Consider the following 288,358-nt stretch of genomic DNA (forward strand, 5'->3'; position numbering starts at 1 on the left):
TGGTAGAAACACGGAAAGGGCCGCTGCTTACGCGGAACGTAGAGATCTACTTTTTTCCTAAAAAGAATTGCACTGTTTGAGGCAGGTACGTAGCCAGAATTTTGCTTCTGGTTGTGTTTTTGTGGTGTGTTGGTCGTCTGCTCCATAACTTAACTTGCCATCGATTCACACGCATTAAAAAAACCATACATATCATTAAATGATGTGTGCATTTCGTTTGAATAATGCTGAAAAAATACTGTCGTCGTTAGTAATAATGATGGCTTAGTCTCAGTAGGGGGTTGTTTCCCAAATCCAACGAATTTTCGCAAAAATTTCAAAATACGAGGTAAGTTCAATAGGTAATGCAACACACAATATTTCTCGGCCAATTTTAGCTGCAATAACTTTGCAAATCTCACGGAACATTTTCAAACATTGCTGCTTCGTCTCGCGTAGTTGAACTGACTTCCGACACGGCGCTGTTAAAATGGAGTCTGTGCGTTCATAGCGACGGGCGTTTCTTTTGGCGGATACCGAGGGTAGGTATGTGAGTGAGATATGTTATATAGGCGCTTGTAGCATGTCTACAGTGTTCTGGCAGTGGAGGGAAGCACTTCAAGTCGTCGCGCAACCCGTCCCGGCGATGATGAAGAAGTCATTGTTGCAGTGCGACGCCCACCTGTGGAATGGAACCGAGCAGGCATACACGCTCTCCTTTGAATGTGGCGTTGAGTGGAGATAGGCTGAAACATTGTGTTGTGTAGCTAAAATACTTGGAAATGACATGGTTTATTCGAATGCTGAATGAAACAGCTCCTGTTTCAGAATAAAATGTGTTGGATGACTAATTGAACTCCCCTCGTACACATTACATTTCGATCTTGGGCTAAGTTACCATCAAAAGCCCTACTAATGGTTTTTCAATGAATTTCAACGTCGGCAAAACTTGCATTTAAATTTTTAGACCTACACGCTAAGAGTCGAATTTAATATTAAATATAGAGGTCAGGAAAATGAAAAAAACTCATTTAATTAAAAATTCAAACTCGTGCGGCAATAGTTAATATTATCCGATTTTGAGGTAATATCGGGCTCGAGGTTGCGTTCTCAGCGCATTGGAGGGGCCTCCGCGTCGACCAACGACTCTTCTTTGGGCTGGGTCGAGGTCGCTATTTTGTGTTGTTCCTTACCTACTTACCGCGTTGCCTTCGTGGCACACATTACCTCGCCGCGATTATGGGTCTTACGGAAGCTGTGGCTTAAAGATATTCAACCATATAAATTGGTGGCAGTGACTGCGAATGGCCAGCGAGGGCCCATGCCTTCATCTGGAGTCGCCCACGAGTATGTGCGCAGCATCAAGTGCGAAAATTGCGCGAATGAAAAGTCATTTGTTTTGAACGGAATTCGAACCCAGATTTCTGGGGGGGGGGGGGGGGGGAGGAGATGCTTTGGTAGCGTAAGTGATGAAGCAATTGCCGCGAATTCGGGAGAAATGGGCTCAAATCCCGGCCAGGGCAAATGATATTTTACGTGGAACTTTCGTGCCCTATGATATGCCACTGGTCTCACCATATCCTCCGAAGGCATAACATTGATTTTGATTTCTTCTTTTGGATTACTTCTTGTTAAAATTCGTCCCATCAACTGCCGCGACAAAAGAAAATATCAGATTATTTTAGAGACTCACGTTAAAATAGATCGCGGACGATACCTTGACCAACAAACTAATATTTTTATATTTCATTATGAAAATAAATTTGTGGTAAAGTGTAGCGTAAGAGCAAACGACGTGTATTGTCCTTAATGCGAGTCGTCCCCCGAGACCCGCGTGATGTTGGTGTGCTCGAAAACTCCCCTATGAAATACAGGATTTTAGAATGTGAGGCATTTTACCCTTCGGCCACCATGGCACAACGGAGCGCCGCGAGCCCGCTTCCCTCCAGCAGACCCTCAAGCGCACTAGGCGGGTGAGATATCGCGGTGCGTAGATAACGCCTCCCTTGCTCCCTCCGGGGGTGTTCCTAGATGAGATGTCGATAGGTCGGAGGTGAGGCGTCAAATGGGGTCACGCCAGGGGTCGTCGCAGAAGGAAGGACGACCAGTGCACTGCCGCTAGTTCGACGTGGAGCAGACGCAGTGAGCAGACGGTGAGGAGGCCGCAGTGTAGCCAGGTCGTCGTCGTCGTCGTCGTCTAGTTTGTCGAGGGAGCGAGCGTCTTGTCTCGAGGATGTCGTGCGGCACGAGGCGCAAAGTGCTGGTGACGGCTTTCGTGGGGGGCGCCTCGTTGGTCATCGCCGGATTCCTCCTTGGGTATGTCGTCTTCCCGACGGCCGTCAGACTCCGCATCATCCAGGTCTGTCACGTTTCTTTTCGCTTTTACAATTGAGTCGCGCAAACCCGGACTTACGCCGACTGAAATGTGTCATCGGGAAAAGTGTACAAATAAGATGTTCGAGTTTTCACAGATTATTACCGTTGCATGCAAATACAAATCAATACAACTTAAATTTCAACAGGCAAATGACTGGTGCTTCTCCTGCGTAGCAACTGGATAGTGTGCTCTCAGGTTTTCAACCGGGTGAACGAGTCCATTATGTCCGACGTTTCGTGGTGTGTCACGTCTTTTGTTTTCAAGGAACGACCCCACGGCACCATCAGCATTCACTCAAGAAGTGGAACTCGAGGTACGTCGTCAGCGTCGGACATATTGGACTCTCTCACCCGGTTGAAAACCCGACAGTACTTTATCCGGCCTTTCACCATTCATTGTAACATTCCGAACGCCAGGCTACATGATTCATTACTTGAGGCCGGAATAAATGTCCAGATGTATGGACGCGAGAAAGAATGGGAAAATGCACCGCTGACCACCCCAATGTATGAGCAGAAAAAAGAACAAGTTCTCATTCGGTTCATTCATTCGCACATCTTGCATTCCAGTCCACCAAAATCTTTCATGCATTTAAACATTAACTCGTATGATTTAAAGTATTGTGTGAAAAGGCCTTTATATATGATGAGGCGCAGCGAAAATTGGATACCTAGTTGAAAGTAGTGGTCTTCTATCACGGCTGCTGAACGCATTTTCATGTTGGCTAAGTTACGCGGTTCGTAAATTCTTTTATTTTCCCGAGATACTTCCATTAAATTATGTCTTTGAACTAAACACAAGTAAATGTGTAAAGTAATGATTCATTGATTCATTGCAGTTGCAAATACCTGCTGACAGGTTGCTTTAAAGCGAATAGACGTCGTATCCTAATGCGACCAGAGAAATACCTCCTTTTCTCATTTCGTTCATCCTTGCTAGTCTGTACGTAGCAGAGATTGCGTTCAAGTGCCTCGGGGAAAAAGCTGCCTTGACTGCCTTCTTGAGGCTGAATGCGTCATTCTGCATTATCTGGATGTTCTGCCATCGGAACTTGAAAATGCACTCTTGAATGCTCGCGAGAATTTAGTGTTTCCGGGGGGCTATTTCACAATTTGTCAATTAACGCAATGCTGTTTCCATTGCACCTCAGTATGACAGCTTGTCTTTGCACGAACACGCCTCGTGCAAAATGGACCCAAATGAGGGGAAAATACCCAGAAGTGTAGTTTGTATTAATATCGCAGATCGCAATTGCTCGAGCATGATAATTGTGCGAGGGAAATAAGTTAATCTGGGATTAGAGGCTCCGGACGGAGGTTTTGATCGATCGTTACATTCCTCGCGATGGGTAGCAACTACCAATTGGTGCGTAAAGCCAATTTTTTAAGAATGAACTAATGGGAAGATACTTGGGCGTCTTCAAGACCGATGAAATGGACCAGTGAAGATTATGTGGATGTGCACCTGTGGTCAGTAGCGGATACAGAAAAAACTCGAGGGGGGGGGGGACGCAAAAGATATCTTGAGTTAGCATTACTTTTATCCTAACACAAAATAATCGAGTCACATGCAGAGCTTAAGAATTTTTTTGTTAAATTTATTACACACGTATACAAGACAATGCCATCTTATGATATAAAAAAAGTTATAACTGTGGTTCTGCAATGTTTGGCAATACGGGCTGGCCCGAGGGGGGGGGCGCCCACCATCTATATCCGCCACTGCCTGTGGTGATATGCCAGACAGACAAGACGAGGGTGTTGCCGGTTCGGGAGGGCAGGGAGAACTCCATTGATTTGCTCCCCGGATTTGCCTCGTGCCACTCCTCGGGGGGTTTGTAGTGAAAATATTTGCGACTCCTGAAAACTTTCTGGAGTGAATGAAAGTTACTCTTCTAGCCTGAATGTAAAAATTAGGGACAGTATCCCTCTTCTTTTGACTTTGATACATAATGAGCTTACTCCAGCCGATGAACTTATTGTAATTACATTCACAGGGTAAGGCGGGTAAGGGTAGGTGAGGGTAGAGTTGACCCCACGCTGAGCCAAATGCATATGGATGCCGCGTTTAAGTGGACTTGGCTGGGGGGGATGAACCGGGTAGAATTGAAAACCACCTCGGGAAGTATTACACGAAATTTTGCTATACATTTGGTGTATTAAAGATACCTGTTACAAATCCTTAATTGTGCTAATAAACTACTCATCATTGCATCGTCATCGTCGATCATCTTGAAGTGTTTGGAAAGGAAAAGCTTAGATCTTATCAAACTTTTAATTCTTGTTCCCATATGGTTCTCCTATCATCTATCATTAATTTTTCGCATTTCAAAATAACTACATGCTCATCTCGGGCAGTTTTTTCGTTTACCTACCGCAGTGACAAAGAGTTGATAACCCATACTCATAAGGCATTCTTAGCCGTTTAGGTACTCAAAGGCCATTTAGTTTAGTGCCAACCTGTGTGTGTGCTTCTTCTTTATTCGACAACGTGTTTATAACGGTCATGTAAGGCAGGGGCGCAGCAACGAATTAAAGCTGGGGGGGGGGGGGGTGCAACTAATACCGGTGTGTGTGGGGGGGTATGGAATACCCACCCAGGATAAGCGGTATGTGCGAGATCAATAAATTGCGGAATTTTAAGATAAACGGTTTTTACGGCTTTCTGGGGAATATTTTATTAATCCTTACACTTTTCTATTAGTAATATCAATCCAATTAAGTAAAATGGATTACGGAATGGATAACGGAAGATATTAAACTTAAATATTTCTCTGAGCTCTGGGGGCGGGGGGGGGGGAGGTTTAACCCCCACCCCAACCCCCCTCGCTGCGCCACTGATGTAAGGAATTTTGTGTCGATGATACCAGATAATTTGGCTCTATTTTTCTTTCCTTTTTTAAATCCATCAATCTGGTAGGAGGTACGGAGATGTACTGAACAGGCTTTAACTACTGTCGGCGTCAAAATGATGTGTCGCTGTACTTTGTAAATTTACATCTAGTCTTCAGTGCATGTCATAATAATGAATAATATGTCATTTTAAAGGAAATTTTATTCTCAATTCTAATTTATTTTTTGTTCTATGAAAAATTAAAAAATCAAGACACGCGTGTGCAATACATGACTCCGCGCACCATAAAATTAGCCGTTTTGTCAACTTCATGACCTTTGTAACTCAACCCAGGGATAAATACTACGCCTACAACATACATCTTCCACAATACGTTGCAAACATTAATGTAGATTAATAAAATGGCTTTTACGTATTTTTAAAGCGCATATTTTGTTGAAAAATAACGAAAATGTTTAAACACTATCTAGTGCTATAGCAGCTTCCAGCTCCAATAAAGCTTAAAGCAAAGGCTCCACAGTGTTGAAGGCCGGTCGACAATGAGTTTTTATGATGGGGTCCCTTCGGGAGCACAGCCTTCACAATGCAGTCGAGCGAAGGTCATTTCTGTGCGAGAGAAGAAAGGGGCCAGGGATACAAAATAGGAAGGGACGCGCTCGGCTTGTTGGCTCGGCGAACTTGTTAAGGCCTTGGAGCATTTTATTTAAAATTTACCTGTCATAGCCATAGAGGCCATTACTTCATATTCAGGGACCTACTCTATTTTCGACGGAGTGCGCTTCAGCATCCTCTTACTTTCTACAATGAAGTTGGCTCAGTGTTATCTGATTGCTTGCTACTTCTCCATTACCGCAGGCTACGAATGCTCTAGATATCTTGTGGGATATTGCGCGCAATTACAGTTAAAGACTTTGTGAGTACCTAAATTATTCACCACAGAGAATTCATTGTTCTTTAAATATCGATGCAGGGGAAGAAATTGGACTGAGACATTCATGGGCTAGTTTATGGGGTTCTCTCCTTGACTTATAGGCGACCCTTCGATAATGTGACTTCCTAGGTGGGCCAATATCATGTCATGGCTCCTTTTCGTACTTTCGCACTCCCAAACTTAGCGTTCAAATTATTAATTATTGTATAATAATTGTAAATTAAGCAAAATATAGACGCAATCGAGGAGAAAAACGACGTTTTTGATTTTTAAAAATCGGGAATGTTTTTCCGAATTACCCACTTTAGAGAATTGATGGTTGTAAATTTATGTTATCCCAAAGTACATATTAATTATTTGAGCTATTTCATGGGTTACTATGCTTCCAAAGTTTTTATATGTAATATTAAAATTTCGAGGAGGATGCCAATGGCACGATGGACGCCGTGAGCACATATCATTCACGGAAATCATTCTAGCAAATTAGAGCATGCTTGAAATTTCATTCGTATACAGGAAATTTCCGTTATACACTGTCAATCGCAAGTTCATTCGAATGATCATTGGTACGAAAATTCACCATGTAAAGCGGCCTTCAATGGTTGTCCATTGACTATTATAGTGATCACACCTGGCTCTTAAAGATGCAGTAAAAACAGAAAACCCGAAAATCAGCTAAAGGTGGGAATTGTTTTTATTTTACTAAAAGTTTGTCTCATTAAAATTATGTTAGTGGCGATTGTGCTAGTCATAGAGTTTGTTAATACATATTAATTTATAGAGTGTACAGTATTTATGGTTGTGGTTCCGCGATTCTTTGGGTTAGGCGATTATATTTGATGCCCAATTGAACCAAATCTACTCGGTCACTACGCGACGGGTGCCTCGGGAATTCATGCGTCACGGCAAACATTAATGTGCAGTATTAGTCTCGGAGTCTCACAGTTATTGAATGATTGCATTAGTTGCATCGTACAATTCATTGATATTCAAGGAAGAGTGAAATAGCATGTGTTGGTCGATATCAAAAGGATTGCGGAAATGAAAACATTGTGTTCACGAGTTGTGTGTTCTCAATGCTTGTTTTCACGAGTGCTTCGACGACTCTCTAGATGAGAATCCGTGATTCGATTCGATCACTTATTGCCAGGGCATCAACACACAGGCTGATTCGGGTCAGTGAGGAAACAGCTCGGGAAACAACACCTCAGAGCATCATTTACCGTTCCTTTCTCTTGGGCTCCTCATACTCTGATTTTTGCAACGTGTCTGATGGATTCACCCGACATTTTAACCTCCAGCATCGACACCTCGCTCTTCAAACAAAAATAAAAAACAATGACATGCAACTATTTAGAATGTAGAGGTAAAAGTTATTTGTTAAGAATAGGTACGGCAATTACTATATTTCGCTCCATGAACGTTGAAATTTATTTTTCCACCGAATGAAATCAAAGCAGTTCCTTCATTATATTTCTTCGTGCTTTTCGGGGCAGCAAAGAATTTAGCAACGGAAAAAACCACAATAATTAAGCATTGCCAAGGAAAAGATCAATGGTAAATCGCTCTTCCCTGTCCCTTTGGAAGCGAGAACGAAACGCATTGACCCAGCGGCCCTCGATTGATTTACGATCTAAAATACTTGACGCGAATCATCGAATAGTTACGCAAATATTGCTATTTTGTTCTGGCATATTCTTCGTATGGATGGGTAAGCTCAAAATTGCTTTCTGCGGATGGAAGGGACGGTTGCAGAAAACTTCGTCACACAACTGCGCGAAAATTCTCATTCGCACCGCAGAAATCACAGCTCGTATGTCTCCCTCCGACGGCTTCGAAACGCTCTTCGACCGCCTCATAAGGGAAGAAGGCTCCCTCGGAGCCTGGGCTTGCCTAGCGAGGGGCAGAAGGGGGCAGCTGCTCCCTCCTAGAAGCAAAAATCGCAAATGCCTTTAAGGTAAAGAACACTTTTTCAAGCAAATAAATGAAAAACTAATGAAGAGCTGTCACAGTTTCCTTAAAATATTGATTTTAATTCACCTTTCCCATGCTTAAATCTTGCCTTCAACTTGAACAACCATGGCTTGTCCCCCTAGCTTTGATCCTGGCTACGCTACGCTCAGGAAAATAATGAAAATTCCGAAACACGAATTACATAAAAGAAATGCATGATATTCATTCGGTCATATGTGCATAAGTATTAATAGTCGTTGGATTATTTCAGCTAAAATGTTCATATACCAAATTATTTCTACAGGGTTCTAGAAGCTAATTATGGTTCGCACACCAAGTGGAAGGCAATTGTCGGTACTTGTAATTTTGTAATTTCCCACATTTTTTCAATACCAAGTTCTATAAGTTTGCAAAAATATGATCATCGACGAAATACAATTATTTTTCTTACTCCATGGTTACCAAAATGAATTAAAAAACGAGTGTGCCTGGTTATTTAGTGAGAATTGTAATTATTATAAGTAGGAATTTTACTGAACGGAGATTTGAAAATAATTAGCCGAAAGGACACGAGTATACAACCACTGAAACCTCCCCTGATTTCCTCTCCGTGAATGAATGTTTGGAAATGTGTTAACGGAGATGGTCAACATTCTAATAATTTCAGTTGATTAAATCAGTACTAACTTTTTTTGAGCCGTCTGCATATATTATGTTGATGCAAAGAGTACCTCTTTAAAAAAATGAGAAATGTATTATTACTTCGGACTTGAACCCTCTGAGGACTCAACAGTAATCACCATGGACAGAATAGAGCTACCCAGCAACGGAGCCGCGTGTTATTGACATAAACGGTGAGTTCGGATACGAATCTAAAGATAAGAAAAACCTTGCCGCGGAGCCCGAAAGAAAAAACTCCGAAGGCCCAACGTGTGTGTGATTGCATCATCGCCAATTTCCATGATTTTTTTCCAATTGGACAAACTGAAGAGCTTTGAGTCCATTTAAAACGACTGATAAAAGTTCGTTGGATAACTGAGTATTACATTTTTTCAAAATAATTCCTAGAAAAATGACTGATCGGCATTCTATTTCCTTCAACGATCGATAAATCTAGCAAGCAGTTCGTTGTGAGGATGCGTCCTTACTACTTGAAATTGGAAGTAATTTAGTGATAACCTAAATATGCTGTAAATATCAGGTCAGCAGCTGACTTGCTTTTTATCGAATTTACGTAGACCTGTTTACTCAAGGAGAGCATTTCATCATACAAGGTAACATATCACTCACGGGTTCCCTGCCCATTGTGGCTAATCGGGGAAAATCGTCATGAGAGCTCGTCATCGTATCTGATAGCTCGAGGAGAAAGCAATAAACGTGACGGAGGTGGCCCCAACGTTTCCCGGCCGAGCTGGTCGCTTACTCAAGGAATTATGAATAGATGAGAATTTAAAATCATTTATACGAGCGTGCTGCGCCCGCTCCCAGCGGGCTTCCCCCGCTCTTTTCAATGCAGGTTCACCGAGGGATAGGCGCGTTTCTAATTTTAAAACGTAGAACAAAAGGCAGGGCCTTACGTACAAATTTAATTGGAATGTTCATGTACAAATTGAGGTCAGAGGACCTCTTTAAACACAATATTGGAAGTAATTACACTATCCTCTGTTAAACGCACATGATGACTCATACTTACGCATCAACAGGAGACTTGGATGTGGAATCAGCCGCATTTTGATAAGTTATTATTGTTGCAAATGAACAAATGTATCAGTTTGAGCGCCGTTAACGTCAGGGATATTTACCGGTTTTTAAAATTTGTTTTTTGTTTGTTTTTTCATTATTATTTAAAAACCAATTTTAGGAAACAATAGCAATATTTAGGAAGTAAGATATGCCGTCGCATGTTCTCTGATAAATTCTGCGCATTTTGGTACCTCATTTGTAGAGTTTGATTGTGTATAAGTTGAGAAAAAGGTATCTATACAGTAGAAATAATATAGAAGATAAGTATCTGTGTCAGTTGGTGGGGGGAGGGGAGCGGGAGGTTGGAGGAGTGGGTTTTTGCTTGTTTTTTCTCACTTCGGGTTGTCAAGTACGGCTAATTTTAATGCCAGTATCCCTGTTAAAATTGTTCTTTTCTTCTTTGGATATTTCATTGGCTTCTCGGACGAGTCTTTGTTTAAAACCTTTAACTTTTGCAATGATTTTGGCTTCTTTGAGGTCTACATCTACATCTACATAATACCCTGCGAGCCACCTCTAGGGTGTTTGGCAGGGGGTGATCAATCACCAGCATGAAGCATGCATTTGGACTCCCACATGCACACCACACCGTCCAAAAAACGTCCCGTATAATAACAAACTATACTACTATATGCTGTTAGAAATAGAATATAGAATAGAAATTCAGAAACATGCATTAAGTTTTACATAGGTTAGTAGGCTACACTACAAGTCATGCAATCTATTTACGAGTTCTATTGCTGCCGTTATAATCTCTTATTGATCGTGGAAAAAATGACATTCGGAATCTGTCTGTTCTACAATCTATCTCTCTTATTTTATTTATATGATCTGATTTTCCGTAGTACGTTGGCGTCCGCAAGATATGGTTAACTTCGTCAGAAAAGGCACTGCTCTTGAATTTATCTAAAAGGGTTAGTCTATTTCTCAATCTACGGTCCGACAGAGATTCCCATCCGAGTTTATCTAAGAGGTCAGTTACACTAACATGACTATCGTAACGACCTTTCACATACCTGGCAGCTCTTCCTTGCACGCGTTCTAACTCTGTTATTAAGCCTTTTTCATGAGGGTCCCAAACACTGGCAGCGTATTCCAAATGTGGTCTAACGAGGGAAAAGTAGCTAATTTCTCTCACTTTGTCGTCGCACTTTCCTAATATTCTTTTAACAAAACCCATTTTACGATTAGCTTGACCGGTTATTTCTCGAATACGTTTATTCCACGAAAGATCATTATTGAGTCTAACGCCTAGATATTTCACGGATTCAACTGCATTTAATTGGGTGCCTCGAATGATATAGTTACGCTGTAGGGAGTTATTCTTCTTCCAGAAATTCATTACGACGCATTTTTCCAAATTTAATTCCAACTGCCAAGCATCGCACCAGGCTTGGATAGCAGTAAGGTCATTCGTTAGTTCATCCATATCTTTGCTGGAACGGATTTCTCTGTAAACTTTGTCTTTGTCTATTATGTGGCCAAGCGCTGCGTGCTCGGCTACCGCGGACTTGGTTGATTGTCCCAGTCGAATCGCTCTTGCGTGCTCTTCAAGGCGTGTTTTGACTGACCTGCCTGTTTCGCCGATATAGTTCTTCCCGCAGGTTCGACAAGGAATTTGGTAGACCCCTTCCACTTGTAGTGGAGTCCTATCCTTGACGGTGTTTAGGAGATGTTTTATCTGTATGTGAGGCGAGAAGATTGTCCTTATCTGGAATTTTCGTAGGATATTTCCTATTACGTCAGTCGTCTCCCTAATGTTTGGCAGAAAGGCTTTCTTCTGGTCGCTGAGGTCATTTGTGGATGAATTCGCGGCTTCTGCGGCGTTGTTTTTCATTTCGTTCTTTTTGATGACTTTATTAAAAGTGCGAGAGGTAACTCTGTCGTCGAATCCATTTCCCCGCCTCTAGCTTCCGTCTCTCTTCGGCAAAGTTGTTCTGGTCACTTATCGTGTAGGAGCGGTGAATCAAGGTGTTGACCACTCCATTTATTTGGGCTGGGTGATGGTGAGATAAAGCGTGCAGGTACCGATTTGTTGTTGTTGGTTTTCGATACACTATGCCCCAATGTTCCATCCGTCTTCTTTTCCACGAGAACGTCCAAGAATGAAGTTTTCCGTCTTCCTCCACCTCCATTGTAAACTTAATGCTGTCGTTAATCCCGTTAAAATAAGTATAAAATTCTTGAAGCTTTTCCTTGTCGTGCGTCCAAATTATAAAAGTGTCGTCGATATATCTGACCCAAATCTTAGGCTTGTGGGCGGCGTTCTGAATTGCTGTTTCTTCTATGTGTTCCATAAATATGTTTGCAATTGCTGGGGAGAGAGGGCAACCCATCGCTGCTCCAGACGTCTGTTGATAAAAATTATTAAGCGACCAGCATCGGTCGGGAAACGTTGGGGCCACCCAAAAAATTGACGCGGCGACATAGCTCAAAAGTTTTTAATCATAATGACGAGCACCCGCGAAAGTTTTAACGAAGAATAACGATATTTCATTTCATTTATTTCTTCATCTTCGATACACTGCATGCACACTGCACCTGATTACTTTAATTTTTAAAAATAAATAATTCGTTTTGTTTTCCGCGGCAATGGCAGACATCCGACCACTGTGCGTCGCTATATTCGCCGAATGAACACGGGGTCACTGTTTTTCCCTCCTCCACGCTCGTTCCTCCAAATCTCCACGATTGCCCCCTCGCCTTCTCAGCGACTGAATTCGTGACGGAACGAAGAACGCCGATCGCAGAGGGAGCGCATGAGTTCGGAGACCACACGGGTTCAGTGGCGAAAGCAGTGCCCTTGCACTTGCCATTCGATTGACCTGCTGCTTCTTGTGCCGCGAATACCTCCCATTGCGATCGTCTTCATTCCGATTTTCCGACTTTGCCGCCCAATCATTATTGAGTACCTGAAATATCGATCCTACTTTTTACATATTTTTTTTACATAGGTAGCAAGTTTTGATACTGAATTAACATTTATGAAAACAGCAGCTACTTAGAATTGTTCACGCAATTGCACCATGAAGGCAATTCATTAAAATGTTTGATTATTCATGAACATTTCCTTCCGGATGGTAGAGCTTGTATCGCATTGATATCATGGAAATGTCCTTTCACTAGCTCACTGAAGCAAAATCTTCATCAAATGGAGTATTTACACATCTCTTTCACCAGACCCCGGCAGTGTAATATTGTCTAAATGAAAGTTTTTTGGAAGACTTGCGTAAGGTTTTTAGTCTACTAAAAACTTAGAGCAGAAGACGTGACAACTTAGTTGGCCACATTATGAGACATGATAGCCTGATGAAGACTATCGTTGAAGGAGAGGTGGAAGTGAAGAAGGGCAAGGGGGGACTCCGAATGAGTTACAGAGGACAAAGGGTTATAAAGGATGTAAAAGAGAAGGAATACGTGTGTGTGAAAAGGTTAGCGGATAGGAGAGAGGAATGGAGAGTTGCGACAATGCACCAATCCTAGAATTGTTGACTAATGATGATGAAGATGAGGTGAAAGTAATTTTTTTCCGCTGTTAGTAATTATGATAAATAACAGTTAATTTAATAAGAAATAGAAAAAAATGAAAAATTTTCCGTACTTCCTGAAAACAAACGCACCCGATAAAAGTGTGCTGGCAATAATTTTGAAACGCATGCGCATAACTCGGCCAAATCGAAAGAATCGATAAATAATTTCAATTCATTCGCTCTTCATTTCGATTTAATTACTCAATAATTTCGATTGCCGCAAAAGTATTATTATTTTAATTGTAATGAATACTGAAAATGAAGGGCAGTAAGTCCAATATAATGAAGAATATTTGAGACGGACTTAATTTCTATTCCTGAGTACTAGAATACTTTGAGGAAGCGTGGTCGATGAAGGACTGAGGTGAAACACTGACGCAATGCGCAATATGCCATTTGATGAATACGAACATCAGGATGACGAGAGAAGACCCAGCTTGGAACTGTTTGCTCTCCCGAGAGGCGACGGCTGCCTGCGATTTCGAACATGATCAGTTTTTACCATTACTACCTCTCCATATCTGTACCACTTCAGCTCACGTCCACTTGTATGCCTCATAGCTGTTGTGCGCGATGAGACTGCGACTCCCACGACGAGTTTTCCTGATTCGGCACACCGAAAGGAACTCTTGAGCGAAGCAGCTTGCGGGCTGAGTGAAATTCAATAAACAGTGTAATTAAAGTTTTATGGTAAGAAATATTGTCTCAACGTCCATGAGAATAAACTAAAATGGTAACCTTACACACAATTTTATTTACTAAATTATCGACCCGGTTTCGACACGTAATGTCATTATCAAGGTACCAATTTGGCTTTCAAGTTCTATATATACCGTCCAGCACTATGGAACTTGGAAAGCCAAATTGGTACCTTGATAATGACACTACGTGTCGAAACCGGGTCGGTACTTCAGTAAATAAAATTGTGTGGAAGGTTACCATTTTAGTTTATTCTCATGGATATAAACAATTTCCACCAGATATCGCCAGACACTGAATTATTGTCTTAACGGCTCGGTAGATTTACGATTACCAGATATCATTTCATTTCAAGTAAGAACTGCGCAATCGAAGAAAAGTAAAACCTTACGTTTATCCCTTTAATAATTTCCTTTGATGAAGAAATAGTTACAGCTACACTGAGAGGTATGACTGTTGTTCGAATCCTTCAGAGACTGTGTGAAGTATATGTTTGTACTCCATTTCGCAACAGCAGCGAAAGCTCAATCCGTTGCAGTGCTTTTTCATTCGAGTGTTCCTCCTTCGAGTGCTCGAGGGGCGATCGCGTGATTTGCATCGGCTTGCTCGTGCGTCTTCCTCGGGACGCGTGGGTCAGCCTCGTCGCTCTGCGCGGGGTCACGCCGCTATCACTGACCCCTTTGACCCCTTCCACTCGCTCTGCGTGAGGGAAGGTGACTCCGCCCTCATTAGTTCGAATGCATTCCGGAAGAGTGCTCTCCCGATCTCAATGTCGCCCCTCGCTGTGAAGATGGCCTTGGTGCTCTTCCCATAAACACTTCGTGCGTTTTCGAACCACTTCCTCAATCCGTCCTCAGTCACAGTTTGCCCTCTTCCATTTCTTTTCGGCATAAAAGCCTGCTAAAAACTGAGTTTTCTGGTAAAATTCCTGGTAAAACTGCTGAAGCAATAAAAATGGCACTTGCTATAATTATGGCTACAATAAGAAAAGCTCAAATCCTCCTCCTTCCAATGCAATAAATTTTGTGAGAGATCTGAATCCCGCATGAAATTATCTCCCCACACTAACATCCAATCAAAAGCTTTTTTCCCCTCCCAAGAAAATAGTGTCACGTCCATGACGGAGGAGGATAAGGGGCGAGGTGTGGCTGAGTGTGTGTGTGGCTGTAGTGAATATTTGAATTGGAATGCTCTCACTGTTGATTTATTTCACACGTAATTGAGAAGAGGAATGTACACACATGTTCTTGAAGTGGAGGCTATGCTCTGGATTCAAACGTCGCGCGCACACAACATGAGCATCGCAGCACGAGCCAAGGGAAAGAACTGCCCCGAATGGGCGATGAACTGAAGTGGCGCGGGTCGTGGTTCCGCACTCGGCTATCCCTACTAATCTGAAGGTTGAGTCCCTGAATGAGCAATGCATTATTTTTATGGACTGTAATAGATGGAGGCGAGTGAGTTGTTCGTTCTTTTGAACGGGGCGATCGAACGTTATATAACCGCTAGTCGTTCCGCATCTATGAAGGGAAGGGCGGAATTGTTTCTTTTTTGTTTGAAGGGTGAGGCGTCTTCGTGTTACGCGATGCCTCGATTTAAGTATTTATGTTATTCTCGGTGGAGCCACGCGCGGAAGACGGCCGATAGGGTGAGCAAGGCTTTGGAGGCATTGTCCCACTCCGAATTGGGTAATGTTTAGATGCCCGAGAAGATTAGAGGCTAACGAAATGAAGTGCGCTTCCAGAATTACTTCCTCCTCACACTAGCGTTTGCGTAAGCTTTGGATGAATGTGATCTAGCCATAAGTCATCAATCCAACCCTCTCCCCTACCAGCTGACCTCTTCATATTAACTATTCTCTTCAACACCCTTAAAAACCTGCCCCATGTAACTCATTCATGTTCCTTACTTCCATTCTACTTCGACGTTTGTTTTCGTCTGGCCATTTTGCGTCAAGATGTGGTCAACTGAGTTGCTTCGTCTTCCTCGTACGGTTTTTGGAAGACTTAAATTTCTGAGCGATTCGTCATTACTCATTCCACATATAGAAGCCAGGGATGCCCAGTCACCGCTGGGGAAACCCGAGATAAAAGCCTTGCTCCTTAGCTGAAATGGCCTCGCGTTTAGCTCGGGCTTTAATTTTCCCATCATAATGACACCTCAGGATTTTTCAAAGTCGAGATGCAAGCCGCGACCTAGGACTGGCGCTTACCCACTGCACGTTTCTCTCAGTCCGATGGCCCATCTACCGTTATCCATCCAGGCACGAAGGCAGACATTTTCTTCAGGGGTGCTTCGTTGGTTTGCGGGACCCTGGGCTAGTGTTCTACTCAGCGGATTCATCGCGAAAAGTCGCCACTAGGAAAAAATTAGGGGGGGGTGTTTCCGGAGACCCCCTCCTGATTCGTGACTGCATCCAAGCCGGTTACTACTAGGTGTGTCTTATTCAATGTTTTAAATACAGTCCCTAGATGGAATTTCCATCTAGGGACTGTAGGGACTAGGGACTAGGGACTTGCCCTTCGCATTTAATGGGGGAAGTTTTACTTCATTATTTATAACTCAACTCAACTTGGGGTTCTTATGTCTGTTGAAAATAAATTTAATCGATTTTTCGACCACTTTACGAATAGCTGGAGCGCTTTAACTTTACTTTACCATGATCAGACATCGAGTTCTATTCGGATATAAAAATTAAATATTCTGATTAGTTTCAAAAGTGGCCAACCAAATCCAATGTAGGTGCGGAAATCATTACATGTGAAATGAATTGCCTTCAGAACAGCACAAAATTAACATCCGCTGCAGCCCAATAATTAACCCGATTGTCGTGCAGCCGTTTTTCATATGTTCGTAGTTTATCTTTAACCGGAGCCTTCGATTTAGTATTCCTTTTATGATTTTCCCTCAGAATTGAATTTTGTTACGTAGGATTTTTTTTGTCTTAGCATACCTAACTTCTGCCCCCTCTAACTCTGAGTAACGCTCCAATTGAATGATTCGTTCTCTACCAAATGCGTTTCCAGTTCCCGACGCTTTGTCGCTCCGATCGCCATCCTTCGCCGCTTCACCAACTCTTTGTTCTCTTTCCTATTCGTTGAAATATCTTTTTGCCACTGTAAAAGATGAAAAATATGGCTGTAATTACAGCATTAAAAATTTTTACGAAATATTTTTCTCGCACGCTAAAAAAGCAGAAAATAATTCCTCTGTGAACCTGACAAAAGCTCTGAATAATTTCATCGAATACAACGAAAATAGTTGGGCGGAAGAAACTGATAACTTAGTAAAGGAGTTTAGAGAATATTTAATAACAATTGATACATAGTACAATTACTGTCGCCCAACGTCTTTCTTCGTATATGAAGCATATTTTGAGAACTCTTGTCAGACTCGCGATAAAATAATTTTCTGCTTTTCAGTTAATGAGAAAAAGTTGGTTTAGAGAAATTTTTAATATTGTTATTATAGCCCTCACTTGCTGTATGAAAATTGAAGGCCGCACCATCTATCAAATCTTCTTTTTACCAGACTGCTCGTGGGCGAGGAGTGAAGCTCACTCCTCCGGGAAGGTCGATTTGAAGTTCCTTTTTCGAATAGCTTCCTCGAACGTTCAGGAATTATCTACCAAAGAAGCCGCAGCAATGGTTGGTTGGGTCGGTGACATCAGTGAGGCGATAGATGAACAATACAACCAAGTTCTGTCGCTTTCTACGGTACAATTTGTCTCTAGTTTTCAGTTTCTTTTTTAAATCCATCAATTTATTATGAGGTACGGAGATGTACTGAACAGGCTTCAACTAAACCGATTGTGTTGCTGGCGAGGAGAGAGAATGACTAGTGGCTGTGAATAAGTGGGCCAAACGTTCTCACGCGTCCTTACTGTACATTAATTTAATAAATTCGGTCCACAATCCCGGCGAAGCCGTCTACTTAATTTTCCGAATTCATCGTTCGCGTATTGCTTACGCGTTCCGCATCCATCGATTTGACTTCATCGGGTTGTGCAAACGGCGCAACTTGACTATTTAACCCTCGCCATGAGTCCCAAGCATGACTTCAGAGGTAGAAAGGCCCCATGAACCCACTGCTACGGCTAAATATTTCCACCATCGAAGAAAGCGAGAAAGGTTTGAAGGTTTTCCTTTGGGTAACCCATTGCACGAGAAGAGAAGGAAACATCTCAGTCGTATGGTGAAACGAATACAGCGCGAATAGTGCAAATAAAATTTTCGGAGCATTTAGAGGATAATTTTCCAATATTTTTTCTCCATGTTGTCTTGTGAAAATATGCAAATAAATGCGCCAATGTCAATATTGTGCTCGCGTTCACCCATGTGGGAGGCTAATGATTTTCAGTAACATTTCCATTTTAACAAGTGTAATACACAGCAGTAACTAAATTTCAGTGTTCGGAATACAAGTAGTATCTATATTTTCAAAGTCATCACTTACTCCTATTCTGGAAATATAAAATAAGATTTAACAAGAAGACACATTTTTATTTTTGACCTGGCAAAAACTAATGGTGAGGCTATTTTTTATGAGAGGAGATAATTTTGAATTACATTTTTCCTATAATCATTTGGATTGGTTTGAATTGCTACAAAATATACTTTTTCACTGAAAGAAGTAGCGAGATACACATGGACATTGAGGAAGATGGCACACTTTTAGACCACAATGCGTCTTTGGAAGTGGTGTCTTTTTATTTACGAGTCATTATACATTACATATAAAATACTGAGTAATACTCATAATTTAGTATTGCTAAGTATTTTCTCTTAAGAAAAATTGTTCGAACAACATCCATGAAGCATTATGATTGTGAATTAACAATTTGTGACAATCATGGAAAAATGTAATATACATGCACCTCTGATGTGAAATAGGGCGTATGTTTGCTAATTATTAAAGGTATCCTGTTGATATAGGTTTGCATGGAGCTTTTCACCCCGCCTGCACCCCTCCCAATTTTAACTTCATACTTCAGCTCACTGTAGTACCAATTCACGTACGGATCTAATTCTATTCTTTCCACATCCTGCCCCAAATCTCTCCACCATGGCTAGCACGTCTTCGTTCCTTTTCCTCTTCGTCCATCTCACCTTCCCCATTCTTATTTACACTCGTCTCTGGAATTTTCCTATCAGCTCACCTTTCAACGCCTTCATAATTCTCCTACACGTCTTTCATCACCTGTATCTCAGCTGCTGCCGCGATCCTTCCTTCCCGACCGTCCTTCGACGAATAATTTGCATTATTCCATCGTTTCCAATGATGTAGTCGATTAAGTTATTCCGTATTCAGCCTAAGGTTTTCTAGGGACTACTACCCTACTCCATTCTTGGTGATTGCACATTACTCACACGCTCTATGATCTTCATTCTTCTGTTGCACCGCATTTCGGAAGGTTGCCGTAATCGTCATTTCTTCTTCGTTTTATTCTGTTGTTTGTATCTGAGCACATCGGAAGCAAAGCAATAGCATATACAAGAAATTATGGGCAGGGGCGGTCTGGGATGATTGGGGGCCCTCGGCTGGAGCTCATGATGGGCTCCCCCTCCTCAGCGGAGGATTCGCCCCCCCTCCGGAAAATTATAGGAATTTGCATGCCCGGAAAAGGATTTAGGCGCTATTCTGGCTCTTAAAAACAAGATGAAATTAAAAAATAAAATTTTGTAAGAGAAAATATTATAAAAAGTGAAAACTTCATAATTTATAAAATTTTATTGATTGTGTGTTATGGTTCTTTTCACTATTTAGTGAATTTGTTCCTTGAAAATGCCCTGAAATTTAATAAACCTCTTAAATAACCTTTTCGAATTTCCCTTCGAAATAACCCTTTCAAAAAGCAAATGCAAAAATGTAAAATATTACGAAGCAAATTTTGGGGGCATATAAACACTTGGTTGTTATGAATTAACTATGTTTAATTGATTTTTGCATGGCAAATAGATACAGTAACAAGTACATAACTTTTATCCATACTCGTTGGTTATTGTTTTAAAGTGTAGATAAAAACATGCACAAAAATTGAGGTACTAATTTTGCAGAAAAAATTAAGCCTGAATTAACAAACACATCTCAAACTATTTTTTTAGGATTACGCTTAACAATTTGTTTAGTCCGTATAAATAAGCTGGCCAATTTAAGTTGTCGGGTAGAGGAGAAATTATCTAATGAAAAATTGATTCATTTTTAATATTTTTAGGAATTTTGATTTTTAATTAAAGGCGTAGTTAAAAAGTATTTTTATCAGTCCAGACCTAAGCAATAATTCAATTATTTTTTGTGATTTTTAAATGTTTAAGAACTCATAAAAAATACTCACCATATAAATAATTACAAATTTAATAATAATGCCAACTTCTACTCACATTAAGATAACAAATACAAAATAAGCAAGCAATGTCAAGTCTACACTATTGAAGTTCTTTAAATATTTCTGATATTTGACAAGAAGTTGAACTTGAACTCAACAGTTTATCCGAAAACTCACTTAAAGTTGCAGATAAGGTGAGGTTTGAAATATCAACACAGAGAACATGCATACATTAAAGAAATAAGCAACGCGACCGCAGAAAATCTAGAATATCATTTCAGGAGATCGATTTCCTACCTTTTTTGGATCCTTCCTCTTGAAGGCCTCATTCCCTCCAACCTATCAAGATTCGCGATTCGTCAAAAACTGCTGCAGCCGTACAGAAATCATTTCACACATGTTGAACGAATTGGGTTGGGAACCGCTAGAAACTCGTAGGCTGCGCGCTAGGCTTAGATTGCTTGAGGTATTGAGTATGGATATATTCAAGAGCGACACGGAGATCATATTAGAACCCCACTAAATTTCTAGGTACGACAAAAACTATAAAATAAGAGACACATTTAGGCGAACGGAAGGGTAGGAATTCGTTATTTGCCCCGCACGACAAAGGACAATAAAGGCTGGGCGTAATTCGAACACCTCCTTCCTATGTGAATACGGCGGGTACCCTGACATCTATTATGTACAGTCACTTTCAAAAGTTTTAGGACAAAGTTTGTGGCGCCACTTCTGCTTCTCAAGAAAATTTAGTTTCCCTTACTCCATTTGTTTTCCTTGCTCACGCACTGCAAATATTTCGCTTCCATGTGAAGATATATGAACAAAGAGGGAGAAGTTACTTGCTAAATTTATCGTTTTGTTTCGATCTTTGATGGATTTAATGATTAATTTCGTGTGCATACTCTATGTCCTTGCTCCGGTTTTCACTGCTGGTCTGATATTATGTATTACAAAAACCTCACCGTCACTAGTCGTGGTGGCGTAGTGGAGTTAATGCGACGTCGTCAAAGTAAAGGTTGTTGGATCGATTCCCCTGCTCGGAAATAAAACCTCCACTTTTTTTTCCTTGGTAACTCCTTTCGTATTTAATAATGGGTTTCAAATAATTTAAATTCGCTGTAACCGTTATATACTTTTTTTTAATGGTAAATGGTAATATACAAGTTAAGAATTGGGCAAGGGTTGACGTATCATTTTTATGGATTGCTAGTATCCATTTTGAAAATTAGGGATTTGCAAAAGGGGTAACCGTAACCCGCCGGTAAGGGGCGCATTCAAACCCAGCGTTGGTATTAACTTAATGATTTTAGATTGGCGATGAAGGGTTATACATAGCAGTTGATTATTGCATTAATTGGTTTAGAAAGCTGTTGATTATTATGATTTTCTGAAATGAGTACCATGCTTCATCACACGTCTTTTGAGACGGGTGATAAAGCACAATGTTCATCACCACAAACCTCAGTCTAGGGATTTGAAATAGAGCTTCGAAATTAAACTTTTAAACGCACTATTTATAAAAATTCCCTGGGCAAGACCGCCGGTATGGGCTTCCCCAATATTTTTTATGAGTCGGCACCCCTGCATATATATCATTATTAAAGATGGCGGAAATAAGGAATTCGCCAATATTTGAATCCTCTTTCAAGTACTGTGTTAAGGCGAACGACAAATAACTTCACTTGCGCGTTCAGGGCACGTTAAAAAAGATAGGGAGTAGAGAAAGCTGGCATCGGCTTTCTCTTGTTCTTAACAAAAGGCGCCAAGGGTCTGAACGTCACATGCGACGGACAGATATTTTGTACTTGCAGTGTTACCCACACACCACACAGGATGGGAACGGCATTCAACAGAAAAATGTCCACCACCGCCAGATTTTTGAAAAAAGCCCTCGGAGAGAATTACCTATGCACTGTCAAAACGAAAATTTGTTTCCGTGAAATTACCCACTCATGCTATACACTTACCGTAGCAGGCACATGGCGCTAGAGGGTAGTAGAGCTCAATAACCCACTACAACTCTTAAATAATTTCAAGTTTTTTTTAACTTAACTGAGAATCGTTCAACAGATAAACCTTTAAATATTGAAAAACGAAAACTAAAGGAATGAAGTAAATTCTATTACCATGACAAATTATAAAATGAATCCCAGGTAAGTTAAATTTGTGGATATCAATCATCTCTCCCCGAATGATCAAATAAAAATGACTTAAAGTGAAAATAATAATTAAATAAATAATCAAAAATAATTACTTATGAACCCAAAAACTTATGGAAAACTTAAAAATTATTAATTTGATTGCCGTGTTTTTTTTAAGTACATACGCATAAAAAATAATTGTAAATTTTCGTAACATCTTTTATCGACCAATAAAAGTTAAAAAATCAAAACATGATACAAAAATGGCAAAGCTTGCAAATTATTCTTCGGAAGGCGTAAGCGTTGGTTTTAACTAATTAATAGCGAGTAATACCACCATTATTTTCTATGACCGCCTCCAGTCTGGAGCTCATAGAACGAACTAAATTCTCGCACACCTGAGGACGGCGTCCAATCGATTGCCATATTTGGCGCACATGACCATTTAGCGCATCCAGATTGCGCTCATTCCCAATGTCCCATTCTCTCACCACTACACTCCAAAGGTTTTCTATGAGATTCAAGTCTGGGGAATTAGATGGCCATGGCAAAACATGAATCCGTGGATGCTGTTCAAAAAAATTAGAAACGATATTTGCCCTATGGATTGGGCAATTGTCCTGGAGGAAAGTCACTTCCTCGCTAGGCGGAACGACCGTTTCAATATACGGCAGAAGATGGTTCGTCAGGATACCCACGTACTCCTCTGCATTTAGTCTTGGAGACGTGGAAACTATAGGCCCAGGCCCTGCAGCCGTCATTGCACCCCAATAACTTTTGCTGAGGCGTCCTGAGTTATTCCTTGTAAGGATGTGCCGCTGATCGTATCTATGAACGTAATATGTTCGTGTTGCATTAATCAATTCCATCATGATTGACAAAACAATAGAAATAAATATTAGCAATTTAAGAAATGAAAGAAATGCTTTCATACCGTGTATTCCTTGCCATCCACAGTTTTATTATTCCTTCCTGATTGCTGCGAAAAGTTTTTTCGCCCGCGAAAATAGTTAAGTCCCAAAAAACCTAGTCGTTTACTAAATTATTTCTGCTGAAAAACAACCTCGAATGCTTCTCCTGCTCAGTTAAGAAAGGCTTTAGGGCAGGTTTGTGGTGTTGTATGCCATGCGCAATCACCCGCCTTCTAATTGTTGCGTAGCTGCAACCAAATTGCGCCTCCCTGGAAATCGCAGCTACTCCGCCAACACTGAGAGGTTTACCCTCAATCAAATGGCGAATCCTGTTGTCCTCCAAATCGTTGGTGGCCCGAGGTCTGCCGCTTCTTCGCCCGTCCTTCAAGAATTCGTCGCCTTCCCTAAAACGCGTACCCAGTAATACACGGTATTCCAGGACAAATTGAGCTGGCCAGCTATTTGGGCAACTGTTTTACCGCCCTCCACCATGCCAATTACCTGTACGCGTAAGGCTGGACCGCGTGCTCCTCTGCTCTTCCATAGCCCAGAGGTTCAAGACTGGTTCTGAGCTATCGATGAAGTTGTTTCTGAACCACGTGCTTTTCTTTAGTTCGCTGTTCCATGGTTCACGGTTCTCAGGTCCTGTTCCCATGATTACCACTTCAAAGCCATGGATATCTTTCATTCCCAACTGTTAGTAATTCGTGGCATGGATAAATGATTAGAGCGTTAGTTTGCTGATCTGGAGTCTTAGGTTCGCATCCCCTTCGAAGCTAATATTTTTCCTTTTGAAAATTTTTAATTTCAGCGTATTTACTGTCATAATTATTATTCAGTAGATACTCGTAATTAGAGAGCGGAAAAAAACTCTTTCGACGTTTTGTAAAAGTGGGACTTTTGTGGTTATAAATAAAAATCTTCACCAATCTCATCAAATAAAACCGTTTTCAATTACTTTCTTAGAGACTTTTTGGGACTTTTTTGCTGTGGCGGGACTTTTTCGATTAAAAGAGACTTTTCTGGGACTTTTTTTTATTGAAAATACGTTTTTTTCACGCTAAGGTAATATTTTGCTGTTGTGACCACACTTGTTCAACTTTGTGTCGGACAAATCTTGTTTTTAATGCTGTGCATACTATACGGAGCAAATATTTACCGTAAAATGTAAGCTACTAACAATTGCTAATGCGGAATTTTATTAATAACTCTGGAAACTGCATTGAATTCTTTCGATTATTCCACCGTTCATGAAGTAAACTCATGAAGTGCTTCAACTCGAAGGTGGTTTGGATATGTGAGGGTAGAGCTTAACACGTCCTATTGCATGTTAAATTCACATATTTTTTCTTTCCCTGGGCCACCTCACCCTTTCTTGCTAAGGGTGTCCAAAGACTTCACAAAGGGACATTATGAACCAACTTATTTGAACCCGGGTGGTCAGCTGACAAGGGGAGAGCGCTACACTGTATACTACACTCTGCTTTTTTGCAGGAGATAAGTGGAAAAATGATATAAATGTATGAAAGGTTATCTAGAATTTCCGAAATCTCTCGAAAAGTCTCACGTTATATGAAATGGAATTCCTGCAATTTTGCTCAGTTAAAAATAACTACAACGGCAGGTTCTAAATTATAGAGGAAAAATGTATTTAATTTTTTACTTCAGGTTGTAAAGAATATTGACCCTGAAGACGATGCAGAATGTATAGAAAATGCTCGAGAACTCTTAGAAGATAGTACACTCTCACTGGAAATGATATGTATTTCAGCATCCTTTGGGTTTTTGGTAGAAAAAATCAAATATCTTGAATCTTCTATCCTGAGCCTCAGTGATTTGGTGTCAACAATAATGGGTGTGAAGAAGAAACTTGAATGTGTCAAGGGTAAACAAGCCGTAAGTGTTTATGGCAAATTGTGCAATGTTTTGGATAAAAACGAAGGCTTCAAGTTAATGACTGATATAGCTCAGATTCTCGACGGAAAGGTAAAGGGGCAGACATCTAATGTTTTACAAAAACTCACCTTAAGTGAAGTGGCTACGCTGCGATATGCTCCTATTACAACATGTGAAGTTGAACGATCATTTTCGACGTATAAACTTATTTTGACCGAACGTCGCACAACATTTACCATGGAAAACATAGAAAAATATCTTATCTGTCACTACTTCATAGATAATTTTTTGGAAATACAACTCAAATTGAATGAAAATACGTTTTTTTTCCTTTATTTTATATCATACAATTAATAAATAAAATCTGTTATCCGTAATCCGTAATTTGACTTTAATTTCTCTATTTCAAAATGAAGATAGATATTGATCAGCTAAAAAAATTACAGGGGTCAACTATATTCTTAAACAATTGCTGATCATCCAAGAAAGTGTTATTAGGAATTTAAAAAAATATTCTACAAATTATGGTGATCTCCTGTCTTAAAAGTCCATAAAATAACACGTAAACCCACGAATCCGCATCTCTACCCTCTTTTCTCCATCAATTCAGTTAAATTCAGCCATTTTCTCATGGAAATTACTCAGACTTTTAAAGAGACTTTTTTCAAAAATATTGACAACTTTTTAGGCGACTTTTTTTTGAAAAATTGGAGACTTTTTTTTCCGCGCTCTACTCATAATTTATAAAGGGCTTAATTTGTTTTTTATGCAAGCTGACCCGGCGCACTTCGCACCGCCTAGCAATCAATGAACATTTATTTTAAATAAATCAACATTCAGCCCTGATGATGAGTGCCGAGACGGTACTTGAAACGTTAGCCGTTATAAAAACATTAATCCGGTGGGAATCCCGAGAAGAGTTTATCCACATTATTCGCCGGGAAAGTATAAAATCATATTTCACAATGAACATTTTGGTTATAGCATTTATAAATAATGAGCGGCGGAGCCGATTTGAATCATTTTTGACTTATTATAATACCGTAAGGAAAAAATTCAATAAAACTACAACAATTAGTATTACAATTGCTTGTCAGAAAGGCATTTTCTCTATCTACATAGAGTTGACCAGGGCTTGTTACGCAGAATTTCTTTCTGTGAATTTTCTTATTTTTATGTTTTAACTTATCAAAATTTAGACATTGTGGTTTTATAAAGCAGTTGATAAAGTCCAAATTGTGGCGAGGCATTTATAACTCGGTTTGGTAAAAGTGCACTCCGTAAACGTGCCCCGTATGTAAACGAACCCGAGTGTACACAACACATTTGGGTTTATTCTGCACTAGCATCTTCTGATATACAACAGTTTTTGCTTTGTTATTAGACGCACGAACAAATGAAGCGGATAGTTTACCAACACTGAACATGACACATGAGAAAAACATGGATTTCCTAAATTCAGACTACAAACACTCAACGGTTGACATAGTAATTAGCTAATCATCATCGCGAATGAAACACGAAGCCGAAATTTTAATTTATTTGCACTCATAGGGCATATCAGATGGGATCATGGAAATCCTTGGAATGAGAATATCCTCATCTTTGAATTTTCCTTTGAATATAACCGCGTGAATCACATTGATTATGGGTTTTTTATCACCTAACATGTTCCATTACGGTGGTAAGCCAGTAGTCACATCTAAGAAGTTTAAAAATGCAGATGGATAGTTGGTGACTTCATCTATTTTTGTAACACAGTCAATAGATTTGAGTAAATGCAGATTTGAGTAAATTACCAATTATTTGCAAATTTCGAAGTTTCGAAGAAGTAATCCACATCTTCGTCCTGAGCCGCCAAAATTGCTCGCTCGCTCTAAAATTTGTGATTATTGTGCTCATCAGACATGTTCGAGAGCACTTTGTTGAAGAGTTCATCTTTCGATGAAACGAAATTGCAAAAATGCCGAGGATATGAAATAAATCCGCTCGATTCGTCGACATGAACACGGCCTTTACCGATAGTCAAAAATTTTTATGAGGCTCAGTCATTAAATTGGTAAAAACAAAACAGATCATTTAGTAAGTAGAATGACCGATTTGAACTTGAGCTGTTGAAGTGTTGCCAACTCCTAAAAATATCCCCTAGCATCCATATTAATTTCTTCCATGAACTGATATTATTTTTAAATGTTAATTCTGCTATTCGAGGTTGATACGAATCCAAAAAATTCTATTCATCTAGAAAATCGTTCAAATATATGTAGCCGTGCTCCGGTTATAAATAGTGTAACTAACACGATTTACGACTTTTTTATGAATATAAATATACTTAGATTAAATAAATAACATAGAAACACTGAAAAAGGGACACTCACAAAATGTTTTTCAGACGTTTCTATGGGGTTACCCACCATTCTCAATGAGTGAGACAGGATTGCTGATGTCTTCTGTGGAGTTTAGGGGGGGGGGGAGGTTGAAGGGGTAGGTGGAGGGGAGGGGGAAATGGGGAGGGATTGGCTGGTGGCTACTGAGCGACGTTCAGCCCTGGGGTTTGAACGCTGTTTCCACCCAGGTGTGCTGGGTGAATTTTCTGGTAGTATTTCGATTTAGGAAAGGGAAAAGCACTGCTCGAAAGAACTATTTTGTGTTGGAGTACTGGTTCAACGAATGGGGGGGACTTGGTGGAGAAGTGATGGTTGTTCATTCGAATGGATACTGCCGTGGTGCATTCTCCAATGTAGTAGGCAGGGCAGAAATTGTAGGATAGTCGGTAGATGGAATTAAAGGAAGTATTTAAAGGAAAAAGGAGAAGAGGAAGATTTGTTGATGACTGGTGGGGAGGTGGAGCGAAACAAGAAGCAGCACTTGCATCTTGGGCGGTTGCATGTTGAGGAGGAAGAAGATAGGGGGGCAGTACGGGGGAGAGAGGGGCGGTTGTATCGGAATATTTGCGCACGTTGGGTGCCTTTCTGTAGGTGATAGAAGGGCGGGAAGGGAGGAGATTGGAAGTACTTTGGTTTGCGCTGATGATGGGGTAGAGGTCACTTAAGATATTTTTTATTTCTTAGGGCTGTTTAGGTCTTCTTCTAATTCATTGGTTAAAATTCTAGATTGTGCATTCGCAATAGGGTATAACATCAACAGGTTTCCATTATCAGCTCGCCGATTACTTGGATGAATCCGTTCAGACAAATTAGTTGGATCTTTGCATTGATTGAAAACTAGAAAAAACATTCAACGCGAAACCCAAATGAAGTAGTATGTTATGATTATAAAGGCTATTTGCTGTATGTAAGTCAAGTTGGACGTCATATAATGACACACATATTACCCGTCTCAAGGGACGGGTGAAAAACTATGGAGCTCATTACAGAGAATCATAACAATCAACAGCTTTCTAAACCAATTAATGGAATAATCAACTGCTATGTATAACCCTTCATCGCCAATCTAAAATCATTAAGTTAATACCAACGCTGGGTTTGAGTGCGCCCCTTACCGGCGGGTTACGGTTACCCCTTTTGCAAATCCCTAATTTTCAAAATGGGTACTAGCAATCCATAAAAATGATACGTCAACCCTTGCCCAATGCTTAACTTGTATATTACCATTTACCATTAAAAAAAAGTATATAACGGTTACAGCGAATTTAAATTATTTGAAACCCATTATTAAATACGAAAGGAGTTACCAAGGAAAAAAAAGTGGAGGTTTTATTTCCGAGCAGGGGAATCGATCCAACAACCTTTACTTTGACGACGTCGCATTAACTCCACTACGCCACCACGACTAGTGACGTTGAGGTTTTTGTAATACATAATATCAGACCAGCAGTGAAAACCGGAGCAAGGACATAGAGTATGCACACGAAATTAATCATTAAATCCATCAAAGATCGAAACAAAACGATAAATTTAGCAAGTAACTTCTCCCTCTTTGTTCATATATCTTCACATGGAAGCGAAATATTTGCAGTGCGTGAGCAAGGAAAACAAATGGAGTAAGGGAAACTAAATTTTCTTGAGAAGCAGAAGTGGCGCCGCAAACTTTGTCCTAAAACTTTTGAAAGTGACTGTACATCTACATCATCCACACGCCTATTAAAGCAGCTTGCGGGGTAGTATGTAGATATAGACGACCGCCAAAAAACTTTTACTAGAAAAACGACCTACTACATCTACATAATACCCTGCAAGCCACCTCTAGGGAGTTCGGCAGGGGGTGATCTATCACCAGGATGCAAGAGGATGAATTAACTTTGTGGAATTTATACATGATAAAATCAAATAAAATCAGATTGTATTGTCCACAACAATTTTCAATGGTAGCGACGAAAGCAGACAAGGGCAATAGCTTAGTGATTTAGTTTAAAGTGGTCTTTAACTTGAACAAATGTGAGGAGTTTTTAACCAAGGACGCCCAGTGTAAACTGTTGACAAACGATCCGAATAGTGCATTTACAAGGAAGGAGCGCATTACGGAATCCAGCAACGCTTTCTGATCGAGAGGAGTGGAGAGTGATTCCCTCTTTATTTCCGAGAGAACTCAAAATGGCAGTCCCCAAAACTCCTGTGGTGGCTCATTAAACTGCTCCCTCTTGCAAGGATACTGAATGTACTCCACCGCAACATAACCAAGTTTAAACCTAAATTCGGGATAAAGAACTCGGGCCGAGAAGCTATTAGCCCTCCCACCCCTCCACGCAATAGCAAATTGGTGTCCTTACGTGTGACGTAAAGAATTTGTTTACACCTGTCCCGGCATTAGAAGCAGTCACCTTAGCGACTCACCGCCTAAGGGAGACAGGTTGCAACAAAGAAAAAATGAAAGAAATGAACAACGTTTTGAATACTTCCATAAAACAGAATTACCTTTCGTTAATTACCTTGGCCATTTTTTACGTTCAAACGCATGGTTTTGGCGATGGGTTCTCAATTCAAATATGGCTCACGGTAGAGCAATTTTTAATTCCAAAGAGAAAGTGAAGAATATACCGAAAAAAGGTCTCCCATCTTCGATGCAACACTCCTGGATGTGACTGTTTTTATGTTGGTCAGACTGGCCACCAAATAAAGACTGGGGCCCGTGAACATTTTAATTCGTTTTTAAACCATGACAACAAATCTGTTCATGATAAACATCTATCTATGCGACTTGTTACACGAGGCTAATATTGATCCTGGTATTTTACACACCTGTGATAAAGGAAAAAACTGGACTTCTTAGAAAATTTCGAAATTGCGTCATATTCAAAATTATGTTGTAATAAACCGCTCAATTACACAGTGCCTACTCTCTTTTCACCCCTCCTCAGTGTTAACCTCCCCTCCCCCCCAATCAATACCTCCCAATTCCACACCCGGATCCCAAAAGTACGTGACCTTCACCAATCAAACCACCAACCTTCACCCGACCACCTTTCCACATTACCTCCTTCCCCTCCCACCCCCACCTTGCACTGTGAAATTGGCTTACTTATTTGGAGATGGTAGTCTAGCTTGAAAATGACGAAGAACACGGGTCGAAAGCGGTCGCAAAACATTAAAAATTGTGTGGAAAGTAGAAAGGGATTTTATTTTATTTAAAGAGAATTTCCACATGCACACCACAATTTACAAAAACGTTTCGCATCATAACAAATGAATCTGCCGCATTCATTCGAAGGCAAAACTCACCTAATACTCTTTTGAGTGTGATATCGCAACCTTTTTTTCTTCTCATTGTCAAACAAAAATAATCTTTTATAATCTTTAGAGTTTTATTTCCTCTCCTCTATCCAAAATGCCTATCCATTCCGATTCAGTAAATTATAAAGTAAGTGAAAAAGTAATTTGGGGCAGAACTGCACGTTGTTCCTCGCTCAGAAAATTCCTACCTTATGGATAGGAGTCCCGTATTGACGCCGCAGCGTTCAGCTCCAATAAATAAAGCACATTAAGCTTGGAGCAAAAGCTCCACAAGGGTGAAGACCGGTTGACAATGAGTTTTTATGTTTAGGGTCTCTTCAGGAGCACAGCCTTCACAATGCAGTTGAGCAAAGGTCATTTCTTTGCGAGAGAAGAAAGGTACCGGGAAGAGAAAAAGGAAGGCACCTGCTATATTTTTGAATGAGTGCGCTTCAGCATCCTCGCAATTCCTACCATGAATTTGGCTCTGTGTTATCTCATTGCTTGCTACTTCCCTATTACCGTAAAGCTACGAATGCTCTCAAGATATCTTGTGGGATGTTGCGCGCAATTACAGTTAAAGGCTTTACGAGTACCTAAATTATTCACCACAGAGAATTCATTGTTCTCAAAAATCGATGGAGAGGAAGAAAGTGGACTGTGACATTCATGGGCTAGTTTATGGGGTTTTGCCCCTTGACTTATAGGCAACATTTCGGGATTGTAACTTCCTAGATGGGCCAATAGGATGTCACGGCTCGTTTTCGTTGGAACCTGTTCACCGAAGAAATAGATTTTGTCATTCATTGGGACTCTCACCCCAAACTTAGCGTTCAAATTATTAATTATAGGCTAATAATTGTAAATTAAACAAAATATGGACGCAATCGAGGAGAAAAACGACGTTTTTGATTTTTAAAAATCCGGAATGTTTTTCCGAATTACCCACTTTAGAGAATTAATTTTTGTGAATTTATGTTCTTTCAAAGTAAATATTAATGATTTGAGCTACCGCATGGGTTAGTATTCTTCCAAAGGTTTTATATATGATCTCAAAATTCAGAGGTGGTGTCACTGATAAGATGGACGCCGTGAGCACATATCATTCACGGAAATCATTCAAGCAAATTAGAACATGCTTGAAATTTCATTCGAATGATCATTCGAATGCAGGAAATTTCCGTTACTCACGGTGGTCGGTAAATGATGGTCATTTGCATGTTCATTCGAATGATCATTTGTATGAAAATTCACCTTGTAAAGCGACCTTAATAAGAAACATTCACACTATCGGCCAAAAGATTCTACTGCTGCAAATGCGAGCCAAGAAGTTGTGCTTTACACTTTGGTAAATCTAAATCTCGTATTAGATCAGTTAGCCCCTCTTGTTTTATTGTATGAGGGACCCTTTTTTGACTAGTCTGGGGTTCTTCCACATCAGGACTGTAATCTTCTTCTCGGCGGCTAGGACCTGCTTCCACTTCCGGTGTAGCTTCGTTCATTAAAACATAAGAATCATCGAGGGTGTAAGTAGCTTCAGCTTTAGGGATAGGAATAGCATCACTATTCTTCACCGGGCGAATTGCTGACGGTGCATTCGGATAAATCATTTGAGCTTCGTTTTTTTTAAAACCCTATAGTGTCGGTTTGGCAAAAATAGCAATCCGTTAAATGGCAGGTGGGTTCATGTCAAGCCATTGGCACTCCGAAATTTAGGAAAAGGTTTCCCCTGTTTAACCATTCACAAAGACTTCTAAGACATCCACTGCAACAGAATTTAGGGGTCCACAATTTGTATTGGTCACCAATTTTACACCCGAAATAAAGTTCATAGGATTTCCACACAAATGCAGTCATCGCTTTCCTTTGTTAAATCCCCACGGATGTTAAAAATGAATTGATGATTTTTGCAGGATCAACATGGTCGCGAGAGAACGCTTAATCGCTCGCAAATTAACACGCTAAATCGAACGCCTACTAGTAAAATAAAGAAAGAACTTGGAAGATTATAACCCGACTCGAACGAAAGAGGGTGACGTACTGAAAGGACCACTGGTTTATTTCATAGATGAATATCAGCAAGTGCGACTCTCACGACATTAAGACACGTGAAAACGCATCCAAGCGTGTCAAAACATGTGGTGAGTTATTTTTACAGTGTATTTCCCAAATTTTCCCAATGTATTTACAATGTATTTCCCAGCGTTTTCCATTGTAAGTATTAAATGTAGAGGTCTCAGCTATTACTTAAAAAGTAATGAGGACAAAGAAGTCAAATCATGAACCCCAAGCGCAGTTATATTTTGGCAATATATATTTTGACAAATCTGATTTGTGGCCAAATTTTTGTGGCAGCTCTTTATACCACCTTCTATACCCTCCTCCCCCCTCTTATATTTTATGCTAAGTTAATCCTTTATAAATTAAGGGGGGGGTGAACAGTGTATTCATTCCTTAAAAACTTTTCTATTAGTTACCGTATCATATGCAATAAAAAGCGAAGAAAAATAGTCAAATTCAACGGTTTTTTAAAGTTCTTTTTTTTATTTCCCCCCCTAAATGTTTTCAACCCCAGTTAAATTTGTCTCTCTCATCACCGCCATAGTCTCAAAATGTCATTTTTTTTAATCAGAGAAAGATAACATTGCTAAAAGTCCCTTGAAGAGCGATAAGTTTAGTTACGGGGTTGTTTTCCCTAATTTAGGGGTTGGAATGGAGGGTGATAGAAAAGCACTGAGGAGGTCATTTTCGGATTCAGCGACCCAAGATTTGCCAGAAACACCCTAAATGGTAACAAAGCATTTTTTGAACTTTTTTTGCTGAACAGTGTTACTTGTCTTACAAAAATCATGTTTCATTGAGTGGCTAAGTTATTTAATAGTAAACATTATCGAAATCATGACATTTGTAATTTCTTGTTCATCAAAAGTTTTCATCTGCTGTTCACCAAATGATTTGATTTCGAATTATAGCTATTTAAAAGCTGTAAGGATATGTTTTTGCATTCCGGCTCATTAAAACTTTAAAGATTCCTGAAGTGTTATCATTCGCGATCATGAAATTCGTCATTCGAGGCTCAATTCATGCTCAGCATCTCCACTTTGCGCATTTGCGCTAGATATTGATATTAAGTTTTTGCGTAATTCTATTGTGTGTATTTTACGTAATTTTACTGTCTCTTGAGCTTGCGGAGGGAGACTGCAGTCACACCTTATTCATGTTTCAATAATTTGGTTGAGTAATGTGAAAAATAATAAACGTGTCTTTAATATTTATCATGGCAACCGATTAGTCTGGTCCATAGAGTCTGTTGTTACACGTGGGGTCCCGTGTTCAATACCCTATGCCGACACATTTCCTCGGCGATTTTTTTGTACTTATTTCGAGGAAAACAACATTGAACCCCTAATTTCATGATTTTCAATCAGAACAATGGTGTTCTGGGCGGAAAATATTTCATCGGCTCACTATACGTCGGGTTTATTATGCGTTTGATCATAGTTGTTTTATCAAACTAATAGATACCATGTTGATAGTAGGTATTTATGGAGCTAAATTTATCAAACTTGTTTGGTAAAAGTGACAGAAATATTCAAATGCTCCATATGAATCCGAATGGCGATGAGTTCGATCAGAGACTGCTATTTCTAACTATAATTTTTGTAATGTAGCTAATTATATTTAGTAAAAAAGACATGTTATGATATTAAATATAAATTGAGTGTTACAGTGAAACATGCTCAAAACGTTTTTTTTTTTTTATTTGAATTGAATAATTTGGAGACTCATAGAAAATTATTTTATTTTTAGAGTCCCTAATAAAAACATTCCTCTTCAATAAAATTATTTTCATATTATAACCTACATACCATGAGCTCGATTTACTTGAAAGTGGAAATATTGCTTTTATCTAAACTAGCCAACTGAATCCTTGAGTATCAAACGGCAGACAAAAAGTGTAAGACCTTCCATAGGGGCCATAATAGGCCGCAGGCCTTTTTCGGGGGGTTTGGTGGGGCAGAGCCCCCCAGCGAGCAAAGGCGAGTTTTATTTGCATGAACTGATGTACCGAAGAAAGTTGGCGTTCGTAATATATGGCTAACTTCGTCAGAAAATAGTGCTCTGGAATTTATCTAATAGGTTTAGTTCATTTTTTAGTCTATGGTCTGACAGAGATTCCCATTTTATCTAAGAGGTCAGTTACACTGACAAGACTATCAGAACGACTTTTCACGTACCTACTTGGCAGCTCTTCTTTGCACGCGTTCTAACTCTGTTATGAAGCCTTTTTCATGAATATCCCAAACACTGGCAGCGTATTTTAAATGGGGTCTAACGAGGGAGAAGTAGCTAATTTCTCTCACTTTGTCGATGCACTTCTTGATATTCTTTTGACAAAAGAAAATTTACGATTAGGTTGACACCTTACTTTCAGGATATGTTTGTTCCACGACAGACCATTATTGAGTGTAACTCCTAGGTATTTCACGGATTCATGTGCACAGTAGTGTTTTTCTTTATCAAGGAATTAGTCAAAAACCGCCGTTTTTGAGTATTGAAAATCCCGAATATCGCCAAACCCCCTTTCGGGGGGGATTCCCCCCTGCCGAAGACCCCCGTTTCCCCTCATTTTGATGCAAACCTAGGTCCGCCTCTGGTATTCGTATTAGGCGTATCATTTCAGGTTTTGCAATAGTAGATAGTTTCTTTCTCTTGCTTGCGTTTGGCGCAATATATTGAAAATGGAAACCAAGCGCAAAAAATGAAAATATGTGTACAAAACGAACTAATAAATGAACGTGATTATCGAGAGAATAAAAACCCGCACGAAAAGTTGAGTCGAAGCGGGTCACAAAGCGGTATTTAATAAACTATTTATATGAAAATGCGGTTATTCTAACGTACCTGAACCTGTATCTAAACTGTCATTGTGTAGTAAATCGATACAGGAAACACTGTTCTTGTCCAGCCAAACACTCAAGTATTTTGAGATATTAACTTAAAAGAATTTTTTCTTCTCATTACTTTTTTTGCACCGCTTTGTAAACACGTTTCATATGAACACTTCAAAGAGGACGAAACTCCCTCTAACCAAACCAGCATTCACTGAATATTTGTGCTCTGCGCGCGCAACTTCCCCCTCCAATAACGCTTCCTTCCCTACTTCCCGTCCTTGACCCTGAGTCCCACGGTAATAGATACCCCTTACAATTTGTCAAAAACTCAGACAAGTGACATATGCAGCCATTCCCAAACATTGCAATCTGATATTTTTTTCTCGATGAATGAATTGGGGTATCGACTACCCCGAAACACCTGCGGGGACAATAGGTTTCGCTACGGAACTGGAGACTTTGGGAAGAGTGTACGAGGGAAAAAATGGAATGTCACATGATCTGTAGTTGTCCCTAAAATGTCCTGATATACACACGGGGCCCCCTGTGTCCTTTGGATGGCAGATTTCTACATTACTCCCTCACTGGGTTATGAACTGTGCAGTGTATTACATACTAAAACAGAGCACTGTCGGGCCCCCTTAGCTCGGGGTCCTCTGCGATCGCCGACCTGGGGGGGTGTGCTTGAATCGCTCGGGAGTAATTCCGGCACGGAATAATCCCGATCTCTCATTCCGTGTCGGAATCTTTTTGCTCGGGATTTGGTGTGCTTGAAATTTTCTAGCCGACTGTCGGTTTCGAGTGTTGCTATCTAGATTCAACCCGAGCGATGGACGTGGCAACGTCGGGTTGAGGACGTAAATACGGCCGTTGTTAACGCCGAGCCTACAAATATTTACAAAACAATAGACAGCAAAAATTCAGATACCGCTGATATAATTAATATAACTTAACAACATAATTAAATACTTCTTCAATTTGTGAAGGTAAGTAACTCGAACCAGTTTTGATTCTATTGTTTGTAATATATAATGTTTTATATCAGTGTTCATTTTTCAGAAAATTAAAGCATAAACAACGGAAAACTAAAAAATAATTTTACTACCAAAGATGGAGCAATGAATTGGCAGGAGGTGACGCTGAGACCAGCTGAAACTTAAAGAATGTATGAGGTAATGGAAGGAAGGGAGAAATGAAAGAATGAAAATTGAATGAATGTATGTATTGCGAAGTAAATACTTATAATTTTCAACCACGAATCATCGACACGGTTTCTCACAATTTTTTAAGTGCTATAACTTGTTTGCCGCATAAATAATAAAATAGATTCGGTTAATGAAGCGTTACGCATATTTTTGTTTGGCGATAATTTTAATACCTGTGAATGGAACAATGTATCGGTATCATGAGTGATATATTTCTTTACGGTTTTGGCAAGATATATATAAATATGCTTCCAAGGGTAAAGCAGCCGCCCTATCAAAAGATATAATCCACACTGCAAGTGGGGTTCCAGTAGCTCAATATTTCCAGAGGCGGGTGGCTGATATAATAAGTGCAAATGCAATACTTGGCTATTTCAATGTTAATGAGTCGGTGAATGTTTTTGAAGAGGTGAGGTTTTTTAAAAGTTGTCCTTTGTATAATAATTCACCATACACAATGTTATTACTTTAATACTATTCTAAAATTGCTATTAATAGTGTAAAATCATATTATACTATGTAATTTAATTATTTAAACACTCTAAAAATTAACATTATGAACTTAAAAACCCTCATTGCCCTTTTAATAAATATTATATTATTTACAAAATATTTTATTTCAGATACCAACACCAGTGTAGAGTAATTGAAAGAATTCCAGAGAAGCCACTGTTAGTAGAGGAAAAAAGTTTTCTACCCGTAGTGAAGCAATTAGAGGAAACAAAATAATTAAATGCAAAATTGCTTAGCTTGGAAAGGGAGGATTTAAAACTAGTAAACATTGAGGCCAAGATCGACAAAATTAATTTTTAGTTGTCAAACTTGGTATTTGATTATTTGTGTAAAATATAATAATTGAGTTCTACCATTGAAATATTTCATATGAATACCTCTCCTATAACCAATAACTAAATTGATGAATTCTTCTTGGGTTCTCAGCGAGGTTAATTCTGTCGTATAAGCCGACGTTTCGAGAGACTACTTGTCTCCTATCTTCCAGGTCGTGTTACTCTTTGAAAGTCCAATTTCACACAATTTCACCTGGCTGAGAACCCGAGATCAATTCATAAAAGAATCATCAATATCAAAGAGTTCATCAAAAGTATTCACCAGGAGAAATTAAAATCGTTTAATAACTAATTTGTTTACCTTCATCCAAATTGCATTCTCATAATAATCATAAATATTAGCCTTAGTAATTCTTCCCCTATTAATATTCTTTAGAATTAGTAAGCATTCATACTAGCAGGGTTAAAAAGAGTAAAAATAAATTAGGATTACTACTGGGGAAGGTGAAATTAAATGAAATCTCTAGATTAAATAAGATTTTTTTATTTAAACCACTTGAAATACAGTATGCAATAGCATTTTATTAATTAATCTAGACTTCTTGAACCCAAAAAAGGCATTTTTTGTCACCACTTTCAGTGAATATTAGGCCTATGTCCATTGTAGACATGTTATTTTGTTTCAGTCCACATTTGTTAACTTTGAAGGTAAACATAAATAACAAGAACTCTTCCAAGTAACTTTCGGCGTCCAAAAATTACTAAATGTAAGTACCTTCAAGTACATCCTTTGATTTCGTTCAGCAGCAACAGGAAACATAGTTAACCACAGCATACACAGCACACAGACATTCGATATTCGTGCCGGCTTCTTCAACGCGTACAGTGGTACATTAGAGCATTTATATGTTAATTTATATGGGCTTCGAAAATTAACATAATGTTTCTGGATGTCCATCACACGCGCAGCCGCGTATGTATGCAAAAATCTGAAATTGTATCATAACCTGAAGTTATGGCAATGAATATGCTTTTAAAATTTAGGAAACTCAAAGAATTCAAGATGAGGGACTTAATTTGTTACTAAAATTTACTCATAGGCACATTACCCTGATACGATTTCAGCAAAAAATGTTACTCGCCTTAGTTTCTAATTATAGTATAATATATAATTATTATGGAAATAAATTGGTTTATTTTCATTTTACCCCTGGCAACTTAACAAAAAACACCATAGTCGGTCATTCATCCCATCTAAATATATCACAGCAAACTCTGGGATGAGCGCCATTAATAAGTTTTAAGGTATGGGTGATATCAATTGCGTTCGTAAATGTAAAATTATGAATAGTATTTCATCATCATTTTAGAACATCAGCATCTATATACTACCCTGCAAGCCGCCTCAATCGGTTCTTGGCGGTGGTTTTAAGACAACCTGTCGTTTATCCACTAAAATAATTACTTTTACGAAATTACGCCAACGGTTTGCTGAAGTCTTTTATTGCGCGAGTGAAAAACGAATTCCCATACCTATCCGTTCGGCAAAATATTAATAGATCGGACCTGGAAACGTCCCGAGGCGATGATATGATGTTCTCCGCGTCGCTTATAAAGATATACATTCACTATTGCTCAAGCTATGTAATTAAGCCTAGCGCGTAGCCTCTTGTGTCTATTGTGGCTCCCAACCTAATTCGTTGAACATCTGCGTAACGCTTTCTTTCCGCCCGTAGCAGTATTTGAGTGCGAAATAGCACATATCTTTTACTTTCTCGTCCGAGAATATTCTCACGATACGATTGACTAATTCTAACTTCTTCAGAACTATACCTTCACTTTATCTGTTGCTTTTATGTTGAAACTATCCACTGCATGTACATGGGGATAGTTGGACGACATTCGCAAGAAGTGTAGTGCCATTGGTCACTTACATGTATAATGAACAAATCTTGTCTAGTCCGGTTATAATAAATAAAAATGAACGTTAGAGAAAGTTTTACGGTTTTCTCTGTTTCTTAAGGAACCTTCTAACGTCGTTGATGTACCACCGAGGTTTTTTTTAACTATCAAATTTCAGTTTTTATGGAATATATTAGTTTACGTAGAATTTCTAAGAAGCATTTACTTGATTCGTCAGTGATTTTATTATCTGCTTTTGCTACGAAGTCCGAGTACAATTTATCAAGTTTCTTGCCAATGAAATTACATACTTCAAATAAATATTCCGTTTTGGTTTTACGAATGAGTCTCCTCCAATTTTTAAAGCTGCAAAAATTACTCTGTGATCAATTAAACAATCAATAATATTGATTTTCTTAATCAACTCATGATGGCTTGCTCCTAAAGACTGTTTTAATTCCTCTCGTATACTTGTGAAGAACAATGGAACCTGGATAATTCGAACTTCTTCAATTCGAAACATTCTTTGAATCGAATATTTATTTTGGTCCCAAGCATTTTGTATTCAAATAATGCTGAAAAAGTCGTGGATAATTCGAATTTAATATTGGATAATTAGAATTTTTAGTGAGTCAAAGTAAGGTATAAATTATAATCTGCGACCCAAAATAATTTGGAATCCATCGAAAATTATGCTTTACTAACGCTATTGCCAAAAGGTTTGTGTTAGACAAAATGCGTGCCAGCGCAGAGTCTAATGACTCACCCTTCCCCTCCCACCCGCAGCGCCGACCGTTCTACACCAGCTTCATGGTTTCTTGAAATAAATATTCCTGATTCAAGGTTAATTAAATACTTTTAATAGGCGTTAATCAAAGCATTTATATTTCAAGAGTGTTAATTTAATAGAGTTTTGTTGGAAATACGAATTTTATTGTTTCGGAACTATTTATTAAGGACTTCTTTAAATCGAATTTTTAGTTAAGTACATACAGGTGTTTAATTGGCCCATGATTATCGAATTATCCAAGATCCACTGAAGTTGTGTGAGTGAATTGCTTGTGAGTTAAGTAAGATTATGCTAATTAATCTCCCTATTCTTTGAATTCGATTTGCAGTGTAAGAATCCCAATTTTGTGAATGGAGATTAAAATTACCCCAATTAATCATTACACCTTAGCTGCCTCTCAAAGTATATGCAGATATTTGATAATCTAAGTGTTAACTTAATATCAATTGCGGAGTTTGAAGGCCAATAAAAAGATCAACTGTGTATACTCCTTTTCTCCTATTTTTAATTGTAGACCATACACTTTCTACTTCATTGCCGGTAATTTCGTGAACAGTACTGTGTAAATGAGATTTTACTATTTATTTAACTGATAGAAAAGCTCCGCCACCAGTCCTATCGCGTCGATCGCATCTGTAAGTTTTGTATCCTGAAGGAAAAGCTTCGATGTCGCTTATATGTCCTCTGCAATCCGACTCTTTGTTCCTATCACCATGTCAGAGACCTGAAATTTATGCTCGATTTTTGCGCTCTTATTTAATAATAATACTGCGGCAATTAACTTCGGCAAACTTGATGTAATATTATGTAGACTGACTTTCGGTTGATTCTTTTCCACGCATGGTACTTATTAAATTGACTTAATTGCTTTCCCTGAAGTACGCGTTTTGTAATTTTGCTTTTTTTTCGGCTCTGAAGTTAATTTGATGTTCAAAGTTTCATAATGCGTATTACCTTGGAGGATACTTTTAGCTAAATAACTTCAGTCGTTTAAAAAATTTCAGTAGTACTTTTTCTGGAGTCATCTGCATAGATTATGTTGATGTTCAAGAAGCCTCTTTTTAAAAAGTGAAAAAAATTCATTTTTTTAAAATCAGATTCGAACCCTCCTAGAGCTTTACGGCAACTGCCGCGCACTGTAAGACCTACTAGGCTACGGAACCACGTATTGGTAAGAGGTAAACGGTGAGTCCAAATACGAATCAAAAGATAGGAAAAACCTCGCCACGGAGCCCGAAAGACCACACTCAGACGGCCCAACGTGAGCGTGGACGTGAATTACCTCAGTACATTCCATTCGCTAATCTTAATTCTGATTGGGCTCATGCTTCTGCAGTTTGACTCAAGCTTCGGTAGCTAGGTCCTAAAAAAGTGAAGAACCATCAATCGAGCCGAAAGAAACTACCGACTGTAAACATAATCGAAGCACTATTATTGGAATGTGTAACTATTATCTCCACACCAATTTTTACAAGATAAGTACCTTTCTTAAATCTACTTCAAAATATCATGTTTGCACCCCCGAAAAAACTTACGTCTCTGTTGCCACTTTTTATAATCATTGATTACTGCAAAACGTTTTATTGCTTTCCACTCCCTTTGCAAAAGTGTTCCCATAATTTTCCAAGTAAAATAGCTTTATCGCTTTGTCGTTGCAGATTTAAAACTTAACCGCGCATTGAGCAACTGATACAAAAAACATTATGGTGGCCGTCAATAAGCTTAAGACAGCATAAATGCTCATCTCCAATTCTCCAAGCTTGGAGGTGAGCGTTTATGCTCCCAACACTGCCAGCTGAGTGGATTCTTATTATTGGGCTGATAGGTGAGCGAATTTGATTCAGTGGGCGATTGTTGAGCATTTTTGCAGTGGAGGCATCGTAATGAATCGTTCTAGTGCCACTGTCTAAGTAAATTGAATATATGAGTTTTAAGCAAGAAACTTTGGCCAATTTAAGGGAGCATCCTGAAAATGAGAAAATGCAGATGATGTGATGATGTTAGATAAAAGGGAATGCCCGGAATTCGACTGGTACCGTTATGTTGACGACATCATCTGCTGCTGGAGCGGAAGTGTCAGACGATTACATAACTTTCTGAATCTTTTAAATGCTCAACATCGTAATATTACATTCACAGTGGAGATAGAATCCAATAAGCAAATAAATTTTCTCGGTCTCTCTCTATCCCTAATTGGTGACAAACATGAATTTGGTGTATATTGAAAACAATGCTGTAGCGATACAATCACTCCAAGTGACTCATGCCATCTAACCTCCCAAAAATTATCCTAATTTCATTCTATGTTATATTGGATAACCTATCGTTAAATGCAGTCAATTTCAATTGTGAACTTTCAAAAATAAAATCAATTGCAGTTTCAAATGGCTATAGTGTAAATACTATTACTAAAATCTTTCAGACAAAGTTGAAAACGCGAGCCATTTCACAGCTTTGCTCCCTTCCCCTCATCACGGAGAAATCTTAAAAATTGTGCCGTCTATTGTTTGTGGGAGGTCTTTCCAACAGGCTTGATCGCAAATTCCCCAAAAATGTATCTTTCTACAACCCCTACACTCTCGATAAAGTTTTGTGTCGTAGCAAAGGCAAAATAGATTCCATCAATCAATCCGGCATTTACAAAGTTAATTGTGAGTCATTCAACATGTGTTACATTGGTCAAACAGGCAGACGTTTCATCACCAGAATGAAATAACATAGAAGGTGCTAGAAGAATGGGGATGAAACGTCACTTCTCGACAAACACTTCCTGCGTCGCTACTCTCCATTTCTAACGACACGCGGCCTCTTTTTTCGCCCCTCTTGTCACTCTCCTCGACCCCTCCCTCCCGTTTTTTCTGTAGTTCTTCCCACGTGTCGTTATCTTACAGTTATGACTATAGTCCTCCTCCCAGCGGGGGTGTTCCCCACATCCCGTAGTTGTATCTTTTTCCACAGTCTCCACTCTGTGCGCCCGTTCCCACCCCTTCCTCAAAGGTGTCAAATCCTCCCCAACCCCCTTTCTCATGGGTATAAAGGTATTTTCAAATGTTTTGCAGTGTCTTGTACCAGATAATGGCTCAGTGAGCCGAAATGTGTTGTACGCAGTAAAAAATTGAGGAGAAGTGCCACGATCTTTTATTCATTTGAATTAGGGCTGTTTTCCACTTTGCCATTGTTGCTTCTAAAATTTATTGATGGTGCCATGGATTTTGTAAGTAGTCAAAACTTTTAACAACCAAGTATGTGGGACACTGTCAAACGCCTTACGGTAGTCAATATAAGCATAATGAAGGTTTCTGTTATTTTTGCGTGGTTGTTGTAGTATTACAGAATCGATTGTCAATTGCTCCTTGCATCCCATATAAAACTTTCGGCATCCTTTTTGCTCTTCTACAAGTATATTATGCTTGTCAGTATGGCTATATATTTTATTTTTGATACAAGACATGAGTATTGTATATATAGCGGGTAGACATGTTATTGGTCGATATTGTATAGGATCTTCCGTATTCATTGTTTTAGGCTTCATGTAAGTTATCCCTGTGATGAAGAATTCAGGGAGGTTTGTTGGATTATTAATTATAGCAGAAAACATTTGGCTATGGCTCTACGTAGAGACGTAAACTGTTTGTACCAGAAGTTTTGAATTCCATCAGGACCTGGTGATTTCCAATTATATGCATTTCTTAAAACTATTTTACGGTCCTCGGTTGAGATTTTAGTGAACTGCATTTCAACTAAATTGAGGTGTAAGATTTCTTTGTTTCCAATCCAACATGCACTCGAATTCCTTCCTGTTGGGTTCGACCATATTGAGGACCAGAAGTTGTATACCTCATCCTGATCTGGCAATTCACCTTCGATGCCAGTAGTTGTAGGCGATCTCAGCTTCTTGTAAAATGATTTTTCGTAAGTTTTAAATTCCCTATTTTGCGCCTTTCTATTGAAAGATTATTCAAGCATCTTCAAAAGCGCCCAACTATAACTGCTGATTTTTGTTTATTAAGTTCGAGTAACTCTTTTGCATGCCTGTTGTGGTTTTCATTAGCTATGTCTGTGTTAAAATTTTTAAAAATGCATTTAAGTTATATATCTACCAACTTCCTCGATATATATATCCATTTTGATATTAGATCAATTTACCAATTTGCTATCTTAGATGTTCTATATCGATTGCTAAGTGTTTTCTCCATGGTGGAATTGTTTCTTTTCTAATTGGTAATGTATCAGATCGAATGTTCGATTTGATTTTTAAGCCTAATTAAGTGTTTACTGATGGTAATGGAAGCAGTATAAATCAAGGTATAGATATCGGAAATATTGCTTAAATACTGGGTTAGCTGAGGCAGAATATTATTGACTATAGCCACGGTTTGCATAAACTTTGTTGACGTATTTATTTTTGGAATTTTAGGTCGCTCGTTCGGATCAGAACCGTAATATTCTATTACCGTTTTGGTTAACAATTCTGATTATTCTCTCTCCTCAAGATTTGTCGTTTTGAACTGATTGGCGTCAACCTGTTCCACATCGAATTGACTATTGATAATTCCTGAGTTTACTGTTTGTCGTTCTCTTCGTTGCTCTGCAGGATTGTTGGCGGTTCAACTTCGTTAATATATGTAATTGCAACATGTAAACTGATTTCATCCTCACTTATTGCCGGGTCTATTAGGATACTTCTGGACAATTCTTTGCTTATTTGATGTTTTATTTCTTCAAGTTTTGGAACTGGTAAAAGGTTTTTTAAATCTACATCTACATAATCTACATCTGCGAACCACCTCTAGGGTGTTTGGCACAGGGTGATCAATTACCAGCATGTAGCGTGCAAGAGGACCGCCATATGCACACCGCACGGTCAAAGAAATATTAATCATACTAGCAAAATATACATACTTATTCATAAAAAAACTTGCAAATGGTTAGCAATTCCTAGAGCAAATACATGCAAGGTTAGAACTATGGAAAAAACATGAAATGAGTCATCCTAGCGAGTGACACCATTAATCCTATCAATTGAGACACCTTTGCTATCCTTAATAGTACGAGGGAAGAATGACATTCTTTTCTTTTATTTCTTGTTTCATGTCTATTTCTTTTATTTTCTCCTCATGATCATGTCTACCTTAGTACCTAGTTAGCTTAGCTTCGCAGACGCCCATGACACTGTCAGCCACCATACTGGATGTGTACCATTGGTGAAAGCCATATTAGGTGAATCATTCTATATAACGGGGAGTGCAAGAGAATTTGTGGATGATGAGGGAACCAAAAGTGTGTGAGAAGACGTAAGCATGATGGTTATTTAAAAATCATTTATTATGAGAAAAATATAAATAAAATGGCTAAGAAATCGTCATCCTCATTTCTTTTTCTTCACCTTCGGAGTCACATCCGGCAAGCTCAATTGTGAACACCTCCTTAATATCGTCCCTGGCTATTTATTTTTTAATGTTGTAGTTTGCGGTGGTATTGCGTGACGACACGTGCAGCCAACATTATACACAATTTTGTTTGCGTCACTGTGAAGCAGCATGTTTACTTTCTTCTTCATAGCGTCTATAATCAGCACGCTCAGAAGGCACTCTTTTAAATAGCAGGTGATCCAAACTGTATGGATTATAATACCCAAAGGAAATGTGTGGAGTGGGGGTAAAAGTTAAGGTTTTAATACGAAAGGGATTGGAATAGTACGGAGAGGGAATGGAAACGGAGCTGAAGGGAATGGAAAATATGAGAAGAATTGATCGTAAAAGTATAAGAAGGAATCGGAATGGAAAAAATGAGGAAAAGTAGAAAATCGGTGGGTTTGAATTAAAGAGGAGCACCAAGAGAACGCACGAGGTGTGTCAACTGACACTGCCGCCAGCAGATTCACAATGTTAGCACAACGGAGGTGAGAGAGTGACTGAATTAGCGAAGCCATTCCTGCTGTCCGCTGATAGGCACAGGGAAAGTCACGTGTTGAGAAACTTTCACTCCCCCATCCTCCACTCACTTAAGCCACACCAGCTCACCCGCAAAGGTAAAATGAAAAGATTGCAGAATGGGTCAACCACCTGTGTTCCGATTGCAATTTCGGGCTTTGCTCTCTGGTTGTCGCACGACTAGGTCGCATAGCATGCTTAGCACTCCAGACTATCTTGTCCAAAAATTTCCACAGAGAAGAATGGCGCCTCGGTGGCATAACTGGTTGAAAGGTGAGAGGATTGAAATGGGTTCACAGAAATCGCCCCTCGCGTCTCTGATGAACAAATTGATCCGATTGTCACGGGAAAATAAGGTGTGATTGGGGGTGTCAACCGAGATTTACATTCATGGTGATGTTATTTATCAAATTCATAACTCTTCAATATTACTCCTCGTATTTGCAAAGGCCATATTGCCAAATATTATAGAAAAGCGGCGCCACGGCGTCACGGCGCCTCGGACATTTTCGAAAGCCGATTGAAATGCGACCCCAGAGGCGAGAAGAGAAATCAGCCTTCTCCTATGGGATGGATGGAATTGGGTATGCCTCCTCGATGTTGTCCTCTTGGCTAAAGCACTTGGCCGCAAATCGTGGGATCCGGGTTCGAATCCCGGTCAAGGCCAATGATTTTCCTCGTGGAATTTTCGCACCCGCGCGTCATTTTCGAATTGTTTCTGCGAAATCGAGTCTGCTCAATCAGGTTCAATGCTGTCGAGGAAGTCCAGTGTGCAGTCTTCTCTCATCGTTTCAAAAGCGTTTCACTCGAATTAGGCTTGGAACCGCTAGGGACCCGGTTATTTAGTTTGCTTTGTTGAATGAGAATAGATATTTTTCAGGGAGACACGGAGAAAGCCATATTAGAACCCCACTATATTTACAGATCACACTGAATTGATGAATTGAGAGAGAGATTTTGCAAAACGGATAGAAATATGGGACTTCGTATTTTCCCTAAATCACAATCAATGACACAAATAAATGCCACGGGGCACCTCTCATTTCCTTCCCTTTATTTATTTTGTTTTGAGCGGCCGGTTTTCTTACAGCCCCCGCCACGCGCCCACTGAGGCGGCTGGTTGCAGCTCGACTTTGAGGGGCTGCTGCTGCTGCATCGGATTTCGCTTCACTCGTGCGCATTGCTTATCTCCTATTTCTCTCTTGTTGACTTCCTCGGCGGTGGCGTGACATTTCAGTGACAAGGGTCGCCTAGCTCTCAAATTGGCATTGGACGCGTAAACATCATCGTCGACCTTATCTGGCGGGTTATTGCGAAAATGAATACGTATATTTTTCACTTTAATGGCTAGTATTACACTATTCTGCTATATCATGGTCGGCAGTTATCTTAGAAGAGGAGGGGTCAAAGTCGCCGGCGGCAGTTAAGTCATGGCTTGAATACAAGAAGTATGTTTAAAATTTGGTTCAAGGTGAATACCTGTGAGGTTTCTGTTTAGTCGAAGTTAAATGTTTATTTACTGCTGAGAAGGTGGGAGATAATTTAGAATTTCTGATTGGTAAATGTCATTCTTTTAATGTTGAGTTAATTTTCTTTATGTTCCACCCTATCCATGTTGAGCAAATATTTAACTATCGGCGGGGATAACTTAACATTTATTAATTTATTATCAATAATTTATTTTATAATATTATCAATTAATTCCGCTCAATTAGTGATTTCACTTGATAAAAATTTTTGGCTTATGCATTTTAGTGCATTTAGTACCTTAAGAGTTTTTTTAAATAATTGATTGCGTCATAGTTCAGCAAAACTTCATTTTTAACGGTTAAGCGTCACAGTTTAAATCCAATTATTATTATTTAAAATATATTTTCGCATCATTTATACTGGTTTCAGGCGAGGTACGGGTATCACCAAGTACTCTCGTCTTTTTACTCTGTGTTGAAAAAGTTTCTGACAATCCGGCAAGTATTTAAAATTGCTGCTTTTTGTATTGTAATAAACAAATTTTTCGGCAATCCAATAGTATAAAGACCTTGTTGGATTGAATGAGGCACTACTCCTGTTGCAGAGATAATGATTGGTATTATGTGTACTTTATCTGATTTCCACAATCTCTTAATTTCATTTTTAAGTTCTTCATACTTTTCCATTTTTTAGGTGTAGGCTTTAGTGATATTATGCGAATTAGGTACGGCAATGTCTATCAAGTACGTTTCATTGTTTTATCTGGCACTACTAGATCAGGTCTATCGGTTTTATCGCTTATAATTGAACGGTCATTTATTATTATTATTATTACTATTTTTTCCTTTAACATTTCTTCAGTATTCACCGAGTTGTTTTAGTGTAAAGAGCACGGGTTCTCGCCAATGTAACTCTTTAGTGTTGAATTGCGTTGAGATATTTTCTCGTGATATGACAGGTTGAAATTATTACAGCCTTTTGCAATTTGATGCATGTATTTGGATGAAGGTTTAGTATTTTGAAACTGTTTTGTATATGTTTTGGGATGATACTGGTAGCTGAGATGACAATTGGAGCTATAAAAACCCGTTCCATATTCCATATTCTTTTTATTTCTGTTGCCAATTCTTGGTATTTATTTATTTTTCCGGCTATTGTCTTTTCGTAGTTATGCGACAGTGGCACAGTAATATCAGCTATGTAACAAGTTCCATATTTCATGTCAATCAACAATATATCTGGTCTATTATTGACTATAGTTTTATCTTACAACCAGATATAATGTGTTGGATTGCTTCAGGTACTTGAAAACACCTTCTACATTTGTCATCTGTTATGCTTTTATCACCCAGGATGCACTTTGCATAATTTTTAGTGCGGGCAACCTGGTCTTGCATCGCAATCATGTAAAATAATTTTTTTAGTCCATGAATTTGATTTTTGAGGAGCTGTTGTGTATATCAATTAGCCCCCCATAACCTCCCATCCATCCATCGGGGTAGCGTTAGTCTCTCTGTTAGCCTTTTGGGTGATGTAAATTAAATTTTGTGAATGATGTACGTATTGATCTTTCTATGCCTGCTATTTCGGTTTTGGCCCAGTTAATCACTCAAGATGTGTATGTCAACGTAGGTACCACTAAAGGTCAATGACTTTGATTGTATTTCGTGAATTTAATGTTAATGAAACCTGTTTTAAGAATGGATCCTAGTTTTTTATTGAATTCAGCAGTTAATTTCATCTTGTTTTTGCTGTATTGATTTTGCTTGCAGGAATCCAAGGTATTTGTAGTTCCCATTTTCTTCCATAGACATTTACTCATCGATCATTATTTTAAAGTTTCCAGGCTTGGTTTTCTTTATTCTATGCGAAGTAATCTGCATTTATCCAATCCGTATCGCATGTTTATATCGGTGGAGAACCTACTTGTGACATCCAGAAGGTATTTTAGCTGTACTTCATTTGAGGTATAGATTTTACTGTCGTACAGGTATAGAAGGTGAGACAAAGTAAAACTGTTATTTGTGCTATTTTTTATTTTGTATCCATATATAGTGCTATTGGGGGAATTTGATTATGGGTTCAATGCCAGGCAAAACCAGAGTGGACTCAATTCTATGTCAATTGTTGGTGTTGAAAAGCCTTTACCCGATATTTTGACCATTAGGGCTGTTTTCCACTTTGCCATTGTTGCTTCTGAAAATTTAATGATGGTGCCGTGGATTTTGTAAGTAGTCAAAACTTTTAACAACCAATTATGTGGGACACTGTCAAACGCCTTACGGTAGTCAATACAAACATCATGAATGTTTTTTTTATTTTTGCGTGATTGTTGTAGTTTTACAGAATCGATTGTCAATTGCTCCTCGCATCCCATATGAGACTTCCGGCATCCTTTATGCTCTTCTGCAATTACATCATGTCGGTCAATATGGATGGACATTTTTAATATAATAACTAGACATTTTTTATACATAACTGGACATTTTTTATACATAGCCCGTAGACATGTACTTGTACAATATTGCGTATTGATTTAAGTTTCATGTATGTTATCACTGTGGTGAAAAATTCAGGGAGTTGGACTGTTAATAAAGCAGTGAAGCATTTGGCCGTGGATCCAGGTGGGGACGGACACTTTTTATACCAGAAGTTTTGAATTCCGTTGGGTCCAGGTGATTATCAATTTATGTGCATTTAAAAAAAATATTTTATTTCATTCGGTTGAGATTTTAGTGAACTGCACTCCAGCAAAATTGGTGTGTAAGCTTTCTTCGAAAGATCTGAGGTTTTCCCGGCGTATGATGATGTTGAAGTTGATTCGGGTTTCCCACCGGTTGAGGTTCTCCATCTCTGCCGACTTTCGATGGCCGTGTCGTCCATCGTCATCAGGGCTTGATGACGATGAACGATACGGCCATCGAAACGTCGGCAGAGATGGAGAACCTCACCCGGTGGGAAACCCGAAACAATTTCAACATTAAGCTTTCTTCGTTTCCGATCTAGCTGGCTCTAGCATTGATTTTTGTTGGGCACGACCATATCGAGGACCAGAAGCTGTATACCTCATCCTGATCTGGGTATTTACCTTCGATGTCAGTAGTTGCAAGTTATCTTAGCTACTTATAAAATGACTTTTCGCTAGTTTTGAAATTCCCGGTTATGCTCTTTTCTACTGAAAGACTTCTTGTACTTTTAAGGCGCCCAACTTGAACAGCTAATTTATGCTTATTAAGTTCAAGTAACTCTTTGATATGCCTGTTGTGGTTCTCGTCAGCTATATCGCTGTTAATATTTTTGATCACGCACTTCAGTGACACAGTCACTTCCTCTTCCGTATCATCGCGGAGTGGCAGCGTTTTGAATTATATACAGTACCTACCCATGATAATTTCCTTTTTCAATCGCACGGGTCACGAACATTACAAATCGCCGGTCTTCCTGCGTTCATGTAAATAGTGTTATATAAGTCGCCATTCGTGTCTCTGTTAGGGCGGTCCTGGAGATATGAGCTAAAATTAGGACGGTTGCTATATTCGTGATCATATGGTCTATCGGATTCGTAAATGCTATTCCTCGTGATTGTAACATTATTCAGAAAATGTCGAGAATAAATGGTTCTCTTGTCAAACACCGCTGCGCTGCGAACACACTTTCTTAAATGGATAAAAACACTAATTTTGAATCGACAAGAATGCAGCTTGGACGGAACGAGCTGTTGACTTTTCTGTAGTCCCTTCGGTACGGATGATCGTGAGCTGCATAGCAGTGCGCATTTTAACATTACAGAAGTCCCGTCATGTGTTAAGCCCTACCTTGTGGAGAGCGACATCGCCAGGGGGCTTAGCTTCCTTTTCACTTTCCTTTCTCACGGCCATAAATAAGCACGCTTGAAACACTTAGCTGCTAACGAGGTTATCCCCGCAGGTCCCTCCGCCTTCAACTTGGCGTTTGCGGTGAAACGGTTTTCCCTGAGAGGGCTCGCGGGTGAGTGTGACGCTCTTGAGGTGGGCGGGGAGCGGAAATATCTTGCAAGATCTATCGAAATATCCCCCCCCCATCGAAATATACCCACTCTTCTCTCACTCTCTCTCTCTCTCTCTCTATTTGCACTCTGGATATTTGTATTGGGAGTGTCCTCTGCTGGCGCCGCGTCAGAAAGTGATGCGTGCATTTTGTTGAGGTTGAATATGAATAGGGTGGTTTCCAATTTTTTTTAATTGCCTTAATCGAAAGATTTTTACTCCAGGAGTATGTATTTCACGCTCTTAGATTTTTTAATGACTATATATATTTTTTGCGATTAAATGAAAAGTGAAAAATTTCAAGCGCGCAAAAACGCGACGGGTAAGTATGAATGATGGGTAATTGCCGTGTGACGTCAGCGGTAGGTGACCTTGGTACGAGAGCGCCGCGCCGCTTCGATGCAGGCTGCTCGGTGTGCATGCAGACGACGCACCATCTGAGAGGATACCTTCAAAGCTTCGAGCAAAAACTATATTTCTCAAAGAAAAACTAAGTTTTAGCTGCACTCCAAATGCACAGTATCTTAGTTAACCGCTTTGTAACGGGTCTTCCAAGATTTTTAAATGCACTGACAAAAGTGGTGCATGTCTACTTCAATATAAAAAATGTAATTGGTTATTAGTAAAAAAATGTAACGATTGGTTATGGTACACACAGAAGTGAATATGATGAAAAGAACTATTAATTAGAGGAAATTCATTGTATTTTAATCATAGCAAAATATTACGCTGGATGGATATCATGTCGAAATGTATTAAATTCATTTAAAGTACTTAACAGTATTCTGACGAGGTTTGGCGGTAGGGCTTGAAGCAGATTCCCTTCTTTCAAAGGAAAAACACAAATATTGACTTGTATTACGACACAAGTGTTGAGTTACAATAATGCAAATATTAACTGTTGGGTCATAATACCTTCACGATGTGACTCCAAATAGTTTTCATTCAATAATTAGCAATCTATTACGGCTGGCAAAAGAAATTCACACGGCTCTAGCCGCCTCGGATCCGCGTCGTAATTAATAACGATTGAATGCGAAGGCTTATATCATGATTGAAACAATAATGCAATGCCTTACGTAGGGCACGCCTCTACACTGAACACCCTCCTCCACAAAGTCCTTAAATCCAGTGATTCACAGCGTCTGCTGAATTACTTGAATGTCCGTGGTAGCATGGATGCCAGTAAAAAATCTACATATAAAGTGTGTTTTGTGCCAAAATGTCGTTCTATAACGCTTAAAGCTAGTGGAAAATCGTTCGTTACGGTTTCACTGAGCGAGAAGAAGAGACTTTAGTGGTTTGAAGTGGTCAGAAGGGATTATACAATCCGTAATAAAAATACTCTCTTTCGTTGCTGTATAGACCATTTTAAGGTTAGTGCTTACTTATCGACGAAATGGAAGTAAAGCGAATATTCATACACGGAGAGGAGGTTGGTTTACATTGAAAAATCCATTGCATTGAAATTGAGAGAATCTGTAACGGTATATTATAATATGACGGCACTATCGGCACACAAATTTCGTTATTCATTTTTATGCGCAATGCTTGCATGCGCATGCGCAAAGAAATTCCGAAGTCGAAGAAAAGCAGAGCATGGCGGTAGCGTAGAGCACCTTGCTGGCAGGTAGCGCTTGACTTAAATAAGGATTATTAATACCTTATCAAGCGAAGAAAACTTTCCGACCATAGGTAATTTTAATAGGTTATTAATGAAAAATGTTCCCCTGAGCTCTGTGCCTCGTGCATGCATTGGTTATCTCAGACGATGTAAAACTCCTGTCCTCTCGTGTGGAAACTAGGTCCCTGTGACGTCACGTGGAGTGGCCTCGCATGGGCGCCATTCTGTCCTTTTTCAAATGAGGATAAAATTGACCACTGAAATTCGTCTAAACTAGGATATCTAAAACTAAATAATTTGCATATTATGAATTCGCTAATGGTGGGTGACGAATCGCAATCAGTGCCTTTCGTTTTCTTTGATGAAGGAAACTACCCTATTGTCGATATTACTTTCCCATGAAAGGTGAAAGAAATAAGCTACCTGATTTTAGTGAGGCCTCACTTGGAATATGCTGCTAGCCTGTGGGGCACTTACGAGGTAGGACTAATAGCTGAAATCAATCGAGTACAGCGCAGGGCGGCCAGATTTGTGATGAGTTGTTACAACAATTGCAGCGTTTCCAGTATGTTACACGAGTTAGGATGGGAATCTTCATACTAGCGTAGATCGAAGTATAGGCTTAACTTACTTAGGAAATTCGAAGAAGATATTTTCTCAGACGACGTGAATCACATCCTTTGTTTACCATCGTACTATAGTTGTCGTGATCATGAGAATAAAATAAAAGAAATAGACTGCAAAACAGAGAGATTTAAAATGTCATTCTTCCCTCGCACTATTAAGGATAGCAACGTTATCTCAACCGATAGGAGTAATGGCATCGCTCGCTAGGATCACTCATTGCATGTTATTTTTTTCATAGTTCTAACCTTGCATGTGTTTGCTCTAGGAATTACTAACCATTAGCAATTTTTTTTAATGAATAAGCATGTATATTTTGCCAGTGTGCGTAATATTTCTATGACCGTGCGGTGTGCATGTGGCGGTCCTCTTGCATGCTGCATGTTGGTGATTGATCACCCCCTGCCAAACACCCTAGAGGTGGTTCGCAGGGTATTATGTAGATGTAGATGAGCATTCATAATGCATCGAGTCTGATGTTTCCTTGCAGAGCGTGCAGCTGTCGCGGGGGTCGGACGCGCTGCAGCGCTACATCAAGACGCCCATGCCCGTGCAGATCAAGGTGTACGTGTTCAACGTGACGAACCCGAGCGAGGTGCAGCATGGCTCCGCACCGCCCCTCCTCAGACAAGTCGGCCCTTACGTCTACGAGTGAGTGCGTCCGTCCTCACTGCCGAGCGAATTCCAGCTCTCAATGAAGGAGACGTTTCTAGAGCCTTCTCCTCAACACCGGGAGGCAATTTGAAAGCAGCTGAAGCAATCCATTGCTCTCAGATACCCTTCCTTTTTCAATTTCTATTGAGATTTCCGCTTAACTCACCGTTCCGCTGTTCTTAGTTTTAACTGTCCCTTGCACGCACCTCCAAACTCAAGGAAAAATTCGGGCTTTGGTACTGACATACTAACATTTGATTAAATAAGAAATTATGATAAATATTTTGCGATGCATTTGTAAGCTAATAAGTATTATCTCAGAGTTTTTCTTGATTAGCAGAGGTCGAGGCATATTCTGACTAAGATGTCTTTCCTAATCTCATATATCTAATAAAGAAAAATCGTCGAAAGAAGTCTCATTTCGTTTTTAGCACCAAAGTAGCACCAATTTCTTCTCCATGTCCTGTTATCAAACATTCATAATATACTATCACAATATTCTACAAAATCCTTTCCGAACTTTAGTTCCTCCCAATTGTAACTCGTTTTTTGTATTTTCTGACTTTTTGAAATTATTTTCAGTCAATAATAATAAGCTATTGAATCAGAAAATGATATATTTTTCGGGCAAAGTTGTTCAAACCCCGACTAACGATCTCCCTTTCTTTCTTTCTTGCATGTTATTACTTCAGCCTTTACAAGGATAAGGTTGAGATCGAAGAGGATTTCGATTTAGACACACTAACCTATTACATGAGGAACACCTACCACTTCAACCGGGGACGATCCATTGGTGAGGAAGATGACCGAATCACTGTACTGAACGCGCCTCTGCTGGTGAGTAAGTCATTTGGAGACACTGGGTCGATTAGGAGCAGACTGCCTTGGGGATGATTCTGCATTTCCCAATGAAAATGACCAATCACGGGGAGGTTTTGGATCATTAAAGGAGATGTTTAATGAGTGATTCATTTCTCGAAGAAACAATGCCTCGATAAAAATGAACAGTTCCCGAAGATATGAGCTGTTACTCGAGCGCCATTGGTGGTCACTTACTGAACTTCCAAACAAGAGCTATGGCATTTGCATTAATTCGTAATACCATGCGTAGGTATTCGAGCCCGGGGTCGGAAATGCTTAGTAAACCCCGCAGGGCAAGAGAGCGGCTCTGCGAAGGCCTGGAGTGTTCTTTAAATTTGAAGAACGCGTGTATTGGCGAATACGGAAGAATATCATCCGCGTCTTATACGTGAATCAATCGAGATAGCGAAAAGGCTCAATAACTTTAATAGGGAGGATGGGTATAACCTCAGCCGTATATGGAGAGGGTTCCTAGCCCAATATAATGACCAACGGCTATCGCCTAAAATTCAAATCCGGCACAACAATGGGTAACGAAAAACATATATAAGCTCGGGACGAGAATGAATTCCATTCTCTTGATAACGCTCCCAGTAGGAGGAGTGAAACGTCGAGTTAAAATGTTTTCTACACAGCAATACCCGAGAACCTCCTCAAGCATAGATAAAAGAAGCTGCGAAAATCTTCATACGAAAACTGGTTTTCTTTGTTTATATGTCACTTTGATTTGTAAATTGAAACGTTTAGTATAAATCGATGAGAAACTGTCCAAGGACTGTTTTCTTTCACTCATTAAGGGTATTCGTGTCCCCTTGACCACGACGTGTCGTGTCGCCCTCTTGCATAACCACTTCTACCCCGAGTCGCTTTGGCGCCAATCCTTCAGAGCAGTCTAATGCCGAGGTTGGGTTTCTCTCTCTCCACCATTCATTCCTTTCCTGTCGCTCCACAGTGGGCGGAAATCGGAAAAAAGCCGGACAAAATTACGAAATGGCTTTATTTTATATACAAGCTTGAAAATTGGCAAGCAATCTCAAAAATTATAGATCTTCATGGAAATTTACTTTATTTGACATGGTTATCACCCAAAAATGAGAAAAAGAGGCTTAAACGTGATAAAATTTCCATGAAAATACCCGTGTTCAATTTTCCCTGAAAATCTTCCAAAGTAAGTAGATGGTTAGGTGGATTCTTGCGGTGAAGTTAAAGGTGGATTCTAACGGAATAAAAGAAAACTATATAGTCTGTTATCATGCTGTTTTTTCTTTCAGTTGCCGTAATCTTGAAAAAAAAATCGATGTATCCCTCCCATAAAGTTACAAAATGACGGAGACTGTTTTTCGACACAATTTTGCGTTTAGTAAAATTTTTCAAATGGGTTCTCGGCAAAGTCACGCATAGTAACTTACATCAAATCATTATTTGAAGATTTCTCAAGGTGTGCATATAGTTATCTGTGAAATAAGTTTGCGAGGCCGGAAATAAAATTGATTTTTCGATCGCACGGCAAGGTTCGTACCCGCTAACGTCAGGGTTTTGTCTTAAATTCCGCCTGCGTGATTAATAATCAAGCAAATTTTTTTTCTGAGAGATTTTTTTGAACCCGCTGAAACAAGACTTTGTCACTAGTGAATGTTAGTAAAATAAATACATAGTTAAGTCCACAAATTTATTTTCACTCGAAAATACTCAGGAGGATAGCCTAAGAAGGTCGAAACCGGTCGAATTGAAATAAATTGGTGGAATAGACTAAGTATTTTTTGTATTACCTTATCTAAATTCCACCAAGTAAACTCAACACCCAACGATTTCACTAGTGCGTATTCCGCAGAACGGCCAACGGTTACCTACAGGCAAGTCTATAACCTCGACTGAGCCTCTGCACAGTGCACTATGTTGTGTAAGATGTTGTCGCCGCTTTCCCTCGGTCTGGTAATGAATTCAAACTAACGATGATATTTAAGTGGGGTTAAGATGGGAGTAGTGGGCACAAGCAATATAAGCAAAGATTTGTGTTTCGGAAGGAATCAGGTCCAGTGGACGATTCCTGTATGTTTTCCATTTCTATGTTGCCTCTTCAGCTAAAATCAAATGATAAAAACAACATCTTATGACAGAATACCAGGCCATCTTCGATCAGGTATTATAGACCCATCACATTATTTCTGGAAGATGAACGTTAGGAGATACCTGTGAAAGAATTGTAAAAGATAGAGGCGCAGATCTCTCCACTGATGCCCTTGGTCATCGAAATAAACGGGAAGAAATTGTACATGGTATGAGAATTTGGACGTTAAAAGAATCCCAAAATTTCATCAGGCATTACTGGAGTAGAAGTGGAATTATTTCAATGGTTTGGAGCAATTCTTAGCTCACTTTCCTGTGGTTTCTCCATAAGTACAAGCGAATTTGAGAAGTGTGATCAAAAAACAGAAAAAATATACATGCGTCATACTCATGGTATTATATGCCTTTCACGGTATATGAAATCTAATTTATGAGACAAAAGTGATTGATTGCCCCCATTGCATTGCAATGCATGAGTTCCCATTGAAATTCTTTCCGAAGAGGCCCAAGAAGCAAGCATATTCGGAAATTCAAAGAAAACCACGGGCTAAAATACTGAAGAAAGGACAAAATGAGAGATGTTTTTAACCTACTATTAGTCACATCTGATCCTTATGTTTCCAGTATTAGTTCTTTGCACCCAAGGCAATGTTATTCCCTCTCGATGGATGTCAGACAGCTTTTCAGGGAACCAAAATTACCTTTACCTTATGAAGTGAGTAGCTAATGTTAAATATATGGAGGATGTGGAGTCGGAAAATTTAGGAGATGAAGGGAGTTGGGAGAGTAATAATGATGAAGGTGACTAATATTCCGCAGTTTAATTTCTGTGAAAAACGATTTTATGTGTAAATCCTGTGTTTAGGAGTGTATTTTTAACGTAATTAGTTCATTAAATCAAGAAAAGCGCATTACTATAGATTTTTTAAATGATTTTCTGCATATATTTTTAAGTTTTCTTTCTGAGTGACGCGAAATTATTTTCTAAATTAAATTTCAATTTTTTCGTAAAAACCACCTTGAAAAGACCTATGGTAGTGTTATTTTGTGTTTTTGTCTTTAATTTGGCAATTCTGAATGTTTTACACGACAAAAGCTCTAAGTTATTTGGGAAAAATAATTTTGTCCCGCTAGATTCGCAATAGGGTAGTTTCCTCCATCAAAGAAAACGAAAGGCATTGATTGCGATTCGTTACCCACCATTAGTGTATTCATTATTCACAAATTATTTGGTTTTTGAAATACCGGTTTAGACGAATGGCAAGGGTCAAATTTTATCCTCATTTGAAAAAGGACAGATTGGCGCCCATGCGATTCCACTCCACGTGACGTCACAGGGACCTAGTTTCTACACGAGAGGAATGGAGTTTTACATCGTCTGAGGTTACCAATGCATGCATGAGGCACAGAGCTCAGGGAAACATGTCTTGTCAATCACCTATTAAAACTGGCTAAGGTCGGAAAGTTTTCTTTGTTTGATAAGGTATTAATAAACCTTTTTTAAGCCAAGCGCTACCAGCCAGCAAGGTACTCAGCTACCCGCTAGCATCCTGCGTCCTATCAGCGCTCAGAGCCTCGATCAAGGTCACCTCACAAGGCGGGAGGGGGAACCAGAAATGCGTCGCACGGACTTTTTCCCATCATTCATACTTAGCCGTCGTGTTTTCGCGTGCTTGAAAATTTTCACTTTTCATTTAATCGCGAAAAATAGATATCGTCATTTAAAAATCTAAAAGCGTGAAATACGTACTCCAGGAGTAATAATCTTTCGATTAAAGCAATAAAAAAATAATAGGAAACCACCCTATTGGGACCACTGTGCAGTGGTCCGAAATAGGAAAAAGGAGGACTAAAGTCCATGATAGCTTTTTTCAGATAGAGACTTAAAACTTAGAATAAATACTCACAGGGGCGGATCCAGGATTTATTTCTGGGGGGGGGCACAAGCAAGGCCGTATCCAGGATTTTGTTCAGGGGGGGGCACAAGGATACCTCGTCATACAAAACGAACGAAAAGATAATGGGACCGTATTAAAAATCTAGCATATTTTAAAGAGTCTGGGGGGGGCACGTGCCCCCGTGCCCCCCCCCTGGATCCGCCTATGAATACTCATAAACTATTGGCAATTATGGAGCTATGTGCCATTTTACATATATTTGATCCGTTGCTGAGATATATTTGCTCAAACATGGCCAATTTTTCAAAATAGCGCGTGAACTCGTTTTTCTCCAAAAATCTTTGAACTAAGGCCGGTGGTGTTGCAGTGGTATAATTTTCATGAGATAAAAGACCCAATATTCCTTTGACCAGATGATTTGGCTGTGTTGTACTTGATTTTTGAAGATTTTGATTCACATCTGCATCACAACACAAAATGGCGTACCCATTTTTTGCGTGAAATTTGAAATAAATTAGTCATTATCTTTCGTTTACGAAATATTTAACTCAGGAAACTTACATCACAGTGTATGGTAGAGATTAGAGGTGGGTTAAACTTTTTATTTTGATGAACCGTTCACTTAGAACCTGTTCAGTAAATAAAACAGTTCAAAATATCTGTTCATGGCGAACAGTCAGGGTCATTCAGGTAGAAAATATTGTTTATCTTAGGTTTAGAGTAAATGAAGGCTTCGTGTGGTATCATTTGTTTTTTGCAGCTTGTCAGTAACTTCAAGAAAATTCTGTCCCGGGCCTTTTATTGGTTATTCGTGTGCGAGACAATATCTGCTGTCAGCATGTAGAATAAGCCAGAATTAATGCGTATTTATCAACCCAGCGTCTGATGTTATTCACGCATTTAGCACCAGAAAAGTTTTTAAACGCTTCTCTAAATGAGCAATTTAGACTTTCATACACAGCTAACTGTTCATTATAAATATATTTAGTATAAACGTCATTTTTGAATCTCTATCTTAGATATCTATCCACTCCAACGATGCAATTAACTGTCAATAATAGCATGCGCAAGACGATGAGAAACGATCAGTTTCATTGGTAAATTTGTACTTTTGGTAGAATTTAAAAAAGTAGTAAAATATGTTACACTCATGGAATTCTGTAACATATTTAAATATTACACATGGAAAGCAAAGAAAGAGTTAGCCTTGCTCTAGTGAAGATGGTAAGGACTAGATTTTTGTCCAGACCATTCACGTGCCCATAAGAAGTACATTTCGGATATTGAAGTAAGTCGTCATGCGAAACAGTGTGTTGTGTTGTTACTCAGTAACTGAGATCGCACTAGCAACCCCTCATGGTTGAAGGGAGGCAGATTTTGCATCCGCGCAGTTAATTACGGAAGTAAACATAAGTACTCCCACCCAATGCACATGTGGCTTTTTATTCTCTTAGGCTATCAGCCTTGCGTTGTTTCATCTGGTTTTTTAAAATGTGCTGCACACACCATAAAAACAGTATAAAAAGTGGGAGGTAAGGCAAGCTAGAATCTGACTCAAGCTAGAAGCCTTACGATTTAAATACTTAACTGGCCCTATGAAATCTAAAAAATCTGCTTGTACAGCGAAAAATAAGAATGTGGACGGCTTTTAGAGAAAGGATGGGGTAGAAAGTTCACGTTTGCAGGACTGTAAAAAGTAACACAAATGACGTTAACATAGCAAGGCGATTCTTCGATTCCGCTTGGCCGCTGATTTGTCAGAGAATTGAGTAAACGTGCCTGGCAAAGCGAAACACATGTTAACTTCACGTATGTAATTCCATATAAACTGATTAAATATTTAATATAAATTATTAATTATTAAAGGAAAGTTTAATACGCTATCAGCAGTTATCCTGTTTTAAATACATGTATAAATGTTGATCTCATAAAAAGCTATCATTTTGATGTTAATATCCAGTGCCTTAACTCTTAATTGTACAGCATTCTCGGACTACTGCAGAGAACTGCCGAATTATTTGTCAAGCATTACCCATGGCATTGTATGCCGATCGTGAGACTGGTGAGAGGTGCTTCTGCATGACATTGCGGAAGGGGCGATACTTCCCACGAGTCAACTCGATGAAGAGGCAATGGAAAGTTGTAATTAGGAAACTAGGATGAGCAGGAATTAATCAGCTGGAAGCACTACAAAGAGGACACATATGAAGACGTTGACAAAAGATAGTTCGCAACGTCTAAACCGATTCTTTTCTTCGTTCTTCAAATCAAGTCTGAGGAGAGCAAGGAAAATACCGAAATATTTGAAAGAGCTGCTGATTTTAGATGATACGAGAGGAATCAGACCTGATTAATCGTAATTGAGGAGAGGAATCAGACCTTAGTTACGAGCTGAGTTCATCGTAGGATTGAAAATTGAAGTTCGGCAAATGAAAATATACAATTAGATGACTTAAAAAAGGACAGCAAAATGTGACTTCCTATATATGTACTCCTTTAATATTCTTATTCATCTTTCTAATACATGCCATTTTTAAGAATAAGTTTATGTTGCTATTCCATTGACGCTATTTCAGTGTTATCTAACTATTAAATGATGGATTTAGAAACAATTTACATTTTTTGACAATGCTTTGTACGATTTCATTTTAAATTTGCATTTCTCAAACATTTCCCTGTGTAAATGTGTTTATGATGGATGACCGAAAGAGAAATTCGCCCTGCTCAAGTGAACTCTAAATTTACCCTCCTAAAATAAGATATAAATTATGGATTCAAAGAGATAATAATTTTCGTTTTATTTTCCCTAAAATATTACCATAGCGATGAATCTCAGTCAAATGGAAAAAAGGAAAAACCTTGTGGAAGAATCCGAATAGCGTCCAAGTGTGTGCGTTGTAATGAAATGACTCTATCGCATGAGTCGTATCGCTACAATGTGCACTTGAATGTCGCAGGAGCAAATATCGCGACCCGCAACACCCCATGGGTCGTCTTCTTCCCCCCGCCCCCTGGCGGCGGGTTAAAGTCTTCGATTACTAGTTTATTCATTTTATTTATTTCCAACTTCCCCGTAAACAGGACATTAAAGCCTTTACAATGGAGGAATAACAAAGCACAGCACAAACATCCATGCTCTGGATAGGGACCACCTTTATTTTTTAACCAGTATCTTATATTTATGTCAAGGTAATCAATAGCTAATGAGACAGTGGAATATAGTTGCTTATTCAAAGGGGGAGAAAGAGATAACATTGCGGCAAACCTCATATTTACTCGTTGATGTAGGGAAAACAAAATGAAACGTACAATTCGTACGTCATGAAACCCACTAGTCGGTGGACGTAGGTGGACACCTTTTTGGTGCTTAACGGAAGTCTGTGTGACGTCCCACCCGACGAATCGGTGCCTCGGCGATTGGTTTGGAGACACAGAATGCGGACCCTGGGTTCGTATTTCACAACCCAAGGCGTAGATGCGTGCCAAGTTCTGTTAGCATGGTCCCAGGAAATCCTGATTAAACGCTTAGCCTCTTGTAGTTCCAGGCCCAACGGCCTATTCTGAAATTTTTAGTGTCTGTTTAGGCCGCCTATTTCTTCATTTTAGTTAGTGTCTGAATGTCCTACGCTTACTTGTTATCATTCGCAGGCGTTGATCGACCGAACGGCGAGCAAGTCGGCTCCCATGCTCACCTTTCTGAATACGGTGCTCGCGGAACTGTTCTCGACGGTGGCGCCACGGCGGTCGGCGCGTAACGTGCGGCCTTCGCCCAGCCAGCTGTCGCCGTTCATGGAGACGACTGTTGGCGGCATCATGTTCCACGGCGTGCCCATCAAGTGCTCCCGCAGCGGTATCTTCCGCGGTTTCGTCAAGTCGCTCGTGTGCCAGGCCATCGGCTCCGAAAGCGCGCCGTCCATCTGGCGATCCGACGGCGGAGACGGCTTCGAGGACGGCGACTTCCTCTTCGCCTTCCTCAAGCAGGTGAGTCCGATCGAGCCGGGAGTGTTGTCGCAACAGCGGGTGCGCAATTTCACCGCTGAATGCGGCTCAGTGTGAGCGCTCAGCGTCTTCTGCGAGCGGCCTCATCGGCCGATGAGCCGAAATCTCGAAATATGTGCCATCGTTTTCTATAATATGTACCTGCATCTACGAGGTGGTGCTCAAGCTACGACCAGTGCGTGTGGCAATGCATGACTATGATGCACTAGGCGTGCAGCACTCATCCTAGCCTTAATCAGACAGACGATCGCTTGCCGGGCATAGGCCAAGCACACATGACGGCCGGATTCGGACACACCAGAAACTAGGAGAATGCTGAGGGCGAGAACATGCTGCCACGAAAATAAAACTGTTAATTAGTCATAGCCAAAAAAATCCGAATCTACACAACTTTTCGTTTTATCTCTCGGAATTCCGATGCGTCAAAGCAATTTTGAGAAATAATCGAGTTTCGATTTCACACAATTTCATATTTTTAATTTTATGTTATACCTATTTAATTTTTAATTTAATATTACATTGTTAATGGTCAATTTCGGATTTCGGACTTGAGACTCTATTGCGCACATATCCATTAGGAATTCGGAGGGAATAGCGTCTACCTGGTCTACTAGGATTTTATCCGTAACCCTCTTGGATAATTTAGAAATTTATTCCGAAAAATATGCTGCACGTGAAAATTCACATTTCAATTAAATATTAACCGATAATCCCTTAATTGCCTCATCACACTCTTTCCCCCCTTTGGACCCTACCTCCCCACTATTTCCCCTTCCCTCGGATATCTTTCATCCTTTACCTACGTCTCCTACCTAACTCTGAGGAAGGTGGATGTATACCACCGAAAATTTACCTCTGTGAGTGTTTTAAAAGTTAAGACAAAAGTATCCAATTATTACAGTGGAAGTTATGATCGCTATAGGGGTGCATTCGGTACATGAATTACCACCATTAGTATTATGTCTGCGGAAACACGAGCGAGATAATATGTAGGGACAGGAATATACCGTATACAAACATAAATTATAATGATCATTTAAGGTTCCTAATGACGATATTTCGACATGAAGTTATATCGATATTACCAAATTGCTCTCATGCTTTTCATGGTAACGCTTCAAATATTTCAAAGCGGTCATTGAAATGAGCTAATTTATTATGAGCACACAATTAAATATCTACAAAGTCAACCGAAAGTAACGCAATTGAATATCTCGCTCCGCTCCTATTGGTAGGACTGGGATCGAGCAACTGGAGGTGGGTGGGATGAACTCTAAATGCCTGTTTACACGATGCATTAACACGTACGAGTTACTGTCTGTTTGCGTGAATGATTTTTGTGGGCCGGAACGGAACATGTACGAATGCATGAACCAAATTAGAACAGGTTCTATTTTCTGTGCATGCATTACACAAGTTGGGTGGTTATACGGTGCATTTTGGCGTTCATTCTCGCGTTCATACATTTAGACATTAACCCGTGCGTGTTAATGTATCGTGTAAACAGGCCTTAAGCTTTGTCTCAAAACCAAATTCAATGCTCCACAAGCTGTAAAAGCGGCAGGGGGTCATTTATTGCAAACATCTGCGCGTCGCCAGGGTCACGAAAAAATGGGATCAACGATCGAACAAAGTTAAAGCTAATTGAATAATATTCTTGAAGAGACACACACAATGATTCGCTGGGCTTACGGGGACTCCTTTTTTGACCTACTCACACTCTTTCCAATGAGGCAAGAAAGAGCAAATCGGAAGCGAAATCACCGCTGATTGTCCGTATGCAGTGACCATAAGGAAGTTGTTCCTCGAGTACAGGCAATTAAAGCTGCCTGCTAAATGAATTGGCTGGAGAGACTCCGAAAAAGGGTGATCAGTGCGAGAAAAGACAACCGATACCTGAGTGCTCGCACTGTAAGTCCGCGAATTCCTGGCCGAACACCAGGTTGCAACGCTGATCCTTTCCTCACCTCAGCAGACTTCTGCTTTAAAATTTGTACACAAGGCCAAGGGCAGTGTTTTGAAGAATTGAACGTGTTTGCGCAAATCTGTTCAATAAATAATTCTTTTAAAAATATTTCCGTTACTTTCGGTACGCGCGCTGTGAACATGGGCGTACGCAGTGGGGGGCAGCCCAGAAGATAAAACAAGTATAGTTCAAAAAGAATGTTTGGAACAAATTATCTTTTGAAGAAAAATGACATTAGTATAAGATAATATCTTTATTTTTTCAAGAAAATGATTTAATAAACCAAATAAAGCGCTATGAGTGAATGAACGATCTACGGCCGTTGAAAGGGAATAAATTCCGCCAGGCTAAAGTACTCTCTGGTGGGCAAAGTGGAGGGGCGGGAAGAGTTAAAAGGCTGATGGGGGCAAAACACGGAAATCAAGATAAAAACACTATGAAACAAAACAATCTCGCAGCTCACACACTCACCTCGCAGATTCTCCTTTGAGGAGGCCTGCTTGGCTGGAGAAATGCCAGGTGTCAGGAAAACCCTCTTGGGCACTTACTACCCTTCTACACATCCCTAAAATCCCGTGTGTTTGACGGTCACTGTGTCGTAAGCGAGAGCTTCACACACCTGTGTGTGAGTGAGTGCGTGTGTCCCACGCGGACATTTTTTCCCTTGGAGCAAATCCGCGAGATGCTTGAGTGTGAGCGTGTTTTCAATTTTATAATTTTGTCTATTTCTTGGGTGTGAGTGGTTCACTGGCGTAAGCGAGAGCTTCGCAAACCTGAATGTGTTTGTGATTGAGACCTTCGAGGAAATTTGTTCGAGCAAATCCACGAGGTGAGCGAGTGAACTGTGCGATTGTTTGGTTCCGAAGCGTTTTAGCTTGATTTCCGTGTTTTATCCCCCCCCCCCGTCCGCCTTTTAAATTCCCACCCTCCCCACTTTGCCCAACAAAGAGTACGGCTTTGGGGAATTTATTCTCTTTCAACTAATAAAGCGCGGTCATAATTTTCTTAAAATTTTGATTCCATTTACCATTTCTATGCTAAAATGGTACAATTTGAACGACCACCACCCCCGGTTTTGATCCTGGGTACGTTCATGCCTGTAAGTGTCGTCTTTTCATGTTCTATCGATTTTAATTTTCAATATAATATAAAGGAAAATATTTCTCTAATACTTTCCCATACGATTTCATTTAAGCCAGATGAGTTATGAGCCATAGGTACAGATAATAAATTATCTGTGTATAATTATTGTGACGTTGGAAAACTTTTGCCATAATGGACATTCAACTTGCTCGATTTTTCTGCGATTATTGTTAAATCAACTTTCCTTGGAATCGACTTTTCGATGTTAACTTTCTTTATGCGAATGAAATTCATATTAAATTGTCAAATGTGGGTACAAAAGCGGATAAAAGTTAAAAAGAACGTTGCCCGTCAATGCAATTGAAATGATCAACGAAGATATCGATATATTTTTCCGTAATTTTACCAGAAAGTACCACACGTGCTTCAATTGTTACCCAATCATCATGCACTAACAGTACCATTTCCGAAAGATATATACAATTTCAGAAGAAAGAAATTGGTGGGGGAGGAAGGGAGGGTTGTGTGGCAATTAAGGAGGCAAAGGAGACAGAGACAAAGTTGAGATATCACATCATACACACAACAAAAAAAAACTCCGGGCTTGTGTCATGTCTCAAGGTAAAAAGTGAGGAGGGCTTGCGGGATCAGATAATAGGGGATAACATCGAAGATAGGCGCATTTTAGCATAATCATTTTCATGCAGTGAGTCGAAATTCTTCTGTTTCATTTTCACAGTTTCTCACTGTTCGGTCACATCTAATCTTTGTCCCTTTTCTAGGAATCAAATGATTTTCGCGTCAACATTGGATGCATGGTTTTCTCCCATAATGTGCTTGGAAAAATTGGACTTTGAACACAAAATTTGCTTAGAGAACCGTGACTCAAACACAAGAGTACAGAAGTTCCTCCTAGTTGGGCCGTTCTACACCCATTAATACGAGTCAAATTTGAGTGCATAAAACACCACATTGACGCATAGGGACGAGAGAGTCCTTGCTAAAGTTAAAAGCTGCATAAACTCTTGATCTGCTATTCTGGGTGAAAGGAGAAACTATATTTAGTAAAAAAGAAACCCTAGAATGCCTGGCATACCAAAAATTCCTAAGCCTAACAGGAACAGAGGTAAACAAGTTTGTTACGTCAAATGATAAAAGTTTCGTATTTTGTAGAATAGTCAACTTGCTCAGATGATCTGTTAATTTGCCTGAATTTTATATCCTGTACTTCGGTACGAATTTCAATATTTGGCGGAATGCTGAATTAATTTTGTTAGCCAGTTTGTGAGACGGAGAACCCACTCCCTATATCACTGGGCGAATAGGAACATAATGCTTAAGAATTTTTGGTAGGCCGTACACTCTGGGGTTCATTTGTACTAAGTATAGTTTCTCCCCGTCATTTAGAATGGCAGATCGAGATTTATGCAGCGGATAAAAGTTAAAAAGAAATAGTATTTGCTGTTAGTTTCTGTTAGTACCTGATGGTACTTGTATAGCAATTTGAACACGTGTGGTACTATATTAATAACATTGTGGGGAATACGATACCTTCGTTGATCATTAGTAATGTTGTTCCACGACCTCTCTCCAAAGAAAGCTGACTTTAATACAATTAAAGTTATAACTGATAAAAATATACATTCGACACATGCTCTCTACATCACACAAGCTGCGGAAATAAAAACTAAGTTATTTTAGGACAACAATGTATTATGTCAACGTATAATTGATGTTGTTCAGTAGCGCTTTTATAGGAAGAAATATCGATATGAAATAAAATCCATAATTTCATTTTCTCCTTCTCTATAAATCTCAGAAGTCCAACATTTCCAGAGTTTCACAAGGTTGGTAATATGAGTCTTCGTGTAAACCTTAGTTTTTATTTAATTTATATCAATATCAACTTTGAATGTAAAGTATATTATATTTTAAATTTAAAGGGAAATAAAACTTTTACCCTTTTTAACAGGATTAATTTTGAGCGAGATAATTGTAAATATGAGAACATACTTCATATCAAACGTATGTAAACGCTATCTACCAAGGGCGTTCCCAGGATCAAAACTAACGGAGGGCAAGCCGTGGTCGTTCAATTCGTAACACAGAAAAGGTCAAGGAAACCATAATTTCATGAAAATTACAACAGCGATTTTATAGTATTTTGAATTAATTCCTCGAAAATAAAATATTTTTATTTTAATTAACACATTCTTTATACTAATATAACTTTTCTTGGATTTAAATTACTTTCTTTCTGGAATACTTTCCTTTTTTATTCATTTCTTGGATACTTTCATTTTGAACTAAATTTACTTTTGCTTCTAGGGGGCAGCTGCCCCCTCTTGCCCTCCGCCGGGTACGCCCATGATATCTACGTCAAATGAGGCCATGATGTGTTTCCAGTTGATCGATTTTTCTGAGACTGTCCTTGGATAAGAATTTTCGCTAATCACCTTTTTTTTCAATAAACCTTGAGACTAATACCCCTATCGAAAGTTAAAATTACATATTTGGTTATAAAATCTGATAAATGTTAAATCTTACGAAACCAGTAAATCCGATTGAATAAAGTTGATGGTTGGTGAATTAACTTTGTGGAAGTTATGCACGACAAAATGAAATCACTTTACACCTTCCACTCAGTTTTGGTGGAGAGTACAAAGTGGTTTTATTTTATTTTGATACGATTGAATTTATGATCAATACAAGGATAGGGGCTCCAAGATAACTGTTGCTCCATATAATTTATAATGATCAATATTGATTCTTTGTGAAGAGTTCGATTTCAAATGACGTAGAAACCACACATTTAGTCTGATATTATTCTCCATAAGACCCGTACCGTTAATACTCTGGCAAATAAAATGCACCAGCTAAGTCAGCATTTTTGTTAAGTGGTCAGAAATTCGGGGCTAAAGAAATATAGGCCAAATGTCTTTTTAGAGCAATATGAAATTTTAATGGCACGCCCGAACTACAATGATATTATTATTAAGTATTCTACCTATTTAGGTAGGTATCCATGGAGTATTAAAGAGTTAGTGAAGCCGTCTCCCCTTCCTTCGTGTCTTTCCATCTTCAATTCGAAAACTCATATTCCCTTTCTTTTTATCTATGCGTACTTACATCCTATTCTCTGCCTTCCTCTCCCTCGTTCACGTTACATTCTACCTTCTGACACTGTTTTCAACATTCCTTTCCCGCACAGTACTTGCTCCTGTAGCGCCGGTTCGCTGGAGAAGGATATTCAAAATAACGTTCGCTCACTTCGAGGTTCAAAACACAACTCTTTATTCTCTCTCTTTTACAACGGGCCCAAAAGCCCTTTTTCCGTTGAGGGCTTCACGCCCCCACCTCTTGGGTTTCCCCCAAGAGTCCATGCCCTGAGCAGTCGACAGCGCTCTGCTACACTCCATATGTAACTTCTGCTTACCCGTATCTCATCTAGAAGCTTCCTCTCCTCCCCCACCATGCCCAGCACTTCGTCGTTCGTCTTCCTCTCCGTTCACTTCCTCCAATTCTCTTCACTCTCGTTCTCCTTCCCACGTGTTCATTCTTCCGCGACGTAAAGCACTACACTCTTCGCTAGCCTTTTCTGTAAACTCTTACATAACAATCCTCTCATAAGATCCTCCAAACGTTTTCCTGCCAGTATGAACCTTGTTACGCGGTTCCATAAAATGTCATTTACTCCTCTTCCTAAGCTCATCAGACTTGTCGACTTTAAAGTTGATTTTCGATGCCGATTTAAAAGAATAAAGGCAACGAAAACTTATCTCGCGACTAAACTGCTCATCCGTAGTAATGACAGTTTAATTGATTTCAGAGGAACAACACTCGTTTCGGACCGATTAGCGTTCGCCGTGGCCTCAAGGACATCGGAGCAATGGGCCACGTGGTGTCGTGGCAGGAGCAGACAGTGCTGAAGGCCTGGGGACCCCCGTACCCGGAGGAGTCGCCTTGCAACCGAGTGTCCGGGACGGACTCCTCGGTCATCCCGCCCTTCCTCGACGAGAAGTCCGTCATCACGGTCTTCCAGCCCGAGATGTGCAGGTGGGTATTGCATTACATCAATATGGGCAGTCGCTACACGCACTTGTTTGGAATTTGTGGGAAGCGGTCAGTAACTTAAAATTTGGATGCGTGCCAGACTTCCACGAAATCAAACCCGAAGCATCTCGCAACTTTCGCAATGCTAGCGTGAGAATCTAGGCAGAAATTTTTCTCAAGTTGACTATCAAGTGTAGTATAGCGTCCCTAAATATTTAATCCAATGAACAGTATTCATAGAAAGTTGCCAGTAAGTTTAAAATCACATCCTTTCATCTGCACTGTTTGGAAGGGACATGCTTTATTGCACGCTTTATTCACTCTCTTCGGTGGATTCCGTGTTCAGTGTAATCGCGCTCAACTGATCTGATTCTCTGGAGTAATTCGTATTTGGAAGTTATGATGTCATCTTGAAACTTCCTGGTTGCATAAAGTGAATATTTACCCATTGCTCAAGTACAAAAAATCTCCCAGCGTGTTTTCTACGAGGTATAATTTTACATCTGCGATACGGATAATACATTTACCAGGGTTACCACCATATTCACCCAAATACTTATCATAATATCAAATGCAGCCTATTTTAAACAGCCAGAAAATTAGCGAATGATAGCTTTTATTTATACTAAATATGCGTCACGAAAATATACCGCTCGGGCGGAAGTGATGTCAGCGCCAAGGTCGTGGCCAGGATCAAAACTAGAGGGGGGCAAGACGTGGTCGTTAAAGTTGTAAAACAAAGAAGCTTATTTAAGGAAACTAAAACTTATTTTATTATAATAAATGTAGAAAATTACATCAGCGCTTTATTAGTTTTTAAATTTCTTTGCTCAAAAATACAACATTTTTATTACATATTTAAGAAAATTTGTTCAAAATTTTCGTTTTAAACTACATTCACTTTTGATTCTGGGGGGGGGAGCAGCTGCCCCCTCCGGGCCCCGCTGGGTACGACCATGGTCACCGGCCGGCCGGTACGGTACCTCTATGCCTCCAATCGCTTGCAGCGGCTTGGAATATTAGCTGGAAATAGTGATGTGTTTTTTTTTGCGAATCCGCGGCAGTTTGCTCTATTACATGATGAAATACACATTTTTTGGTGACATCGTGATGATCACTTTTGGAGGTCAGTACAATTTCTCCAAGAAATCAACTTTTTTCCCTTCCAACATGGCGAACTCAGGGCCTGAAGGAACTTCTGTGATGATAGTCAATCAAATTATGGTCGAATTGTGTTATTAGATTTTAGGCAATTTGTATGCGCTTCCGCACAATTGAGAGTGCCCAGTCATGTTTGTCCAATGTAGACAACGGTGCAATTCACGCTTGTTAATTTGAATGTTCCATTTCCTGTAGAGCATTTAGATTACATTTTGAATTTAATATAATTTTTCCCAGAGGGAAAACTTTCAAATAGGAATGGAATTTGCAAACAATCAGACAATTCTAGAGCCCTATCTACTTTCACCTGTCGCTAAACATGCACTGCGGCGATCCACGCGCCTTAGACACACAATGAATGGTTTGTTTGTCTGAAGCCTCGGTCCGTCCGAAGGACGATATTTGCCCAGGCGGTGCAAAGCGCCGTGCCCCGCTGACCCCTCCGGCTTCCCCGACCAAGTCCCTCACGCCATTCATACGACAGACGAACCACAAGGCGCGAAACCAGCGGGACTGCTCATTCCATCCATCCCATAGACGAAGGCTGCATTTTAATCTGGTCTCAAAAGCGTCCGCAGCGCGGTGATGAGTGCAATGCGATCCACTTTCTTGCAATATTTTGCGGTGTAATGTTTGCAATAACGAGGAATAGCATTGAATAGTTATGGATTTGACAGATCACATGTATATTGATTTCGATGAGTATTCCTGATGCTACCTGTATAACTCAGATTTTTAAGACCTTTCGGTACCTTATTTTCCTGTGAAACTCGGATCACTTGGTCCGTCAGCGACGCGAATGGCGACTTTTGAAACTCGATTAAATGCGCGGTGGTTGACGACGCCTTCAGATGCCGACTTGAGGCCCAATCCTCTTTCGTAATCTACATCTATATAATACCCCGCAAGCCGCCTAAAAGGCGTGTGGCAGGGGGTGTTAGGACACCAGCCGTTTACAGCTAAAAAAAATGAAGTACTCTAACGAGGTTGGTACTAGCGTTTATTAAAGTCCTTTATGGTTCGGGGGAAAAACGAATTCCCATATCTATCCGTTCGGCAAAACATCTCTCTTAATTTATCGCTTCTATCGGACCTGGAAATATAGTGCGGCTCTAATATTATGTTCTCTGTGTCGATCTTAAAGATATCCATTCTCAATTGTTAAAGCAATCTAAGCCTAGCGCGCAGCCTCCGAGTCTCCAATGGCTCCCAGCCTAATTCGCTTAACATCTGGGTAACGCTGTCTGTACGCCCGTAGCAGTTTTTGACGAAACGCGCAGCCTTCCTTTGTATTTTATTCAGTTCGCGGATTAAGTCTTTCTGCACCGGATCCCATACGCTCGCTGCATATTCAAGGTGCGGTCGGACGAGAGCGAAATAGCACCTTTCTTTCACTTTCTCATCCGAAAATCTTCCCACAATACGCTTGACGAATCCTAATTTCTTCAGGGCTATGCCGCAAATATTCTTTACAAGCTGACCCGGCGAACTTCGTACCGCCTAACAATCAATGAACTTACAGTTTACTTACACCATTTATAAATCAGGAGCGGCTGTATCGTCTTTAATCATGTTTAATTTATTATAATAAAATAAGGGTACAAATTCAATAAAACTACGTAAATGAGTACCAAAATTGCTTGCCAGAAAGACATTTTCTTTATTGAATCTACATAGGGTGAATCGGGGCACGTTTACGCGGATTCTTTCAACAAATTTTCTAACGTTTTAGCTTAAGAAATTTTGGGCATTGTGGTTTAATAAAGCAGTTCATGAAAAAAAAATTATACGCATTCAGTTGTTGGCTATTTGCGTTATTAGCTGTAAAAAAATGTTTTTAGGTCCAAGTCTGTTGCATACACTTGGCCCATTCAGGGGGCAGGTTGACACGACCCCAGACCGACGCTTGACTGATGCTCAAAATCGTGCAAGAAAAGCCCCTATGAAGCAGCATTCGCATTAAATGACTTAAGGCGCGCCAGTTTTAGTATCTCTGTTTGGAAAAAATGCACTGCGTAAACGTACTGCATGCGTAAACGCACCACGGTGAGCCCTACACATTCGGGTTTAATGTCTTGCGTCAAGCACCTTCAGAGAAACAACAGTTTTTGTTTTGTTATCAGGCGCAAGATGAAGCGGATGAAGCTAAATAAATATAGCGAAGCAAAGCAGTGACGCAGCGAGGGGAGGTTTAGGGGGATAACCCCCCCCCCTCCCCAAGAGCTTAGAGAATTTTTTTAATGAAAGATTTTGTTATTAATATTAGGGGGACGGATGACTAACAAACAAAACATATTTAACTATTCACACAGCCGCAAAACCCACTATTTTGAACCATTTATCTCAAAAAATTTCTGAGGGAAGTGCCCCCACACTTCCCGCTTACCTTAGCGAGTTTTCTATACCCTACAGACCCGTGGTATTAGCTGCGCCCAAAACCCCCTATCCAGCTACGCACTTGAAGCGAAGGATGAAATACAGAGGATGGTTTATCGACTCGTGAACATAGCACGCTAAATTGACCATGAGAAAATCATGGGTTTTCATTAGAACATGAGCACAAACAACACAAAAACTGAAAGAATGACCATGCGATTTTTTAATCGTTATCACGAATGCAACACGAATTGTAAATTGAATACGTTTTAGCTCAAAAGGGCATATGAGTTGAGATCATGGAATCTACGGAATGAGGACTTCCTAACCTTTGAATTTTCCTTTGAGTAAAGTTGCGTGAATCACATTCATCACCAATTTTTTTAATGATCAAACACGTTCCGTTGGATAGTTATGGTTGGTTTAGGCTTCGAAAGATCATGAGCACAGAAACTACATTTTTCTGTAAATCGTGCCTTGGTAAGCCAGGTTCGTCCAAGGACTTAAAATATTCAGATAGATAGTTGGTGATTTCGTCTTCGTTTGTTACACATTTAAAAGATTCGAATCCATGCAGAGTACGAACTATTTGAATTTACCTCGTTTTAGTCATCCACATCTTCGTTCTTGCTCGCTAAATCAACCATCTTTGATTATTTTGGTGATCAATCATATTCTGGAACTCTTTGTTGATGAGCAAACTACTCGATTCCTCGACAGGAACACGAACATTACCGTTTGTCAACAATTGCTTGGAGATTTGTTTACAAACACGGTAGTGAAGTGTCAACTCGAGCTGGGCCACGGCTGGGCTTACAATCAGCTCGAATTAAATTTAAAAAATGTAATTTCAATTTAATTAATATTTTGAATATACTTAGTAATTAAAATGTTATATTGTTACTAAATTCAGTTATTAAAGTGGTAAAAACAAAACTAATTATTTAATTTGTAGTTTTGACCGACTTATCAATTGTTGTGTTACTATAACTCCTAAATGCATGTCCATAGGAAAGAGATGAATTTTTTTTGTGAAATTATCCTTTTTTTAATGGCCTATATGTTAACCCCGCCTGTGACGAATCCAAAGAACCAAATCTCATTGAAATCGGTGTAGCCGTTCTCGAGTTATAAGCGTTCTAACTAACACGATTTTCGACTTTCTTTTATATATATAGATATATGTGTTCCCCACGTGAGATTCGAGGTTATCGTAACTCTCAGGTATTTCACTTCGTCTGTTGCCTTTATGTTAATACCATCCACTGCATAAACATGGTTAGAATTGGACGAATTCCGCAAGAAATGTAACGCCATGCATTTGCTCAGATTAAGTTCGAGTCCCCACTCTTGGCTCCACAATTGAACGTTGTTTAGGTCAGATGATAGAATTTCATAGTCAGAGTGATCACTAATTTCGCGATAAATGACAGCGTCGTCAGCAAATAAGCGTATTTTACTGCTAATGCGGGGGCAGAGATCATTAATGTATATGATGAACAACAGGGGGCCGATTACGCTTCCTTGTGGAACACCTGATGTAACTTTTACAACATCAGAGCTAATTCCGTCAAGAACTACTTTTTGTTTACGATCTCTGAGAAAGTCGCGTATCCAGTTTACAACTGTCTCGTTTAATCCGCATGACTGTAATTTGTATAAAAGTTTCTTGTGAGGTACAGTGTCGAAAGCTTTCTTAAAATCTAGAAATAGTGCGTCAACTTGTCTTTTTGATTCACCAGATTTCAAAACGACGCGTCGTGAAGAAAGAGCGCGAGCTGAGTTTCGCATGATCTACCTTTCCGGAATCCGTGCTGACAGCCATGGAGGGAGTTACGTTTGTCCAAGAAAGACATGATATTGCTAACGATGATATGCTCGAGTATCTTGCCTATAATCGATGTTAACGAAATCGGACGGTAGTTGCCAGGGTAATGTCTGTTTCCCTTTTTTAATATGGGTGTAACGCTTGCAATTTTCCAGTCTAGCGGTAACTTACCTTCGGAGAGTGACTTCTTGAATATGATCTCTAAGTAAGGTGCGATCTGTGGAGCTAACTCCTTGAGGACACGCGCGGGGATTCCCTCCGGACCTAATGTTGGTGGGGAACGCGTTGCGCCATTCCGCGCCGTATTCGATGTGCGGTTGGCTATCATTTTTAAAATTTTTAGTTGTAAGGAGTCGAGCTTTGTCAATATTTACCTTAACCTCAATAAAGGAAAATGCTCCTCAGTGTTTTCTCTGAGGCATAATTTCTTAGCTGCAATGCAGGATATATATATGCCAGGATCCGCCATAATCGCTCTGAATATTTACTGGTGATGTCAAAAGGTCCAAGTGAAAGACTCGGTACGATTAAAATGACTAAATATGACCTCTCTAGCGGTATAGTGATGCCTTTAAGCCTAAAGATGGTGCTCATCATCATAATTAGTCAACAACCCTAAGATTGGTGCATTTTCGCAACTCTCCATTCCTCTCTCCTATCCGCTAACCTTTTAATACAGACGTATTCCTTCTCTTTTACATCCTTTATAACCCTTTGCCCTATGTAACTCATTCGGAGTCCTCCCTTGACCCTCTTCCCTTCCACTTGTCCTTCGTCCTACGATTGTTTTCATCAGGCCATCATGTCTCATAATGTGGCCAAATAAGTTGTCCCCTCCCCTGATTATGGATTTTAGGAGGCTTCTCTTTTCTCCCAATCTTCTTAGCACTTCCTCGTTACTTACACGGTCGATCAATTTTATCATTATCATTCTTCGTTAGCACCACATTTCGAATGCTTCCAGTCTTGACTTCTATGCTCCTGTTAACGTCCAACCGCGCTTCCATATAGGAACATACTCCATATGTAGCATATGATGAATTATTTCCTCATTTCTATGTTAGTATTCTCAGCTGCATGAAGTTTCTTTTTTTGTAGAAATCTCTCTTCGCCTGCGCTATTCTACAAGCCATTTTTTTCTTGCTTCGTACATCGTTAGTTACGCGGCTTCTCACGCAACAAAACTCTTTCACTTCTTCAGGTTATGTTTGTCTTAGCCTCCTCTCTTTTTCGTCATATCTTCGTCTTCTTTTTGTAGATTTTCAGCTGATATCTGGCCATTGCCATTTCCATATTTGTCAAAGTCTTCTTCAAATCCTTCTCTGCGCCGGCTATGACTGCTATACCGTCAGCAAATCACAGCCTACTAATTTTTTCTCCGTGGATATTGACACCCAAAGCATTCTCCTTGATTTCATTGGTGGCTTTCTCTATGTAAACTTTAAAAATTATGGGGGAGAGTGCACACCCTTGTCTCACCCCTTTTCATATTCTTGCTTCTGCAATGTTGGGTACACATTTGGCCTCAGCTACTTGGTTTTTATACAAACTATGAACAATTCCACGATCACATTAGAGCACTCCCATTTCTTTCAGAATTCTAAGCAAAGATGGCGCTAAAGTAAGTAAATTATATGATCTACATAATCAAAACAGCAAACTAGAAAAGGAAGAAAAGGAAAATATGCAAGATCCGAAAACATTATATAGCACAGTTCTTCAAAAAAGAGTTCAAACTTGGTTCATTTGCAGTAAAACAGGATGGAAAAGTTACTGCAGAAAGGGCTGTGGGTTTGGAGACTTGGACGAAATATTTTGACGAATCACCTAATGCCCTAGGTAAATGTTTGGACAACATATAGGAGGTACAAAAGAGGTAACAAACAAGACACTACAACCTATAGAGGACTATCTGTTTTAAAGACCACTAATATTTTTTATACAATAGTTCAAAATAGATTAAAGTGTCCACAAATGAGACTGTAGAATAGGCAGGATTTATAAAAGGCAGATCTAATAAAGACCAGATATCTGTATTTAAACAGGCTGTTTCAAAATACTTAGGATTTAATAAACACTTATATGGCTTATATATCGATTTTAACAAAGCTTATGGTAGTTTAAACAGGGAAAAAGTCTGCAAAACAATGGAAAACTTAGGAATACCTGGGAAATTTATTAAGTGAGCAAGGCTCAGTGTCAAAATAGCAAATGTTAGGTGCAAGTAGAAAATAAATACTCCACGAACTTAAAAGTAAAGATTGATGTGAAACGAGTAGATGGCCTATCACCTATACGTTTTAATTTGGCATTGGATAAGGCGTTCAAGTCATGAGGAAGACAGACGGAGGAATAAGAAGAGGAAAAAAATATATATCAGTACTTGCCTTTGCAGATGAGTTAGTATTGCCAGCGGAAAATAAGGAAGACTTCAAAAAAGACAGAAATTCTGGTGAAATGAACTCGAGAAGGACTGAAAATCAATTACGGTAATGCCAGATTTATATCCTGTTGAAACAAAACTGAAGCCCTGAAAACTCAAAAAAAACATTACAAATGGGGATCACAATTTTGAAGGATGTAATGAATTTAAATACCTTGGTATCATAATCAGCGCAATCAATATTAAATCACATAAAATTCAAAGCAGAATTAATTCAGCCAATAGAAGCATATTTGCCCTAAATAAACTGCTAGCATCACAAATTTTATCCTTCAGAACTAATCTTAAAATGTACAAAACCTTATCGTACCGTAAAAAAACAAAAACTAATCTTAAAATGTAATGAGACCATTCCTTATATGCGGGAGACTATTCCTTATATATTCCTTAAATTCCTTATATAACCATTCATATATATATATATATGGAACCCACCGACCAGCAAGTGGTAAACCTTTCTTCCGCTAAGCTCAGCCCCGCCGAGGTTTCTGTCCTCAACCGCGGACTCTCTTTCTCCCCAACGCCTAGGATTAACCCCACTACTCTTCTCACGGACATTTTGCATTTTTGCCGAAACCTTCGGTGGAAGGTTTTCTGGAATTCCCACATGAGACAACAGGCGCCGGAGGGTGTTCACAATGCCCTCTTCAAATTCCGCTCCCCGTCCTCTCACCAGCCCAAACCTCTTCCTCCCCACCACCCGCTTGAAATTTTTATCAACTGTCTCCTCTCTAGGGCTTCGAGTGAATCTTTCCTACGCTCTCTCCACCCGCCGCCAAACCTCTCCCCCCCCCGGAGTCCGCCGCCATCAGGAAACTCCAAAAAAACCCTAACATAGTGATTACCTCGGCCGACAAAGGTTCCACGGTCGTTGTACTTGACACCAGCGACTACATATCAGAGTGCAACCGACTACTAGGAGACCCTTCCTCCTACTCCCCTCTCTCATCAGATCCTACCTCTGATTTTTCTCACAGAATTGAATGCCCTACTAAAAACAAATGCTCCCTCTGAGGGCCTAAGCCAGTCAGACATTTCTCTTCTCTTACCAGCTCACCCCACTTCGCCATCTTTCTACATCCTTCCAAAAATTCATAAAACTAATAACCCAGGCCGCCCCATAGTTTCCTCTCGAAACTCTCCTACGGAGCGAATATCGGCCTTCGTTGATTTCTATCTCCAACCCTTCGTTCAGTCCCTTCCATCATACATCAAAGATTCTCATGACTTCCTTTCTAAACTCAACTCCATTTCCCTCCCCCCCAATCAGCCCATTATCATGGCCACTATTGATGTAACCTCACTATACACTTCAATCCCTCATTCTGAGGGACTCGCTGCTCTCCGCCACTATCTTTCATTACGACCCACTCCTCAAAACCCTAGCACTGACTTCCTTCTTGATCTTTCCCATTTCATTATCACCCACAATGCCTTCTCTTTTAACAATAACTACTATCTGCAAATATCTGGCTGCGCCATGGGTAGTAGGTTTAGCCCTTCTTATGCAAATCTTTTCCTTAGCCTGTTTGAAGAAAATTTCCTCACTAATTACCCTCTAAAACCTCTTCTTTGGCTCAGATACATAGATGACATTTTCATTCTCTGGCCTCATGACATCGACTCTCTCAATACCTTTGTTTCTTCACTTAACGCTTCTGCCTCAGTCTCTTTCACCTCTTCCATCTCCAAAACCAATATCACTTTCTTAGATGTGGACATACACCTTTCAGATAATAACAAATTCAAAACATCGGTTCACATCAAAGCTACCAACAAACAACAATACCTTCACTACAGCAGTTGCCATCCACCACACACCAAACGTTCCATCCCTTATTCCCTCTCTGTCCGGGGACACAGAATCTGTAATAACCCCGAAGACCTTCAAAAATTCCTCTCCAAACTCCACACCTCTCTTCTTCACCGCGGCTACCCCGAAAATCTCTTGTTGAACAAAATTAAAAAAAAACCGGCTATTCACAATAAACCCCGCGCAGACAAACATTGCTCTCCTTCTCTGCTCACAACCTACTTTCCTGGTGCTCATTTGCTACAAAATATATTGAAGGACCTGTACCCCATCCTTTCCAAACACAAGTCCACCTCTCAGATTTTCCCTTCCACTCCTCGGATAACATTTAAGAGACCGCCGAATTTAAACACCATATTTAAAGCCACCCGCCCTCTCCAAAAGTCGCAGTCAGTCACTATCTCCACACCCTCACCTTGCAATCGTCCCAGGTGTAAAACCTGCAAGATATTCTCTCCACCCCCTGCCTCTTTTCTCCCCAAGCTTAAATTCCTACCGATTTTCCCCTCCACTACTTGTACTTCCACCAACATCATTTACCTTCTTCACTGTAATTTCTGCCCTGCTTTCTATATTGGCCAATGCACTACCCCTCTCAATCTCAGAATTAACAATCATCGCGCCTCCTGTTGTCCATCTTCCCCCCACTCCTCTCTACCAGTTCCTACACATTGTCTTTCACATGATTCCATTTTCAATCAATGCTACAAAGTATCCATTATTGCCTCCCTCCCTCCCACCGACTCCGCCCTCAACCTCCACACCCTCGAATTGGCTTGCATTTGGCACTTTCAAGCCAATAGCTTTCCAGGTCTGAACGTCGCATCCTAACCCCTATTCCTAACTCCCCCTCCCCATACACCTCTCCCCTACCCCTCTTCTCCCTCTTCCAACCCTCTCCTTTTCCTCACCATTCATACTTCAGCTGACGAAGAAGCCTGAAGTGCTTCGATAGCTTCGACGAGTTTATTTATTCAATGTGAGTGTTTCTTTTTTGTGTCTCTGTGTTTATCGATATTAACTTGAACTATATATATATATATATATATATATATATATATATATATATGTATATAAAATCTTGATGAAAGCGCACTAAGCGATAATATAAATATGTGGCCGATCGAGGCGAACGAACAAAAATTGTACTACTAAAACATAGACACACGTAAAAAAAGGGGACACTCACAAATAAACGTTCAGACGTTTAAGCGGATTGATCCGCTATCCTCAATGCATTGAGGATAGCGGATCAATCTGCTGAAACGTCTGAACGTTAATTTGTGAGTGTCCCCTTTTTTTACGTGTGTCTATGTATTGGCTTGAAAGTGCCAAATGCACGCCAATTCGAGGGTGTGGAGGTTGAGGGCGGAGTCGGTGGGAGGGAGGGAGGCAATAATGGATACTTTGTAGCATTGATTGAAAATGGAATCATGTGAAAGACAATGTGTAGGAACTGGTAGAGAGGAGTGGGGGGAAGATGGACAACAGGAGGCGCGATGATTGTTAATTCTGAGATTGAGAGGGGTAGTACATTGGCCAATATAGAAAGCAGGGCAGAAATTACAATGAAGAAGGTAAATGATGTTGGTGGAAGTACAAGTAGTGGAGGGGAAAATCGGTAGGCATCGTTCCTCCTCTCCGTCCACTTCACCTTCTCCATTATTCGCCACACTCACATCTCGAATGCCTCGAGTCTTCTCTCGTCCTCCTTCCTAAGTGTCCACGTTTCGGCGCCGCAAAGCGCTACACTCCAGATCAGACTCTTTACTAACCTTTTCTTTAAATTCTTACGTAGCGAACCTCTCAGAAGCTCCTTCCTGTTCATGAACGCCTCCTTTGCAATTACAATTCTCCTCCTAATATCCTTACTACTGTATCAGGTTTCCTCTAACATATTGCCTAGATAGTTGAACTGCTCAACCTGCTCAAGTTTTTCACCCTTTATCTTAAGTCTCACATTCCTCGCTCGTGATGCTTTAGAAAACCGCATAACCTTGGTCTTTTTGTGATTAATCCTCATCCCATACTCCTCGCAACGCTCGTATAAGGCATCCACTAGAGCCTGATGACCCCCCGCTGACTGGCTAATCAACGCCTGATCATCCGCGAATCTCACTGATTTGAACATCATTCCTCCCACTTTACTCCTGCTTCAAACTCATCCCACGCTTACCTTACCATCTCTTCAGCGTACACGTTAAAGAGCAGCGGCGATAGAGAACAGTCTTGCCTTACTCCTCTGCCCATGCTTGTCCACCCAGATTCTCCGTCCGCTACCCTCACTTGCGCTGTCTGTGCCATATACAGATTAGGAATCAGTCGCCTATCCCTCCAATCTACACCTATTTTCTTAAGAATATCCATTAACTTTACCGAGTTCATTCATTCAAACTCTTTTTCAAAATCCACGAAACACGCATACATGTCCTGTTTATATCCTAGGTTTCTCTTCACCAGGGACCTCATTATCGCTATTGCGTCACTATTTGATTTCCCTTTTCTAAAACCAAACAGATCTTCGCCAAAATAAATCGTTTGCCGTCGCCTCCATTTGTCTGTCAAATATCCTTAGTGCCTCTTTCGCCGCGTGCGATATTAGCCTAATAGTTCTATAATCTTCGCATTCCACAGCTCTATTCTTTATCGGTAGTGGAAATAAAACAGCCACAGAATTAAAAAATCCTCCGGCCAACACCCCTCCTCGTAGATCCTCCGAGCTATTTCGAAAAACTTTTCCTTACTATCCCTCCCTAGATTCTTCAGCAGCTCACATTGGGTATTGTCCACGTCCACTATTTCCCCATCCTTCATTTCACGAAGTGCTCTCTCTATATCAGAATCTTATAGTTCGCATTTCGCCCATTGGAAGGAATGCGTTGGTGCTTTTAATCAAATAACTTTCCACACTGGTAAACAAAGATTTTGTCTTGGAGACGTTTTTGGATGATTTGAGACGTATTTTTCGTGCTGATTCCGAATCTGGATCTAGAGTCTTTCCATCACGTCTAGTTTCCTTAGGACAACTAAATGTTTGTTTTCGCTTTTACGAAGGTAGTAATTTAATTCATTTCTATATCATAATAGCATGAACTGGTAAAAATTAGAATTTCCCGTCTTAGCATGCTGTTCTACAATACCATGCCTCCATATACCGACAAAACATATTTAAACTTGCACTAATCTATCGTTTTGTTCGATGCAATGCATAATCAGTTGCCAATTCAAATAAGTATATGACTGTCGGCACGTGAAGACGTGTGTTTTTATTTGAAGACTGTTTGAGAATTTTGTTGCTCGCAGGAAATGTCAGCTAATTACAGAGTAACCGTTGTGAACTGTCTTAGCTTTCATCATGCGTAGACAGTGCGTGAACTACCACGATGACTTTTGTTACGTGTGTGGTGAAATTTCTTTCAATGTTCAAAGGCGGAGCATTACCTTTTCGAGACAGTGTTTAGACTTTTGATTGTTCGTTAGATGACCTGGATGAAGGATCGGAGCCTTATGTGGTTTGTAGCAGGTGTGAAAGGCTTCTCACTGATTGGACTGATGGAAAACGTTACATGAATTTTGCCGTCCCCATGATTCGGCGGGAAGCTAAGTATCATATTTCTGGCTATTATTTCTGTTTAACAGAAATTAAAGGAATAACACCGAAGTCAAAACACACAGATCCAAAGAATTAAAAGATCCGTGCAACCTAGAATCAGTCCCTCAATTGAAAAAATACCAGTGCAGGAACCAAACAAAATATTAATCTTTGCGAATATTCAGAATGTATGAGAGAAGGAAGGATTCGAAAACTCGAAAGACCAGTTTTTGATCTGATAGACCTCATTTTACAACGCAAGAGAATTTAAGTGATCTATCGAACGATTTAAATTTGTCTTAAAAGCAGAGTGAAATCTTAGGGTCACAATTGAAGGGTTGGAAATTTCTGGATCCAAAGTCAAAAATTTCTATGTATCGAACTCGAACGAAGAGTTCAACTGCATTTTTGAATGCCTTACACGCGCTTTTATCTGTTGAAGATTTTCTAGGAAATATAATGGCGTAATATTATCGCGATGTAGTGGCCAATATAATCAAATTGCAAAAAATGAGCTGCTGTACGTCATTAAAATTCACTTCATCGGCTCACACCTGGACTTTTTCCTCCAAACTTGGCGCCGTTAGTGATGAACACGATAAAAGTTTCCACCAGAATATTTTAGAAATGCATAAACTGTACAAAGAAAAGTTCACCAACATGTTATCAGATTTCTGCCGGACACTGAAATGAGATTCGTTAGGAGGTGAATATGCGAGAAAATTCCAAGTAAGTACCCATTTCTTCCACGTCATTTTAATGCACAATTTATTTGCTGAAACTCCATTGAATCCCCATTTAATCCCATTATGCCCAGAAAACTTAACGTGATAGAAAACATCTGGTCCTAGATTCGGAATCAGCCCGAAAAATCCCTACGGGATCACCCAAAAGCATGACTGGAACACGGAAAATATTTTTTCTTTGATACGTGTAATCGATTGAGTTGCAATTATTTCTCATGATCTAGGGCTATCATTCTGATTTGAACAACGAGTGCATCTGGCTATTTAAAATATCATCATCATCATCATCATCACTGGTCAACAATCCTAGGATTGGTTTGATGCAGCTCTCCACTCAGTTCTCCTATCAGCTAATCTTTTCACACCTACGTATTTCTTCTCTTTCACATCTCTCTTCACTTGTTCCATATATTTTGTTCGAGGTCTTCCTTTTCCATTCTTGCCTTCCACTTGTCCTTCGACGATTGTCTTCATCAGGCCATCATGTCTCAAGATGTGGCCTATAAGGTTGTTCCGTCTTCTTATTAACCCTCTGACTCCACCTGGGGTCTTTTTTGACCCCAAGGTTGATAAAACGCCTGCAATTTTTTACTCAATTAAGGGAATCTTGCTATGTTACAGATATGCCTTCCCGCATGTTTTTTCTATAAATTCATACTATTTTGATATTAAATTTTTCAGTTATTCATGGATGGGAATATTTTTCACGAGTGGGGTCAAATTGACCCCAGGTAGAGACTGTGTAGGCACTACATTTTGAAACGTATGTCTATGGAAATGTAATTGAGAAAAGGTGTTGAAAGGTAGGAAATCCTTACGTATGTTTTCATGGTGGGATGAAGATTCAGATGCGAAGTTTCTGGGTTATACACCGCGTGTCTTCCTTGATATATAACAGTTTTGCCGACATCGCAGCTAGCATCTTTAGGTCACTGAGGTGCAGAGTGTTGGTAGAGATCGTCTTTTATATAATTCGTTCAACGCTGGGCTCATCTCGTTGGTCAATCTTTCCTCGTGTTTTCCTTTTTTTCCCTATAAAATTTTAATACCAGATTATGTTATAGCACTGTTCAGCTTCTAAATCTGCATGATAACCTCCAAGGGTGGGTCTGGCCGGGTCTGGGGGGGTCGCGGGCCGTTCGGAAAGGGGTCGCGAGATGTGCGAATAATAAAGTGAACTATGTACTTAAACTTAGACAACCATTTTTAGGGGGTCGCGGCTAAAACGTATGGGCTAAAATGGGTCGCAGAAAGAAAAAGTTTGGGAACCGCTGCGCTAGGGCATTTGAGCCAGTAGTTTGACTCCTGTCTCGCTACCCCGGTCGCTCCCGCGTCCGTCCTCGTCGGCTCTTGCTGCCGTACTGGTGAGAGATGCAGGCTACCTTCCAACTTTTTACCGACCCGACCACATCAGTTAAGTGGGGCTCGTGGGTGTCTACATACTTTTGGAAGCGACAGTACCTTTGTGATTGATACCTTTAGAAAATGATTACCTCTATTTGGCTTTGTGAAAGTACCGTCAGCTGGGATTACTTACTAACTAGGAGTGAAATTGTCCCACCAATTGGTTCCATTTATATGTCATGGTTACGACCTGAGTTGATTTTAATATATCCCGATGCTAATGTCAAGTTATTCATAAATGGATAATTAGGATGACTTTTCTCTAAGGTTTCTCTAACAATTAAAACAGTTTCCTTGTTCATTAACGTTTTGAGTGATGCATATCGCATGCAAACTTTCTATTGCATGATGTTGACGTATCTCGGAATGAATAACGGTAAACAGTTACCTTGACTCTAAAGCGACTAAACTATTAAGAACTCTTAGCCCATAGTTTATTTTTAGTAAATCATTTCAATATTTTGAAGATTTTATGAAGGCGCAATTTTCACTGCATTTAGGGTGACTTTGACCTTTCGTACGATATTTTCCTCGCTAAAGTGAATAAGCGCTGGATTTGAAAGAAAATCACTATTAAATAACGGGTCGACATTTATTACTGATATATTTATCTCCACTGCGAAATTTCAAAATCATGGGTTGATTCGTGATTTCGACAGTGGGGAATTACAGGCAGCTTTAATGATATGAATGAATGGATTTGAAATAGAACAATATTTTCACCAGTAACAGTGCCTCCTGTAATGTACAGTGATTTTTTATACTAAAACTGGTGTTGACTTGACCTACCAGATTCCCAACCCAAGAATCAAATATAGTTTAGAGTATGAGACGAAGTCACTCCATGTCAAGGTCAGACTGTCATACGAAAAAAAATTGTCTTCGGGAAATACATATTAATGTTTGAAGAGACTAAATTTTTTGTACTACAGCTTTTATATACGGGAAATATGTATTTAAGATAAGAGTAATAAATATAATTTAAGGGTTTTTAAACATACGTATTATTCATGAAAGCAAAAATTAGCGACAGTCTCCCCATTTATCCGTAATCTCTACTTTCCGGCATACATCCCACAAAGGCTCATCTTTCAAGAAGTCCACGCTGCGTGAATCTCCGCGCTCTGCTTTTTCAAATTTCGATTGTGAGAATTCCCTTGGCAGTCCACTCAGTTGAAGGCCACTTTACACGGTGAATGATCATTCGAACGGTCACTCGAATGATCATTCGAATTAAATTCATCCCCCGTAACCATTTTACACGGTCAATGATTTCGGCGAATTTTCTGCGCAGAAATGATGCGCACTGGTGCGACTATCGATTATTTATTTCGGTTCTAACGATACTTCCGACCGTTTCTGACCACATGATTTGTTTTGGGAGTCTTAGACGACGGAATCCACGGCGTACCCAGGATCATTACTAGGCGGGGGGGGGGGGGGGGCGCAAGCCATGGTCAAGGGGGGCAAGCCATGGGATTTATGAGATTATTTGCTTGAAAAAAAGTTTTATATTAGTTACATATATTATGCTATTATGTATCATTCTTCGTGGGTTTAAAGATAATTTGTTGAGTACTTTAGTTTCAATTCAGTACTGGTTTTGCTTGAAGAGTTTTGCGATTTTTGCTTCTGGGAAGGGGGGCAGCTGACCCCCTTGCCTCTCGCTGGGTACGCTCAGGGACGGATTGCATCGTTTACATCTGCGCTTGAATATATTTTTGTATTGCTTTGACTTTCGATGGGGTATGATGTATTAAGTAATGACAGGGATTGGAACGGTATAAAATGATAGCGGAAAACCACTTTAATAAATCGTGCGTTTTGTGATCCCGTAACGAAGTACATAATAAGTTGTTTTCGGTGCAGTGCAGCCATGATAATGCTCAAGATAGTGCGCTCTAGAATGTGATCATAAGGAAAATTACTTTTCAAATGGTTACCCGAAGTCTTTTCACTTCCGATTCAGTAAATTATAAAGTAAGTGAAAAAGTAATATGGGGTAGGACTGTACGTTGTTTCTTGCTCAGAAAAAACCTACCTTATGGAAACGAGTTCCGTATTGACGCCGCAGCGTCCAGCTCCAATAAATAAAGGACATTAAGCTTAAAGCAAAAGCTCCACAAGGGTGAAGGCCGGTCGACAAGGAGTTTTTATGATTGGGGTCCCTTCGGGAGCGCAGCCTTCACAATGCAGTCGAGCAAAGGTCATTTCTGTGCGAGAGAAGAAAGGTACCAGGGATAGAAAAAAGGAAGGGACCTGCTTTATTTTTGAATGAGTGCGCTTCAGCATCCTCATACTTCCTACAATGAACTTGGCTTAGTGTTCTCTAATTGCTTTCTACTTCTTCATTACCGCAAGGCTACGTATGCTCTCAAGATATCTTGTGGGATATTGCGCGCAATTACAGTTAAAGACTTTGTGAGTACCTAAATTATTCACCACAGAGAATTCATTGTTCTTTAACTATCGATGCAGGGAAAGAAAGTGGACTGTGGCATCCATGGGCTAGTTTATTGGGTTTTGACCCCTGACTTATTGGCAACACTTTGAGATTCTGCCTTCCTAGATGGGCCAATATGATGTCACGACTCGTTTTCTGTTCACCGAAGAAACAGATATTTTGTCATTAATTGGGACTCACACCCCAAACTTAAGCGCTAAAATAATAATATTTAGTTTAATAATTGTTAATTAAACAATATATATTAAATAGAAACTTGAAGCTTTTACGTGGTGGAAGGGTTCCACATTAATAATGAAAAACAATACATAGACGCAATAGAGTGGAAAAATGACGTTTTTGTTTTTTTTTAAAACCGTAATGTTTTTTTCCGAATTACCCTCTTCAGAGAATTGATGTTTGTGACTATGTACATCTGCATCTACATAATACCCTGCGAGCCACCTCTAGGGTGTTTGGCATGGGGTGACCAATCACCAGCATGCAGCATCCAAGAGGACCGCCACATGCACACCGCACGGTCCTAGAAATATTACGCATACTAGCAAAATATACATATTTATTCATAAAAAAAAACTTGCTAATGGTTAGTAATTCCTAGAGCAAATACATGCAAGGATAGAACTATGGAAAAAAATATGCAATGAGTCATCCTAGCGAGTGACACCATTAATCCTATCAATTGAGACAACGTTGCTATTCGTAATTGTACGAGAGAATAACAATATTTTAAATCCCTTCGTTTTGCAGTCTATTTGGTTTATTTTCTCCTCATGATCACGTCTGGCATAGTACCTGCGATGGTAAACGAAGGATATGATACATCGCCACAGTGAGGTGTTGGATTTAATTTCTCTGCGCACCTTCTTCCTTTCCTGTCTCTCTCCAATCCTAGAATGCTGCAGCCAAATCGGGTCTACGGCCCCACCTTCTTCATTAAAGCTCCTGGTACGCCCATTGAATTTTTCCTTTCTATTGTCCGCTACCACCACTTGCCTTTTCGTAACTTCTCCCTCAACAAGATTAGATCCTCTCTTAGCATTGCTACATTAGCTGATCACCGTATCCTCAATGACCGGAGACTCTTCTTAAATATCATTAATGGCAAATACAGATCCTCTGTCCTTTCTTTTTTTCCGCTTCGTGTTCCTTCGTGCACGACGAGGTCGAGTGGCCTATTTCATTGTTTCACCCCCCGCCTTTCTGTTTCTAAACGTTCTTTTCTATTCAGACTTCCTTCTTCCATTAACTCCTATGCCAAATGTGTTCCAAATTCTGATTCTTTTTTTTCATCCCTCACCCAACTTGCACATCACTATCGTAATTTTCCCCCTATTCCTCGCACCACTCGATGACTATTCTTTGTTATTTATTTTTAAATACTGTTGAATATTTTTTGTTATTGTTGGTTACGTTGCTTAATATTATGAAATTGTTTCTCCAGCCCTCTGTAATTGGCCTCGTGCTGTTTTTGGATTAAATAAATAAATAAATAAATGCCTTTCTGAAGTCTAAAAATATGGCGTCGACTTGAACATGTCTGTCACCCGCGGATAAGATATAGTGAACGAAGAGAAAAATTAGAGTTTCACAAGACCTCCCTTTTCTAAATCCTTGCTGTTCTTTTGCTAACAGATTTTGGCAATCTAGATGACCCATTATTGAACTGAAAATTATATGTTCCAATATTTTGCCAGAAATGGAAGTAAGTGAAATCGGACGGTAATTACTTGGCTTTTCCCTATCCCCGCCTGTAAATTTAGGCGTGACGTTCGCTGTTTTCCAATCTTTAGGGACCGTGTGTTCTGCTAGAGATTTTTCGAATATTAACTTCAAGGCGATATCTCTGATGCTGATTCCTTATACACTAGAGCTGGAACGAGATCAGTGCCTGTCGATTTATTTGGATTAATAGATCTGAGTTGTTTTTCTGAACAAATGCTTGAAATACAGATAGACGGGAATTGCTCTTGGTAGACTCGAGGTAAAGGTGTTGATATATTCGTCGTGAAATTAGAGAAGACACAATGGAAAAAGTTATTTGAGAGATTACATTTATCTCGACTGTTCGTCTCTCTATCGCCACGTTCTTTCATGAGTGAAGAGACTGTAGCGCTATTTCCCTGTACCTCCCTTACATATGACCAGAAAGCCTTAGAGTTGTCATCTAAATATTCGCCCAATATTTTTGTTTTGAATTCACTCAACGCCTCCCTAAGTGTTTTCTTCGTCTCTTTTTCCATTTAAAAAAATAATTTTCACGCATTTCTTGTATTTTCTTCCAAGTAAGTCCCGCATGTATCTTTTTAATTTTAGCGTGAATTGCTCTATTTCGCTTGAGAGCTTTACGGACATCAACATTGTACCATCGCGGTTCAGTATTCTGGCGTTTTAACTTTCTGGGTATCGTTTTATCCACGGCCTCTTGCATAATACTAATGAACTTGTTCCATGCGTCGTTTACCCCACGGTTATTCATTGGAATAATATGAGTAAAGCAAAGTTTCGCACACGTCCTTTTCTTTCCCTCCATTTTTAAAGCAATATTTTTCCCAGTCGATCGATGGAACATTGAAATCGCCGCCAATTATGACGCTATTACGATTTTTCTGAGAAGTTAAACGCCTTATTTGGCTATCAAACTCTAAAACAGAATCTAGGCATGAATCTGGTAGTCTACATTATGCGCATATAAAGTACCTATCTCTTTGCTGAGCATTCGATTGAGCACCAAACACTTATCAATTCACTATCTCCAAAGTTCTCGGCTCTGCTTGTGATATCATCCTTGACTGCAATGAACACTCCTCCTCTTCTTGTTTTACGGTCCTTTCTGTTTATCGAACATGATTTCTGGAAGATCTTTCGGTCATGTATTTCGTCTGATAGCCAACTTTCAGTTCCTATCATTACATCAGCATCTGTGTTTAGAATTAAAAGGTAGAAATCAGCAACTTTGTTCTTAATACTACGGCAATTTACAACTACGATCGATAAAGCCTCTTTTATACACGGTTTTGTGAACTTTTCTGGTAATTTAAGTCTCTCATCCCATACCACGTCTGATTTTTCTGATGACCTGTCACTATTGTCACAAGAGCTATTTTGACGTTTTGAACGCTTTATTGCGGTTTGGACGGAACCTTTGACCCCACGATTTACTATACCCATATCTACCCTACACTCTGTCCTACTCAATAACCTAAAACAGGCCTACAATGCCCAAAGATTCTACTCGCTACACACCTCGCTGACTCGGCCGTGTAATGAACTCCCGAACGATCCAGATTGTTCCGAAACCTTCTGATTGCCGAAACGGAGAAAACGGAGACTGGCGCCCCTGCGGAGACTACCGCGCTTGAAACGACCGAACGACTCCAGACCTGTACCCGGTGCCGCGCATAGCGACTAAGTTAACGCCCTCCCAGTGTAAATACGGTCCACATGACCGTGAGCTTCTCGCCGTGTGCGAGGCACTGAAATACTTTCTCTACATGTTGCAGGGACGAGAGTCCACAATCTACACGGACCACAAGCCCTTAGAGTACGCTTTCCAACAGAAACCAAAAAAATGTCCCCCCCGCAAATTTCGGTACTTAAATTTTGTGGCGCAATATAGTACAGATACTCGGTACGTAGTGAGCCGCGAAAACGTAGTGGCCGACGCCCTATCCCGCGTCGAGGCCGTTTCCAGTGGAATAGACTTTCAACCCTCCCAAAATCGCAGGCTGAATTGTTGTCGGAGGGAAAGGAGCGCGGTTCCCTCGACCTTAAGAAAATTTTTGTGCCCGGAAGTGACTGAGAAATTTGTTGTGAAGTTTCCACCTCTCGTATTAGGCCTTATTTAACGGAGCCGTTCAAGAAGCCAGTGTTCCACTCCCTTCACAATTTGTCCCACTCCGGCGTAAAGGCCTCAACGGAGTTGGCTACAGACAGGTTTGTGTTGTGTGACCCTCCATCCGGAAGGACTGTCGTGCTTGGGCGCGGACCTGCAGCCCATGCCAACGCGTGGAGGACCACCGTCACACAGTGGCCAGATTGGCCTCCACAACACAGCGCTTCCAACACCTTCTCTTGGATATCGCGGGCCCTCTGCCCTTGTCCAACGGCCTCCGGTACTGTCTGACCTGTGTCGATCGTTTTCTGCAATGGCCTGAGGCAATGCCTATCGCTGACCCCACGGCCGAGACAGTCGCGAGCAATTTGTCCCATCGCTCGTTTCGGCGAGGGTGACAACAGACCAAGGACGGCAGCTAGAGTCAGCTCTGTTCCACCGACTGGCCGTGCTCTCCGGTTCCCGACCACGGCCTACCAGACCACCTCCAACGGGATGGCGGAACGTTTCCATCGACAGCTGAAGGCGGCCACCGGACCAGCAAGTGGTATGAAACCCTGCCTGCAGTGCTGCTCGGCATTCTAGCAGCATGGAAGGCGGACATAGGCGCTTCTTCAGCGGAGATGCTCTACGGAGAGCCACTCCGCCTGCCCGGCGATATCTTCGCTCCCGGGAAACCCGACGCCGAGGACGAGACCTTCGTCGCGAATCTGCGCCAGCACTTCCGACATATCCAGCCCGTCCCAGCTGCTCAGCATGGAGAGAGGACCATTTTTGTCCACCAGGACATGCACACAGCTTCTCACGTCTTCGTGAGGAGCGACGCCACGCAACTCCCCCTGCAACCGCCATATAAGGGTCCATTCCTGGTCGTCCGATGGAAGCCGATATTATTCATCATCAACGTCAGGGACAAGAAGCCCATCTCCATCGATAGATTGAAGCCCTCCTACATCCCACCAGAGGGCGACAGCTCCATCGATGACAACACGACACCGCCTACCGCCCTACCGGCAACACTGGGAGCACCATCGGGTGCTGTTGATCCTCCAGCTCCTGCTCAGCCAATTGCAGCCCAGAAGCAACAAGTGACCCGCTCTGGGAGACGTTCATTTCCCAAAACATGCCATTTAGCTATTCCCTTAAATAACTGATAAACTCATTAATGCTCTGCTCCCCTCTGTTATTTATCCCTAATGGACTTTTCTTTTCCCATTTTATATTTTCTATAGTTATCTAATGTCTGCGGTGGGGGTGCTGTTGTAGCAAATTTTCAAGCCGCGCGCCGGCCATACTTATGCCCAGTGGCGGCGCGTGCGTATACGCATGTTAGCAAGTGCACACCCAAAGATGAATGAATTATAAAAGAAAACTATTCGTTTGCAACGAGAAGGATAAAAATCCTGTCTGCATATGCTAGAAACATGAACGCTACAGCAATCTCCTTTTCGAATTCACCGCTCTACAAGTGTGCGATCCAGTGGCATCGCGCCGGGCCAAAGGCATTGACCGGGCGCATTTTCGGTCTATGCGATCGCTTGAGGGTGCTCTGGCGGGACGAAGTATGTGGGGGGGGGGGGGGGTATATGCAGTTCAAATGGGTGATGGGAGCAGACTCAAAACGATGCGAGTGCGCAGGCGCATGTTTTTGGTGAGTGACTCGCAGGTAGTGTAGTGGTGTAGCCGCCACGTACACTACCTGCGCCCAGGATCCTAGTCCGTCTACAGAGTCATCTGCATGGCCGTTTTCTACACTACTTCCTCATAGGGTGTAAGGAAAGGAGAATGAATTTCGCCTACCGTCACTTGTAAAGGCGTGTTTAGTATAATTATTTTCATTCATGCTAATATTATTTCTGTTCATGCAATTTTAAGGTTAGAATATGCCAGTTATTTGTTTTGCTTGCGATGTATTCTATTACGACGAAATATGATGCTCATGGATTAGCATTAACATAATATAATTAAATCATCCTATATCTGCTCTAATGCACACCCTAGATAAATTACCACCAGCCGCCACTGCTTATGCCCACAGATATATACACTAGATTGGCAGTGGCGGGGGGTGGGGTGAAGCCGGGACGCTCGTCTGGTGGCCATGTTGCTTTCACCCACATATCAGTTTGCGTAGGTAAGGAGCTGGAGGAAAATTACATTGTGAAAGATAATGGTGGTTTGATTAAGGCTTTTAACTATAGAAAACGTTGTCATTTTCGTTTAAGATAGATAAAATTAAAAATAAAGGGAACGATCGTGACACTTACGTGGTAAAATAGCCGATCTTTGAGCGGAACATAACCGGGACGAAGTTATAAAATTGGTAATGCAAGCAGAGCTAAGATTATTACTAATTCGGTTCCTGCTCAAAATATTAGATCTTGAATCCAAATGCAAGAGTTGTCTCGATACAGAAATATTGTGCGCAAATATAAAAGGGGCGTAGGAGATGGGGGAAAATGGTTAACTACGTCGTCTGCTAGGAACGGTCAACTTACCACTATCGCGAATACATGGTATTGTTCACCCTTATAAGGGTGGTATATATAAGGTATAAGCTATAGCTTTACCAGCGGCATTGTCATGCTATTCGAACAAAATAATTCGACAATTCCAAAGGTTTGATGTTTCCACCAACTGTATGAGTTGTCGATTGCCCTAATTTTTAATAGTCTCGCAATTCATAAGATACTTGAAGAAATGCCCCCTAACCTTTCACTGCCACAGGGGCGGATCCAGGATTTCTTTCTGGGAGGGGCAGAAGCAAGGCCGTATCCAGGATTTTGTTCAGGGGGGGCACAAGGATACTTCGTCATACAAAACGAACGAAATGATAATGGGACGGTATTAAAAATCTAGCATATTTTTTAGGGTATGGGGGGACACGTGCCCCCGTGCCCCCGTGCCCCCCCCCTGGATCCGCCAATGCACTGCCATAAGTAATCGGGCGAAAAATATAACTTAAATAAATTTGATTCTACTTCTTTAAGCACATGACAATCTAGCTTTCTTTACAAGGCAGGCTGCTTGACGCTGTAAAATGCTTTTTCGAAGTCGTAAAGAGTCGATGCAACTGAATTCCTATATCCTTAAGCATCAGAAATATAATTTAAAATATTTTATACAGGCAGTGTTTTAGGTTTTCCCTCACGATCACCCAATTGGGAACTTGAAAACAAGTTATTGGCTTAAAAAAACTCACAGATTTCAATCACACACCATTTTAAATATAGAATCCACAAAATTATCACGTAACTGATCAGCACGAGGTGGAAAGGTTGAATTATTTTGAATGTAACCAACCTCGTTATGAACCACTTTCCACATAGCCTTGCTCAGGGCCGGATTTACCCAAAGTTACGCTATAGGCACCTCTCCATTGAGCGCCCCTCATCACTTGAGCCCCTCCCTCTCCCTCCCAGAGTTTTATGATAAGGCATAGCCACTCGAATGAGGTAAGGTTCGGAAAAAAGGAATAAACACATATATGGCTGACAGCATAAGTGTATGCTTGAATTTTTACGCAGGGAAAACATAGACAATGCAATTAAATACAACAGGTATTCACAAAGTCAAAACTTAAGCTTTTGAAAGAAATTCCTTAAGTTACCAGGCATAATTAAAGGTCCATCATGCACGCTCCTCAGATCTAAACAAGTAATAATACTTCAATGGAAATAAAATACGGATACAATATAATAATACAACAGCGGAAAGTACATGGCATAAAGGAAACCAGAGAGAATCTTTTCTTGGTAACCACACAAAACACAACTGAATAACAATTTCACGACAAAACACGAAGATAGAGACCGAGATAGCACTCAATGTTGTTAATTACTGATGCTAGAGATATGAAACTACCGCATTTGAAATAATATCGCTTTCAGAAACATCGTTAAATATTCACTTCCGTCACACACCTTTAGAATTTATTTTCGAGAATATTTTGCATTTTAGCAAATATTAGGTGCCACAGATTCATGATGCTATTTCTACAACTGTGTGAATTTTGCCTAGAAAAAAATTTAAAATGGTAGACCATAACGTACACTTTTCATTTTAGAAATTTCGTGGTAATACGTTCAAAAAAAGGCATTGGAAAAAATTTTCATGCGGTGTGAGATGGAAGCGGAGACATTACTTAACGTAAACCAGGCTTTCCTTATATCTATTATTTACGTGTGCAAAGACACATTTTCACCCCCAGGAACTTTTTTCCTCGAAGAGTACTTAAAATTGCTCCCCCATACCACGCAGTGGTTCACCATTCTTCTTCTAAAAAGCACCAAAAGCAGTAAAAGTAGCCTCTCTAATACACGGGTGTTAATGGCACACGCAGCCCCCTCCAACTCGGCTGTTACGCCGCTGGTTGGCTGGCCCCAAAATCCTCCCACGTTATTCAATTTTTTTAGTTCGTTACAGAGTGGCGCTGCGAGCCTGTCGCGCGCCCAGTATCGCGTTGCTGTTACATTCATTTCAATGGTGAACCAGCGAAGCTCATCACTTGGAAGATGTGTTATATTGCTAAAAAGCTATTAAATTTGAAGATGGTTCGTGCATCGCGCTTTTGATATGTGTCTAATAATTCTACAAGATACAGGAAAACCAGGAAGGAATGCTGAGCTGAAAATAAAAGTTTTTTCAAAGCAGTGGTAAGTACTCAAAATGCGGTGGGTTACCGATGTTAGTTTTATGTCTCTGTTATCGTTAATTTGGTAATTTTTTCGTGGTTTTAGATCTCAGTGACCTCGTTTTTTATTTGAAAATATGTGTTATTCGCCAAGAATAAATTAGCGGTGCAAATAGATAGCGGAAATACTGCAGTATCTGCAATGGCGGCTTTGTTTACTCTTCCATGCATGCCCTTTCTCTTGTTTTTAAAGAGGATATGGCAAAGCATCCGATATTTAATTACGGAAATTTTTATTTTTATCTTCGCGGGAAATCAATGGTTCATGTTTTTCACATAATACCGAGATAATATCATGCCATGTTGCCGTGGAGGCATAGTTCCATCAGTTTTTACTAATTGTGTTATTGTACTTAATTACAATTGTATAACCTCGGTGGTTTCGTAGCTCGCTTTGCAATTAATTGATGGCTATAGATATTTAGTGAAGAATTTTGTGTCAGTACAGAAAGAGGAGGAAAAATATCGCTCCACCACGAATTGAAAACTTGTATTGTTTCATTCCTATTAGATACAGTTGTGTAGTGAATTAATGTTTTTATGATCATGGTGAAAGTGTTAATGTGCATCCTACTCTAGTTTTAGGACTTAGTGACAGTGAAATTATAATGGTAGCTTCTGTTATCTGGTGGGATAAGATTTATGGCGCCCTAGCGATAGTTATGCTTGCATCCATGCTCATTTTATGCAAGTATTGATGTTGTTTAGCGTACAATAATATACACGGACTAACGGTGATCCGCCTACGGATGTTGAAATATAATTAATTTCATATTTTTTTTACTTCTGTGGATTTGCTGCCATTGCAGTTTAGAAATTGTTGTAGTTGTAAACAAAGTGCAACAACAGTAATGTGGTCATGATATTTTTTGCTGAAAAGGGGCAGGGGTTACTATCTGTAATAAAAAAGGAAGTCATGAGAATAGAGTAAATGGTGGTAATATTAAGAATTGAAAGGATGAATTTAGCTCTTGATATTTGCAATCGAAAATTTGGCCCCACCCTTTCATTATGATATTTTTCTCGTGCCTCAAAGCCTCACATTTTTGGTGTGACATAACCTCGTGTAACGCCATTATTAGCTAACTGTGGAGATTTTTCGTGGTAAAAGTACTGTCATTCCTCATTTATAACTGATACGACCTAGGATTGCAACTCATTTTTTTAATATATTTTTTTAAATTTTGCCTAATTTTGAAAAATTTCTATTTCTAGGCGGTCATTCATCTCTAGATCTTTTGGTGGAAGTGATACTGCCACAACCGTGGAAAACCCTCAAATCTTCATGAACTTCGAGATTTATTTACATTTTTCACACTTCCAACCTTTGCCCTTATCCTTTAAGCTCGCCTGTACAGTGTTAATGATAGTGCTTGTGCTTTCATGAATAAATACATTTTAAATTTAACAACAATCACTTCCTTCACCTACCGTTCCCAGACGTCCCCTTTTCCTTTACATTGGTTGCTGTTTCGGTTGATCTTGTGATGTGTATTTCTGTGACTTTCTTGGTTAAGAATTTAGCAAGGTGTTTTTGTTGTGCCTAAAGTCTTAATTAGGGTTCCCAAACGTACATTTTCCATTTCAGAATAACCATTAAGTCTTAATCTAATCTTAATATGAGTCGTTATGTGAAGCTTTCAGTAATTAATTTTGGGCCAGTTTTTCTCATTGCGGATCTTGTAATTTCTGAATCGGAGATAACCGTATCCTCGTAGCTACCAGTTTAGGATTGCCTGTTTAAGGTGACCTAATGAGAGTTTAAAGGAGATTTCTGCAGCCAAAACTTATTTCCCCATTCAGCATAATTGCGCTGGAGTTCCTTGGAGGAGGAAACGCCGACTCGATTGTCTGTATCGCCAATTTTTTTTTTGGGGACCGACACCTTGATAATTATATGTCAGGCAGTATGCCGTTAGCGATAAATATATGATGATCAGGACGCAAATAACTTCTTTTTTACGAAGTAGAGCTAGTAAAATACGACTGCTAGCAGACGACAACATCTCATTTTCAATTTCTTCTAAAGGCAATGTTTTTTGTACATGGACTTTCTAACTGGCTGTCAATGAAATTAAAAGGCTATAAAATTGCTTCTTAGTGTTCAATTCAGTTAAAGGCATTTTAAATTCGTTGTTCCAGCGATCAAGAATCGTATTTGGTTCAATGCAATTTCGTAATGCTGGACGCGCAAACACCCACTAGCACCATCTATCGGCGATTCCCTCGCACGGAAGCTTTTGGGCCACCTAGCGGCCGGGAGTTGGAGGGGGCTGGGCACACGAGTAGCGGTCGGTGAAAGCAAGATGGCTAGTTGCGCAAAATTGTTCTGCCGGCCGGCTTCAGCGCCACCGTGAGGAAAACATAGGGACTGCCAATCTAGAAGTATATATCTGTGCTTATGCCAGCAGCGAGGAATTTGTTTTAAGTAACTGTCCACTGCCGGCAGATGGCAGTGGCTGCGACCACGCCGAGGCAATCAAGGCGCCATGACACCACTCTCGTCTCAACTGCGCTACCATAAAATTGTCTATTGTAACGTGCCTACTTTCGAGTTTGATAAAAAAACCTTTGTTAGGTTACAAAATTTGAGGTTTCGCTCGACTACCCCTCATGAGCAATGCCAAATTATATATACTTACAACTGTAGCTAACTAATTTTTACAATAATTATGGGTAATCATAACTGCTAACAAACTTAACTGAGAGTTTAATTGTTTTGGTTCCAGGTCGTTATCTGCCATGTTTGAGCAGCGTCTGGAATTCGAGGGTATTCCTGCGCTGAGGTTTGTGGCGGACCCCGGCCTCTTCGACACGCCGGCGCGGAAGCCGAGCAACTGGTGCTACTACCCGAGCGGGGACAGCAGGGCCAGGGACGAGTACTGGGCCGGCATGGACTACGGGGCGCAAGACATATCCTCGTGCGTTGGTGAGTTCGCATATCCAGCCAATAAAAACTCGTCAATTGCCATTATTAAAGAATTTTGGGGGTAATCCGCCTCAAGGCTTTAAAAATTGCCAACGGAGATCTCATCCAGCCCAATGACCGTGTCGCCTTTATTGAGCATTAATCATAGGTGGAGGGTGCTCGCAGTGAATTTTCTGGAAGTCTTTTTTCCAGAAATGAGTGAAAGCAAATTTTCGCTAATCTTCTTTCCCTCGTCTCTATTGAAGTTGTTTCTCTGCTTTTTAATTTCAGTAGCCTTCCAGAAGGTTCTCGTTTGGAAATATTTTTCTCTGGCAAGAATTTTCGGGTTGTTGTTAAGGTGGAAAGTTGAATATTACAAGCGGACAGAAGGAGCAGCAAAGGGATATCTCATTTCTCCCGCAAGTGGCCAACATATACGTGTAGGACTTGGAGAAAACAGCTCCAGAGAAACCCGTTCAAACTGTCGATATGACTGCGGTATGAGGATTACACCATCGTAATATGGAGACACGGCAGGAGAAGCTGAATAAGTTCCACCTCAACGGCAATGACGAGAACATAAAACTTACGAATGAAGAGGGAAGCGGCGGGAAGTTACCCGCCTTGTATATCCTCATTACAGAAGACGGTATATCCTCATTAAAGGAGGAGAAGACAGAACCTTGGGAGATACTGTATTTAGAAAATCCACCAGCACAATCGGTTATCACCACCTAGGTCATATTAATGGAGTAATTACTACAATCATCCATCGATCCTTCACTCCAACCGACGAGGACGAATAGTGAAATAAATTAACAAAAATCCTTATGCAGAATGGTAAAATGTTGCTCCCCTTGTGAATTTGCTTTTTCTGAATACGAATTGGCCCTCATCAAAATACTCTTTCGCTCTTCGTTCTTTCCTCTATAGATGATCGTTGTGAATATTATTGAGCTTGTGTTGTCAGGCTTATGTCCCAAAATCCTCATTATCCGCTCTTTTCCTCTTATGAATTGGGATTATATTGTTCCTCTCGACATCCATAGTTCTATCTCACCTGCCGAATACATTTCACTAATCATTTTGTACAGCTGGTTTAACGTCTTTTCTCCAATATTTATAATTAGTTATGCGGGAATATCGTCCATTTCAGACGCTTTATTTACCTGCACCACTACAGTAGCTAGGGGTTTACTTTCCATTTCCACCATTACTACCCTTTCATTAAACTGCAGGTGGCTTTTAACACACATCCCGGCGCTCTTTCCAGGCACTATTCCTACTTAAGCAATACCATTTAGCGATCCTGTGTAATTATGTAGTTTGAACTCCGAAAGTCTCCTTCTTGGGGCCAGTTCATTTCGCTGATGCCTAATACGTCGAGGTGCATTCTTCGCACATCCACCTTCAAGTTCTCTATTCTACTGCAGCCACGAAGCGATCTTGCGTGCCATGTTCCTCTCTCATCACATTTGACCGATGTACCCTCCGAATACTCCCCCCCCCAGACATCCGAACGGGGGACTTGTTTACCTCCAGAATACTTCACTCGAGAGAATTCCATCATGTCGTGATTTTAATTGAGTGGAGTAGCTGCGACTCCTCGGGATGATAATGTGGTTCTTTCCCTATGCTTTCTACATCGCAGTACTACAGCCGTTGAAGTAAATGTTACCACGCCCGTAGTGGAATGTGTATCGCTGTATCCACCAGCATGTTGTTTTCCACCCTCGCACAAATGGAGAAGAGCTGCTCCCAGAGTGATGACGGGCATAATTGTTGGCGGCCTCCCATCGCCAAGTCACGGCATATTCACCGGTATCAGATACAGTTAAATGGCCTACCTTAAGACCTATACTAAATAGAAAGTATTTGAAAACCAAGCAATTCAAAATCCAAACGCTCACCTGCAATGGAATGATACACCTTCACCATAAAAAAGTAAAACATTGCCGTACACTTATTTCACAGTGATTCATATGGTGCGTACGATAGGAATGACTGTGAAAAAGTGAGATAACTATAGTTCTCGGAAATCAAATTCCAATGCCAAGAATACTGCGAGTGATCGTATCTTCAATATAGGCCTTCGATCACTTTTGAGTTTAAACTTATCATATATCTACTGCAAACGGTCGTAAGTTACTGATCGTAAGTTTCAAACCATTGAGTAAGGATACGAATTTTTCATGCAAACGCATAGAGGCATAATGTGAGTGCGTAGGCGAAATGATTAAATGTATGCAATGAATTCACGTGTCGCTACTGTCAGCGGAATAAGGCCTCTTTTCCTGATGGAAAAGGATGCTTGGGTCCAACGGGGACCCAAAAAATGCATCAACTGAGGAGACCGCTTGCCCAGGGACATTTAATACTCCAATTTTTCAATATAGTTACATTTTTTAGCTTATCTCGCAAGCACCTAGAAGAAAAATTATGGCTACAAGCGTCGGCTAGGCTTAAAGCCGTGTCTTGACAAAAGGAAATAGACAATCGCAAAACCAACCAAGGAGATATTTTTCCCGTCCGACTTAAATTGGCATTCGGAATTCCAGTCTTCAGACACATTCTCTGACACAGCAGGTTTTTGACACCGGCACATGAAGTCATTTTGTCCTTATTTAAGTTGTATTAATCGGAAAAATGAACTCACAAGATTGCAAGACTGTTAAAAGTTGGCTTAGACGATTAGTTTTTAAACAGTCAACCAATCAGTGAAAACCTTGGGTATTGGTTGGTCGAGGTGGAACGAACAGAACTATACCGTGCAGAGCGAAAATGAAAGCTTCAGTTGATATCATATGAATATGTTAACCCCACAGTTTTTTACTTAATTTCTTGAGGAAACAGGAATTTTCCGTCAAAATATCTCTACTACTATACCATGGATAAACTTTCGCCCCTTCCTTCGCATGCAATAGAGGGGAGTGCAAGCTAAGAGAAGCCGGCATTCTATTCACCGTACGGATAAATGCACGACTGTTTAACTTATAACTTGCGATAGCTAGACTTAGTACAGTCGCGAACACTCAAATCTTACCAAACATGAGACAAAAATGTTCCAATCGAGGCCTAATCGGCAATGCCGCTGAACTACGCCTTCGCGTCGGAGAACAGCAAACCTCTGCTTTGGAGCGGTGAGGCATTCGAAAGAACATTTCCGGCTCCTGTTTGGTAAAATTTGTACCTGGGACTGTGCCTTTTTATTGCAGATAAAATAAATTTTTTTTATAAATGTCGGTTGGTTTTTCAATTTATTAAAATTTTTATTTTCAACTACTTTCTGGCGTCATTTTTCATATTCGCGTGAAAAAAGAGTAACGCTCTTTTTAAATTAAAACGAAGAATGGAACTTTTCAAATGACTTTATAATTACTTATGTAACAGTTATATATTACTGATTAATGAATTTCGTAGAGTTAATCACTTCCTTTAATTTCTAATTATTTGACGAAATGCTTAATGTCTGTAATGCGTTTACCTTGCAGGAGGACCATTGGTGGTGTCCTATCCTCACTTTTACAGTGGCAGCCACAAATACTTGGAGTACGCAAGAGGGCTCAATCCGAGGAAAGAGAGGCACGAAACTTTCATAGATTTGGAAGCGGTAAATATATCACCATTGGATTTTATTTTGAGCCTTAGGGGTTCAAGTATGCTTGTATATTCTGTAAGCAATCATAGAAATATAGTCGCAATGCATGAACCAAGGAATACCGGTGAATTTCTCAAAGAGTGACGCGGACCAGAGAAGAGGTTTCGAATGATATTGTGAACCAAACGTTTTCCTTAGAATCTGAAGTTGTTGTAAAGAATGGTATTTCGGTTTTCTCTGATTGACTTTTATTAGCGCTCATTCCAAAGATCTATTTAAGCTCTATGGAAGTATTATATGAGTATCTAAAGGTCATTTTCGTAATATCAATCGTCTTCCCGATATTTGGCGTCGATTCGAGTAGTCCGCAAGAATAAGTTCCCTTCCTCCACCCATACCTCCATTTCTATGCTGCTTCCATTACTCTTCATGAAACGGTTTCATTTGTTTTTTTTATATGAATTACATTTTTGTCTTTCACTCGCGTTTTATAATACGCGTAGGTTTTTCATTATTCGTGAAACACAGTTTGAAAACTTATATTTTTTATAGAAAAGACCATTTTCAATATCGAATAATTAAAAAAGTATAGAATTATCAAGTAACATCCGTGCTTGATATTTTGTCCTCTAACGATTTTCGGGGTTACTTTGAGTAAAATAATTTCCAATGAGGAGTGGAAACCACCCTATGGACCAAAGCTTCAATCCATTTCACCAGAATGAAACGATTGAAATTAATTGAAGTTGATTTGAAAAAGCTTATGTGAAATTTTAACGGGCATAAGTAAACATTTTACTGTCTTAATACAAACGTGTAAGCGCTAAGGTTAATAATAGATAGGGCCAGGCCCGCAGAAGGCAGAGTGAGGTGACGAGTCGGACGTCTGGTTCCACACCTTTAATTCGCAGAGCACACATTCTCCCCCTCCGACATACAGTGCAAGTCTCCACGTGCATTTTCCCTCCAAGAGACTGACTGCCTCCCGTGTCGGCGTCTTCCTGTCGGCCGGAAATGGCCGCATGATTTTGTGTCTCCTTCCCACGCGAGAGGTTGAAAGGTGTTAATTGTCGTGGGGTTTTAGAGAAGACCGATCTCACGCTAATAGGTGTCAGGGGTTTCAGATACTCGACCAATCACTTGAACGTGACTCTCGCCCAGTTCTTCTGTTACCCCGAGAGCGGAACACGAGACGGCAAGCGACACCCTTACAAACGCTTATATTATATAGCTGTCTAAATTCGTTAGGACTAACTTTATTCGTTAATGGTTTTAATAGTTAATCCCAACTGTGACTGGGTCACCGCGCCATAAATTTGAATAGATTGTGCGCATGATGGAAAAATTTAAAGCTGGCAACAAAAATCGTAAAAATGATGGACACCTCGCACCCGAGAAACAATTTTCGGAAAATATTCTTCCAGCGCCAGAATCGCCAACTGCTGTAATATCCTGAAAGTAGATTATTCTCACACATTACTTGGCTTTAGTGGTAGTTGGTGTGGGATTTTCTTCGGATTTAATTATTAGCGAATATTGACTTAAAAACGCGAATAAAAATTATACTTCGCAAGTCACCTACTTTCCTTCAAATTTAAATTCCTTAGGTTAGAAACTTCATTTACTTCTATTGTTCCTCTGGTTTATTGTAATTGTATTTTTATTGTTATTTGCCCTATAAATTTGTTTTCAGATGACGGCAACGCCTTTAAGAGCAGCAAAGAGATTACAGTTCAACCTCCGACTGAAGAGAAACTCTAGGATTATTGCCCTGAAGAACGTCACTGAAGGCCTGTTTCCCATTCTCTGGGTGGAGGAGGTAAGCTATTTCCAATAGTCTATTGATAAAATCTAAAGTTATTCCCTCTTAAATAAGAACCAGACGATCCACCGTGCGGACGAAAAATATGTTTGTAAAATCCGTATGGTAATTAACGAGAACTTTCATACTATCCCACAGATTCATTTATTTATTTTGATGTTCGCTCAACAGTAGTGCGAAAGGCTCATAGCATACACTCTCGCGGCGCTTCGCGCACGCTCGCTAAGGTGCTCCTTCCCATAAGAACTTGCAGCCGGCTTCGCCGTCTAATTTTGTGGGTGTTCTAGCATGTTTTACGTGAGAAATCGCCAAACTTTCACTTTTACATTGGTAGAGTCTGAGATTGAATAAATGTAACCGATTTTCTTATCGCAAAATTGACTTCTCCCTTGATCAAATTAAAAAAATTAATTATTGGAAAATACTTTCATTAAATGTATTGTAATTCGAAAATATCGTAGGCCGCACTATTAGATAATCACCAACAGTTGGTGTGGGAGCGTCATGGGTCTTCCATGATCATCCGTCAAGAACTATACTCCGAATAGGAAAGCGAGATTGATGGATCAGGTGACGGATAGGCGCGTAGCGGAGATTAAGGTAAAAGATGATTGCCCCATTAACGGTTTCCCTAATTTTATTGATGGTACGAAACAATGGACGTGAAACCTTCGCTAATTAATTCCAAACAGTCACTACATTTTTTCTATCTAGCTTATCTTAATTGACATTTATTGCAAATTGTAAGTTACTGCTATATTGTTTTTTAATTGAAATATTCCATTACGGATATAGCATAAAGTTTTCGAACTTTATAAAACGGAAAATGGAAAGTGAAATTTGCCGAAATCAAGTTAAATATTTATTTACCAATTTTATATAATAATTAAAGTATGAATTCTAGGATAAAAATTACCGTTTTCTTTTCCGCTTAACATCCCCCCACTATATGGTGACATTAAAAAGGAAAAGCAATATTGGAAGGATCCGTTAAATATCGTTAAAGGCCTTGCGTGGTCATAAAACGCCCCTTTCCGCGCGACCCTCCTCGGCGATGATTGAAAAGGGAGGGTAGGGACAAGGAGTATAGGTTGTTACCTTTTCCAGAAGCTGCTTATTTCTCTCTCTCCCTCTTTCGCATGCCGGCTTAATCTCTTAACAATACTTCAATATCCGAAGCATACTTCTTAAACGTAGAATGGTACGAACAAAAATCTAATCCTTACTATCTTCACGAGAGTAATGCGTTTAACGGTCGAGTAGATCGATCCATTATCCTGGTAATAGTGTTTGAGGTCAATGCTGACTACGTGCCATGCTTCAAATGGCGTTTTTTAAGAATTAACTCTGAAAAAAACTTGATAAATCGACCACAGTTACCGAGCCTCAGGGTCCTGCGTCGCGTAGCTCAGGCTTGACGCGCGATCGAAAAATTGCTCTCATTTCCTTGGTCGCAAACTTTTTTCCATGATTTCTTCACAGTACTCCTTAGAAATGTCTACTTCACAATTTCATATCAATTTCCCGATTAATATATTTCGTAAACGAAAGATAATGTCTACTCTATTTAAAATTTCACGCGAAAAATGGGTACGCCATTTTGTGCTGTAAAACCATGCAGATATGAACCAAAATCATTAAAAAATATAGCGAAAGCTTTCGGTCAAAGGAATATTGTGCTTTTTTCCATAAAAATTATACAACTGCAACACCACCTGCTTAAGTTCAAAGATTGTCGGAGAAAAACGAGATCGCGCGCGTTTTTGAAAAAATGGTCATCCTTGAGCTGCTGTATCTCAGCAGCGGATCAATGTATGTGACATGGCATACAAATCCATAATTAGCCATAATTTATGAGTATTTATGCTAAGTTTTAAGTCTCTATCTCAAAAAAAGCCATTTTGGACTTTTGTCCGGCTTTTTCCGATTTCAGACCACTGTGCGCCGGCAGACATCCTGACAGCGTGTTCAACCACACATAATAGAGCGCCAAAATGGCGTATGTAATTCAAAAAGGAGTTGGGGATCGCAGGAAAGACGACGTAATTAAGAAATTAATCCGCGTAAGCTAAAATACCTTTGCTGGAATATAAAAGGAAGTCTTTTTTTTTTTTTTATATACGTACGTATTCAATGCACAAGCTGAATAATGATTAATCTGCAATGTAAAAAATAAAATTAAGTGAAGGATAACAAAATATATCGCCACCTCTAAATACGACAAAATTTCTATTTTTTTCTAAATTATGCAATATTTTTTTGGTTATGCCTAGCATTCCATGAAAGGCGATGTTGTATATATGTCAACGATGGTTCTATCAGACGGATGATTGGCTTTTCAATGTTATCATGAAAATCAACTCTAAGCGTAATGTCTATGTCCACTTCCTTGACACGCTGTTGGAATTTATTATACAAAACTTTCCGTGTGTACAAGATTTGACCTCCAAAAAGTTTTCCTCGTTTTCCATCTTCAATGAATAGCTAGGTGCACCAGTGGCGCAGCGAAGAGGGGTTTTGGGGGATAAACCCCCCCCCCTAGAACTAACAGAAATTTTTAAGTTAAATCTATTTTACTTAGTTGGATTAATATTGCTAAGAGAATAGTGTGAGTATTAATTAAACATCCCTCAGAAGGCCGTAAAAATCACCATTTTGAACCGTTTATCTTAATTTTTCTTCCGGCGGAAGGCCTCCGCACCTCCCGCTTACCCTAGCGGGTATGCAAAACCCCTAAGCCCCCCAGTATTAGTTGCGCCTGAAACCCCTCCTGGCCTTAATTCCTGGCTTCGCCCCTGAGGTGGACAAAGGTTTATGTCTAAGGAGTCGGTCATAGTCCAAAATAATGCCTATTTTGAGGAGATCCCGAAATGCTACTTTTCGGACGGCTTTAAATGCTTGGAAATATTCTACGACGATCTATGATTACCATAGACCCTTCGGTTAGGTTTGCAAGACGTGAGTGCTCAAACTAGCTCTCGTAACATTCGGCATCAACTTCGCCATGCCCATCCATTGAGTTCTTCTTGCATGTATGCACATGCGGTACTCCACATATGAGCCCTTATTCTGTCCGTGCGATTGCGCATCGTCCTTCTCGGCGCTGAGTACCCAGCACTAATTGTAAGTCCTGTAAGGAAAGCCTGTCGCGGAGTTTATATTTTTTGTCGCGGCAAGTCTATTTTTTCCATTGATTTTCCAGCATTAATCCAGTTTTCATCTATGAATACAATAATCCTCAGTTCAGGACGATATTTCTAGGTATCTAAAATAATTAGCCGCCAGCGAATAATATCATTCCTTTCGATAAAAATGCTTATGATGAAATCTTCTCGGGAAATCAGCCGGGTGATGATGGCCATTGCTGCCAACGTTTCGATGGCCTTCTCTGCCATCGTCTTCAGGGCGAAGACGATGGCAGAGAAGGCCATCGAAACGTTGGCAGCAATGGCCATCATCACCCGGCTGATTTCCCGAGAAGATTTCATCAACAGCATTCGCCGGGAAAGAACCAAATCCTTCTTCAAAATGCTTATTTTTCTTCTGCGTTCCTGCCCGAAGCCTATACCTGCAAGATGACGATATAATTTTGTCCTTTTGAAATGTTAAAGATCACTGCCCATATTTACCGAGACTCTAAGATTAAGCTTGGGATCGATTTTAAAGTTGGAGGAGTATTTTCCAGGAAAGATTCATTTGCCCTCCTTTTAACTACCGATCTCACAAAATCGTCGAAAATCACTGTTTTCGAATTTCTGTAGGGGTGAATAATTTTTTAAGGTGCCCAAATATTCCATGGAAACCTTCCTTTTTCACTTTGTAAACAGTTGATCCCGAGCACCCAATTGCCTTTCTCGAAGTTTCTCGGCAGGTTTCAGTGATGTTGAGAGATTTTGTGAAGAACGAGAAAACATTGAGCACCAACTCACTTTCGCAGCTGCTGAGCTTCTCACCTTTTCTCCTCCTCTTCGTATCGGACATAGTGATAGGGTACGTTACAGCAGAGATGGGTGTAAAAAACACTACAGATCTCAAACCACACAACACTAGTTCACTCCAAAAAATGCAGCGACAAAGTGAACCCCTTTGCTCCCCCTTCCCCTTGGCTGGGGTCGCTCCTCGTGCACATGTTTTATGGTGCATACCCTATCAATGGAACTTGAGGAAAAACTCAGAGCACCCTTTTGTAAAAGGCACGTGCTGGAAACGGTAGTCCTCCGCACGGATTATGAGAGATAACCTGTCTTGGTGCCTGTGAATAAAGCGAAAGACCCAAGGCGAAGTTTGCGCATCATTTCTCTGCCGTCAAAATTTGCTTACTTTCATGTACCAATGTATTGAAATGAAAACATTTCTGTTACAATGTATGAGTATCCTCTGTTCAGGATATGTAACGAAGGAGTTCATATTTCCTGGTATGGATGGAAAAAAATACACTTTTCCACCCGAGATTTTTCCCTCCGCGTGCCAGGAGTTGGATAGGCAAGGCGAGAAGCTTGCCTCAGCGGCGCCATAATATTTTTTCCTAAGATCAAAACCTTGTAACTCCCTTCAAAATTAAGATAAGTAAATGATTTTTTCACTAAAATAACTTAATAGTTTTCTTCAAATTTAATACGCAGCATATAGGGACCTACGGTGGAAGAAACGTAAGTTAGTAGGCGATTACGTTTTACCTTACAAAAATCCAAATTTTCTTGTCCTGAAGGGTGTTACATCGGTATAACTACATTTTTCCTCAATCACTGTAAAATTGGTGAAAACCTTTAAAAATAAAATACTATGAATAATTTTGTGTAGAGGGTTCAATTCAATGTAATTAACGGTTATATTATTATTATTATTATTTCGTCTTATTTTCTCTCAAGCGAATTTAGGACATTGTTGTCCTCCCTTCCAATTAACTTGATGGACAATCACAAATATCCATGCTCTGGATGGTGATCAATCCACCCAGGCGGGATTCGAACCCGCGACCTCTAGGTTAGCAGCCGGGGACTTTACCCCGACGCCACCGAGGCCGGCGAGGCCGTCATACGGCAATGGCGAGAAGAAGATAAAGTAAAAAAATTAAACTTTGTTACGTAAATTTAAGGAAATTTTTTTTGTAGCCTTTGCTATAATTTCTACGTAAAAACTATTAACGCCAATGGGTACAGTGTTTTTCTACATTAGAGTACACTACTAAGCAGTGTAAAGCGCATTATTAATTTTTTCCTGCTATTGACAACATCACGCTCCCGGCCTTATGATATTCGTTTCCCATGCTAATGGACCTGGTTTCTGATATTATTTTTCTAAATAGAGTTTGAAAGCAAGGAATAAGATGAATATTCGTGAAAGGCAGCTGAGGCATTCCACTGGGCACAGTGATAATGGCGTCGTTGCTTCTTTGACAAACTATAGATGTTGACGCTTACATTTACTTACCACAGGGTAACAAAAAATAACTAACAACTTCAGGCTTTACTTTGTGAAACCTCTCCATTTTGGAAATAAGGAAATAAAACTTTCTAAGTGTTAGTGGTAATAAGTAGTAATAGTGAACCTTACAAAGTTTTATTTCTTTATTTAAAAAAATGAACTATATTCTTTTAAATACCCTTGCGTACTACTAAAGATTTTAAGTACTGGCACTCTTCCGTTATGGATTAATCATAATACCAAGGTATGCAAGCAGACGACGCTAAAATGCAACACCTTCAATTAGATGAATGCTCATGTTTGACAAAGTTTTAAAGCTACATGTAACGCTGTATATGTTAGGTTCATATGAACTTGTTAACTACTAACCACTTTCGCTGTGATTAAGGTCATTTTTGCCGTGTATTAGTTCAGACATTCTGAAGTTATGACACAAATGCACGGGGAACTTGCCCTCCATGTTAGGTGGCGCCTCTACCGACCTCCACGGGAAACGACTTCATTGAACGATCATGCCAGAGCGAAGACCTTCTCATTTTCTAAGACCGTGGGATGGACATTGCTACCAATGGACCTCTCATTCATTAAATAACGCGCCGAAGGCGCTGTCTCGCTGTCCCGGTGAATTTCTTCACCCTAACCAGCCAGATTACATTGAATATATTTGGTGCGCAATTGTCTGTGATGTGGGGGTGGTGTTTTGTTTGTGTGAGCTGAAACTTACAACTAATGAGGATTTATACATATACATATTTTTGATATAATACATTGGTTCATTAAAAAAAATATAGATTTTCCTGACATTGATATAACATGGTTTTAAGAGCTATATTTAATTTTGATGATGCATATGGATTCTTTTGTCTTTATTCATTTCTTTGGATAAAGTATTTATCTTTATATATATATATATATATATATATATATATATATATATAAAGATAAATACTTTATACAAATACGAAATACAATTTTACGAAATACAAATATTTTTCCAATACATTGTGTATATATATATACACAATGTATTGGAAAATACGAAATGCACGTGGCACGTAATATAAATAGTTCAAGTTAATGTCGTAACACACAGAGACACAAAAAAGAAACACTCACACTGAATAAATAAACTTGTGAAGCTATCGAAGCACTTCAGGCTTCTTCGTCAGCTGAAGAATGAATGGTGAGGAAAGGAGAGGGTATATATATATATATATATATATATGTATTAAATTCTTTTTTGTATTTTGTATATTATTTTTTGTTATTATTTTTTATTTATATATTTTTATTTATCTTTTCCAATCTTTTGTATTTTTTTTCCATGATTTTTTCTTTATATTTTGTTTATATATTTTTTTTTCATCATCATCATTTACATTGATTTGGAGTGCACAAAAAAAGTTATATAGGATACCTTCAATATAATATTACAGTGGGAGACTATTCTACAAGAGAGAAAGACATAGGAAAGACTCATAGACGAGTGATTTGTTGAGGCAGTTTGTATGTGGTGGGGATAGTTGGATCATAATCCTATATGTTTGTGATTGATGTGTTTTTAGTCGTCCCGAGTCTGGACTTAAAGTTAATCGCTAATTTGGTGATGAATGTGTTAATGGCGGGAAGGTTATGTTTGGACCGTACATCGGACATTCTGACCAACCTGGATTGGTGGAGGAGTTGGCGTAGGGTTTTGTTTTGGAAAACTTCCAGCTTGTCTCTTATATTTTTGGATAAAGCAAATATCTCGCAGCCGTACAGAAGGACTGGGCGGATTGTTGAGGTGTACAGTCTCACTCTGTGATTATGAGAGAGAGGTGAGGATTTAGAGCATAGTGAGGCAATTGCCTGCCTAACAGCCAATGCCTTGCCGGTGCAGTATTTTAGGTGGGGTCGGTAGGAAAGTTTTTCGTCTAGCAAGACTCCGAGGAATTTGTGGGTGGGTGCTCTTGGTATTCTATTCTTGTTTATGTAAGGTGATGTCTGTGGAGGAAATTTACGTCTTTCTGAGAAGTGTATATGAGTGCTTTTTGCGGCGTTTATTTGTATTTTCCAGGTGTGTGTCCATTTGTTTATGAGTTTCAGGTGGGTGTTGAGTTTGTTAATGTTTGTGTCTCCCCGCCGAGACGTCGCTGCTATAGCGGTGTCATCGGCGTACATGTGTAGGGTAGTGTTTGATGTGTGTGGCATGTCGTTGACGAATAGTGTGAATAAAAGCGGACTTAGAATGGATCCTAGAGGAACGCCAGCTTCCATTGGCCGTAGGGAGGAGTGGGTTTAAGCTTCGGCGACTAGGAACTGCCTTTTTTGTAGATATTTTTTGATGAACAGGATGTCAGGAAGGGGGAATTTAAGTTGTTGTAGTTTGAATAGGAGGCCATTGTGCCAAAACTTGTCGAAGGCGCGCGCAACGTCCAAGAACACCGCGTCCGTTGATAGGCGGCGGTTAAAGCTATGGCTGATTTTTTCTACTAGCCGTAGGATTTGGTGTATGGCAGAAGTGCTTCTCCTGAAGCCGTGTTGTTCAGGTCTGATTATTTTGTTGTCTGTGGAAAAGAACTCGAGGCGGCGTAGGACTAGGATTTCTAGGATTTTGGACAGGTTAGAGAGGAGGGAAATCGGACGGGAGTTACCTGGGACTTTTGGGTCTTTCCCGGGTTTGGGAAGTAAAATTACCTTTGCTTTTTTCCAGGAGGATGGGAAGTGTGGAAGGGTGAAGCAAAGGTTGAATAGGTTGGATGGAAGAATAGGGAACTTTGGGCATCGACCGGCATATCTGAGTTGGGAGTTGCTAATATTATCTAGGCCGGGAGCTTTTTTTGTTGAAAGAGAGTTTAGAATAGAAAGGATGTCAGAGGGAGTGGAAAGAGTGATTTTAGCGATGGAACAGGAAGGGAGGTTGTCCACATATTTATTGACCGCCTCTTCAACTGGAGAGACAGACTTGTTAAGGGACATTGTGCTTTGTAAATGGTCTGCCTGAATTTCTACTTTTTTGCTGGGATCAAAAATTAGAGTTTGGTTTAAAGAAATTGGATGAAACATATTTTTCTCAGATTTTTTTAATGATTTAACTGTCTTCCAGATTGATTTAGTATTTATAGGAGCAGGGTTGTCAAAAGTTAGTTGTTTTATGTGATTTTCCCAGTTGCGGCGGCTGATGATGCTTATTTCCTTTTTGATTTCGTTAGAGAGACGGTTGTAGGTGGTTTTGTACTCTGGTGCACGGTGCTTTTGCCATAGCCGACGGGCGATGTTGCGGCGCTTAATAAGTTCGACCAGGAATTGGGGGAATTTGGCGTGGTCCTTTTGTCGAGGAGTGAAGGAGCGAGAGGCCAGTTCTTTGGCTGAGGTTAAGGCGGAGGTGATTTTGTTCACCTGATTTTCTATCATTACAGGTGTTGGGTCTGTGATTGGGTTTATTGTAGAGAGGGACTCGTTGAGATGGACTATGAATTTGTCCCAGTCTGTGACGTTCATTACTGGGGGGGTAGTTGGCTGGTTATGCAAGGGAAGGGAGAATTTTAAAGGGAGGTGGTCTGAGGTGAAGGAATAGATTACTAATGGACCTGGTTATTGCCGGGCTTATATACACCGTTGGGGCGGTCAAGTTGTCTTGCGATTGGTCAGTTTTAGGTGTCCTTCCTCCTCTCAGCTTACTCATTCTTTTGGTCATGGGATTCCATGATTTGCTGAGGTTGAAACCCACGTATCTATTCATTTTATTATTTGTGATTAGTATTTCGATGGCCTCTTTTGTAGGACGGTCCCAATATCCCTTTGCCTTGCAGAGGATTTTGGTTTCAATGAACTTGATGTTATGGTTGTACTTATTTAATGCAGTGGTCCGCTACGGCAGATTTCTGTAGAGTATCCAAGCCTAATGCACCGTTTGTGCTCTGATATCCTGGTTTCAAGTTATTCCAATTTCCCCAATGTAGCTATCTCCGCATTCATAGGGTATGTGGTAGACGCCAGAGGTCTTGAGTCCCATTTTGTCTTTAATATTCACAAGTTGGCTCCGCAGTTTTTCTGGTGGCTTATTATTGCCTCAATGTTGCGTTGCGTCGCCCATTTCAACGAAGTGCAGTGTTGGCTTCACTTTTTCACCAAACGCATCGCAAATGAGGAGAGCCTGCCGCAAGAAATAATTCACTTGCGAACTACCTTCCAACGGAACGGCTATGTGATTAAAGTAATCATGATGACCCTTAAGAGGATCTTCCAAGATCAACGTATAACAAAAGAGTTTTTGGCCCCTGGAGATAAAGACAAAGCCAAGCTCATTGCCAAGGCTACACTTCCATATGTTTCCACCATCTCGAGGAAATTGTCTCGCATTCTCAGGAAACGCAGCAATGAGACAATTCACAAGCCACCGGAATTAATACAAGCTTGAATATCTTCATATATCTTTATAATGAATTGGATGTTTCACCTCAATTTTCAATTCAATTAGTAAATTATACAACCAAAGCAGTTCTGCAGTAGCTGAAGCAAGGGCATAAAACTCAACTTCAGTTGATGAAAGTGCAACTGTGCGCTGTTTTCTTGAAGCTCAAACGATTGCATCTCCAACAACTTTGAAAATATAGCCTGACACAGACTTTCTGTCATCATGATTAGGATAGTCTGCATCAGCATAACCGACAACATTGCTATCATCAGTGGCGGCTGGTGGTAATTGATCTAGGGTGTGCATTAGAGCAGATATAGGATGATTTGATTATATTATGTTAATACTAATCCATGAGCGTCATATTTCGTCGCAATAGAATACATTGCAAGCAAAACCACTGGTATATTCTACCCTTAAAATTGCATGAACAGAAATAATATTAGCATGCATGAAAATAATTAAATGGGTGAAATTCATTCTCCTTTCCTTACACAACCCTAAGAGGAAGTAGTGTAGAAAACGGCCATACAGATGACTCTAGACGCGGACTAGGATCCTGGGTGCAGGTAGTGTAGGTGTCGGCTACACCACTACACTACCTGCGAGTCACTCACCAAAAATATGCGCGTGCGCACTCGCATCGTTTAATTTTAATCCTTCAGGAGGTATCTTATAGATATCTTCTTTCAGCATTTCATTCAAAAAAGCGTTACTTACGTCCAACTGATGGGTATACATATTTTTATGATTGATTGCACTTAACGGAATTCTAAGTGATGACAGTCTTGCTACAGGTGCATATGTCTCTGTATAATCTATAACTTTTTTTCTGTGAACATCCCTTTGCCTCTAATCTGGCTTTATGTCTAATTATTTCTCCATTAACATCTCTTTTTCGAGCAAAAACCCACTTACATTTAATCGGTTTTCTATCTGGTGGACATTGAACTAATTCCCAAGTTTTAGTTTTATGAAGTGCCCCAGCCAGCACAACGTTGTAAATAGAACAAAATATGTATAAAATTTCTGGATGGAACAGAAAAATCTTATACATTAAGAGAAAATATATACGTACATTTTGCAGAAAAGTTCGATAAAATTTAGAGAAATCGAAGGGAAAGATTTCCTAAATACGACAGAAATAGTTTCTCTTACAGGTAGAAAGACGCCGCGTAGTGGCCGTAAAGTGAACTAACGGTGACTTCAAAGTACACTACCGCCATACACCTAGCAAGTCCATACCAAAAACAAGGTCGAAGGGCTCCGCACTTCATCAATACTACAAAACGACCGTTGTCAGCAGGCCTTTAAATATGTATGGGAGATTAGGAAGTGGAGGCCATGGATCATCGACGGCTCTTGTCTAGGAATAGAGTTTTCTTGTTAATGAAAGAGTCCGTTTCCCTACTTAAAACGCACGATTTAAGTCCATTTTCTGCAGTAGTATATGGAATGCACTCAAAGAAAGAAACCCTTCAGTTCACCTCTTGCAGTGCCCAGCGATTGCTTAATAAGAGTCATTAGTAGCAATATTTATTAATTTTACATTCTGGTGATTATTTTCTATCACTATTATATCTATTATCTGTATATAAAAGTGAATGAGACCATATTGCATCCACACGCTTGCCGCGTCGCCGTACTCTCCGCCGCCGCCGGCCAGAGCCGGAGTCGACCGCACGCTCGAAAAAACGATTTAAAATTTGGGGTTGCAAGTTGGTGCAAGGTTTTACTTTAGATCCACAATGCAGAAGCTTCATATAACGACGTGGTATCAGTCACTTGGTGGAAGTCCGTGGCAATATCTACTTTTTCTCTACGTTTATGTAAATAAAAGGGCTGAAAACAGGCTCCGCCATTTTGTTATACAGCTATGGTTGTAAATGAAACAAAGTCTTTAAAAACCCTTCAAATGGAAGAAAAAGAAGTGTCAATGAAGATGGTGTAACGATTGGTCCATAAAACTCTTCATGAAACCACTGCACGAGGATAAAGTTGGCAATTTCGAGAAAAAATCGAGGTTGGTCATTTTTCGCTAAATGTTTCATCTTTGACCTCACATATATTATTAACGTAATAATACAGGAGACAAATAATCTGGAAAGTTATGCACAATTTAGTTGAGAATATATATGCGAAGTTTCAACTTCCTACCTCAAAAAAAATCGTTTTTGAGATTTGACCAGCTTTCTCCGATTTTATCACACTGTGCGGCGCAATCGTTGAGTCCATTATATGGATTTTTAGGGAAATCGTAATGTTTCTTTGGAAAAAATGAAGAAATAAGACTAATATAGCATGCTAAGTGTGTGCAGTGTATGTAAGTGTAGACATCTGTAATTTAGTCTCACTTTTAGCGATTTATCCTCGACTACAGCTGAGTCTGAATAAATGTTCGCATCTAACCACCGCCCGTGTCGGGCGGTTGGACATTCACGCACATAACTTGATAGGAGAGGCGGGGAGGCAAATTGGGGCAGGATTTTTCAATTGATAACAAAAGTTGACACTTTATTTTATAATGTGGTGCTAAACACTTCGTGAAGCAAAGTGAAAAACGTAAATTTTTTCTCTACATTATGTTAAAAATACGTGAAAATAGGACATTTTAATTGTTTAAATAAAAGTAATAAAATTATCGCTAGAATAAAAAATTTCACTGCAATGGATTCTTAAAAATTTCATTCTTATTCTAGAATGATTTTAATTTAATCATTTTAAAACACAACGCCACACAAGCAAAAAACTTATGTAATAAAAAAAATGGGAAAAAATTTTGAGATCATTTTTAATTCAATTGACAGAAGTCTCCTGCTTTAAAATTAATGAGTTATAAATAAATTTATTTCAGTAATGTGGTCACTGATCATTCTATAACATGAAAATGTTACTGCTTTTTCCAAATTAAACAGTGAAAAAAAAATCAATTTTGGCCAGCTTTTTTCGATTTCAGCCCACTGTGCACCATATGACCTCCAAGATAATTAAGATAGGTCTTTTAGCTACTCGTGTGCTCCCAAATCCTTGATCTTCTTCCACATTCTCAGTTTCACTATCGCTTTCTCCTAAATTTTCATTCTTACTCTCATTCCAGAGTTCTATTTCTATATTTTCTAGTATAATTTTCCCCATCAAATTTAGTCCTATTTTAACTAAACATAACATCATCTGCCGAGATCACTTAATTCTCAGTTAAACTCCACAAGCTAAACCCATTGGGGCAATAACCTATAAAAATACATTTCATAGTCTTTTCATCAAATTTTCCTATTTGTTCATTTTTGTTCTTTTTCGCATAGGCTACACAACCAAAAACTCTATTTTCCCAAATTTTGACGAGTGCCATGCCATAGTTACGCTGGAACTTCAAATATTCTTAAAGAATCAATAGCCTTAGTCGGTATTATATCAATTTAATACACAGCTGTTAAATCTGGTTCATTCCATAAAGATTTCTTTAAGTTGCTGCCAATTAATATATACCTAGCCTTGTTTTTTTCTGTTCATACGTTTAGCTACTCCATTTAATTGAGGGATCGGAAGCTCCCATTGTTCCCAAGAATCCCTTGTTCCTCAAAGAATTTAATTAATTTTTCATTTACATATTCCCCACAATTATCACGTCTTAACTGAACTACTTTACAATTGAATCTACTTGTTGCCATTGCAACATACTGTTTTACAAATCCTGCAGCTTCTGATTTCTCCTTAAGTCCATATGTGACACAAAAATGTGTAAAATCATCAACAAAACTGATCAAATATCTGACTCCATTATAGGCAGTTGGAGTAATACGGCCAGTAAAATCAGAAAGAATTCCTTCTAGTTCCCTTGTTGCTCTTTCTCTGGTTTGCGTACGTGAAACACTAAATTGTTTTCCTGAAAGACAAATTTCACACAAATCTTGATATTCATTATCAATGGAATCAATGCCATCCACACATTTATAGGATAGACCCATGCCACCTCGGAACGCCACCGCTTTTTGTCCACGACTATTAGACAGATGAACTCGCTGAAATCGCAGCTAACCTCTATATCTAGCGGTTGAGCCACCGTCCGCAATGCGGTTGACGCACTCGGTGGTTTAATGCTCAGCCGCGAGTAATGCCATAACTAGACGAATAAATTTATATTGCTTGATTGTGTTATCAGTTACAGTGTAATCATTTCGACTCTTGTTGAACGGACAAGACAACTAAAATTTATAATTACTCCATATATTTTTATATTGTCTGTCTTCATAGAAGGTAAAACATTTGCTCGAGAGAATACTACTATCATCCAATTCCACGGTTTCCATGGCCTCCAGAGTAAATAATCAAAATTCTGTGCGTTTCACGGGGACATTAAAAATAAGCATGACCAAATAATTCGAAAACTTTCTGACCATATTATTCTCTTTATTCCTCCAGAGCATGAGTCTGGAGCCCAAATTTACGAACCTTATCAACGAGAATTTGTTCGACGTAATTCACCTGCTCTCCGTCATCCAGTGGGGCACTACGGCGCTGGGAGTCATGGTCATCGTCACCGCTCTAGTCGTATCACGGGTAAGTCATAGCACGCGTCGTCATCAGTCAGTTAAGATCACAAATATATCAATGCAATTGGAAGCCCACCAGGTCCGAAATGAGCGTGAAATTAATAAAGAAAATTTTTCCTAAGGTTCATCTTCTTGTTGCCGTACACAATCAGCGCATTGGCTGCTCAAGTATTGCTCTCTTTCCCGTTGAAATTGGTCCCCAGTATCTCTCATTGCAATCCAATATTTTATGTTTTGTGCCCATGAACATTTTCTTCTCTTCCTTCAACCCTCCCTTCCAAGTTCAGTCTGAGGATTTCAAACTTTTCCTTCTCGCAATGTTGCCAACATATGAGATTTTCCTCTTCTCAATTAACTTCCATTGAGAGCGAACATGGCCTGTTCTTCGCAGGACCTGAATGTTTGAAACTCTCTTGAACTTTGCAATTTTGAGCAGCAGTCTTAAGAACCACATATCTGTTGCTTCATCTTTTCATTGATGATTTCTTAATCACTCCAGTTTCCTATCTATGCAATAAGACTGGTATTACATGGAACTGCACCGCTTTTACTCCAAGATCAAATGGAGTGTGTCTATGGGTCATTATATTATTTTCCTAGTTATTGGAATTTTGTTTTAGCTATGCCGCATCGAATTTTAATTTCTTTGTCACAATCAACGAATAAATTAATCAATGATGCCTTCCTGGATGTAATATGCCATCACACCTCTTAAAGGTACTATGCAGGGGATATCTTGGCCCCATGAAAGCACGGTCATTTATTAAATATTCTGTATTATTAAGGCATTAAATAAGTTTATGAGAGCGTAGGCTTGATTTTTTTAGAATGAGTCTTACTTCTGATACTTATCGCATACATTTGTGAGGTGAAGCCAAACTATGAAATTGCCCCTTGTAATGATGTGCTTCTGGTGTGTCACCTTGTTATGGTTTGAAAGGTTAGTCAGTAACCGCTAAATTTTAAAATCACTGGTAAGGTGAAATATTCCTCTTGCCGTCGTTTTGTAATTTGCGGATCGAGAATTTTCAATTTATAAGCATGTTACTAAAACCATTCGAATTCTTGACCAAATTTGAAATGTTAATGAATCATTGAAGGAATTGCTTTTTGGTAAATAATTACAATTTCAATTTTTGGAGTGAAGTATTCGAGTTTATGCGCTGGAACTTCGAGTAATACGTGTGAATGCTTAAGAATTCTCAAGATGCGAATTAGGAGATGATCCCCGAAGATACGTGGATAATTGTGTGGCACGTCAGCAAGAAGATTGAATCTTTTAAATTGTGAGCTATTTCTAAAAAAAACAAGGAATATTATTATTTTAGACGAATATAAAATAGTTATCAATGAAAGCCCTTACCCTTGTGTCTACCCCTGTTTTCACGCTACATTCAATTTCAACGGATGCCTTCCATTTCTCTGATGTATGACTGACCCTGAAATCTTAATTCCGTCGACGCAGGGCCGGTGGAACAATACGTCCGCGAACGCGGAAGACAAGAAGATGAGGGAGGCCAATCAGCTGCCCACCTTCGAGCTTTCCCCTGAAGACGGATCCACGGATCGCTACGGCTAGCCAATCGGAGGCAAGCAAGGGGAGATGGACGGAGGAAAAGCATCAAAAGACTGTCTTTTTTTATTTTGTACCATCGAAATGTTCTATCGAGCGCTTTGTGTATGGTTATGCTATGTTGGGTGTGGTTGTGCAGTGGGTTGGGAGAGGAAAAGTGGACGTGTTGTCGTCATTTCCTCTCTCAATACTCTGCGCGAATCAATCAAAATATTCCTCGCAACTTACGGAGACATAGTCGACTAATCACATCTTTCTGCCCAACTCCAAGGTTGCTCCTTGGATGTATTTTCTCTATACGATTCCCTGGGTAGAAACTCGTCACTTTTCCCTTTCGTGTCATGTCTTTCGAAATATTTACTGCCTCCAGTAGCAATTAAAAATTCACATAAAGCCTCACACTTCAGAGGATTATTTACGATGATTTTTCAATATCCCATTTGTACCATCGTTACCTGTGGGGTACTCAATAGCACTCAGACTGCTATCGAAGATTCTCGTATGGGCTGTGCTGATTGAATGTCTTTCCACAGATTCCTTCATCGATATTTGCCTACAACTCACTTCAAATTGCGAACGATTTCCTTTGCAGTTTGCTTAAGATTTCAGTCCTAAAAAATGAGACATAAGTTTAAATGACGGGATTGCCCGTGTGCATGGGAGATATATCTTTTGGCGCGTAGTTTTCATGAAAATCAGGTTTTACAGATAGGTAGTAATATTCGTAATATTTTTCCGAAAATAATAGAATCATTGTTTTTTGAGAAGCAAAATAAAATCCGACTTATTATGATATTGTTTGGCCAACATAAATATTTCATACTGATGAGTGAATTTAATTATTTTGAAACCATTAGCACCCTGATACATTGAGCTATTGTTTATCTTTCTTATTTAAGGTATCGCCATGAATGCCCTTTTGCGAGAAATTTATAAAAATGAATTTTCGGTTACAAATAAGCGATACGCATAAGAGCACTTGCTTAAAATAAGAGTAAGAGTTAATTAATAAAATACAAATTACTTAGGCTGGTAGCCATGACATAACAATTCATCCTAAACACTGAGCATAAAACATCGTCTTTTTTATTAAACGATAGAAAAGTATGAAATTAAGTTTATCTGCTGAGGGCATTCGTATTCGGAACTTCTTTTTCAAAACTAAATGTTAACACTATAATTTTCTTGTATGGTAATACGTATACCTCAGGCCCTCCCGTTCAACAGGAGTCCTAAAGAACTGTCTTCGACTGGTATAGGGTTTCATCCTGGAGAAATTTCAGAGTATTAAAACCAATATTTTGTCATTGCTGCCCCAACTATGTACTTGTGAAATTACCTGAAGCTTTCTAAGGTCACCCTTTATATAGAAAGAAACCGCGTAAAATTTAATTGAATGAAACTGATACTTTCTTTACTCGTGCAAGGTTCTAAAAAGTGTGAAATGGAGTTATTTTTACGTTGATGTCGAATTTATTTATTAATAAAATTGTTGAATTTTATTTGTTTTTTTCCTTGAGTTGGGTATCAAAAATATCTCCTGTCAACATAATTGTTTTTTTTGGGGAGCCTGTTAGCATTTGAAGAAACCATCAGTCATCATCATCATCGTTAGTACACAATCCGAGGATTGATTTGACGCAGCTCTCCACTCCTATTTTCTGTCCGCGAGCCTTTTCGCAGTGTCGCATTTCTTCTCTTTCACATCCTTGACAACCCTTTGTCCTATGTAACTCATTCGGAGTCCTCCCTTGTCCTTCTTCCCTTCCATTTGTCCATCTGCGATTTTTTTCATCAGGCCATCATGTCTCATAATTTGATTTGATTTGCTTCTTTTGCCTGGCCAATATGAGGCAACAATCCGGCCCCCTCATCCTCTGGACCAGGGCTCTCTTCACAAGGTTACAAATACGGAAATGAACGAATACAGTCATCAGTAAAAAATTAATATGATGGTAGATAATTTATATTAATATGTAGTTAGGCTGTTGGATCATCTTCGTCCTTGACCAGTCGCGTCTCTAGTTATCCGACGGGGCGTTAAATGAGCGGGAAAATGTGCATTTAATAAGTGGTCACGCCATTCGCGAGGACCTATGGATTGAGACCAGAAATTTGCTTCCTCCATGTCGCGTGTTCCACGTGTGGATATCGCTGAGCAGAGCCATGCTCTTGTGGTTGTAATAGGATGGAACACGGTGCTTCCAAATCTTCCACCCGGTTTGCAGCACTGCGACTGTTCGACGCTCCTTGATTTTCAGCCACGAGCATAGAAGGGGGTCCGATGGTCCCAGGCGGAAGGCGTACTGCAAGCAGGCACATTTTGCACCACTTGCAGCCTCTGTAGCTCGCTCCCACTGAGACCCGAACAGGGTACTAAGCAAAAGCTATTCGTAGCAATAGCAATTATAGTCAATGATGGGCTGTAGTAGGGGATTCACAAGGTGGAATTAGTTTTGTAGGGTGGACTGAAGTGCATGCCACGTAGCTTTCGGAGTGCCCAATGGACGCGTGATATTACCATTGATACTTGTCTATTCCATGATAATTGGTTGTCAATTTGGATTCCAAGGTATTTTATGTGGTCCGAATAAGCTATTGGGTCACTGTTAATCAACATTTTGGCGTTGTGTTTAGAGCGATTTTATTAATAAACTTTTGATGCCCAAAAATGTCCCCACAATTTCCCAACGTTGACCTTCGGGCCCCTGAGGTTTAGCCATTCCCAAACTAAATGAAGGTCGTCATTGACCTGTGAAATCACTGTTTCGACATTTGAGTTTTCTAATTCCCGGTGGTACAAAATGTCGTCAGCGTAAAGCATGACGTTTCCCGTGGTCTCGAGCCTTGTTACATCGTTAATGTTTAGGGGAAAGAGCATGGGGGACAGGCATGACCCCTGAGGGACACCCATATGGATAATACGCCAGTCGTAAGAAGGGATTCCTGTTACCCGCAAAGTGACCATTCGCCCGGTCAGAAAGTCCCTAAACCAGTCCAACACACCAGGGCTGAAGCCACCGGGGTATCTAGAAGGGCCTCGTGGGGAAATCCTTCTCCAAATCCAATGCGACAGCAGCCACCAGATGCCTTTTCTCTATGGCCTTGCGGATGGGGTCAAGGAACCAATCAGAGCCACGCGTGTGGAGTAATATGGCCGAAAGACACATTGCCGGTCACTGAGGAGTCCATTTTCGCCGACTTGGCGGGAAACCTGTTTTAATGTGCCCAACAAAGTTATCCCGTCTTTTCCTAAAGGTTGTTAGGAGACCTTTTCTCCAACTCTTCTCAGCACTTCCTCGTTACTTACTGGGTCCGTCCATTTGTTCATCATTATCATTCTTCGTCAGCACCACATTTCGAATGCTTCCACTCTTGACTTCTATGCTCCTGTCAACGTTCAAGCTTCGCTTCCATGGAGAATCATGCTGCTTATGTAGCATATCATGAATTATTTCCTTATTTCTATGCTTGTATCCTGAGGGACTGTCAGCTGTCAGAAGAATCTTTTTTTGTAGAAATCTCTCTTCGCTTGCGCTATTCTACTAACCATTTTTTTCTTGCTTCGTCCATCGTTAGTTACGCGGCTTCTTACGCAACAAAACTCTTTCACTTCTTCAGCTTATGTTGCCCTGTTTCCCTAGGTTAATGTTTGTCTTAGCCTCCTCAATATTTAGCAAATGCGGGCATCAGAGCGATTTTTGCGTCCGGCGGCCACCTTGGAAAAGCGTCGCTGCTGCAATCTATATTTTAATTATAAACGAAAGCGCAACGAAAAAGACTGCGTTGGGTAAATGTGAGTGGCGTGTATGGGAGGTCGGGGTGGTGTGGGTTGCAGGAGCACTTGTTGGTCGCGGCGCAAGTTTTTGGGGTTAGTGGTGCGAGGGGGGTGTGGGTGTGTTAGGGGGTGTGGGAAAGGGAAGCCAAGTAAAAAGGGTGCGCGCGCGCGAGTTTAAACTATGGTTTATACAAAGCGAAGGTAAGCGGCGTCGGAGCCTCGCTCATGCGCGGGAGAAATGAAAGAAAAGGCGCAATGCGAAGCGAAGCAAAAAAAAGTGGGATAGAGGCGGCGGCGCTTCGCTGTGACCCCCTGTGCCCCCCTACATGCTCGCGGCTTCTGAGAATCTCACCTTTTCTCCTCTTCTTTGTATCGGTTGTGGTGATTGGGCGTGTTACAGCATAGATGATTGTAAAACACACTTCACAACTCTCAATTCAGCAGACCACACAACACTGGTTCACTCCAATAAATGCAACGACAAACTGTACGCCTTCGTAAATGGGGTGCTCTCATAAAATAAAAAAGTTAATTTTTTTACAAGTTTAGATAAGTAAGTTAAAGCATAGAGTAAGTATGTTCTAGAGGGCTCACGGCATAGGAGGAAATCGTATCGACTGTTTTAATTCTCAAACAGCCGAAAGATGGCCCTGGAGTGGCGAGCTAGAGGCAAGAGAGTCTTCAAGGTTTCTAGCTTCTCCCCTTTCCTTCCCGCCCTCCCCTCTTCCTTCACCCTCCCGCAGTCTCCCTAGCATCGAAGGGAGGACGATGTTTACATCAGGCTGAGAGAATTGGCTCCTATTGGGGTATTTTTTTCTCGCCTGGTGAGCTGCGTCTTCCACGATTCTTCCCTCTGCTTGGCTTTCCTCATTCCAACTGAAAACAGTTTTGCAACATGCAGCTGTATATAAGTGTTTAAACTGTCTCATGCACTTCAAAGATTGCTGTCCGAAAGTCAAGCAGGAGAGAGAGGGAATTTTCAGGGGGGTCCCGGGCCTTATAAATATATATATATATATATATATATATATATAAAAGATTTCACATTTATTTAAATAGAAGCTGGTAGCAATTTTCCACGACATTTTAATGCGTACGATGCGTTTCGGCTCACAGACCCATCATCTATTTACATTTACAATTTATTTATTTATTTCATCCAAGTTCATTTCTGTGTCCATAATATATATTTTTATTAATTAAAATGCTCATTTGCAAACTTTATTGTATTCCACACAGTATGCATTAAAAACCCAACCGGTTTCCTTCTTTTGAGGTCTTTAGCGTTATCGTAAACCTCTAGATAAAGACCTGAAAATATAGAAACCGGTTGAGTTTTTTCATTAGTACTGTATTGAATACTAAATGGTTTAGTTTTGAATTTATAATGTCACCATACCACAAAGTGAATTCACAAACATTATTTCAAATATATTTATACGTTCGTGATCGTCTATTTCATCGCCTGGTGTGGTCTTAAAAGTAAAAATGAGCGAAAATTGGTCACGATAGACGATGGAAACTCTCAACAAGGAAATACGTAATAATGAGTTGATCTTTAATAAGAAGGAAGCGATCTTTAGAATCGCAATACACGGAGGGATGTTTTGGAAATAATAAAAGATTTACTTAAGGTATCGAGACCGAATTCTACTGGTTATCTTTGTGTCGGGCATGCAATCCGAGCGAGTTAGCAGCTGGAGAAATGACAAATATGAAATGACGATTATTACTGTGAAACACTACAGCTGCCCGTTTCTATCACAATTACTATAGGATAAGGACCTTATTTTAGCAACTGCTAGATTAGGAGAGAAAAAATGTGATTTAAATGCACGTTTACAGCACTATCCATAACATTTTCTCAACCACAATGTCCATCATTTATCAATAATATTTTCACCGCGGGAATAAACTGCCTCACGTTTGTATGCTGCCGTTTTATTCTGCCCTCAGCCTTGCTGATAAGGGACATGAAAATATCCTCACTTATCGTCAATTATTATCAATAATATACGGGAGCATCGGCGACCAACTCCTTCTCCATCATGTTTAGCATGCTTATTCCAACGCTTTCATACCCCCTTTCCAGCCAAGGCCAAGTTCAGCATTCCTTCTGTTTTCTTTTTTTAGCCTCTTTAATGTTCAAGAGGCCTGTTCAGACAATTTCGCCTGATAAAAAAGACAGAATCCTTCACTTCCATAAGCTTCCAAATTTGTTTACATAAATATCGTCTTTTTCCTTTTCCTTTTCGTCCAAATGATATGCATCGTGGGACACCCCCGTCCAGTTGCATTAAAATATTTGCATCAATATTTTTGTCCAAACATTTTGATGCAAATTTGACCGGGGACACCGGCTTAACCTATGTGGCCTCTGTGTCAGCGCTCGGCGATGATTTTTTGTCAAGGGCCCTGTGAATGGTTGGTTTCATCCAATTGGATGAAAATTTAGAACCTGCCCTATCCATTTGGACAAAACTGTGTTTTGTACAAATGATATGACCAAAAGCCAGCTGGATGCATTTTGACCGTGGGACAGGGTGCGCGTTAGTTGCATCAAATTTTGATGCAAATATTTTGATGCAAATTTGACCGTGGGACATCATCGCACAGTGGGCGGAAATCTGAAAAAGCCGGACAAAATTACAAAATGACTTTTTTTGAGTTATAAAACTTGAAACTTCGCAGGTATACTTAAAACCAATTGAAATTTAAGGATATGCACTTCCTTTGACAAAGATCTTACCCGTTTCAGAGATACACAGGCTTAAACGTGAGCAAATTTCCATAAAAACGCCCGTCTTCAATTTTATCTGAAAATCTTCCAAAGTAAGTAGAAGGTGAAGTTATAGGTGGATTCTTGCAGAATAAAAAACCTCATAATCTGTTGGCATGTTCTTTTTTCTTTAATTTTACGTAATATTAAAGAATATCATCGATAAATTCTTACCGTGCAGTTACAAAATGGCGGATACTGTTTTTCGACAAAGTTTTTCATAGAGGTAGAGTTTCAAATGGTTTTTCGGCAAAGTCACGCAAAGTAACTTATAAGAGAGCATTTTTTGAAGATTTATTGAGGTATTTATGCAGTTATCTTAGAAATAAGTTTGCGACTCCGAAAATTACATTGATTTATCGAGCGCGCGGCAGGGTTTGTCTGCGCGCGTCGGGAGTTGGATTAGCCGCGACGCGGTAAGGTTATTGAAACTATCGGTTTTAACGCACAGCATTCAACGTTTTTATGTTTTTCTTCAAGACACCGATTCTCAAATGGTCTATGGTGAAAACAGTGGAGGTATTTTTGCCGAGGTGAGTGCACGTTTCATTGATGTTCATTTCGTTTTCTTTGGATACGATCGAAGACTACGCTTCTATTAAAAGCGTTCAAACTTCGAAAAAGTGACATGTTTTCCCGGGAATCATACAAAAAGACCTACCAGACAGATAATAGCTGAGACTCATACCTTTTTACTCTCCGATCCCACACATCCAGGATTCTACTGCGAAAACGGTCGTTTTATGACACCGCGGAGCGGAGCCTTTGACCGTCTTAACGGGGTTTGTCCACGGGAACATCTAATATCTAATAAGAATATTTGTATAAATTTGTACTATTTCAAATTGCTCTAAAAATCAAGCCTTGTGACCTTACTGAAGGGGTGGAGAAAATTCTGGTTGAAAATGACAAGAATGAAAAGTCTGTACCAAATGTTTGGCGAGAAGTGACGTTTCATCCCAATTTCCTGCACCTTATATGTTCTTTCATTCTGATAATAAAACTTCTGCCTGTTTCACCAATGAAACACAAGTTGCATGATTCACAATTAACTTAGTAAATGCCAGATTGATGGATGGGTTCTATTTTGTCTTTGTTACGACTCAGATCTTCACCGAGAGTTCAGGGGTTGTAGAAAGAAACATTGAATTTATTTTTGGGGAATTTGTTTGCAAGCCTGTTGGAAAGGTCTCCCACAAAAAATGACCGGCACCAATTTTTAGAATAGAAGGGATTACACCAACAAATATTTTTTCTGATTTATAAAGCAATGGGTGTGAGAAAGGCTCTCACCAAATTTTACCATTGAGCGCTGAATAATTTCGCCCGTAGAGCAGTTTGAAGTTTCAACTTGAATTCCGCGCCAAAAACGTATTTCTTGGCGACGCCATGTTGATGACGTGTGAACCTCATGATATCTGCATTGCTTGCATGAGGAGTGCATTGTCGTATACGTTATTTCGACAATAAGTAAATACTAGATAAAACATAGAATTTTAAATGAGTGGGAAGAAACCTTATGTATATTGTTGTGTGCCGAGATGTGAATTTACCTCTTGTTAAACGCCAGAAAAGTATTTTTTTATGGTGCCAAACGACCAAGACCGGGGAAGGCGGTGGTGCGACGCTGCACGGAGACTGCATATTCCTTCAGAAATAGGCTGTTATAGAATGTGTGAGGGCCATTTTAATGTAAATCTCTTCTGCTTCTCAAAGAGATTTAGTTTCCATTACTCCTTTTGTTGTCTTTGACCACACATCGCAAAAATGTCGTATGTGCTTAAATATATACGCACTCAACGGGAAATTTTACTTTTTAATTGAAAATATATCATCCTGATTCAATTTATGTTGGATATAATGATTATTTCGTGTGCATTTACTGCATATTTGCCCGGGTTTTCACTCTTTGTTTCTATCTTGCGCATTAAAAGCCAACCACTGCAACGGAAAGGTTTTTCCACGCTAACCTGGTGATGTGCCAAATAATACAAACTAATACATGATAATCTCAAATTTTTACTCCAGGAACAGTACGATATCGAATTGCTCACAATTAACAGAAATAAGCACATTTGACTCCCGGTGCCGCCAGGTCTATAAATAGAAGAACAAATAGTAAATAATAAACACGGATAACTTTGCAAATCTTGCAAGAAAACAGAGAAACCGGGGGCAAATACTTACTGAATGAATACTAGCAAATAGTTTGAACTATTATTAATCGAAAAAGAAAATTGACAAATAATAAATTATAATGTGCGACTCCTTTCGCCAGACTTCTAACTGTACGTTTATGCTAACGCCAGGATTTTATCCACCATTTTTCTCATAAATTTAAAAATTCGCATTGGCAATAATAAAAGCATAATATCAAATACAGCAAAATAACGATTATAAAAAAAACATTTTAATAAGTAGGAAAAGGAGCTGAAAAAAATTATGAGACAGTCCCGACCCATCAATCTTCACTACCCGAGCTCAAAGCGTTGCTCACTAGGCCACCGCCGCGGCGAACTGCTATGTGACATAAATCATATAATAATTACATTAGCCACTAAGGGTAAAAACCGGTGCAAGTATGCAGTAAATTCTCACGAAATAATCATTACACCCTGCATAAATAGAAGCGGAACGATAAATTTGCAGTATAAAATAATTTGTCCCTTTGTGTGCATGTATATAATCACAAGCGGAATGCCAGCGGAGTGCAGCAGATAACTATGAAAGGAGTATAGGATACTAAATTTCCTTGAGAAGCAGAAGTGATGCTACAAACTTTGTCCTAAAATTTTGAAAGTGACTGTATGTGTAACCCTGGTGTAAATATAAGTGAACTTACGGATATTTTCATGTAAAAATCCCCATCTCTGAGTTACTCTTTCATTTTGATGACAATTGCTTACCATTTTTCATAGTACGAAAATGACTTGAACATTTATCAGGAACATAGGTAGACTAAAGCGAGACCTCTGCTTTTAAAAAATGCTGTTCCAACGAAATTTGAATGCTAATCCTAAAAAAACGGAGAGAATCCCGAATTTCCTCCCTTCAGAAGGCAAGAAAACAGCTATAGCTATAGCACATTTGTTCATTTATTTCACAATTTATATCCGGAAACTAAAAACCAGTAATAAGTAAAGGATTTTAGGATGTCCACAAATTAAAACATCCACGATTATTACCGTGATTACTGTCTCTTTCAAAAGTGTAAACATTTCATCTTAAGAAGTTTCCTTTCAATGAAATGATTCTCTTTGAGACAAAAAATTGTTCAGAGTGCCTGTTAATAATGTCAGTTCACTTCTGGTATCTGCCAGAAAAAAATTAACATTGTGTTTCGCCATGACGATAAACTTTTGTCCACTATTTCTACGAACGCAGTGCGTTGACGGCTTCTTCAAGCATTACTCTCGCGACATTCATGAGGTTCACACGTCACGCGGCGTCAGCCAATAGAAATACGTTTCACGCCGTGGGCGTGGCCGAAGCTCCTGGCGGACTTTCAAAGCTACTTATCTCGGTTAAAAATCGAATTTGAGCTCTAAAATTTGGCGTGTGTGTTTTTCATTCATATCTCTTTGGCTTTAAATAACAAAAATCAATTTTTAATTTTGAGTGTTCCCTCCTATTCTCTGTGATGGAGGAAGGGAGCAAAGCTGTGAAATAGCTCGCGTTTTCAACTTTATCTGAAGGATTTTAGTTAAAGTATTTAAGCTGTTGCCATTTGAAATTGCAATTGATTTCATTGTGGAAAGTTCACAATTGAAATTGACTGCATTTAAAGGTAGATTGACCAATCTATATAACATAGAATGAAAGGAGGATAACTTTTGGGAGGTTGGATGGCATCAGTAACTCGGAATGATTGTATCACCATAACAAGGGTTTCTGTATACACCAAATTCATGTTTGTCACCAACTATGGATATGGAGAGATCGAGAAAGTTTAGTTGCTTTTTGGATTCTATTTCTACTACGAAGGTAATATTAGGATGTCGAGGATTTAAAAGATTCTGAAAATTAATAAATTGTCTGACACTTACGGTCCAGCGGCAAATGATGTAGTCAACATATCGGTACCAGAAGATGTTGGATAAGATAGAATGCCCGAATCAAATAATTGGCGTTCTGAATTGTCCGTAAATATTTCGCCTATTACAGGTGAAAGGGGGGACCACATCGCAAGGCCGTCTGTTTGGTGATAAATATTCTTATTGTACAAAAAATAATTTTGGCTGGCATGCTGTTCCATTAGACAATGAAGTTCACAAGACACACTGTTTTTAATGTTGTGGTCTCTCAGTAAGTCTCTCATAAGTAACAAAGTAGTTTGTACAGGTACAGAAGTAAATAGATTTTTTACGTCAAATGAAACTACTAGCTTGGAGTTGGATGGTAACGTATGAGGTGTTGAAGTTTCTGTGGCAAAATGATGGGGCTATTAATATTATATTTTGGTGAAAGACCAGGCAATTACTTAGAGATGATATTTAATTTAGTGGCTAATTTATAAAATTAGAGCAGGAAGATAAATAGTTTTTAACACTTTATTGGAATCTATCCGTTGGATCACGGGGGAGAATCACAAATGAGGTATCCTCGAACACATCATCACATTTGGCGATGCATGAGACCTTATTACGGATTAGCACACTGTTCATTTTTTCTGCTTTCGAAATAACAAAATCTTCTTAGTTTACCTTTTAGTTGATTGATCAAAATCAACTTGGTTGTGTTTAACTTTCATACGGTGAGATGTACTTGGATTAGCAAAGGTAATATAATTATATATGTATCGCACAATTTTGTTTTCCTACATTCTCGCGCCGGAGGGCTACTTGTACGTCGACTCCGTCGAAATTTTTTTACATCAGATGGAAGTTTTTTAACCTTCTAAAAACACATCACTAGTTTTTACTCGTCGGGACATAAGTCCCCAACAATGGAGGAAAATGAGGATTACACCTCGGGAAAATCATTGATAGATGACATTTCAGCCACTCAGAGGAAGTATCTCCGGAAAGGCTCGTCAACAGGTCGGTTGCAGTTCGAAGTTTGGACTTAAAACTTTATGCTGTATGATCTCTGCCTTCTCTTCGGGTTTCCACCTTGTCCGTTGCCTTTTGGCGAAAATATTCTTGCCAAAAGGCAACGGACGCGGTGGAAACCCGAAGAGAATGCAGAGATAATCTGATCAACGCAGCGAAAATCTTCGAACCTACTTTATGTTGCATGACTACAACAAATCCTGTATTAGTGTTGAAAATTTGTATGTAAATGAATACCTTGTTATCCAAGACAAAAAAATAGGTTTTGGATTGTTAAATTGTGTACTAAAAACAATCAATATCTAATATACATAGAATCAAATGTTTTATAACAATTAATGAATGGATAACTTAAGATTCTAATGCGATAACATATTTTAGCCTACGGATTAGGATTCCCCATGAGGCCTACGAAGCAAATTTTGTTTTCAGTTTCGATTCACTGAACTGCATACATAATAGGAGGTTTAATTCCGAAAAAGGGGGATGGCGGATAGTTTTGAATCGCCATATTTTTCTAGTGCCGCAACAACTTACAATCGGAGTATGCCAAAAATACTCCATTCGATATTGCTGTATAAATGCTCACCACGTAAAATATATCTTTGGATATTTCGTTTTTCGCCCCTGGGAGAAGGGATTCATTCATATAATGAGGCAAGAATTTAAGCAATGAGTGAACCCGGGCCCAATTGCAGCCGCTATTTGTTTTACTTTTAAGAACCTCAACTAAATGCTAACGCTTAAAACAAAACTTTCCTCAAACGACAATGCGTCTTGTTATTGACGAGGAGACGATTATCACAACTATGATCAGAATAAGGTCTCAAATAAAGACAAAAACATGCATTAGATGATCCCTGGCCCCATACGTAAGACCCAAAGTAGAAAACTGGTAGAGCCAAAAGAAACCTTTCCATTTTCGACGTGGTAACAGAATGGGCCATTCCTCATCCCGCTATCGAGCAAACAAATCAAGGTCACCGACCACCCCTTTTCCCAAAAATGCTACTGATAGCGAAAGGCAAGCAGTGCATTGTTGTTCAGTGTAGAGATCCAATCTCGCATTCCCTTTTTATTGTAATATTCGGGCACTTGGTGTTGTAAATAGCATTCACACTTCACCAAAGTGAGGTATTTCCTAACTGAAGTTCTGAAGCACACTACGCGAAATGTATTTCATTCGATATGTTGATCGTTCAACGATGCGATGACCATCAATAAGATTTATGTGTCTCTTGAAGCGAAAAGATCTTCCCTCACGGAAAATCTCTTCCTCGTCAAAACAAAACCCTCAACTCGCCAACCTATCTGATGGCAAAACGATCTGCTTCGGAGGCGGGAGCTTTCAGCGTAGACCCAGGCCAGTAAGGAAAGCCTGACGAGGTGCGGCCATTAAAAATTCGTAACTCCCCTTGTAATCGAGATAAAGTTACAATTCATTCACCAAAAATAAATTTATTGTTTTTTCCAAATTTCATACGCAGCATATATGGACCTATATTGTAAGATACGAAAGTTAGCAGGCGATTGATTTTTACCCTGCAAAATTCCAGATTTTTCGCCCGAAAGATATATAAACACACATAACAACGACGAAACTGAGTTATGAACAAATTAAAGTTTACCAGTATGAAAAAAATGTGCTATGAACATTTCCTGCAAGTTTCAACTTTATACTAAGAACAGTCTGCCGGAAAATGGATTAGGAATATAAACTCGAAAAAGTCAAGTAACTAGCCGAAATTCGAGAAAATATTTTTTATAACAATTGTTATTAAAAAAATCGAATAATTAATGTCTCCACTAAACGTAGCAACCCTTTCTGCTTCAGAATATATTTTTAGACTTGTGGAACGAGCAAATTAGAAAAATTGCCAATATTGTTCATAGCCATCTGGTTAATTGTTCTAGAACTACACCAAAAACGTATACGATTTTTGTACGAGTGGTGAGCTCTCTATATATACTTACTCTATGGTTAAAGTTATTAACGTATGCAAGATATGACATCACAGTCCTCAATATTCTTTTTGCTAAGAGCTTTAAAGTTCGCAAAAATTACTAAATTCTTTCGCGCTACAAAAACGCCCTGTGACATCAGAATGCGAGTAAGCAGACTCGCTCCATGGCAACAACAAAACAGTAACGACGATAACAAACATCTACGACGATACTGATTCATAACGTGATGGGTGTGTGAAAAACAGATATGAATAGTTTTAAAGTTTTTACGGTACTTGTATTGCGCAATGGCTGACTTCGACTTCGTAAAGACGCATTCTGGGAACATTCTGAAGGTAGATTAATTCATGGCCGCTTATTTCTTCTCCAGTGATGAAGATTTCTCGGCGCGGAGTCGAGAAGCCACGAAATTGAAATTTAACATAAATTTCATCAGTAATCTCGTTCGCTAGTAATCTAAAGCTTGATTTGTCTCTCATTTTAACTACTGTCATTTTCTCTTTGCTTTTAATGTGTACTTGGTGCAATATTGGAATATGTGAAGTTAACGTTTTGGAGAAATACAACGGATCATATTTTACGCCGATTTACTAAGCATTTATAAGGTCTGAAAGAGAGACATACGGTGTTTCAGCAGTTTATTAGGTTCAAATGTTAATAAATTTGAGCGTTTGCACTGTTGGGGCTAAGTTGACACCAGAATATTAAGTGAGAACAATAATTTCACACTGTGGAAATCATCGTGGATGAGGAGGATGAAAAAGTAGTAAACGCTATTTGTCAAGATTGTGATGCATCTTCCAGTATTCATACATTCTTTAAACATGTCAATTATTCAGGATAAGTAGTTCACATGACTGATGATGGAATTGACATATAAAAAAATTAATTGTGTAGAGAGAAACATAGGTTTTTCTAAAACTGGGACAAATAGTCCACTTGCATCACGTAAACCTATTGTTTACTGGACTCTGACGTCACGCTCAGCCAACATGGCGATGGGTCGTTTTGAGCGTAAGATTAATATACAATTTTCAAATTGGAATTTTACGAATAATACGCAGGTTAGAGAATAACTGCTTTCACTGTAATTTTCAGTGCGAAGGATATTTTTATATCGCATAATCATCAATTTTCAGTGGAAATCCCCATTCTTCCCCCGGCCCCTTCCGCTAGGGTCGCTTCTGGTGCACATGTTTTATGGTACCCTATGAACGGAACTTAAGTAAAAACCCAAGCCCCCTTTTGTAAAAGGCGTGCACTGGAAGGGCTAGTGTTTCGCACAAATTATGAGATATTCTCTTTCTTGGTTTCTGCGGCGGGACAGAAACACCCAAGGCGAAAGTTGCGTCTTGTTTCCAAACCGTTAAAATTTGATTGTATTTGTGTATCTACGTATTGAAATAAAAACACTGCTGTTACGAAGTACGAGTATTCTCTGTTCAGGGTATCAAACGAATAGATATATATTTCATAGTATGCATTGACAAAAAGCTCCTTTTCCGCCAGAGAATTTTCCCTCTGCTTGCAAGAAAACGTAAGAACGGCGCCGTAATATTTTTTCTTAAGATTGTAACTCCATTCATAATTGATGTAAGTTAATAGTTTTTCAATAAAAATAACTATGTAGTTTTCTTCCCATTTGATACGCAGCATATAGGGACCTACGGCGTGAGAAACGTAAGTTAGTAAGCCACTACTTTTTACCTTTCAAAAATAAAAATTTTCTTGTTCTTTAGAGAGTTACGTCGGCATAACAACATTTTAACTCAATCATTGTACAATTGGTGAAGACCGTCAAAGAGAAAATAGTGTGAAGAATTTTGGGCAGAAGATTCAATTCTATACAGAAAACGGTCAGGCAACAATTGCGAGAAGAAGATTAAGTAAAAAAATTAACGTTTCTAACGGAAATTTAAGGAATTTTTTTTTATAGCTTTTGATATAATTTTTATTGAAAAACTATTGGTACTTATGAATGCAGCATCTCTTTCTTCATTAGAATGCAATTTTTAATCAGTGCATAGCGCTATATTAATTTTCGTGCTGTTATTGACAACACTGCGCTCCTGGCCTTATGGAGATTAACATGGGAAACGGTTCTCCATAAGAGCCCGTACTGTCCACTAAATGTGGAACGCTCTATAGCTAGATGTTTCCCATTAACACAAGAGATCGTAGGTGCTGCTGGGGCTGTCTAAGGTAGAGGAAGAGGTGGGGGACCAGAAACACTGGGTATCGTGTCGGGCTTATTTGCTTGTGAAGTCACGAGGGTTGCTTCAGATTCGGGGAGCGGTCACAGATTATTTCTGTGGATGGAGACTCTAAAAGGCTTGATGCAATTAAGATGTAAATATCTGAGAGCAACTCGGGGTCCTTCTTTTTATATAGCCACACACGGGCAAAAATGTTACTGAAATTAGCGTCCGCCATTTTGTACTGCATCGACGATAAATATTACCAGACAGTAAAGAAATGAGGTTATAACAAAAGGAAAATAAATGTAGGAATAATATATCATAGCTTTTAAACAATGAATTTGCTTGAAATGATTCACTATCCAACATCCGTCGAGTACGGCAATTCCCGTGGCCAACAGCCAGCTCCGGGCGGTGTCGCACGTTCGAAAAATCGATCTTAATTTCGGCGTCGCAGGTGGTCGCAGCTGTCGTTCCGTTATCATAATATACATACTTTGTTGTATATGTGGTGTAAATATCTCGAGGTAACTCGGTGATCCTCTTTTTAAAATCCTACATAAACACAAAAATTCGACGAAAAACAGGGTCCGCCATTTTGTATCGTATTGGTCACAAATACGACAACTAAGTCGTGAAAGTTGATGACATTCAATGATAACAAACCGTTTAACAGTTACATAAATTTTTGTTGCTATTGAATTACTACTAACTGTGTGACATCAGTTTAAACATGCTGAATTTCGAAAAAAATTCAAAGCGGGCAATTTGCGCCAAATTTGTTCAACTTTGAGGCTATGTATTTTATATAAAAAATTAACATATGAAAAACATTTTGCGTCATAAAATGCACTAATGTGTTGGCAACAACTGTGCAAAGTTTCAACTTCCATACTCAAAAAAACCATTTTCGAGGTTTTGTCCAGCTTTTTTCGATTTCAGCCCACTGTGCGACGCCTCAAGCGAAAGACCAAGTGGGGAGGGAAAGAAAATATGAAGACGTTGAAGAAAACTGAAAATAAAAATATCGACCATTGTGTCACTGCATTCGAGGGTTTGGAGAGGGAAGCAACCCTCGTGACTTCACAAGCAAATAAGCCCGACACGATACCCAGTGTTTCTGGTCCCCCACCTCTTCCTCTACCTTAGACAGCCCCAGCAGCACCTACGATCTCTTGTGTTAATGGGAAACATCTAGCTATAGAGCGTTCCACATTTAGTGGACAGTACGGGCTCTTATGGAGAACCGTTTCCCATGTTAATCTCCATAAGGCCAGGAGCGCAGTGTTGTCAATAACAGCACGAAAATTAATGTTGCGTTATGCACTGATTAAAAATTGCATTCTAATGAAGAAAGAGATGCTGCATTCATAAGTACCAATAGTTTTTCAATAAAAATTATATCAAAAGCTATAAAAAAAAAATTCCTTAAATTTCCGTTAGAAACGTTAATTTTTTTACTTAATCTTCTTCTCGCAATTGTTGCCTGACCGTTTTCTGTATAGAATTGAATCTTCTGCCCAAAATTCTTCACACTATTTTCTCTTTGACGGTCTTCACCAATTGTACAATGATTGAGTTAAAATGTTGTTATGCCGACGTAACTCTCTAAAGAACAAGAAAATTTTTATTTTTGAAAGGTAAAAAGTAGTGGCTTACTAACTTACGTTTCTCACGCCGTAGGTCCCTATATGCTGCGTATCAAATGGGAAGAAAACTACATAGTTATTTTTATTGAAAAACTATTAACTTACATCAATTATGAATGGAGTTACAATCTTAAGAAAAAATATTACGGCGCCGTTCTTTTCGTGGCGGCTCATTCGTGGCGGCTTTAGACAACCTATATTTTATAATTATTAACTCGCGTTCATTAGCGGATAAATCCGTGCTGACTTTTTTCATTTTATCATGACACGCTATTATTCGCCTCAATGATTTTCTCACTTCCGCGTCATACCATATCGGTTAGCTATTTTATTTTTTTGTTTTACTATGGATGTAGCTATATATTCCTGAAGTTACGCGCGAAATAAATGCTTTCCAACTGTCTTCTACATTTAGCTTCATTATTAATTCTTGAAACTCGGGGAAAGCATATTTTAGATGACTCTTAAACCCATCAAAATCAGCCCTTTGAAAAATGAAAACTTTACGTTCTTTTTTTTTAATTTTCAGCGGTATTTAGAGAAAACTTTGCAGTTACTACCCTGTGGTCAATTAGTCCTTTGACGGTGCTCACGAATATTACCTGACTCGCTTTTGCTCGCTGGGGGGACTCTGCCCCCCAGCCCCCGTTAAAAAGGCCTGCGGCCTGTTGTTGTCACTATGTTAGGTCATATACTTTTTGTCTACCATCTGTTACTTGAGGATCGTTTACTTTTCAGTTGGCCTGATTAGATATAAGCAATATTTCGTCTCTCAAGTAAACCGAGCGTATGGTACGTAGGTCACAATATGAAAATAAATTTCTGGTTAAGAGAAAAGTTTTCCTGAGGGACTTAAAAAATAAAGTAAATTTCTACGAATCAGACAGTCTCTCTATGTTATTCCTACAAATACAAAAACTTTGAGAGCATATTCCACTGTTATACTCAATTCATACTTAATATCTTAACATAACGACTTTACGAAATACAATGAACTGCAGTTAATTACATTTTAATTGATAAAGCACTATATAGAGCGAGTAAACGCCGCAAAAATACAGTTAAAATACCAGTTTCTGATCAAACTCATCGTAATTTGGATTCATATGGAGCATTGAATATTTCTGTTACTCTTACCAAACACGTCTGAAAACTGTAGTTCGATAAATACTATCTACATAGCACCCCTAAGTTTAATAAAACAACTAAGATCAAACGAATAATTAACCCGAGGAAAGATTTTCCACCCATAAAACCATTGTTCCGATCAAGGCCGCAGCCAGAAAATATTTTGGGGGGTGTCTTATGGAGTAGTAGACAAGCATAAAATTATTTTAATAAGATAAATATAAAACAATGTATACTGTTAACTATGCGTATTTATTATAAACCCTTAAAGGAAAATATAAACATATTATTAAATAATTAAATGTAACCTTCTAGATGTCTTTGCAGCGAACAAATTAATTAGGTGACTCCTCGGTGTCGATGTCAACTCTGCGGTGGATAGACATCAAAGCCAAACCGTCTAGTCTTTCTTGGCCTCTAGAGTTTCTTAAATAAGTGTTGTGACGTTTTTGTAAGTTTTGAGAAAGTCCTCTCAGGAGTACATGTTGAAACAAGCAGTGTTGCCAAGATCATAAGAAGTTTATGAATATTTGGGAATAACCCCTCATCGCAATCTCTGTGAGCTTCAATAACACCTGTCGGGGTTGGGCGATCTGTTTCAGACTCATTCTGCCATTTCATCCGCCACATGTCTGATTCAGCGTTTACGAAGTCCCATTCCAAGTATTTTCATAGATCTCAAAGTTGCGACGGTTATTCTGTTCTTTACAACACATAGATGGATTTAAAATGTTGAGAGATGGTAATGTGTCTTTGTGATTTTGAAATCTCGATGTAAGCTGATCAACGAAATCATTCAAATGTGAAGTCATTATAGTAATTCTAAAATAAGTCTCAGGCTCTTTTTGTGTTGTAGTGCACCCTATGCTCTTTTTGTATGCACCCTAGGCTGTTATTCGCGGAACATTTATTTCCTCGTTAACAGTACTGAGCAAGTTCTCCGCGCTCATGAAAAGTTCAGCAACTTTTGTATCAACATTTTGACGAACATCTTCGATAGTCTTAATAATTAAATCGACATATTGTAAAGCTTCTGCCAAATCGCATAAGGGAGATTGGAGTATTCTGCATGGTGACAGTGTGTAAGGGAACAACATTCCTAAGCAACATAAGCTTACAACAAAATCACTTGAAATTACTGATCATAGAAAAGATTCAGCCTTTAAAGATGTTTCAGAATCCATGTCTGTGCTTAAGTTGTCTAGTATATGAACAATTGCTTTATAGATTTCTTTAAATCTTAACAACCCATCATGATTTTCAACCCGACGTGTCTGGCACATTGCCGCAAGGCTTTTCCATTTCGTTTCGGGGAAGTTTTTTTTTTCGATATTCTGTTTTAGGCCCTTTGATCGTTTTTCCTTGGACTAGATCAAATTTCCAATCGATTGTATGATTCCAATAGCATTTTGAATAGGCTGAACCTGGCAAGAGGGACCCAAAGCTAAATTCAGTGAATATGGACTACAGTGAACGTATAAGGCTTCTGGATATGACTCACGAATTATTGCCTGTATCCCTTTAAAACTTCCTTTCATCGAACAAGTTCCATCATATCCTTGCCCGATCAAATACTCATAATCTACTCCTAAAAATGTTAGTTCAGATAATATTGCATTAGCTAAATATTTTCCTGTTGTATTCTCAACCGTGACAAAAGTTAAATAAATCTTCACGGAGGATAAATCCATCATCTTTCGGCTCGGCATATCTCACAGAAATTGCCATATGCTCTTGTAGTGAACATCAGTAGTTTCAACAATGAGGACTGAAAAAAATTCAGAGAATTCAATGCTTGGAAAATTTTTTCTGTACTATTTCACCACAAATTGCTATAATTTCATTTCGTATGGTTGGGCTTGGGTAGGTAGTTTTTAACGTCATATTTTCCATGTGCTTTATCAAATTTGAGTCTCCGTATCTGCTCCTTATCCGTAAGCACGAAAGTTGCCATCATTTGTCTCTGGCTCAGGATCATTGATATTTATAGGACCTGAGTCGCATGTACCTCTCAGAGCCAATTCTTGGAGTCCACATAATTTTATTGTTTCAGTAATCGGATTGAGCCGTTTCCGATTTTCAGCTGTTTGCGCACTGTCACGTTGACATTCTTAAATAAATATTTAAATAATATTTTTCTTGCCATTTCCAATGCTAAACAGACCTGTAAAAATTAAATTGACTAGGTAATCGTCATATCTTCAAAACTAAAGCTATGATTTTAACTCTCGAGCGAGCGCGCTGTAACGCGTATGACGTACGCCAATCTTTGAATGCCAAGGATTTCAACATTGTACGTACATTCTGGGTTAGCATGGTCTCGTCCATTATTACAATGTACTTCGACGGTCTATAGTGCGATTTATCAAAGCTCGACGAAGTATTGCAGGTAATTCATTTTTAGATCGGCAAGAGGAACCGACACCCGTGGCGCCCTCTAAGTACGCTGCACGACCGGCCGTGTACAATGTACAAGGCGAAGAACCATGTACACTAGGCCGGCCCTTATTTTTCAGAATTGAGAAAAGTTATGTTTTCCTAGTCTCAAAATGATCCAAATGAGGTTCATATTCACGTGTTAAAATTTGGTTACTTTAAAATAACGGCAACCCGTGCCCCAAGGGCCCTAAGTACTGAGGACCCTCAATTGAGATTTTTGGGGCCGAAAAAGTGCTATTTCTATGTAAAACGTAAAAGTAAAGCCCTTTAGGGCCGATTTTTTGTTTGTTTTGACCTATCTCTAAGCGTTTACGAGATATTGTCCGTCGTAATGCAATCCACCCCCAAGGGCGCTACCCCGCACCGCGGCGCCGCTGAGGTACGGCCAGCACCACTTACTAGAGACTTCCCCTCCACCCCCTCCCCTCCCTCGGCACAGACTTTGCTCCTGCTGGCAATATTTGCATGCTAGTGGTACAGAATTGAAAAGTTCCTCTTGTGTCATGATTAATGTTTTTAAAGCATACAATGTCAATCTTAACCCTTCAACGCCGTCCTATGTACTGTGCACCGACCCCTTAAACCTTGGTTTGTTGCCACCATACGACCGCGCACAATTACCGCATGCTTTGTTCAAAACTGCTCTTTATGTACAAAATTTTATAAGTATTTCATACAATTGTGTTTGAGAATTATAAAGGAATGAAGGAAATGAGCAGGGCTTCCAGGGCCATAACAGTTGATAGAAATATTGATTGATAGAAAGAAGAAACGAGGCAGTCAGTTCACATTTGTACATCAATGTGGAGAGATAGTTAGTTCTTATGTATAGTGCGCAAAGGATAGAATGTGCTAAGTTTTTTTAAGGATACACGGAGAAAAGTGGTGAAAAAACTAGTTTATCATGAACACACGTGGCGTTCGTTTTAAGAATAGGCCAACAAGAAAAAGTATGAAATCAAGACTAAATTCACACACTGAAGTGGTTGGAAAAGAAAGTGAAGAAATACTTGGCTCAAAGTTACTTACAATGAGAGAAGTGCTGTGTGTTTCTCTATAACCTAAGGGGTTTGAAATGTATCAGACTTAGTGCGAGAAAAACAGTAAGAAATGCGTTTCATCCATGGAACAAAATGGGAATTCCTGTTATTACAGAAAATAAGGTGACTGAAATGTTAGAAACATTACACATGAATGGATGAAGGTGCGACGACATAAAGAGAGAGTGGGAACTACCGTGGAGATTTAGAGAAGAGAATATTTCGTAACAAAACTTGATGATTTGTTTGATATTGCAAGGGACGGTGCCATTGAATTTTTGACGCTCGCAATTAATCTCTCAGATAAATGTGCGTGGGATGAAGAAGTAAAATTCTTATGCATTCAAATAGGAGGATGGAATGCAGTTATTGGTGGAATAGATTTCAATATGCTCAAGGAAAAAGAAAAAGTTGTGATTCCTCCTTGTGCTGCATCTGCTCCCAACAGTGACTTTCAGATCCTGAAATTACGAATGTGTTAACCAGGACATAGCGAAAGGAGTACAAAAGAGGTTTTCAAACCACTTGTGGTACCTGAATGAGGAGTTCATAGGCCTGTCATTCTTTGACGGATCCTTTTCTGGGTGTGAAAAGGAAAATGTGATACGCCATATGAGGACACGTGAGGGAAAATATGATCCACCAAAGATGGCATTCTATAAACGTAAAGACCTGAAAACGGTATCTATATCAAATGTTGTCCCTACTAATTCGAGAAAGCTATTTAATTCATTGGAAATATGAACTGCATTCTTTGATGTGCCCATGCAAGAATGGTATGAACATCCTGATTACAAGAACGATTTGCAAATTATTCGGGGCCTTCAAGCGGTAGATGGTTGTGCAGAGATAGGGGTGAAACTAATTCAAGATTTTAAGTCAGTCACGTAGAAGAGAGAGAGCTTTCAAAATTAATTACTAACAATAAATGTGAATTTTCATCGTAGCACAGCCCCTAACGTGCGCAAATACACTTTAAATGCCAAATATGAAAGATTAGAAATACGAAAATGTATTTTGTTTTGGTTAATACGTACTGAAATACATGGACAAGTGAAAATACGAGTAAATTGATCACTTTGATTGGAAGCATTGTCATGGCAATTAAAATCTTTTTAGCGTAAGCACATTTCTTCAAAGACTACATCTTGCCATCAGGAGCAAAGTCTGTGCCGAGGGAGGGGAGGGGGTGGAGGGGAAGTCTCTAGTAAGTGGTGCTGGCCGTACCTCAGCGGCGCCGCGGTGCGGGGTAGCGCCCTTGGGGGTGGATTGCATTACGACGGACAATATCTCGTAAACGCTTAGAGATAGGTCAAAACAAACAAAAAATCGGCCCTAAAGGGCTTTACTTTTACGTTTTACATAGAAATAGCACTTTTTCGGCCCCAAAAATCTCAATTGAGGGTCCTCAGTACTTAGGGCCCTTGGGGCACGGGTTGCCGTTATTTTAAAGTAACCAAATTTTAACACGTGAATATGAACCTCATTTGGATCATTTTGAGACTAGGAAAACATAACTTTTCTCAATTCTGAAAAATAAGGGCCGGCCTAATGTACACTGTACATGGTTCTTCGCTTTTCTTTGAATGGTATTCTATATTTTTACAATGCAATTTTCAATATCTGCAGCGCGAGTTCTTAAATTATAAATTATTGTAGCGATTTTTTTAAGATCGGCAAGAGGAACCCGACACCAGTGGCGAATAAAGTACACCGCGCGACCGGGCGTGTACCAGCTCTATAGAGCGTTCCACATTTAGTTGACAGTACGGGCTCTTATGGAGAATCGTTTCCCATGTTAATCTCCATAAGGCCGGGAGCGCGGTGTTGTCAATAACAGCACGAAAATTAATGTTGCGTTATGCACTGATTAAAATTTGCATTCTAATGTAGAAAGAGATGCTGCATTCATTTGTGCCAATAGTTTTTCGATAAAAATTATAACAAAAGCTATAAAAAACATTTCCTTAAATTTCCGTCAGAAACGTGTATTTTTTTACTTTATCTTCTTCTCGCAATTTCTGCCTGACCATTTTCTGTATTGAAATAAATCTTCTGTAAAAAATTCTTCACACTATTTTCTCTTTGAAGGTATTCACCAATCATACAAATATTGCGTAAAAATGCTGTTATGCCTACGTAACACCCTTTAGGACAAGAAATTTTTGAGTTTTGCAAGGTAAAAAGTAGTCGCTTACTAACTTACGTTTCTTACGTCGTAGGTCCCTTTATGCTGCGTATCAAATGTGAAGAAAACTACAAAGTTATTTTTGGTGAAAAAATTATTAACTTACATCAATTCTGAAGCAAGTTACAAGGTTTTGATCTTAAGAAAAAATATTACGGCGCCGCTGGGCCGAGCTTCTTGCTTTTTCTTGCGCGCAGAGGGAAAATTCTCGGGCGGAAAAGGAGTTTTTTGTCAATGCATACTATGAAATGTATTTATCTATTCGTTTCATATCCTAACCAGAGAATACTCATACGTCGTAACAGCAGTGTTTTTATCTTAATACATTGATGCACGAAAATTAGCAAGCGGCTTGGAAATAAGACGCTTTCGCCTTGGGTGTTTCGGTCCCATCGCGGAAACCAAGAAAGAGAATATCTCATAATCTGTGCGAAACACTACCCCATCCAGTGCACGCCTTTTACAAAAGGGGGTTGGGTTTTTTCTGAGTTCCTTTCATAGGGTACCATAAAACCTGCACCAGAATCGACCCTAGCCGCAGGGGCCGTGGGAAGAATTTACGACTGCGTTCAGTTTGTCGTTGCATTATTTTTTGAGTGAACAAGTGTTGTGTGGTCTGCTGAATTTGAGAATTGTGAAGTGTGTTTTACACTTATCTCTGCTGTAACACGCCCAATCAATATGTCCGATATATAGAAGAGGAGAAAAGGTGAGAAGCTAATAAGCCGCGAAAGACAGTTGGTGCTCAAAGTCATCTCGTACTTCAGGAAATCTTTAATCATTAGTGAGGCCTCCCGAGAGACTTCGAATGCTTCTGGGTGCTCGGAGTCTACTGTTTACAGAGTGAGAAAGGAAAGCTCCCGTGGTCCATTGGTAACTCCTTCAAAAACTAAAGAAATTAGACAGCCTTACAAAAATTCGAGAGCCGTGATTTTCGACGATTTTGTGAGATCGGGAATTAGAAGGAAGGTACATGAATCCTTCGTGAAAAATAGTCCACCGACTTTAAAATCCATCTTAAACTCGGTAAATATGGATAGTATTCTCCCAGATTACAAAAGGACAACAGTATATCGTCTTCTTTTGGACATAGGCTTCGTGTACGAACGCAGGGGGAAAAGAATCATCCTTATCGAAAGGGATGATATTATTCGTTGGTGGCACAATTAATTACTTAAGGCAGCTAAAAAAAATATCGTCGCGAACACAGGACGAGTGTATTAACAGGCGAAAGTTGGATTAATATTGGACAGATAGTCAACATTAGTTTACGAAACAAACAATCAGAAAATCCGCGTCAAGCTTTCCTTGCTGGAATAAATACTGGGCTTGGCCCCCACTTCCCGAGGAGGACGATTTGTAATTATACACGCAGGAACGGAAAATGGGTTCATGAAAGGAGCATCGCATGGGTTTCTGTACAAAAAGAACTCAATGGATGAGCATGAAGAAGTGGGTGGCGAGTGTTACGAGAGATGGTTTGAGCACTCACTTCTTGCAAACTTACCCGAAGGATCAATTATAGTGGTAGATAATGCCTCTTATAACTCAAGGAAATTGGAATCCTTGCCTACTACAAGGTGGAGGAAAAAGAACATTAAGGAAATTAGCTTTGAAGATGTCAGCTTGAAAAGAGATCTTTAATTTACAATAAACGAAGTACGGGAAAATTTTGAAAAATTCAAGATTGATGATGTTTTACACAAAATTGCCATTCATTTAATACTAGCCAGAGCCAAAAAATGTTGCATAATACGGGAGGAATAGATATTTTGGCTCATTCAGGAGTGGCGATAATTTTTATTATCCTTCAATTTATTGTTTTTTTTTACATTACAGATTATTCATTATTCAGCTTGTGCATTGAATAAGTACATACATGAAATAACAAAAGATTTTTCCTTTTATATTGCAGCTAAGGTATAGTAATTTACGCTAAAAAATTCCTTAATATACGCCGTCTTTCGTGCGATCCCTAACTCCTTTTTGAACTAAACCATTTTGGCGCCATATTAAGTGTGGTTGCATAAGCTGTTAGGATGCCTGCCGGCGGAGCGGAAGCTTGGCAACACTGTTATCCATAAGACCCGTACTGTCAACTAAATGTGGAACGCTCTATACCACCAGTGTACCCTTTCTATCAATATCACCTATAAATGTACAAGCTTGAACTAATTTCTATAAATATAAATAAATTTTAGCAATAATCGAGAGTTATCATATAAATGCATCTATCGTGGACAAAGTGCACCACGCGCCCGGTCGTGTAAAAATATCAGGCGCCCCCGCTCGAGAGTTAACAAATCCAAACACAAATATCTACATACCTTCAAATGTACCTGCCACTAAAGATTCGTGATCCTTTTTTCAAACTTTTCTATCTCCGAAACGGCTTGTTTTCTTCAATACAGTGCTCTAAAAATTCCTACACCTACCGATTCATATCTTAAACTGCTTGATATCGATAAATTGACATATTACACTTCGCAAGTTTCACTTATGTTAGTACGGACTCTTAAAAAATCATAACTCACTCATCTCTATAATAATTCACGGCACTATTATTTCACACACTGCACTGCAACTACACACACTGCACCTACAATTTCGCTTAGATAATTATTGACTTAAGTCGCATTGGATCACTTTTCAAGACGGAACTGCCTCTCTGTGCTAGCCAGCGCGCTTATTTCGTAGACGCGGCACAATGAAACATCGAGAAAAATCGCGAAGCCTATCCAATATTCCTGAATTCAGCTCGAACACGACCCCGAAGTTTCGTTGCCTCCTTAGTAGGCGTAGTACGAGCTATCTAGTGACATTAAGTAGTGAGTAGTCATACTACGTAATGTCACTTCTCACTATTAGATATGAGTAATTGCGCCGCAATATAAGATCGTCATGTGAGCGAGCACAAAGTAGGTAATATCTATTTAATTTTTGTTTTCATTTCGGGGGGGAGGGGGTATCAATCCCCCTCGATCCCCCCCCCTGGCTACGGCCTTGGTTCTGATTGAAAATCATAAATTTAGGATTTAAATGTAGGTATTCTCAAAATAAATACAAAAAAATCGGAGAAGAAATGTGCCTGCACAGGGTATTGAACAGGGTCCCCAACGCGCAATATGAGAATGTCGACCAGGCATATCGGTTTCCCTTTGTAAGTTTAAGAGAGGATGATACACACAATAGAATTACGTAGGAACTGTATATCAATATGTAGTGAAAATGCGTAAAGTGGAGATCCTTCGCATGAATTTGGCCAAGTATGACGAATTTTATTGAAAGATTATTGATCATGATCGCGAATGATACCACTTCAGGAATACCTCTTTAAAGTTTTAATGAGCCGGGATACACAAAAATCTCCTTACAGCTTTTATACAGCTATAATTCGAAATTAAATCATCTTGTGAGTAGCAGATGACAACTTTTGAATTGTAACAGAAAAAGAACGTAAAGAAAATTAAATGCTAAAAATCATTTTCACCTACCTATTTTTTAAGGAAGGTTTATTTAGATATCTTTCTACTGCAATCGTGTATCGGCAACAAGAGAGGAACTACATTATGTACACTTTTTATCTATGGAATTAATTACAACCACACTTTCGATTTTATAATTGCACTTATCCTCCATATTCTATTATTCACTGCCTTCGATACACCAGCTCACGGATAACATTGCACATTAAAAAGGATATAATTATAGTATTCTACCGATTAAGGTAGGTTTCCATGGAGTATTCGAGAAGCGATCTGGGAGCCTCCCTTTCCTTCCAGCACTGCCTTCTTTAATTCACTGTAAGGCCTACTCTCTTTCAATCTATCTAAAAAACCTATTCTTTTCCTTCCCCTCCCTCGTTTACCTAACATTCTACCCGCCAACACCATTTTCAGCATCCCCTCCCCGCTAAGCACTAACTCCATCCAAACCTTCTGTCTCCTGCGTATCTCATCTAAAAGCTGCCTCCCCTCGCCAACCATAACCAGCACTTCGTCGTTCCTTTTCCTCTCCGTCCATTTCACCCTCTCCATTCTTCTCCATACCCACATCTCGAATGCCTCCAATCTTCTCTCGTCTTCTTTCCTCAGTGTCCACGTTTCCGCACCGTAGAGAGCTACACTCCAAATCAAACTCTTCACCAGCCTTTTCTTTAAACTCTTACACAACGATCCTTTTAGAAGCTCCTTCCTGTTCATGAACGCCTCCTTCGCTAATGCTATTCTCTTCCTGATTTCCTTACTACTGTATCCGTTTTCCTCTAACGTACTGCCTAAATAGTTGAATTGCTCAACCTGCTCAAGTTTTTCACCACCCACCTTTATCTTGAGTCTCACATTCCTCGCTCGTGATGCTTTACAAAACCGCATAACCTTAGTTTTCTTGTGATTAATCCTCATCCCATACTCCGAAAATGAAACGTTATCGCCATCACAAAGAATGAAAATGAAATCATTTTTACCTACCTACATTTTTTAAGAAAGGTTTGTCTACCTTATATTTCTCCTCTTTTCGTTTGAATTCGCTTTGATGTGATCAAATTTTTGTTCATATGGGAAGAAGCCATTAAAAGAATGACTTTTAAAAACTTTCTTACAATTAGTAAATATCCTACCTTATCTTTATCATCCTTTCGTTCTAATTCCTTTATCTTCTTTTCCAATTAAGCTCCTCTTGTATGCATAAACAAATATATTGCTATGATTGTTTTAGAGCGTTCCACATTTAGTTGACAGTATGGGCTCTTAAGGCCGCTTTACACGGTGAATGATCATTCGAAAGATCACATCTTGCCATTGGCATCCACCTCGGAATTTTAATATTACATATAAAAACTTTGCAAGCATAGGAACCCATGAAATAGCTCAAATAATTAATACTATGTACTTTGAGAGAACATAAATTCACAAACATCAACTGTCTAAAGTGGGTAATTCGAAAATAACTTTTCGGATATTTAATGAATAAAAACGTCGTTTTTCTCCTCGATTGCGTCTATATTTTGTTAAATTTACAATTATTAAACTATATTTCATGATTTGAACTCTAAAGTTTGGGGTGAGACTCCCAATTAATGACAAAATCTCTGCATATTCGGTGAACACATTCCAGCCAAAACGAACCGTGATATCATATTGGCCCACCTAGGAAATCATATCATCGCAGGGTTGCCTATAAGTCAAGGAGCAAACCCCATAAAGTAGCCCATGAATGCCACAATCCACTTTCTTCCCCTGCATTGATATTTTAAGTACAGCGAATTCTCTGTGGTGAATAATTTAGGTACTCATTAAGCCTTTAACTGTAATTGCGCGCAATATCCCACAAGATATCTTGAGAGCATTCGTAGCTTTACGGTAATAGGGAAGTAGCAAGCAATGAGATAACACACAGCCAACTTTATTGTAGAAAGTATGAGGATGCTGAAGCGCACTCCTTCGAAAATAGTGCAGGTCCCTCCCTTTTGTCCTCTTCCCGGTACCTTTCTTCTCTCGCACAGAAATGACCTTTGCTCGATTGCATTGTGAAGGCTGTGTACCCGAAGTTACCCCAAACATAAAAACTCCTTGTCGACCGGCCTTCACCCTTGTGGAGCTTTTGCTTTAAGCTTACTGTGTTTTTTTATTGGAGCTGGGCGCTGCGGCGTCAATACGGTTCTCGTCTCCATAATGTAGGGTTTTTCTGAGCGAGAAACAACGTGCAGTCTTACCCCCAATTATTTTTTCACGTACTTTATGATTTACTGCATCGGAAGGGAAAAGACCTCGGGTAGCCATTTTAAGGGTAAGTTTCCTTATGATCATGTTCTATAGCGTACTATCTTGAAGCATATGATCGTTGCTCTGCAGCGAAAACAACTTATTATGTACTTCGTTACGGGATCACAAAACGCACGATTTATTAGTGGTTTTCCGCTATCAATCATACCGTTCTAATTCCTCTCATTACTTAGTACGCCTTACCCCACGGAAAGTAAAAGCAATACAAAAGTATATTGAAGCGCACATGTAAACGAAGCATTCCGTCGTCTGCGACTCCCAAAACAAATCATGTGGTCAGAAGCGGTCAGAAATATCGTTAGAATCGAGATACACTATCGATAGTCGCACCAGTGCGCATCATTTCTGCGCAGAAAATTCGTCGAAATCATTCACCATTTATAGCGGTACCGACGAATGAATTTCATTCGAATGATCATTCACCGTGTAAAGCGGCCTTTATGGAGAGTCGTTTCCCATGCTAATCTCTGTAAGGCCGGGATCGCGGTGTTGTCAATAACAGCACGAAAATTAATGTTGCGATATACACCGCCGGCCTCGGTGGCGGTGGGGTAAAGTCCTCGCCTGCCAAACCGTAGGTCGTGGGTTCGAATCCCGCCTGGATGTTTGTGTTGTACTTTGTTAATATTGGAAACCCTCGTTGTAAAAGGCCGTTATGTGCTGTTTACGAGGGATGTGATAAATAAATAAGTAAATGAATTAAAATTTCATTCCTATTAAGAAAGAGATGCTGCAATCATTGGTGCATATAGTTTTTCGACTCGCTTTGCTCGCTGGGGGGGCTCTGCCCCCCCTAGGTCCCCCCGAAAAAAGCCTGCGGCCTGTTATGCTCACTGTGGGGGGTCTTACCCTTTTTGTTTGCTACTTGTTACTTAAGGATCGTTTACTTTTAAGCTGGCTAGCTTAGGTATAAGCAATATTTCCACTTTCACGTAAAACGAGCGCATGGTACGTAGGCTACAATGTGAATGTAAATATTTATAAAGAGAAACGTTTTTCTGAGGGGCTAAAAAAGTAAAATAAATTTCTACGAGTTTCTCTAACTTATTCAATTCAAATACAAAAAAAAATGAGACCACGTTCCACAATGAAAAACACGTTTATTACTTATTTTCCACAAAACTCAACCAAATTCTTGATATACGAATAAGTTGTAACAGCTGTTCCCCTTCGTAAGCGAATTACGTAGGGACTGAATATCAATATCTAGAAACAAATGCGCCTTAGCATGAATTGGGGCTAGTATTACGAATTTTATCGAAATATTATTTATCGTGATCGCGAATGATTTCACTTCAGAAATACCTCTATTTACAGTTTTAATGAATCGGGATACACAAATATCTCAGTTTTAATATCCAACGCAATGCGCAATAAATCTGGTGAGTAACGGATCACAGCCTTTGGTGTACAAGACATTGTGAATGTCAAGATTTCGATAATTTTCACAGTTGAATAACTTAGTCACTCAAGGAAACGTGATTTTCGCAAGACAAATAATTGAATAAGAAATACCTTTATTTGCACGTATCTTCCATATTGTATTATTCACTGCCTATTCACTCCTGCAGCTCACGGATAACATCGTACATTAAAAAGGACATTAACGGAAAAAAGAACGACATCAAAAATGAAAAGTCATCACCATCACAAAAAATGAAAATAAAATCATTTTTACCTACCTATATTATGAAGACTTGTTTGAAAGTCTTTCTACTACAATCGTGTATCGCCAACAAGAACGAACTATAGTCAACAGCACGAATCATATTTCTAAATTGGCATTTAGTGCACTTGTTGACTTTGAAATTAATAACCACTAAACTTTCGATGTAATATACCAGAAACAACAACTAATTCCTACCTTATATTTCTCCGCTTTTCATTTGAATGCGCTTTGATTTAAACAGATTTTTGTTCTTGCGGAAAGAAGACGCAAAGAAATAAACACTTCAAATATTACTTTCTTAATTTCCTTCCTTATATTTATCAGTTTTTCGTTTTAATTCCTTTATCTTCTTTCCCAATTTAGCTCCTCTTGTTTGCATAAACAAATATGTTGCTATGATTGTTAGTTTGTATGACTGCCGCGCCGCCATTAGAATTTGGTGGCCATTTTTTGAACTAATCCCTATACTCACTTTTAATTGAATAGACGGATAAATAATTGTAAATTTAGTGTTTTCATAATTTTTCCTGGGGTTTCAGACAATTTTAGAGGGGGTCTTCATTAGACTTTTTGCCGTATCTCGTCTCGTTCACCCCAAACATTTGTATAGGTGAGTGAGTGAATGAGTGGTCGTTAAGGGGCTTCATGTTATATAGATAAAATTTATAACAAAAGCTATGAAAAACATTTCCTTAAATTTCCGTTAGGAACGTTTATTTTTTTACTTAATCTTCTTCTCGCAATTGTTGCCTGACAGTTGTCTGTATTGAATTGAATCTTCTGTAAAAAATTTTTCACACTATTTTCTCTTTGACGGTCTTCACCAATTGTACAATGATTGAGTTAAAATGTTGTTATGCCGACGTAACTCTCTTAAGAACAACAAAAATTGATTTTTGCAAGGTAAAAAGTAGTCGCCTACTAACTTACGTTTCTTACATCGTAGGTCCCTATATGCTGCGTATCAAATTTGATGAAAACAGCAAAGTTATTTTTGGTGAAAAAATCATTACCTTACATCAATTCTGAAGGGAGTTACAAGGTTTTGATATTACTAAAAAGATCACGGCGCCGCTGTGCCCGGCTTCTTGCTTTTTCTTGCGCACAGAGGGAAAATTCTCTGGCGGAAAAGGAGCTTTTTGTCAATGCATACTATGAAATATATATCTATTCGTTTGATATCGTGAACAGAGAATGCTCATACGTCGTAACAGCAGTATTTATATTTCAATTCATTGATACACGAAAGCAAGCAAATTTTAACGGCTTGGAAATAGGACGCAAACTTCGCCTTGGATGTTTCGGCCCCGCCGCAGAAACCAAGAAAGAGAATATCTCATAATCTGTGCGAAACACTAGCCCTTCCAGTGCATGCCTTTTACAAAAGGGGGCTTGGGTTTTTCCTCCTGTTCCTTTAATAGGGTACCATAAAAGATCTGCACAAGAACTCAGAAGCGACCCTAGCGGAAGGGGCCGGGGGAAGAATTTACGGAGGCGTTCAGTTTGTCATTGCTTTTTTTGAAGTGAACAAGTGTTGTGTGGAGTGAATTTGAGAGCTGTGAAGTGTGTTCTACACTTATCTCTGCTGTAATGCGCCCAACCACCATGTACGATACAAAGAAGAGAAGAAAAGGTGAGAAGCTCCGAAGCCGCGAAAGACAGTTGGTGCTCAACGTCTTCTCGTACTTCAGGAAATCTCTCAGCATTAGCATAGAGTAAGTATATACTTACTCTATGGCATTAGTGAGGCCTGCCGAGAAGCTTCGAAGGCTACAGAGTGCTCGGAGTCCACTGTTTACAGCGTGAGAAAGGAAAGCTCCCGTGGTCCATTGGTAACTCATTTAAAAACTATAGAAATTAGACAGCCTTACAAAAATTCGAGAGCAGTGTTTTTCGACAATTTTGTGAGATCGGGAATTAGAAGGAAGGTACATGAATCCTTCGTGTAAATATTCCTCCGACTTTAAAATCCATATTAAGCTCGGTAAATATGGATAGTGAACTTCCAGATTACAAAAGGACTACTCTATATCGTCTTCTTTTGGACATAGGCTTCGTGTACGAACGCGGGGGGAAAGGAAGTATCCTTATTGAAAGGGATGATATTATTCGTTGGCGGCACAATTAATTAAGGCAGCTAAAAAATATCTTCGCGAACACAGGACGATTGTATTCACAGACGAAACTTGGATTAATGTTGGACTAACAGTGAACATGACTGGGCGAGACAAACAAATAGTAACTCCGCGTCAAGCTTTCCTTGCTGGACTAAGTACTGGGCTTGGCCCCCACTTCCCGAGGAGGACGATTTGCAATTATACATGCAGGAACGGAAAAAGGGTTCACCAAAGGAGCATCGCCTTTGTTTCTGTGCAAAAAGAACTCAATGGATGAGCATGAAGAAGTGAATGGCGAGTGTTACGAGAGATGCTTTGAGCACTCACTTCTTGCAAACTTACCCGAAGAATCTATTATAGTGGTAGATAATGCCTTTTATCATTCAAGGAAATTGGAATCCTAGCCTACCACAAGCTGGAGGAAAGAGTAAATTAAGGAATGGTTGGCTGGTAAATAAATTGGCTTTGATGATGACAACTTGAAAAGAGATCTTTTATTTACAGTAAAGTAAGTACGGGGAAATTTTGAAAACTTTAAGATTGATGTATTTAGCAAAGGAATACGGCTGTACAGTTCTAAGATTTCCACCATATCATTGCGAATAAAATCCAATTGAGATGGTTTGGGCCGAAGTGAGACATTACATCGACATGAAGAATTCAACGTTCAAGAAGACTGAAGTGTTAAACTGATAACAGAAAGCTTTGATACTATTACTTCGGAGAATTGGAAAAACTATGTTGAGCACGTCAATAAAGCGGAAGAAGACATGTGGCATTCAGGAAATTTGCAGAATCATATAGAGGAGTTTGATTGTTCGTATGGCATCGTCTTCAACCGAGGAGCCAGGGCCACAGCCGAGCACATCCCGCTTCAAGAGGGAGTGGAAAGTTTGTCGGACTCCCATACGAGGAGGTATGGAGGGACTACTAGTATTACCATTTATTACCTTTTTTGTGTTACTGCTAATTACGGTGCCCGTGGTATTTATTGATATTTGAAAGATTATTTCTATTCATAATTTATCTGCGTCACAAATTGCATCATAACGCTGGCCAAACGATAGTCAATAAATTGAAGGAGAGAACTAAGCTTAAAAAGCATGGGCACTAGCCCTAACAGGTGCGTTGGTGAGCAATGCGTTAGAATACTTGTATTAAATGTCGTCAATAATGTTCTTTACTTACCTCGTCCTGAAATTTTGCTGGCTGAAAATACTTCTGGTGGTAGTGAATTATTTTACTAACATAATTACGCATACATTTATTATCTGTTAGTTTTCATCGACGTTATTGCATTTTATCTCCTTGCATGAGTCGATAATGTTTGGATCCTCACGGATATAATTTCAAATAGATTATGAATGGTTTTGCAAGTTGGACGTTCCATGGTTGATCTTTCAATATTGATGTTATATCTGAGTTACATGGTCGGTAATACAAGCATAATAAAATAGGTTTGAATTTTGAACATTTAATTCAACATCACATAGATTCAACGCTGGTCACTGTTACGGTTATCGCTTGGCTGACGATTGAATTCTTTACAGCTAAAAATACTCCGGCCCCCGCTCGATTAATTCTATCTTTCCGATAAACAGTGAACGATTTTGGGAATATCTCATTGCCTGAATCATCATCTGTTAGCCAGCTTTCAGTTTCAAATATAACGTTACACTTCGTACTATGAATTAAATGGTGGAATTCGGGAATCTTATTCCTTAAACTACGGCAATAAACCACAGCCACGATTAAAGCTTCGGAACTAGTATTATAGCGATTGGGGACTAATTCTGATTTGCTCTTGTCGATTAGACTATTTTTAGGCTCTATACTGCTGATAAATGGGAATGCATATGTTATTGTCTCACCATTAAAATGACTTGAGCCTTGACTACCTTTGAAATTATTGCTCAACTGAAGCTTCTCATGCTTAAATGTATACATGTATGATTGTAAATTGGTAACGCTCATTCTGATACGCTGATTTCTCTTTCAATTACTCTATCCTCATTCCTGAAGGAACTTTTGCACGTAAAAACTTTTGCATTTACCCCTTTATTTACCAACACACTATTATGATATATCTACATTCTGCCTTACTCTCTACTCAAAAAAACACCTACAGTGTTCAAATATGCAACTCACTACCAGGGATGTGATCCGATACGAAAAATCACTTGTAAGCACGAAATTTTAATAGTTTCGGACCGCTGCACAATGGGCGGAAATCCAAAAAAGCCGGACAAAACTACAAAATGCCTTTTTTTGAGTTATAAACTTAAAACTTCGCAGGTATACTCACAAGTGATTGAAATTTATAGAAATGTACCCCATTTGACATAGATCCCACCCGTTACTGAGATACGGAGGCTCAAACGAGAGCAAATTTCCATAAAAACGCCCGTCTTCAATTTTCTCTGAAAATCTTTCGAAGTAAGTAGATGGTGAAGTTATAGGCGGATTCTTGCGGAATAAAAAACCAAATAATCTGCTGCCATAGCATTTTTTATTTAATATTCCGTAATCTTAAAGGATATCATCTATAAATTCTTACCGTTCAGTTACAAAATGGTGGATACTGTTTTTCGACAAAGTTTTACATTTAGGTAGAGTTTCAAATGGGTTTTCGGCAAAGTCACGCAAAGTTACTCATATGAGAGCATTGTTTGAAGGTTTATTGAGGTATTTATGAAGTTAATTTTGAAATAAGTTTGCGACGCTGGAAATAAAATTGATTTTTCGATCGCGCGGCAGGGTTCGTCTCCGCGCGTCGGGAGTTGGATTAGCCGCGACGCGGTAAGGTTATAATTACAGTTAACTCATTTATTGCTCTAGGAGTTCTAACTCCTTAGGGATATAGACATTGTTAAAGTGGTGAGCAGTACAATTAACATAGTAAACTGGAATTAACATAGTAAAAATGGAAAATAATAATTTCTTTTTCTAACAGAAAAACGAACATTAAACATACCAAACCTTAAAAAAGGAAATTTATCTTAACAAATGAAACAGTAACTAGATTACTACTTCTAACATAACAATAGGTATTAACCACATCAATGAGGAGATAAATGATTATTAAATTACATGACCAGTGTTCATGGGTAGCAAGAAAGAAGGCGGGTGACAATCCTTTTCTTAAATATTTCCAGTGATGCACTGTCTTTTACATGTTTCGGCAAACCGTTCCACAGCTTTGAGGCAACAACAGTAAATGACTTCTGAACTGTAGCTGTGCGGAACTGTGGGGCATACAAAAAACAGAGGTCTTGTCTTTTAACAACATTAGTGATTTTGCAACTGGGGAAAAAAAATCCTTTAAATACAGAGGGCTACCATGTTTAAAGAGATTGGATATAAAACAAGCCATGCTATATTTTCTCCTTGATTTAAAATCAAACCAGGAAAGCTTTTTAAAATAAGGGGTAATGTGTTCATCTCGCCGTAAATTAAAGATGAATCTCACACAGGAGTTCAATAGACGTTGTTGCTTGATATTCAACTCCTCAGTTAAGTCATTGCACACAAGACTACAGTAGTCTAAGTGAGGGAGAATGAGTGCAGTAACTATTTTCTTTTTTAGCTGAAGTGGCAGTAAATTTCTATGAATTTTTAATTGATGTAGAATTGCATTTATTTTGTTGGATTTCCTCATCGTGTGTTCTTTCCAAGAAATATTCATGGTTAATGTCAGCCCCAAATTTTTCACACTGTTACAGAACGGTATTCTTACTTCCTCGATCATTATCATTGGCAGTTCTGTGAAATTTAAATTCGACACTATCTTGCTGTTGCCAATGATAATGGATTTAGTCTTTATAGAGTTTAACTCGAGGAAATTTAGCTTAGAACAAGATGTGATAGCAGATACGTCCTCATTAACCCATTAATCCCCAGACTGTATGTAGGGCTTTTAACTTCAGTTGTGTCACATTTTTTGATTTATGTTTGCCTAATTAAGATGAATTTTTGGACTAAAAATATTTTCATCATGCATATTATAAGATTTTCATAATGCAGCGTACACGCAATTATGGGAAAACTCCGTTAAATAAAGACAAAAAAGTAATTTTTAAAACTTGGGTTACATCTTTTATTTTTTCTCTTGATTTGCACGCTCGACATCTTCGCCGGGAGGTATCAGTGTTCCTTTGGAGGAAATGCCCCATTCTGCCTTAACATACATGCTGGGGTATGTCATTTTTCCTTGGGTGTCTCGTACATGCGCCCCAATTTTTATGACAAACGCCATCAGTCATAAAAATACAATTATATAAATGAAAATGTTGTTGAAAGTGACAGAATTAGAACTCGAGATACTTAAAAAGTCAGTAAAACGAAGAAAAAAATAGTCTGAAGTAGAAACTTGTTCTGAGAATTAGGATTCAATAATGTTGCGTTAACGCAACGCTGGGGATCAATGGGTTAACCTTATTGATGGTATCACCGAGTTTGTTTGGGAGGCAATGGCAATAGATCTGCAAATCATCTGCATAGATCATGTATTTGCAGGGAGCAATACATTTGGAAGATCTCTGATATACAACGAGAACAAAAGTGGCCCTAGAACGGAACCTTGTGGAACACCACTAGATGTTGTTACCCAGTTAGATAAGTCTCCTTTGGAATCTTTGACAGATTGACGACGTCCATTTAGGTAGGAAAGGAACCAGTAAAGGGATGAACTTGAAAATTTGAGATTTTTCATTTTTTGTAGGAGAAGAGCGTGGTTTACGCTATCAAAAGCCTTATTTAAGTCAAACAAGACCAATATTGACACCATCTTTTTATCAATAGCAAACCTAATATCTTCAGTGACTTTAATCAAGGCTGTCTTTGTGGAGTAGTTCCTACGAAAACCCGACTGAAATGGGTCTAATAACTGATTAGCGGTTAGATGATCTACTACCTATGAATAAACTACCCTTTATAGACATTTTGAGGCGGCGCAGAGGATAGATATGGGTCGATAATCTCCTGGAGAAGTGGGAGTTTTAACTTTACAGATCGGTCGAATCAAAGATGATTTCCAAACTGCGGGAAATGTGCTAGACATAAGAGACGAGTTGAAAATATCAAGTAGAGCTGGAATCACATATGCAGGTGAGGCTTTAAGGTCACCGAAATATCATCAATTCCAACAGAATTTGATTTAGTGTTTCCTAGGACATTGAAATGTTAAAGGTTAAAATGTTTCTAAACGTAATAAAAATATGCTATTCCACCATTTTTTCATTTCAATCGCTAAATGTAGACCATATAACAGGTGGATATATTTTATCTTGACTTCATTAAATTTGCCTTAGCACTCCCTCCTCAATGGACAATTGCTGATCTAGGTTCTTATAAGTTATGAATCAAAGCAATCGAACAATGGGCATACACCCTCTTTTATACAGTGGCGAGTAAGCCCATTAAGATTCTCTTTTTTAGTCATTGCTGATCAAACGGTGAATCCGAAAGCAATTTTTTTCAATTCCGTTCAACGTGGCATTTTGAGACACTTCACGATACTATATGTGAGACACCTGTATAAAGGGTAGATAATTCAAGATATTCAAGTGAGTTGACAATTCATTAAGAAATTAATTTCTAATGCAAAGAAGTTGGAAGATTTGAAGTTTCTTTTTGCGAAATTTGAGCAGTTCTGTGCAGAAGATAAGAATTCTTGCGATATTTTAATTTTCAATTCGCTTTAGTTATTTATAACTCTGTCATGAGTCACATGAAAACAGTATTTTTTATACTTCAATTATACAACTTCTGTCAGATAATGCTTAGCGTAACTCCCCTTCATAATCAGTGTTGCGGATCGAAATCTGTGAATTGAGACTTGGCTGATGAAACTAGGATTTTAAAAGTCCAATTTTTATTTCACACGGCTCACTTCTCTAGAAGCTGGAAGCGGACTTAAATAAGAGGTTAATGATAAAGAGGGTAGTAATAAATGTTGAATCAGTCAAGAGGGGGAAATATTTTATAAACTTTTTATTAACAAATCAATAATTATATAGTTAAGTAAAGGTATATTTACAGTGCTATACATGGTTTTTATATGTGCGTATGATGTGAATCAGTTAAGTTGCTGTCCACCATGCTGGTACAAAGGAATTGACGGCTACACAATTAGTTTTTTCTGATATGCCGAGATCCCAGTGCGAATTGCGAATCACGATTTATATTACCGACTGGGGAACGGTGGTCATCAGTGTCCGTCATTCCTTGCTACCGACAATGAAAGAGAGTCTTAGCGAATTAAACAAATATAATTTTCATATTGATTATATTTCATAATTGCCACTCTATGGGCACTATATTTATGATAAGATTATTAGGAGTAAAGTTATTATTTTTAACTGAATCGAATGTTCAATTCAAATAAAGTAAAAAACTGGTATCTAATCGTAATGAATATTTTTCAGAAATAAGTTAGCTACATGTAATACATTACAGTTTAGCATTTTACTGAAATGCCTCCGTTTCAAGTCTGGGTAGGCTTATCTCAATATCAAAGAGTGATGATAATTCCAGCGACGGTATTGAGCAGTCTTCTTATTACCACATAATTGCCTCTCGTCGAAACAAATGCGTGGCCATTTTAACCACGCGTTCAAGTCTCTGTAGAGCCACCTTCAGAACTTGGACAACTTGTGGCTGATGAACTTGCTGGCAAAGTGCGCCTTTGCGCCGAGCACTGAGCCTGCCAGGTGCACCTTGGCCACCACCGGCTTCACTATCGGCAGCGCCACCTTCGCCGCCTTGACGCCAACCAACGCCGGCACCGCCGAGTGGAGGTGTCCGAGGAGGCCGCCGGCGCCCGCAGCCGCTGCAGCCGCCGCCGCCGCGGAGCCGGCCTTCTTGCCCGAGAGCGTCTTGGCGCTCAGGGAGATGGGGATGGCCACCAGCTTGGAAGTGCTCGCCGCCCCGTGGATTGCTTCCGAGATGCCCTTGAGGCTGCGGCGGAGCCTCTTCGACTCGCCAGAGGACGTCGGCTCGTGGTGGTGGGAGAGCGCCTCGTCCTCGCGTTGCCTCCTCGTCGCGTCCGCGGCGGTGATCTTGGCCGGTCTCTCTCGAGTTCCCTGAGGCAAGCAGGTGCAAGCCACGGCGAGCGCGGAGAGGACAAAGGCGATTGTCTGTGCGGGGAAACATAGGAGATCATTGAATCAGTCAGTCGGTCAAGCAGTGAGCATATCAATACAGAAAGATGGATGGGAAAGCTTAAGTTTGTTAAGTGAGGGTGGAAGGCTACTATTGTGAACCTATAAAGAGCCTATTTAAAATTAGTGAAAGACTGTGATTGTACCGATATCTTTACTTGTGCACACCTATAAACATGCATCGAAGGAAGTTTTTCGGAGCCATAGCCAACCACGAAAGATAAAATCACGACAATAAGGCCAAAAATGCGGAACTCAAAATGTCACAGTTGCTTTTCCCAATTATCAGGAATTGTGAATGATAATTAAATTACTTGAAATTTTATTTTTTAAATGGCTATTTGAAATAGGTTTTTACATAGCTCCACGAGAGGATATTTGTACAATGTATCTGATCATACAGTCAACAGAACCTGTTAAAATTCAGACTTGATACTGTTAATTCTTAGTGCTTGAAATATATTTCACCTCCAATATGTCCCATTGACTAGACGTCTTGGAAACCTTAAATGAATTTTATCTGAAATTTAAAATTAGTGAAAGACTGTGATTGCACTGATATCTTTACTTGTGCACACCTAATTAAGAAAAAGTTCTTGTCTAATCAAAGACGAAACAAGTTACCGAACTAGCGTAAATTCTCGTTAGTAAATTTTTGTACACCTGATGGAATTTTGGGGGAAATGATAATTCTGAAAGATGAAACAATTTTAGCTCAATTACTCATAATTAATAAAATTATATTACATCCCATTAGAAAAAAATCTCTTTTCGCGATACTTTCGTTGAGGAATTAAGCCCAATAACTATATTAAATTTGATTCTTTAATTTAGTGAGTGTAGATCACCAGCCGTGATCCAAGACGTTTTTTGGTGGTATAATATTATGTCAATGTTTGATCATATAGAAAATAGGGGTTAAACGCCTAGGGGCTATTAGCCAGTCGCCGAACAAAGCTTATTGCACTACGCCGGCCTATAGATACACAATACACAACCTCGAATCTCGACACTATGGTATTATTAAAATATAATCAGCGTTACATTTTTGAACTTGTGAATTTTCTGACCAGAGATTTAACAAATCTATTTGGAAATAAGATAAAATTTGAAACCAGATGAAAATGAGTGAAGAGATCAAAAAATATTGTAGTGGAATCGATTATAATTATTTGCCTCATAAGTTTTAAGAATTTAAACGAATAAAGTCGGAATATGAAAATATTAAAATTTCCTGACCTGACGAGAGAAACGTAATTCACCTTTCACCCCGATGCGAAAAAATTATAATCCTCCAAAATAGAATGTATCGCATCTTAACGACACGTGCCTATGATTAACTTTCTCGGTTATGATTATGGAATTTAATTGAAGTTGTGGATTCAAAATGATCGACAGGAAATCATTCAACAAAAACGAATTACCGTAGGAATGACCTTTCTGAGTCTCCCACCACCATCGGAGCCCGATACGGTCAAGTGCTTTTCTCACGATGATCACCAAAAGAGTTATCAGTTTGTCCCGTGTTCGAGCGATTTTTGTGTCGCCACTTCAAGCGTCTTTAATCGCTTTTCAGCGCGTCCGCAGCGCTACAATGCTTTTATCCTCAACCTTTGGAATAATCCTTGTGGGACAAAATTTTAACTTTCCTTTTACGGCCGAGTGCAAATTGTGATTCGGTATCCTTGTCGAGCGAAAGGCCTTATTATGTGCTGCAATCGTGTACTGCGTATTTGTAATCGTATGGAACGAAGCTGAGAAGTTAAGGAGTTGACACACTCTCAAATATAAATTATGGTTAACATCCCCTATCATAGGTAATCACATTTAGAGTCCGAGTGGAGAATGTTTCGGTCCTTTATAAGTGGTTCTGAATCTCCTGCTATCATCTTATCCCTCCAATAGTGTCTCTCGGTCAAGTGGTTTTCTCGGCATTCTCAACACCACGAACATGACAGCAGATGCGTTGGCCACCAAATGTGTTGTCGCCCTCCGCGCATTTTAATCAGTTTACAAGTACCCCCACGTGCGATTCAAACATCAAGGAGAGATAAGCTATAGCTAGGGCAGTCAACCAAAATTTATATTCGTGATTTTAACATCTGTTAATCTATCTTTTGATTGGATTTCGTTGCGATTGCGAATTCTACGCATATTGCAAACATTGGCAAGAAATGGATCGCTCTTCTATGCGGATATTTTTGAAAACATTAAAAATGGGCCCTCCAGTCACAGAAAAATTAATGAGTGAGCTGCTAAAGGACGGAATCTGCTGCGGCCTCGTCTTCTGTTCCATTGAACTCGCATTATTCCAAACTGAGAGCTTCCATTGGTCACTTACCATTCCCTTCATGGTGCTTCCGCAGTGGATGGCTCAGAGGAGTAATGACTATCCTTTTTCGGCTCTGTGCAAATTGTGATGCTCTCCTAGTCGACCGAAAGGTCTTATATACTGCGGGAGTCAACTCAGAGGGCTGGAGGGTGGCGTCCAGTGAGAATGTGACATTGCCTATTGGGGGGGGGTTGAGGAATTTCGATATTCGCGGCGGTTGGAGAAAAGGGAAATGAGCAAGTGGAGGAGACTTTTTGGAAATTCCGTCGCGAACTTTCCTCGTGCAAAAATAACGTCTTAGCGCGCGCTCTCTCTCTCTCTCTGTGTCTAATTCTCTCTCCGAAGACAGTTAAATGTTGCCACCGGACACAACATCTCTATGGGTGACGCCTAAACGCCTGCTAATTTACGTGAATTTTACGTCATTCTAAAATCATGAACGTAGGAATGAACGCAGATTTGCACCACATAACAACCCAACTTGCGCGAATGTATGTAGGTACAGAAAATACAACCTGTTCCAATATGATTCGTACATTCGTACATTTTCCCTTGTGGTCCACCGAAAAAGTTCATGCTTATAGAAATTTACTCGTTTTATCTAAAAAGATAAAAATATAGCGCACCACGTAACCAAACCTTTTGAGTCTCGAGGTACACTTTTAAAATGGAAATGCGCCAATCACAACCCGCAGTTTTTTGTACCCGTCGCTTTGTTAGTATTACCCTTCAGTCCTTTTAGCTCTCGTTTCAGCTTCCCGCATCAGTTCTTTTCTTCACGAAAAAAAATGCGAAGGAAAAGTCATTGTCAAACAAATGAAAGTAATTTTATCATCTGCGGCCGAGTGGTTAGGGATATCTCTGTGAAAATTGTGGAATTTAATGCAAGTGACTGAAAAGCAGTGGGGTAGCGGATAAGAGGGATAGGACCAGATAGGACCCCCCTCAGAATCCTAAAATAAAATCGAGCCATCCTACTCGTTTGAAGTGTAGTAGATAAATGTCTTGATTTTGATTTTGCATCTCTAGTTTATTCAAATAAGTAGTTTATTAGCAATGGTTTGCGTTGTTTCAATATGCGTTTTTGTTGAATGTATTCGTGAACTTAAATGTCGAGTATCTGATGTGGTGTGCTATTCAATGTGATCCATTTCCTCCATAGCCAATTCCTAGTTATATCATGATCTGTTAAAAATACTATGCGGTATGAAATAAAATGATATACTTTTACCCAAATCAAATAATCAATTTGTCATTCTCGTACCAGATGATGGCTCCGTGGCCGAAACGCGTCGCACGCATTAAAAAACTGTGGAAAAGTGCAACCACCCTTTGTATTAATTTTTAGAAATTCCACTCTAACACGACCGAATCGGTTGAATTGTTGTAACTCACTACTATTGCAGGGAGTAATTTTGATAGCGGAGTGCAGGGCATGGAAAAACAACAGCATGAGAAAACAAAAATGTACGAAGGCATATCCAACCACGTATTTGGGCTAGTGATTACAATGTAATAATTCCGTATGCAAACAGACGCTGTAACTCTAAGCGAGAATGATTGGCCTGAATGATGGATCGGCATGGGGCGGGGTGAAGCGAGGAAGCTGACGATCGTGAGGAAATCTCAGAAACACAGTCGATCACAGAATATAATGCAGAAAATGGGCGATTCTTTATGAAAATGTTCGTTCCAGTACAAGTGTGATGTCGAGAGCCTAATTTTTAAAAATGGAAATGGGTACCTAAAAGGGCGTATTATCCGAATTTTCGCATAAGTGAGCGACACTTCACTCTCCATCGGGGCCTTATGTACAGTAAAGAATCAAATTGCTGCTAACATTTCACATAGGAAAAATCATCCTCCTTCGTTTGATACTTTCAGTAAATGCTGGATCATTCACTTTAGAGAGAATGAAAGCGTTTCTGTATTGACTTAATGGAAACAAATAATATAAAAGGCAAAAAATGAAACAAACTTTGGCCAAATTTCCACATCTCTGGGCAACCTGCGATCATAGTTTCAGCACCTTATGACACCCTGACCATGACCAACCCGAAATGAAATGCTGGAACCATTATTGGAGGTTTGACGATTAAAATCGTGGATATTGTACCAGTATCGTTTTATTTAACATGGAATTTGAGGAATTTTATGGAAATAATCGGCTAATCTGGTGTTAGCAAAGCTGAATTTAGCTCACCAGCCCTATTTTGCAAAAATATGAAATCATAATATATTTATCATATTTTCTGGCGTTTACCCGCCTAATCGAGTATCAACACTTGGTATTTGTTACAGCATATCATTTCTCGTATCTCTAAAAATATGTAATCCATTACTTTCGATTCATTTTCATCAATTGATGAAGGCAAAGTTTAATGTGGATGCGAGTGATGTTGGCTCTGAGGAATGTTTACCCAAATGAATACGTGCGGGTGGCTCTGTAAATATTTCCCGAATGCTGCACCGCAGTTAAAGCTCAATTATATACTTTCCTTGGAGTATAAACTCCTTGAAGCACCGCCATTTTTAATTTTCAACATTGGATAATACCCAGGGTGCATAATATAATTTGAATTTAAGTTGAATACCGATTGAAATTCAACGACTAGTGATGATTAAACCATGCCTTTACATCTGCTTTACAGAGTTTTATAATTAACTCAGAGTTTTGGGAAATGTAGAACTACCGCACCAACTATGTTATGTCTATGCTGCGTGCCTACAGGGTTTGAACTTGTTTAGAATGCATTTTTATGCCTGACTCCCCCAATCGATTGCCCTTTTATAATGGGAAATGGGAAATGCATAAATTTAAATCTAAAAATTCAGTGATCAGAATGAGGCGAGGGGTATTGAAAAATTGAACAAAAAATTCAATATAGCATTCGCTTTTATGCGCAAAGATATATTGCCTCCAAATATTTCGAGTGCAAGTACGACACATTCCGGAACATAGGACGACTGGGCGTAAAACAGGATACCCATTTTTTCTAGTTGCCCAAGTTGCTTCTGCTGTAGTAATTTACCATCAGCGCGTAAGCCGCCATCTCAAATGAAATGATGCTTTTGTTCTTGAGTTGAATTATTTTGGCTAATAACGGTGTAATTTACATGAGTGTGACCTGCAAGTTTGTGTCCGTTTGGCGCCAACATTATTTTAACGGGAACGCGTTACTCAGTTGGACCACTGCGTGTTGCCTAAGTTGGATCAGCCCTTTAATCAGAGGTTTCAGGCAACGGAACGTAATTAAGAAGCAGGAGCAATTTCCACAAATTTTATATTTATTTTACTACCGGTTTCGCTTTACAGCATTATCAGGTACAATATACTTATCAAGGTGTGCAATGTCTTAAAGAGTAAAGCCTGGATGGGGGTGTTAAGACGGGGGAAGCGGAAGAAAGCAAGGGAAGGGAAGAAAGAAGTCACAGGTGCTTGGAAAAACCGAGGAAGGAGCCAGTGGGGAGGTATGCGTGCAGCTAAATGGCCTCAACGTGTGATCAAAAGAGGTTGGTTGGAAGGCCTCCGCCGCTGGGCTCTGGATCTTGGCAGCTCCCGTCCCTCGACTCGCCTTCCCGTCTCGTCGTCCCTCATGCCCCGTTCACATTACATTCTTTTTACGCCGGTTAGCCCCGACCATGGTTACAAAACGAGGTGTGAACGCAAATTCCCGTTAACCGTGGTTGGGATTCTGACCACCGTTTTCCGACCATGGTTGGCGGTAGTTCATGCGTGTGTGAACGCAAGTTGGTTAAAAGCTGGTTAGAAAAAGAAGAAGGCGAAGCAGCAACGAAGTGGGATAGGAGGAAAGAAAACAGAAAGTAAAGCATTCGAAGAGGACACGGCCGTCATTGTTGAGCTACATTCGTCAGAATTAATTCTAAGGAAAGTGTTATAGATTCATCCCGTAATTTGTTGTATATTATGAGATTTTAAATCTGTTATTTAAGTTATACGATATACTACAGTTCGTAGTGAATTATTTAGCTCGCATTGTATTGTTACGGACGTATTGAATAATCCCTATAAATATTTTGCTAGAATTATGTAAAATGTGCGAAACTACATTAATAAAAATCCGATGGTCACAGTGATTTTAATGTTTTGGTAGGTTCTTTGTCCCAGTCCTCGAACAAAAGTTCCTCCCATGTCAATATAAAATATCAGGTTGACTGTTAGTTAGATATAACTATAGAAAATAAAGTTAGAAACGTCGGGTGGTACTACATTTTACAAAAAATACCACGTTCTCTCTCTTATTTCATAGGTTTAATTTAAACAATCAAGTCACATTTCTGAAAGTTATACGTCCACCATTTCATTGAAGTAAAATAATTATAATTTACGGTATAGCATCAGATTGGATCATGCCCTTTGTCAAAATCAGCAAACAATAATTGCTAAGACTGTAATGCAGCGACAAGTGTTTCTCAATCCCAAATCACCAGTAGTAAGGCTCAAGGCTCTTTTCTTCACCACCATTAATTATATGTCAACACAACCGAATCAAAGGGCAAGTAGTAGTATGTGTTGTTGATACCAACCAAATTATCACTAATAGTCGCTTTAATTCGTGTCCAATAGAGCAGTAGAGAAATGCAAACCACTCTATCGATGAAATGATTAGTTGGACGGACACATCTGAATTAACTTCTACGTAGCAAGGAACAATGCTCGACGACGCTGGAATGCAATATTTAATTCATAATCAGCTCATAATATGCACATGCGCTGAAAATCATTGCAATTAACAGAAGAACTTTTCCCTGTTAATTCTCTATTTCGCAATCTGTGCTCTATTTCCTTACAACAGGTTACTCGCTCTTGTCAATTCATTTTTCACTTGGAATTACTTTACCACTCATCAGATGTCGCCAGTGTCTAACCATGGTTAAGTGTGAACGCATGTTGGTTCTGACGTCATCTTACACTGGTTGAGAATGATGGTAATGTGAACGGGGCATTAGGCGTCGATGAGGATGACCGCTGGAAAGAAGGGCTGGCAAGGGCGAAAGGGTCAATGCAATTCAATGGATAGGAGGGGTGAGGTGGTGTAGTAGAGAAGTCCGTAGGCTTATTATTCCTCTTCCGTATTCTATTTGCTCCTGGGCATCCCTTTGTCAGCCATGTGGAGAATATCAGGATCAAACTTGCACTCATGCCCCGAATTCATCAGGTGTTTGGCCACCATGGATGTATTATTCCCGGTTTCTGTGCATTTCCTGTGTTCCCTCATTCTGGTAGCGAAATTGCGACCTGTTTGGCTTACATGCCTCGCTCCACAATCATAAAAAAGCCCACTTTAGGAGCCCACCTAGCCCACCTGACTCTAGTGAGGCCTCGCTTAGAATATTCTGCTAGCGTATTGGACCCTTACGAAGTAGGACTATGGGTATGGAAGTAGGAATATGGGAGGATGTGCTAGGCCTTTAGATTCAATGGCTTTACATGGCTCCACCGTGACCTTTGCGTTTGAACGTCAAATTTGCTATAGCAGGAGGAAACATTTCGGGATTCTGTATTATGGTGAGTGATATAGCAGAAAATGAGTTTAATTTTATGATAATAATTTCAATTTCTAGTTTTATTTTTATTTTAATTCAACGCTATGCACTTTGTCTAATCCCATTAATCCCACTCTCATTAACCGTTGTCTAGCTCATTTTTCACGTATTAATTATTGATACTTTGGTGCTATAGAGCGTTCCACATATAGTTGACAGTATGGGCCTTATGGATAACAGTGTTGCCAAGCTTCCGCTCCGCCGGCAGGCATCCTAACAGCGTATGCAACTACACATAATATGGCGCCAAAATGGTTTAGTTCAAAAAGGAGTTAGGGATCGCACGAAAGACGGCGTAAATTAAGGAATTTTTTTATCGTAAATTACAATACCTTTGCTGCAATATAAAAGGAAAAGTCTTTTGTTATTTTATTCATGTACTTATTCAATGCACAAGCTGCATAATGAATAATCTGTAATATAAAAAATAACAATAAATTGAAGGATAATAAAAATTATCACCACTCCTGAATGAGACAAAATTTTTATTCTTTCCATATTATGCAATATTTTTTGGCTCTGACTAGTATTACATGAAAGGCGATGTTGTATAAGACATCATCAATCTTTAATTTTTCAAAATTTTCCCGTACTTGATTTATTAAAGATATCTTTTCAAGCTGACATCTTCAAAGCTAATTTCCTTAATGTTCACTTTCCTCCACCTTGTAGTAGGCAAGGATTCCAATTTCCTTGAGTTATAAGAGGCATTACCTACCACTATAATTGATCCTTCGGGTAAGTTTGCAAGAAGTGAGTGCTCAAAGCATCTCTCGTAACACTCGCCACCCACTTCTTCATGATCATCCATTGAGTTCTTTTTGTACAGAAACACATGCGATGCTCCTTTTATGAACCCATTTTCCTTTCCTGTGTGTAAATTGCGAATCGTCCTCGAGAAGTGGGGGCCAAGCCCAGTATTTAGTCCAGCAAGGAAAGCTTGACGCGGATTTTCTAGTTGTTTGTTTCGCAAACTAATGTTCACTATTTGTCCAATATTAATCCAACTTTCGTCTGTGAATACATTCGTCCTGTGTTCGCGACGATATTATTTTGGCTGCCTTAAATAATTAATTGTGCCACCAACGAATAATATCATCCCTTTCGATAAGGATGAATCTTTTCCCTCTGCGTTCGTACGCGAAGCCTATGTCCAAAAGAAGAAGATATAGTGTTGTCCTTTTGTAATCTGGGAGAATACAATCCATATTTACCGAGTTTAAGATGGATTTTAAAGTCGGAGGAATATTTTTCACGAAGGATTCATGTACCTTCCTTCTAATTCCCGATCTCACAAAATCGTCGAAAATCACTGCCTTCGAATTTTTGTAAGGCTATCTAATTTCTTTAGTTTTTGAATGAGTTACCAATGGACCACGGGAACTTTCCTTTCTCACTCTGTAAATAGTGGACTCCTAGCACCCAGTAGCCTTCGAAGCTTCTCGGCAAGCCTCACTAATGCTGAGAGATTTCCTTTAGTAGGTACGAGAAGACTTTGAGCACCAACTGTCTTTCGCGGCTTATGAGCTTCTCACCTTTTCTCCTCTTCTTTGTGTCGGACATATTGATTGGGCGTGTTACAGCAGAGATAAGTGTAAAACACACTTCACAATTCTCAAATTCAGCAGACCACACAACACTTGTTCACTCCAAAAAAATGCAATGACAAACTTAACGCCTTCGTAAATTCTTCCAACGGCCCCTTCGGCTAGGGTCAATCCTTGTGTAGGTTTTATGGCACCCTATGAAAGGAACTCAGGAAAAAACCCAACCCCCCTTTTGAAAAGGCGTGCTCTGGATGGGGTAGTGTTTCGCACAGATTATGAGATATTCTCTTTCTTGGTTTCCGCGATGGGACCGAAACACCAAAGGCGAAAGCGTCTTATTTCCAAGCCGCTTGCTTACTTTCGTGTATTAATGTATTCAGATAAAAACACGACGAGAGAAAAAACACTGTTACGACGCATGAGTATTCTCTGTTTAGGATATCAAACGAATAGATTAATACATTTCATAGTATGCATTGACAAAAAACTCCTTTTCCGACCGAGAATTTTCCCTCTGCGCGCAAGAAAAAGCAAGAAGCCCGGCCCAGCGGGGCCGTAATATTTTTTCTTAAGATCAAAAACTTGTAACTCGCTTCAGAAATGATGTAATTTAATGATTTTTTCACCAAAAATAACTTTGTAGTTTTCTTCACATTTGATACGCAGCATATAGGGACCTAGGACGTAAGAAACGTAAGTTAGTAAGCGACTACTTTTTACCTTGCAAAAATCAAAATTTTCTTGTCCTAAAGGGTGTTACGTCGGCATAACAACATTTTAACTCAATATTTGTACAATTGGTGAACACCGTCAAAGAGAAAATAGTGTGAAGAATTTTGTGCAGAAGATTCAATTCAATACGGACAACGGTCAGGCAGAAATTGCGAGAAGAAGATAAAGTAAAAAAATACACGTTTCTGACGGAAATTTAAGGAAATGTTTTTTATAGCTTTTGTTATAATTTTTATCGAAAAACTATTGGCACAAATGAATGCAGCATCTCTTTCTACATTAGAATGCAAATTTTAATCAGTGCATAACGCAACATTAATTTTCGTGCTGTTATCGACAACACCGCGCTCCTGGCCTTATGGAGATTAACATGGGAAACGATTCTCCGTAAGAGCCCATACTGTCAACTAAATGTGGAACGCTCATTACCAAGTACAACACGTATTTCGGAATGCATTTCAGTAGCGCAAAAGTACATTTTCATTAGACACTGATGAAGGCAACAGAAAAGTGAACGCAAGAAATCCTCAGTCACATTTGCTACGAATGTACGATACATGTTCAGAGGTTATTTCGGACGGACGTCACGCCGCTTCGCTTCTACTTTCTCCCCTCTATGGACTATATGTATGTATCGAATGGTGAGTTATTCTTGTCTATGAGTAGGTGTCATCGAGGCTTACTTTCTTCGTGGTGCCCGAGGGCACTCGCCGAGGACCATCAGAAAGTGAGCGTTGACGACAACGCTCCCGTCTCACTCTCCGCGCAGGCGCCCGCTTTCTCCAGGGAGGGGGAAGGAAAGGTGATGTCGACTTGGACTTTTTCTTTTGGGTATTCACTATCGCTGTATGTACTATCGTTTGCTACAATATGCAGACACCCACTTAACTGATGGAACGGAGTCGTTGAATACTTAGAAGGTAGGCACGCCTCACGAAAGCAAGGGCCGACTAGGATGGACGCGGATAGGAATGAGACGCCGAAGCTAGAGTGAGACTCGGAGGAGCAGAAGCCCAATCGGAATTGATATGGGCGGGTGGAATCCACGGAAGAAACCGATGAAAGAAATTTTTATCCAACGCGATAGGATAACTAAACTGCAATATTTAAAATACTACAATCGAAAAAGAACAGTTAATCTTCTGGTCGGAAGGGAATAGCCGCGCGCGTCCTCAAGGAGCTCCCGCCACAGATCTCACCGTTCTTAGAGATAATATTCAAGAAGTCATTGCCCGAAATAAAGTTGCCCAATCATGCTCCAAACTAAGAGACTTATTAAAGCCAAGGATCCTTGTGGTTTTGAAACTCCAGGGGTCTACCAAATTCCTCGCCAGTGTGGAAAGGTACGTTGAGGAAACAGGGAGAACCATTAATACCAGGATCAAGGAACATAAGAGACACCTTAGGCTCTGCCAACTGGAAAAATCCGCGGTTGTAGAACATGCCATTGAATCCGACCATAGGGTGAAGTGGGACCACGTGAAATTTCTATGCCGTGAGACTGAATTCTGGGAAAGACTGGTAAAGGAATCCATCGAGATCCGGCTGACAAGAAACAGCCTCAACCGTGACGCCGGGAATTCACTAACAAGTAATGTATGTAACTAACAAGTATTGTACTAACAAGTATTGTACTAACAAGTATTGTAAGTAATGTATGTAAACCGGCACTTAGGAAAATAAGATTGGCTGCCTCCCGGCCAATCACGTTATACCTTACAACCAATTGATGACTACATAATCTGGCAAACTTCATCCACTCACCATTAGCCCTGATGATGGAACCCGACTCGTGTTCCGAAACGTCGGCAGAATGGAGGGAGACCACCCGGCTGGAAGCCCGAATAGCCTTTTTCGAGTATAACTTCTCAGTTATTCTTTTCACGTCTCTGAAACTCCGAGCATAATATGCATACATCAATTTTCATATTATATCCATATTTCATAATTCTACGACGGAATATCTTTCAAAGCAACAGTTTCTCACGCACTGCACTGTCGGATGCAGGGGGCAAGAGCGACTCTGATGAGCAACGGCTGAGTCATTCCTTACTTCCGCATCACTCCCGACCTTAGTATACACACACATCATTTTGCAAATCATATCCAAATTTTATAATTTACGTTGGTTATATCTATCAGAACATGAATTTCTCTCGTGTTTTACTCTCCGAAAGCGGAATTTAGATAAAAAAAACGACTATAACTTCTGAGTTATTTCTTCCACATCACCAAAATTCCAATTATAATGCATAAGTATATATCATTTTGCATTTTATGTCTAAATTTCATAATTGAACAGCGGGCACATCAATTACCGATACAATTCCTTCCATTTTTACTTTATCAGTACGGAATTTCAAGGGAAAAGAGCGACTATAACTTCTGAGTTATTCCTTCCACATCACTGAAATTACAATTATTATGGACATACTTTATTTTTCGTATTGTATCTAAATTCCATAATTCTACGACAGATAAATATATCACAACGACAGTTTTACACGTATTTTAGTATCTGAAAATTGATTTCCAAGGAAAAAGCGACTAAAACTTCTTGGTTATTACTACCACATTACTGCAATTCCGAATTAAACATATATATGCATGTTTGCATAAAATTTCCAAATTTCTTAATACTACCACGGATATATCAATCACAATAACAGTTTCTTACCTATTTTAATGTCTGAAACGGAATTTTAAGGGAAATGAACGACGATAAATTCTGAGATATTCCTTCCATATCGCTGAACTTCCGAGTTTCACATTCATACGTAATTTTTCATATTATATCCAAATTTCATAATTCTACGATGAAAAATAAAAAAACAACAGTTTCTCACGTATTATAATTTCTGAAAACGGAATTGCAAGGGAAAAGAGCGACTATAACCGTTAATGTTTTACTTCCGCGTCGATAAAACTCCGACCATAAAATATGCACAATCCAAATTTCATAATTCTGCGACTGTTACTTATATCTATCACAATAGCAGTTTCTCACTAGCGACTATTTCTTCTAGAGTATTTTTTCCACATTGCTGAAAATCCGATTACCATACGTACATCATTTTGCATTTTGTATTCGTACCAGCTGACCCGGCAAACGTTTTTGCCATATAATTATTTCTATTGGTGGACAAATAAATAATAACTAACATATTGTAAGTGTGTGTGTGGGTATGTGGTTTATCATTATATAAAGAGTAAGATGCTGTGACCGATGTTGACCAAGACAAAACAGTAAAAATTCATTTATTAAAGTCATTGTACTTTTATTATCTTATATATGAGGCGGTGTCTGTTTGTCAACCAAAGTTACTTCGTAGTTGCATCTCATACTCCCAAATCAGGTAGTGCTACTTTTGGTTTTGTCCGACGTGTCCTTTGCGTACTTATTTCATTACCATTAAGGTCGTTTTACACGAGGCACGGATGGGGAACTTGCATGGTTCGTCGATTGCAATAAAAACTATTTTTAACAGGTAAAATGGATATAATAACTCATAAAATACCCAATTTTCTCAATTCATCTTCAAGAGAAATAAAAATATTGACTTTAAAATCCAGAAAAATTTCTCTCTGAGCCGACCACTGCGCGAAGATACCTGAACTCTGCCGAAGCAAAGCGTGACGTCATAGGTGCCTCAACTGCCGTGTGGAAATACATGCTGTGAATATTGTTTTGAGGGAGATGGGATTTAGCCACCCATCGTCACTTGTGTATGTATGTGCTGTTATTCTTGGTAAGCTTTCCTATTGTGCCACGAATTGCTATTGTATCACTTTCTTTAATTATGTAACATACCTTCTGGAAGTTATCTATGAAAAGCAATGGACAGTTAGAGAAAAACGAGAAATGTATTTATAGTTAAAATAAACTTTCATTTCATGATAATGTCGCGGAGTGTCACCATTTAATTGGTTTTACGAATACGAATTCACAGTAAAACAGTCTGCACACAATTCACATGTGAAATCGGGAATCGGTTCCGCTGCCACCACACACACAGAAGCTGCAACCTATTTCAATAATGTAGGTAAATCCATAAACAATATGCTAGCACATACCATTAAAATATTGTGGGAAATAGGCACATAAAATTATCAATAACTGGAAGTCACTAACATTCTTATATTCATCACGTGCAACTTACAATAATAGAGCTCGTTATGATGAAAATAACTATTTGTTCACTGATATAAAGCCTTTAATTAGCCCACGCAGGTGACATAGATGATTTTCCTAACTACTATTCGTTGATATAATATTTTAAAAATCTTCTTACACAGTTTTGATCTTGATAGCTTGATCGTTAAATATCATATCCACGGTGAACAACGGAGGTGAACACGCCGCTGACAATTTTTACACTACTACTAGACATTTATCGATAGCGTAATAATACTTTTTACAATGCAATCACGATGGAACACTGATAAATCTTGGCCAATATTTTTCAACCTTGTCAAACCTTGTTCATTACAACGGTTAAGGCCGTTTTACACGGTACACGGAATTGCGCAGGTTAGAACTTCATTGATTTCGAAATCTTGCGCGCAATAATTCTTGCGCAGACGAATGCGAGGACCGCTTTACACGGTACTCGCATTCACGCATTTATTCGCGAAATTTCGTCGTCTGTCGAGTGCGCGAGTGGCGAGTTGCTTGTTAGAACAAAGAAGTAACGAAAATCTGTGCGCAACGCTGTTGACAACACTACTTTTGTGTACATTTGCTGACGCGAGAGAATAAAATTGAGGGGAAACGATGGATGTAGACGTAGCGAGGGTGATAGCTGCCGAGCTTGCAGTCATCGGCATACTGATCGGGGCTGCTGATTTAATGCAAAGGCGAAGGAGGAGAAGAAGGAGAGCCATTTGGACGAGGGAGTGGATACGGAGACGTAGCGAAGGATCGGGACTCCTAAGTATGGTTCATAGGGAGTTGACTGCAGAGGACAGGGATGCTTATAGGAATTTCATGAGGATGACGGAAGAGCGATTCCTCGAGATATTAAATCTAGTGAGGCAGGACATCAGCCGGAAAGATACTGTGAATAGGGAAGCAATTTCTCCCGAGAAAAGGTGAGAGGTTTTTTTATATCAATTCAGTTTACTACCCAATTGAGGATGAATTGTTGTTGTTCGTATTCCCGCTAAACACAATATCCTATGTCGACAGATTGGCCCTGACATTGCGATTCCTCGCGACTGGGGAAGGTTACCGTTCGCTTATGTACTTCACCAGAATTCATGAGAGTACAATAAGCTTAATTGTTCCGGAGGTATGCCAAAGTATTTACCAGAATTTGAAGGGGCGGTACATTCGGGTAAGTTTTCGTCATTGTATTTGTAGAATTGTGGGAACCAAGGGGAACCGGAAAACTCAAGCTTATAACTCCTATGTTCTTGCAGATTCCGAGGACCCCTCGGCAATGGGAAGAAGTCTCCCAGAAATTCGGAACCATGTGGGATTTCCCTATGTGTTTGGGTGCCATGGACGGAAAACACATAGTATTTCGACCTCCAGCAGTTGACGGCTCATACTATTACAACTACAAAGGCACTTATTCCATAGAGCTACTGGCCGTGGTGGACGCGGAATACAAATTCCTGTACATTGATGTAGGGGTGAGTGGCAGGATTAGTGACGGGGGTGCGTATCGGGAAAGTTCACTTTGTCGAGCAATAGCCACAAATTCCCTCAACTTCCCTCCAGACAAACCACTACCCAACAGGCAGAGGCGAGTGCCATTTGTGTTTGTTGTGGATGATGCGTTTCCTCTGTCTACCCGCATCTTAAAACCATACCCCAACAGAGGATTGACGGAGGCATAAAGAATATTTAATTATAGACTTTCCCAGGCCAGAAGAGTAGTGGAGAACGCATTCGGAATTCTCAGTAATAGATTCCGTGTTTTTTTAACAACAATTAATCTGAGCCCACATAAGGCGGAGAACATTACGCTCGCTGCAGTAGCTCTGCATAATTTTTTGTGCGTTAAAAATGGTGCAGGCTATTTACAGAATGTCTAAGATGGAGGGTGTAATTTAATTGTAATGCCTCCTCAGGCAGGTAATAGGCCTACTGACTTGGCTATTGAAGTAAGGGACGAGTTCAAAAACTATTTTCTGCACTAAATTGCTCCTTTAATGTGTTTTTATTTCGTGTTTTAAGTGATGAATTGTCAAATGATACTTTTTTTAATTAGGTATTTTTTGAGCATACTTTCTTGTTTGTTGGAGAAACACCATCTCCTCAGAAGTAACAGCAAGATGCTGGCTGTGAATGTCTCTTGGGCTTCCCATCGGGTTAAGCACTCGATTCATTCTGATGTTTTAATGATATATTTCTTCATTATCCTCTTAGCTAGTCGAATCAACTTGTAGAATACAGTACAATCACCTAGTTGTTGAGTCTAACATTTGTCTCAAGCACTCCTGAAGACGAAAAGTATTTCATTGAAACATCAGCGGAAAAGGAGTGCCTAACTCTGTGGGAAGCCCAAGAGACATTCACAGCCAGCATCTCGACGTTTCTTCTGAGGAGATAGTGTTTCTTCAACAAACTTTGGCCCCCCTATCAATCTTTTTCAAGTTTTCCTCACACTAAGCGAACTCAGTCCAAAGAAGGATGAGATTACAGTGTTGACCAACAATAGCAGCAGTACAAGCAGGGACTAAACCAAAAGAAGCACAGTATTTCTACCAGAAAATCATTTACAATTAATTCAACAACAGAATATTCCTTAAAAGATTTTTATTTCGTCTTTTCGTATAAAATTTTCTCTATTTCAAATATAATTTCATGTTTTAATGAAGCATTCTTGATTTGTCGTAGCCTGTTTGCTAAGTATTTTCCAAGAGGGGACTATGTCCTCCCCCTGGACATTTTCTAATGTCTTTGAAAGTCCTCCCAGAGCCTCTGCTGCTGTCACCAATAGAGAGGACTCTGGCGGGGAAGTAATCTTCCTCCTCTTAGAGGGTGCTGGTGACATACCAGGAGATGGAGTTTCACTCCTGATACCTTTCTCTCTCAGAGGAGGAGCACTTGCTGGCCGGGGAGTGTCTTTCAAGAAGACAACGTCCAATAATGAAGATGGCCCGGACAAATTTCTGGCACAATCATCCCCTTGCTCCAAAATTGGAATATCGTAGGTTGGTTTTCTAAGCCAAGTTAAGTGCAGAAATCAGGTAAAGAAAACAAACGAGATCAATCAGTTATTTAGTAGTGCATTTTATATTTCACTCGATATCAGCACAGAACAGAGACTCACTTGTATCCATTCGCAACCAAGTTTTTGTTTATTTCATTTAACAATTAACTATACCTAACATTGCTAAAAAAATCACTTGTGCCCCTTGGCTTCTCAACCTCTTATATATAAGGCGCTGCCTCATAACAAAGTTAGCTCTGGTTTATTTCTAAGATGGGAAAAATCTCTGTGGTAAACCTAATATGATATTAAGCCATGATAGTTCCATCGTCGTATAGCTCTCAGTCTAGAGTGTATGTAGTCGTTGTGTATGTTGTCGTGTATGTCGTTGTATGTCATGACTGTATGTTATCGTTCGTAGATGTCTGCCTCGGTGGCGGCGGGGTAAAATCATCACCTGCCAGACTTTAGGTCGTGGGTTCGAGTCCCGCATGGGATCCCCAACTTGGGCACGGATGTTTACGTTGTACTTCGTAAATGTAGGAAACCCTCGTTTTAAAAGGCCGTTATGTGCTATTTACGGGGAATCTCATAATAAATAAATAGTCGATAAATGTTTTTTAGCCCATAGATTATAATGATTGGCATTGGTCAACATTGGCATTTTAGTTGAAAATTTCCCTTGTCGCAATCAACGTGTTACAGTATCTGTAATTGCTATCATGTTTTATTTATCATTTTTACATTTTATATCGACTTAATGGAATAATGTCTAATTTTTTTTCTTTCTAGGTAAGCGTAATCATTCAATCTTCCCTGGTACTTCTGGATTTTTCAGCTCGGGCGATGGAATAAACTGTGAGTAAATCAGACATTTAGAGGTGGATAAAAAACCCCCACCTAAGACCCAAGTGAAGAAGTGAAGCTACAATGGAGACAAATGTAATAAATTTGTTTTGTATCTATCAGTTAAAGTTTTCCGGGAAGAACTCCCGTTGTTGATTTCTTATCTAATATTGATAATCTTCATTTTATTCATGATACCACAAACGCAGATTGGTCAAAGGATGAAGGGAGGAACGAAAATTCGGTAAGATTCTATAATGCTTGACTATTTATGTACAGTAAAACCGTTATTCAATTTTACTCAAAATATAACTTTGTATAATTATAATTTCAATATGAACGGCATTCTATTTTATGCGGAAAATATAAAGAATTGAAAAAGAAATATAGATATTTTGCCGTTCATTTAAATGCATTTCTAATTTAAACGCAAATTATGCTGTAGCTGTAGCGCATGAAAAATGAGAATATCGTATTAACTTTGAGTTATGTTCAGGTGATTTTGCATCTATAATTTTTTCGTTCTTTTAATTTACATTTGATTTTATAGGGGGTAAGGGAAAAATAAAACATTTTTGCCATGGACTTGTAGATACTAACAAGATGGCGAATGCTTCATGCGTAGGCATAGTTTTATTTAAAATCTCTTGTAGGTAATTATTTTAAGAAGTGTGAAGTTTTTATTAGGAAATGAATAAAATTGTTGTCAAACGCATGGAATTTTCCCAACAAATGAAGATAAACTGGAAAGCATTATTTAATTTTTTAAACTTTTATCGTTTCAAATAAATAAAAAATAGTAAATGTATCACACTTTTGGTACTTAAATTTAATATCTTTTGCACTATATTCCAAATTCATTCCTCAATGCGTAATCAAAGAGGTCGCACTCGGGAAGAAAATTTTTTTTTATATGATTTGAAAATTAGGCTAGAGGACATCATATGAGGCAAAGCTGAATTATTCCCAATTTTGTTCAAAGATTCTCAAGTTGTCTGAAATATTTCTTACTAATTTTGAATCCTCACCTAAAATTTTTCGTTATTCTTCTGCTGACTAAGTTAGTCAAATTTTCACACTTTCCCTCGGTGCCGTGAGCAGTTAGTCTTCCGTGAGACGTCTTATGAAATGGTTGTATCTTAGGGTTATTCCATTTGTTTCGTTTTAATGCATCAATCTGAAGTTTGTGTTTTCATTATCGTGATCCGCCTGGTCCTTCAATACAGAATTTAGAATCTTTCGCTCACATAAGTATTTTTTTATTACCTTCATTCGGATTAAACTTCCTTTTTTGGCAATGACTCCTCCATAATCATCATTAGTCCATAATGTTAAGATTGGCTTGACGGATCTCCACACTCTGATTTATTATCTGCTAGTCTCTTTATATGGACTTTTTTATTTTTCTTATATATCTCAATTACCCCCGAAAACAGCATAATGAGGCCTTCACAGCGGGAGTTTTAACAATAAACAACAGACGATCACACACAACCATGTCCTGGAAGGGGCAACCTATCCAGGCGGGACTCGAACCCGCAACCTTCGGTAAAGTGTGTGAAGACTCATCCCCGCCGCCCCGGAGGTCGACTTAAGAGTAATGTTAACTCCTTGCTGACGAATTTATTCCCTTGATATCTCTTTGGCGATTTTTATTGTAATATCTTTATTGCTTCTTCGGATGTCATTTTTCCCGTCTCTCTCTCCGGTCAGTTATTACTCGCAGCGTGGATGACAGCAGCCCATCCGCCAAAACCTCACCAAAAGCCCCTCATCTTGCCGGACCATTCCCTCAATATCATTCTGATCCTGATCTCAACTCTAGTCTTTCCTTTTTCCCCTCGTTCGGCACATCTGCTACCCTTTCTCTCTCCAATTTATTCCCTGAGTTCGGCTTAGGCAGACTTGCTATGTTCCATCCTCGTGAGAGATGAGAAAAAAAATCTAGTTTGATCTCGTGATGGCTACTGATAGGACGTAGTTGATCTCTGTGTGACGACAGAGGATTGATTACCGGTGTTTTTTTGCATGAAAGTTGGATTTTAATTATTTTATTTATTTTTTTTTGTAGAGGAGTATGGCAGTTCTTTGGGTAGAGCGTTAGTCCCATCAAAAATATTTCTGACATTTATTTTCGAGTAAACAACTACATCTATAAGCTACCCCGAAGGTCAACTCAATAGGAAATCAAAGCATAATGAAAATTCATCCAATACCGGTTCATAAATCTACGCACATATGGCACGTATAATTGCCGAATAATATACAAAAATCGATACGTATGAAATACGAAAAATATATTTGTGTGACCTTTGCAGAAATGGCATAAACTTTCTTTCCAAAGAAACAATACAATTTAAAGAACGAGTGGTTTTATATATAATAGTCATTTCACCCGTCGAGGAGTATTCTGTTAGCATCTAATGAGGACTTCAATGAGAAAGATGTTTTTGCCTGTCATCAATCGAGGTTCATACTTACTTTTTTCTCGCTTAATATTGCTTGAATGTGCCGCTGTCCTCACTTGGTGCGTTTCGATAGCAGTAAGGCCTTAAGTGAGTAGGTAACAAATGTTCCTTTTGGGCCAAAGTATTTTTACTTAGTACTTACCAGCTTATACGATGTTCCGTTTGGGCCAAATTAGTTCCAAGGCTGTCTGGAAGCGTCGACAATCCCTCCCCCATAACCTTGAACGTCTAGACTCTCCGCCCAACCCACCCCCACAAAATCGACGAACTTGTCAAGGTTAAAGTGGGACGGGAGGTTCCGCCCAACCCACCCCCACGAAGTCGACGAACCAATCAAGGTTCAAGTGGTGTGGGGAGCCTACCATATATAAGCGAGTACAGGAGGATGCGAGCTCATTCCTCGTCACCATGAACACCAGAACAGCCGCTCTGCATAGACATCCCGAGGCTTATCTTGAGGGTACTGAGCTCGTGGTGGAGAGGCAGTCAGATTCGGATACTTACATCATCTACATCCCTCATCGGGGCACAGATTTTGTGCTCACGGTACTTTTTAACGCGGAGTACTGTTGTGTATTCCGACATCAGAACAAGAAAATTGAAGTGGTTGGACAGCAGGTGACTTTCTCCGGCTTCCGAAATGAAGCAGGGGTGATCGTGGAGAGATTTAATGCAACCAGTCAGGATAACATTACCGATCCGGGGAAGCGACGCCTGGCGGAAGAGCAGCGCCCGATCATCTGGTTGGATGTGCACGAGTGCTACCAACCTCAATTCCACTCAAAGGCAAAGGGAGGAGGAATGATTCAAAGTGATTGTGTTGATGGTGCAAAACCTGTGTGTTACACGGACCATATACAATCAAAAGTGAGATACGGTACCACGGACGCTATTATAGGTACTCGTCTGCATGTTATGAAGTTTATACTTAAACTTGAGAAAGATGTGGATATTTATTGAATGAAAAAACTTACTATTTAAATTGTTGTTGTGATTTATCCTTCAAAAAATAAAAGACCAAGGTAAAAATAAATAGATATTCATTACAATAAATTTTACATAATCATCCACACACGGATGAGTTGGTTATATTATTCACCATGTTCACAGTTTCATAGTTCATATCTCCACCTCCACTAATGTTATATTGTTCTTGAAATAGTTGAACAGCATGTCTGAGCGCTGACAATCCTCCAGCACCCTCATTTAAGTAATCATACTCTTATAAATATCCCACAATGCAATCGTACCTTCTCATTTGCACAACATTGTAAACGATTTAAAAAAACGTGACCAAGTAAAGAAACGGAACAATACAATTTACTATAAAATCTAACATACTTTATTTTTTCACACCAATCAGCCAGCTTAAAACAATTCTTTCTAGCACACTGCTGATTTCCATCCATATGCATTTCAATTAAACATCCCTCATTTGTAGTTAATCTTTTTAACGAGGGACAACCATAAAGTTCCAGATTGACCACACAAATTCCCTTGGGAAGAAAACGGGTTAAGTAAGACGCCTTTTGCGCACCCTTGGTGAATAGTATTTTGTACTGCTTTGTATAGTTGTACAGTATGCTCTCCAAATCATGATAATCTACGTCTCCAGAATATTCAGTCAAGCCGTGATAGTTATTTCTCAGCCAGTATGTCTCTTTTGTAGAAAGCAGTCTCGGTGGTAATTTAAATAACCACGTATTACAACATTTATTCTGTACAGCAATGATTGCCAACTCCTTGACGATAAAATCTCCTTTGCTGTCCGAGAATCCTTGAAAATCGACAATGGCACTCATCGCGATGTATGTTCAAATTAGAAGGTTTTTACGCCCAATGCCAGGGGTTGAACTTACATCAAGACTCTCTAACTTACAGAACTCTCATTCGTGCCAGAGGTTAAAAAGCCTTTCACTCACACTCAAGCTGACAACTTTTGATTATCAGCCAAACCATACGTTATGAGTGCCATCTCTAATTCAAGTCGTTCAAAATCACAATCTTTGATGTTCTTTGCTAGTTTAGAGGCGAGAAAATGTCTCACTTTGTCACGACCAACCGACAATCTCTGGAGGAAAAGATCTATCAGCTTGAAGAGTTTCACAAATTCAACCCACTCATCTTCCTTTAAGTTAAAAGTCTTTTTAATAACCAAATGCGTCTTCCCAAAGTAATTTGCATACGCCAAACAGGAAGTTAAAAAATGCTTTTCTCCTTTGTAAAAGAACAAAGCAACATCCTTTTCACAGTTCAAGATACTTTTCCACTCGCTTTGTGAAACAATCACACTTTTCTTTCCAACTTGATTAAATTGCACGACTGATTCAAAGTCACTGCTGGGATCGTATCCAATACACACACTTTTTGCCTTTGCACTGTTCAAGTAATACACAGTTTGAAGCACTAAATTTTTAAAGTTGAGGAATGAAACATGAATGGGTTGTTCAACGGGTCTCTTTCTTTTCACCGGTGAAGGTCCTGATGTCTCCGACGTCTGCATGACGACTGATGTATGACAAGCAATGAAACTGCTTAAGAGGAGGAGGATGACGATGGAGGAGGGGTGGGGGAACAGTCATCAGAGCATGGATCAACTTCCACCTTGAGACGGTTGTACTGAAACCATTGCGCTAATGAATGTGCATCTCTCAATGCGCAGGTACTATTGCGCAACTTGTGACAAGGATTGAGGCAGGAATAGGCAGGAAAGGAGCATTTTTCGGGAGGAGGACAGTGTAATTCTTTCTCGAGAGAGATGAAAGTACGTCCCGTGAGATCGGTCAGGAATTCACACTCTGCTTCAGTGTATGCATAGAGCGCCATTGCACCCTCAGTCAAAGCTTCCAAGGTGGATGAAAGTTCCACGTGAGAAATGAATCCCTCGTTAAAGGAAGTCTCATCACGTTGTAGGGGGTCTGCAAAACGAAGTTTCTTTCCTCCAGCCATGAGCTTTCCATGTTTCTTGAAACTGCCCCAAAATAGACGGTTTGAATCAACATCAACTGCTGCAAGCTCCGTCACCCCTCCTTGGTTGAAAGTTATAGATACTACGATCTGCATTCTGCGACTGCTTCTTCTCAAATAATCACCTCCTCCTTCTGCTCATCGTATTTATTCGGGAACAGCACCGCTGAGCTCTGGGATGACATTTGGTCCACCTCAGCTGGTTGAAGGTCTGTCGAAACAGCTTTAGGACTCGACAGTCGTTGAGATGAGGGGTGGTGTGATGAAAGTGTTTAAGGAATTTGTGTAGTGTTTGACCTAAAGATTTACTAGCAGTATAGAGACAACAATATTCACCGCAAATATCCGAACGAAAGCTTTGGATTTGAATGTGATTGCGAGTGACTGAGAATGGTTTTAAAATTTTTGAAATGTTTGGGATAAAAGGAGGTAGACCGTACGAATCAAAATATTCGGCCAAATGACTGTGTAAACAGACTGCAACCCAGTGTGAACCCGGTAATGTAGATGGATATAAATTTATTATGTAAACTCCATTTCGTGGTGATTTCGGTAACCTATCGGATGCGTAAACTCCACGGAATATATTGAGTGGTCTTAGTAATCTGTTGATTTGAATTCCAACCATGACTAAAAGTTTGTGATAATGTTTCTGTTTTTATCAATTTCCAATGTTGCATCATACTCTGAGAAAAGTAAACACGTGACCGTTCTGGATAATTCATTCTCAAACCTCTCTTCTATTCTCACAACTCCTCTATCTCCAAGACTTATATAATTCTCGTTTCCAGAATCATCAGGTGTTAAATCAAAAATTAGCATAAAATAACCGTGTCCAACCATGTCGTAAGTGATTTGATTTCCTTTATTGTAATGCTTAATACCACTGCCTGAGAATATCGTATCATACGCACGTGCCCAATACTTTTTACTTGAAAAATTGCATTGTAATCCCTCGGAAGGAATTTGCACACCGTTCACAAAGAGGGAAAAATTCTCGAGCGAATAGTGAGAGAGAGCAAATGGATTCTTATTCAAACCTCCAGCGTAAGCTTCATTATCCACCATTGCAAAAATAATTGTATTAGGTATTTGACCCACGATTGCATTGTCGAGGCTCAAAGTTCGCCCACCGGAAGGAACGGTAAAAGTTTTCAACTCGGTACGTTTGTAGTGATATTTCGCATTATTACTGGATAAAATTTTATTGTGTGCAACTAAAATGGATGGGTTAATATCGAAATTTTGAACGTATAAAGTTGCGTCTAAAATCTTCAATAGCCCATCTCCGCCCATAAGATAGAAAGCATGATTAGATAACAAGTCTTATACCGATATCCACTCGATCCAGCATGAGTTCGGATTGATTGAATACATCAACATGCAATTTACCATACAACTCTACCTCGGCACTATTATTGAACCACTCCTTACGCTTGCTAAAACCTGCATTTGAGGCATCTGTCTTATTGATGTCATCCCCCGTATCCAGTTCCCAACCCACATTTCGCAAATGTGTTCTTCTCGCATCAGTACCATAATTCAAAGCATTTTCCAAGTAGCTCCTATAATGGTAATTATCCTCCGACGGAGTGACCAACGTCCCATTGAAATAAACGTTACACTGTTCGAAGAGAGAGTGCAAAATATTGTTAACTACTCCTGGCTGATTCGTGTCAGAACTAGCGTAATCATTCCCGTCTTTCTTACAAAGTTTCACTTTAAGTCTTAGATATATGCTATTCAAATCCTTGTACGCATCCCCAGAGTCTTTGATAAGGAATTCTATGACAGACCGATTATCTAGCGAAGAAATGGGCTTATAGGATACGAGTCTTTTTGCTAAGATGTTATTTTGGACGGGAGGATTGGGTTGAAATAAATCCAACGAAGACAGCATGTGCTCAGCCATTATCGTGAAAAGATATCTCCTCCTCCAGCGACCTTCTTTCCTCCTCGCCTTCTCGATGACTGTTGCTTTTTACGTCCACCGCTATGTTTTATTTTATTAAGCCTTGGACGTTTCGCGATTCTCAACCCGCCTCCAGACATGCCTTTTATCTTTTCCTCAGCCTTTCGTTTCAAGTTCTGACCAGCCTCGTTTATTCTACTGCGCAGTATCTCCTTAACCGGTTTCGTTCCAAGGTCTCCGAGAGCTGCAACCCCAGCGCTCGCGGCTTCCTTACCAACAGTCTTAAGCCCACTAATAAGCAAAGGTTTCGCGAATCGCCAGAGACCAGCGAGGAAACTCCCGATACCCCTCCCCTTTTGCACCCTAAAAGAGGCTCTATACAAATGTCCAATCTCTCCCCCCACCTGCTTGGAAAAATAGCCATAATATAGATCCATCGTCGGTGCCATCTCGTCGTAAAAAGATGCACTAATGTAAATCAATTCTTTTTTATAAAGTGTAACACCACTATAGAGCTTTGCTCCCCACTATGAAAAGAAGTCGCTTCTCCGAGTTTATCACTCAATAGAATTTCCACACTCTCGATATTGTTTTTCTCGACGGGGTAATAGTAAATAGGGTTGAATGTTTGATATTCTCCAATTTTCGAATTCAAGATGCGGATGCAACGACTCACAGTGCCTCCGACTAGTTGAGGTTTCACTATATCTGTGTAAACGTAAAGATTTTTTGAGGAGTTTGTAATACCTCTTTTTTCTCTTTTTCCTATATTATCCTTAGCGCTAATCTCTGCGCTTGCCCCATCAACGATTTCAGCTAGCTCATCATCTGTCAACGTTGAATCTTTAAATGATAACCTAATAAGAACAGCGGATAATAACAATAGGTCATTTTTTTACCTTTTCCTTGCCTTTTCCACTAAAGCCCGACAAAGTTTTATTGAATAAGCTGGTAAACGATTCATACGTTCCTGGAGACAATGAGTATTTTACTCCGCTCGCTGAAATTAGCACAGACCGTGGTAATATGCGTTCATCAACTCCAACCTGATTAATCCTTACACTCAATCTATCAATATAGCGCATTATTTCATTTGAAATGTAAGTTTGTTTTCGTGCGCTGGAGGTAATATATGGTCTTGCAAATGCCACCGCAATGCTGTCATAAGTACCAATGGGAATTGTAAAGTATGAATCATTTTGAAGTTTCACATTTATAACTTCATTATCCCCTCGAACTAATCCCTCTTCAGTCCGGGTCCTATTATCCTTAGGAGTCAATTCGTCTGCTCCGCGAGAAGCTGGGGTAAAGTTATCGATAACGGTAGGTATGTCTTCGGGAGCTTTTTTTACCTCAATAGAAGGAATAGAAATTTCAGCAGGTGTATCTTCGGGGGCTTTATTTACCTCAATAATTGGAATGGTAATCTCAGCAAGACCGACATACCACTCGTTATTGTCTAAATCGATGCGATGACTCAACTTTGTACGATAATGAGCTATCGTATTTCTCGGGAAAAATCCCTCGAGCTGTCGCTGGGCAGTGTGAGATAAAATTCATTCATACCTTATGAACGGAAGAAGCATGAATCCACGAGTTAAAAGACGATGGGTATCCGTCCCACTTGATAAAGTACTCTAAATTAGAACCACTCCCACGGCGTCTCAAAATTTTCTCAATCCTGTACTCCGTGTCGGGAGACACGTTGACTTTTACTAATTCCTCTGCATAGAAACCTCCTTTTATATCCTCCCCGTTCAAATCTTTCAATTCATACGCTGGTATTGGTTTTGCTCGATCAATGTTTGAAACTTGAAATATCTCCTTAGTATAATTTGGTGTGTATCCTTTGGTGAACGGAAGCCTCTCTTTGCTGATTCTCACGTAATCACCCTTATTGAATTTTACATTCTCCTTTCTTAAGCTTTTTCTCCGACTGACAATCATAAATGCATTTTTTGCATTCACTTGAGATGGAGCTACCCCGATACGTGAGTGACTGCTATGGTTATATGAGCTAATGAGTTTCTGAAGTACATCGATATATTTATAAGTAGCGTATTTTGTAAAATATTTATACATTTTTGTCTTGAGAGTTCGATTAAAGCGTTCCACGAGGCTAGCTTTAACTTCAGGATTACTAGTAGTATAAAACTTTACGCCTTGATTCGAGAGAAAACTTTTAAACTTGCTATTAACAAATTCCCCTCCCTTATCGCTCTGGATTTTCAATGGTTTTCGTTCGCGAAATATGACCTTAAATGCTTCTATAATTTCCTCTGGTCTTTTTGACTTGAGAGGACTTGCCCACGCATAGCGGGAAAATATGTCTTTTACGGTTAAAATGTAACAGAACCCATTTTTGTATTTTTTCAAACTTCTCAAATCCTTTAAATCACGTTGCCAACACTCATCTATGTAGTTTACTTCGTAACGGTTTCTAACAAACTTTTTTCTCGCCGGCTTGTGACGCGTGTACGCTTCTTGAGATTCCAACCACTCGCGAATTGTTTTTATCGGGATCCCAGTCGCTTTATTTAATTTGCGTTCTGTGGAAAAACCAGCAGGATGTGCGGGATTGTTGTACACGCTAGCTATTACGTCGTGTCCCAATCTGTCCCGAATATTTTTGGTACCCTTTTTCGTTTGGTTCGCCTTGGAATTACTCTCGGAGATGTCCATCGTGGCTCCCTAGGAGATATTCTTTGCCCCCTTGGGGTTGTGCTTGGCTCTCTTGGAGTTGCTATTACTACCCGCTTCATTTTTTTCGGTGGAGAATCGCTTTCGATTTGTTCCTTTATTCGTGCCCATGTTGAATCCAACTCTGAATTTGTCCTCTTAATTTCGTCTAACCGCCTTCTCATTGCATCGCTACCCTCAACTACTTGTGTTGGTGGTGTGTATTTCACTATTGGAACGTGTACGGGAGATTTAAAGTCTGACACTGAGTCGAGATATTTATCGAGTATCCTTTTATACAAATGCCACTTGTCAATATCCTTGAGCCTTTTACTCGCTAACACAAGTTTCATTTCCTTATCCAATTTACTCAGCCTAGCCTTTGCACGACTTCGATCAAAGACTTCGGGACTCACTACGAGCATTTTATGCAAACTCATTTTCCCAGCAGGCTACCGATCACACCGCTTAAAATCGAACCCAGTAGTAATGGCAAAAAGCCACCTTTTTGTACGAGAAGCGCTCGTTTTCTTTTTACACTCGTCCCCCGTTCAACCGACTTTCTCAGTGTGTTACGATGCTTGGATAATTTTCGTTTCAATCGCTTATCAATCTTATGATTTCCGTTTAGAGTATTGAGGCTACAATCGCAAATTGTTTTAATCAACTCCTCGTCCGAGCTATTCAATATGGCAGTGCGTAATTTAGGCTTTGCAGACTTTAGGGCGTGGAGCAAGTGTTTATTGTTCTTCAATCTTTTCATCGCGTTGGGGCATGTAAATGACAGTCTTGGGGAAAAATTTTGGTTCTAAAGCGGAATCTCTCGTCCGTGTCCTGGCCAATATCTAGAACCAAATAACCGAATGGTTCTTGCGTAACCTGCTTATATACCCTCTCCAATTCCCCCGATTTTTCCGGATAGACCTGCCTAGCTAAATGACCAAATTGTAACTTATTTCTGAGGTTTTTGAACGCGACAATATACTTTGTATTCAATGATATATTTCTCGATTGTGGGCTCTGATAGAAAATATTCTGCGTGATCAAAAACACTGAAATGTTTAATTGATGTGAACCTCTGGTGAATAATTTACACACATCTTTGCTGTAGGCTCCCTCGCTCATCAAGTCATCGATTATGTATAATGTTGGATTGCCACCAAATTCTTCAAAAGGTGATATTTCGGAGAAAAAGTGAACAGGTAATCGTATTTTAGGCTCACTTCCTGGAGCACAGCACCAAATTATCTTACGTATGGGACTATCTAACATATAGTTCAAGTTCTCTAAAAACCTTGTTACGAATGTGGTCTTCCCACATCCTGACGGACCTGCACAAATGCATGTAAAAGGATGTTTCCATGTTAACGTCATGATTAACACTGGACATTTTTTATTACTTATTTATCATTTATAAAACTTTTACGAAGAAAAAAATAAAGTCAAAATATTGATTAATATCGAAAATTTCTTAAGGCGACGTCCTCTAAATCGAAATATACCTCGTTTGGTAAACTGATATACGTCATCACACATTACCGTTTCAATTTGACATTGAACATTCGGTTTAATGCGATGACGCACGATAGGTTCGTCACTCTCCATTATCCTTTTATATGCTACATCGAATATATTATTACAAATATATTCGATGCAGAGATGATACAAGGTTTTTGGATTATTGCTATTCATTGTGTGCGTGTGTGTTAATACTGAAAATAAAAAGTAAAAAATTACACTTGATGATGTTATAAGTAACACAAAAATGTTTAATCATATTCAAACTAGTTCTATCAATTTCAAGTGTTACCAAACGCCTCATCATGTGTACGTTTTTGAGGAATTCTATAATGCCCCCAAGCAAGAGTATTGACACCATCCTCACAGGTGTATCTATTATCATCGCTAGCGGTGAGAGTGACTTTGTTTATTTCCATTGTATAAATTCGATGCAATTTACTACGAATTACTCTCATTTTACGAAATTCTGTAGAATTTTCCTCGAGACAATGTATATAATCATCAAAATTGATGCTTTTGGCAATAACAACTTTTGATATCCCCATAGCCTTCTTTTTTTCTTTACTCCCGTGCACCTTATACGAGTATAGCTTACTTCGCAATCCAACGAAATGAGTCATGATTCGTCCATCACATTCATCTTTAAATTTTCCTAACACTTTCTTGTTTTCGTCAGAATAGCAAGGATGATCTTTTGAGTAATTTGGCGTGTCGAATACATCAAGGTTTTCCAGCATATCACTGTAAAAATCGACAGTTTTTATGTCATAGATATAACTATCTGTGTCGCTGTAAGCAAGGGACATTTTGTTGTTGTATTTGGGTAGCATTGTTCAATAGTGAAAATCATACATTAACGTTTTGCTAAGGTCTAGGACACAAAAACCCATGTAAATGGGAATTTTCATTTTGATGCTGGTTTTTCTTAAATGAACTCCGACGAGTGACTCATGAAAAATTGTCCTATCAAAAAATTGAGTTTTATTGATTAATTTCTGCAGTCTTTTTTCGCTAGATACTAATTCCATATTAATGTGTTTGCGTACGTCCATTAGCGTTCTTCCAAATAAGGAGTCACTTAAAAATGTCCAGAAATCCTTTTCAAATTCATTTGTTGCTAATTTTCTACGGTTAGTATTAAGGTCAATGTATGGCTTTATCCATGGAGATTGATTAAACTTGATGACTCTGTGCACCTTTTGCAGAACAAGACCTAGGGAAAGAGCCTGCTTCAAATTTACGTAATGTATTACATATTTTGTTTTATTTTCGAGTGTAGTTACCAACTTGACATGTTTACCGTTAGGTGGGACTTTATTTTCTGAGCAAAGTGGAAAATCTGAATGCTTATCGTGAAGGTTTCGCGGATAGTCGAGGTCAACCTCAAGAATATATCCCGTTTCACTAAAATCTGAAATATTTTTCACGTCTATGCTTTGAATTTCATCAAGTGAAAGCCATTTGAAATTTGAACATGGCAGTGGTCTTGATAGGGCCCAGTCATACAAATTATTTGCGTCCAAATATGTCAAGTAGTTAGTCTCTTTTTTAGTATCATGTACCTCCATGTATTTATTGTTACCTTGACAATATCGCTTGCAGCATTGAGATATTCCTCCTCGAATACCTTTCTCTATCATCAGTAACATATCATAGTCTGTTAAAAGCTCAAGCTTAATACGTGTCTGTTTTAGCATTGCGTCAAAAGTCAATCCCGGAGCGGTATAGTACCACGCAGAATCGAGTTTGTACGCGCTAAAACACACATCACGAAAGTTCTCAAAAACATCAGCGAGAAGAGTGACGTCACTTTTTAGATAAACATCGCTGTAATCGTCCAAAGTGTTGCAGTTGAAAGCTTCCCAAACATTGCATGCATGCGCATAATCAGTGTCGGAAATTCCATCATATGTTAGATGATTGTAAAATTTTTCCTTTCCCGGGAGCACAGTTTCATCGAGTTTATTCATCGAATCGTTGTAATCATAGGGATACACTCCCTTTCGTGCGACCAATTGTGTTTTTTCACCAAATATTTTCTGTGTAAATTTAAAGTCTTTCAAATGTGCCACCAGTGAGGCCAGAGGTGCAGCCATAAAGCGGTAGGTGTCGAGAAATCTCATGCTAAAATTTTCTTCGATTGATTTGCCGAAAGAAATTACTTTTCTTCTGAATTTGGCAAAACAAATATTCGCCTCTCGTCGTAATTTAATTCACGAACAATAAAATGTCCATCATAGGATGAGAGATTATGCAAAAAGATGGGCAGAAATTTTGGCATTATATATTTCGTATTACAATCAGTGTGTGCTGGACCACGATATTTGCCCGACAAGTGGTCATGGTCCTTCACTCTCTCATTACCCAACTCTTTCTCACAAATGTGGCAAACAATAGCATTTGCAAACTCCGTTTCCTCTTCAGCAGTCAGGTGTGCCATTGGATTTGTATTTTTGTAAAGTGAAAATACTTTTTGCGCTTCCTCTCTCATGCATTCGATGAAAACTCGCGTCGCGTCTTGTCCTCTATATAATTTTGGTCCCAAACATCCATTAGGTGTAATCATTATGTAACAAAAGCTAAATGGAGTGTGTTTTTGAATTTTGTGTGTGAAAGGAGCTTGTGAATTTGGTTCGCAAGTTGAAATATTCTCAAGGAGGCATTCGAAGTCCACGTAAATTACATACGGCACTCTAAATAAATTGTTAATATAGGTAAATTCAATGATTTTATCTTCTTCGCTAGGCATAACAATTTTTGTGGGTTCACCTGTCCCCCTACACAACTCATTATGAGCCTCAAGTTTTGCTTCATCATGGTAATGAGTGAAGCATCGTTTGCAAATGAATATTCTGTTGCGATGTTTTCTAATTTGAGATTGTATCAATTTATTAAAATTTTTGATCCAACAATAATGAGCAGTTTCTTTGTTAGTTATTTAAAGCAAGTCGCGGTGATCGTTAAGCTCTCTGTTCACAATTTTCAAAGGATACACTTTATTTTTATCATCCAATCCGAAAACGTTTATTGAAATACTATTGAATCGTTCAAACTTTGGAATGTCCTTTAGTTGAGCGGGGTATGATATACAATCCCAATCGTAAGCATAACGAAACTCAGCACAGTTGTACTAGCCGACGCGTTGAGGTTTATTGACGATGTTTTTTGCCCAAATGGCATATTTGAAGCAGAGCTGATCATCGTTTTTAACGTTAATCAAAGAATGGGTATTTTTAATTTTTGCTGGGAGTGGAATGAAACTTGAGCCTCTCAATGGAATGTACTTGTTTATGCGCAATTCCATTTCTATTACATGATCTAACGTCCAACCGGATCCTTTGGCCTGAAACTCAGATTTTTCCTTAAGTAATTTTGAAAAGGCTTCATCAATACTCTCCTCGATATTATCCGACAAGAGCATGACGCGATTTTGAGTTTTAAATGACGTTTCCAAAAGCTCTCCCTCTCCCTTCTTAAACTGACAAATTAAAACTAGGTTAAATTTAATGGAGTTATTCTGATTCACTGATTCAGTTAACTTTTCACTCGTTTGTAGCTTGATCTCATCCAAAAAAGAAATAACATCACTAATGCCACCCTCTGGTGTAATCCAATAGGTTTTCACTCTGGATCTAATTGCAGATCGAATTTCATTGAAACCCATTCCCAGTTGTACAGTTACATTACGTCTATGTTCGTTAGTATTCTCGTGAGGCAAAGCCTCATCAATGCAATAAAAGATTTCGCAGTAATTGCAAAAATGTTTTCTTTTCAACTCGTATAATCTGTCTTTCATATTGGAAAAAGTTTCAATATCATCAATCGTGTCGTTATTGAAAACTATGCGTTCGTGTATGCTCCTTATGGCTCTATCTAATTCATCTGTGTTGTATGCACCGGACGTGTAATCAGCTAATATTTGCGGGATGGAAGACATGATTTACGTGTAACTGGGGAGGTATTTACCCGGAAAATTAGAGATAATACTATCAAGACTTTAGAACTATGAAACTTAAGGTTATCCGTAGACCTACTGCTTGATTATATTCTAGTTGAGTAGGAAAGCTGTGTACTTACTGTTTTTCGATCTCAAATACGCAGACGGATGAACAAAGATGCGTTAAAAGAATGCGGTTTGTAAAAATTGCGGTGAAACACTGGTCCGTTCAAGTCGCGAGGTTTGACTGGAACTGATAATTTCTCTCGTTGCGCTTGTGATATTTATATGAGACGGATCCCCATTCCCTTCACTATGGTATTGCTTCGGAGCAAGTAAACTGGTTTTAAGTTGGTTATGATTCCTGCTGGTAAAGCCTTTCACTCGCCTTTCCATTGGACGCCCTTCTTCTTTAATATTGCTTAAGTACAACTTTGTGACCTGGTTTGAGTTTGGAGGTTCTGCGTTCGGACATGTGTAACCTTTCATTTATCCTTCCCACTTGGGCGTGTCTTTTTTCCGCCTGCTAAAGGTTAATTTTTGAAAGGTGGATTTCACTCCTTTCCCAATCGTGGGAGTAAGGGTAATTGAGGAAAAACTACTTTTATTTGACCTCGAGGGTGGGTATATAAATAGCGTGCGTTTTCTCATAGCGTCACCTGTTAGATTCGATATGTTCGCTTCTTTGAGCCGTTCTCAGTTTGAGGAGATGACTACTCCCTCATTAGATATTCCTAGCCATGTCTACTATTTCAAAGCCGGTTTTCCTTCTCTTTACCAACTTTGTTTGTCAACAGTCTCAGCATGTGGACGAAAAAAAGGACATATACAAATTAACTCTACCACGATCAGTTCAAACGGACCTGGTGTATTATATAGAATGTAATAGAATGCATTTATGGGAGTCGTGGTTAAACGACCTATCGGGTGCTTCGTACGGTTATTATGAATCAGAAGTTGACAACTTTGATTTTGATTTTAACTCTCGGTTATCTAAATGTGCTTATCAACTGCTTTTAGTAAGACCGTTAGATTTTTTTTTAAATATAGAAAATTATATTGGTGATTCTGTACATGTCATTATTATTAGTTACTTTTTCATGGATGATTTTGAAAGACCTAGATTTTGTAAAACTTGTGTTTCGGAAATAATTCCGCACGAACCGAAAAGTGTGTACATTTACACACATCATACAGTCATATCGGTACACATGGTGGTGGATTTAATTCGTAATGAGGACAATTGGTGTTCAAACTGCATTCGAGCCCCGCTATTTGGTTTAATGAATAGAGCCGATTGTTTTATTAATTTTGATGATCATAACTACAGATCTATACATGGATCATCATCATCTTCTTCTTCTTCTGATTTACCATCTACTGATTCATCCCATAGTTCCAGACAATGGCGTACATATCATTCCTACACTTTTGCTTTCGACTCACATTGTTATAAAAGACATCTAAGTGACAGAAAAGAATATAAAATTGCAAGAAAGCGAAGACTCGTTCATTCGCGTAATTCGAACGATACTTTTTACGATTCTTCTGACTCTTCATCTTAAGTTCATGAGTCTCAACTCCCTCTCTCTTCCAACTAAGTTTGCGAGTCCCCCCACTCCGTTAACGTCACTTTTTTTGCACAGTCACTTGTATAAATACCTGGTCCGTTGACTGAGTAAGTCACACTCTACTGAACGTCTCTGCAACTCCAAGACTTTGCCGACCGTAGAAACATAATGGACACCTTCAACGCTGCCTCCACCCCATCCACAGCTGTGCCAGCTACCGCCGTGGAAACCGTCACCCTGTCAATCACCACCATGCCGTCTGCCTCCGTTCCAACTGTCGCCACCACATCAGCCAGCGTTCCAACTGTCACCGCCATTTCAGCCAGCGTTTCAACTGCCATCGCAACGTCTGCCAGCGCTCCAACTGCCGCAACCAGCTCACCTACCACCATGCAATCCATTGCCGCACCGTCTGCCACCGCTGTGCAAACCATCTTCTATGACTCATCTATCGTCCAGGATTCCTCTACTGATGCTGTTGCTTCCTTCTCCAACGTCCCGGATTTCTCCATTGATGCTTTCGACTCCTTCTCCGACGTTGCAGATTTCTCCACACATGATGTTGCCTCCTTCTCTGCCTCCAATGATAGGAAGGGTTCTCCATCTGCATCCACGTCAATGGGGTAAATATTGGTCATATCTGTAAAAAATAGTTTTTGTAGTTCTGTTATTGAAGATCTATTTACATATGATAGTCATTCCTCTAATAAGTTCTTTCTTTTTTTTAGGTCACTAGCCGCTTCTTCTCCACCATCCATGCTCGCTCCTTCAGTTAGTGTTTTTATACTTTTTTATAAGCTATTTTAACTTGCATATCTAATGTTTTTTTTAGATCCGTCAAACTCTCCTAGAGGCGCTAAAAGGAAACGAATTTTTGAAGAAGGAGGAGATGGTCATTGGCAAAACATTTTTGGTGACAAAAATTGAAAAAATAAATACTAGATATGGGGAGAAGTTGGTGGGGCACATCATAGTGCGGGGCGTTGGAAGGCGTTTGATATTGCCAGCTTTTCTTAAGCTGTCAATTAAAGAGATTATGATATTCAAATATGGAGGAGAAGAACTGTATGTCAGCAGAGACAAAAATAATTTAATAAAACTTTTGTAATGGATATGTGTTGAGTTTATTTGTTCTTATTTTTTACCCTATAATATAGTTTTATTCAGTTCTTTTTATTTGAGAAAGTAAATCAGAGGCATCAAGTTAGCGTGTGGTTATTAGAGTGTTGGTCACCTGGTTCAAACCCCCCTGCGGTGGTAGCGAATAGTTTCAAATATTGTCTTATCCATGTTGTAACCCTGTGGAAGGGACATAGATCTGTTACTCCATTGATACCTTTCTTTTAACCAGCTCGTGCCTCCGCCCCACGGTAGGTTTCTCTCCACCCTGCCCTACAAACATCCTTTTTTTCAAGCTAATGACTTTAGCTGTTTGTTCTCTCTTATAAACCAGAATTGAATTGCTTTTATAAACAATTTTATCCTCTCCCCCGCTATTTATTATTGATGTAATTATTATTATTAGTTTGTTTGTTCATATTGGTGAAAAACACGTGATGTATTTATTATGAGTTTTAATTAAAGGAAGATAATATATATGTTTGAGAATTTGTTACGTTTTAAAAACAAATATTTCAACTATGAAGATGCATGCTTACCTGGATAACTATGCAATTTGCATGGAGATGTGTACACGCTTCACGCAGCTGAGGCTGTAGTGTTGGGAGAATCCGGTAATGTGGAGTATGGCGTCAAATACGGGTCCGGAGACATCTCATGAACAACACTCACATTGGCTACGTTCAAGAGTATCCGCATTGCTCTGAGGAATCTATTTCGGGCTGTGGTGACATCAGCTGCACTCATCCGTAGAATTAATACGTTCCCACGTAATTGTAATTCGTACGGACCAATGCCTCGAAGTCTCCGCCTCAGACGATGCACTGGCTCCAAGGTCCTCCCAGCCAGCGGACTCAGTGTTAATGTACCTCTCACGTACATATTTTTTTAATATAACTGATAACATAATAATAATAATATTAGATCTACAATTAATTCTTAGGTTCAGTGGAGTTTAATAATACGGGTTATTTTTTTCCGCAATTTTTTAGCCATTCCCCACGAGGTATAGTGTTTTTACGTGTCTAGTTTATTATATTATTTTATTTTAAATAACATAGCTTCAAGCATATTTATTTCAATACAAAATCTAAGAGTTTTTTCCAATGCCAAGTATTTAACGCGGTATACGAAATATTATCGCGAAGTGTTTAGTTGTGATAGCGACATACACGCGTTGTTGTGATCACTCATTCAAACTCAGTGCGGGGCCGGGATTTCAAATCGTTCACTCATTCGCCACCAGATGGCTCACGCTGACAGACTCCGTATGAGACGTGCCGTCGCTGGGTGGCACCTCGTGGCGGATGAGTGAACGAGGGCCTACGGTGCATGCCGAGATGTACGACCATGGAGAATACATTATATAGGAGATTAAAGAGCCTGCCACTAGGTGTTGCCATGAGCATCCCGAGCTAACGAAGTGTTGCCAAATGTCGCAGTGTTGCCTATTCTGCAATGACGGGTCGCTGCATGGGGAAACGTATAGTTTTAAAGGGCAATAGGACGGACAGAAAACCGAATTAACTTTTCGACTTGACCACTACCCGTTAATAAATACATTTCAACGAATCACTGAACAACAAATCGTCCTTTTGTCAATTTCCCGCTAACTCCATGACCAGCAGACGACGTATTCCGTAATATATACGACGCCTCTCACAGTGCACAATTACCTGCTTAACATGTCAGAACATCGCAACTTCTGGATTCCCCTACTCTTAAGTATTGCGATGTATATCGGTAAAGAAGAAAACCACAGAATAATTAAGCGTAAATAAAGTATGACTTTAAGAAAGTATTTGCACGAGAGGGATCAGTGAAAGTTTAGAAATCGATCTTAAAAAAATACGAACACATTTCTCTTATCAACGGAAAGAGCGATTGGTACAGATAAAGCTCAAAACCCACTAAGCCCCGAACTCTTTTGATTTCAAAAGGAACGAGAAAAAAAAAAGGCACCGAACACAACCACAAACAACATTTCGGACGTGATGCATCATAAAGCGTTGAAGATATGGCAATTAATCTAACAATGCTCATTGCCTTTGCAATGGATGTCACAGTGCAAGATTAAGAATGAAGAATGCTATTGACTAAAAAGCGCTACCCTATCTAAAAGTTGTCCTTCACAGAAATGAAATTTGGCATTTTATTATGACTATAACACAAAACTCACCTGTGCATGGATTTGCAAATACTTGCCTCTGATTGGGTGGCACTCACATTAACTGTAACACACATTATAAATCATGCAATTTGCAGCTGTTACGGGAAACGTGGACCGGATGTCACGTAGACTCAAATAATTATATCCCAATTATTGTTCACAATCACATCGAACAGAAATTTATTGCCAAAATTGTAACTTACATAGAAATGTAGTTTCAAATGTAAAACAGAAATCTCTTTAGTCCAATATCAAATGATAGCTATTCACTGTGTGAGTCACACACTACGTAAAGTTTCCTTTTATAAACAGTTTAAACCTAAGATGATTAAGCACAGCAAATAAATAATGAAACAACACTGAGAACAGTTGATACAAAAATTCAAGCCTTGTATCGTTGAAATCACTTGCACTACACTAACCTAATTGCACTATGATAACACTGACTGCTCCAGAATAGTATTAATTGCACTTCACTTTCACTAATTTAACTTCGCTCCCACCAATTGCACTACTCCAGCGGCCGTTTCTGGCCCAGCATCCTTGCAATCGAAACAGCAAAACCACGGCAATACTCCACCTAAAAGGTAGAAAACAGATGATGTAAGAAAACTGATTTAAAGGATGAAACACAAGGATCGACAATACAACACACTATAAAAAATAGTTTAACACTCATTACAAATGTTAGAACATTTTCTAGTTACCGATCAGTGAAAGTTTAGAACTCTATCATAAAAAAATACAAACATATCTCTTATCAACAGAAAGAGCGATTTTATGTTTCAAACGGAAAGAGAACTCACTTTACAAAACGAAAAGATATCAAATTAATTCGACGATGCCCTATTTTCACAACGCATTCATTGGCGCGGACATAAATTCGTAGGCATTGCGAAGAGGTTCCTATTCCGCCATTGCGTCAGCGCATCAATCCGCGAGACATATGCATCATCTAAATAGAAGCATATGGCAGATTAAATTGATCTCTTCACATGCCAACAATTCTGCCTTGAAGTCATTACACTACATCGATTTTCCCTTATTTAAATCCCACTTATTTAGAAGACAAATAGAAAGCTTTCAGTCCAGAGAAGAACATTCATGTATAAATGCCAATAAGGACGCCAAAATGGAGTCGCCCGCGATATCCCCACGATGTGTAAAAAAGGCGATTAATTGCTTACCGGCCGACTTTAAAATATTTTATTCGGATGTAAACAGCAAACATGTGTATTCTAAAAACTTTGGATCTTATTTTTTTAATGGTCTTTAGCCAACTTGCATATAGCTGGCACTTCCCGCCATTGCTGGCGGGAAGTAACAGCAGCACATTTTCCTCCCCAGTGCTCACTTTCCTCCCACGGCGAATGATAACCAATTGTTATCTCATCACAAGATATGTATATTAACGTCTAATAACAGACAATTTAAAAATGTCGGCCAAAGTTGATCAATCCCTCTTACCAACTAAAATGGTACTCACCGTAGCCACACCATGCCATAGCCTTGGACCTGCTTTCTTCCAGATATCCACCGAAGTGTTCACTTTTAGCGTCTTCTTGTAAGCGGTCGTGCATCCCCACACATAACAAGTTCGAGAATTGCAAATATTTTCCAAAGAAAATCTCACAAATTGATGAATTCCGGAGCTCTGCACACAAGCGTCCGTTGCCTTGCGTTGGAATGTAATGACTAGGCAACCCAGAGAATATTTTTGTCGCGACAAGTGGCAAAAGTGCGGAACTAATAGACGCGGGAGTCGGACCACAGCGCTTTCGGATTACAACGGGTAGGAAGACAACTAACCTGTGTAATGTATTAATCATGTGTACGACTACTTCCACGTCGTCAGAGACGATGCAAAGATTGTTTGATTAGAATAAAAGTTATCAGTGATTCGTAAGTTACTGAATATATTCTATATTGATTATTAATTACAAAGGACAGGCATTGTGTTGAATCAAATTAAGTGCATTATTTCATTTGTTTTTATCTCACATTAAACTGTATTACCTATCGTTCTGAATTTATAAGAGTAGGTTGTCATTTTACCATATATTCATAGCTTTGTGGATTAATTGTATACATTTTAATCAGTTGTCGTCCGTTCGCTAACGTTTCATTCATGTTGTATTCCAATGGTTTGTGTATTGAAATTAATTCTTATGTTCTTAAGCCATTGAAAGATGTACATATTAGTACAAATGCTCATAAGATATTTTTACTCGTTGCTTTAGCCTGACTTATTTGATATTTCAACTATAGTACAAATATAATTCTGTATTCGGAGGCAATTAAAAAGTGCTAATTATAAGAATAATTATTGCATATCCAATGGAGTAACAGTAAGTACTTACCTCTGCAATCGTTGACTGTTGGTGGAATGATTTCTTGGGTTACGGGTACGAGTATTTATACAGATTTTTCATCATTGCATTAAGTCTGTGAACGTGTACGGGTTCCCTGGTTTATTTCCGTGTGTGTACCCAAAAATATGATTTCGTGAGAGAAAGGGAGTGACCTTTTATGTAAGCAAAAGCCGGATTTGTGTATGACTTCCTTGTTGAACAGTGGACTTGCTCCAGGATATTACTTCCTTGCCTGAAAACTTGATTTCGTGAGAGTAATTTTCCGACAATGCAATTGACCTTTTATCCAGGCTTGCATTCGCTTTCAACGGGAAAGTACTCTTAGCACATTGCACCTTTCTTCGAGTTTTTGGGTGGGACCCGGAAATGCTGGGAGTGAACTTTTATCCAATCTTGCATTCGCTTTCAAAGGGAAAGTATTTTCAGTACATTGCATCTTTTTTCGAGTTTTTGGATTGACTCGGATTGTGTTCAGTGGACGGATTAGAGGTCTCCGATACTCTCTCGGTAATTGAGATAGTACTTTCAAGTATTATTCTATTGTTATTAGACAGAACATTCACTGAATGTTTTCGTGATGGGTGGAGGCCGTCTAGACTTCAGAGGCTTTTGAGGAGGGATTGTCGACGCTTCCAGACAGCCTTGGAACTATTTTGGCCCAAACGGAACATCGTATAAGCTGGTAAGTACTAAGTAAAAATACTTTGGCCCAAAAGGAACATTTGTTACCTACTTAAGTGTATGCTCATCTTCCCCTTCCTTCCTTTTATGATTTTTTTTCCTCCTGAACGGTGTTTCCATAAACCTCTTATGAGACTTGTAATAGTTTCCAGTAAATAGGGTCTCCGAACTGTTTCTTTAGGAAGATTTTCGTTTTACTTACAATGAAACATCCACCTGTGTTTCCAATCTTTGCATGAACGACCTAGCCCTATCTGAATAGCATGATAAGACCCCAATCTCATATAAATCTTATCAAATGTTTAAAAAACATTCGGATGAAGCCTATTTATAAAAGTTAGCTTGCCATCCTGGTTCATGTTTCCATGCCTGATGGCCGCGAATAATAGTACGTTTATTAATTTTATCTTGAATTGAGTTTACATCGTGCAGGATATCATTTGATGTAGCTAAATTACCATTAATTTTGCTCTGACATTCAAGATTTCAATGATTCTTTAACTTCTCGGGGTCCTCTGATAATTACTTCTCGAAAATTCTCAACATGATCTCATCCAAGCGGGCGAGGATTTTTCCTTCCTTTGACGTTGACTCAAAGGAATGCATCTTTCAAGTGAAAAAGGGGCATTTCTTTCATGAATATCCGACGCTGATGTCTATGCTCTTGAGTACCGAATGTTTTGCACTCGGTCCGTGCAGCTGGGAAGCCATTTATCAGCGTTCCTTCAGAGGGAAGGAGAGAGACATATTTCGTACTGAATAACACGAGACCTCCTCAGCTGGGATTTTTCCTAACCGTGTCTGCGTACGCGCTCCCGAGTCTCTTTCGCAGCTCTCTAGATCATTTTCCTTCGCTCCAAATTCAAATTTGTTTCACGCAAAGTTGCATTCACTGCCTCACTCCATCCTCCAATTCCTTATCCTCCGCTACTTCGCGGTCGTAATTTTCTCCAAACTTTCCAAATTCTACTCGTCTTCCTCCTGTCGGACTTTCCGTCTTCTAAACTTCTTTCGAAAACTCCATTTCCCACTACTCCTTATCCCCCTGAGGACCAACCTCGGTCTTCCCTCAATGTCTTTCGCCCGATGTTTATTATCTTCTGTCTCATTCCTCCCTCTTTCTCCTCCTATTTGTTCAGTAATGCATCCCATGATTTCTCCCAAATCGGATCGTTTTCAAAGAGTACCCATGCGGTTTATTTTGTTTGCCTGTTTTCCATTCAACGAAATTTTAAGTCAATGATCAGTCAAGTACTTATCAATTTACCTTTATTCTTTAATAATGACAGGATAGCTTCATGTATAATTTTCATTTTTATGGTGATTTTAATTCACGTGAATGTGGGCGAATATATCGCATCGGACTGCAATTTAATTAGACCATATCCCAGGCATTGTTCAATAATATCAGTGTTGTTGCCGAGAAAATGTATAATTTCCATTTGGCGATGAATTCCTGTAGACGATCCATAATGATCACCGTTATTCCTGATAAGATATGTGGTATATTCGTCGAAATCAACTGGGCAACGTTATCGTAATGACTAAAAATGTTAATACTACTTCCCTGTTTATTCTTTGAATTCACTTATTTTGTTGCCAAGTAGTCTTGCTTATAACCTTTTGCGCTCTAAATTTTTGTTCACAAAGGGAACTTCAAAGCCAACTAGGATACTGCAAGAGTGGTACGTGCTGAAAATTTGGAGTATTTCCGCGAAAATAGGTACCCTTATTTCAATTACATCCGAGCCCTCCCTGGCCTCCAACGTTAATGGCATGGATTTAACTGAAGTCGGTAGCTTATAAGATTGAGTAACGTTGTAGAGTGTAGTGATTGGCGTATTATTGGAGGGTTCGTGGTTAGTAATCATTGTTGAGATATTCGGAAACCACAAAACAATCTTGGAAGTGTGGTCGGGGGTCCAAGGAAAGGGGCCGCCACCCATCTCTCCACATACATTAGCAGGGTTCCCACTCAACCGTGAAAACCTTAAAACCGTGAATTAGCCGTGAATTTCGTCTACCGTGAAAAAACCTGGAAAAAGCCGTGAATTTCGTCCTAAAACCTTACAAATCTCTCAATCTTGATAATAATACCTTCCCAGAAATTTTCAACTTCGTTCGTAGTGAGCGCACTTCTATTCATTGTGGCGAGCATCGTCGCATGTGTCAGAAAAGCGTGGGAACGAATGTTGCCTGAAGAAAAAAAAATCTTTTCCCAGCGCAGGCCTTTTCTCTCCCCCCTCCTGAAATATGACACCACTTCTCATCAGCTTGTTTACTTTCCTCGACTGGCTTGGTTTCCCCTCCCTCGGTCACCGCTTAGTCCCCCTTCCACCCAATTAGGCTTCCCACTGGCTGCAGCGACCACTTTCGAAACTAAATCTAGATGGCCTTTGTGTCGAAAAATTTGAACGTTTATTCAACACCCTCAATCCTGTGATTGGAAGACCGCTAACCGCTAGCCTTGACAACCTGCTATGCGCTGTGGACACTACGCTCCCTGCGTTTGAACCTGGCGACCAGTGGCGGTTTTCCCATAAGGACTCTCGGACGTCGCCCCTCCCAAATATTTGAAAAAGTAAAAAAAATTAAATATCCATTAATTTATAACTTTACATCTAATTAGTCAAAGTGTTTTTTCAGTCACATACATCGAAAGTGTTGGAAAAACACGAAAAGAAATAGCGCGAGAAGTTCGTATTTGTAGCCGCGGGGCGCTGGCCAGAACGTCCCAATCCATCCCCATGCAGTTATATGGAGAGTGGTAGTGGTGGGGGCTGCTGGTGCTATGACGCGTCTAACCTTGTGTCTTATGGAAGTCTTGGGACGTCGTCCGAGAATGCGCAGAGCGACGTGTGAGTTGACATCGCTGCGCAGGCCGGCGGGCGTATAATCTGGCGTCTACTTGGTGCTGCCACAGATAAGGGACGTACGGGATCAGAATGGTCACTGTACCGGGTGTAGTTATACGATTTTATTTTTAACTACTGGTAGGTATTGCTACAGAAAATAAATTATCCCATTATGCTAGCGTTTTTTGGTGTTTGAATTCCGGAACACATAAAATAGAACTAGTTAAAGGCCGTATTGACGTAGGAAAACTATTCTCAAGTATTTGCCACAGTTCTGTTATGATTACGAATTTCAAGAACCTTGGGGAAACTAATATTATAATATTTAGGCCTTAACAATGTATTCATATCTTCCCGATGATTAGAAATGCGGTACCTATTTTTAGATAAATTTATCAAAAGACCTGCAGTATTAGGAAAAATCAGTTAACATTCCCCACTGATTTATAATTTAAGAAATAGGTGCGTGCGTGATAGTGTGAAGGATTAAACATGATCCAACCCGTAAACGTGACTTTAAATAGAGTCATTCATTGAATGTCAAGAAGTTTCTCGTACAATGCACCTTTTGTGCGTAGGTTCATCATTTTTCTAGCCGTCCTTGTTCTATTAGTTCATGTTCACCTAATTCCTCAGCGGCAGAGCGGTAGCTGTCTGACGGAAAATGTCACTTGGGTCTGATTTAAGTGGCTTCGAAGAGTTCATACCAGTGCGGAGATCCTTACAGCTCCTATCTGTGGTTCAGAGTCTTTTACGATCTACAATTTATATTCTATTATATCATGGCAATGATTTCGAAGACATGGTTATTCCAAGTGCGACCCGTTGGCGTTTCGTGTGTTTACCACATATTAATCTTAGACTCAAGGCGTTGGTCCGTGACGTTTTTGTTTACTTGAATGCCTTTGCTGACCTTAAATTCGTCCCTCAGCTGAATCAGCATTTGTGGACCAAGACTTCTATCTCCCTTGAGTCGTCCTTAATGTAACGGCAAGACCAGGCAAGACTCTCGGAAAGAACGGAGTGAAATGAGTTCAGACATCATTTTCGAGGAGTTAACTGTGCGTAATTGCCTATTAAGAAGTTTCTTAGTGCTGATTGTACATTCAAGAAGACAATTTTGAATTAATCAACAGTGCTCGTTTATGTTTTAGGGAAATATAGGGAAAAATTGTCCCCAATTCTGTGTCCAGGCACCTTGTTCTTTTTGGTCGTATTTTTCGTCGGCCCATTTTGTGTCGTCCCTTGTTTATTAAGTCCCTTATTTATTTATAGACTAGTGCCCTTGCCATGTGTTCAATCGGAAAGAAATTGTTGTCCGGCGCTGATTTCAACGAACGTGTAATTGATCACTTTGCTGGACAAAAGGAAAGAAGGATGGACTTCTGCAATATAACTAAAGGCATGTGAGTATTTCAGATTTTGTTAAAAATGTGTGAGAAATGTTTAATTATTGACTTTAAATCATACTGTATTCAAGAAGCAACGCGAACACCGCAATCAAAGTTTACATCTGTAATAGCAAAGCGCGCGCATTCTAGTAGTGTTTGTTGCCCAGTGGAAGTCAGTGACACTCCCCTCCCTCCTCAGGTGTTACAAGTGTCATTGCTACCTGAATCATTGCAAATGTTGTATAGATTTGACAAATAACGCATTATGATAGCAAATCGAACAACATAAGTGTATTGCGGGCATATCCGCACGAAGAATGTAGGCGCTAAAACCTAAAGTTATGTATTTTCGTTTGTATTTGCAAAATATCGCAGCAAATATATTTCTATTCTTCAAGATCATTGATCAGTATAATCGAGAGTCCGGACTCAGCCGATCCGTATGACCGAGAGTCTACTGCATTTAGTATTTATTAATCAAGCTTTCTTAGGAAAACTACGTATTTTTGTTGAAAAAAACGGAACATATGGCATCACAAAATTTTATTCCTAGATTGCCGTAAAAACTTAATAAAATACGCGAAATATTAAAAAATTATGACCCCCCGGTGGAGTGCGCCCCCCCAGCATTTGACTCACGAGCCGCCACTGCTGGCGACTCTACTGCTACTACTACTACTCTAAACTGCTACAAAGTCCTTCCATTTTTCCCAGAGCAACGGTATGAAGGGAACATGATTTGCCTCTGATTAGAGAGATCGATACAGTTTTGGTTTCAAAGTATGTATTACGATAGCAGAGAAAAGAAGTCATTACACTGCCGCTTTCAAAAGAAAAGTTATACGGTGGAACCTCGATCTATCGTTCCCGCATTGATCGTTCGCCGTTTCTGGTCCCAAATAAAGTTCCTTATAGACAATGTATTTTTTTCTCGCATCTATCGTTCCCCGAAGTATCGTTTCTCGCATTGATCGTTTGAAGATCGTGGTTCCGACTCATAATTTTCCCGCATCCATCGATTGACGAAAATGAGACGAAATAAATACAATGTGTCATTTATAGCTAATAACGACAAGCACATATTTGGAATCTTCCCTAAGAGATGGAACTACCATTGTGAGAAGCTCGGTGCCGTGGGAAAGTAGCATTAGCGCATTTCCCAAGATCCGTTATCCCCTACCATTCAGCATTCGCCTCCCCCCTTCTGACGCTTTCCTCTTCTTCAAAAAAAAAAAAAGGTCCCAGCTCGCGCAGGGATGGTATTACGAAGACCTTAGCATCGAAAAAAATATCGATTTACACGAGAACAAGTCACCTATTAGCCCAAAAGGTATTTGAAAATGATATTCAGCAATTGCTATTATGCTTTTATTAGATTGAAATGTTAGTAACTTGCACGTAATTAAAAAAAACGAGACCAAACGCGACGTATTTTAAGCAAGGAAATAGATTGAAAAATACGATGGTGATTTTTGGCGAAACGCGATATCCTCGTAGCTGATCTTCTCGGCAGTTAATTCGGCATTTTGTTCCGAAAACATGATATCAGGTTGTTATCAGTATCAATTTACGAGTTATGATATAAGTCTCACTTGTCAGAGTTACTGACGAAGGGTGACGAAAAGAATGGTGTCTTTAGGGTAAAAAATTTCATGGCGCAGCCATATGGTCACGCTTCGCCCTCTGCAGTATGCTCTGCGTACCCCCGTACGCGATAGCATCAGTTCCGAACTTCACCTCGTACGAGTGGTTCCCTACTTTCCAGGGTGGCTGGACTTCGAACCTCCGATTTTTTTCCATGTGGGTTTAATAAAGTCAGGTTTCATTTTCACTAGTTTAATTTTAATCCATGGCCCCTCCGAAGAAACTATTGAGAACTTTAACAAATGGACTGAAAATAATTGAACACGAAGAAAGGAATCCGGGCTAGATGCGCGTGAATATTGCAGAGCGCCTTGGGTTGTCCGCTAGCACATGACGGTAGGGGGGTGGGGGAGCAGAGTGAGCTACCTGCGCCCTAATTATGTAACTGTGAGAAGGGTGAGAGCGATGTCGTTGCCAGGGGCAACGCGATTCCCACGACGGAAGGTGATAGCAGCGATTATGAAACCGTGATCGCTCTCTTTATCACGCTGCGAGCGTCATCGGCCTATCACGTTCGAAACCCATGGTGACAAGCATATGCTGACATAAAAACGAGCACGAAATGCATTTGTTAGCAAACAATTATTGTTTATTCAATTTAAAAATGCCCTATAACCGATTAAAAACCAATATAATTCTTAATTATTTCAACTGGAGTGCTCTGTTGACTTTATAGTAGCCCACGTTGTTCAATTGTTATATGCGCACGGTAGTGAATTCGATGGAGCTGCTTAATTTCCACGCAGCAAATTGGAAAGTACTGCTAATTGAAGTACATCCGTGATTTAAACGTCAATTACTTTATATCGAAGTTTAATTATCAACATTTGCCAAGTACGTTCTCCAACATATCAATATCGTTAAACTCAACTGATTTGGGCGTTACCTGTTGGGACGATGAAATGTTCATGATGAAACAAAACTCAGAACTATTCCACAAACTTTCATTTTAACAGTCAGGTTAGTCTTGATAATGACGGTATAAACAGCGAAACTAGTAGACTGTTACAATAAAAGTTTGTGGAATAGTACTGATTGTGAGTTTTGTTTCACCATGAACATCGTTAAACTCCTTTTCGATTTTTTAATCATCATAAATCAACTACATAACGAACAAAATATATGGAACAAGTAAAGAGAGATGTGAAAGAGAAGAAATACGTAGGAGTGAAAAGATTAGCTGATAGGAGAACTGAGTGGAGAGCTGCGTCAAACCAATCCTAGGATTGTTGACCAGTGATGATGATGAAATCAACTATTAACTACTTACATTCAAATCGCTAGCGCGATTACACTTCCATTATCATTTCAACATTAATTGGTTTCAATCCAAGATCACGACTTTTTGGCCATTCTCTACGATATAGTAAATATAATGACTGCAGCATCTCCCGGCGAGCATTAGCATAATGGATTACGTTATCACACATCGGAAAGTAATACAACACTTTCCCCATAACTTTACCATAATACGAGTACTTTATTATAATATTATCTATTGGCGAAGCGAAGTACTTAGCTTTGAACTGCATCCAATTTATGTTTTCGTTGTTTGTTATTGTTATTTCAAATACTCCGCAGACGACGCATTCTTGGGCAGAATGGAATTTATTACCAGGTTTGTTTTTAAACTTGCCATGGAATTGCATGTTTTCAAATCATCCGGCAGTGAATTCCATCTGCGCGATATGGAAACAGGGAAATCTATGGTAAATATCTGCGTGTTGGTGTGGGATCAACAGATCTGAGAGACATGTTCCAATTGACCGTTTTAATACGCTATTTTACATTCAAATTTGTTAAACAAATAAGACGGGCATCCAGTCTTTAGAATTTTGTAAGCCATAATAAGGGTAAAATTCTCCAGTCATTAACGGGTTTTTAGCTACTTAAGTTAGCCATAGTATGCTTACAAAAAAGTGACAAGTCTATGGTTCTTTACCAATCGACTACCCGCTTGAAGAACTGAAGCACTAGTTGATTCGTAGGTTCCAATTTTTGCGTTCCTTAACATATGGTCGACACGATATCACCTTTGTCTTCGAATAAAAAGTGAAATGAAACAAAAATTTTCGTTTAGACCCGGAGGGAAACGAAAATACGAGGCCTAGGTTTAGCTTCATTCTCGCCCGAAATTAAAATCACCAAGGAGTTTAGTTTCGACCCGGGACATTATCTGCATTTCGTTTTGTCCCAGAGTTTTACGTTAGTTTTGACCCTAAGTAGTTCTGACTCCGATTTCGTTTCGACCCTGAGCTCTGCTCCCTGAGTTTAAATCCATTTCGTTTTTTTCTTCATTTTGCTCCGGTGAACGAAACTATTGATACTTTACTAGTTTTTATATTCCTTTAGTTTCTATTGCCACCCCTGCCTATGACCCACTCGTTTTCGTTAGCTAACAGTTTCCTTCCATCGCTGGGGCCTTTACAGTGAATATCGCCTTCTTCGTTTTCTTTTCCTTGGTTTCATATTCCTTTCCTTGCACTCCTTGAGTTTGCTTGCTTTTCTTTGGACCGTTCCCCAGTTCAGTCCACATTTTCCGTTCCCTTCATTCCGTCTCTCCCAATTTCATGCCTTAAGGCTGCCGGGTACATCGGGCACTTTCGAGATGTGGATCCTTCCCCCCACTCCTCAAAAACTCGGCCTACTGGCTAGCGAGCCTAGCCGACTAGCAAGTGGCCTTGGACTCGAGGGAGGGCACATAGGGGGCAGTGTTTAGGGAAGGGAGGGGAGGGGATGGGGTTTAGATGACTGAAATTTTGGGAACCCTCTCGCCAACTTGGGACTTGGGTTTGTGACTGTTGAACACCTAGCTATATAGCCGAGTGTCACCGCGCTCCGCCGCATGAAAGTAGACGTGTATCTCAAGGCAACACGGCGGTCGTCGAGATTGGGAAATGGATATTATTTACGGAAGTGTAGAGCACAGAGATTTGTGAGATTTCGTCTCCAAAAACTCGGAAGTATTCAAATATTAAAAAAAAATTGATTTGGTTACTGATTAAAGCAATCTCCTGTAGTAGCGATATAATCCGGCAAGTAAGAATTGAAAGGTACAATTTTATTATTTCTTGACATTTTTCAGAATATCGTTTGTTCTTAACGGTAGGTATTTCAACCCGTAAAAATATCTTAGAGATTTCGTTAACAATGAAAAACTTAACTCCCGATACATTAAAAAATTAATTTCCCACTTTTTCCAATTAAAATAATTCGGAAGAAGGTAAAATGTTTTTGACTTCTCCGCCATGAGGTTTTCCCATAAAACCTTGTCCCTCTAATTTTTTTCTTACATAAATCCACGTGGAATACAAAAGAAAAATATACAATGCCCCTTTCGTGAAATATTCTGTTTCCCCTGGATTTCATAAAAATCTGTGATCTTCGCTTCAGATAAATATTTCCTTCCCGGATTTTACAGTAATCATCAAGTGGAGAATATCGGGAGGAAATTTCTTCTACCTAGAGGCTGCAACTGGACGTTAGGGATGACGAAGACGCGTGTTATGGTATTTTAGGCACTTTTACAATTTACATAAAAATAATTCGTACAAAAATATGTGTCAAAATTTATGTATTATTACTAAAGTAACCTACCGATTTAGGTAGGTTTGTAATGAGTATCTACGAAACATTCTGGCTGTACTTCCTCCTTTCGTGGATTTCCTCTTCAATTCACTATGAAATTCCTTTCCATCAAATCTCTTATTTCCTTCCTATCTCTCGTTTACCCAACATTCTTTCCTGTAACACAGTTTTCTCTCCTCCCTTACTATGTTCTACACTTCATCGTTCTTCCTCTTCTCCGTCCGCTTCACTTTCTCCGTTCTTGTCCAACTACTTTTATCTTTTGTCTCAAGCGTAGCTCGTGAATCTTTACGAACCGCATAAATAATAAATTAACCAATTTATTTTTATTTATCCGTGGAATCATCATTAAAAGCACGTTTAACATTTCAAATAAATAAGGATAAAATAGGAATCCCATTTAGGCCTTGCCTGTAGGATACCTCAACACAAATGACAATACGAATTGAAAAAATTAGTAATCTGAGACCAGATACGAAACATAATAAATGCTTGAACAAATAGCATTTTTTTGTTAAATCTCACCCTGTCGTGCAAAAAAATATATTGAGCATTAAACGCACTATTAACAAATTATTTTATTTGGATTTTCTACATTAAGTTACCATTGATTTAATCTTTTCAAAAAAATATGTCAAATTATTTGATCCTCTTATACTTTCTGACCATCAAGAAAATAATTTTGTCTTACATAGATAAATGAGCGTTTGAACGGTAAAATTTGGCGTCGGCAAAATATAAAATTTGTAGATCTTAAGTTTAAGAAATTGGTTTCAGGTTCTTTAGGTTTATATCCACTTATGGGGTAGAAAATTTTGAATACTTTGAAAAGGTAATTATGACGTAAAGGGAGAACTGTAAATCTAGAAATATAGGGAAGGACGGTTCAAATTATATTTTATAGCAATCAGTCAATTGCTTTTTAGAGAACATCCGATTGCTCAGATTTTAATACCCCTCCCCGGCCGGTTATCAAGTGGTTTAATTATGATTGCACTAACACATTATGGATAGTTTTAATAAATTGTGAGTAACATTTATTGCGAAGGGAGTAAAACGTCACGTGGATAAATTTAAATTTCCCAGAAATTTGGTTAACTTAATTATGACTTTAGTCTTCTTGTGAGTAATCCTCCTGCCATATTCATCACATCTCTTGTCTAATGCATCCACTGTAGCCTTCAGCTCTCTCGCTGGCTGGCTAATCAACGCCTGATCGTCCGTGAATCTTACTGATTTTACATCATTCCTCCCACTTCTACTCCAGTTCCCAACTCATCCCACGCTTTTCTTACCATCGCCTCAGCATATACTCTAGAAAGCAATGGAGATAGTGAACAGTCTTGCCTTACTACTCGGCCAAAGCTTTCCCTCCCAGTTTCTCTGTCCGCTACCTTCACTTGCGCAGTCTGGGCCATATGAAGATTACAAATGAGTCGCCTATCCCTCCAATTGACGCCTATTTTCTTGAGAATATCCATAATTTTGTCCAGTCCACTCTATGTAATACTTTTTCAAAATCCACGAATAAGGCAAACACAACCTGATTATAGTCTAGGTTCCTCTTCACCAGCGACCTCATTACCGCAATTGCATTTTCACTTACCTTTTCTGAATCCAATCTAATCTTCGCCAAAGTAATTGATAGTCCTTTTCTCTATTCTTCTTTTTAATATCCTTATTACCACTTTAGCCTTATTGTCCATTGTCGCGAAATCCTCCCGCCAAGGCCCTTCCTCATACATCTTGCGTACTAGTTCGAATAACCTTCTCTTACCATTCTAACCTAGATTATTCTGCAGCTTACATGGGATATTATCCACCCCCACCACTTTCCTAGGTTTCATATCAGGGAGAGCTCCCTCGATTTCCATGTCTTAGAAGCGGCCTTTTCCTCGGCTCAAGATTATGCTACACCACTGCCCCTTCTACATGTTAAATCTTTCCTGCCTGTTTCCGCTGTCATGCAGATCCTCCTCTTTCCCCATCCATCTACTCTGAATCTCGATTTGCTCAGTTAGCATCCTTCCATTTTTAGCATTAATTTTTGACATGGCTTGTCCTCTTTTGCCGCCAGATAGCGACTTCAACTTGATGTACAATGCGTCTACCTCTCGTTACTTTTGAACCTTTTCCATTTCCTCTCAATGTCTCTCCTTGTTTTCCACCAATTCTTTCTCACTTCTTGGTTTCTCACCGTAATAGATGATTAATTTTACTTAGAATTCTTCCTGTACTGTGTCTACATTCTTCCACTTCCTTATCACCGCCAATTTCTTTTTTAGTTTCCTTCGTTATACAAGTATTATTTTCCATACGAATCTCCAGAAGTTAGTAATCTCTCCTTATATTCCCATTAAAGTTTTAACATTCTATTTCCTCACCTTCATTTTTTCACAAGCCTTTTGAATACTACATTTCGTTTCGTTCACCTTAGGGAGAATGCGCTAGATTTTTCGTTATTCCTAAACCTCTGTTTTACTATTAATTGGTCTTTCTGGTGTATCTCCGTATCCCTTGGACTCTTCCTGATGGACTTTCGCACTTAAGGATTATTGGACCAGGTCTTAGTGATGAATAACTTGTTTCTACTGCAATATTTTATTGATTTCTCTCCCCGCTCGTTTCGCGTTCCCTGATCCAAAATCTCCTATTTCGTAGCCCTTCCTCCCTCCCCGACTGAGGCGTTATAGTTCCCCATCATTACTTGATTTTTTTAAACCAGGGATTTCACTTATTATTACCTCGTCCACTTCTTTCTCCATATGAATGTTAGCGGACTTATAGACTTGAGCTGCTACTAGGTTGGTAGGTCGTGCCTCAATCTCTACAACCAGAATCCATATCGCTAACCGGAGTTATTAATACCGTTGTCTTACTCATCTTCCCAATTAATACTGAGGCTACTTTTGAAGTTAACTTTCCTCTCTACCATAACATATAGCCACCACAATATATATGTGGGATGGGAGGTAGCATAAATTCTACCAGCATCATATGGGCAATTTCTGCGTCAGATTTTGTTTTGTTGCTTTGCGGAGTATCTTCTAGATCTGTATTCGTAGCATCTCTGGAGTCACAATAAATATTATCAATTTGTTCATTACCATGTAGTATTACAATGACGCCCGCTATGAGATGGATAAAAATATTGAGTTATCAGTGCCAGCAATAAAATAAGTTTCGAACAAGGGTGCAATACCACTTCACCAATGCTTTCTTCATGAAAAAAATACGCTTTCTCTTCTTTGCTTTTTACTTGCATATCTTATTTTTTCATCGGTTAATGCAATGGGCATGGCGGTACTCCGTAAAGAAATTTTTTATCCCTTTTCAAATGCAATTCCCGACAGAAGTCTTTCATGTAAAAACTAACGAAGCATAAAATATCTATCGCAAAAATTAATTTTATAATTCTTTTTACTATTTTACTTTTATAAAATACTACAGATAAATTGATTAATAGGTAACGATGCACGACGGACTCAATTATTTTGGCTATTTTCAGGCCGTATATCGTTGGTGGACGTTGTTGCCAGTGTTAGAATGGGCGTGAATGTTCACATAATCTATGTACGCATAAAAAGTTAATTGTTAAAATTGTTAGAAAGTTATTTTTATAAGTGAATGTGTTACTTTGTTCTTCTGGAGATTCTGGAGACGATTACTTATTCTACCAAAGCTTTCAGTTCGAGACGTGAGTGAAAAAAATATAGCGTTAAAAAAGATGCTTTTTGCGGCGTATTTACTGCAAATATTGGCTTCGTAGGTAAATCGACGAAATTGTGTACGAGAAGGTGGACATGTTTTATTAATAATAAGAGCGTATAAATAAAATTCTAGAGTAAGGAAGGGCTGCCAGAGGTGGCAGACCAAGTGGCAACATCAATGGACACACGAACATCAAGTCAGTCTTCCGCCGCCCACGATCTAAGGTCCTGTGATGTGAACGTGCGGTTCAAGATACGCCCATAATAGCTACCCTGTTTTAGCACTTGCGTGATTTGAACTTGTATCGTCTCTGAGGAAGCGTCCAGTGCAAGCATATATTCCAATGACTTCTATCCCAGATTAAAAAATTTCTTCGGACAGTTCCAATCCAAGGGAAATATAAGATTATTGCGATAAAGAAATAAGCATTTATCATAGCGATTTAATTTCTAATTTGACCAGAAGTCCTTCAATCGATACCCGTGAAAATGTAATATTATTTGAAACTTGCTCATTTGCCCATTTTTTTCAATTTATAAGGCTTAGTTGACAATGATGAACTGCGAGCGAAATTGTAGTAAAAACCAGGGGTCTAAATATTGACGAAAGACGAATAGGACAGTGGGAAGATGAGAATCAAATTATCGTATTTTTATGCAGCAAAATATCAAAATATTCGGTGTTGCGTAGATTGCGATGACGCGAGTGCGGAATCCTTTCCTCATTCGTGCATCCTGTTGCCTCATTCAAAAAATTTGGGTCCCTGAATCAATGACATAGTGTGAGATATGATATTCTGTTTAAGTTTAAAATAATGAGAGACGCAAAACTAGTCCTAAAATATTTTATCTATCTTTAAGTTTCCAAAAAACGACACTCATTCCACTGAAAAATTAGACCATTACCTTTTATGTAGGAATTACGAATTCGATAATGCTGCCATATCTTTTGCATTATAACTTACTTATCTAAGTTTCCGTCTCAATTGTTCAAATAGCCAAAAAAGACGTCCAAAAGATGGAGAAAAATTCTATTTTAGGGCCCGCAGAGTGCAAGTGTGGGTTGAAAGAGACCGATTTCCTAAATATTTTCGTGGCAATTGACTAATGCATGCACCGTAAATTTAGCATAAGTTTTTTTTATTACTTAAGAAAACATATTGCCATGCATCATGTATGGTACAAGTTGTCCATGAGTTCTTGACTTGCACGTAAGAAAAAACTTCAATTGCAAAAATTTGAAAATATCGGTAATAGAACACACGGATGTAAATCTGCACGCTGGTACACGATGCGTAATCTATGTCGTGACACGACCTATCAAGAATTATATTTGTTACATAATTTTAGGCATTGAAACTAATGAATTTCTTTAAAATAAACATTCGAGACTCATAAATCTAAAGGTAATATTTCATTTTTAGCAGAATGAATAGGTATAATTGATCTTATTTTTCGTATAAAATTAAGGCCAGGAAGATTGCACCGATGAGAGGAAACTTTTACTCTCGAAATGAACTGATGTATCAGGGTACAATGCAGTACTGAAGCGGATATAAACTGATCAAGGTCATTTGTAGCAATCCTCCCCGCTGAGAATAAACCGGCATTACCGATAGTAAATGTACGAAGTTCATCTCCACGCATGTTATGTGGGAAATGCATCTTGGTTGTATTGATATGTCTTTTTGTAATTACATCGGAACAAAAGATTCACGGAAAAAATCATCACGGTATGACAGTATTTTGGCAATAAGATCATGTACTGTTAAATAGTACGCGGCGTTCTGCGCGTCTACCGTGAATCAATTCCTGTCCTTGAGCGTGTTGTTGAACTAGATTAAAATTCGGCTCCGAAGCGCGTATCACATATACAAAAGCGACCAGCAAAGAGCAATACATATCATTCCACTCGGCGGCTGGGTGGCTGCCGGCGAACTGAAGGCAACAGACTTCGTGCAAGCGTTGTCCCCCTCCATTGCCCCTTCTCCCGCACGCTGAGACTCGCACAGTGGCTGAGGGCAATGTGAACGGGAGAATGTTGCTGACGCGGAGAACGCAAAAATAGCGTGCAAAGGTTCGCATAGATTGACTTAGTGTCGCTATTATGAGGAGTATATTAAAATGGTATGGATTAATAGGAAGATAAGGGATTATCATTTAAAAAGAACGTAAAAAAATTTGGGTTCCGTCATCACACACGCCGTAGCAGGCAGCCAATTTAGCCGAATTTAGTGTTTTTCCGTGGTCAATATTGCAGTGTGAAAAACGAGAAATGAAAAATTACGACGATCTTTTTAAATATCGATGTTTCTTCTTCGTAAGTAAGCATTCAAATGTTATGTGCATAGAATAACAGAGGCCTCAGACGAATCTGCCCAGACGTCTGTAGCGTAGTTTTTGGTCTAGGTATCCGGGAGCCTTAAGTTTTCCGATTGAAATGCGTTGGTGCCAGGGTATGTAAGGCTCTCCCGCTTCATAAGTAGTAAGCTAGGGCCATCACCCCGCGGGTAATTGTTCCGCGCTTCAGCGTCCGCTGTCTATCGTCTATTTTGCCTCTCCTTGCCTCCATCATAGGCGATCGCGTCGGTGATAATGTGATGCGATAAAGGCGAACGCGTTCGTTCCCCGAAACGATCTAATCTTTGCTCTCCCGACGCGATGATGTTGCCATCGCATCGCACGAGGGCAGTTGTTGTAACGTCTGATTTTTTGAAGTTGTTATTTTGGTTGTGAAGGGTTTGTTTGGGAGAGGGAATTGTTGAGAGGGATGTGAAAAGGAGAGGTTTTGTGGAGTATTGTGGAGAGAATTGAAGTAAATAAAAAAGGTTATGAAAATTAATCGTCTTACGTTACAGACGTAAGTGTGAGCCCACGTTTTTCTGGCGACGAGGATGGGATGTTTGATACAGGTTTGGAAAAATTAGCCTGAGTGAAATTGAGAAGACGCAGCGGCCGGGTTGAGCGTTGGAACGGTTGCTGGTTCGAGGAAGCGGACTGGAGACGGTATTTGCTTCAAGGAAGGACGCACATTGAGAAGTTGGAGCTGCAAACAAAGACGACTTGGTGTTTTTCGGAAGAAGTGGAAGTTAATTCGCTGGTGTGGCGTTTTTGCTTCGGGAAAGGTGAGTACCCTTTTTGCCGGATGGTGTGAGCATACTGGGTGCTGTTTCTGACTTCCTCATTTTAGTGAGTTGTTTAGGTGATAGATTTGCGGAAAAACTTAAACAATGTCGTATTTGGCTAGAGTCCCTAAAGATGTTTTGTGCAAAATCGCATATGAAGTAGGAGCTGACGTGGGGAGGGAAGCTAGAGTCGTAGAGTACAAACAAGCGATACTAAAAAATAAAGATTATGATGAGGAATTTGTTAAAGAGATGCTGAAGTTTTTGACTGAAGAGAAAAGATTGGAACGGGAACGAGAGGCAGAAGAGAGAAGATTAGAACGGGAAGCGGAAGAGAGAAGATTGGAACGAGAAGACGCTGAAAGACAGAGAAGTTTTCAGTTAGAAATGGAGAAACTAAAATTTTCACAAACCAATTTAAACCGCGAGTGTGATGGATTGGAGACGGAGACCGCTCAGAGGACACTGCCGAAAATAGATATAACTCGGCATATGGATAAATTTGATCCTCACGGGGAAAACATTAGTTTATATCTTGAACGTTTTGAAAGGCAGGCAGATAGGGCCGGTATTCCGGAACACCAATTAGTATTTTACTTGACGGGATTACTATCAAACGAGATTAATGATATAATTTCTCGAGAACCTAGGGAAAAAGCTGATAGTTATGAATTTGTGAAAAATTTACTGCTTAAGAAATACAAATTGAGCTCAGAAATGTTCAGACAGTTATTTTACAAGCAGTCCAAATCAAATGGTATGGCGTGGAGTGATGTAGTACATAAAATGACTAATTATTTCCAAGGATGGATTGACGGGATGGATATAATTTCTTTTGAGGAGTTAAAAGGACTGATGGTGACTGATCAGATGAAAAGAAAAGTACCCATAGAGGTGCGAGATCTCCTGATAGACGAATGGCCAAATTTTAAGGATCCGAATGTATTGGCTGAGAAGTTGGATAGTTTTGATGCTATTAGAGAAAGCATGGGACGGAAAACCACGGATCATTACATTAAGGATCAACAAAATAAAAGGATCCAGTTTACAAAGCCGAAGACTGTTTCTGTAAATTCTGATGAAGAAAGGCGTGACTTGGCTATGGAAAAAATGCCTAAATCATCGTCTTCGGGACTTAATTTCGAAAAGAGGTTTCAACCCAAGTGCTACGGGTGTGGTTCCACTCAACATTTTCTCGCAAATTGCCCAAAGAAAAAAACGAAGGATAACGAATAAAATGAATTCGTTGGTTCTTTAAAAAATGAAAATAATAAAAATATATTTGGCAAATACTTGACAGAGGGAATGGTAAATGGGTATTCAATGAAGATATTACGAGATACAGGTGCAACAATCGATGTAGTGGCTCAGAAATATGTTGCTCCACACATGTATACAGGAGAAACTGTTTGGATACAGCAAGCTTTAGAAGTACGCGATCGTTTTCTTCCTATAGCAGAAGTAGAAGTAATTGGAGAGTTCGGTCGAGTATTTGGGAAGGCTGTGGTAGTACAGAATGATTTGGATCGCGGTGTATATATTTTGGGAAATACCACCGCAGAACTAATTGAAAAATGTCAATTAGAGCAACAAGAAAAACATTGGATAAATACGGTGCAGACTCGAGCGGCAAAGAGAACATCTACATCTACATAATACCCTGCGAGCCACCTCTAGGGTGTTTGGCAGGGGGTGATCAATCACAAGCATGCAGCATGGAATTGGACTCCCACATGCACACCACAAGGTAGTAGAGGTAGAGGTAGGTTAGTAGAGGTAGAGCGCTCGACTAATGATCGAACATCATAAAACTCACTTAAATAACTTATTTAATAATCAATAATCACGTAATAGTAATTGCTGGTACAAGTGACCATCTACATCTACATCTACATAATACCCTGCGAGCCACCTCTAGGGTGTTTGGCAGGGGAGAAGAGGTGAATTAGAAGCGGAACGAATAAAACATATGGAAGAAGGGAAAAATAAGGAATCTTCAGAGGAAATAGGCGATAGAGACTCAAATCAAGAAGGAGGATGCCGGTTTGAAGTCGGCAGAACGCCGAAAGAGGCGAATAGCGTGATCTCAATAAGACAAGATGAATTAATTGAAGCATAGAAAAATTACTCATCGTTACAGGAATGTTTTCGGGAATTAAAACCCGCAGGGGCAGAGAGCAAGAATGAAGAAGGATTTTTTCTTAGAAACAAAGTGCTTGTTCTGAGAAGAAAGGATAAGTTAAACGAAATGAAGAATTTAGTTGTAATACCAACGCAGTATAGATTTCAGATTTTACAAATATGCCATAAGACAACGCTAGCCCATTTAGGTGTTCCAAAATCAAAAAGTCAACTAGCGCGTTATTTTTATTGGCCAAAGTGGTATGTTGATCTGGAAAATTACATACGAACGTGCGATGCATGTCAAAAGGCTGGGAAGGGAGGTGACAGAAAGAAAGCTCCTTTAACCATTGTTCCATCTATGTCAGAAGTTTTCTATCGAATTAACATCGATACTTGTGGACCACTACCAGAAACTAGTTCAGGAAAGAGGTATATTTTGTCGGCGATATGCGTGTCTTCGAGATATTTCGAAGCAATGGCGATTGAGGATATTTCTTCACCAACGATTGTGGAGGTATTAATTGACTTATTTTGTCGAATAGGCTTCCCACATGAAGTTCAGTCGGATCGTGGAACGTCTTTTACCAGTGAGCTGACTACAAGTTTGTTTAACAAGTGTGGTATTAGTATTGTATATTCATCTATTCAACATCCTGAGTCTAATCCGGTTGAAAGAATGCACCGAACACTCAAAAAGGTTTTAAGAGCTATGAGTGTAGATTTCGGAAACGAATGGGACAAATATCTGCCGGCTGCCTTATTTGCATTGAGGACCACTACACATGAAAGTCTTGGATTTGCACCAGCCGAATTGGTATACGGAAAAAACTTACGTACCCCATTAACGTTGATACAAGAAAAATGGTTGGAAGAGAATGCGGAGGAACAATCAGTGGTGGAGTATGTGTTTAATTTGTTGAATAAACTCAGAGTTACACGTGAGTAGTTAGCTTTTGTATGTTTTGCAACAATTGAGGTCAATTATCCATTAAAGGAGTCATTAATTACGATATCACCAGACGGACTTTCACAGCGACCTCTCCCCTCCCCCCTCCTGTCCTCCTCAGCTTTCTCAAGCTCTTCCATTCTCGGCTCCGAGAGGACAACACCGAGCCAACTCCCTACCCCCCCCCCCCCTCCTCATCAGTCTTGCGAGACATGTAAAGGTGTCATGCTACCCACCCTTTCCACCTAACGGTATAAAAAGTAACAACTGTTCAAGAAGTATGTGAGTTTCTGGATGTGTTCTCATTGAACATGAACTCAAGAGCCGTTGAATTGCAAAGAGCTCCCACGGCTCGATTAGGGAATACAAACCTGCGGGTGGAAAAACAGTTAGATGGGGATACATACAACATAATTATCCCCCGCGATCTATTGAAGATTAACTGTACTGATTTCGTGCTGACTGTCTACTTCCGAAAGACCTACTACTGTGTTTTTAGTCATCAACATCAACAGTTTGACGTAGTCGGGGAGAGGGTGGAATTCTCCGGCTTTGAAGACGAGAATGGAAGAGTGGAGCGATTCAACATATGTCTACTGGCTAACATCACTGATTCGGAAAAGAGACGTGTGGCAGAAGAGCAGCACCCAATCATCTGGTGTGATGTGTACGAATGCATCAGGCCTCGAGTCTACGCAAAAGGAGGAGGAGGAATGATTCAAAGTGATTGTACTGACGGTCCAAAACCTGTGTGTTATACAGACCATAGACAATCAAAAGTGGATTATGGTACCACAGAGGCTACTAAAGGTACCCGTCTGAGAGTGATAAAGTTTATACTCAAAATTGAAGATGATATGTATATTTATTAACAATAAATATATTAAATACTATATTATGTGTTTTTTATTTCCAAATGAAACACCAGGGTAAATTTTAACAACAAAAGTTTATTTTCTTCAACCACACACAGATGAGTTTGTTACATTGTTCACCATATACATGGTTTCATAGTTCATTTCCCCACTCATACTTATGTTATAATCCTCTTGAAACAATTGAACAGCACGTCTGAGCGCAGACAGTTCTCTAGCACTCTCGTTTAAATAACCACATTCGATTAAATATCCCCAGATACAATCATATTGTCTCAATTGTATAGCATCGTAAATGATCAAAGTGAACATGATGATGTAAAACAATAAAATGATACATTTGACTAGAAAATCTAACATATTTTATTTCGTATACACCAATCAGCTAGCTTAAAACAATTTTTTCTGGCACACTGTAGATTACCATCCATATGAATTTCAATTAAACATCCCTCGTTTGTGGTTAATTTATTGAGAGAGGGACAACCATAAAGTTCCAGATTAGCCACACAAATACCCTTGGGAAGAAGACTGGTTAAGAAGGCAGCTTTTTGTGCACCCTTTGTGAATAGATATTTAAAATTTTTAGTATAATTGTGAAGTATGCTCTCCAATTCAGAATAATCTACATCCCCATAATATTCTGTCAAGCCGTGATAATTATTTCTCAACCAAGCAGACTCTTTTGTAAAGAGCAAATTCTGTGGTGATTTAAATAACCACGAATTACAGCATTTATTCTGAACAGCAATGATTGTCAATTCTTTGACAATGAATTTTCCATTGCTACCAGTAAATCCTTGAAACTCGAGAATGGCGCTCATCGTGATATGTGATCAGCTTACAAAGCCGTTAAGCTCAAATGCCAGGGGTTGATCGCATATCAAGATAAACTAACTTACGGAACTTTCATTCACGCCAGAGGTTAGCTTATCTTTCATCCACACTCAAGCTGACAACTTTTGATTATCAGCCGAACCAAACGCTATGAGTTCCATCTCTAATTCAAGTCGTTCATAATCACAATCTGTGATATTCTTTGTTAGTTTGGTGGCGAGAAAATGTCTCACTTTGTCACGACTGACAGACAGTCTCTGAAGGAAAAGATTAATCAACTTGGAGAGTTTCATCAATGCATCCCATTCATCCTTCTTTAAGTTAAAAGATTTTTTGATAACCAAATGTGTCTTCCCAAAGTAATTTGCATACACCAAACAGGAAGTTAAAAAATGCTTTTCCCCTTTGTAAAAGAACAAATCCACATCCTTTTCACACTTCAAGATGTTTACCCACTCGCTTTGTGAAACATTTACACTTTTTTTTCCAACTTGATTAAATTGCACCACTGAATCAAAGTCACTGCTGGGATCATATCCAAGACATACAGTCTTTGTTTTTGCACTGTTCAAGTAATACACAGTTTGAAGCACTAAATTGTTAAAGTTGTGGAATGAAGTAGGAATGGGGAGTTCAGCTGGTCTCTTTCTCTTCACCGGTGGAGGATGTACATCCGGTGTCCCCAACGTCTGCATGACGACTGATGCATGGTGACGTGATTGTCTTTATTTAGAGGTAGATGTAGGTGGAGGGATGGGGGAGCAGTCATCGGGGCAAGGATCAACTTCCACCTTTAGACGGTTGTATTGAAACCATTGCGCTAATGAATGTGCATCTCTCAATGCACAAGTGCTGTTGCGCAACTTGTGACAGGGATTGAGGCAGGTAAAGGCAAGAAAGGAACATTTTTCGGGAGGGGGGCAGTTTAGCTCTTTTTCGAGAGAGATGAAAGTGCGTCCCGTGAGATCTGTCAGGAACTCACACTCTGCTTCGCTGAATGCGTAGAGAGCGGTTGCATCCTCAGTCATAGCTTCCAAGGTAGATGAAAGTTCGGCGTGAGAAATGAATCCCTCATTGAATGAAGTCTCATCCCGTTGTAGGGGGTCTGGGAAACGTAGCTTCTTTCCTCCAGCGGTGAGCTTCCCATGTTTCTTGAAACTGCCCCAAAATAGACGATTTGAATCAACGTCGACGGCTGCAAGCTCCGTCACCCCGCCTTGGCTATAAGTCACAGATACCACGATCTGCATTCTGCAACAGACTCTTCTCAAATAATCACCTCCTCTTTCTGCTCATCATATTTATTCGGGAACAGCACCGCTGAGCTCTGGGATGACATTTGGCTCGCCTCACCCGCTTGAAGGTCTGATGAAACAAATTCAGGGCTCGGCAGTCGTTGAGATGAGGAGTGGTGTGATGAAAGTGTCTGAGGAATTTGTGTAGTGTTTGACCTACTGATTTACTAACGGTATAGAGGCAGCAGTATTCACCGCAAATATCCGAATGAAAACTTTGAATTTGAACGTGATTGCGAGTGACTGAGAATGGCTTTAAAAATTTTCTTACATTTGAGACGAAAGGAGGTAATCCGTACGAATCAAAGTACTCGGCAAAATATTTGTTTAAATATACCACCACCCAGTGTGAACCCGGTAAATTTGATGGATCTAAATTTATTATGTAAACTCCATTTTGAGGTGATTTTGGTAACTTATCAGAGGCGTAAACTCCACGGAATATACTGAGTGGTCTTAGTACCGTGTTAATTTGAATTCCATCCATGACTAAAAGTTAGTGATAATGTTTCTATTTTTATCAATTTCTAACGTTGCATCATACTCTGAGAAAATAAGACACGTAACCGTTCTCGATAATTCGTTCTCGAATCTCGCCTCTATTCTCACAACTCCTCTATCACCCAGACTTATATAATCTTCGTTACCCGAATCATCGGGTGTTAGATCGAAGACTAGCATAAAATAACCGTGTCCAAACATGTCGTAAGTGATTTGATTACCTCTATTGTAATGCTTTATCCCACTACCTGAGAATATCGTGTCATACGCTCGTGCCCAATACTTTTTACTTGAAAAATTGCATTGTAATCCCTCGGATGGAATTTGCACACCGTTCACGAAGAGTGAAAAATTCTCGAGCGAATAATGAGAGAGAGCAAATGGGTTCTTATTCAAACTTCCCGCGTAAGCCTCATTATCAACCATTGCAAAAATAATTGTATTCGGTATTCGTCCCACGATCGCATTGTCGAGGCTCAAAGTTCGTCCACCAGAGGGAACAGTAAAGGTTTTCAGTTCCGTACGTTTGTAGTGATATTTAGCATTGTTGTTTTCCAGGATTTTATTATGTGCAACTAAAATGGATGGGTTAATATCGAAATGTTGAACGTATAATGTTGCGTCTAAAATTTTCAATAGTCCATCATCACTTCCTCCCATAAGATAGAAAGCATGATTAGATAGCAATAGTCTTATACCTATGTCTACTCGATCCATCATTAATTGAACCTGGTTGAAAATATCTACATGCAGTTTACCATACAACTCAACCTCTGCACTGTTCTTAAACCAACCTTTGCGCCTTGTATAGCCGGAATTTGATGCATCTGTCATGTTAATATCGTCTCCCGAGTCCAACTCCCACCCCACATTTCGTAAATGTGTTTTGCTCGCATCAGTACCATAATTTAATACATTTTCCAGGTAGCTTCTATAATGGTAATTATCCTCTGATGGTGTGACCAACGTTCCATTGAAATAAACGTTACACTGCTCGAAGAGAGAGTGCAAAATATTATTTACTACTCCTGGTTGATTAGTAGCTGATTCATTGTAATCAGTCCCGTCTTTTTTACAAAGTTTCACTTTAAGTCTAAGATATATACTATTCAAATCCTTGTACGCATCCCCAGAGTCTTTGATCACGAATTCTATAACCGATCTATTATCTAGCGAAGATATGGGTTTGTAGGACACAAGTCTTTTTGCTAAGATGTTAGTTTGAATCGGTGGATTGGGTTGGAATAAATCCAACGAAGTCAGCATATGCTCCGCCATTATCACGAAAAAATATCTCCTCCAACGACCTTCTTTCCTCTTCGACTTCTCATTGACTGTCGCTTTTTTCTCACATCACTAGGTTTTATTTTATTTAACCGTGGACGTTTCACGATTCTCAACCCTCCTCCAGACATGCCTTTTATCTTTTCCTCGGCCTTACGTTTCAAGTTCTGACCTGCCTCGTTTATTCTACTGCGCATTATCTCCTTCACCGGTTTTGTACCAAGGTCTCCAAGAGCTGATGCTCCAGCGCTCGCGACCTCCTTACCTACGGTCTTCAACCCACTAAATAGCAAAGGTTTGGCAAATCTCCATAGACCAGCGAGAAAACTTCCGATACCCCGTCCCTTTTGCACCCTATAAGAAGCCCTATACAGGGGTCCTATCTCTCCTCCCACCTGTTTAGAATAATAACTATAATATCGATCCGACACCGGCGCCATCTCTCCGTAAAATGATGTATTATTGTTAATCAGTTCTTTTTTATAAAGTGTAGCACCACTATCGAGCTTTGCTCTCCACTATGAAAAAAAATTGATTCACCGAATTTATCCGCCAAAAGAATTTCGATACTCTCAATATTGTTTTTCTCGACAGGGTAATAGTAAATAGGATTGAATGTTTGATATTCCCCAGCTTTTGAATTCATGATACGAATGCAACGACTTAAGCTGTCTCCGACTAGCTGAGGTTTTATTATATCTGTGTAAACGTAAAGATTAGTTGATGAGGTTGCAATGCTTCTTTTTTCTCTTTTTCCTATGCTACCTTCAGCGTTAATCTCTACCCTGGCACTATCGATGATTTCAGTTAGCTCATCATCTGTCAACGTTGAGTCTTTAAATGGTAATCTAATAAGAACAGACGATAATAACGATAGGTCATTTTTTATCTTTTCCTTGCCTTTTCCACTAAAGCCTGACAAAGTTTCATTAAATAATCTGGCAAACGAATCATACGTCCCCGGAGACAACGAGTATTTTACTCCGCTCGCAAAAATTTGCACAGACCGTGGTAATATGCGTTCATGAACTCCAACCTGATTAATCCTTACACTCAGTCTATCAATATAACGCATTACTTCATTGGAAATGTAAGTTTGTTTTTGTGTACTGGTGGTAATATATGGTCTTGCAAATGCAGCCGCAATACTGCCGTAAGTACCAATGGGAATTGTAAAGTATGAACCATCTTGAAGCTTCACATTTATAACATCTTTATCCCCTCGAACTAATCCCTCTTCAGTCCGGGTCCTATTATCCTTCGGAGGTAATTCGTATGCTCCGCGAGACGCTGGGGTAAAGTTATCGATAACTGCAGGTGTGTCTTCGGGAACTTTTTTTACCTCAATAGAAGGAATCGAAATTTCCGCAGGTGTGTCTTCGGGAGCTTTTTTTACCTCAATAGAAGGAATCGAAATCTCAGCAAGACCGACATACCACTTATTGTTTTCCAAATCAATTCGATGACTCAACTTTGTTCGATAATGAGCGATTGTATTTCTCGGGAAAAATTCCCTCGAGCTATCGCTGGGTAGTGTGAGATAAAATTCGTTCATATTTTACGTACTGAAGAAGCTGATATCCATGAGTTAAAAGATGATGGGTATCCGTCCCATTTGATAAAGTACTCCAAATTAGGACCACTCCCTCGATGTCTCAAAATTTTCTCGATCCTGTACTCCGTGTCAGGAGACACGTTAACTCTGACTAATTCTTCCGCATAGAAACTACCCTTTATATCCTCCCCGTTAAAATCCACCAATTCATACGTTGGTAGGGATCTCGATTGATCTACGTTTGTAACTTGAAATATTTCCTTCGTATAATTTGGTGTGTATCCTTTGGTGAATGGAAGCCTCTCTTTGCTAATCCTTACGTAATCACCTTTATTAAATTTTGCATCCGTCTTCTTTAAGCATTTTCTCCGAGTAGCAATGATAAATGCATTTTTTGCATTCACTTTAGAGGGAGCGATCTCAATGCTAGAATGCGTACTATGGTTATAAGAACTAATGAGTTTTGGAAGCACATCGATATATTTGTAAGTTGCGTATTTTGTAAAATATTTATACATTTTTGTCTTGAGAGTTCGATTAAAGCGTTCCACGAGGCTAGCCTTAATTTCCGGGTTATTTGAGGTGTAAAACTTTACACCTTGATTCGAGAGAAAACTTTTAAACTTGTTATTAACAAATTCCCCTCCCTTATCGCTCTGAATTTTCAATGGTTTGCGCTCGTGAAATATGACCTTAAATGATTCTATAATTTCCTCTGGTCTCTTTGACTTGAGAGGACTAGCCCACGCATAACGGGAAAAAATGTCTATTACGGTTAAAATGTAACAGAACCCATTGTTGTATTTTTTCAAACTTCTCAAATCATTTAAATCGCACTGCCAACACTCATCTATATAGTTTACTTCGTAACGGTTTCTAACAAACTTTTTTCTCACCGGCTTGTGACGCGTGTACGCTTCTTGAGATTCCAACCACTCGCGAATTGTTTTTATCGGTACTCCAGTCGCTTTATTTAATTTTTTATCTGTGGAAAAACCAGCAGGATGTGCGGGGTTGTTGTACACGCTAGCTATTACGTCGTGTCCCACTCTGGTCCGAACATTTTTGGTACCCTTTTTCGCTTGGTTCGCCTTGGAATTGCTCTCGGAGATGTCCATCGCTCCTTTGGAGATATTCTTTGCTCCCTTGGAGGTGTGCTTGGCTCTCTTGGAGTTGCTATTATTCGCTTCATTTTTCTCGGTGGAGAATCGCTTTCGATTTGTTCCTTTATTCGTGCCCATGTCGAATCCAACTCTGAATTTGTCCTCTTAATTTCGGCTAACCGCCTTCTCATTGCATCGCTACCCTCAACTAGTCGTGCTGGTGGTGAGTGTTTCACTATCGGAACGTGTACGGGAGATTTAAAGTCTGACACTGAGTCGAGATATTTATCGAGTATTCTTTTATACAAATGCCACTTGTCAATGTCCTTGAGTCCTTTCCTCGCCAACACACCTTTCATTTGCTTGTCCAATGTACTTAGCCTAGCCTTTGCATGGCTTCGATCAAAGACTTCGGGACTCACTACGAGCATTTTTTTTAAACTCATTTTCCCAGCAGGCTACCGATCACACCGCTTAAAATAGAACCTAATAATAATGGTAGAAATCCACCTTTTTGTACGAGAAGCAATCTTTTTCTCTTTAAACTCGTTCCCCGTTCAGCCAACGTTCTCAGCGTTTTTCGATGCTTGGATAATTTATGTTTCAATCTAATATCAATCTTATGGTTTCCGTTCAGCGTATTCAGGCAACAATCACAGATGGCTTTAATCAATTCGTTGTCGGAAGATTTTAATATCGCAGCGCGCAATTTCGGTCTTGCACACTTTAATGCATGGAGCAAATGTTTATTGTTCTTCAATCTTTTCATCGTGTTGGGGCATGTAAATGACGGTGGCCCCGTCTTCGGGAAATATTTTTGTTCTAAAACGGAATCTTTCGTCTGTATCCTGTCCGAGGTCCAAAACTAAATAACCAAATGGTTCTTGCGTAGCCTGTTTATATACTCTCTCCAATTCCCCCGATTTTTCCGGATATACCTGCCTAGCCAAATGTCCAAATTGTAACTTATCTCTAGGATTTTTGAACGCAACAATATACTTTGAATTCAAAGAAATATTTCTCGAATGAGAGCTTTGATAAAAAATGTTCTGTGTTATGAGAAATACTGAAACGTTAAAATGATGACTTCCTCTGGTGAATAATTTACACACATCTTTGCTGTAGGCTCCCTCACTCATCAAATCATCTATAACGTACAAAGTTGGAACGCCTTCAAATTCTTCAAAAGGCGGTATTTCAGAGTAAAATTGAACTGGTATTCGTATTTTAGGTTCACTTCCTGGGCTACAACACCAAACTATTGTATGTATAGGACTATTTAACATATGATTCAAGTTTTCTAAAAACCTTGTCACAAATGTAGTCTTCCCACAACCTGATGGTCCTGCGCAGATGCAGGTAAAAGGATGTTTCCAGGCTAACGTCATGATTAACACTGAAAATTATCATTTGTGAAAATGTATTTAACATGTCTCAAGGGACACCAAACGCTTCATCATGGGTTCGTTTTCGAGGTATTTTATAGTGACCCCAAGGAAGGGTATTAATACCATCTTCACAAATGTATCTTTTGTCATCAGTGGCCGTGAGAGTAACTTTATTCATTTCCATAGTGTAAATTTGATGTAATTTACTGCGGATAACGCACATTTTTCGAAATTCTGTAGAGTTTTCTTGTAAACAGTGGATATAATCATCGAAATTGATGCTTTTTGCAATAACTGATTTTGTGATTCCTTTTGCCTTCTTTTTATCGTTAGATCCGTGAACTTTGTACGAGTACAGTTTACTTCGCAACCCCACAAAATGGGTCATAATTTGTCCATCACATTCATCTTTAAATTTTCCTAACACTTTCTTGTTCTTTTCCGAATAACAGGGGTGGTTTTTTGGATAATTCGATGTATCAAATGTGTCTAGGTTTCCGAGCATATCACTGTAAAAGTCAGAAGTTTCTATGTCATATATGAAACTATCTGTGTCACTATAGGCTAGGGAAATTTTTCTATCGTACATGGGAAGCATTGTCCGGTAGTGAAAATCATACATTAAAGTTTTGCTGAGGTCTAGAACGCAAAAACCAATGTAAAGGGGAATATTCATTTTAATAGCAGTTTTTCTCAAATGAACACCGACAAGAGACTCAGTAAAGATTGTCCTGTCCAAAAACTGTGATTTATTGATTAGTTTCTCCAATATTTTTTGACTAGATACTAATTTCATGTTTATATGTTTGCGTACATTCAATAGAGTACGTCCGTAAAGGGAATTTGACATGTACTTATAGAAATCCTTTTCAAAGTCACTTGTCGCCATTTTTCTACGATTTGTATTGAGATCAATGTATGGTTTCAACCATGGGGACTGGTTAAACTCTATAACTCTATGCACTTTTACAAGTTTCATACCTAACGAGAGAGCCTGTTTCAGATTTACGTAGTGAATTACATATTTTGACTTGTCATGAAGAGTAGTCAGGAGTTTTTCATGTTTTCCACCGGGTGGAATCTTATTTTCAGGACAAAGAGGAAAATCAGAATGTAAGTCGTGAAGGTTTTGTGGGTAATTGAGATCGACTTCGAGTACATATCCGACTTCAGCCTCATCTGAAATATCCAGAATTTTTAAGCTTTCAATTTCCTTCGATGTTAACCATCTAAAATTTGAGCAAGGTAGTGGTCTAGACAATGCCCAACCGTAAAGATTGTTAGCATCCAGATATGTCAAATAATTCGTTTCTTTTACAGATTTATAATTATCCATATACCTATTGTTAGCATCACAATATCTCTTACAGCATTGCGAAATTCCACCTCGGATTCCCTTTTCAAACATTAACAACATATCATAGTCCGTCAACAATTCCAATTCTATTCTCGTGTATTTCAACATTGCATCAAAGGTTAATGATGGTGCCGTGTAATACCATGTAGGATCTAATTTGTACATGCTATAGCAGACGTTGCGAAAATTTTCAAAGACGTCGGCTAAAAGTGTCACATCGCTTTTCAGGTAGATATCACTATATTGTCCGAGAGTGTTACAGTTGAAGGTATTCCACACATTGATTGCATGTTCATAATCTTCGTTTGAAATATGTTCCATCGTAAGCCTACTAAAAAAATTTTCTATCGTTGGCAATTGTTTTTCATCGAGTTTTTCCCAAGAGTCAGTGTATTCGTAGGGGTAAACTCCCTTTCGAGCGACAAGAGGTGTTTTTTCACCAAATATTTTCTTAGTAAATTTTAACTCTTTCAAATTTGTAACCAATGAGGCTAAAGATGCTGACATGAAGCGATAGGTATCGATAAATCTGATGCTGAAATTGTCATTAATAGATTTCCCGAAAGAAATATACTTTTCTTCTGAATTTGGAATAACGAATATCTGTCTCTCATCATAGTCCAGCTCTCGTACAATGAAATGACCATCATATGCTGTCAAGTTATGTACAAAGATTGATAGAAATTTTGGCATTTTATAATTGATGTTACAATTATTGTGTGCAGGTCCTCTATACATTCCTGTCAAATGGTCGTGATCCTTAACCCTATCCTCGTGCAATTCTTTTTCGCAAATGTGACACGTGTTAGCAGTTTTAAATTCTAATTCTTCCTCTCGAGTGAGAGGATTTATAGGAATTGTTTTTTTGTAAATAGAATATACTTTTTCAGCCTCCTGTTTCATGCACTGAATAAAAACTCGCGCTGCGTTTGGACCACGATAGAGCTGAGGTTCCTCGCATCCTTCTGGTGTCATTAACAAGTAGCAGAAGCTGAACGGCTCGTGTTTTTGTACGTTGAGTGTGAAAGAGGCATGGGGATTTGGTTCGCACGTGCTAACATTCTCGAGGAGACATTCAAAGTCTGCGTAAATCACATAAGGTACTCTAAAGGAATGATTGACATGCGTAAATTTCAAAGTTTTATCCTCTTCGCTAGGCATTACAATTTTTGTGGGTTCACCCGTACCTCGACATAATTCTTTGTGAGCTTCGAGTCTCGCTTCGTCACTGTAATGAATGAAGCAGCGTTTGCAAATAAAGATTCTACTACAATGTTTTGTAATTTGGGAGCGTACCAGTCTTTCAAAGTCCTTGATCCAACAATAATGAGCCGTAGTCTCGTTGGTGATATAAAGTAGGTTGCGATGGTCTTCTAGCTCTTGATCTACAATTTTAATTGGGTAAACGTTATTTTTATCGTCCAGTCCAAATAAATTTATGGAAATATTGTTCACACGTTCGAAAGTGGGGATATCTTTCAATTGGACAGGGTATGTAATACAATTCCAGTCGTATGCCTCATTACATTCATTCGTTTTATACAAACTAACACGATGAGGGTTTGTGATAATATTATTTGCCCAAATTGCATACTTGAAACATAAATGAACTTTGTTTTTAACGTTAATTACAGCCTTTTTCCTACTGATCTTTGTTGGGAGTGGAATGTAACTAGAACCTCTTAACGGTTTATACTTGTTGATTCGCAATTCCATTCCAATTACTTGATTCAATGTCCAACCGGAACCTTTGCCCTGAAACTCAGATTTCTCCTTCATTAATTTTGAAAAGGCCTCGTTAATTATTTCGTCAATATCATCAGACACGAGCACGCGACGATTTTGTGTTTTGAATGATGTTTCCATTTGCTCTCCCTCACCCTTTTTAAATTGACAAATAAGAACTATATTAAACTTTAATGAATTATTTTGATTAACAGAGTCACTTAATTGTTCAACTGTTGGTAGCTTAATGTCGTCTAAAAAGGAAACTACGTCACAAGCACCGTCTTCTTCGGGGGTAATCCAAAATGTTTTTACTCGCGATCCAACTGCTGATTCAATTTCCTTAAAACCCCTTCCTAGTTGCACAGTTACATTACGCCTATGTTCGTTAGTATTTTCATGCGGTAAGACTTCGTTCAAGCTATAAAAATTTTCACAATATATACAAAAACGCCTTCTTTTTAGTTGATCTAGTTTATCTTTCATTAAACTAAAGGATTCCATATCATCTATGACATCATTGTTAAATACAATTCGTTCATAAATATTAATAATAGCCTGCTCTAGGTCTTCTTTTGTTTTATATGTATTGTTTTTGAAATTGTTTATAATGTCTTGAATGTTTGACATGATTAATGTAGAAAATCTGGAAAGATAAAGAAACCCTTATCAAAACCTTATTCCCAATAGCCTACTGCTTTGATTATGTGCTATTCATTATACTCACGGTTGTAGATGGATTGAGGATACGGGTTCTCTCTCACAAAGTATCTGTTGGTTTGAGAATGCACGATTCTTTGGTTCACAGAGCAACGCAGAGATACTCAATTATTAAAAGCTGAACTGCAACTGATAACACCTCTCTTCAAATTGTAATATTTATACAAAAAAAGCTAGCATTCCCCCATTGCTATGACTGGAAGCTATCGCGTTGCGTTCGTTCCACTCGGTGATTATCTTACGAATGATTCTCTCACCTTCCCAGATTCAATGTGCAGGGAGTGGTAATTGGGGTATTCGAGGTTATTGGTCCTACCTTTTTGGTATATCGAAAGCAGAGTGAAAGTAGCGTTATTCGAGGTTAATTATCTTTCCTTTCTGATCGAATGAGTGCGAGGTGAGAGTAACGTTATTCGTGATTTAGGATCTATCCTTTCTGACTGAATGAGCGCGAGGTAAGAGTAACGTTATTCGAGATTTATGATCTACCCTTTCTAGTCGAATGAGCGGGAGGTGAGAGTAACGTTATTCGAGATTTATGACCTATCCTTTCTGGCCGAATGAGCGCGAGGTGAGAGTAACGTTATTCGAGGTTAATTATCTATCCTTTCTGAGCGAAGGAGTGCGAGTATGATATTAGCGTTATTCTATAACCACCATGTGAACTAGTTTCAATCGGATGAAGCCTGCTTTAACGCATCACTCGGAGTATGCATATAAAGAGCATGCATCGACCTGCAATTTTACCATTACGCTTTGAGATGTATACCATTTTGAATCGTGAGCAATTTGAGGAGGTGAATACTTCCTCATCAGCTATTTACAGACGAGGATATTATTCTGGTATTAGATTTCAATCGCTATACCAACTTTGTCTATCGGTGTTAACATCTTGTGTCGATAAAAAAACAGATATTTATAAGTTAGAAATACCTCGAACTATTCAGACTGATGCGGTGTATTTTATTGAATTATATAGGATGATTCTATGGAAAAATTGGTTAACATACTTGTCAGATGACTCAAAAGATCAATATGAATTAGAAATTTACAATTTTGGACTTGATTTTGAATCGCGTCTATCTCAGTATGCATTTCAACTGCTTCTTCAAACACCAATTAATTTTCTTCACATTCTGGAAAGTTGTATCGGAAATCCTATTCATGTCGTAATTATGAGTTATTACTTCTTGTGCAATTCTGGAAGGCTTATGTTTTGTAGGAATTGTGCTAGTAGAATTCGCCCACATAAACCGATGAGTGTATACGTTTATTCTCATCATACAGTTATATATTCATTAACTTCATTGGTAGAATTAATTGAAAAGGAAGATAATTGGTGCTCGAATTGTATTCGAAAACCTTTGTTTATTTTAATGGATCACTCAGAGTGTGCATATAGTTTTCAAGAACACAAGCCCTCGTCATTATTTGATTCATCATCTAATGATTCTATACCAAGAGAAACAAATCACTCATTTACATTCGCGTTTAACACGCATAGAAGAAGGCGACATCTGTGTCACGTGAAGGAATTTAATCTAGCTAGAAAGAGAAGACTCGTTCACTCATACAATTCAAGCGATACCTTTTACGATTCATCCTGCTCTTCAGACTGATGTTATGGCTGTACCCCCTCTCCATTTTTTCTACGCCATGCATTACTGTTCTTAACCCTTCACCTAGTATAAATACCTGCATTGCTTCCTTGGTTAATCACACTCGTCGTTCCACTGCAATCGTACTCTGACTTCGCTGCTACCGCCACCTCATACTGTGAAGAAGCTGCTCATCTGTTGACGTGTTCCTTCTTCATCACCAACTTTCCACGCAGTTCGTCAGCTCCTGCGACACCTAGTTCCCGCACCGTCTCTGCTGCCGCCTTCTACCGTGAAAAAGCTGCTCATCTGTTGACGTGTTCCTTCTTCACCACCAACTTCCACGCAGATCGTCATTTTCTCCAGCTCCTGCGTCTCCTGGTCCCCGCACCGCCTCCGCAATGGATACTGCTGCTGCCTTTAACGACGTCTCCTCCGCTTCTGTGACCTCCGCTGCAGACGCTGGCATCAATATTCCCTTGGACAGGGACTCCACCTTAATGGGGTACATATTATTTAGTTTATTTTGAATTTTATATGATATTATTTATATTGGAGGTAAGAATCCTTTCTTTATTTTTCTTGCTTCAGAATATCCATCAACGTCAGAAAATTACATCCACTCGCCACACTACCTTACGCTTCTTACTCAATGCCTGCTGGGTTTGATTTAACCGTTATCGAGGAAAGCATTATCCCTATGGGGGGTCGGGGTTTAGTCAGAACTGGACTCTGTTTTGAGATTCCAAAAGGATTGTACGGTCACCTAGCATCTCGTTCCGGGTTAGCGGTTAAGTTTGGGATTGCTGTCGGGGCGGGTATAATAGACGCTGATTTCCGTGGGGAAATAATGGTACTTCTATTCAATCATGGTGGCATGGATTTTTCCATTTCTCCTGGTGATCGGATATGTCAGATTATATTTGAAAAGATTGCCACGGGGGTTACGTTTAAGGTGACCAATGAAACCCTTTCAATGACTTCACGAGATAAAGGAGGATTTGGAAGTTCTGGTAATACCACTTAGTTTATTGTAATTCAATGTGTCTATTTACATGTCTACTTTTTTAAATTATTTCTTTCTTTTTCCATTAGATTGCTGACCTGTTCAACATCGTCGTCTCCTTCTACCTCTTCCACCTCTTCAGTAAGTATTTTATCAATTAGTAGACTTTTTAGCTGTATAGTTGAATCCCTAAAATTTTTTCCATTCTTTTTTAAAGGTTCGCCAGAAATTATTGGACACCCAATCGTCCAATGAATTTCTGAAGAAGGAGGAAATGGAAGATGGTGTTAAATTCAAAATCCTAAAGGTCGAGAAAATAGGCACTCGCTTTGGGGAGAAACTGATGGGAAAGGTAATTGTTAACGGAAGAATGAGAAAGTTAATTCTTCCCAGTATTTTTACTTTGACAGAGAAGGAAATAATGATGTATAATTATGGAGGGGACGAAGTTTATGTATTTAAAAAAAACAATTTAATTAAAATTGAGTAAAGAATTTATGTTGTATTTTTTACTTACCTTCCTTCCCGCTCACTCTCCTCTTCCATTTGCATCACACATTGAAGATAAATCAGCACCATCCATCCGTATTACATCTAGGGATGAATTAGCTGCATCAGTAATTGTGATGTCTCTCTGACTGGTATAGTTCCAAAAGTGATTACTGCTTCAGCATCTTTTCTGGTTCCGTAGCAGATGTAAATATTGAAGTAGTCTCCATATGATATCTGATGCATTTCTAGGCCTCTCCCGACATATTCCATATCTTCTACGTATGTAATTGAATCCACAGCTAATGTAAGATGTTCTATGCAAATCCAATATATGCAGTAACTTTCTTCTACTTCCCACAGAATAATCTGTATCATGATCTAAAAGAAAAAAAAACTTACTATTACTCAAATTCTATTATCTAACTCATAACGGAGATAATATAAAACTATAAGGTTTGAAATAAAAGTTGATTCAAAGAATTATTTGCATTAACTTATTTAAATTAGTATTTGCTACCGTCACATACACACTCATCAATTCATAGCTAAATCAATCGAATTATCGTGATGCGATCTGATACAGGGATGCACTTAAATTGTTACCTAACTTGTTACGGTTGTGTCGATGGATTTGTGATTTTGAATTCGTCGTAAGACATCAGATTTCTGGACGTCAGAACGAGACGTAAGAAGGAATAATAATTCCACGCGTAATCGGAATGGTGACAATACCCCTGCTGAAAGAATCACGTCGGCGATCAAACTATTTCCTTTCATCACCGGGAATATGGAGTAAAAAAAAGCTATGATAGCATTAACGTAAGAAATGATAACCGTCATATACATGAAATTATAAGGTTTGAAATAAAATTTGGTTCAAAGAAATATTCACATTAACTTTTTTAAATTAATATTTCCCTCTGTTACATGAATGTACAGTAATACACTGGTAAATAAAGTACAGCATTCTCGTTTCGAATTTCATTTCGTCATCCCATTGTATAAAATGGTATCGCACCTTTTTCTCCTAGTTCCCCATTCCATACTTGAAGATATCCTCCGAAGGAATAACGACATGCAATAATATTACTGAACATAAATGGTTTATTCAATTTATTCTAACTTTGCTAAAATATACCTTAAAATAATGGAAAAAATCTTACCTTTGAGTCCTATCATGACGGTTGTATCTCCGACAATCCAGCTCGTATGTATCCATCGGGAAGAATGAGTTCTTCTTTGTCGCTGACGAGAGGATAAGTGGAGGTATCTTCCTTTGCTTCTTGGTAAGAAGCTTTAACACGTAAGGGGCTAGTCGTAAAATTGCTCGTAAACCTCGCTTGGGTGATCATAAATCTGAGGTGCGGAAGTCCATTGTTACAGCGGTGAGTGGAGGGTCCCTTTTGAGCGGTGCCGTACGTGACACGCAAGAGAGATGAGTGGGGGGGGGGGGGGGGTAGGGAGTTGGATCGGTGTTGTCCTCTCGGAGCCGAGAATGGAAGAGCTTGAGAAAGCTGAGGAGGACAGGAGGGGGGAGGGGAGAGGTCGCTGTGAAAGTCCGTCTGGTGATATCGTAATTAATGACTCCTTTAATGGATAATTGACCTCAATTGTTGCAAAACATACAAAAGCTAACTACTCACGTGAACTGGCAGTGGAGAAAATGGAGGAGGAGAAGCTTAAAAGGAAAATATATTACGACCGTCATGCAACTCACAGAAGTTTTGAAACGGGGGATTCAGTTCTGGTATTAATGCCGGGAAGGAAGAACAAATTATCTGTACAATGGATGGGTCCTGGTGTTATTGAGAAGAAGCTCTCCGACACAAACTACGTGGTCAGTTTGCCTGGGCGACGGGCAAAATCTCAAGTATTCCATGTGAATATGATAAAAAAATACCATAAAAGAGAGACGATGGAGGTGATAGTAAATTTTTTATCACAAGTCCCTGACAGTGAAACGAAGATTGTTCAGGACAACAACCCCAAAGATCTAGAATGGATCAAAGCAAGCTCATTACCTGATCGTTTAAATTTTTCTCAAATTAGTAGTCTTAGGGAATTGTTGAAGATGTATGCAGAAATATTTACGGATAAACCCGGTATTACAGATATAATACAGCATGACATCGAGTTAGTCGATTCAGAGAAGGTGCAAATCAAGCCATATCGTTTGTCACCACGGCAAACGGAGATTTTGGAGTAGGAGGTGAAAAAGATGGTGGATACGGGAATAGTCACAGAGAGCCCTTCCGAAAACACATCTTCAATGATTTTGGTGGAATTGCCGGGGAAAGACCCAAGACCATGTGTGGATTATCGAAGATTGAACAAAAAAATTAAAACACAGTATTTTCCGGTACCTTACGTAGAGGAATGCGTGGAGCGAGTAGCTCGAGCTAAGTACATAACCTTGTTTGATTTAACTAAGGGTTATTGGCAGATTCCCATGACTGAGCGAGCAAGTATTTACGCTGCATTTATAACCAGTTTTGGAACTTTTAGACCATTACGAATGACCTTTGGATTGAAAAATGCTCCACATGACTTTTGCCGTTTAATGACTGAAGTACTTAGAGGATTAGAGAAATTTGCTGTGCCATATATTGATGATGTAGCTGTATTTTCAGAAACTTGGGATGAACATTTGAAACATCTTGAAGCAGTAATGACTAGAATCAAAGCTGCAAATTTAACAATAAAACCAGGAAAATGTAGACTCGCTCAGCATTCAGTGAAGTATCTTGGTCACATGGTAGGACAAGGTAAACTGTCTCCGGTAGGCACGAAGATTCAGGCTGTGAGACAGTACCCGACACCGAAGTCCAAAACAGAGATAAGAAGTTTCTTGGGATTGGCAGGATATTATCGAAGATACGTTCCTGATTTTTCTCGTATAGCAGCACCTTTAACAGATGCATTAAAAGGAAAATCCAAGAAAGGCAAGATAGAATGGACTGAGGAATGCAATCATGCATTCAATAAGTTGAAGAAGATGCTGGTGGCGGAACCGGTTCTTAGTGCACCAGATTTTTCCAAAGAGTTTGTGTTGCAAACGGATGCTTCGGATTTGGGAATTGGCGTAGTTCTTAGTCAAGCAGATAATCAAGGACATGAACACCCAATTGTATACTTGAGTAAGAAGTTCAATGAAACCGAACGTAAGTTTAGCACCATCGAAAAAGAATGTGCGGCAATAGTTTGGGGGGTAAAAAAAACTCCACGTTTATCTAGATGGCCACAGACCTTTTAAGGTAGTGTCAGATCACAATCCTTTACGATGGCTAGATAGAACGTCAGGAAGTAATCCAAGGCTGTTGAGATGGTCATTGATGCTTCAAAAATACGATTTTGAGATCGTGCATCTGCTGGGGTCAGCTCATAAGAACGCGGAAGCGCTAAGCAGGGCGATGGGCGACATAAAATAGATTGGAAGTCGGTAAGTGTTCGGGTGTGGCACCATCTGGCAAGGGGTACTCCAACGGCATCGCAATAAAATTTTTTCCAGTGATTGAAGCATTAAAACATTTATGGACAAATTTCTTAAAAGGGTGGAGGAAAGACTGTAACGTCTGATTTTTTGAAGTTGTTATTTTGGTTGTGAAGGGTTTGTTTGGGAGAGGGAATTGTTGAGAGGGATGTGAAAAGGAGAGGTTTTGTGGAGTATTGTGGAGAGAATTGAAGTAAATAAAAAAGGTTATGAAAATTAATCGTCTTACGTTACATTGTTTATTGCGCGATATCATTAATTTTGCCCGAAAGAAATTAATAAGGCCGTGCCCGCACGCAAGCGGTGAGATGAAGCTGTTACCTCGTTGTTCTCGCTAATGCACGGGCGGGAGATTTCGGTGTTTAAAAACTCGCCGAAACGGAGGTAGCAGCATCATGTCGCTCATGATCGCTCTGCCATGGAGGTCCTGAATTATTTTTCCGGATTCATGCTTCTAATTATTCCGAATTGCTTTGCCGTTTTGCCGGATAAAGAGTATTTCTCATTGCTATCGCTTCTATATGGGATAATCATTGTTTCATTTTTGCTTGAAATGACATTTAGGCGCATTTATCTAGCTTAATCTAGGCCCAATCGTGTGCTTAGTTCAGTTTTGCTTTTAGATGGGATGAATACCGTTCCATTTTTATGTGAATTAGTGTATATTAACTTATACTATTCAATGGCATAATTATTTACTAATTGTATGGCTGTGTGAATGCCTCTGCGGTTAGTTAAGACGTTTTGTTGAGTAATACTCAATTCTCAATACACCACCATGATAATTTTTTTCCCTCGGTACCTGCGGAAATGTTGGAATTTTCATCTGGTTTTACGATATTATCGGATTGGTTCCCAATGCCATCCACCGCCTTTCTTGTCGTTATTGTCTGATTTTCCTCAGGAATCGAAAGTCCGATTGTTCCATTTGGAAACCATTCGAACGCATATCTTTCTCTTTTTTCTTCTGTCCTAATATCGCTTCGAAATTTTAATATCTCCATAACTTATCATCAAAAATCCCAAAACCCAAACTGCTGATAAAGATTACGCCGTGCGTGCACACACCTAGCACAACGCGAAATAATCGTCCATTTGTTTGGGAGCCCATCGAAATTCGAAGGGCCATCCGCGAGCGACCGGGAATCCAGTCGTTCGCGAAGGGATCCAGATATATCCCTTCGCCTCGTCTAAGCTAGTTAAGAGGGAGCGATACGCCGTCAGCATCCTCTCCCGTATCGCCCCGCCGCTGATGGATAGGTCAGAAAGAAGAGGGCTGTCCGCTGCCTTCGTAATTGAAAAATAAGAGGGTTTAGCGGGGAGAGAAAACAACTGTATTCTGCGCTTTCGGAATTGAAAAGAGCAGGGCGGGGGAGGGGAAGGGCGTTAATTCGGGCTGAAATATGAGTAACTGGAGGGTATTTGCGTTTGCCGCGGGAGCAGCGTCAATTTTTCAAAGTGGCCCACTGTCTGTCTATTGGGTGTCTCATTTCACTCTCGCGCTCATTTCGTTAACCGGTCGGAGGGAAAAACTCGGTGCGATGAGAATATCGCATTTATAGACGTTTCGACGCCGTTCCTTTGTTTTCGCCGCTGTCATTCTCCTTTGCATAACTCGATATGGAGCGAACAAAATAATGATGCCGGCCCCGAAAAAAAGTACCGTCCTTCCGGGTGAGCGAAGGTTTTTAGAATATTCTTCCGCATTTATTATTGCTATTAATAAAGCCGGGAGCTCTTTTTTACGCAGTTTCAATCTCGGCACGTCCACACAATATATTTTTTGTTTTACCTTTTTCTTCGTTTATTTTTCTTCCCGTCCTTGACGATCTAAAAAGTTTAGATCCGGTCGCTTGGCTCAACTGTACGTAATGAGTTTTTTTCTCGTCCCGGACAAAACTTATATATCGCGCGCATTGGTCAACTGTGACGTACGTGCTCTCTCGGTTTTGATTGCATTTGCTCGTACGTTATTTCATGTTTAAAACATTTGAACGTCACATTATCCACTCCACCGCCCCAAATGTAATGATGCAGATATTTTACCTCCACCCCCACTCCACCCGAACGCACTCCACCGCCACCCCTTAGCCTCCACGCGCGCCGTCTCCTCCTCCGCCCCCGCCCCCTCGGTGTCACTGTTTGCAATGCCGGTTTGGCGATGAGGCATGGAGGCATCACAATTAGCTGTATTTTATCAGCAACATGGCGATTTCAAACTTTGCCAATATCACAGAGAGAGAGAGGAAGCTTCGTGCGTCAAAATGAACAGTTCAGTGTGGCGAGTTTGGTGTGTGGAGAAGCTCTCTCTCTCTCTCTCTCTCGGTGGGATGGGTTACATTGGGGTTGGTTTACGGCCGTTGGGTGTGGGAGGGAGGAATCGGGTGCACAGGTGTTGGCGTGTGAGTGAGTTGGGAATGGGAAGTAGGTGAGTTGGGATGGGATGCTGACGCTGGCTTGGAGTGTGAGAGGGATTTGGCTGATCCCGAGGAAGGGAGCATTGAGGCTAATTAATAATTTTGAACAGTCCACACAATATTGTCATTCATGCGTGCATTGAATCGCCTGTATTCATATTGGATGGGATTTCAAATTCCTATTTGGCCGTTTGTCACTTTACCCCTTTTGCGGACCCGACTTTATTTACTCTTCTGTTTTACATTCAAATAGTCATTTACGTGTATATATTCGGTTCTGTACCTCTCTCTCTTTGTATCTTTCTCTTCTCTCACCATTCCCTTAGGGGCCGTGTCCCGTCATGCATTGCGCAGAAGCAGCAGCATTTCTTCGGCCGCATCACCTCTCCGGACAGGCTCGTCGCCTTGTCGCCTAGCTCTACCCCATACGAATGATCTCGCTGTCTATATATTTGGTTGTCGTTATTTATTAGCTTTTCGTATTTTGATTCATTAAACGTGTTTGTATGGCTCGGGATCGAATCGGACTATTGTGCACCTCAATTAATTTATTTGCCGGGGCGCCTCAACCGTAAAATTCCTGATGTATCGCGTTGAATGTGTATAATTTTGTTAGCTTTTAGTTAATTGATTCGATGCTGTTAATTTTATTTCGTGCCCGCTCCTCTTCCTCACTACCCCCACTTTTCTATGCATTTATTTCTTCTCCCCCGACCCCGGCACTTTCGGGCATTGTATTAAATACAATCGAAATTGTTTTCATTTTGAACGGCCAAAGCTGCCGAATTTGTTTACTTTTCTGCTTCGGGTCCCCCGCGGGAGCATTAAAATATATTCTCGTGGCGCCAAAAATGATTTTATTCCCGGATTTGACAATTTTAATCGCAATTTTTTTAACTGTCGATGTTATCCTTTATGAAATAGTGGATTTTCTTTCATAACTCGTAACCAGCGCTTGAGAGCTGGTAAGTGAAGATTCATTTGAATGGAAGAAGAAACTCAACATTTGAACAAATGAAATATAACCTTTTTCTGGCCAGTTTGTTTGTCAAAGAGGATGTCTTATAAGTATGGGTAACTTATATCGGTGAATCTAACCATCCATCATGCTTACTTCTGGCGGAGGTACGGGATAAGACTAATTAAAATGACTTTTAACCTTTTAATCGATTGCTTTTATGGCTGTTTCTCTCGCTGGAGGGACAATCGGTCTGCTTAAAATCTACCAAGCTATTACATGTAATAATCCTCTTCTGTGATGACTACCAGTAATTTCATTGGAGATGAAATATACAAGTGACCAGTCCTTTCTTAAGTGCAGTAGTCACACACCTTAATTTTGCATAATTTATTTAACCTTCCTTCAGTTTAATGTGATCTTAGTCTGTCGTGCGAGCGTTTTCCTTGAGGGTATTTTACTACAGTCGTGCAGCGGATTTAAATAATTTGGATATTCTTACCGAGGTGCTTCCGAAGTATTTATAATTTCCAATATTTATTCAAATTTTCAATATTTTATCGTAATATGCATCAGAATGTAAATAGGTTTCTTATGGTGCATGACCATAGGTATTTTCATTCGATATATCTTGGATTAGTGGTAGTTAACTCTTATACTTTAGGACTGATTTAGTGGAAAATGCAAAATTGATTAGAATATTTTTATTGTACTAACTGTAGGGGACAATAAGAGACTCAAGTTGATTTATCAGGGCTTTTTAGCTTATTTTTTAATGAATATAGCCAAATATTATTTGCTATTACTGGATTTACAAATACATATGTAATGAATGTCTAGACTTACAATGAATTATGATGACTGTCTCTTTATCTCTTGTACATTTTTATTGCTTCATCTGATGATCCCCGCAAGGAATTGGGTGTAAATTGTGGCTTGATATGACTTTTCTCATAAATCCCCTGCGGAGACTAGGCGATCATTTAAATTCCTCGGCTGCTGGCGTAATTATTGTCATACTTTTCGTGATCATGCTGCTGCCGATGTATGGACGCTATCTTTCCGTCCTCGACCCAGGACCATCCAGTTGCCTCTGGCAGCCTCCTTGTTTGCACGCTCCGACGTCTCCTGGGAACACCGTAGTATTTAACTCTGCGTATGACAATTCCTACCGCTGGACTGTAATGTGTCCCTTCCTTCTGTCGTCCGCTGTTCCTCCTGTCTTGGCGCAACCGCCTCTTTGCTAGAGGGCGACATTCACCGCCAACCCCCTCAGGTCCCCTTTGTTCCCCGTGCGGATTTTCCTTCAAGTTTACCCGGAAACGTGGGGTCAACGGATATTTTTTTACTCGGCCGTGTTTGGCATCCGTTCTCTCGCGTGTTTGACTCGCTATGCCTTTCGAAGAAGTGTATTGAGGTTCCTTGTTTCGTGCTGATGGAGCCGAAGGTAATGTGGAATGATTTTAAATTTCCCTTGGGTCCGAAAAATGCTGGAATTAAGTGACCTTGCTTGGTTTTCGATGTGCATGATCGCCAAGCTGTGATGAATTCATTGGATTTTGCCTCTAAATATAAGCCGTAAGTCGGGAAAAGAAATTATTCGTGGTTAGTTTCTTCTCTGTATTGCTGGAAGAAGGTCCTCGAATGATTGTATAATTTTCAACGTGCCCCTGACAATATGTATAGTTAAGCTTGGTTGGCATTGCATTATGCCGACCAGAAGATAGCTCTTGGTTTTAGTCTGGTTGAAGGATCCTTGATTGGTCGCCGAACGGAATCCAATCATTCCTTCCTTCCATAATGATACAGAGAGCACTTTCCTACTTAAAAACTCAGGCTTTCTTAAGTGGGGTATAACATTTTTCCACGAATTTCGTTTGATACCTCAGACGTAACGCAACCCAATTGCAATAAGTCTTCATTTTCAATGACTATTCTGGGCCGTAACTTTTCTTGATCTTTCTTTAGTCCTTGGTCGATCGTCAATGGATAATGGTGAATTTGAAATTTTCAATGATAGTTAGTCGTACTACATAATTTTAGTTGGCATTTCCTTTTGTAATTATTCGTAAGGTGAAATAGCGGCGCTCTAATTGCTTAATTATTAGTGCCGATATGTGAAAAGTATCAGGGGTCTTATATTTTCCTTCTATAATTCCAATCTGGTTATGATTAGCTTATTCCATCTTGACGTGTATCGCTTGTGACGCTTCAATTTGGAAGGGGGGTAATTTTCAAAAATTCCATTTTGTAATGCTATCATTTTTTCCCCCAGCATCAGCGAGGGCAATTATTTCCCGTGCATAAAAATTGAAGAGCCGCCCCCTCCCTCCCGCCTCAGTCATTAGAGTCACTTCCGAATGTTGCTTTACGCTTCCGCCGAGTATTCAGGATTTTTCCATCGAACCGGAATATCTTGGCTATCCTGGGACTCAACTCGTCTGGGATAATAGGTACATGTTTCCTCGTAGATGCGTCGATGCTATCGTTAAGGTTTGCTTTTGAATTATTTTGTGTGCATGTTCCCTAATTGAGAGACGTGGGCATTATCATTTTTGAAAACTCTGTGAAAGCGTTGCACCATATGCATGTTGAACACTTACCTTAATGGTATATAATTACGAGTGTGTATATCCAAATTATGTGTTCATAATTGCTAATATATGTTTCTTTTCTTCTTCTAGGTAAGTGACCTGACTGATTGTTTAACTTCCCGCAGTAGAATATATGGAGTACCGTGTCTCTGTAAGTGCCTTCTTTCGTATATTTCTAGTGTGTATGCTTGGGTTTTGACTGATGCATAACGATTTCGAAAATCTATCTTCCATAGAGAATATAGTGACATTCCTTAACCGATAAACTTTTGCAATGTTGTCTAAAAATGTAGTAAATAATGAGGAAAAAGGATTTGATTAGCCAAAGGGTACAATATAATAATAACAATAACAATAATAATAATAATGAGTGTTGTACAACCAATGGAATCTAACTTGATACAGCTCTTTCATTTTTATTTATCATGAGCATTTATTTCAGCTATTAATTATTAATAATAATAGTTGGTTCATCTCGTTTCCTAAAACTTACACTCCTTTCCTTCTTAAAACACCCGTTCTTTCTCCGAAAATTTCAAGACCATACATTGTGTTTGCCTTAACTTTTTGATCTTCTGCGCGTAGATATGGAAAAAAAAGTAGCTCCTATAAATAGTAATGGTTGGTTCCTAAAACGTTAGCTCCTTCCTTTCTCAAAAACCCATTCCTTCTCTGAAAATGTCGAGTCAATACGTTGAATCTACAGTGTATAGTATTGGGAAAGCTTCCTAGTTAACTGAAGAAGCATGCGACGCGCATGAACTTTTGATGCTCTTTTTAAATCTGTTATTCCATTAAATCAAATGCTGCCGAACTCTCTGTTTTTGGTCGTAATTGATTCGGAGGACGGGGGGACACCATATAAATCGGTGTCCTTAGCGACCGGACGAGCCTCTCCCGCCACCAGTAACCGTCCCTCGTAGTCCATCCATTTTCCCTCAAGTTCCCTCCGCCCGGCTGTTTAACACCGTCATTTGAAACATTATTTTCGTAGGTATCGTTCACGGCCAAACGACGAAAAATTGTTTAGCGGATTCGACGTTTTCGCATAAATTTCAAGTAACGCAGAAATGCGTTTTCGGACCAGCTGTATACATTAGGGCAGAAGTGTTTATTTCGGCGTTCAGTTTATTTTTTCCTATTCAGCTTTAACGCTTTTGGTTTATCGATGTCATTCGTCTAAACTGGGATTTTTAAAACAAAATTATTTGTATATATGCTGAATACACTAATGGTGGTTAAGGAATCGTAATCAATGCCTTTCGTTTTTTTTGATGAAGGAAACTACCGTATTGCTTGAACAATTTGCGAGAATGGGTGGAAGTGAGATGGCAAAATTGCCTCCGTTCAAATTTCGTTCGCGCATTAGCGTAATTCCACGACAGATAGAGAAATTAATACAGTTCTAACTAGGGATGGTGGGATCGGAAACCTCGGATCAAAATATCCGCGGAAATTGCCCTTCATCGGATACATCGGATCCAAACTCGCGGAAGACATCGGATCTGGATCCGAAATTTTAAATAATAGCTTCATTGAATGCAACTCCCCATAAGGATGGAAAGAGTTCCTATTCTATCTTCAAATGCGCCGTCGCATGCAATTCTTGTCCTACTCATGAACCGTTTTGTTTGAAAGCTATCGCAGAGGTTACGTAGGAGAATTTCAGCCATGGAAAATAAAAAAGACAAAATACGACTGGCACATAGTGCGACTCTTCCCAAGAGATTGAGCAATCATTGGCGGAATCTAAGCGACAGGAATTTGAAAATGCATTTGAATCCGAAAATTTCCGATCCGAAAGATCCGGCTCCAAAATAAAGGATACGATCCGATTCCGGATCCGAAAAAAATCCTGGATCCGTCCAACCCTAGTTCTATCCTGCGAAATTCCCAGCTCCGTGTAAAACGGCTTTTAAAAACAGGTAAGAAAGAGTAGAAATGTCGGAGTATTTTGTGGTGATTTCGGGGTCCATATTTTTTTCTGTCCGCTTAGCATCGGGATGAGACAAAATCCGCAGGGAGATGTGTGGTGCGAAGGTATGTGAGGTGTGTGGGAGTTGACACGAAGAGGAGGACTCAGCAGGAGGGCCTCGCGGATGGAGTCGAACAGAAGATGATGCATCGAATGGAGGGGGTGCGGTTGGCTGCTGCTGTGGGGGGCATACGAGGGTTAAAACCCCCCCACTACAAACGACGGTTAAATCAAACGCACTCCAGTCAAGACAACGCAGGGACACTTAGAAAAACTAATCACATCATTATTCTCCTTGTTCGATTCTGCGTCGATTCAAACTATTTTTTTACATTATAAACGCACTTGAATAGAATTTATCTCGGTAGTAGCGATAATATATCGGTTTTTAGGGATGTTCAAGAGGAACGCAAACTTTTGCAAATCATTGTCAGTATAACTCGAAAGTAATTTTTTTGACGTTTTACATCTTGAGCACTGTATTTATTATATCTTCTGGTTTTCTCCTGGTTTTAGGAATAAAGTTCAATACAAAAGATCAAGTACACCTTCATGTGCATAATATCCTGCGAGACACCTCTAGGGTGTTTGGCAGGGTGTGATAAATTACCTCCATACTGGCTTTGAGAGGAGTTTCACATGCACACCACACGGCCATCAAGGTATAACGCATGATAACAATATATACATCCTCATTCATGGAAAAGCAAAACTTTGCAACGAAGAGGTAGTAATATAATAAGTCAATAAAAAATTAAAGTTTTAGTTTGTATCGTCGTGTAATCAAAAAAGGAAAATAATTAAGAAGAACTAGTTAAATCGCGGCTACGAATATGCCCTAAGCAGGAAATGGAAGTCGTTAATACGAAGAATAACGAAAAAAACAATGTTCTCCGGATTGAACGGCTACGTAAGCGCTGCAATTCATTACTGCTCATAGGACGATGGAAGAGTGTTCCATTGAAACGTCAGGCAAATGATTCTTGCTCACAATCAGCAAGAAACCCGAGAATTATTTATTGATATAATTCGTCCAGAAAGAGAGAAATCTTATTTGAGGGGGTGAGAATCCAAGTGGTACGAGTGATATTTTGTTCTAAACGCAGTTTGGTATAGAAGTTAGGTAAAGATATCAAACGAGTTAAACTAGATGCTTAGTAGTGCATTTGATTTCGCGCACTCGAGGTTAGCGCAGAACAGAGACTCGCTCGTATCCATTGGCAACCAAGTTTTAATACATTTCTTCTAACAATTCCTGTGCCTAACTCTTTACGTATAAAAAATCACTTGTATGTCTTGGCCTCTTAACCACTCATGTAAGGAAAATAATTTATTCATTTGAAATGAGTCTCTTTTCGTTCTTAAATCATCAGCATCTGCCTGCACTAGATTGCGCATATTTTCTGCGATGACGGTCGTCCCTTGGGACTCATCTTGGCGTTGCATGTGCGAGAGTCCGCAGCATGTCCTTAGAGAGTGAGTCGACTCGACGTCTGCCGCGAATGGTCCCTCCCCCGACAGTTCAGGGGCCTCTGTCCGCGGCCTTTATTCTTCAAAAACCTCCCACTCCGCCTCCTCACCCACGCAAAAAGGCACCCTCAAACTTCCCTCGTATCCTCTCGGTGGTGTAAAAAGGGGTCGACGGACTGTATCCCTTTTTGTTTGTGATCCCTCTGCTCCGAAGGATGCCCACCTACTCCGCCGCTTCTTATCTCCAGTTGCACGGCTGTCGCTACGGTCCGCGACGTTAGTCTGTTTTGCTTTCATAACCGTTCGTTGCGACGATAATAGTCAATGGGGTAGTTTCCTTCATCAAAGAAAACGAAAGGCATTGATTGCGATTCGTTACCCACCATTAGTGTATTCATAATATACAAATTATTTGGTTTTAGAAATACCGGTTTTGACGAATGGCAATGGCCAAATTTAACCTCATTTGAAAAAGGCCAGATTGGCGCCAATGCGATGCCACTCCACGTGAGGTCACAGGGACCTAGTTTCTATACGACTAGATGGAAGTTTTACATCGTCTAAGATGACCAATGCATGCATGAGGCACAGAGCTCAGGGAAACATTTCTAATTAATAACGTATTAAAACTGGCTAAGGTCGGAAAGTTTTCTTCGTTTGATAAGGTATAAATAACCCGTATTAAAGCCAAGCGCTACCTGCTAGCACGGTTCTCTGCTACCTACTAGTAGCCTACGTCGTATCAGATTTTTTTTCTTGATTTCAAAAAGGCATTTGATAAAGTACCCCTCGGAAAGTTAATAATAAAACTGAAATCTTATGGTCTAGACGAAGATGTCATTTCCTGGATTAGAGAATTTTTGAGCGACCGCGTTCAAAGAGTAGTATTAGCAGTCTCCAATGAGGTTAGAGTTACTTCTGGCGTTCCTCAGGGTAGTGTCATTGGCCCACTCCTATTCCTTCTTTATATAAACGACATAGGCGAAGTAGTGCAGAGTAAGTTACGATTATTTGCAGACGACAATGTAGTTTACAGAGAAATCCGTTCCAGCAAAGATATAGATGAACTAACGAATGACCTTGCTGCTATCCAAGCTTGGTGCGATGCTTGGCAGTTAGAATTAAATTTGGAAAAATGCGTCGTAATGAATTTCTGGAAGAAGAATAACTCCCTACAGCGTAACTATATCATTCGGGGCATCCAGTTAAAGGCAGTTGAATCCGTGAAATATCTAGGGGTTAGACTCAATAATGATCTATCGTGGAATAAACATATTCGAGAAATAACCGGTCAAGCTAATCGTAAAATGGGTTTTGTTAAAACAATATTAGGAAAGTGCGACGACAAAGTGAGAGAAATTAGCTACTTTTCCCTCGTTAGACCACATTTGGAATACGCTGCCAGTGTTTGGGACCCTCATGAAAAAGGCTTAATAACAGAGTTAGAACGCGTGCAAAGAAGAGCTGCCAGGTATGTGAAAGGTCGTTACGATAGTCTTGTTAGTGTAACTGACCTCTTAGATAAACTCGGATGGGAATCTCTGTCGGACCGTAGATTGAAAAATAGACTAAACCTTTTAGATAAATTCAAGAGCAGTGTCTTTTCTGACGAAGTTAACCATATCTTACGGACGCCAACGTACTACGGAAGATCAGATCATATAAATAAAATAAGAGAGATAGATTGTAGAACAGTCAGATTCCGAATGTCATTTTTTCCACGATTAATAAGAGATTATAACGGCAGCGATAGAACTCAAAAATAGATTGCATGACTTGTGGTGTAGCCAACTAACCTATGTACAACATATTTCATGTTTCTTAATTTTATTATTATTTCTAACAGCATATGATGGTATAATTTGTTGGTATGCGTGACGTTTTTTGTACTGCGTGGTACGCATGTTGGAGTCCAGTTGCATGCTGCATTCTGGTGATTGGTCACCCCCTGCCAAACACCCTAGAGGTCGTCTTATGTACACAAGGATTGTCATCGGTCTCTGGTGAGTTCTCGGAAGGGTCGGTGAACGCGCTCTTGAAGTAGGAATTTAACAAATTGGCTTTATCGTAACTGCTTGTCAACACATCTCCATTCACAGTGTCCGGCGATATATGGTGGAAATGTTTAATATTCATGATGATAAAATAAAATGGTTAATTTCCACACACTTTTTTATTAACGAACTACCGACCCGGTTTCGACACGTAGTGTCATTATCAAGGTACCCATTTTGGCTTCCCAAGGTCTATATATACCGTCCAGCGGGGGAAGGTGGGGTGGAAAGGCTAGCAAGGGATGGGGGGGGACAGTTTGACTAAAAGGAGCGCAATAATTCCCAACCCCTCCTCCAAAGACCTTCCTTATTGCGCTCCTTTAATCAAACTGTCCCCCCCCCCATCCCTTGCTAGCCTTTCCACCCCACCTTCCCCCGCTGGACGGTATATATAGACCTTGGGAAGCCAAAATGGGTACCTTGATAATGACACTACGTGTCGAAACCGGGTCGGTAGTTCGTTAATAAAAAAGTGTGTGGAAATTAACCATTTTATTTTATTTTATCATCATGAACATCTCCATTGTCGTTTCTTAGCGAACATACGGTAGATCGTTTACCTTGAACTTCCCTAACATATGACCAAAATGCTTTTGGGTTATCCTGTAACTGCTCTACTAGTGTTTTTCTTTTAAAATTCGTGAATGCATTCCTGAACGCTTCCTTCGTGGCGGCTTTAGTCATCCTATATTTTTTAATTATTAGCTCGCGTTCATTAGCGGATAAATCCGTGCTGACTTTTTCATTTTAGCATGATACGCTCTCTGTCGCCTCAATGATTTTCTCACTTCCGCGTCGTTCCATCTCGGTTCTCTGCCTTCTTTTACTGTTTTACTAGGGATGTAGCTATTTATTCCCGAAGTTATGAGTGAAAGAAGAGCTTTCCAAGTATCCTCTACATTTAACATTAATATTGATTCTTGAAATGCGGGGAAAGCATTTTTCAGATGACTCTTAAACCCATCAAAATCAGCTCTTTTAAAAATGAAAACTTTTCGCTCCTTTTTTAGTTTACAGCGGTATTGAGAGAAAACTTTGCAGTTACTATCTTATGGTCCCTTATTCCTTCGACGGTGCTAACGTTTATCACCTGATGAGGTATATTTGCCGCTAATAAATCAAGATTAACCTAGGTGTGTGGGGGCCTTCGTCATGCATTCCTAATCTCTTGCCAATCTGAGTATATTTTAATAGAATGTTACATAATATTTGCCTAAGCATCATTGTAAATTTGGTTACTTTGCATTAATTTTATTAATAATCACTTGAAATAGCATTGTTAAATCATTCTGAAAATCTGAAAATGTAACATTTGATGGGTGTGTACAGGATATAAGTTGGAAAATGGGAATTGTTTTCTTTTTTAAAACCTCCTTCAACGATTCTATTTAACACAGCTGTTATCCACGGAGCATGTTCTTCTGATTTTGGGGAAGGGAAATATTTTCTGATTCGTCAGCACATGAAATTCACCAGACCCATCCTCAATTTCTTAAGATAATGTTGTTTTCATGTCAGTTTACTCGGAATTGTATGCAAAATCTCTTTCGATCTTGTCTCTAAGCTGATATTTGACTTTTCTGATGTTCAAGTTTTTCCTTTGATGAGGAAGCCCTTTCGATTCAATGGCCATGAGGTTATTAACAGTAGTTTCGGAAATGAATTACACTGTTTAACACTTAAATATTTAAGTTACTTATCCGAAGAAATGTCCTGTCATAAGAATCAATGCTTGACTTCGGTGTGTTTAAAATTTTCTCATTAATACTTTTTTAGTAGAGCATTGAGAATTAATGGTAGGCATGATTCCCGATGTATTATTGTTTTAAGTCCTGCTAAACCATATTATTTTCCTTGAATCACGATATATGTATAACTTTGACGGATAATTAGCCAAATAAAATCTTGTAATGCTCGCAATAGCAATTAAACGTTATTATTATCGTAGCATTCAGTGTCCTCCCATTCTTCGCTATTCCATTTATCCTTTTTTTTATTTACTTTCATAATTGAATTTTGTTTAAAAAATTCTACTGTGAATATCAGAAGTTATATACTTTGTGTTTCACAGGAATTCATCAGTTATTTTTCAGCCTAAAGCCGAAAATTAGTTGCAATTGTCGCAAAGTGACTTTTCGTGCGTCATATGTTTAATTTGCCGCACCGTGGTTGAATCGTCTATTTCATGCAAAATAATTATTTTTCCGGTTTTATATTCAACAAATAATCTTCACTCATCGGTGTGAAGGGCTTTTTCCGGCTGTCAGTGGGGAAAATATTGAGTTTCCTTTGACGAATTTCTCGTAAGGAACCATGTATTTCTGCTACACAGGAATAGGGCGGACGGGCTAAAGTGCCACGCCCCCCCGGCTGCACTTTCCTACCGTGGCAGGGGTAGATAACGCCCTCTCCAGAAGCTCTATGGTATAAGCAAACGGCTTCAACAAGGGAAAAGGCCAGAGGTGAGGACCGGAGGGGTTGAGGGTGCTTACCAGGGAAGTTCAACAGGATAGGGGAAATTTTTCCGCAAGCATTTGCGACACCTATTCTTGTAGTTGTTGCTAAATATAATATTTGTAGCCATAAAAATGCATAATTCAGCCATGAATTTCCAATTTACGCTATATTGCCTTTCCTTATGATAACTAAATGTCTATTTCTAAATATTTTTATTTTCGGTCGAAATGCTATTAGGAAACCAAATGAAGAAGACTTCCGCGTCCTCTCAAGTGAACTGTGTTGTTGTTTCGGAGTTCTGTAGTGAAATCGAAGAATGTCGTCATTTGCCAGCGTGTATTGCATCGTAATAGATCTTCAAAATTTGGAGTATCGTAAGAAATACGTTACTGTTGCGCAGCTAAGGACTGCCCTTCCAACGGCTGTAAGCTTTTCTGTTTTCCTCGACAAGTATCCAGGTAAGTCACATTCATTTTTATTGCATCTGCTGTCATGTGTTGTGAAATACTTCTCAAGAACGTAGTTGTTGGATGTTTAAATTTGGGTAACTTAATCCAACTCTTTAGAAAAACAGTGACATTTCAGTTTATTTCCTCTCAATTGATAAAGACATATCTTTCCCGTGGAGTAAGTACAGGACTGTTAAGAATGATCAATCCAAATGTAATTCATCTGCTTGAAGCGATTATTATTAAATTCCAAGGATCTCGAAAAAGGAATGCATAATTTTTACTATGCTTAGTTAACTTCCATCCTTCGCTCGTCACATTGTTTTTATGCTTCTATGTGCTTGCTCCAAACATCCAAACTCGGTGGTTTGAAGTTACTATGTATTAGAATTACTGTTTAAATCTATTTAATTAAGTTAAATCATTTTTAATTAATGCCTTAATTTTTCACTTATCTACTCCAAATTGTTTTGTTAGTGAAGTTAACTTTATGAATTTTTGTGTTGGTGTCATGTGAATCTTTCTTTAATTTAAACCTGGTATTGAAATACTCTTTGCAACAGTCAAAAAGATAATTTTCTTCTAAGAAATTACTGAGCTGTATTTCTAGTTCCTTAGAAAGTTTTGAATCATCGCATCATCCATGCTGCCATTCAGAGGCTAACTAGGACTACGCTTTGGGGGGAGGGGATAGCCTGGGGTGGCGATTCCCCACCTTCGTTGGGGAAATATTTTGAAAAATAGCATGCCTGGAAATACATTTCACATAATTTTCGCACTAAAAAATTGACTTTAAGCAGACGCAGATATTAAATGTCAAAACTAGACAATTTCTTTTTGTTTCTCTGAGGCTTTGGGGGGGGGGGTCTATCCCCCTTCCCACCCCCATAGTTACGCGTCTGCTTCCATTATTGTCCTACATAACTGGTTTTTGTGGATATCGTCTAAAAATTGTTTAACAGTGCAATACTCAGTTATGGCCAATTCAGTTAGCTAATTTTGTTTGAAAATCCTAGCATTTTTCATAACTTTCTGGTGTTTTTCATAGAGAGGTGTAATTTTCCTTTAATTTCTGAAACATTTCAAGTGATTGTCTCTGATTGTGTTTCTTGCTATTCTCCTCTAATCATTCTTCAGAACTTCATCATGAAAAAAATATGTAGCACAGCACTATTCGGCTAAGTTTGTTATTAATATTATTTTTGTCTTTTTATATTCGATTTTAATATATGTACAATAACCTAAGATAAACAATAACCTACCGCCCTGAGGCCTTGATGGCTCTTTCCTCCAAATAAAAATGATATGAAACTACCCATTCGCTCCTGAGAATCAGTTATTTTGTGCGTACGAGTTTGCGGGCATTTTGAGTTGAAGCAAATAGACTTGAAATAATGGAAAGGGCAGGGAGGTCGTGTTTTAGTGATTTGAATTTGGCGGCAGATGCCGATGCTGCTGCCATCTAAACTTATAGTAGTAAAACTCGTAACTGTCAAAGAAATTTAGCATGGAGTTGGACATCTATGGTGCTTACCTCCTCACGGGTGTTAAGGCCGCTTTACACGGTGAAAGATCATTCGAAAGATCTTTCGAAAGATCATTCGAATGATCATTCGCAAGAAATTCATTCGCTGGTACCGCTATACACGGTGAAAGATTTCCGTGAATGATTTCTGTGAAAGTTCTGCGCAGAAACGATGCGCACTGGTGCGACTATCGATAGTGTATTTCGATTCTAACGATATTTCCGACCGTTTCTCACCACATGATTCGTTTTGGAGCTCGCAGACGATGGAACGCTTTGTTTACATGTGCGCTACAATATACTTTGGTATTGCTTTGACTTTCGGTGGGGTATGACGCACTAAGTAATGAGAGGCACGTATTGACAGCGGAAAACCACTTTAATAAATCGTGCGTTTTGTAATCCCTTAACGAAGTACATAATTGGTTGTTTTCGCTGCAGAGCAAAGATGATTATGCTTCAAGATAGTGTGCTCTGTAACATGATTATAAGGGAACTTACTCTTCAAATGGCTGCCCGAGGTCTTTTCCCTCCCGATTCATTAAATAATAAAGTTTGTGAAAATATAATTTGGGGAAAAACTGCACATTGTTACTCGTTCAGAAAAATCCTATCTCAGTCCCGTATTGACGCCGCAGCGTCCAGCTCCCATAAAAAAAGAACATAATAAGCATAAAGCAAAAGCTCCTCAAGGTTGAAGGCCATGAGTTTTTATGTTTGGGGTTCCTTCGTGTGCACAGCCTTTACAATGTAGTCGAACAAAGGTCATTCCTGTGCGAGAGAAGAAAGGTAGCGTGAAGAGAAAAAAGGAAGCGACCTGTTCTATTTTCGAAAGAGTGCGCTTCAGCATCCTCATACTTTCTACAATGAAGTTGGCTCAGTGTCATCTCATTGCTTGCTATCGAAGCAGGGGAAGAAAGTGGACTGTGACAATCATGGGCTAAGTTATAGGGTTTGCCCCTTGAATTATAGGCAACCCCGTGAGATTGTGACTTCCTAGGTGGGCCAATGTAATGTCACGGCTCGTTTTGGCTGGAATGTGTTCACCGAATAAACAGATATTTTGTCATTAATTGGGATTCTCACCCCAAACTTTAGCGTTCAAATCATTAAATACAGTTTGATAATTGTAAATCAAACAAAATCTAGACGCAATCGAGGAGAAAAACGACGATTTTGAACTTTAAAAATCCGGAATGTTTTTTCCAAATTACTCTATTTTGAGGAATTATGTTTGTGAATTTACTTTCTTTAAAAGTAAATATTAATGATTTGAGCTATCGCATGAATTAATATACTTCCAAAGTTTATATATATGATCTTAAAATTCCGAGGTGGTGCTAATGGCAACATGGACGCCATGCGCTCATATCATTCACGGAATCATTCAAGCAAATTAGGACATGCTCGAAATTTCTTTCGGGTGAGTTCCTTGAATGATTAGAGATAGGCAATATTGTGATCCCATAGGTGAGCCAAGATAACGTAGCGGCTCGTGTTGGCTGGAATGTGTTCACCGAATAAACAGATATTGTGTGATTAATTGGGACTCTGACCCGAAACTTTAGCGCTCAAATCATGAACTATAGTTTAATAATTGTAAATTAAACAACATATAGACGCAATCGAGGAGAAAAACGACGTTTTTATTCATTAACTATCCGAAATGTTATTTCCAAATAACTGACTTTAGACAGTTGATGTTTGTGAATTTATGTTCTCTCAAAGTACATATTAATTATTTGAGCTATTTCATGGGTTACTATGATTCCAAAGTTTTTATATAAAATATTAAAATTCCGAGGTGGATGCCAATGGCAAGATGGACGCCGTGCGCTCATATCATTCACGGAAATCATTCAAGCAAATTAGAACAGGCCTGAAAGTTCATTCGAATGATCATTCACGCTGGAAATTTCAAGGAAATTTCCGTTGTACACGGTGAATGATGGATCATTCGAATGATCTTTCGAAAGATCATTCGAATGATCTTTCGAAAGATCTTTCGAATGATCTTTCGAAAGATCTTTCGAATGATCTTTCACCGTGTAAAGCGGCCTGTAGTGTTGTGGTATGTACGCTATAGGGCGGGTAGCGCGGGTGCGGGAACGCGATGGGTGATTGAGGGGGTGTGGAAGCACGTGTGGGGGGCAAAGGGAGGGGAGGGGTGGGTTTTGCGCCGCGTGGTTACGCAGGTGGCCGGGAGGGGCATATATAAGAAGCATGGTGATCCAAATGGTACATGACGTATGGTTACAATAAGATACATTATTATCATCAAAGTTGGTGGTTTATTATTTTGCTCACATAGTAGGGAGAGTAACAAATGGAAAATATTTCAACTAGGTACTTATATAAATGATTTCTACATCAAATATCATATACTCTGAGGAGATCCAAAGAATATAATATGAATGTCCTAAAGGAGAGTCAACTATAGGTGATAGTAATATACTATAGTAATATCACTTGGTTATTCTGTGGGAAGCTACTTCTGCAGAACTGGGATTAAAAATGGAAGAAAGTTTGCATCAGTTAGAAATGGTGTTTTATTTTCAATCAATTGGCCGTGAAAATGTGATTCCCATGCAGAATCTTTTTGATATTTCGATTGTTAAGTTTATTTATTTATATGTTGTTGTCATCTGTATGTATCATACTCCAGATGGGGATATTAACCTTAGTGTAGATAATTTAATGATCCTGCTTGATTAAGTGCTGAAAACTATAAGGAATCTTTGATTTTATGAGGTGAAGTTGACACTGAGTTCTCAAACGAAGAACGTTATCAAGTAAGAAAATTTATTAATCTAATGAACTGTTTCAACTTAACTCACTGCACCATGTCTCCAATCAGGATATCAAAATACAATGAATGTGTTTAGAGGACACATTCTCCCTAAATAATATTTCTTGAAGAAGAATTTCCACCAAAAAACGCGTCCATGACGCCGAGAGATGCCGATCATTTTCACCTTGCCGATCATTTTCCTCTTGAATGAAAACAGGGATACATATGAAATGTACGACGAAAGTAAAATAAAGAAGGAGGAATTAAACTATAAATACTTTAGACTTATTAAGAGGTTATTACAGTTAACTTCTGAGAAGAAATAATGGAAATGACTGCAAGCGAAGTTCGAATACGTGAGAGGCTGAGTTGTGAGAACAGAAAATTCAGTTACGTTACAGTTAAGAGTTACATAAAATATACAGTTTTGGAGGTATCACTGAAATGTGAGATAAGCGAAAGATCTATTAAAGAGGGATAATTGTCAGGAAAGAAGCCAACAGGCGTCAGGGATTACTATAAGGCACTACGCAGCCTATATTCGGCATATGAATTACACGTAAACAGTCCACTCCATCACCATCGCGCTGCTTACATTTTTCGCCGGTAGTTGGCGTCTTCCGGGCTGGAATCGCGAATAGGGAGGTAGGCGGAGCACTCGGTGGGGAAGGGCGGCGGAGGGGGGCGGATAAGCGCGGGAGGGGAAGGCGGACGAAGAAGTTCTCGTAGGAGGTGGCTTTGACTGCGGAGGTGATCTCGCCGGGGACGGCCTCGCGCTCCCACCAGCGCCTCAGTCTGTGCCGGCGGCCGCCAGCAAGAACAAGCATTCGACGTCCACGGAGGCTTCACGAACGTCACGCGGCATGGTATTGTTGTTGTTTTTGTTCTCGCGGCGTGGTTCTTTTATTCGTTCGGTCCCCGTGTTGGGCACGGAAGTGTTACAGGCTACTGTGCCACGTGGGGGAAGAGCACCACTGCGAAGTGTTTCGAGTGTTGTGGTGTGATTCAATGACAAAGACCCCCACTAGCCTGAGCGGACGGAGTATCGGAGTGGTGTTCTCGTGCTGTCATGACTGTGATTTTCCTCATAGGCCAACTGATGGAAGATTGCAGTCTTAACGACGGGGAAGAGATAGTGGTGTAGGGACTTCCTATTGGATATTTTGCTTTGTGGAAGAGAGATAAGAAAAAATAGATCTTTCGTCCCATTTCTTTCGTTGTTTGTACTGTTTTTGTCGGCATTTTATTTCTGAGAAATAAGGAAATTGGAGGCGCATTGATGAAAGCACGTGATGTGTTGAAATAATTCGATGAGCCGAAAGTGGTTGATTTAAGTTTGTTCACATGGTCACTGACAGTTTCGTGTGTATTTTATCTATCGGACGGACAGAATATAGAGATTTCAGTGCGTTATTGAGGTTTATTTCACTAGTTTGATTATCGGTGCAATCTCGAATCCAAACATTTTCGCAAAGTTTTCTCCTTTCAATATCTTTGGGGTGAACACGGGCAGTTTTTGGTGTCAGCTTTGTTTGAAGTCGGCGCCGGATGAATAAGGTATTTGATCTCGGCTTTATCTTGTTGTGACTGTTCCTCGCCTCTCTGAACCTAGGCGTGGCCGCTTTGTGCCTCAGCCCTATTCCTGTGGCACCTCTTTGTGTTTGGTGAAATTCAAGCTCTCGAAGAGGTCAAGAAAGGGGTGGGTAAACCATATCTATGTAACCCCTGCGTGTGAATCTTCCGTAAGATTGAAGACTCCTGCTCACGGATACCTTCCGAAAGTCTAATTTTACCGAAAATCCGTGGAAAGTGGTTTCCCTGAGTTTCCGCTCGCGACCTGCCCGACTCCACAGCCATCCGTCCCTTAACCGGCCGGCGCCCGCGAATCTTGGGACATCCTACAAGCTCTGCCTTCCCCTTCCTAAGAACCCCCAACGGATCTTCCCGGGCGCCAACAGCCTTCCCTCCCGTCAGACACTTCCCGATCGCCCGTAGCGCCTAGGGTAGCTTGTCAGGAGCGCGCTTTCCCCGAGGATTTAACTTCCACGTCAGCCTTTCACCGGCCATGCACAGAGGAGGGGTGCACCCTCCCGGTCCATCAAAAATGAGGGAGCTGGACACAGTCAGCGCCGTCGTTTGGCCCGCTTGGTGTTATTCCGGTGAGTTTTTTCTATTTTTGGGGTTCCTTATGGATGACGAATCTGAAATTGACTCTGTAGACGTTTTTGGAGTTGGGAAATTCCCATTTGGGCCGGGTGGTTGAGTGATATGCAAATCTAATTTAAGGGTCGCAACAAATGGAATATGATAGCAACTTAAAGAAATGTGAATTTAAATAAAAATTACAGAGTGCGTTTTACGCGGATATTGATGGGTAAAATTTTCAACTGCCAGTTAATTTACGAAATTTCGAGCTAAATTAATATTTTTAATTTGTAGAAGCGTTTATTTTATGTCACCTTAGTTGCGTGGTTTTATTGCAGTGAAATTATTTCCCGCTTTTTCTCGTTTACTACTCTGGAAGTCCACATTTATTGTCATCTTATGCCGTAATTTATTGTATTGTGATGAAGTTCCTATTACTTAGGTAAAAGATGAAACCTTTTAAGCAGTAGAGAATTGACTTATGACATCATACTTTTTCTCCGATTTCATTGTTTGCTCATTCATTAAATTTTCGTATGGCAGGTTCCATAGCTTTCAGGAGACCCCTATGACTCAAAAAGCGATTTTGATAGTTTTAAGAGGTAGTGAGTTGAGACTTTGAATATAAGTTGTTACTTAAAATCATGCTTCCTTCTAAGTTGTAATAAATTCTATGACCTCCGTACCGTATTTACTCAAGGATCGAGGGTGGTTCACACAAATGACTGGCGTTGAATGTCCTAGCAAGCTCCATGCGGTAGCAGATAACAGGAGACCGTGGTATATAATATTGGTAGACCCTTTTAAGTGGAGAAAACTCGTGGAGGTGCCGGACTACCTGTTTTATCCAAATTTTGGACTTGTTCCGCGAACTCATCGAAAATGAGTTGCCATTTATAACCCTTCCCTCCTCTTTCAGCTCTCTTCTCGATGATTGATCTCCACTTGTCTCTCCACTAATCGATTATCCTCTGCTCCAATAAATTGGGAGCGCCATTATCCACAAAATCTAGTTTTATTCAACTTACGTTCTTCCCTATTGGAGCAACGGTTCTGTTGCCACTACTCCTTAAATAATTTTCTCTGCGTTATCTTTTTCTCTTGATCTGTAACTCTAGGTGATCCAATAATCATCTTGGGTGGTATCTCAAGATAAGTCGAAATCTCTTATACTAACTGAAAGTAATTTTATCTGTCGAGCTCAAACGCTACTCGGCTGCACTGAGTAAAAAAAGTTGGTTGATATATGTTAGTTGTTTGAAAAGAAATCCACATGTTTTTGTGATGAAGACAGCGCGTGAATATTGTTGTATTTTTGCTACAGAATACCTCATTTTTCGTCGAAATCTATAACTCTTGTTGATTTTGCCAACGTATGAATGGGTCATGATCAAGTAAATAACCTTTAGAAAATAGAGGGAGTTAAATTATATTTTGCCCAGATGGTCTTAAATGCATGTGTATTCACCATCGAATACCACCTCATGAAACTGGAGGCTGTCATCCTCAAATAACGGTCAAGTCTCGAAGATTTTACGTATGTATTGTTGCTTCATTTGTAATGGAGCACATTTCGGTAAAGCGTTTTATCCTTCAACGTGTTTCCATTTTGCGTTAAATATACGACGAAGGAATGGAATGACTGCCTGTCAGGTAAATTCCTCATGGTGTCATTTCATCATCATCACAAGTTTAGGTAAAGTATATCTAATTTTAAGATTGACCACATTGAATTCTTTAAAAATTTAACCATGCATTTTTTTTGCATGTAGATATTACCGTGGTCTTTTTCAAAAAATTAACTTAAAATTAAATAATGCCGACAGGACTCTGTCTGTAATCTGCAGGCTGACTAATTTCCTACGGAGCGAGTAATTTTATTACGTACTTTTTATCTAACGGGCCTAGCAGGTTAAGATGGTGAAAAGTGCCCTCTTAGATTTTGAGACATAAAAAATATATACTTAAATTGCATCCAAAATTATGTTTCCCCAAAGTTTCAGGTCTCAACAATGGAAACTAACTCCAAAAAATTGAAACACGATTTTTAGTTTTTTAACCATATATCCAGTTTTTAGTTTTGTAAAATTGTTTTCTTTTTTTTAAGTACTGTTACGTTCTATCAGCCTGATTTTTTTCAAAATTTTTGAACCAAAAACTATCGCTGAAAGAGTCTGACGAAGAGGCCTGATTTTCGACACGGAATGACAAATATCGTTTTTTTTTGTTGCTTATGACTTTTCTCATGAAATGAAGGCTGCATTTTTCGGGCTTCTCGTCGTCGTCGTTGTGATGGAGACAACGGTTTCTCCTTCATTACGCTGGACATCTTCAGGTCGAAGGTGTGTCTCCAAGTGTTTTCTCAAGCATACTCAACAATACAGTAATAGCAATAAAAAAGTCTTCAGAATGTTCTGTTAATCGTAGAACAAAGACGAACCTTATTCACAGTTTCTATGACAGATTGTAGGTACAAATAAATTAAATGTTATGAAGTGTAGCTCTACGGTGCGGAAACGTGGACACTGAGGAAAGAAGATGAGAGAAGATTGGAGGCGTTCGAGATGTGGGTATGGAGAAGATTGGAGAGGGTGAAATGGACGGAGAGGAAAAGGAACGACAAAGTGCTGGATATGGTTGGCGAGGAGAGGCAGCTTTTAGATGAGACTCGGAGGAGACAGAGGGTATGGATGGAAGGAGTACTTAGCGGGGAGGGGATGTTGAAAATGGTGTTACATCTACATCTACATAATACCCTGCGAGCCACCTCTCGGGTGTTTGGCAGGGGGTATTCAATCACCACCATGCAGCATGCATTTGGACTCCCACATGCACACCACACCGTCCAAAAAACATCCCGTATAATAACAAACTATACTACTATATGCTGTTAGAAATAGAATATAGAATAGAAATTCAGAAACATGCATTAAGTTTTACATAGGTTAGTAGGCTACACTTCAAGTCATGCAATCTATTTACGAGTTCTATTGCTCCCGTTATAATCTCTTATTGATCGTGGAAAAAATGACATTCGGAATCTGTCTGTTCTGCAATCTATCTCTCTTATTTTATTTGTATGATCTGATCTTCCGTTGGCGTCCGCAAGATATGGTTAACTTCGTCAGAAAAGACACTGCTCTTGAATTTATCTAAAAGGTTTAGTTTATTCTTTAATCTACGGTCCGACAGAGATTCCCATCCGAGTTTATCGAAGTTGTTATCTTACAATTTGATTCAAGGTTACATAGATCATAAATATAAGTTAAGAAGAGAATAGGGCCCAATACAGAACCCTGAGGTACACCGGTATTGATACTGCTAAAGGCACTAAACGAGTTTTTTACCTTTACACATTTTGAACGATTAGTTAAGTAGCTCCGAAACCAGTTAAGAGCTATACCTCTTACGCCAGCCATTTCTAATTTCTGTAACGTTATTTTGTGGTCTAATGAATCGAATGCTTTTTTGATGTCAATAAAGATAGTCCCAACTCGTTTCTTGGCATTAATATCTTCATAGACATCGGTCATATAATTCATTAATGCGTGTTCAGTACTTTTACCACTTAAAAAACCAAACTGATTAACACTAAAGAATTTTACTTTATGGACATAGCTGAGGAGTCTTTTTTTCATCAACTTCTCAACTATTTTAGATAGTATGGAAAGTAGTGAAAAAGGCCTATAACTTTCAATATTGAACCGTTCCCCTTTTTTAAATACTGGAATGACTACTGCCTTTTTCAATGGATTAGGATATTCACCTTTCTTGAAGCTCAAATTGCAGATATGGGCAAAAACAGGTGCTATATTTGTGATTACACTTTTCAATGAGCAGCAGTCTATTTCATCTATCCCTGGAGTTTTCCTAAAGGAAGGGCATTTACGATTGTCGTTATTTCATAAGCTGTCACTGGTTCAATGAAGAAAGAGTTCAACACGTTATTATATGCACTAGGGTTTTCTAAGTGTATGCTAAGACGAGCATCGTGGAATAATTGAGCAGAGTCAAAAACACCCATAAAATATTTGTTAAATTCATCTGCTAGAGTAGAGGGATCATTTATTATATCTCCATTAATCTTTAGCTCCAGGTCCTGCTTGAACTGGAGCTAAAGATTGGAAATGGAAATAATGAAATGGAAGTAACGTAACTATCGTTTCGCTACTATAATAATTATGTGTGAAATAAACTGATATATGAATTAGTATGATTATTGGGAAGCATTTTGACGTTTTCTTCGATAAAAATAAGAGTTAATTGCAACAAATTTTGAATCTTGTTTGGAAAAAGGGGTCATTGCATTATCATGTCCCTTTTTGGCTTCGCTGATGGAAAGAAGGGCATCCAAGGGTTACTAAAATTCGCGAAATCCTGTGTTACTCGGTGGATGACATTGAGGGTATTAAAACAGTTGGTATCTGTCATTATTTGCTGATGCTGTGATGTCGCACCCCCTTACAAGCACCCCCGGGGTTGCTCGTTGTAGAGGTAACAGCCACAACTTACCCATTTTTACTTTCGGATGCGCATTATCGGATATTTACCTGCAGCGCTCGGGTGTCACATGCGAACTCTCGGCGGAAACTTAATTTCGTATTATCTGAGGTCGTCAACGCTCCTATCCGACCCCAACTCTTCCTTTGATTGGCATTAAACGCGCGGCCGCCGTGTGGCTCCCTGACGACCTGGTCTTCTCGAGTCCAGCACGGCAGGAGGCGAGTCGATCGGCCGCGCACGAATAGGACAGGCGTGGACGATGGAGATCAGCTCAGCAAAGGATTACGCGTGTGATGGAAATTATTTGCTTGATATTTTTTCAGGTATAGAGCGTTCCACATTTAGTTGGCAGTACGGGCCTTATGGAGAACACATTTGCCAAGCTTCCGCTCCGCCGGCAGGCATCCTTACAGCGTATGCAACCACACATAATAGAGCGCCAAAATGGTTTAGTTCAAAAAGGAGTTAGGGATCGCACGAAAGACGGCTTAAGTTAAGGAATTTTTAGCGTAAATTACAATACTTTTGCTGCAATATAAAAGGAAAAGTCTTTGTTATATTATGTATGTACTTATTAAATGCACAAGCTGAATAATGAATAATCTGTAATGTAAAAAATAACAGTAAATTAAATGATAATAAAAATTATCGCCACTCCTGAATGAAACAAAATTTCTATTCCTTCCATATTATGCAATATTTTTTGGCTCTGGCTAGTATTACATGAAATGCGATGTTGCATAAGACAACGATGGTTATATCAGGCGGATAATTGAGTTTTTAATGTTATCATGTAAGGGAAACGTCTATTTCCACTGACGTAAGCTGTAAGACGTTTGCCGTAAGAAAGATGACCTTATTGATACCTTGCTTCTAAGCATTCAAACGTGCCTTAATTTTGCGGAGAAGGTCAATAAAAACTCAAGGATAAATCGAATAGACCGCCAGGAATAAGTAGTAGCCGATTCTTATTACTACTTTTCTCCTTTACTCCAAAGATCAACCATGGAACGTCCAACTTGAAAAACCATCCATAATCTATTTGAAATTTTCTCTCATATCAGTGAGGATCCAAACTTTATCGACTCATGCGAGGAGATAAAATGCAGTAACCTCGATGGAAACGAAACGATAATAAATGTATGCGTAATTATGTTAGTAAAATAATTCACTACCACGAGAATTATTTTCACCCAGCAAATTTAGGACGAGGTAAGTAAAGAACATTACTGACACCATTGAATACAAGTACTTTAACGTATTGCCCACACACGTACCTATTAGGGCTATTGCTCATGTTTTTTAATTTTAGTTTTCTTCTTCAATTTATTGGCTATCGTCTGGCCGGCGTTATGATGCAATTTGTGGCACAGATAAATTATGAATAGCAATAATCTTTCAAATCTCAATAACTACTATTTGCCTGAGGATTAATAGTACACGAGCGTCGTAATCAGCAGAAACACAAAAAAGGTAATAAATGGTAATAGTCCCTCCAAACCTTCTCGTTTCGGAGTCCGACAGACTTGCCACTCACTCCATGTAGCGGGATGTGGTCGGCTGTCAATGTCAATGTCAGACGATGTCATACGAACAATCAAGAAGTGAGTGCTCAAACCATCTCTCGTAACACTCGCCATCCACTTCTTCATGCTCATCCATTGAGTTCTTTTTGTACAGAAACACATGCGATGCTCCTTTTATGAATCCTTTTTCCGTTCCTGCATGTATAATTGCAAATCGTCCTCCTCGGGAAGTGTGGGCCAAGCCCAGTAATTAGTCCAGCAAGAAAAGCTTGACGCGGATTTTCTATTTGTTTGTTTCGCAAAGTCATGTTCACTATTTGTCCAACATAAATACAACTTTCGTCGGTGAATATACTCGTCCTGTGTTCGCGACGATATTTGTTTAGCTGCCTGAAATAATTAATTGTGCCGACTACGAATAATATCATCCCTTTCAATAAGGATGCTTCTTTTCCCCCTGCGTTCGTAAACGAAGCCTATGTCCAAAAGAAGACGATATAGTGTTGTCCTTTTGTAATCTGGGAGAATACTATCCAAATTTAACGAGTTTAAGATGGATTTTAAAGTCGGAGGAATATTTACCAAGGAGTTACCAATGGAGCACGGGAGTTTTCCTTTCCCATTCTGTAAACAGTGGACTCCGAGCACCCAGCAGCCTTCGAAGCTTCTCGGCAGGCCTCATTAATGCTGAGAGTTTTACTTCAGTACTAGAAGACTTTGAGCACCAACTGTCTTTTTTGGCTTATGAGCTCACCTTTTTTCCTCTTCTTTGTATCGGACATATTGATTGGGCGTGTTACAGCAGAGATAAGTGTAAAACACACTTCACAATTCTCAAATTCAGCAGACCACACAACACTTGTTCACTCCAAAATATGCAACGACAAACTGAACGCCTTCGTAAATTCTTCCCACGGCCCCTTCGGCTAGGGTCGCTTCTGGTGCAGATGTTTAATGATACCCTATGAAAGGAACTTCAGGAAAAACCCAAGCCTTCTTTTGTAAAAGGCGTGCACTGGATGGGGTGGTGTTTCGCGCAGATTATGAGATGTTCTCATTCTTGGTTTCTGCGGTGGGACCGAAACACCCAAGGCAAAAGCGTCTTATTTCCAAGCCGCTTGCTTACTTTCGTGTATCAATGTATTTAGATAAAAACACTGTTGTTACGACGTATGACTATTCTCTGTTTAGAATATTAAACGAATAGATGGATACATTTCATAGTATGCATTGACAAAAAAAACTCCTTTTCCGCCCGAGAATTTCCCCTCTGCGCGCAAGAAAAAGCAAGGAGCCCGGCCCAGCGGCGCCGTAATATTTTTTCTTAAGATAAAAACCTTGTAACTCCCTTCAAAATTTATGGAAGTTAACGATTTTTTTACCAAAAATAACTTTGTAGTTTTCTTACCATTTGATACGCAGCGTATAGGGACGTACGTCGTAAGAAACGTAAGTTAGTAGGCGACTACTTTTTACCTTGAAAAAATCCAAATTTTCTTGTCCTAAAGGGTGTTACGTCGGCATAACAACATTTTAACTCAATAATTGTACAATTTCTGGAGACCTTAAAAGAGAAAATAGTATGAAGAATTTTGTGCCGAAGATTCAATTCAATACAGACAACGATCAGGCAGCAATTGCGAGAAGAAGATAAAGTAAAAAAGCACACGTTTTTGACGGAAATATAAGGAAATATTTTTTATAGCTTTTGTTATAATTTTTATCCAAAAACTATTGGTACTAATGAGTGCAGCATCTTTTTCCACTTAGGAATGCAATTTGTAATCAGTGTGTAGGGCAACATTAATTTTCGTGCTGTTATTGACAACACCGCGCTCCCGGCCTTATGGAGAATAACATGGGAAACGATTCTCCATAAGAGCCCATACTGTCAACTAAATGTGGAACGCTCTATAGAATGACTTAAAAGTTTGCATTGGATTGTTTTTTTTAGCCAGGGGAGGCCGTGAGGGGCGGGCACTTACTTGGGACGAAGAACAAACCCAATTGAGATTTTCACCAAGAGTTTTCTCCGGCTATTTGGAACAAAAGCCGTTTGAACGACCACGCAATGACGGCAATTAATAATTATGCGGTCAATCGGGTGTAATGATTGCTATGAATGTCTGGAACAATAGAGAATTCATTAACAATATATATTTTTGGTAGGTATTTTATTGATAGAATGAAAGGAGCTGGGCAATATTGTAATTTTAAGTGAGAAGTTCAATTTCAGAAGGGAGACAGGGTGTGACAAGTCGCAAAATGCTCTATATTATCTTACCATAACTGGTAAAATACTTAATATGTAGTAATAATAAATGCCCGTGTGTTGAATAGCTCTTTAACGTCTCCGATGACACGGCTATCTCGTCTCGATAGATTGTCGGGGTCGGGGCCGCGTACGATGCAGGACTAGAGCAGAACCGCGAGGGATGATGGACAGGGGGGCGAGGGAGGGCATTGGCAACGTGTTTAATGGGGAGGGGGTTGGAGCTCGCCAGCAGCGGTGGGGATTGACGAAGTGCGTGATGGGCCAAGGGCGGAGCGGGGGGGGGGGGAAGCGGTTTCCGTCCAACTGCAGCGCCGTGACCCGAGTAAATAGACCCGCGGGTGCACCATATGCATGCATACATACGTTATATTGCCCCGGCTTGGCTTCGTGTGGAACCCACCCTGTCTCATGGCCGTAATGATGCTCCTAAGTTTCCCCGTTTATAGGATGCTCGGATGCACAGCGTAACCACGGCATTCGATAGATGCATGGGATAATATGTTGCGTGTATTCTTCCATTTAGTATGGAGACAATTCCAAAATGGGACTCATTACTATTCGACCCTCTTTTTTGGATTTGTGTTGTGCTTAGTTTCAATTCTGTACTCAGTGGATCACTTGTATTCCTTCCCGGGAATTCTACGCCCGAGTCATTTACACTCGTCTTTCATGGGGAAAATAATCATAAGAATGAGTCTGATGCCTTATCTGTTGCTAAAGTTGATCCGAACGCGTTTCTCAGTGGTCATTACTTTTGCTGCTTTTCCTTGTTTGCAGCTGAAAGATGAGTGTAGATCTGTTTTCTAGTATCTCTTTGAATAGCAAACGCTATTGTCTGTTTATTACAGAATTATCGGCTACTCTGTGTCTTCACTAGAGGAATAAGAGCTTGATGCCTCATTGTAACCACTGAACTCTAAAGAGTGGAATGTTGATAATATAGGGTTTATATTACTATGGGAAGCTCCACTAGGTAGCCTCACCAGTCCTTACGTGAACATGGTCCCGTGTCTTGTGCCTAATCTGTGGCTGAAATTGACCCGAGTGCGTTTCTTAGTGGTCATTATTACTCTCGCTGACTTTCCTTTTTTGTTGTTGAAAGATTAGCGTAGATCTTTTTTTTAGTGCCTCATAGAATAGCGCTGTATATGGCCCAGACTGCGCAAGTGAGGATAGCGGACGGAGAATCTGGGTGGGCAAGCATTGGCCGAGGTGTGAGGCAAGGCTGTCCTCTATCGCCGCTGCTCTTTAACGTGTACGCTGAAGAGATGGTAAGGGAAGCGTGGGATGAGTTAGAAGCTGGGATTAAAGTGGGAGGAATGATGCTCAAATCAGTGAGATTCCCGGATGATCAGGCGTTGATCAGCCAGTCAGCTTCAGGCTCTAGTGGATGCGTTACACAACCGTTGTGAGGAATATGGGATGAGAATTAATCACAAGAAAACTAAGGTTATGCAGTTTTGTAAAGCATCACAAGCGAGGAATGTGAGACTTAAGATATAAGTGGGTGGTGAAAAACTTGATCAGGTAGAGCAATTCAACTATTTAGGCAGTACGTTAGAGGAAAACGGATACAGTAGTAAGGACATCAGGAAGAGAATTGCATTAGCTAAGGAGGCGTTCATGAACAGGAAGGAGCTTCTGAGAGGATCGTTGTGTAAGAGTTTAAGGAAAGGGTTAGTGAAGAGTTTGATCTGGAGTGTAGCTCTCTACGGTGCGGAAACGTGGACACTGAGGAGAGAAGGCGAGAGAAGATTGGAGGCATTCGAGATGTGGGTATGGAGAAGAATTGAGAAGGTGAAATGGACGGAGAGGAAAAGGAACGAGGAAGTGCTGTATATGGTTGGCGAGGAGAGGCAGCTTTTAGATGAGATACGCAGGAGACAGAAGGTATGGATGGAGTTAGTGCTTAGTGGTGAAGGGATGTTGAAAATAATGTTGGAGGGTAGAATGTTGGGGAAACGAGGGAGGGGAAGGAAAAGAAATGGATTTTTAGATAGATTGAAAGAGAGTAGGCCTCACAGTGAATTAAAGAAGTCAGTTCTGGAAGGAAAGGGAGGCTCCCAGATCACTTCATCAGTACTCCATGGAAACCTACCTTAATCGGTAGAATACCATAACAATAATATTGGAATCAGTTCCATTGGAGAGGCGCGCTTGGATTCCGCCCGGATGATAGGGGTCCTTTTTAGCCAGGGAGGAACTGTCTGAAATTCTGGTTTAATATTTGGTGCATAAAAACAACCTAATTTCTATTCGACGTTGTACATTGCAATCTGATTATAAGTTTCATGATATAATACTACGTTTGCATTCAGAGATGTTTACATGAGACTTGAAATATTTTTATTCCCTTATGTGATAGCTGCCGATAACCAATTACTTGCATAGTTTTCTGCACTTTTTAAAGCATGTAATTGATGTATTTTACATACACTATGTACTTAGAATTTAAAACTGTAATATATTTTGTGAATAAATATTGGCAGAGGCTCTCTAAATTATGGAAAAAGTATATGTTTTTATTGGCATTATTTGCTTCTGTTTTTGTAGTTAAAGTTCTACGAGTAGCGTATATAGTGTTAAGAAAGGATAGGTTTTCATTGAGCTATGTGCTGTGGAAACAATACTTAAAATTATACTTATTAAATTTATTTTTTTAACTTATCTAAACTTAAACCATAAAACTTTAAAAAAATATCAAATTATAGCACAATAACTTTGGTAATTCATCTTTATCGCTTTCATGTTGTTGAGTCTATCTTTTGAATCCATTACGCAGCCACAGTTATTTTCCGGAACGAAATTTGAAGTGACTTACTCTTTCATTTACAATTTTTTTGAAAGTTTAAAAAATATATTTTGTGAAATAAATTACTAGATTTAATTAACGGTTGTTAATGTTTACAGGTTGTGATACAAATAATACTCTTTGGATCTTTTAGCCGCTATAGGTATATTCGGTAGTTATTAAAGAGGGAGAAATTTTTGTGGTAAAAACAGTAAGGTTCGGTTTGTAACTAATGGCCCATAGAAATGAATGGAAAGGAAAGGCTTTGGCAAATAATTTCATAAGTAAAGTAAAGAATGGAGGATTACCTCCTTATAAGAAAGGAGTTGAAAAATCAATGAAGGAAATAGTTTCCTGAATTTAAAGAATGTTCTGGCGTTCAGATGCAAATTTCGGGTATGGTAGAATTGCAAAGTCGTTTCGTAATTCCAAATTCCAAATTACCATTCATCTGAGTTCGCTTTCCACAGGTAGGCTAGTTTTATTTTCTATCTCCGTAGAAGCGAACTTATGCACTTGCTTCTAATTTGTAAATCATTCATTTCGACACCCTTGCTTGCCCCCCGGAGAAGAGTGGGGAAATGGCTTATTATCTCGGGGCGTCCTTTGGGGCAGCCAGGTTAGAGAGAGGACCAGGGGCGCCGAGTGGCCCTCGCCGCGAGACGCCACCTTCGCGGGGTAAATTACGCGCGTGTGGACAGTATGTGGGTGCGGCTGTGGATAAGCAAACACACATGACTCCAACCGATAAGGGGGCTCTTTGTGTTCTGCCGATTCGTTGCTGCTCTTAGGGTATTCGGTGGTAATAGTCCGACCACAAGACAATGATATCTGTGTGCGAATAGTGCTAATATTGCACACTGAATGGAACACACATGGAATTTAGGAGACTCATAGCAGCTTCAGTCCACTCAAAATTACATTCATTAAAGTTAAATGACGCTATTTATTCAATTTTCCAGGGCCTTTCGTGCTGGAATGGCGCAAAAGTATTTTTAAGTTTACGATGACAGCTTTTAACATGTCATAAATTAGTTATTTGCTTTCGGGCAATATCCCATTGCTGTCCCTTTTCTCTGCACGCTGTGTGCGTGCATTGGAACGCGTAATACGAGCGAATTTGTGTCGCAAATTTTTTCACTCTAAATTTTTGCACTTATGCTTAATTTTCCACATGCACATTTTCGAATATTTTTTCTCAACGAATAAATATTTATATTTTTTTAAATTCCTAGCGATACTAAAATGTTTGATGGACTTTTGTTTGCAAATGTCCGAAAAACAATATTCTTCACAAGCATATGTAAGGAAGTAAAACGTGGAAAGAACCTGAAATTATCTCAATACGTACTTTAGTAGGGTGACTGGCGCATCATGCTGCACTGAACTGCGCCCAAGGGCGACGGGTCGCACATAGCCGGGTGCGGCATAAAGCGCCACTTGCCCCACCCCTCTTGGGCGCGTGTAATTTTTCCCGCTCCCGTATCGGTGGCTTTCAAAGGATTTTCCGGCACCCTCCGGCTCCTCGAAATCCTCGCCGACACCAGTCAGTGGTGCTCACGCAGGTGAAAGCAAGGCAGGGTGCGATTTTTAAAAAGGTCCAACTTGTCGCAAAAACCCCGTTGTCCTCTCTACTTCCCCACCTAGAGAGACCATACTTGACTTGCTTTTTTTATTCACGCGCTTCCTTTTACCCTCGGGTCGGCATTGGGGTCGTGGGGAGGATGGGTATTTTGAGTATTTCAATTAATTTACGACTTATAAAGTTATTCAAGTATACGAGTTATTAAGTTATACAGCCATCTCTCTTTTTCGACGTTTTTCCGTTTTCCTCCTTCTCAACCCTTTTATATACATCCCGTCATAATTTGACGAGCCATTCGGGAGATCAAGGGAGACTGATGACCCCTCTTAACGATTCCTAGCCGTCCCGAATTCTTCTCCTCTCTCAGCATGATCATCAGGGCAAATATATGCATATACATGAACGATTTAAGGGTACTGCGCATGGGAGAAAGGTTGAAAGGGGCAAAATCCGAGATCAAGTGATAGGTCTGATTGGCAAGCTGCGAAGATAGTTTTCGTAGGTAGTAGCCAAAAGGCTGAGGCCATCATTATAACCCCAACATTTGTAGGACAATGATATATGGAAATAAAGCGCTTGCCTGCATGCTGTTTATTTCATTTCGTCCTAGATATTCCCATACTTACATTCTAGTTAGAGAGACTACGTCGGCCTCTACTGTTACTTAGAGGACATTATTATGTCCCTACTCTGAGGCATAATACATTTTCCTCCTTGTCCGCTCATCCAAACGACGAGAAACACAAGATAAAAAAAGCAGGTATCATTGGGTTTATGTGTGAATTTTTTTATCTAGGTGGTAAAGGTCAAATTCAGAACAAATGCATTCGCATTAACTCTTGTTTTTCAAGCCATTTATTGAATTTATGGTATGGATTTCGTTTTCAAATCAGAGTTACGCATGAAGATAATGAATTCCAATGTGTTGAATTACACCGATTTTTCCAAGTCATAGCGGCTGGACGTTTTAAAAAAGGAATACTGGAAAGTCCTGAGAAATCTGTTGGTAGCCGAAGGGTGTTGTGATAATTAGATAAGTAATTATGCGCGCTAGTTAACTGAAATTTGGTACTTTGAGGAGGACGATGAAGTATTTAGCTATTTTTTTAAGTCCGGCTGAAAAGGGGATTCAAGTTACCATAATTTGTGAAGTATGATAAGTACTTACGGGATGAGTTCCAGAAAGGAAGCTTATTGTGTCCGTGTACATCTCAGACTTGGGTTCTTATCTTCCGGTGGTACATTTTCTTCAAACGAGAACAAATAGGCAGGAAATGTTCATTAATTTTTGTGTGTAGCCCCTTTTTGTGTATAGTGACTAACTTTCGTCCGCTTCTCGCTTTCACCTCTGGAACACTTGAAGGACATTAATCAACTGGGACTATTACGTCGGCCGTAATGTGTTGCACGCTTTTTGATCTCCGGAAGACAGCTCGGAAGAAATTGGAAGGCGCGGAGTATTGTAGTATTATACGAAAAAAATATAAATTCTCCTTAAAATTTCATCAATCACGAGGACGGCAGAGACAAACCCCTTTCCTAGGAATCGTCGACCTATATAATGCGAACAGAGATCCCGCGAAGATGGGGGAGAGGGAATAAGAGCAACTGAATTGCGAAGAGTCAGCTATTTGATAAATCAACGGTGGGAATCGAGAGAAAACACAGGCATTTTGACGCATTGAGTGGAAATCATTTCCAGAAATTAATTAAGCGCTAATTAGCCATCAATCCCGTCAGTGCCTTGTGATGTTGGAAGGGCTGCGACCTCCCTGTTGACGGGTGTTTTTTTCGGCCAATAAAAGGAATCGGCCTCCGTGAAAAGGGTCGCTCTTTTCTAAGAATTGGCTCTTTCACATATTTGTAAAATTGCCCGCTGTGATTGATAGAGTGCGAAACATGAGAAGACTTCTATTTATATATTTTTCGATCCGTCGTCTTCTTATAAGCTATTTCTGGCGAAATACCAACTGCCACTGCCCTTTTGCCGATCAGTTGATGACGTAACTAACTTTTGCGTAGCGGTTCGCACATATGTAAATCATCGACCGCGTGAATCGAACTCTCGTGGCTCGATGTCGTTTACCCTCATGAGGAAGATTCGTTACCACAGTGATGAGCCGTTGTTAGATAGAGATGACCTACAAAGGCTACTTTAGCAGCGCCTTCAGGCGGAATTCATAAAAACTACCTCTGGACTATGAATGTGATTAACGTAAAAATTCTGATTTTAAATTGAAAATTCGAGATAAGGCGGAGTGTTCAGAAGTTGGAGGTAAATAGTCATTATTCTCACTATCTGTGTTAGAGTTCAAAAAATCATGGGCCTCAAGTGAATAGAATACGAAGTCATTATAATTAAAGGAGTAGTCATCCACGGGTAAACATTACTAAATAAAAAAAAACTAATTATCTCGTTCGTAATGCATGTAATTCAGTTCCTTATTTATAATGTCTATGTGATTTAGCTAAGATTTTTCTTAAGATTCCCTCGGGATATGCACTCACTATTAAAAACTCCTGACATTGACGCTAATGGCTCTAGTGGACGAAACTCTTCAGGTTACCACTCCCTCAACATCTCCAAAAATCCCTCGTTGAACAGTTTTTTCTATACGAATCAATGAACCAGAACTCTAATGTCGTCGAAAATGCATTAGAAGTTCCGATTTTTGTTATTGTAGTAAACTTATAAAGGAATGGCTGAATGGCGAAGGTTATAATACGTCTTAATTTATTTATCCTTACATCTACCGTATTATTGGAATGAATTGTGACTTCGGCTCCGTACGAACGATTACCCCCTTGGTTCAGCTCCGGTTACACTCTCTGGCAGGCTCAGTTCCCATTTCGACTCTTAGACCGGTGCACCTGAGCAATGTGTGAGTTTAAGGAAAGGAATTTTGAAAACGCCTCATTAACCCATTAATGCCCAGAAGATTTTTTTGAAAACATTTTACTTTTTTTGCATAAATTATGATTAGACATCATATCTGATGCGGAAAAAAATGTTTTGAAAATCTCTAACATTTGCATAGTACTTAATCCTATACGTATCTTAAGACACATCTGGGCACTTACTGGGTCAAAAATGTACATAATCATTTAACGGTGTTGATGCGCGTTTTTATATATAATTAATTACTAATGCCTTCATCAGTAGTTTAATGGTAATGATATAATTTTGAGTATTATTATAGCATTATTACATGAACAATTTAAATTTGATTTTGACATTTTACAGCAGCGTGACCCTGTATCCCACTTTTTATACCGTATTCATCCCTGTACAACTGATACATCCATTTTTTCTTTTCGGAAGCAGAATAACAAACAGGAGTTTTCATTTTATTATGTATGCTATTAGTAATCATGGTATCTTTGTATTTATCATTGTTATAAACTATTCGATTAAACTAGAGCGGTCCCCCTTTGATTTTTGAAATGCAGCTTTTTCAGGAAGGTTATGTACACTATTGATTCTATTTTCACGAAATGTTCCAGTGCCACACAAGCTCCTTCCAGTTAACATTTCTGAGCCGCTTTTCTGATGTGAATGAATTGCCAACAAATATGTTTGTAACTGGTGGTAATTTACACTCATCAACGAGTCCTAAAACTACACCTCCTCCTTGACTAAGATCTGTTCTCTGATGGTTGGCCACAGCATGATAAATGTTGACTAAATTCGAAAATAAACCATAATTTTAACCCAACTCTTACTCGTTTCTCTGTAATACATTGCTCGGAGCCATATCTACCATAATAGGGGTTGATTGATTCATCCACCAAACAGTATCATCCAGCGCTTACAATTTTGAAAGTCAAGTTTCAAATCTCAAACAAAGGTTGAGCATTATATAGCCTATCTTTGCCATCACTCTTCCCATTATAATAATTATCTGCCAGATGCAGAAACCTTTAAATTTCTTCAAACCTGTCCCTTCGCATTGACTGAGAAACTATTTCGATGGTATAGTCTGGAGATGACCTCCGATAAAGCCATCGATTAGGTAGACGGTGATAAACTGAGAGTAGCAATATTCCAAACACTTGAAAAATCTCTTCGATTTGTACGTACGAATAACGTACTAACATTTTTTACAATTGTTCAGAAAATTGGTCTTGAATTTTTCTGCTGACAGCGTTGATGGTAAAAGTATTTCAGATTTGTTTCACCTCTGCTCCGTTACTAAGGTACGTCTTCTCTTTTAGCGGTAAATGGGAAGCATATATAGCAAGGAGTGTGCAACAAAAGTAACAAAAAATTATTTACTAAAGAGACGGTTGAGAAGTTTTTAAAGCGTCAGTTCCTCCTAATGTCAGGTGTGTCCTTCGGAGGCTAAAACTTGAATACAAAGTATGTACAAAGTTTTGGGTGACGTAGCGTAGTACATAGTTTCATTGCCAATGTTCACCAAAGTTACTTATTTCCTACACTGATTTCCGGTTTGCAATCTGGATATCATTGCCAGTAGAAAGTTTAACGAGAAACGAAGTAATCAATCCATTCCACCGTCGGGCATACAGAATACAAGTAATGCCAAGACACTGGCGGATACATATGGGGGGCGAAGGGGGCGAGCGCCCCCCTCTTACGTGGCCTCCCGTATTACCTAACAATGCAGAACTACAATTGTAACTCTTTCATATCATAAGATGGCATTGCCTTGTATATTTTATTTTTTAAAATTTTATTCTCAAACCACCGGATACAGCTCATATTGGCCATTTTACACCGGGGTGTTCAACAAGTGTAACTAGTAAACGTACACAAACGACCATGTCCTGGACCGGGGAAACCTACCCAGGCTCGAACCCGCGACCTCTTGTTTGGCAGGCGAGATCGTTACCCCTCCGCCACCGAGGCCGGGGTATATGTATGTATAATCATTTCACATAGAAATTTCCTAAACTTTGCATGTGACTTGATTATTTTTCATTAAGATACATGCAAAGGTAGCTCAAGATATCTTTTGTGCCCCCCTTGAATTTTTTCCATATCCGCTACTGTGCCAGGATAGGCAACTTGATATCGCGAGTATTTGCGCTTCCGGAAATCCAATACCGATTCATTTCATGCTTCGAATTACTTCATCACAACCAAGGTACTTTATCGCAATTGAAAAGAGGATACACCACATTTATGAGAAAATTCCTGTTTTTGCTGTATTTACCTAATTGTTCAATGTTATGCATTATGAAATTGCAGAAATATAAAATTGTCTTCGATGCATCACATAATTAGGTTTATAAAATAATTATTTATTTATTTAATCGATAAACAGAATGAACACATACCTATAAGTCAAAACTGGAATATTTAGTGCCACAAGTGCTCAGACGTATCTTTAGATACGTCAAAACTTTACTGGTTAGTATTTTCATGAGCTTGAAAGAAAAATGAATGTCTTTAAAAAGCCAATATTCCTTATACATTTCAAATAAAACAGGTAAAATCTGGATTCATAAACTCAATGCTTTATATGAAAATTTAATTTTCACATGGCCGTATCGTAGCGGTTTCTGAGTAGTTCATGACCAGCCGTATGTAAGTAAGCATAAGAATTGCAAATATAGGCTTAAATAATCTAAATCACTTGTACACCATTAGAAGATTTTCTTCTGTCATATTACGTAAAGAAATCGCATATTAATAAAATATAAATAAACTACAAACAAAAGAGTATTTAGGAGTTTTTAAAGTGTGACGTATCTAAAGATACGTCTGGGCATTAATGGGAAGATAATATTTTTATAGGTGGTTCTTAGTTTGTGTTTGTTTGTGCCTTAGGTTTGTGCCATTGGAATCCTCTTGGAATTGAATTTTAGGGTCCTGCCCGCTCGGTGGTGAAAATATCTGAAAATTGTTTGTCGTAGTTTATGCCTTCCTTCTAAAGCAAATTTATGCAACGACTAGAAACATCTTTTTTAGTGGAGACCATGACACTCCTGTTTATAAAAATAATTGAGAAAATATCGCGGTTTCTCATATGCTATACTTCATTGATATGGCAACACAGTCGCAAATAATTCTTATCGAAAGTCAATATGGACGAGGCCATCCAATGAACATGGCATTTGGTTTTGGCATTCATGGCATTTCGTAATTTTAGTAATCATTAATTTATATTTATTGAATGTATTTGTGTTATCTGTCGTATTCTTCCCTTTTTCACAGATGTACTCGCTCACATAATCAGCGCTTATGTCAGACTCCTAACCAGTCATGCCAATAGCCGTTCTCAGTACTTTCCGATTTTTTTATTGGTATGATAGTATTTCCACATTTTCCTCTCTGTTCCTGCGTTATATTCTCCGTTATTCTCCACATCTGTATCTCAAATTTGTGTGCAGCCATGCCTATCCCACTTGTATCCAAGTATTTTTTTGCAAACGGTGGAACGGTTTTACTTTGTCCTACTACGCTTTCCAACTTTCTTGAGAGAAGTTACCAGGCTTCGCCACTTCCTCATGTTCACTCATCTATTGGGGCATGGCAACCTAACATAAACATTTAAGTATTCCTAGGGAAGAAATAATTACGCTAGACCTAATTTAATTTGCGGGAAGAAAGTTTTTATAAGTTGCGTGAAAGAAAAAGACATTGTTTTTACTGCATAATTAATGGGGCAATAATATAGAAGTACTCATCGGAATACATTAATGAAGATCATTAATTATGAATTCTTCCCTATGTGGTACTATTTACATTTAAAATGCAATCTCATTTTGATTGCTATAGCTATCGTATCGTATTATTTCCAACGCGAGTTGATGGAATGAGTGATTACTAAATATTGTTTCCATTGGAAGCTCATTTTGACTATATTTACTCTTTGTTAATCATTCTTTATTTTTAACACTCGTTTTTACCTTCTATCTACTTCAAATTTGCACTGCTGCCTTCAAATTTTGAAATATATAGATGGATACACGGCAATTCGTAGACCCAAATGCTCATATTTTTTGCGAGGTCATCATGATAAAAATGTTGGGTTTTTTATTTCACGCTAAAATCGAATTTATTTTCCATCACTAACAAGATAAAATCGTAAATTCAATGCGAGTGCCATATCGCTTGAATGACACCTGAGTTTTCCTGCGCTAATGGCTTTTGTTTATCGATTTAAATTTTGAGAGGTTTATTAGGTGTGCGTGGTTATAGATATTGCATCTGAGGACATTCATTAATTTATTTTTGTAGGTGAATGAATCAATATTGATCGAATGATCACAATTTTTCCCTGAGGAAAGAAATCATCTTGTTGTTAGCATTATTTCTTGCTATATTTTACCACCACAATTACTCCAATGCAAAATATTTTACCAAACATTTTGTATTGGACTAATTACAGATTTCCCATCGTCATTATTTCAAATTTATTTATATGGAAACTTCGGCAATCGTTCTGTAGTGAAGAAAGGCATCTTACTTTCCATTAATTTTGGGAGTTTTTTGTCATTTTTCTTTTCTCTGCTCACCTGTCCACGTTTCACTTGGCAATAATGGCAATTGTCAATTGTTGTCCAAGGGTTAAGGTCATTGTTGCTGAAGGAAATTGTTGTAGGTTGCACTGAGATGATAAAAATGACGATTTTAAAGTCGTAAAAGAAGCTGGATTATTTTGATAACAAGGCTTTTCCTCTGCGAAACCTTTCCACTATGGAAAATTAAAGAAATAGATTTCATATGGTTCACTATTTATGTTAATTGAACGAGTTTCGAGTTTCGTAACATAGTTACATCTTTAGGTACTGATGATTATTATTTATATATGTATGGGAGGTGTAGTTCCTGGTAAATGGGATGGATGCGGAAGCCAAGGTTATGCCAAGCCAAACAAGAACGTTTAATATCAAGAAAAAACTTGTTACTTGGATTATCTTTCAAATAGCAAACACTTCATAGGTAATTCAGGTACGGGAAAAAATTGTCGGAAATATGCGGGGAAAAATGAAAGCGAGGAATTAAAAATTTGTGAAAAACGGCTGTAGAACGATTAATTGCTTATTTCTGCTGGGACGGAGGTTAACCCCGCTTAACGCGCTGAAGAAAAGCTGTGATAAAGTAGGTTGGACTAAGATTTAATAAGCGACAAAATGTTTGAAGAATAACCGTCGGACGCAAAGTCGGTTTTTAAGTGACCCAGGTGTTGTTCCGAAACATAGTCTCTCGAAAGATAGTGTAGTGTAAGTGAATTGTGAGAAAGAATTAGGTAGGATTGCGCGGAGAATATCGACCCAAGAGCCCTTTGGGACTAAATTGTAGCAGCTAGGGGGGAAAAACTACGGGAATGAATACAGATTATTTCGCATTGCGAGCATTGAAAATTTTCTGTGAGAATGTGGTGATTTTATGCTGGATAAATAGAGCAATACCCCGCGTCACAAATATTGTTGAGCAAAAGTTTCTTTGAGAACAAGCAAAGTTATCGATTATGCGTAAAGAAGTTAGTTTTTGTATTCATGGAGCGTGTAGATGAAATATCTGTTCTATTTGATAATGCTTTTGTAAACGTTTTGGTAACCTTATAGCGGAAATGAATATATACCGAAGAAATCAGTTTGCATTTTGCGACCTTTCCAGCCATCGATTGCAGCTAAAATAACACGGTGAATGTGAAATTTATCCATTCCAAATGATACGTTTGCGTGATCTTAAGCTGATGTTTTATGGCAGTCGCTTCTTATGCTTGATGACTAAGCTGAAATAAAATTCAATTTATCCTAGAAAGATAATTCATCTTTTTTATGAACCTAATGACCCTAGTACTGCTTCTATTTTTTTATGGCTCAGTCGTATCTAGTTTATTTGCACTTTGTAATTTCTTTAAATTTCTGATTCCATGTAAGGTGAATGGCGCTCGGAATTTTGCCTTCTGTGAAGTTTTACTTCTGCTATATCAGAATTGTGTTTTTAATGCATTTCTACTTTGAAATGTCCACTTTTTTGCTCAAAACTTCTTTTGAATAGCCTAATTTTTATAAGTCTTTATAGCATAATAATAAGTCTCAGTACCGATTCTTTGTGAAAGTTTGCGTGCATGAGAAATCATACTAGACTACCTTGTGTAACTCATGAACATTCTCTCTCATTAGCTTTGAACACATTAGCCATATTCATGAATATACTTCGAAGGCCCGAACACTATGAATAAAATGACCATTAAATGGGGTTAGCATTTGAACGTGTTCCTAAAAATCTGCAGTTGAAAAATTTATTCTTTATGTGAGGACGAAGCCTTGAGCGTGGAGTTGGGTTAAACTGTTCATTTTTATGAACCGTTCACTTTGATCTTGTTCAGTAAAAATAACAGTTCAAAATATCGGTTTATAGTGAACAGGTAGGGTCATTCGGTAGAAAATATTGTTTATCATGCGTTTAAAGTACATGAAAGCTTAGTGTGGTATCGTAAGGTTTGTGGAGAGTGTTATGGTAATTTCGAGCAAGTTCTGCCCCGAGCCTTTACTTGGTTATCCATGCGCAAGAAAATATCTGCTGTCCACTTTAGAATAAGCCAGAATTAATATTTACATATCAAGTCAGTGCCAGATGTTATTCGCATATCTAGCGCCAGAAAAGTTTTAAAATGCTCCTTTTATAAGAAACTTTGACTTTTGCACAGCTAACGATTCTATATAAATATTTTGAGTACATACTTTCTGACACGCCGCCTCAGTGCAGCTACTGTCCTTAGCTACAAAGTATCGCGGAGGGGAGGAAACGTGCTCCTTTTGTTGACAAACAAACTCTCCTTCTAGGCACGAGCCATCAGCTGGCGTTCCATGCCATTTCCACTATCCACAGTTGAGAACTCTTAAGCGACGCAGGGTAAAATATAGATTAAACCAGTTAAAAGTAAATATCTGTACGACCAACCTAAGAAAAACATAAATAGTGGATACAATGTACACATTTTATATTGTCATCATATACTCTTTTTTAGTTATAGACTTAGTTTTTGGCGCCTACGATGAATTTTTTTAAGTGCGATGTGATGTGAAATGTGGATGCATCTCCAAAAATATTGTTTAAAACGCGATTCATGAACTTAAGATACGATTAAACTCCTAGTTAGATGATGCACCTGAAAAAACTAAGTCCAAAGACTTTAATTGTTTCTTAAGTTCATGAATCGCGTTTTAAACAACATTTTTGGATATGCATCCACATTGCACAATACAGCGCACTTAAAAAACTAAAATTTCATCGTAGGCGCCAAAAACTAAGTCCAAAGATCAACTTGGTAAAGGGACCGAAAAAAAATGTTCCACAAGCATGAGTTCAATCGTTTCCTAAGTTCATGAATCGCGTTTTAAACAATATTTTTTGAGATGCATCCACATTTCACATCACATCGCACTTAAAAAAATTCATCGTAGGCGCCAAAAACTAAGTCTATAACTAAAAAAGAGTATATGATGACAATATAAAATGTGTACATTGTATCCACTATTTATGTTTTTCTTAGGCTTAGGTTAGGTACACCATTTTCTTTTGCCTTCCTTCCCGTTCAAATTCGCGCTGAAAACCGGTTCGCTCCAGCTCACCCACCTATTTCGCAGGAGCGTTTGTAGCGAGAGAGAAGCGAAAATAGTGACGTTACCCGTGACGTACGAGAATGCTACGGGAGCTTTTGCAGCTTCTACTGGACCACGCAAAGACTCGCTCCCAGCGCTTCGGAGCACTGGTAGCTTGTACTGGACTACGCCCCTAAGCGGGCGGCGGCCGTCGTGCATCGTGCCCTATGCCTATTCTACACGCTCGGATCAGCTCATCCGGCTTAGCTCAGCTAAATCGCTCAGCGCGAACCCATTCTTAACGAGAGGCTTAAGTCGACCCCTCGCCATCTGATGGCAATAACTGAAAGCTTAAGAACACTGAAAAACGGCGAGCGCTCACGCATTTTATGGAAAATTTTCTAGTAAAGCACATAATTACCAGGTTTATTTTGGCAGATCAGTGTATTCCCGAGTTATTATCAGTGGTACTTCATCGGAAGGAGATGAATTTACAATAATTAAGATGATTTTTCGTCGGCTAGGGCGATAATACCTTTTCAGGTTTTGTTACAGGTTAAGTAGAGAATTTTGAAGTATTTACATCGAAAAAAATGCTAAATATATATTTGCCACATTATGACTCCGTTAATTAAATATTACGACTGTTTTGGATGTTCAACCATCAATGGAATGGTTATGAAGGTGACCAGGAGAAGATGGCAAGAACGCTGACGAGAAGGCTACGACGGTAAAGGCTTTCAAATTTCTTGTTCACTGGGAACGTATTCCAGTAAGAACGTTGGTCTCATCCACAATCCCATTTCAAGCATGCATCGCTAACTTTGTCATTTATGGGCTCAGTGAGAAGGACCACACTCAGAAGAAAATAGAACGAAACACACGCGCCATGTGAGAGAGAGAGTTGATGACAACAGCGCAGCGTTTAACTTAAGCTGGGGGTCCCAGGCGAGATGATCCGACCACCTCGGCTGAGCCGTGGCAACGTCTCTACACTGCAAGATCAGCCGCCAGGACGGCTGATCCTTGGCGCTGAGCCGAGCGTGTAGAACAGGCACTACGAACGCCCCGCGGCCCTTCACTTCGCCTTTTTGCGCGCGAGTCCAGTTTGCAAGGGTTGTCACCGTGGTTTTCAGTGCTTCACTTAAATGGACAATTTCCTCGGCGACTCTTCTCATGGAAAATATACCTGCAGTGTTCGATGTTGAAACTGCAGATTGAATAGCCTGTTTTGAGGGCATATATCCTCTCTGGGAATTCTAATAAAATGTGCGTAATCCTTATACTTGAAGAAAAATGAATCTATCTCTCCTACATGCCACATTCTGTTTTTTACCAACCATGGCCTGTGATCGTGTAATATTAACCGTTAGTCGCGGGTTCGAATCCCGCCTGGGTAGGTGGTCCCTATTCAGGGCATGAATGTTATTGCCGTGCGTTTTTAGTCCTCCGCAGCAAAGGCCTCAATGTGCTGTTCACGGGGAAGTTGGCAAATAAATAAGAGATAAAAATTTCTAGCCTTCTGCGTGAACAACGGTGAATTATTCGTGAATTTCCGTGATAAAAAATATCCTGGATTGGCGATCGAACCACGGACGTTTCGATTCCGGTCCAGGGGATTTTTTTCACACGCAGTTATCAAGAATATACATATAATACAATTTAGACATAAAATATCTTATACGGGTATGTAATTGAACTCGAT

General features: G+C 39.4%; 4 protein-coding genes and 1 long non-coding RNA gene across 6 annotated transcripts; all 5 read left to right on the forward strand.

The window, feature by feature from the left end:
- Positions 1 to 2,095: 2,095 nt before the first annotated feature.
- Positions 2,096 to 122,978, forward strand: LOC124161993 (sensory neuron membrane protein 1-like). The gene is made up of 10 exons (XM_046538301.1): positions 2,096 to 2,338; positions 54,757 to 54,917; positions 55,613 to 55,757; positions 63,395 to 63,727; positions 70,624 to 70,850; positions 99,932 to 100,131; positions 103,602 to 103,720; positions 105,402 to 105,527; positions 119,773 to 119,910; positions 121,369 to 122,978. The coding sequence occupies exons 1-10, from the start codon at positions 2,213 to 2,215 to the stop codon at positions 121,480 to 121,482; spliced, it is 1,689 nt and encodes a 562-aa protein (XP_046394257.1). The 5' UTR covers positions 2,096 to 2,212; the 3' UTR covers positions 121,483 to 122,978.
- Positions 36,776 to 37,975, forward strand: LOC124161994. 2 transcript variants are annotated; one of them, XR_006865458.1, is made up of 4 exons: positions 36,787 to 36,891; positions 36,965 to 37,077; positions 37,344 to 37,519; positions 37,734 to 37,975. It is a non-coding gene; the product is annotated as an uncharacterized LOC124161994 (long non-coding RNA). The 2 variants fall into 2 exon arrangements; XR_006865457.1 differs by having other exon boundaries at positions 36,776 to 36,891; positions 36,965 to 37,519.
- A 54,824-nt stretch (positions 122,979 to 177,802) lies between the features above and the next one.
- Positions 177,803 to 181,287, forward strand: LOC124162710. The gene is made up of 3 exons (XM_046539320.1): positions 177,803 to 177,935; positions 178,021 to 178,236; positions 180,555 to 181,287. Exons 1-3 carry the CDS (start codon positions 177,840 to 177,842, stop codon positions 180,615 to 180,617), a joined length of 375 nt encoding a protein of 124 aa, XP_046395276.1. The 5' UTR covers positions 177,803 to 177,839; the 3' UTR covers positions 180,618 to 181,287.
- Positions 181,288 to 197,831: 16,544 nt separating this feature from the next.
- On the forward strand, positions 197,832 to 199,281 carry LOC124162856 (flocculation protein FLO11-like). The gene is made up of 2 exons (XM_046539533.1): positions 197,832 to 198,286; positions 198,392 to 199,281. Exons 1-2 carry the CDS (start codon positions 197,832 to 197,834, stop codon positions 198,468 to 198,470), a joined length of 534 nt encoding a protein of 177 aa, XP_046395489.1. The 3' UTR covers positions 198,471 to 199,281.
- Positions 199,282 to 236,506: 37,225 nt separating this feature from the next.
- LOC124163073 lies at positions 236,507 to 245,466 on the forward strand. The gene is made up of 4 exons (XM_046539859.1): positions 236,507 to 238,131; positions 238,722 to 238,773; positions 238,850 to 239,118; positions 245,358 to 245,466. Exons 1-4 carry the CDS (start codon positions 238,028 to 238,030, stop codon positions 245,464 to 245,466), a joined length of 534 nt encoding a protein of 177 aa, XP_046395815.1. The 5' UTR covers positions 236,507 to 238,027.
- The last annotated feature ends 42,892 nt before the right edge of the window (positions 245,467 to 288,358 follow it).

The sequence above is a fragment of the Ischnura elegans genome, chromosome 7 (genome assembly GCF_921293095.1).
Source record: "Ischnura elegans chromosome 7, ioIscEleg1.1, whole genome shotgun sequence".
Taxonomy (NCBI): domain Eukaryota; kingdom Metazoa; phylum Arthropoda; class Insecta; order Odonata; family Coenagrionidae; genus Ischnura; species Ischnura elegans.

What these genes read in the sequence shown, in the direction of transcription:
- LOC124161993 (XM_046538301.1), top strand. Translation starts at nt 2,213, where the DNA reads ATGTCGTGCGGCACGAGGCGCAAAGTGCTGGTGACGGCTTTCGTGGGG. An exon ending in TCTTCGCCTTCCTCAAGCAG is followed by an intron (nt 63,728 to 70,623) that starts GTGAGTCCGATC and finishes AATTGATTTCAG; the next exon opens with AGGAACAACACTCGTTTCGG. An exon ending in AGACATATCCTCGTGCGTTG is followed by an intron (nt 100,132 to 103,601) that starts GTGAGTTCGCAT and finishes TTTACCTTGCAG; the next exon opens with GAGGACCATTGGTGGTGTCC.
- LOC124162856 (XM_046539533.1), top strand. Translation starts at nt 197,832, where the DNA reads ATGGACACCTTCAACGCTGCCTCCACCCCATCCACAGCTGTGCCAGCT. An exon ending in TCTGCATCCACGTCAATGGG is followed by an intron (nt 198,287 to 198,391) that starts GTAAATATTGGT and finishes TCTTTTTTTTAG; the next exon opens with GTCACTAGCCGCTTCTTCTC.
- LOC124162710 (XM_046539320.1), top strand. Translation starts at nt 177,840, where the DNA reads ATGTACTTCACCAGAATTCATGAGAGTACAATAAGCTTAATTGTTCCG. An exon ending in TGAAGGGGCGGTACATTCGG is followed by an intron (nt 177,936 to 178,020) that starts GTAAGTTTTCGT and finishes ATGTTCTTGCAG; the next exon opens with ATTCCGAGGACCCCTCGGCA. An exon ending in TCCTGTACATTGATGTAGGG is followed by an intron (nt 178,237 to 180,554) that starts GTGAGTGGCAGG and finishes TTTTCTTTCTAG; the next exon opens with GTAAGCGTAATCATTCAATC.
- LOC124163073 (XM_046539859.1), top strand. Translation starts at nt 238,028, where the DNA reads ATGGATACTGCTGCTGCCTTTAACGACGTCTCCTCCGCTTCTGTGACC. An exon ending in CTACCTCTTCCACCTCTTCA is followed by an intron (nt 238,774 to 238,849) that starts GTAAGTATTTTA and finishes TCTTTTTTAAAG; the next exon opens with GTTCGCCAGAAATTATTGGA. An exon ending in AACAATTTAATTAAAATTGA is followed by an intron (nt 239,119 to 245,357) that starts GTAAAGAATTTA and finishes CCATTCCCTTAG; the next exon opens with GGGCCGTGTCCCGTCATGCA.